At 40.7% G+C, this 288358-nt stretch overlaps 3 protein-coding genes, 1 long non-coding RNA gene and 1 pseudogene across 12 annotated transcripts; 4 read left to right on the top strand and 1 right to left on the bottom strand.

Moving 5' to 3' along the window:
- The first annotated feature begins 8541 nt into the window (after positions 1 to 8541).
- On the top strand, positions 8542 to 107127 carry PIK3CA (phosphatidylinositol-4,5-bisphosphate 3-kinase catalytic subunit alpha). Of its 2 annotated transcripts, none has more exons than XM_064275502.1 (21): positions 8542 to 8662; positions 72385 to 72812; positions 73328 to 73537; positions 75209 to 75459; positions 76919 to 77164; positions 79125 to 79210; positions 83337 to 83442; positions 83914 to 84066; positions 84166 to 84300; positions 88992 to 89116; positions 90055 to 90136; positions 90456 to 90620; positions 90845 to 90948; positions 92159 to 92330; positions 95353 to 95459; positions 95970 to 96091; positions 97099 to 97177; positions 103729 to 103899; positions 104487 to 104604; positions 104726 to 104877; positions 105634 to 107127. In XM_064275502.1, exons 2-21 carry the CDS (start codon positions 72461 to 72463, stop codon positions 105902 to 105904), a joined length of 3207 nt encoding a protein of 1068 aa, XP_064131572.1. In that variant the 5' UTR covers positions 8542 to 8662; positions 72385 to 72460; the 3' UTR covers positions 105905 to 107127. The 2 variants fall into 2 exon arrangements, with proteins under 2 accessions (XP_064131572.1, XP_064131573.1); XM_064275503.1 differs by lacking the exon at positions 8542 to 8662 and adding an exon at positions 42125 to 55185.
- Positions 106180 to 191301, bottom strand: KCNMB3 (potassium calcium-activated channel subfamily M regulatory beta subunit 3). 6 transcript variants are annotated; one of them, XM_023555487.2, is made up of 6 exons: positions 191191 to 191301; positions 172831 to 173004; positions 151066 to 151159; positions 122094 to 122280; positions 116144 to 116342; positions 106180 to 114774 (listed from the first exon to the last, which is right to left on the bottom strand). In XM_023555487.2, the coding sequence occupies exons 2-6, from the start codon at positions 172837 to 172839 to the stop codon at positions 114376 to 114378; spliced, it is 888 nt and encodes a 295-aa protein (XP_023411255.1). In that variant the 5' UTR covers positions 172840 to 173004; positions 191191 to 191301; the 3' UTR covers positions 106180 to 114375. The 6 variants fall into 6 exon arrangements, with proteins under 6 accessions (XP_023411255.1, XP_023411256.1, XP_023411253.1 ...); XM_023555488.2 differs by having other exon boundaries at positions 151066 to 151163; XM_023555485.2 differs by having other exon boundaries at positions 122094 to 122285; positions 151066 to 151163.
- Positions 125694 to 133968, top strand: LOC135228574 (uncharacterized). The gene is made up of 3 exons (XR_010319136.1): positions 125694 to 126841; positions 128156 to 128382; positions 128494 to 133968. It is a non-coding gene; the product is annotated as an uncharacterized LOC135228574 (long non-coding RNA).
- On the top strand, positions 134059 to 137230 carry LOC111752321 (large ribosomal subunit protein eL34-like; annotated as a pseudogene).
- On the top strand, positions 191119 to 209397 carry ZNF639 (zinc finger protein 639). 3 transcript variants are annotated; one of them, XR_010319135.1, is made up of 7 exons: positions 191119 to 191254; positions 194942 to 195006; positions 195611 to 195679; positions 196709 to 196819; positions 199494 to 199628; positions 199775 to 202447; positions 209142 to 209397. XR_010319135.1 is itself a non-coding variant. In XM_003416227.4 (6 exons), the coding sequence occupies exons 3-6, from the start codon at positions 195622 to 195624 to the stop codon at positions 200926 to 200928; spliced, it is 1458 nt and encodes a 485-aa protein (XP_003416275.1). In that variant the 5' UTR covers positions 191119 to 191254; positions 194942 to 195006; positions 195611 to 195621; the 3' UTR covers positions 200929 to 205137. The 3 variants fall into 3 exon arrangements, 2 of the variants coding, with proteins under 2 accessions (XP_003416275.1, XP_023411252.1); XM_003416227.4 differs by lacking the exon at positions 209142 to 209397 and having other exon boundaries at positions 199775 to 205137; XM_023555484.2 differs by lacking the exons at positions 191119 to 191254; positions 209142 to 209397 and having other exon boundaries at positions 193657 to 195006; positions 199775 to 205137.
- The last annotated feature ends 78961 nt before the right edge of the window (positions 209398 to 288358 follow it).

Here is a 288358-nt window from a genome sequence, read left to right on the forward strand (position 1 = left end):
ATTCACATAGCTGCAGGGACTGGTGAACCTAAGATAGACAGGTTGGAGAGCAGGGCTGTTGCTCACAGGCTGTGAAGATCAACGAGTCCCAAAACTGGCAGGCAAGACCACAGGTAAGCTGCTAACTCAAGTCCCAAGTACCAGAGGTCAACAAACAGGACCCAGCTGCAGGACCCAGAATGAGCAAAAGCCCCTGAGCCCTGCCTGAATGTCCACCCACACTCAATGCAGGCCGCATGCCCAAGGAAACTCCTCTTTGACTGATTGGCTACCCATGCAGCTCCCATCATGGGGGTGATCACATATCAAATCTCAACAGAGAAGTGACCACAACATCACATGATGGCCAAAACACTGAGAATCATGGCCCAGCCAAGTTGACACACAATCTTAACCATCACAATCTCCTACTATTATTGTGGAACTGTGAATTTCTCTTTTCAGTGTAGTTAGAGTTTGTTTCATGTATTTTGGAGCCCTGTTATTGGGTGCATAGATATTTATTATGGTTATGTCTTCATGATACATTGTCCCTTTAGTCATTATGTAATGCCCTTCTTTGTCTTTTATGGTGGATTTTGTTTTAAAGTCTATCTTATCTGACATTAGTATTGCCACTCCTGCTCTTTTTTGGTAACTGTTTACCTGATATATTTTTTCCATCCTTTGATTTTTAATAAATTTATGTCTTCGTTTTTAAGGTGTGTCTCTCACAGACAGCATATTGATGGATCCTGTTTTTTTTCTTAATCCATTTTGTCACTCTCTTTATAGGTGACATTTAGGCCATTTATGCTCAGTGCACTTATTGATACCTGTGAGTTTATTGCTGCTATTTTGTAGTGTATTTTTCTGTGGCTCCAACATTTTCTTTGTTCCCTGTCTGCCAATCTTGGTGGCTGAGGAGTCCAAGATGGTGAATCTGAATCATGTTAGCTGATAAGGGATGTCCACTCTGATTCTTTCCTCACTCTCTGTTCTCTGCCAGTTTCTTATTCCATTCAGTGCTTGGCTGAGTTCTTTATCTCTTCATTTGATGCTTAGGGTTCCAGGATTGATGTTTGTTTCTGTTCCACTTAGTTTTTTGGGTCTTTGTTTTGGAGGGACAGAATAGTGCTCCTGTCTATAGCATCATGTTGGCTCTACCCCTCCGCATCCTTTGATTTCTTGACTGTTGCATCCGTGGGCATTGATTGCGAATACAAGAAGAATGAAATCCTTGATGACTTCAATCTTTTCTCTATTTATCATGATGTTGCTTATTGGTCCAGTTGTGAAGATTTTTGTTTTCTTTATGTTGAGGTGTAATCCATACTGAAGGCTGTTGTCTTTGATTTTCATCAGTAAGTGCTTCAAGTCCTCTTCACTTTCAGCAAGCAAGGTTCTGTCATCTGCATATCACAGGTTGTTAGTGAGTCTTCCTCCAATCCTGATTCCCCATTCTTCTTCATGTAGTCCAGTTTTTCAGATTATTCGCTCAACAAGCAGATTGAATAAGTATGGTAAAAGGATACAAACTGGACACAAACTTTTCTTGACTTTAAACCACACGGTATCCCCTTGTTCTGTTCGAACAACAGCTTCTTGGTTTATGTACAGATTCTGCATGAACACAGTTAGGTGTTCTGGAATTCCCATTCTTTGCAATGTTATCCATAATTTGTTATGATCCACACAGTTGAATACCTTTGCATAGTCGGTAAAACATAGGTAAACATCTTTCTGGTATCCTCTGCTTTCAGCCAAGATCCATCTGACATCAGGAATGATATCCCTCATTCCACGTCCTGTTCTGAATCTGGTTTGAATTTCTGGCAGTTCCCTGTTGATGTACTGCTGTAACCATTTTTTGAATGATCTTCAGCAAGATTTTACTTGTGTGTGATATTGTTTGATAAGCTCCTCATTCTGTTGCATTCTTTGGAATGGGCACAAATATAAATCTCTTCAAGTCAGTTGACGAGGTAACTGTCTTCCAAATTTCATGGCATAGACAAGGAAGCACTTGCAGCACTGCATTCATTTGTTGAAACATCTCAACTGGTATTCCATCAATTCCTGGAGTCTTGTTTTTCACCAGTGCCTTCAGTGCAGCTTGGGTTTCTTCCTTCAATACCATCGGTTCTTGATCATATGGTACCTCATGAAATGGGTTCTTTTTGGTACACTGACTGTGTATTCCTTCCATCTTCTTTTGATGCTTCCTGTGGCGTTCAGTATTTTTCCCATAGACTCCTTCAATATTTAAACTCGAGGCTTGAATTTTTTCTTCAGTTCTTTCAGCTTGAGAAATGCCTAGCTTGCTCTTCGCTTTTGGTTTTCTATCTTCAAGTCTTTGTGCATTTCATTATAATACTTTGTCTTTTCAATCTGCCCTTTGAAATCTTCTGTTCAGCTCTTGTACGTCATCATTTCTTCCATCTGTTTTAGCTACTCGGTGTTCAAGAGCAAGTTTCAGAGTCTCTTCTGACATTCACTTTGGTCTTTTCTTTCTTTCCTGTCATTTTAACGACCTTCTGCTATCTTCATGTATGATGGCATCCCACACTAGTCTGGTCTTCAGTCATTAGCATTCAATGTGTCAAATCTATTCTTGTATTGGTCTCCAAATTAAGGTGGGATATACTCAAGGTCATGTTTTGGTTCTCATGGACTTGTTTTAATTTTCTTCAGCTTCAACTTAAACTTGCATTTTAGCAATTGATAGTCTGTTTTGCAGTCAGCCCCTGGTCTTGTTCTAACTGATGATATTAAGCTTCTCCACTGTCTCTTTCCACAGATGTAGTCGATTCGATTCCTGTGTATTTTGTCTGCTGAGGTCTACATGTATAAAAAAAAAAAAAAAAAAATTTTTTTTTTTTTTTATGTGTAGTCGCCATTTATGTTGTTGAAAACACGTTATTTGCAATGGAGAAGTCATTGGTCTTGCAAAATTCTATCATGCAATCTCCAGTGACATTTCCATCACCTAGGCCATATTTTCCACATACCAATCCTTCTTCATTTCCAACTTTTGCATTCCAATCACCAGTAATCGATGCATCTTGATTGTATGTTTGATCAATTTCAGACTGCAGAAGTTGGTGAAAATCTTCAGTTTCTTCATCTTCGGCATTAGTGTTTGGTGTGTACATTTAAATAAGAGTTGTATTAACTGGTCTTCCTTGTAGGCATATGGATATTATCCTATCACTGGCAGCGTTGTACTTTGGGATAGATCTTGATATGTTCTTTTGATGATGAATGTGATCCCATAGCTCTTCAATTTGTCGTTCCCAGCTTAGTAGACCATATGGTTGTCTGATTCAAAATGGCCAATACCAGTCCACTTCAGCTTACTAATAATGAGGATATCGATCTCTATGTGTTCCATTTTATTTTGACAACTTCCAATTTTCCTAGATTCATACTTCATAGATTCTACGTTCTGATTATTAATGGATGTATGTAGCTGTTTCTTCTCATTTTGAATTGTGACACATCAGTCAATGAAGTTCTCGGAAGTTTTACTCCATGAAAGTCATTAAGGTCAACTCTACTTTGAGGAGGCAGCTCCTCCCCAGTTATATTTTGAGTGCATTTCTATCAGAGGGGATCATCTTCCGGTACTGCATCAGACAGTGTTCCACTACTGTTCATAAGATTTATGCTGTCCAATTTTTTTCAGAAGTAGACTGCCAGGTCCTTCTTCCTAGTCTGTCTTAGTCTGGAAGCTCGTGTTTGTGAGTTTGTTGTACTTTGGTGGCTTGTGTGTTGCTTTGATGCTGTAAGCTGTACAACCGGTATTTCAACTACTAGCAGGGTCACCCATGGTGGACAGGTTTCAGCAGAGCTTCCATACTAGGACAGACAATGATGAAGGACCTGGCAGTCTACTTCTGAAAAAATTGGCCAGTAAAAAAAAAAAAAAAAATTTATTTATTTTTTAAAGACCTTATGAATAGTAATGGAATATTGTCTGATAGAGTGCTGGAAGACAAGCCCCTCAGTTTGAAGACACTCAGAGTAACTTCTATGAGATGGATTGACACACTGGCTGCAACAATGGCCTCAAACATAGCAATGATTGTGAGGATGGCACAGGACCAGTGTTTCATACTGTTGTACAAAGGGTTGCTATGAGTCAGAACCAACTCGATGGCACCTAACAACAATATTAGAAAAGAGTAAAGGTCTCAAGTCAGTGACCTAATCTTCCCACTTGATAAACCAGGGGGAAAAAGAGCAAATTAAACCCAAAACAAACAAAAGGAAAAAAAATAATAAAGAGGTAAAATTGAAACCAGAAAAAGAGCAGAGGAAATTAATGAATGCAAAAGCTGGTTCATTAAAAAATAATTTCAAATAATGGTGTGTGTTATGAAAATGTGTGTTGGGGGGGTACTATCTCTAATTGGATGGTCAGGAAAGGCCTCTTTGAGGTGGTAACCTCTTACTGAGACTTAAATGCCTTACTGCAAATTTTCACATTAAACTGGGACCTCTATGACAAATTTACAGCGGACACTTGCAAATAACGCACAGCCTTGATATAGTCATTGACCAGTTCTATTGTGTTATGGATTAAATTGTGCTTCCCAAAATATGTATTGTAAATCCTATCCCCTACACATGTGGAAGAGCCCTGGTAGCAAAGGGGTTAAGCACTCATCTGCTAACTAGAAGGTCAGTGGCTGGAACCTACCAGCTGCTCCTTAGGTAGAAAGAGCTGGTGATTTGCTTCTGTGAAGATTTACAGCCTTGGAAACCCTATAGGGCAGCTCTACTCTGTCCTATAGAGTCACTGTGTGTCAGAATCAACCCCAAGGCAACAGTTGTTGTTTGTTGTTGTTGTATACGTGTGGATAAGGAGCCCTGGTGACCCAATGTTTAAGCACTCAGGTACTAAAGGAAAGGTTGGAGGTTTGAACCCACCAGCTACTCTGAGGGAGAAAGGCCTGGCAATCTTCTCTGTAAAGATTACAGCCTAGGAAACTCTATGAAACATTTATACTCTGTCATATAGGGTAGCTATACATTAGAGTCAACTGGACAGCACACAACAACATACATGTGGATGAAATCCCATCTTTATTACATTAATGAGACTATTAACAGTGTAGGGTGCATCTTTTTATTTGTATTTTAACATTTTGTGAACTTTATTGAGGTATAATTTATATACACTGAAATTCTAAAATATCAATGACAAATGTATCCAGGCATTTAACTGCCACTACCACAATCATTTTACAGAACATTTCCATCACCCCAGAGAGTTCCTTCTAGTCCTTTGGTAGTCAATACCCCTGCCCCACCTAAGACCTGGGCAACCACTAACCTGCTTTCTATCACTATAGTTTTTTTTGGCGGGGGGAGGAGGGATTTTTCATTTTATTTTTTATTGTACTTTAGGTGAAGGTTTACAGATCAAGCTAGCTTCTCATTAAGCAATTAATACACATACTATTTTGTGACCTTGGTTGCCAGCGTAGGGTGTATCTTAGGACAATCACTTTTGAAATTTAAAAGGAGCAGTTTAGGCACAGAAGCAAGCACAAACGCAGGGAAAGATATACCTCACGTGAATACCACCAAGGAACAGAGGGACAGAAGCTGAAAAGAGCCAAGGACCCTCCCCCAGAGCAGACAGAGAAAGCCTTCCTCTAGAGCTGGCACTCTGAATTTGGACTTCTAGCCTCAGCATCTGGAAGAAAATTAATTTGTTAAAGCCATCCACTGATGCTATTTTGTTATAGCATCAAGCATGGGTAATACCTTCCTAAAAATACTTAACTCATAATTCTCCAACTTCAGTAGCATATCAAACATATGCTTACTTTATTAGCTTGTTGAGTTTTCACTGTTTGACGCAGCAATTTTATACATCTAGAGTATATTGCTACGTGATGCTGCTTCCAAATGACTTCAAGGCTTAGTAGTGACTTAAGCGCTATTTAGGTATGTTTTGGTGTACAATGCACATTTGCATATCAGTTATCTTTATTTCCAAGGAATATAAATCCAAAAGGCAAGTAACTGTCATCATAATTCAAATGTGTTAGAATGGGACAACAGTTTCTTCTTGGGCATTTCACCTCCTGACGTTAGAAAACTTCAGAGGCAAACACTGAATTCTGAAGTTTGCTATATTTTGTTTGATTAACAATCTGAAAATTACTATTTCTACTTTCCCTTTAAGATATTCTTCTTTCAGCCAGAGGTCCTTGGACAATGAGTTTTGTCATGTAGATATCTAACATACTATAAATGCTAATATTGCGAACACCTTTGAAAGTAAGGTAAGATACATAATAGACCAATGATCACAAAATATACCAAATATTTCAACTCTGAGTTGGGCAGTAAATGCTACTCCTGTACCAGTGAATAGTGTCACAAAAAATCATGTATGGTATTTTTTGCTATGGTGCATGATTTCTTAAAGGCAGATTATCACACTAAAAAAATCATGTAATTAGTATTTTCCTGTTAAAAAGTATTTTTTAAAAGAGAAATATTTCTAGCACATTTTTCCCCCCAAGGGCTACCTATTAATATCTCATGACCCTCCTCTGTGCCAGAATAGAGAGTTTGGGAAATGCTGTCTTAAGGTTGATGTTTGACTACCAATTCAATGCTTTCTTTGTTTTTTTAATTCACTACACTGGAATGGAGTCCTTGGGTGGCTCAAATGTTAAGTGCTGGACTACTAGCTGAAATGGGTTCAAACTCACCCAGAGGCACCTTGGAAGACAGGCCTGGCGAAGGTCACAGCCCTGAAAACCCTATGGACTAGTTCTACTGCGCACACATGGGGCCACCATAAGTCAGAATGACTCCACAGCAATTAACAAGTCTGGAGTAGTACAGTATTATGAAACTGCTGAAAACATTGGTTCATGAAAAATATTTAGAAACACAGACTCCTGAAATGTGAAATGACAACCAGAGTTTAAAAGAAGCAAGCACAGGAAACATAGAAACACAGTAAAATGAAACCATGACCCCACATAAATCCAAAACCAAACTCACTGCCATCAAGTCAATTCTGACTCAAAGTGACCCTACAGCCCCACAGGGTTCCCAAGAAGCAGCTGGTGGATTCGAACTGCCGTCCTTTTGGTTAACAGCCAAAGCTCTTAACCACTATCCACCAGGGTTTCCAGGATCACATAGAGGAATGGATTTCATTTACCATTTGGTATGGACATGTGGTGTTCGGGAAAGACTGGTTATTGGTGAGATTTTTTGCTCTGGATGACAAGTTGGACTGTAACATCTATAAGGGTGATCCACTTCCAAGTCCTCTATTCCTAAAAAATTCAAGGGGGAATGGCTGCTGGACGACTTGCATCTCAGACTTCTACTTACCACTGGTACTACGCCTTTCCAATACAATAAAAGACCACTAGGGGGGCTGGACGCAGAGTACCAGACCCTTATCAGTAGTAATCTCAAACGGCAAGAGATCCTATTACTACTCTCAAGCAAAAAGAGACTTCTGTGGTACATAGAGCCAAGGCACAACCTCGAATCTAATCTACAGTTAACATGGCTTTTGTAATGTCTCCATGAGCCCTTCGCGAAAAAAGCTCGTCTTTGAATAGTCAGGACTGAATCCTAGAAGCTGATCCACACCAGAAAAAAAAAAAAAAGGCATAGCAAAAGGTCTCGACTAAGTGAGTCAAAGGATTGCAAAGGGCTCTGACAGCGTATTCCGTTTTCGTCATATGGTACACCTTAAACTATACTGGCAGAAGGACGCACAGAAACGCTTTGTAAAAGCCTTTCTTTCTAGAATCCATAACCACTTCTGGTTAGCCACTGACAGCGGCGGTGAGCCACCGCGTCCGGGTCTCTCGCCCCTCAGCGAATCTCATTTCCTCTACCCACGTAAAGAAATGAACTCACTTGTTCCCAGTACGCCTTTCTAGATCTCTACCCTAGCCCGCCTTCTGTACGTAAAAACAAATATACGACACATACGTCGGCCTAAGATGACACAACATCCTCACTACTGCATTAAGACGGAGTATTAACCCGACGCGCCAGAAAGTGAGCTACACCACCCCACCAACTTCGGGCGGAAAAAAAAGCGCATGCCCACTGGCACACTGTTGCCGGCTCTGCCCATTGCCCACTCCCCGTCTCCGAAATTTCACTTCCGCTCCGCACATCTACTTCCGGGGCGTTTGTAAGCTCGTCCCCTCTTCAGCTCCTACTCTCTTCTGCCCGAGGAGGGGGGGAGCCGAGGGGGTGGGGAAGAGTTCGTTGTTTGTTTACACGATGTGAGCGGAAAAAGAGACCAATAAAGTTTATTCTGGAAACAAAAGGAAAAAAAAAACAGGGGCTACAGAGAAAGAGACGGGGGCGGGGGCGTGTGGCGGGGCCAGCGAGGAGAGGGAGCAAGAAGGGGAAAGCGGCAGTGCCGGTGCCGCCGCTGCGGCCGCTGAGGTGTTGGGCTGCTGCTGCCGCGGCCGCTGGGTCTGGGGCCGCCGGCAAGGCAGGGCTCGGGCCCGGCCGGGCAGCTCCGGAGCGGCGGGGGAGAGGGCCCGGGAGGCGGGGGCCGTGCCGCCAGCTCTGCTCTCCCTCAGCGCCGCCGCCGTCGCCGCCGCCGCCGCCGCCCGCGGGGCTGGGACCCAATGCGGTTAGAGCCGCGGAGCCTGGAGGAGCCCCGAGCGTGAGTAGAGAGCGGAAGGGCCGGGAGCGGGCGCGGTGGAGATGGGGACGGGGTGGGTGCCGGGACTCCCGGGAGCGCCAGCCGTTCGGGGCGGGGGCCGCCAGTCGGCCGGCCGGTCGGTGGTCTCTCCCAGCGTCAGCCCGCGCGGGAGTTCACCGCTATCTCTGCGCTGTCTCGGCCGCCTGCCGCTGACCTCTCCCAGATGCAGGGGCAAAGGCTCGCCTCTCCCTCTCGGGTCTCCCTCTGCCTGCCGCCTTGTTCCTCGCTTCCTTCCTCTCCTCCCATTTTTGGGGATGGGGCGGCCAGAGGCTGAGGAAGTGCTCCCGGGGCCTCCGCCCCTGGCCCGGCCGCCACGGCTGGGTCCCCTGCACCCCGCACGCCCACCCGGCTGGGCGCGGCGAGCACCGCGGCGTGAGGAGCCCGGGCGCGGAGCGGCGAGCTGTTTCTGCGGGGCTGTCACGCCCGAGGGCTTCGGCCCCGCCAGCCCGGCGGCCCCGCGTTTGCCTCGTCCTGGGTTTAAATCGCCCGGCTCCCCCACCCACAGCTCCCCTCCCACCCTTCCTCTCCAGCTTGTTTTTTCCTTTGAACCGAGACAGTCAAACCTATTGGATCTTTCATTCATAGACCTGAGACATTGTCTCATGTGACTGGTGTCTTTACTAAGTCTATTATGTGATGCCTGTTTAATAGCTCCTAAGTGGCTCGGAAAGGTAGGGTGAGCGCCCAGGACTGGGCTATGTAAACACCAGACGTTCAGCCAACGTGTTTTGACCGCGGCTTGAGGGATTTATTTTATCACTAAAGGAATAGTGATAATGGTGGCTAACCCTGTTACCAGACTAGGAAATCGAAAGCTGTTTTCTTAGATGACAGTAATTGGGGAGCTGTTTACAGACATAAAGGGCAAGGGAAGTGCGACAAGAGGGGGCTTGTAGAAAACAGCCTGCGTATTCTTCAGTGAATTAGAGTTGTGATTTCGTCTTAGTGAAGCTTCCTCATTCCAGCACTGCGCCTTTGTGCAGATGCAGAATATGGGTTTGCAGGACGATGTTTTGAACCGTAGTTTGTGAGGTCAGGGAGAACCCCTAGAAAACTTAGGTGTTCCGGGTACCTCAAGCCGGGTGATTTCTCCTGCCACTCTTGAACCATTGAGAACAAAATTGGTTGCATGTTTTCCGGCTTAGAAATTAGACTTTGGATATTTGCTTACATTGCACTGTACAAAATTTGTTTATGTACTGAATCACGTGTTATACGAAAAAACCTGGAAATTACTTGTTACTGTATTGCTTATTTAATTAGGATATATCAAAACACTTTGTTTTTTCTTAGTGAGCCCTTGAAACAACTACAGTCTAAGAATTTGTTGCCATGTCTGCGTATTCAAGGTTTGAGATTTTTTTAACTGAAAAATTGAATTCTGGTTGAAATCAAAATAGATCTCTATCTAAACATTGCAGGTTCTGGGAAATTTTGATTATCAGATTAACAGTTCTGCAGTGTCATCAGCCAAAATTATCTGAAGAAGCCCCAGTGGTTTGGTTTTTGTGTTTTAAGTTTTCTCATCTTTAGGTTTTGGGATAAAAGTAACTAAAATTCCGTCCCTAACTTAACTTTTCTTAGAAGTTTCTTGGGCTTTTCTTTTCATTGTAAAATAGAATGCTTTCCTAGTAAAATCACAAAATAAGTGATTGAAAGAAATGATAGTACTAGCATGGTAGGGGAAATAGCAATAAAGTAAATGAACATAAATTTAGTAATATTTTATTCTTAATTGTAAGTATAAAGTTTGCAAGGTGTTCCTATTGGTTTTAGTTGAAGAATTAAAAATAAATCACGTATAAATGCAGAAGTGTTTTTATATATCTGAAGTTTTTAAAAAATTTAAGTAAATTGCGTCTGGCATTAGAGATGTCACTAAATATAAATACTATACTTAAGCTGAAAAATTGCTGCGTACAAGTGAATATTCTCATAGGCTAGATCTAGGTAAAAAAAAGGGAGACCATAAAGAGCAGGGACTTTGCCTGGCTCTGTGCATGGTACGGTCCTGGAGGCAAAGCTTCCTTCCTGTCAGGATAAGATCCTCTCCATCCCTTATAAGTATTCCCTAAAAAAAAAAAAAAAAGAACTTATGAATAAAATATTTACAACTTCTTTTCTAAAACAGTTTATTTTGTGTGTAGCTTATTCCTTTTTAGTACCCTTTGCTGAATAAAGGTTTTTAAATGGCAGTTATCATTTAAAGGGCATTTGCTCTGTTGATCTGTTTATTTGAAAAGAGCTAATTTAATCCCATTTGAACTCTTTAACAACTAGAATAGCATTAAAAGAATCAGTTATTTTTATATTTTGGATTTCAAGGGCGAGGGATTCTTTAAATGAAATGTGTTTCTTAAGCATCATAAAAGATTTCATCTCTAGGGAGAATGTTTGTAATCTTAAAAATTGGACAATTTTAGAAGCATAAGGGTCTTGGGATGTCATAAACCAAAAAAACCAAACCCATTGCTGTCGAGTTGCTTCTGACTTATAGTGACCCTATAGGACAGAGTAGAACTGCCCTATAGAGTTTCCAAGGAGCAGCTGGTGGATTCAAACTGCCGACCATTTGGTTAGCAGCCATAACACTTAACCACTACGCCACTAGGGTTTCCTGGCATGTCATAGTTTATATCTTATTGGCACAGGTATCAGGTTGCTTTTTTAAAGTAGTATTTGCCTTGAGCTACATAACAATTCTGTAGATAGGACAGTATTACTATTCCTGAGAAAGGAAATACCACTTGGAAATTACTGTATAATGCTCCCAGAATTTTAAGGTTTGGTGAACAGAGTTTTCACAGTAATCCCTGGGTCTTCTTTTAACATGGTCAAGTTTGATTTTACTTATTTTTAAGAGTTGGTATAAGGTCATCAATTAGACTGTCCTTTCTCCCATATTCTGTAATGCATATGTATTAATAGCCTGTCACTTGCTATCCTGTCACGGTTCAAACTTCCAGGCATAATCATTTCCCAGGCAGGTTGAGGAACACCTGAGTGTTTGGCAGTGCCATAGGAAATACTGGAAACCCTGGTGGTGTAGTAGTTAAGAGCTACAGCTGCTAACCAAAATGTCAGCAGTTTGAATCCACCAGGCGCTCCTTGGAAACCCTATGGGGCAGTTCTGCTCTGTCCTGTAGGGTCGCCATGAGGCAGAATCAACTCGTGGGCAATGGGTTTGGTTTTTTTTATAGGAAATACCTGGTCAGGACCATTTCCAGAAGGTAGGCACTAAGAGCGTTTTCAATATCAGATTAGCAGACTGAAGTTGTTGATTTTTTTTTGTCTCTATTTGGGAGCCATGTTTCTTCATTTTATATAGTGATTTTAGCCTTTATATACTTGATAATATTAACAATAACCATACATATAATGTGATAATATTGCCCTGTTGAAGTATTTTGATGGCCAGTCTTATTTTTGTATAGATCAATTTGACTTACCTGGGTTTCCCCTGAGGTTTTTATGAAACGTGAATTTTATAGATGACTTTTTAGAAAGAATACTGTAATAAAAATTAAAAATCGTACATAGGAGAAACTGAAGTGTTAGGAGGCAAGAAAACATGAGGCAACACACAGTGAACTCTGAGCATGTAGCTTGAAGGCTTGAGATTTCTGTCATCCAGAAAGGTTGTTCAGTAACTATGTAATTTGAGTTTTATTTTCTCAAGCCATTAGGTTTATACTGGTAATGTTTGATAGCTATATACCTTGTTGTTGTTGTTTTTGTTAGGTACCGTCTAGTTAATTCCAACTTGTAGTGACCCTATGTGCAACAGAACAAAACACTGCCCAGTCCTTCACCATCCTCACAATTGTTGCTGTGCTTTTGCCAATTGTTGCAGCCATTGTGTCAATCCATCTCATTGAGGGTCTCTTTTTCGCTGACCCTCTACTTCACCAAGCATGATGTCCTTCTCCGGTGACTGATCCATCCTGATAACATGTCCAAAGTATGTGAGACGTAGTCTTGCCATTCTTGCTTTTAAAAGCATTCTGGTTGTACTTCTTCCAAGACAGATTTGTTCGTTCTTTTGGCCATCCGTGGTATATTCAGTATTCCTCACCAACACCACAATTCAAAGGTGTCGAGTCTTCTTTGGTCTTCTTATTCATTGTACAGCTTTCACATGCATATGAGGTGATTGAAAGCACCATGGCTTGATCAGGGACACCTTAGTCCTCAAGATGTCATCTTTGCTTTTCAACACTTTAAAGAGGTCTTTTGCAGCTGATTTGCCTAATGCAGTGCGTCTTCTGATTTCTTGCCTGCTGCTTCCATGGGTGTTGATTGTGGATCCAAGTAAAACGAATGTATCTTATTCACATTTAATCTTTTTTGTGAATTATATGAATCAGTTGATCCTCTTTAAGGAATTTTTAGGTATTTCTCTTCCTCCCCACCTATACAGTTTAGGGAGTTTAAAGCAAGTTCTTAGATAAAAAAAAAAAAAAAAACTGTAAGTTTGTAATTAAAGCGGTGGCTTAGAGCTATGTTTTGCTTCAAGTTTAATATTTCTTAAAGTGAACTGTTTTTAGTATGAATTTTTTGAGCTCTGGTCTAGATGCCTAAGGGACTAAATTTCAATCCAGAATTGCTGCTATGTATATGTAGGAGGGAGGAGACAGATTATATCACATCTTTGGTTCTTTTTATGCGTTGATATAACAGGAATTATAATATGTTGCTTACCAAGTGTTATAGATTGAATTGTGTCCCCCCAAAATGTCTGTCACCTTGGCTAGGCTATGATTCTCAGTGTTGTGTGAATTATTCACCATTTTGTCATCTTATGTGATTTTCCTGTGTGTTGTAACCCCTATCTCTATGATGTGGTGGGATGGGATTAGCAGTAGTTACGTTAATAAGAGAGAACTCAATGTATAGGATTAGGCTGTGTTTTGAGCCAATCTCTTTTGAGATATAAAAGAGACAAGTGAGCAGAGAGACATGGGGACCTCATACCACCAAGAAACCAGCACCAGGAGCAGACGTGTCCTTTGGACCCAGGGTTCCTGTGCGGAGAAGCTCCTAGACCAAGGGAAGATTGATGACAAAAATTTTCCTCCAGAGCCACAGAGAGACCAAGCCTTGCCCTGGAGCTGGCACTCTGAATTCGGACTTGTAGCTTCCTAGACTGTGAAGGAATAAATTTCTCTTTGTTAAAGCCATCTGCTTTTCTGTCATAGCAGCACTAGACAACCAAGACAGAATTTGCTACAGAGAGTAGGGTGTTGCTCTAACAGATGCCTAAAAAGTGGAAGCAATTGCTTTGAAGAGACTGTTGGTGGAATTATGGATATCAAAGGCAATTCTGGTGAGGACTCAGAAGGATATGAGGAGAGTTGTTACACCGGAGGCAGCACAGATGGTGAGAGGCAGCAGAGAACCGGCAGCAGCAGAACCAGGAGACCAGTGCAAGACAGCGCTGGAGTTGACCCACAGAGCAAGAGAGCTAAGTGCCTCCTGGACGAAATTTACTGGCGGAGTGGGGTGCCTCCAAGCACTTAATGGTGGAGCTACAGAGCTTTGGAACACTTGCCCCAGCAGGGCAGACACCGGCCAATGGGCCGAGAAGTAAGGAACCAGGAGCAGAAGCTGAAGAGACAAGGAACAAAGGAAACAGAACTGCCTCAGTCTCAAAGGGTGTGGCCACAACCTCTGATGTCTCAGAGGGTGCAGTTGCCACTCCTCCAAAATCCAAGGGAGCAGAGTTGCTGTTCCAGTGGGCTTGAAAGATGGAGCTGAAGCCCAGGGCCGAGGGACTTCCCCCTAGAATCTGGAGAGTGTGGCCAACACCCAGAGTCCGGAGGGCAGGGCCATTGTGTAAATGGTCTCAGAGAACAGAGAATTATTTTCAAGCCTTGCGGGCTAATGTAATGTGTTCTGCTAAATTGTTTGGTGTCTGCTATACCTTCTTTACCTCAAATTTCTCCCTTTTTTAATGGAAATGTCTAGCTTGTGCCTGTTCTACCATTGTACTTTGGAAGCAGATAACTTTTATTCTAAATTTCACAAATGAAGAGAAATTTTTGGATTTTGGACTCGGAGTTGATTTAAGACGTTTGCTATGATATAATGGGGTGAATGTGTTTTACATATGGCAAGGACATGAATTTTGGGGGACCAAAGGGTGAACTGTGTCCCCAAAAAGTGTCTGTCAGCTTGACTGGGCTGTGATTCCCAGTGTTGTATGAATTATCCACCATTTTGTCATCTGACGTGATTTTCCTGTATGTTGTAAATCTTATCGCTATGATGTGATGGGATGGGATTAGCAGCAGTTATGTTAATGAGACAGGATTCAATCTACAGGATTAGATTGTGTCGAGCCAGTTTCTTTTGAGATATAAAAGAGAGAAGCAAGCAGAGAAACACAGGGACCTCATACTGCCAAGAAAGTGGCGCCAAGAGCAGCATGTGTCCTTTGGATCCAGGGTTCCTGTGTGGAGAAGCTCCTAGACCAAGGGAAGATTGATGACAAGGATTTTCCTCTAGAGCCAACAGAGAGAGCAAGCCTTCCCCTGGAGATGACACCCTGAATTCAGACTTCTAGCCTCTTAGGCTGTGAGGGAATAAATTTAAAGCCATCTGCTTGTGGTATTTCTGTCATATAAGCACTAGATAACCAAGACACTAAGTAACTCGTGTAATTGATGAGATAGTTCAGGTGACCCCAGATTGCATAAAACAGCTTTGCAAAAAATGTATACCCAACCCAGTGCCGTCCAGTCGATTCTAAAAAATGTATACAGTAATTATTATTTTACATTTATATTTAATACAAGGATAATATGTTTCATATTTGGCCTGACAATTAAATACTCATTTCTTTTGTATTATTAGTTTGAAAACTTACCTAAATGGTACTCATAAGAGTTTAAGTTTTAGTAACTTCTAGCATATAATTGCAATTGTTGCATAGCAGAGTCTTTGTATCAGGGCCAACATTGCCATTTGAAATAACATGGGATAAAAAACTAAATAAAATCAGCAAGAATCCTTACAGACCATACTTGTCAGGTGCACCTCAGATTTTAAGTGTTTGTGTAGTGGAAGCCAAGGAAGTCAGCGTTGTGATGTGACGGAGCTGCGCTAGGATGGAATCGTTCTGTTTTGATCATAGCCCTCTTGCCTAGTAAACCTCAGTGGAGAGATGCAACTTCTAAATATAAAGTACTGCATAAATATAAGGCAATATTATGAATTTGAAGCATAGTTTTTTGAACAGGAAGAGACCACATTTATGTTCCTTCTTGTATCCTCAGCTAGGTAAATTGCTGTGTGCCAGTCTAATTAGTTGATCATTTATTGAGTATAGGTCTAAGGTATATAATAACATTTTTCTGTAAGTTTGTTAACTAGTTGCATATTTCTATTAATATTTAAAGACATTTTCAACAAAGAGTGATAGATTAAGTAGACCTGTGTGCTATGATGAAAAGAACATTTGCTCAAAAATATAAAATCTGGATTTACATTCAACTATTAACTAGCTGTTTGACCTTACATCAATTACTTTACCTTTAAGAGTTTGTTCATCTGGAAAATTTCTAAGGTTTCTTAAAAATTCCAAAATTCTATGAGATCCCTAGCATTTTAAAGTCTGTTTCTGATTTTAGGGAAGTAAGTAAGACATTCCCTAGAGGGAGGACAGTTTGTTGTATTTCAGTCCTTCCGATGTATCTACTGCCAAAGGTTTCAGAAGCTAAAATCATTTCATCTGCCTATCTGTAAATTTACACTATTTGAAGGCCCTTGTGTGAAATTCTGTGGCAGAGAAAAGCTGACATTGGAAAAGAAGGGAGTGAAAAGATTTTTTTTTTCTTTCTGAAATTATCAGTGAACGGTACTGAGAGTCAACTGCATTACAGGCGCGGCCATTTTGGTTTCAGGCACTGGGAGCAGTGAAGAGACTGGCAGGCATTGAGAGTAGATCGTCCATTATAAGCCAGTTGCCAGAGTTGTGAAGGCCAGCAGATCTGTCACCACACCCTTAATAGCCACTAGCTACACGTTAAAAACTTCTAGGAAAGTATGTTCCATAATTTCCCTTGCTAACCCATTCCACTAGATGGTTTTCAGAAAATGTGTGCTAACCTTAGAAACATAATAAGCCTCTTTTCCAGTTCTGTCCTTAGTTGTGCAAACAGATATATGGAAAGATGACAAAAATCATTGTTCCTAAGCAGGAAATAGTGATATTTATGCTATTGATTTGTTGTTTCTATTAATGTTGAAATTTTTCACCATCAACCTTTGAATAGTTTTTAACCAGCAAGCTGCTTCAGTAATGAGATACTATTCAGAGTTATTCTGAGTATGTACTCATTTTTCAACAAGCTAAGCAGATTTCTGTGGCTTATTTTTCTTTGAGAGAGCACTTTTTTTCCAAGTATTTTTCGTGATGGACTTACTGCAGGTTTAGACCTGAGAGTACTATTGCGTTTTAAAACAACCGATTGCTTTTAGCCTAAAATTGAATGAATTGTATCTTTTTCCTTAGGTGGTTACCTTCTTCGCACATTAAAAAAAAAAAAAAAAAAAGTTTTTTTGCTAAATCAGCTACTGTTCTGTGACTGTAGTTTTATGGAGCACGTCTTCAATTGTGAAGCAGCGTTAATGGGAACAGTTGTGGGGAAAAAGGTGGACATTAGGCGCTACTATAAACTCCAACGTGAAATCAAACCGTGCTTGGACAGCTGGGACAGGAAAGAAGTGTGTTTTTAAATTATAATTTTTATACTTATAAACATTAGTAGTAACAGCATTTTAAAAATTATTGTCCATGTGAAAATATTCCCTTAAAATCTGGCTACTGTTGTTATTTGAAGTTGTGACCCTGGTAGACAGCCTCTTGAAGTATATATGAAAGTGATAGTTGTGTTCCTTTTCACTGACTATACCAATTATAACAGTTGAACATAACTTTTTTAAAGCAGTTGCTATATGTGTTTTGATAATTACAATGGTGGTAAAACTAAAAGCAATTTCAAGTATTAGTAATTTCATAGTGAAACTGGTTGGTTTTTTTCTTCACTAGAAATAATCACTTGGCTTAAAGCTTTCAACTCTCTTAGTGATATTGTGAGACTCCAGATTTCCTCAAAATCACTTTGAGTAACTTTGACTATATCTGTGCAATTAGAGCCAGCCCTTTCTTTTTACAGCTATGGGATGTTCACAGACACTACCAATGTACAGTGAAATGTATCTGCTCACGTACAGCTACTAAATCACAGTTAAAAGTATTTGCTATGTGTGTGTATATAAATATCAGACATTAATTAATACGTTTCTTCTGATTTTTTTTTCCCCAAACAACATTGGGGCAAGTAATCTGACAAGCGGATAAAATATTTGAAGGCAGGATAGTCGTAAAACATCCACAAAATATGGTCAGTGTACTTAAACCCAGGACCCAGTGCCATTAGCCATCTTTAATTTTCCTGTCCTCTTAAATACATGCAATGCTTAAGAACGTGTGCTCTGGAGACAAACTTTCAGGATTACTAGTTTTGTAACCTTGGGCAAATTATTTAACCTGTCTGGGTTAAATATTCTCTGGGTAATGCAGATTTCCTCATTTGTAAAGGGGGGGATAATATTACCTATGTCATAGTGTGGTTATGAGGAGTAAGTAATACATTAAAACACTTAGAACAGTGCTTAGGACATAGTAAGCCCTCAAGAAATATCTGTGAGCTCCTTGAGAACAAGAACCATGTCATGTTCTATCTATTCTGAGAATTTACTAATGGATCTAATTAATCTCTGGCCAGTGAGCAGTAAGATTGCATTCTAACAAGCTTATAGTAGTTTTCAGTTCTTTACGTTGCTGCTTGCCTTTTGTTCTGTTCAGCTTTTTAAGCTTCCTTCTAGCTCTAGGAGTCTGTATTTGATTTGGTGTCTAGTCCTTAGAGAAGTTAGTATATGGAGATTTAGTTTAATAGGAATGAGGGATTAATGGACAGACAGAAGGTATATTTTCAGGTATAGCCTGAGCTTCCTGGAAACTCTGATGGCGTAGTGGTTAAGAGTTATGGCTGCTAACTAAAAAAGGTCAGCAGTTCAAACCCACTGGTCACTACTTTGGAAACCATATGGGGCAGCTCTACCCTGTCTTGTAGGGTTGCTATGAGTTGGAATCAATGTGATGACAGCGGGTTCCTGTGGATTGATTTTCCCTGTCCATCCTGGAATCTTAGAATCCCTAGCAGGTGTTTTCAGAGCACTCTGCCAGCGAAGCAGTATTTGTTTTGTGCCACAAGGTAGTTCCTTTCCTTGTCTTTCTTCATACAGTAAAGACAGTAGTTGTGTCATACAAAGCTTTTATAGAATTCTCATGTCATGTTTGTATCTCACTTGCCTATTCTTGTATCTCACTTCATGATTCTACCTGCTATGTAGTCCTTATTGAAATGGTATTTAATTCCTGTCTGTCATTCTGTTTGTAACACAGGTTATACTGACTGAACATTGTATAAACCTTACAAGTCATTTATGTGAAAATTAGGAAAATAACCATGTGTGTTGGTTATTTTCATCAGTTCAATCCTTAAGTCTTTGCTTTTAATCGCTAAGATGAGCCACCAGGCCCCATTGATATGAGTTTCTGTGGTGACGTTATCTGCCTGTTTTCAGTACTGTTGTTAGTACCTCGTATAAAGTAAATGTATATAAGTTTATTTTCTTATCTCTTTTTAGCAGTTTTGGCTAGAATGCTCTTGATAGACACACAAGGTAGCTTGTTCTTCTCAAATTAATGATCTATATCTCATAAACCACGTTAATAATACCTACACACTTTTTTAATATTGTTATTAATTTTAGGGAGATTGTTCCAAAAGGTATCTGTACTTTTTGGCATAATTGTTGAAATTATTTTTATTTTTACTTGCTTTTAAAAAATGATTTCTATTAAGCATACTTCCAGACTTTTTTTATGCGTGCAGAACTGCATAGAATTAAGCCAATTTATTTATTGGAGTAGTATGCACAATGAAAAAATAACACGACATTAGAGTGTCCTAGTACTGACCAAGAGTTTGTTGCTATACTAAGTAGTTATGACTTACCCCAGCATTTAAGTTAAGAATTAACTATTTCAAAAGAGCTTCACAAAGAATTATAGCTGACAAACTATGGGAGAAAGTTTCCTTGGTTTTCTGAATGTACACAGTAGTATGCATATTTTGAGCTGCGTCAAACCAAACTTTAATATTATAACTCTGAGGAAGGGAAGAAGGGACTGTTACGTATTGTGTGCCTACTATGTACTGAGCCCTGGTGGTGCAGTTGTTAAGAACTTGGCTGCTAACCAAAAGGTTGGCAGTTTGAATTTACCAGCTACTCCTCAGAAACCCTAGGGGGCAGTTCTGTTCTGTCCTGTAGGGTCGCTATGAGTCAGAATCGACTAGATGGCAATGGTTTTTTTTTTTTTTTTTTTTGGTTTACTGTATGCTAGTGGAGCCCTGGTGGCACAGTGGTTAAGAGCTTGGCTACTAACTGAAAAGCCAGCAGTTCAAATCCACCCGCCACTCCTTGGAAACGGTATGTGGCAGTTCTATGCTGTCCTATAGGGTCACTGTGAGTTGGAATCAACTGGATAGCAATGGGTTTTTTTGTTTGTTTGTTTGTTTGTTTATATACTAGTATTTTGACTAACATGTGAATATGATGGATTTTTTATGTTATTTCTCTTAACCACCGCAGCACCATAGTATATACGTAGTCTCTCCATTTCACAGATTGGGAAGCTGAAATCCCACATCCAATCTGTTCTGTAAATCTCATCACTTTTAAATTACATAAATTCATCTATATGTACTCAGCCAAAAGTCAAAATATAACAAAGATAATAATTTAAATATTGCAGTCATAGCCCACTTACTGAGTTTTGCTTCAAAGTAGACATGAGCTGAAAGATAAGAATTAGCTCTCTCCTGTACTGGTCACGGCCAGCTAAGAGTATCTCACTGTGTTTGGTATGATTTTAGTGTTCAAACTTGTAATGTTCATACAACATGGCCTCTAATAGCAAGCCTCTGGTGCTCAACCAAAGAAATAGCTATTTGTTCCAGAAGAAATCAGACTCACTGAGCAAATGTATTTGTCTCTAAAAAAAAAAATTTTTTTTTAAGGTGGCCTGAAAATCTTGTTATCTCCAATCTTGTTATCTCCAATACACATACACACACATATAAACCCACACACTTTTAAATACTATATGCATTTTGTATATTGCATATGTAATTTTACTATATACATTGTATCTTTATACAAAACATTTCTATACAAGGTAATATAGAGAAACCATATACGTTGTACTTTATGGGGGATTTAAGAGATATGTCAAGGAAAATGTTGACTCTGTACTTCACAGATTGTGTTGGTATCATTCACCATACTATACCCGGGATCTAGCACATTGCTAAAGCACAATGTTTATTGAATTAAACAAACAAACAGAAAAGTATAATCACTTGGTTACTTACTTTTTAAAGGTATAAATATACATATGGTGACCATATTTTCCCAACCCAGGTTTTTTAAAATAATATTTGATTGTGTTTTTGGTAAACGTTTCCAGCAAATTAGGTTGCCCTTTGAAAATTTTCACATGAATTGGTCGATGACATTAGTTACGTTTTTCACATTGTGTCCACATTCACGTTAATTGTGTCCTGGTTGTTCCATTTCCAGTACTCTAGTTTCCTTGCCCCCATACTTTCTCATCTTTGCTTTGGATTAAATGTTGACCTTTTGGGCTCCTACAGGTGTTTTTTTAGTACAGTACCAACCTAACAAGCAATATCCTTTATTTTGTGTGTCAGTTTGCTTTTTTTTTTTTTTTTTAAAAGGAGATTACTTTTGGTTAAAGGTTTAAAGGCTATCTCAGGGCTATAATCTCAAGGAGCCCCCTGCCAGCCCAAAACCTTTGAATAATCTGTTTCATTCCCCAAACGGATTATATTTGAGTCATGTTAGAACAATATGGAAATAGAGAACTAGAAAATACAGCTGCCTCTCAACATCTGGCCCTGTGGTCACTGAACTTACCATTGTTTATTCTCCTTTCTCCTATCTCTTCATTTGTATGTATCTGTGGATTTGCTAAAGGGTACTCAACCATACTGGGCAGAATTTCTTTTATGAAAACACTGGGTAGGTTTCTGCTGACCCTTACAGAAATGGAAAGGCTAGAAGATAGAAAATGTAAATAAGGTGACAGATCTACGTGTTACTCTCACTTCCTTATGTAATATTTATTCCCTACTTAGAAATACCGAATTTATGAATGTCTTACCTGTATGGGGAAGAAGTACTTCCTCTAGAGCTTTGTAAAGAGAACAGTGTTCTCTGGGCTGCCATGTGCCATTCTTGCCATGATGGCCAGCATACATCGTGACTCCCAGGTTAAAAAGCATAATCTTTCTTACATTAGGGGAAAGAGATGGCTTGGTGCAGTGGAAAGATGACATTAGTTTGTAATTCTAGGTCAGGACCAGAATAGCCAGAAATGAGCTCGTGCAAACAAACTTTAAGAATGTAGACTCAAATAAAATAGCAACAACTCTAAATAAAATAGTAACAAAAATAATTCAACAGTAAATCAACTCTCTTTTATGATTAAAGGAAAAAGTTTCTGTCAAGTCGACTGACTTCTTAGCATACCCCTGTGTGTTAGAGTAGAAATGTGCTCCAAAGGGATTTCAGTGGCCGATTTTTCAGAAATAGATTCAGACCTTCCAGGGTGCCTTTGGGTGGAATCAAACCTCCAACCTTCCCATTTGTAGCCAGGCACATTAACCATTTGTACCACCCAAAACCCAAAAAACCCATTGCCGTCGAGTATTCCAACTCATAGTGACCCTATAGGACAAAGTCGAACTACCCCATAGGGTTTCCAAGGCTGTAATCTTTATGGAAGCAGACTGCCACGTCTTTCTCCCGAGAGTGCCTGGTAGGTTTGAACCACCAACCTTTTAGTTAGCAGCCAAGGGCTTAACCACCCCACCACCAGGGCTCTCTTCATTTATAACAGTAACAGAAAATATAAAATATGCTAATGAAAAATGTGTAGGTCCATGTGAAGAATCCTGTAAGAAGAGAAAAACTATTGGAATATTTTGGGGTGGGGGGAGGAAATGAGGGTGATGCAAAGTCCACCTATTACAAAGACCAGTTTTTCTCAAGTGAATTTGTAGGTTTAGGATAATTCTAATTTTAAAAATGCATTTGAGAAACTAACAAGGTAACTCTTCATTTTGTCTGAGAGAATAAACAGGTAAAAGTGAGATAACTTGTGAGTGAAAAACCAAGAGCAGTGAGGCAGAGCTAGCTAGCCCTGTAGTGAGCTCTACCAGCTATCAAAACATACTACAAGATCGCAGTGAAAGAGATGCTGGCGTAAGCATTGATAATGAAGTCGGTGAAAGGGAGTAGAGAGCCCAGAGATAAATACTGTGGTGTGTACAAATAGGAGTCTTAAATATGATAAAGGAGTCACCAAAAATCAGAAGAAAAAGGAAGGCTCATTCAGTAAAAGCTGTTGGAAGTGTTAAATATTTGGGGGAAAAAGTAAGTTACTTCGAATCTTTATCTCATATTATCTATCAAAAATAAATTGCAAGTAAATTGTAGAGTTAAGCAAAAAAGGATAAATTATGCTAATTTGATTTTTTAAAGGTATTTACCTGGACAGGAAGATACTTTCCAAACTTTAAAGAATTGGAAGTACTTACAAGGGGAAAGGTCATTATATTTGACTCTTAAAATAGAACTTTGACATTTATTCTGTCTTTTTCTCCTACCTCCCTTCCCCCCAGTACAAATGAACAAATTAAAAGATCTGCACACTGGGACTCAAATTTTATAAAAATGCAGCAGACAGACGGTTATCTTTAATTTTTAAGGTATTCTTTCAAATACTTTCAAAAACACCAAGGCTTATGTAGATAAATGAGCAAAGGACTGAGAAGACAGGCCCAAGAAAGACGAAATATAAGCATATGGGAAAGTATTTTTTCCCTGACAGGTAGTAAAAGATGTACAGTTTTAAGATGCAGTGATATAATATTTTTACTTTTCAAGTTAGCAAGATTATTTTTTTTTTTTAAATGCTGCTGTTGCTGGTGAAGGTGCCGTGAATAGAATATCCTTACATATTTCTACTGGTAGTCTAAATTGTTTCAACCCTTTTGGAAAGCAAATTGGCAGTTTTTGTGTCTTTAAATTAACATACCTTTTGACCCAGTAATTCTGTTTGCAGCATTATATATAATAAGGAAAATTTAAAACAGCTAGTCACGGTCTAGTAGGCTGCAAGCCCAAATTCAGGGCATCAGCTCCAGTGAAGGCTTTTTTTTCTCTCTGGGCTCAGGAGGAAGGTCCTAGTCATCAGTCTTACCCTGGTCACGGAGTTTCTCAGGCGTAGGGACCCCTGGTCCAAAGGATGTGCTCTGCTCCCAATATTGCTTTCTTGGTGGTATGAGGTCCCCAACTCTATGCTCGCTTCCCTTTCCTTTTATCTCTTATAAGATAAAAGGTGGCGAAGGCCACACCCCAGGGAAACTCCCCTTAAGTTGGATCAGGGATGAGACCTGGAGCAAGGGTATTACATCCTACCCTAATTCTCCTTAACATAATCTAATCTTGCCTCCTTAACCACAGGCAGAGATTAGGGTTTACAACACACAGGAAAATTACATCAATCACAAGATGAAGGACAACCACACAATACTGAGAATCATGGCCTAACCAAGTTGACAGGTATTTTGGAGGGACACAGTTCAATTCATGACAGTGGCATTTCAGAATATTTTTCATCTCTTTCATGTGATCCTTTTCCGTTCTAATTTAATAGCATCATTACTTGCCTAAATTAGAATTTTTTGTTAACTTTCTCTCTTTCCTCTCTTAACTTGTCAAATCCAGCTGATCACCAAGTTTTGGGTATGCATTCATAGAAATGTCTCTTGATTTCATTCCCATCTTTTCTCTGTCACTAGTCACCATGTTAGTTTAGTCCTTTCTTCTATCACTGAAGTATTGTAACTAGTCCCTCTACTTCTCTGCCCTCCTCTCTTGCTTTCCACACTGCTGTCAAAATGATCAGACGTGTAAATGACTAGCGCAACTTCACGTATGTGCTATAATAAACAGATTCCATGGGAGAGAGCAGGGAGATTAGCACTGCTTCTATGACACTGCTGAAATTGTCACCCTGAAATACAAAGTTGATCTGTGTCACCCCTGCTTAAAGCTTAGTAATTCCTTGTGACCTATTTAGCAGCTTTCAAACTGAGTGTATTAAAATCACCTGGGGAACTTGCTCAAATGCAAATCACCCATACCCCAGAAATTCTAATTCAGTGAACCTGTAAGCCTAGGAACCTGCATTTTAACAGGCACTGATTTTCTTCATGCCTTTGATCCAAGGACAAGATTTTGAGGAACGCTGATCTCAGGATAAAGTGCAATCTTATTAACTTGCTATATCTTCACAGTTTGGCACCAGCCCACTTTTCTGTGCCCATTTTCTATGCTTTTCCTCACTGAACACCTTAAAATCTAGCCATTCTGAACTACCCCAAACTCATCTAGGTCTTTCTGGCCTCCTGGACCTGTGCTTTTCCTGTTCTTGCCACTTGGAGTCCCTTTTCCAGTGGCTGCTCCTACCCAATAACTGGTTGACATGGCACACTATCTACGGTTTATTATATATAATCTGCCTAAGGTATTCCTGGGCTCATTTCTTAGGCAGAGTCAGTGTCTCCTTCCTCTGTATTTTCATAACATCTGTTTATTACAACATTCACACACTAAGTTATGCTTACTTATTTACAGATCTCTCTTCCTCACTAGACTATGAGTCTCTTGAGTTTAGGGATGTCATTTTATTTGTCTTATACCACTGACATAAGCCTGGGACATAATAATTGCTTAGTTATTGCTGTCAAATTATTAACAATCCAATGAAGAAGGCAAGAAAGGGGTGATTGGTCCCTTTGAGAAATGAGGTCTTAAGAAATTAAGTATTTGTCTGTAATTACCAAGCTTGTAGGTGACTCTCACTCAAGGTATCTGGTGTCTTTTCTGGTTTTGGCCTTTACAGGAAAGGTAGACTGTAACCCTAAAATTACCCACCTTCCCCCTTTTAAGTGTTTTTCTTTCTGCTCACATATTAGTTGTTTTATCATGTTTGGAGGGAATGGTGCTTTAATAAACTTTTGCATTGTATTTACACTTTATATAATAATGCCAGTGCATCCAGGGCAAGAGCTGCTTGCTGATTATTAAGCTGTTTTTCTCTCAGTCAGACCCAACCATCTATACTCTACTTTGGGGTGCTTATTTGTATTCCTGGCAGAACCCATATTATAGCACCTAATAGGATGTCCACAAATACTTGTTTAATTACATTGCACTTAAATTTATGTAGGAAACATTTTATTCTGCAAGAATTAAGACAAAAAGCTATATAAGTATTCCAGTGAGTTTCCAGCATATTTTTTTAAAGTTCAGTTTCCAAAATTTAGATGTGTTTAGCTTTGCTATAGACTTAGTCTTAAAGTGTTGATGGAAATCAGAGACCAGCTGCAAAGTTCAGATGTAGTATGCCATAGAATACATGTAACTATGGTTTGAACCAAATGTTAGCAATGAAATATTTAGTAGCAACTGTTCTTTTAAAAGAAACATTTTAGATAATTACAGTCATCTTGTAATATCCATATTCCCAGCTGTCAGCTTTTTACTGTTTCTGCCAATACTTTTTCTGGAACTGAAACCAAGAAAATGGAAATTAGGGTACCGAACTTTGAAATATACTATAAACATTTGAAAAACTGTTATATCTTATAAAGATTTCTAAATAGAGTCCTTCAGTCAATGTGTCAAAAGATTTTTATAAAAGACAGATATCTACAATAACCTCCCAGTATTAAGCTAAAATATATACCTTATAAATAATTGAAGTGTTTGAGAAATTGAAGAATTGTGTCTGTTGTTAGCTACTGGTTTTAAAGATTGTTAATGTGAATTTGATCATTCTAATTCTATTTTTGAAACTTCTTGCTACTGTTTCTTAATTTTGTTACCATATTTAATCAGCACTTTGCCATCCTTCCATCATGCCTCTCTTTAGTTTTTCTTGTGGTTATCTTTCTACTTTTAATATATTCAAATCTATCTGCATTTCTTATCACATCAACTTTCAGTAATATTCCTGATTCTCCATTATCTTAGATAGTGATAACAATACCCCATTCTTTCTTTCACCTCTTCTCCCAGCCTTCCACAACATATGGCATGTACAGTTGTCCCTATACAGATGGCCATGGGGGATTGGTTCTAGGACCTCCTCGGATACTAAAATTCAAGGATGGTCAAGTCCCTTATGTAAAATGGCTTATTTGCATATAATCTACAAACATCCTCCCATATACTTAAAGTCATCTCTAGATTACTCATAATACCTAATATGATATAAATGCAATGTAAATAGTAGTTTCATCACAATCGAAGACTGCTCCTGGAAGGTAGCCTTTCTCTTCTGTGAGTTTCCTGAGCTCTTTTGGCAACACAAATGCTGTTTGGACATAAGCTAATGCTGGTCACCCGTGATCTTGAAGTTCTGGAAGCTGTAGCACCTTAGAGAGCTAGCCAGCCATCCCTTACTAGCCTTAAGCTCCTTCCTCTCATTCTCAGTCCCCTCACATTTAGCCTTTGAGGGATTGCTCTGACCACTTCATTGCTTTGTAGGAGCCGCTTTTTCACAGAACAAAGGGTGCACGCAACACAAGTAGCGAACAAATGAGACTTGAGTCACAAACAGTGCTCAAACAAGGAGTGCTGAAGAGAGACTGAGGATCTGCGAAGTGGCGGGAGGCTACAGCAGGGTATGCCTACACACCACTTCATTCATGTGCGTTCAGTGTAGTGCTTGACGTGTAGCAAATTCAGGTTTTGCTTATTGGAACTTTATTTTTTAATATTTTCCTCCTGTAGTTGTTTGAATCCGCAGATGCAGAACCCACGGATACGAGGGCCAACTATATACAATGACTTTTTTACATTGTTGATAATGATAACATTTAAATTCTATTCTATAACCTTAGTTAAGTTGTCTTATATTTTGGCTATAAGTAGATTTTAATAGTTGAAACTAACATGTTTACATTAATATGATTATGTAAAAATGCTACATTCCACGACCAAGTAGAGTGCTTGTGCTACAAACTGCACTATAAAAGGTGTATTTTACTTAGCCTGCCTTTATCACCAACCAGTTAGCCAGGATCAGCATGAATCCAGTTCCCAGCTGGAAGTGGATCCAGGCCTGACCTTCCCACATTTTCAATCCTCCTCACCAGCCACTTTCATGGCAATTTCCTCTCTGATCCTAACCACCCAGAGCTAGGTCAGACTTTACCACCTGCCTTCGGAGCCAAGTCAAAACATCCCTGGCCACCAGGGGTGGGTCATCAGGTACCAGCCATAGGCCCAGGACCCTGCACAGCTCCCTGCTCTTCAGACCAGCCTCCCTCCTCCTTCTCCCCACTCCTCCTTTTCTCCCCCCCAATTCTTTTTCTCCTTCTCTTCCTACCCCCCTCCCCATATATATCATCCCCTGGGACTTGGTCACAAGCTATAAGGGCTGTACCTTCTTCAAATGCCCATGTAACCTATCCTTGACCACCAGCCACCCAGGCTCACAAAATTCACGGTAATTTTACCTATTTTTTTTTTTTTTACAGTTACCCATTTATTATAACCAGAAAGGACACAGGTGAACAGACACATCAGGCAGGGTCTGGGAGTGGTTCCTGCCTGAGGCTTTCATTGTCCCAGGGACGTGCCACACCCTCTCCTCTGCATGGGTTTTTTCACCAATCCCAGAAGCTCCAAAGAGAGCTCTATGGTCTAGAGTCCCTGTGATAGTTAAGGTTGTGTGTCAGCTTGGCTGGGCCATGATTCTCAGTGGCTTAGCAGTTACGTAATGATGTAGTTTGGCAGTTATGTAATGATATAGTTATCATACATTTTGTGATATAATATAAGCACCTCCATGATATGATCTGATGTGATAAGCCAGTCAGTTATATGGGGAGTTTCCTCAGTGGTATGGCCTGCATCCAATGTGCATGGATGTTCTGGCAAAGTTTGTTAGCTTTTTTGCTCACTCTCCATCCTGCATCCAGCTCAGCATTATCTGACCTGTGGTTCTTGAGACTTGAGCCGGTGGCCTGCTGTATTGTCTGCCAGTGTTGGAATTTGTTGGCCTTTGCAGTCTGTGAGCCAGCAGCCTGCCATCTTACCTGCCGACCTTGGACACGTCAGCCTCTGCAGCCTGTGAGCCAACAGCCTGCCATCTGTCCTGTCGATCTTCGGTTTGTCAGGCCCTGTAGCTATGTAGGAGCCCTGGTGGTGCAGTGTGGTTAAGAGCTCAGGCTGTTAAACAAAAGGTCAGCAGTTCGAATCCACCATCCACTCCTTGGAAACCCTATGGGGCAGTTCTGCTCTTATTGGGTCTCTGTGAATTGGAATCGACTCGATGGCACTGGATTTGGTTTTATTTTTTTTGGTAGCTTTGTGAGTCAGGAGAAGCCTCCAGCCTGACACCTTACCCACAGACTTGGGACTTCCCAGCCTCTACAACCTGAGGCATTTCCTTAAGATAAATCTTTCTCTGTCTATATATATAAATATATTTATATTTATGTATACACTTACCTGGTTTTGCTTCTTTAGAGAACCCAGCCAAAGGCAGTCACCTAGTAATTGGAACCTCAGTGAATATGCATGAATAGAACCTTAATGCGTAGTTATAATCAATCCAGTCAATGCGTAGGCATGACTCAATGCATTATGTCCTCTCCCATCTTGAAGTTAGTTGCTAGGTTTGGGTCCTGTGTAGCCCCTATTTTCCTGTCTATTTTTCACTGGGTTTTAAGAGCACTTTAATTGCTGAGGCTATTTTCAGAAACCAGATACAAAAGGCCAAATCTAGTTCTTCATCCCAAAGTGCTAGAATTAGATTTCTTTCTCTGAATGTTCAGCATCATGAACCACACAAAGGATACTCTTAGCGTCCAGGTTACATAGTTTCTCTTTTTGTACACTCTACAAATAACTCAAAATTGTGCTATGTTTTACTTCGTATTTTGAGTAAGATTTTATTACACATTTTTGTTTTTTTCCTAAAGTTTCCAATTGTCTTTTTTTCCTATTGTCATGTTACTAATGCTGCCTAACTCCTAAAACTTATTCTACTCTTTTTTTTCTTGAACACTTTTTATTTGGGCCATGTAGACATCGTCTTCTAGTTTGGCCTAATTAATTTCTATGATCGATGTAAAACTTTATATCAGGATTGCTTTCTCTTATTTAGTTATTTAATTTTATTTCACCAGTAGGTCAGTTCCACCATTGCTGGTGTGTTATGTCTCCCTTTTTCTTGACCTCTACCTTTTGTTGACTGAAGTAATTATTTGGTTAACTGCCTCATAATTGACTTATAGGAAGTAACACTTTGAGAACCTAAAAAACTAAAAATACCTTTATTTTTTCTTTACACATGATAGTTTGGCTGGGTGTAAAATTGCTGGTCATATTATTTTACAGCAGACTTTAGTTACTGCATAGTTTTTCACAATCTAGTGTTGTTGATGAGGAGAGGGTTGCCAGTCAGATAATTGTTACTGTTCAGATTGTCTGTTGTTGCTTCTCCCTTGCTCTGAAAGCTTTTAAGCTTTTTCTCTTTATCTTTTATTGCTGGTATAGATTCACGCTCATTCTGCTCAGTGGCTTCTTTTAATTTGAACATGTCTCCAGCTCAGAAATATTCTTCTTTTATTTTATAACTTTTCTTCCATTTTTCTCTAGGAATAATGTGTGTTTGGTTGTGGGCCTCTTGAATTCATCTTCTATCCCCCCCCCCCCCCCCCCCGTTTTCAACCTTTGGGTCTTTTTGCTCCAGGTTTTAGCAGTTTTTTTCCTGGTATCTTTGCAAATCTGATAGGTGAAATGTTACATCATTTAATTGGTATTTTTACAGCATTAGTTATTTTATAGTAAACCTTGTAATAGAGAATTTGGTGGTAGTGTTGTTAGTAGCCATCAAGTCAATTCTGACTCGTGGCGATCCCATGTGTTACACGCTAGAATTGCTCTGTAGGGTTTTCAAGGCTGTGACCTTTCAGAAGCAGACTACCAGGCCTTACTTCCAAGGAGACACTGGGTGGGTTCAAACCTCTGACCTTTTGGCTAGTAGTAGAGTGCTTAACCATTTGCACCACCCAGGGACTCCTAATTGGCATTTTTATTACAAGTAAAGATGAACAGGTTTCATATGTTTATTATACATTTGCATTTCTTCTACTGTGAAGTCTCAAATCATATTCTTTTGCCTGTTTTTCTGTTGGGTTCCCAGCTATACACTAGGGACTTGATCTCCTTATGTCAGTCACGTGAGTAGCAAATAATTTTTCCAAGTTTATCTTTTTGTCTTTGCTCCTGGTATTTTTTTCTCTCCATATGGGAATTTTTGTTTCTCATGTAGTTGCATTTATCAGTCTTTCCTTTTCATCACCTATTTCACTTAATATAAACTTTCTCATACAGATTATATATTAAGAATAATGTGTTTTCTTATTTATATGCTGTTATCTTTTATATTATGTTTGCTATTCTAAGTGGAATTTATTTTAACGTAGGGTATAAATTGAGAACCTATCCTTTTTCCCCCAAGTATCTAACCAATTAAGTTGAAATGATACCTTTATCATGTAATACATTCTATGTCTATTTTGAATTTTCTGTTCTGTTCTATTCATCTGACTTATCATCAGCCAATATTTTACCATTTTGATTACTGTACTTTTATAATATGTTTTAATATCTGGTAGAGCTAGACCCTTCTCTCTCCTGCTTTCTCTCCATCCCTAATTTTTCCTGGTTTTCCTGCAGTGCTTACTTTTTATTTGAACATTAGAGGCAGCATGCTTAATTCTGGTTGTACACACACACACAATCCTATTGGTATTTTATTGGAATTTTGTTAAGCATATAGATTATCTAAGGGAGAATTGACATCTTTATGAATTTGAGCCTTTCTACCAAGCATAGGTTAAGAACTGAGTCTTTCTACCAAGCATAGGTTAAGAACTCGGCTGCTAACCAAAAGGTTGGCAGTTTGAATCCAATAGCCGCTCCTTGGAAACCCTATGGGGCAGTTGTACTCTATCCTGTAGGGTCGCTATGAGTTGAAACTGACTTGACGGCAGTGGGTTTGGTTTACAGTTTTTATCCAAGCATGTGGTATGTGTTTTTTTGTTATTTGGTTCCTCCCCCCATCCCCATTTCTACTAGGCTTTTGTGTTACTCAGTGTCATGAATTGAATTATGTCCCCCCCAAAAATGTGTGTATCAGTTTGGCTGGGCCATGATTCCGGGTATTGTGTGATTGTGTGATTTTCCTATATGTTGTAAATCCTGCCTCTGTGATGTTAATGAGGGAGGATAGGTGGCAGAGTGTTAGTGAGGCAGGACTCAATCTACAAGATTGGATTGTGTATTGAGGCAACCTCTTGAGATATGACAGAGAGAAGCAAGCAGAAAAACAGGGGGACCGCATACCACCAAGAAAACAGTGCCGGGAGCAGTGTGCATCCTTTGGGCCCAGGGCTCCTATGCAAAGAAGCTCCTAGTCCAGGGGAAGATTGATAGGAAGGCAAACAGAGAGACAAGGCCTTCCCCTGGAGCTGACCCTGACACTCATCTACTTGTATTTCTGTTATAGCAGCACTAGATAACTAAGACACTCGGGAACATTTTTAAATTTCTTCATATATTTTAATTGATTTTTAAGGGTTTTTTTTGTACATTAAGGACATTTCTCCTTTGTCATATTACATCAGTTCCCCCCCCCCGTTGGTCATTAGTCTTTTGGTGTTATTTATGGATTATGTTTTTGTTTTTCCATACAGAGGTTTTCAATTTTATATAATGAAATTTGGCGTTGCCTAGAAAGTTGTTGCCTTCCGAGATTGTTTGCAATTTATTTATGCTTTTATTGTTTTATTTTTTACACACAGGGTTGTAGCCCTCTGAAATTCATTTTGACGGAAAGAGTGTAGTAGAAATTCAACCTTATTTCCCTCCAATTGGCTAGACAATCTACCAGGACTGTCTATTAAATAATCCATCTTATTACCCAAATTAGAGATTCAGGGTTTTTTCTACATAAAATTCATGTACCTATTTGATTTGTTTCTGAACTCAGTTCTCTTGCCTGGATCTACTTACTATGGGGCCCATACTGTAGTATTTTTTAACTGAAACTTTAGTGTTTGTTAAGGCTAGCCTCCTCTTTCAAGCATTCAATGTATTAAACCAATATAAAAACCAAACCTGTTGCTGTCGAGTCTATTCCAACTCATTTTGACCCTATAGGACAGAGTAGAACTGCCCCATAGGGGTTTCCAGGGAGTGGCTGATGGATTTGAACTGCCGAACTTTTGGTTAGTAGCTGAGCTTTTAACCACTGTGCCACCAGGGCTCCTCAATATATTAAAAACCACTATAGAACTTGTTTTGAGGCTGATACAGGCATCACACATACACACAAAGAAAACCACAGGTTGATCTCAAAGTATTAGTTAATGTAAATGAGATATTAACTAATGGATTCATCAAGTTGTTAAAACACACGCACGTTTTCTCTCTGTCTCTTTCTACCTGTCTCTCTCTCTCTCTCTCACACACACACACACACACATAAAACCTTAGTAAAGTCGGAACAGAAAGCTACTTCCTTGACATAATAAATAATAGATATCTAAAACAGAAGCTCCGGTCAGGCTAATAATGAAAGACTAGAAGCACTCCCATTAATGTTATGAATAATGCAAGGAACAGTAGCTATTACTTCACCTTCTTTTTTTTAATGTTTGTGGGGCAGTGCTAGTACACTTAGGGAAATAAAAAGTGTAAGAAAGGAGGAGACAGATTTTTATTTCCATATCCATTTCTGTCTCTCCTGACCTCCCACTCATATCCCTCTCCCCAAGGTATAAACTATTGCTGTCCAGTCGATTCTGCCTCATAGTGACCTCATGTGTTACAGAGTAGAACTGTTCCATAGGATTTTCTTGGATGTAATCTTTACAAGGAAACCCTGGTGGCGTAGTGGTTAAGTGCTACAGCTGCTAACCAAAGGGTCAGCAGTTCATATCCGCCAGCTGCTAACCAAAGGGTCGGCAGTTCATATCCACCAGGCGCTCCTTGGAAACTCTATGGGGCAGTTCTACTCTGTCTTATAGGGCAGCTGGGAGTCAGAATCGACTTGATGGCACTGGGTTTGGTTTTGTTTTTTTTAATCTTTACAAAAACAGATCTCTAGGTCTTTCTTCCACAGCACCACTGGGTAGGTTCAAACTGCCAACCCTTAGGTTAGTAGCTGAAAGCAAACAGTTTGCACCACCAAGGGACGCCAGTGTTAATAGCATGTGATTAATTCTAGAGGGAAAAATGGGAGGGGATGTAGGAACATATTTACTTATATGTACTTTAAAACCCAGATATTAGTATAGAGATGTATATAATATTTTTTGTTTTGAATATCTTCTTTGTCCATAATCATATTCCCCTTTTAAATTTTTATTTTAATTTTCACCATCAAAATAAATACTACTTCCAATAATGACAGCGTGAGGTGATTAAGTGACTCCCTTCAACAGAAAACAAGCAAGAGAATGCTGGCGTAGCTGTGTTAATACCAACCAAAATAGATTTTAAGACAGGGAGCATTACTGGTGACAGAGAGTGACATTTCCTAATGATAAAGGAATGAACACAGCAAGAAGATATAAAAATCTGCAATGTCTATACTCTTAACAGAGATACGAAGCGAAAACCGACAGAATTGAAAGGAGAAATAGGCAGATCAGCATTTAAGAGTTGGAGATTTCAGTACTCTTCTCTCAACAGTTGATAGAATAAGTAGACAGAAAAACAGCAAGGCTACAGAAGACTTGAATAAGGTTATCAACCACTTTACCCTTATGACACCTGTAAAACACTACCCAGCAACAGTAGAATACATGTTCTTCTAAGGGGCATTCGGAACATTCACCAGGATGAAGTATATACTGGCCCACGAATATAAAATGTTTTAGTAAATATGAAAATATTGAAATTATGCAGTGTGTTCTCTAACCACAAGGGAATTAAAAATAACAGAAAGAAATCAGGAAAATTCCCAAATATTTGAAAATTAAGCAATACATTTCTAAGTAAACCATTGATGAAAGACGATATCACAAGGGAAATTAGATAAATATTATGAATCGCATGAAAATGAAAATATATCAGAATATTTGCTATGTAGCTAAATCATTGCTAAGAAAGAAATACACAGCTTTAAATGCTATACTAGAAAAGACGAAAAGGTCTAAAAGCTGCTACCTTCAGAAGCTAGAAAGAGCAAATAAAAAAGAAAGAAGATACAAATTACCAATATTAGGAATGAAGGGAATATTACTACAGATACTACGGATGTTAAAAGCATAATAAGTGGCAAAACGGTCACAAAAGGAGAGACTGGAAGGAGGGAGCGGGATGACTCATTAGGGGGAGAGTAAGTGGGAGTGTGGAGTAAGGTGTATTTAAGTTTACATGTGAGAGACTGACTTGATTTGTAAACTTTCACTTAAAGCACAATAAAAACTATTTAAACAAAAAGCACAATAAGGAATTTTAGAACAACTTTATACAAACACATTTGACAGCAGATGAAACGGGCAAATTCCTTGAAAGATACAAATTGCCAAAGCTGAATTAAGAAGAAACCGTGTTGTTAGCTGCCATGGAGTCAGTCCCTGACACAAGGGAACTAAACGCTTCCCGGTCCTGCTCTGTTCCCATGATTGGTTATGAATCAGACCATTGCGATCCATAGGGCTTCCCCTGACTGATTTTTGGAAGTGTATCACCAAGCCTCTCTTCCTAATCCATCACAGTCTGGAAGCTCCACAGAAACCTGTTTAACGTAATACCCAAGCCTCCACTGACAGAGGGGTGGTGGTTGCACATGAGGTGAGTTGCCTTGGAATCTAACCCAGGTCTCCTACATGGAAGGTAAGAATTCTACCACGAACCACCGCTGCCCCTCAAGAATATACAGAAAATCTAAATAGACCTATAGTGTTGTTGTCGTAGGTACCATCAAGCTGATTTTGACTGATAACCACCCCACGTGATAGTGTAGAGCTGGTCCACAGGGTTTTCTTGGTTGTAATCCTTACAGGAGCAATATACTAGGTCTTTCTCCCAGGTAGCCACTGAGTGGGTTTGAACCGCCAACCTTTCAGTTAGCAGCCAAATTCTTAACTGTTGAGCTATCAGAAAAAAAAAAAATTTTTTTTTTTTAGAAAAAAAGGGCTCCTTTAAATAGACCTATATAGAGTAAGGAGCCCTGGTTGCCTAGTGGTTAAGAGCTTGGCTGCTAACCAAAAGGTCAGCAGTTTGAATCACCAGGCACTCCTTGCCAACCTTATGGGGGCAGTTCTACTCTGTCGTATAGGGTCACTATAAGCGAGAATCAACTCAATGGCAATGGGTTTGGGTTTTTTTGGTTTTATATAAAGAAATGGAATTAGTAATTAAAAAAAAAAAAAACCTTACAACAAAAAAAAAGTCCAGGCTCTGATGACTTAGTTGATTATTCTCAAACACTGATGGAAGAAAGAATACCAGTCTTACCAAACTTTCAGAAAAAATACAGGAGAAAGTAGAATGTTACAACTCATTTTATAAGGCCAATATTACCGTGATACCAAAGCCAAACAAAGACATCTCAAGAAAAGAAAACTAGTGGCCAACATCTCTTAGGAACATAGATACAAAAATCCTTAAAATATTGGCATATCGAATCTAGCAATAAATATCTAAAAGGAATAATGCATTGTGGCCAAGTGGGAATTACCCCAGCAATGCAAGGTTGGTTTAACTGCTAAAAATCAATTCATCATAATACACCATACTAATAGATAAAGTTGAAAAACTATATGATCATCTCAGTAGATGACAAAAAAAAAAAAAAACTTGACAAAATTCAACACAAATTCATGACCAAAAGTCTCAGCAGACTAGGAATTCAAGGCAGCTTCCTCAGTCTGATAAAGTGTGTCTCTGAAAAACCTGCTATCATCATACTTCATGGTAGATAATTTTGTATTTTTCCGCTTAAGGTAAAGACCCTTTTTTTTATTCATCATCGTACTGGAGGTGCTAGCCAGTGCAGCAAGGCAAAAAAAAAAAAAAATTCAGTGGCATACAGAATGAAAAGGAAGAAGTAAAACTGATTTATTCACAGATGACATGATATGTATGTAGAAAATCCTAACAAATCTACGACAGAAAACTCATAAGCAAATTTAGCAAGATTGTGGGATACAAGGTAGTAAGAACTCATTGTACTTACCAGAAAATACAAAAATGAAATAAAAAAAAATTTGCTATAGAAATACTTAGAAATAGATTTAACAAAAGTTAATGCAAGATGTCAGTACTGAAAATACAGAATATTGCTGACAGAAATTAGAGACCTAAATAAATTGAGAGATGCACTATGTTTGTGAATTGGAAGACTAAAATTGTTAAAATAGCAACTCCGTCAAAATTGATCTATAGAGCCAGTGTAATCCCAACCAAAATCTTATCAGTCTTTTTCCTGGAAATTGATCAACAATTTCTACACTTTAGATGGAAATGCAAAGATATAGTAAAAAAAAAAAATTTTTTTTAAGAACAACATCTGAAGACTTACTATACCTTTTTTTTTTTTTTTAATACCTGGCTTTTAAGACTTGTTTTAAAAATCAGAATAGCACAGTGTTGGTATAAGGGTAGACATAGATGAATGGAAGAGGCTTGAAAGTCTAGAAATAGAACCATACTTAATATGGTAATTGATTTTTGACAAAGATAACAAATTAATTCAATGAAGAAAGAACAGCATTTTCCTAAAACAGTGCTGAAAAACTGGATATCCGTGTGGAGGGGAAAGAAAAGATCCTTAACCCTGTCCATCACACCAAACCCAAAAATTTATTTAAAACGGGTCCTAGACCTGAACGTAGGTGCTAAAAACATTATGCTAAGTAAGATAAGCCAGACACAAAAGATTACATACTGCAAGATTCTATTGATATGAAATTCTAGAAAAAGCAAAATTTATAGTGACAGAAATTAGATTAGTAGTTACCTAGAACCTGGAGTGGGAGTGGGAGTTGAACGCAAAGGGAATTTAGGGAATTGCTTTAACAGTTGATTGTGGTGGTCATTTTCATTACTGTATACATTTACCAAAACTCATCAAATTGATTTTTTTTTTAATTTTTATTGAGCTTCAAGTGAACGTTTACAAATCAAGTCAGTCTGTCACATATAAGTTTATATACACCTTACTCCATACTCCCACTTTCTCTCCCCCTAATGAGTCAGCCCTTCCAGTCTCTCCTTTTGTGACAATTTTGCCAGCTTCCAACCCTCTCTACCCTCCCATCCCCCTCTCCAGACAGGAGGTGCCAACACAGTCTCAAGTGTCCACCTGATACAAATAGCTCACTCTTTATCAGCATCTCTCTCCTACCCACTGTCCAGTCCCTTCCATGTCTGATGAGTTGTCTTCGGGAATGGTTCCTGTCCTGGGCCAACAGAAGGTTTGGGGACCATGACCGCCGGGATTCCTCTAGTCTCAGTCAGACCATTAAGTATGGTCTTTTTGTGAGAATTTGGGGTCTGCATCCCACTGATCTCCTGCTCCCTCAGGGGTTCTCTGTTGTGCTTCCTGTCGGGGCAGTCATTGGTTGTGGCTGGACACCAACTAGGTCTTCTGGTCTCAGGATGATGTAAGTCTCTTGTTCCTGTGGCCCTTTCTGTCTGTTGGGCTCATAGTTATCGTGTGACCTTGGTGTTCTTCATTCTCCTTTGATCCAGGTGGGTTGAGACCAATTGATGCATCTTAGATGGCCGCTTGTTAGCATTTAAGACCCCAGACGCCACATCATCAAATTGATTTTTATCGTATATAAATTATACCTTAAGTAAAGCTGAAGTAAAAACAATAAATTCTTTTAATTTTAAATTATTTCTGAAAGGTTAATAGAAACAGCAACTTACTACCTCTCTTCTCTTCCTCCGCATCCCCACATCTTCTCTTGTCCCGTGTCATTCTTCATAAAAACCACTTCCCACTATTTTAGCTGTTTCTTCTGGTATTTACCTCCTCATAATAATAGGGTATAGTGGACTGTGCTGCAGGAAATCACTTGTTTTCGTTAGTTGCTGTCGAGTAGGCTCTGATTCATGGTGACCTCATGTATAACAGAACATAACATTGCCTGGTCCTTTGCCATCTTCAAGATCATCGGAATGTTTGAGTTCATTGTTGTGGCTCTGTGTCAGCCCATCTTGTTGAAGGTTTCCTCATTTTCACTGATCCTCTACTTTATGCTAAATATTGTTATAATAATGGGAGTTCACCAATATTGACATTGTCCTTAATTTCCTCATATCATTTTAACCCTTATGCCTTCCTTTTTTTTTTTTATTCTGAACTGTTTACTAAATTAAGTCTTTCTGGACATTTTTAGCCTCCATTTTTTTTTTTTTTTTTAATACCAGCAATAAAGTAGGGGCATAAGTAGTAATAAAGCTGACAGGCAGGTTACTGATTTTTTACTTAGTAAAATGATAATACAGGCAGTCCCCAGATTACGAACAAGTTTTCTGTTCCTAAGTCTGTCTTTAAGTTGAATTTGTATAGAAGTTGAAAGTTAGGTACGGTTCATATCTGATGTCAGTCAAATATTTGTCGTAGTATATAGTATGTAGGGTACCTTTCTATGCATAAAACATTAAAGAAGCACTTCCAGATACACTAAGACATCTTTAACGTAATAATAAAGTAATAATAATATTTTAATGTGTGGCAAAGTAGCACCTGTTTGTTACTACAAACCACTGTATGTACCTCAAGTTTTTGTGTGTGTGTGTGTTTTAGGTAGAAGTTTACACTCAAAGTAGTCTAATATAAAAATTTATACACACATTGTTACGTGACCCTAGTTGCTATCCTTATAATGTGACCCCACGTTCCTTCGTTCCACCCCGGATTTCCTGTGCCCATTCAGCCAGCTCCTATCCATTTCTGCCTTCTCATCTTGCCTCTGGACAGGAGCTGCCCATTCAGTCTTGTGCATCCACTTGAGCTAAGAAGCACTTTCTCCACGAGTATCACTTTATGTCTTATAGTCCAGTCTATTCTTTGTGTGAAGAGTTGATCTTATGCCTTTTCTCCTTATCCTGACGTATTAGTTAATACTGGTTATATTTGCATGTAGGGTTTTCATTGCATCATGCTTGGTAGAGTAGAGGGTCATCGAAAAAGAGGAAGACCCTCAACAAGATGGATTGACACAGTGGCTACACAACAATGGGCTCAAGCATAACAACGATTGTGAGGATGGTGCAGGACTGGGCAGGGCAGCACCTAACAACAGGTTTTTTCATTATTATGACTATATTAGTATCATTCAGTAATGCCACAAAGGGTGTTATAATCTCTCCTATTAAACCTTTTTTTTTTTCTTAGTTCAGTAATTGCTTCATTTTAAAAATTTGCTTAATTATCTTTGCATCTGAGTTCGTCTTCTGGCAGGCCTCAATCTATCTGAATAACTCTCACCTTTTTTCTGGGTTAGATAATTAGTTCATTTGTTTTCAGGGCTTTGCGTTTCTACCCCAGATATACTGACTTAGATCCCTAGTTTAACAGTTTAACAAGATCCCTAGGTGATTCTTATGTATAATACATTTTGAGAACCACTGCTCAACTAGTGGAGCGCTGGTGGCATAGTGGTTAAAAAAAAAAAAGCTCTGCAGTTTGAATCTACCAGCTGCTCCTTGGAAACCACAGGGGGCAATTCTACTCTGTCTTGCAGTGTCGCTATGAGTCGGAATCAACTTGCCTACAATGGGTTTGGTTTGGTTTGGCTCTACCAGAGGTTCTCAGAATTGGTTTCTAACCATCATCATTAGCATCGCCTGGTAACTTGTTGGAGCCCTGGTGGCAAGGTGGTTAAGACCTCGGCTGTTAACCAAAAGGTCAGTGGTTCAAATCTACCAGCCGCTCCTTGGAAACCGTGTGGGGCAATTCTACTCTGTCCTATAGAGTCACTATGAGTTAGAATCTACTGGAAGGCAATGGGTTTGGTTTGCGAATTTGTTAGAATTTTGGTTTGGGAATTTGTTGCAAATTTTCAGCAGGGTTTGAACCGAAATGGACCCATTTGAAGCCCTGGTTATTAAGATACCCTTCCTAGAGCCTTCAGTCTTTCCCATTTAGTCTCGACTGCTCGTTAGGTTTGTTTCACAGCTGTTGTGTTGACACCTCTTTGCTCTCGTCCTGGGAATTCCATACACCTGCTTCCTGGGTTGAAGCCTTGCTTTCCTATACCCCATGCCTTCATGGTTTTACTCCCTCATTTTATAGGAGCATATCCTCTAGTGGCTCCTGAAAAGGGGTAACTGGGAGGTAATTTTTTTTTTTTCAGATTTTACTTATCTATAATTATAGAATATGTCGTATTCTACTCCTTAAAAAAAAAGTTGCTTTCGACTCCAACTCAAGGTGATTCCGTGTGTCTTAGAGTAGAACTGTGCTCCAGAGGGTTTTTAGTGGCTGATTTTTTCAAAAGTAGATCACCAAGCCTTTCTTTCGAGGCACTGTTGGGTGTACTTGAACCTCCAACCTTTTAGTTCACAGCCTAGGGCATTAACTGTTTGTGCCACCCAGAAACTCCTACACTTATGTAGTATTTTAAATGAGTATAGAATTCTAGGTTGAAAATAATTTTTTCTCAGAATTTTTAAAGCATTGCTCTAAATCTTCTTGTTTTCAGTTTTGCTATTTAAGGGCTCATTGCCATTCTAATACTTGATCTTTGTTTTTTTTTTCTTTTTATTCTTTTTGCTTTCTGGAGGTGATTATTCTCTTCATGCCTGCCTTTCTGAAGATTTGTGGTGAGGTACCTTAGTGTGGGTCTTTTTTCATTTATTGTGCTGAGCACTCAGTGGGTCCTTGCTTTCTGCAGACTTACATCTTTCAATTTTTAGAAAATTTCATATTTATTTGATAGTTTTTCCTGTTTATTTTCAGTGTTATCTCTTTCTGGAACTCGCATTAGTCAGATATTAGATCATCTGGATTGTTTTTCTCATTTTTCACCTTTCCTTCCTATTATCTCTTTCTTCTGCTGCTTTCTGGAAAATCACCTTGACTGTAACATCAAATTTTATTGACCTTTTTTTTTTTTTTAGCTCTTTATTTTCTGTTATTTTCTTATTAGTTCCTCCTCTTGTTAAGGGTACAGTATTTTTCAGATTACTTTAATTATGGCTTCTTTGACTTTTCCTTCTGTCCCATCATTCTTGTTTATTTGGCTGTCCTGTTTCATTTTGGTCTCTATCTTTAATATTGCAGACTTTTCTCAAATACATGATGATCCTTGGCTGCCATTCATACTTAAAAGGCATTCCTTAAAAACTGAAAGTTCTTAGTTCTAGGTTTAAGGGCAGAGCTCTTGGTGGTGGTGGAGTATGCAGTAGGAAATCCTTAAATGCCATCTTTTTCTAGGGTAATCAGTTGGATCCTTTTCTGGAGAAAGTCTACAATCTCCTGTTTGAGACTTCCTATGTTCTAGAGCTGTACTGAATAAAGAGGCTCTGGCTCTCATTAGACTTTCACGTAATCCTGTGCTTTTAGTTACAACTTTACCCTTGTCTGCTTCTGTGCCTATTATTTAAGTCCAAAGGCCTCTTGGGGTTCAGTTTTTCCAGAAAATATGCCTTCTGGTTTCTGTAGGATTGCAGAGTCATTGACTAAGTGGAATTGGAGACTTGGAATTCTAACAGTATTTTAAATAGACTTTCAGATAGTCTCACTGTTTTGTCCACACCTCAACTTACCTCCATCTTCCAGTGTTCCAGCTGCCTCCTAGTCCTGAGCCATTTTGAAGTTGTGTGGGAATTGGTTTGCTTCTTATCAGTTATATTTAATATTTCGCACTTCTGCTGAGTCATTTATCATTCTTCCTTTTATTTTTTCTCTCTTTATATATTATCCAAAAACCCAAAACCACTGCCATCAAGCCAGTTATGACTCATAGCTACCCCACAGGATTTCCTGTAAAATCTTTACAGAAGCAGACTGCCACATCTTTCTCCCATGGAGTGTTGAACCACCAGCCTTTCAGTTAGCCGTTGATCACTTTAACTACTGCGCCACCAGGGCGCCTTTTATATATTATAGTTCAGGGTTATAGAAGTGTTCTAACTTCATCAGAGAAGGTATTTGTTTTCTTTCACATTCTCCTTATTTAGGAATGATTTTAGGGCACAAATTTCTTTATTCTGGCATTTTAAAATCAGAAGTTTGTCTTCTCCCGTTTCAAAACCACCCTAACTATATCTTGATGATCTTTTCATAGCAGTACATACAAATGTACATCATACATTTTAACAGCTGCATAATTTTCTATAGAATGCTTTACTGTAATTATCCCCCTATTGATAAAGATTTTGGTTTTTCTAATTTTTGCTTTCATGGACAATGCTGCAGTGAATATCCTTTAGCCTTTTTAGTGACTGTTTACAAATACATCCATATGATAAATTCCTAGTAATGGGATTGCCTAATCTAAGAATATGTGCATTATAAATTTTGAACCATATTGTCAGGTTATCTCCCAGAAAAGTTCACATTTCTACCAACAACCTGAAAGTACTATCCTGCCAACAACTGAGTTTCACCAAGCTTTTTTTTTTTCAGTCTGATAGGTGAAAATTGGCAATGTGTCATTGCTTTGATATACATTTCTGAAGTTATGATTTTCTTAAGTTTATTGGCCATTTGTGTTTCTTATTCTGAAAACTGTGTATTTATAATCCTTTTTTTTTTCATCTTTTTCCTATTGAGTTAATTGTAAATTACAAAACAACTTACCCCTTTGCTATATGCGTTGCAAGTATTTCTTTGCAGTTTTCCAGTGGGCCTTCAAATTGGTTTTTGGTACTTTTGCCAGAACGAAATCTTTGACTTTTCTGTAGTCAAATTTATCAATCTTTTTCTGTGTGGCTTCTTAGTAGTTATATCATTAATATGTAAATAAACTATAGTTTTCCTTTATATGAACAATAACCAATTATTAAAAAATGGAAGAGAAAAACCCATTCACAAAATTAACAGAAAGGTCAAATTATGTAAACTTAGTAAGCCATAACAGAACTTACATTAAGAAATCTTTTAAGACTCTATTAAGGAGTCAAAGATTTCTTGGACAAGACAAAAGAAAGCGCTATTCATAAAAAGAAAATTTGATAAATGGGACTTTATCAAAGTTAAAAATTTCTGTTCATCAAAAAGATACCATTAACAAAGTGAATAGACATGCCACAGAATGGAAAAATATATATTTTCAGTATATATAAATGATAAAATATATATATTGCATTCAGAATATATAAGGAACCTTTCAAATCAACATTTCTTTAAAAAATGAACTATCTAAAATAAAAATGGGCAAAAGACTCAAATAGACGTTTCATAGAAGAAGAAATATAAGTGATCAATAAGCACATGGAAGGATTTTCAACATCATTAGTTATCAGTAAATGTGAATTGAAACCATTGTTAGATTCCACTACATATTCCCTAGAATAGCTAAAATAAAAAAAATACTGATATTATAGACAGTTGGGAGGAATAAACAACTCTGTCCGGGACCCTCTGTTGTGATCCCTGTCAACTAGATGGTACCCACCACTCAGTGGTGGTAGCTGGGTACCATCTAGTTGTGCTGGACTCGGTCTGGTGGAGGCTGTTGTAGTTGTGGTCCATTAGTCCTTTGGACTAATCTTTTCCTTGTGTCTTTGGTTTTCTTCATTCTCTCTTGCTCCAGATGAGGTGAGTCCAGTGGAGTATCTTCGATGGCAGCTCACAAGCTTTTAAGACCCCAGATGCTACTCACCAAAGTAGAATGTAGAACATTTTCTTTATAAACTGTTATGCCAGTTGAGCCAGATATTCCCCCAGACTGTGGTCCCCACAGCCCTAAGCCCAGTAATTTGGTCCCTCAGGGAGTTTGGATGTGTCTGTGGAGTGTTCATGACCTTGCCTTGGTCAAGTTGTGCTGGCTGCCCCAGTATTGTGTACTGTCTTACCCTTCACCAAAGTTAGCACTTATGTATTGTCTACTTAGTGTTTTTCCATCCCCACCCCTCCCCTCCCTCATAACCATCAAAGATTGTTTCTTTTTGTGTGTAAATCTATTCATGTGTTTTTATAGTAGTGGTTTCATATAATATTTGACCTTTTGTGATTGACTTATTTCACCCAGCATAATGCCCTCCATATTCATCCATGTTGTGAGATGCTTCGCAGATTCATCATTGTTCCGTATGGTTGTGTAGTATTCTATTGTGTGTATGTACCATAGTTTGTTTATCCATTCATCTGCTGATAGGCATCTAGGTTGTTTCTTTTTGCTCTGTTTGGCAGTTTCTTATAAAATTAAACCCAACTCCAGGTTTAATGATTCTCTAGAAGGACTCAGAGGACTCAGCATAAAGTAGTACACACACAGCTATAACTTATGGCGTGCAGTACAGGCGAGACTAAGTGCAAGTTTTAAAAAAGTCCTTTCCCAGTGGAGTCCCCAAGCAAGGAATTGTGAGCAGAATTTAAAGTACGAGTGTGATTGAAGGGGCAGTGAATGGGAATAGAGGTAGAAGAAAGATCATGGACTTTACAAAGGCAAAGAGAACTATAAAGGGAACAGATTGATCCAGTAAGATTAGAGTTTAGAGTGTGGGAAAGAGACGGTAAGAACAGAATACAGTTGTAATGGCTGGTGAGGGTTTGAGTCTGAGCTATCCTCTGTAGAGATTCTATTATTTTAGTTGAGAAGCAATGTGATTAGATACGTGTTTTAGATAGCTAGTTCTAGTGACACTGGATAATGAGTTGGGGTGGAGAGAAATTGAATACTGTGTGCTTTCAGGGCGTTTTGCATTTGTTCATACTGCTCACTTAACCTGCTGTGCCCTTATTCTGTAAACCAGTTGCCACTGAGTCAATTCCGACTCATGGTAACCCCATTTGTGTCGGAGTAGGACTGTGAGAACTGCGCTCCATAGGATTTTCCATAGCTGAATTTTTGGAGGTAGATTGCCAGGCCTTTCTTCTTAGGCACCTCTGGGTGAACTCAGACCTCCAACCTTTTGCTTAGCAGCCGAGCACGTTAACCATTTGCACCACCTAGGGGCTTCTCATTCTGTACCTCTCAAGAATCCCATTCATGCATTAAGTGCTGCTCATTTAAACACACACAAACGCACACACACACAGCCCTCTTAAAATTACATTATACCCTATAGATTATAAGCTAATAAAGGTTGCAGCCCTGTCCTTTTCACCCCCATTTTATATACACATGATTTTTCCCTTTTCTCTCTTTCATCCCTCATCCCTTCAGTACAACTGCCAGTGTCTATACCTAGCTAGCGCTTGCTCAATGAATGCTTGCTGAATTAGAGACAAGTCAGTGCTCCATATGAGGACTCTTTAGGGTTAATCTGTATAGTGAGAGAGAAGATGGCAAAAAAAAAAAAATGAATTTGAGGGAGAATTAATGGGTAGAAGTGACATCATACAGGAGACGAGCTACAAACTGCAAAGGTCCTAACCTCGGAGGTAGAGTGATGATCTAAAGAATGCACATATTTGAGTAATAAGCAGAATAAGTGGTACCAACAAAGAAGGAATTAAAGGAGGTTATAAAAAGATCATCATATGAAGATTATTTTGACTTTTTCTTGAGAAAATTTTTGAAAAAAAGCTTTAATTATTGATAACATCAATAGTTTCTCACCTGTGTAACTTTTGTCTTTAAATATATGAAGATATTTTAAGGTGAGATATAAATATGAAACTGATAACTTTATAACATTTATTATCACAGCAATAAATATCCATTTTTAGACGGTTATCTATGTATATTGCAATGACTTTGTAATAGATGCTCAAGTCATGGTGGAGAGGCGTGTGTGTACGCACGTGCGTGCCCGTGCACACCTGTGTGCGCCTGTGTGTGCATGTGCACGCGCACTTGTGTGTGTATCTGTCCTGGGAAAAATGACATCCTGACAGGGCAGAAGAACAAAAGAGCAGCACTGAAAATAGCTAAAAGTTGTTTTCCTGTCACCACACACCAGATACGGAGAGCAGTAAAAGCAGACAGATGGATGGTTTTGGAATGTTCGAATAGAGAGAAGAAACATTCTGTTCCTTTTATTCAGAAAAGGAATTTCTAGGCTAAATTACTGGTTTCGGTAATAAGTTTCATGTGCTGACCAAAGAAAAGTGATTTATTTATGTTTTACCCTGGAGATGATGACTCATGCTCTTCTCAGAATTTTGCTTTTGTGGAAACTGCAGGGCTGTCACACATACAGCGCTATTATTTGGAGCATAGTGTTGATGATACTGTTGTGAGTTGACTAGTGATGGATAAGAATGCTAGTGTTTTAAACCCAGCTGTAACAAAGGAACAAAGTATGAGCTTTAATTAGCTGAGTCCAGGAGAAGTGAAAGTATATTTTTTAAAATACTAATGAGCTGATTATTGTCATTTTATGAATTATAAACTACACAATAGATTTTAGATATTTCATCATTTTGAGGAATTCATGTTAGAAGGTAAATATCTAACTTCCAGTGTGGACGTTGGAGATACTTTCATGTAAGAAATTTTTTCTGTACTTTTTTTTCTTACATTCCTCAGAATTGGTATGAGACCGTCAAATTATAATCATACAGACCATTAAACAACTGTCAAATAATTGAGATTGTTAACATGAGCTAGATGAAGCTGAAAGTTTATGTTGCAGGCAGATTGAGCATCAGTGGATAAAAATGGAAATATTCTACTTGTACGGTGGCTGCCATTATGGGTTCAAGCATAGTAACGATTGTGAGAATAGCACAGGACCAGGCAGTATTTCATTCTCTTGTACGTAGGGTCACTATGAGTGAGAATCGACTCAACAGAACCTAACAACATAGCAGCAACACCCACTTCAATTTATCATTCTCATTGTTTTCCGTTTTATGGTATAACCAAGAAAAAAAAACAAAAAAACCCAGTGCCGTCAACTCGATTCCGACTCATAGCGACCCTATAGGACAGAGTAGAACTGCCCCATAGAGTTTCCAAGGAGCGCCTGGTGGATTCAAACTGCCAACCCTTTGGTTAGCAGCCGTAGCACTTAACCACTATACCACCAGGGTTTCCATTAGTAATGATAACTTCCAAGATACTCATATAGTTCATTTTACTATACCAGGTATAAGGTGAACAGTATTTGAAAGGACAAAACAAAAACCATTTACTAATATTTCTTTCTCATCATTGAATGGATTCTGAAGTACCTTGCTCATATTGTATTGGCTAAAAAGATGGATTTTTAAAATATATCTATGCTTACATGACTCCACATTGATTTTGCTATCATATGTAGGACTGCTTCTGTTCACAACATTTGGCTATATGGCCCTTAGGCTGAAAATAACCTACCCTCTCTCTGATTGCACTTCTGGGAGATTCATGTTGCTTTGTTTGTTAAACAGTCAGCTATCCTGTATTACTTAAAATTTTGCTTTAGTGAAATAGCTGTTTCACCAGAGATCAAATATGGAAGGATGACAAATCACTAAGTTGGCCAATAATTATTTGCAGTGGAGTTTTCACCATTACTAAATGTAATACTAGAGTATTATTGCCAGAAAATGAGGAACATGGCAAACCATTACATCAGAATATAATGTTATCGTCTGGTCTTTATAATTGAAAAAAGCAGAATGTTTTTAAAATCAGGTTTCTACTGTATTTTACATCTTTCATCCAATGTCATAACATTTCTCATGAAATGAATTGGTACCTGAATATACTTAGGTAGTACTCACCGAACAAATAATAAGCATCTGACATTCATCAGAGTATAGTTTGAAAAAAAAATGGAGCAGTTTTGCATGTAGCTCTTGATGATTTTATCCGATTAAGTAAAACTGGGGGAAGACTTCTTTGGGTCATTAAATTTGGCATGTGAAATAAGCAGGTTAAGAATATTAAGTGATGAGCTTATGCAAAATAAAATTTCAGTGTACTATAATTCTTTGCTTTGTATCTTTTTGTAATAACGTCAGTAATATATCAATATAGATATGATATAAGAGAAAAGAATGCTTTAAGAGATTACAATAATGGCCTCTAAGAGAGGAAATCAGTTCAAGGACATAGGCTAAGATTGTGATGTTAGGGCAAAAGAATAATAACAAGGGTAATAAAAAAACTAGACAAAAATGTCAGGGACCTAAGTATTGATATGGTAAGCTAGGATACTCATTACTTCTTGAGCCAGGTTTTTCCAGTTCCTAACCTCATCCTTGTTGTATATTAAATACATTTGTAAACTAGCGTATTTTTCATGCCGCAGTATTACACTGATGCTTAATTGTGGAAGTTCCTTGGGTAGTGCCCGTTTCTGCACCAAATACTACTAAAACTTGGAATGGCAACAGAAGGCTAATGTGGCTTCTGGGCAGGGCTGACACACACATTCAAGAAGTGCTCCATATTTTTAAGCTAATATTTTTATGTGATTCACTTACCAGCAGGCTGTCTTCCTGCTGTAAAAACAAATTGGTGGAGACTATTCACACCTCCTCCTTAGCCTGTCAGTATTGGCAGAATCGCCACAGTGGTCACTGTAGCACAGTTCAGACCTTGTAATTCAGTTTTGAAAATATCGTCCTTGCAGCAGCCAATTAGGGCAATGATCTGTGGGTATCACCTTTGCTCATTCTTTGTGCCTGGTAGTAGATAATTGTAGGCATAGACACCATAGCTACAGCCTTAGGACACTAGGCCTTAGGAAACAGGGAAATCTGTTGGAAACAGTAAACTTTGACGGAGCTTTGTGATTGGTCCCTGATTCTCTCCCCCCACCCCCAGATCAGTTTATCCTTTTGACAGATACTGTACTTGTTGCCTTCAAGTTGATTCAACTCATAGCGACCCTATAGGACAGAGTATAACTGCCCGTAGGATTTCCAAGGAGCGCCTGGTAGATTTGAACTGCTGACCTTTTGCTTAGCAGCCAAATTCTTAACCACTATGCTGCCAGGGTTTACAGATAAATCTGTCAAGTTTGAAATGTTTAGTTGGTCAAAAATGAAAATAATACTCAAAAGCAAACTGTGAAGTATATCTGGATGCAGGTAGATGAATGTATTTTGCACCTGTTGGTACCCTCAATCAAAGTTGCTAGTTTCATCTTTACTGGGATGGACCAGACTGTGAAAATCTGTTTTGGTATTTTGATTTTTTTCTCCTTGGACACAAACTGCCTGTTCTGTGGGAGGAAGGTAGAGCAACTGGTTCTACTGAGAAACCTGTGGCTGACTCCGGTTTGTCATTGTTTATGATGGCAGTATAAGGTTGGTATGCAAGGCTCAGCTTTCCTACATTGTCTGGAACGGCCATAAGGTTGGTCAGTAGGCTGCAGATAAGTTTTGCTACATCTAAACACTAAAGGGGTAGCACCAGGAGGCATAATATTTGATTATAAATCCAAATAGTAACTGAATTTTGTCCTTATTCCATAAGTGAAGGTAGTGCACATTCTTGATGAAGAGAGGAACAGACTGAGGGAAACAGTGTGAAGAGAGTGTTTTCTGTGCGGTCACCAACCTTCACCCATAGTAGCAGAAAGACTTGGAAAGAAGACTTTTGAGGTGTTCAGAGTCACTGAAAGGATGATGAAGACATTAAGCTACGTCAGAAAGAAATAAAAAAAAGGAAAAGCCATTTGATAAACTTCAGGGAGAGAAGCTTACATTCTTGGTAGCTTATGGAAACATCACCTTATTTATGACAGATCTTTAAAAGACTCAAGTCAAGCAAGCTGGCAGATGCATTGCTAAGGTTACTTTTTTATAAATATTCTTAATTAAGGTGTTTAATCCGGTTGTTCTTAAACTCTTTAATGAATTCATTTAGCTGGGCCCAGGATGATGTCCTCTACTCTTTTGTCTCTTCTTTCTCCTTAGACCATTAAAAAAAAAAAACTAGCAGCCAGGAAACAACTATTTTGTAAGTCAGCCAAGTTGAGAATGGTGTTAGCTTCATTATGGCAGGAAAGAGTGAAGTTGTTTTTGGTGAAGCCCCCAGGCATTTAAAAGAAAAAGAGGGGAGAGTTGGCTTTACTACTAACATTAAGCTAAAAAGTAGAACACTTCTGTGCTTTTTTTTCCTTAAATGGATCCATTAATCAAGAGAGGAACAAGGCATGGTTGACATCATCTTTGAAATTCCAAATAAGAGAGAGCTCCTCTTCCTAATGTACCTGGGATATGAGTCTTATTTGTAAAGGGGAATTAGAGAGGACAGTGAGCCCCCCCCCCCCATTTTCTGGTTATCATCAGTAATAACCAAAACCAAACCCATTGCCGTCGAGTCAATTCTGACTCAGCGACTCCATTGGACGGAGTAGAACTTCCTCATGGTGTTTCCAAGGAGCGCCTGGTGAATTTGAACTGCCGCCTTTTGGTTAGCAGCCGTAGCACTTAATCACTATGCCACCAGGGTTTCCATCAGTAATAGGTTTGGTTATAAACTTCTACTTTTTTGTAAAAGGTTAAACTTTCAGGACCTTTCCTCTTTGTGTTCCATGGAAGCTGGAATTTTTGCTTAGTGGAAATTGGCGTAACATTTCAAGGGCCCCTCCATATTTTGCATTTCCTTTACAGTAGGCCATGCCTCCTTGCTGGGACTGTCTCTTCATTGACCTCATAGTGATTAAATTTTTGGCGAGGCAATCAAGTGCGTAACAGGCTTCTATTTTCACTGTTTCATTGAATTATAAGGAGTCCTGGTGGTACAGTGGTTAAGCACTCAGTTGCCAACTGAAAGGTTGATGGTTTGAACCCATCAGCCACTCTGCAGAAGAACTGTGTGGCAGTCTACTTCCGTGAAGGTGACAGGCTTGGAAACCCTATGGGGCAGTTGCTACTCTGTCCTGTACGGTCACCATGAGTCGGAATTCGACTCCAAGGCAATGGGTTGTTTGAATTACACCCTTAGTCTTTAAATATGTATGTGGCTCCCCAAACTTAAATACCTTAGGGTTGTTTCTCTCTTTTTATAAAAGATACTACTCTGTAATATTTCTATAAAGAAAGTATTTTTTTTTCTAATTAAAAAATTACCCCACACATGGTATCAAGTTTCCATTTTAGGAAATTAGTATCACAGAGTTCTACTTAGCAAAGTCTAGTATCTTTTTTAAGTATTGCTTCAGTGAACCAAATATTGTCTTATTGAATGTAGAGATCTTATGCAGTAATATCTACCGTGTCTTACAGCAAGCCAGAAGCAATAAAATTCTGACCCTTTCCTAGACACGTGGGTCTATATCGCATTGATCCAGGAGAAAACAGAAAGGAAACCTTTGTTGAATTTGTTCTGTGTTCCAAGCATGATGCTAAAGACTGTGCTTATTTAATTCTTATAACATCACCATGAGGTAGTAACGATTTTTATTTATCTTTTGCAGAGAAGGAAACGGCTTTAATATGAGCCTAATTCTCCTAAGGAGCCCTGGTGGTGCAGTGTGTAAGAGCTCAGGCTGCCAACCAAAAAGTCAGCGGTTTGAATCCACCAGCTGCTCCTTGGAAACCCTATAGGGCAGTTCTACTCTGGCCTGTAGGGTCGCTGTGAGTCAGAATTGACCCGATAGAAGTGCGTTTGGGTTTAGTTTTAACCCTCCTAAGGAAGTCTTAAGAATTGCAGACTTCTCTCCAGGATCAGTGAAATTGAGGATGATGGAGCACTGAGCTGAGCCAAAGCAAAAACACTCCGGTTACGCTATTTCTGCTCTACTCTTGGTACCAGACTGCATTCATATGCATTGTTCTCTTTGGTACTAATTACTAAATATATCATAGTTGGAAAAATCTAGAGTTTTCCAGAACATTCCAGGTACTTTTGTTATTCATTTGCTACGGGTATTGGGTATTGTTAAAAATGTTAAAGCTGGAGACGCTCATTCGATTCTCTTTGTGAATGGCTACCTTTGTCCCTTTCTTTGGGTGGAAGGCAGCACTCCTAATCCTGTCTACTTGTCTTACCAGTGTATGCCGTTGGTCACAACATGGGCTGGTTAATAAAGGGAAATCAAAGAATTAGAGCAAAAGTATTCTTCCACTAGAAAAGTAAGGTAACATATTATGCACATTTTTCATTTGAAGTATTAGTCATTCTCCTAGTTGTGTTTCGAAATCATCATTTACTAAATACTGTTACCTTGTTCTGAAAAAAATTAATGGGTTTTCTAGCGTTGCCTAATTTACAGTTTACTTCTAACAGCCTTCTGCTTGTTTTGTGTGAAGCTATGATAATCTGCCTTCACTCCCTCTCAAAGATTCTGAGAAAAGAAATATTTACTGGAAAACTCTATCACTGTGGAATAATTTGTATCCTATTAAATTATATGATATTATGGAATATCTCTTGTATTTTTCCTACTATTTAAATACATTTCCCTTTACTCATAATTCTTATCCCTCTGACCACCTTTACCTATTAAAGGTCAGTCTTCTTTTGAACTTAAATCTTAAGAAATTTTATCTTATTACACATTAAAATTTAAATTTCTAAAGTGCAAATTGAGAAGATTAGTGACTGCACATTTCGAGAATTGGTATGGTGTCTTTGTGTATAAAATACAGAATTTAAAATTCATTATTTATCTAATAATCTAAGATCTACTTTTTAATGTGGTAAATATATGTATGTAACAAAACATTTGCCACTTCAGCATTCTTCACATGTATAATTCAGGGATGTTAACTGTGCTTATCATGTTGTTCAACTATCATCATTATCTGCTTCCACATTTTCTTGTCACCCTTGACAGAAGCTCAGTATCCCCTAAGCAATGAGCTCCCTGTCCCCTTCCCCCCAGCCCTACTCCCACGTGGTAACCACTAATAAACTTTGGTCTCGATAAACTTGCTTATTCTAGATATTTTATATAACAGGAATCATACAATAATTGTCCTTTCGTGACTGATTTATTTCATTCAGTGTAATGTTTTCAAGTTTTATCCATGTTGTGGCACGCATCAGGACTTCACTTCTCTTAATGAGTTGAGTAATAGTCCACTGTATGCATGTACCACGTTTTGTTTATCCATTCATCTGTTGATGGACATTTAGGTTGTTTCCACTTTGTGGCTATTGTAGATAGCGCTGCAGTGAACACTGGTATACAATTATCTCTTTGCATTCCTGCTTCTAATTTTTTTGAGTGTATACACAATGGATCCTTTTAACCCAACTAATTAAGGTCCTTGTTCACATTTATTTATAATCAAAAGTCTACATTGCTGTAGACATCAATGACATAGATCTTCTTTGGAATAACTGTGTCATTATTTTTTAAATCCATTATCACACCAAGAAAACTCTGTGGATCAGTTCTGCTCCGTAGCACATGGAGCCACCATGAGCCGAGGGCCAACTTGACAGCATCTCACAACAACAGCACAGACCCTTCCTGAGACCATCCATGGACCTCATGTTAGGGAATCTGTATCTTACATAATGCTGTAAATATCCGAAATGTATATTCATAACGCCTTTCATAGAACTATGAATTTAATAATGAAAATGCATTGTAGCCCTATAAGAGAATTTAGATTTTCTACATTCTTGTCATGAGAACTTGATTTTCTACCCTCAAGTTGTAAAAGGTTTCGCTTGTCTCACTAAAATCGTGAGTTCAGTCTGTTTTCCCATGGTCAGTTTGTAAAGGTCAGTGAAGGACAGCACTTTGAAAGAAATGGATAATATGCGTCCTTCCAGAGCTCGTATATGTTACAGCTGTCCCTTTGGACTCACTCCAACAACAGCTCAGTGACTCTTAGAGGAAGAGTGTTTTAGAGGCCCTAGCTGGGGCTCAGAAAATTGTACTGAAAAGCATTTGCTTCCCGCGCGTCTCCACCGCAGTGGAATTTAAGATTATGCTCATCATTCCTCAAATCCAATTGGTCTCTGAGTGCTTAGGATGTTTCCTTGACAAGATATCTTCATCCATCTCTTTCTTGCTATTCCTGTTGCTGCTTCTCTCTGTTTAGACCCTTGTTACATTTTCCCTGGAATAATTTCAATAATGTAGTTTTCCTACTTATTCCTTTATGCTCTAGGACTGTAAGGACAAAAGAAACAAATGGACCCTTTCTTGGAAAAGTTCACAGTCTACTAGGGAGGCAAATGTGAATATAGGTAATGTTAATAAGAGTGTGTTAAGTATAATCATAGAAATACGTATAAGAGACCGGTAACATTAAGAAAGGGAGTAATTAACTCTGGAAGTATTTAAAGTAACTCTCAAGGAGAGTAATCAGACCATAGAACTATCAGCCCAAATTGTAATCGCATTATTTCTGTAGAAAATATAGAGAGAAGTTTTTGTTCTCCTGTTCTAAATCAGACTAAAGATTCATTTCATAATTAAAAAAAATAGAAAGCTTATTTTTATTTTCTAGTTGATGAGGAAATAAAAAGACATAAATGAGTTAGCCACGAAACTAAATGTTAGTGTTTTCCTGTTGACCTGTCTGAGAATGAGGGTAGAAGATATTTCATCAGTATAGATCTAAATAAATGCATTTGTAAGTGTATCAGAAATCAGAAACAAGTATTTGTAAACCTTTGGTAATTCAGCAAACACTCACACATCTTATATATTTGTGATATGGCGGCATTGGTGGTTCCGTGGTAGAATTCCCAACTTCCATGTGGGAGACCTGGGTTCAATTCCCAGCCAGCGTACCTCACATACAGTTACCACTCATCTGTCAGTGGAGACTCGCATGTTATTATGATGCTGAACAAGTTTCAGCAGAGACTCCAGACTAACACAGACTAGGAAGAAAGATCTATCTGCTTCTGAAAATCAGCCAGTGAAAACTGTGTGTATCACAATGGTCCCATCCACAGCCTACCATATGAATGGTGCAGGGTGGCGCAGTGTTTCTGTCCATTGTGGGTGGGGTTACCATGTGTCAGGGGCCAACTGGACAGCAGTTAACAACAAAAATAGCATTTGTGGAATACAGATGTCTAGATAATACAAGCTGCTTATTTTAGCAAATTATAGCTGTTTGGGGTGAGTCAGCTGCCAGTCAAGTCAGTACAATACCAAACCCAAACCAAACCCAGTGCCGTCGAGTTGATTCCGACTCATAGCGACCCTATAGGACAGAGTAGAACTGCCCCATAGTTTCCAGGGAGCGCCTGGTGGGTTCAAACTGCCGACACTTTGGTTAGCAGCTGTAGCACTTAACCACTACTCCACCAGGGTTTCCAGTCAGTATAATATATCCCCTAAACTTGCAAATGTGTACTTCAAAATAGCTTTCTTATGTTTAATGACTTCTGATACAGGAGTAATATTGATGCTTTAAAAACAACCGTTTTAAACATAACATACTTCTGAAATTTAAACTTGAACGTGTTGTATAAAATATATTTTATGTACGTCTTAGAGTAGTCAAGTCAGAAAAAGTCTCTGCAGTCCTAGGCTGTGTTTATAGAGACTCATAATCCACAGTCAAGTAGTAGTTTTCTATACTCTGCCTTGGTAATATTGAATTCAGAGTATTGTACTAAATTTTGGTTGCCATATTTTAAGGTGAGTTTTTTTTATTAGCAAACATACACATCCAGAAATGGCAGAGATGACAGTAAACTATCTTACTTGCATTATGGTTGAAGGAATTGAGGATAAAAAGACTTGGGGAATTTCTCATAGCTTTCAAGTATGTGAAGAGATAGAAAAGGCCGAACTGATGGAAGTGAAACAACAAGGAAGCTTTTAAGAGCAGCGATGTTTAGAGATAGCATTACAAGTGCTCCACAATGTTTCATCAGGTATTGAGCTCCCGTCACTGAAAGTGTCCAATTATATGACTGCTGAGATACTTCCTGTTTGTTGAAAGTATAGGATTGTGGTTGCAGGGGCAGGGTTGGGGATGACTCACTAGCCAATACGTATTTAGAAAATCCTTCAGTTATTATCAAGTAATTCTGATACCTGTTCAGGGGTCAGCGAACTTTTCCTATAAAAGGTCAGATAGTAAGTATTTTAGATTTTGCAGGCCACGTGGTCTCTGTAGCATCTGTGTAACTTTGCCATTGTAGCGCAAAAGCAGTCATAGACAATATGTGAATAGTTTTATTGGTCATTTTCCAGTAAAATTTTATTTCAGAACAAGTAGCAAACTAGATTTGGCCAGTGGGCCGTAGTTTGCAGTCTTTACCTTAAGTGATGGAATCTGGAGTAACAGTTCTCATATCAGTAGAGAAGAGCTTTCAGTTTAGAGATGTAAAAAAACAAGTTGTCAAGATGTTATTGTCTTCTTGAACCGAAAGGGTGCATATCAAGTGTTTATAATATTGAATTGCGCAATAAATTAAGATGCCTACTATAAAAGTCAAGTGATAACAGAGAGCCTGAGACTATTGTTTTCTGCCGTTCATTTCTGCTATTTATTTGTCCTGAATGGAGTCTTTTCTCCTGCTAAGCAGTACCATCTACCCCACACGGACTGCTAATGCAGACTCAATCCTTACCAAGAAATAAATGCAGTTTAGGTCTTCTAAGAACCAAAAGACTTTAAGTATCCCAAATGCAGTAATTTTAACACGAGAACAAAGAAATAAAGAAAAACCCTGATAGCAAGGTATCTGTCACGTATTTCGTGCTCCAAAACTCATACTGCAGAGCCTCTCATGTCATTATTTGGTCTGTTTGTCTTTAGTTTATAGACTAGTATAAAATGGTGGTCGGGCATTGATGCTGACGACAGATAAGAGAAGAGGAAGCTACTGTAAGCAGTGTCTTAATTATCTAGTGCTGCTATAATAGAAACACCCCAAGCGATGGCTTTAACAGAGATTTCTTCTCTCATAGTCTAGTAGGCTAAATGTCCGAATTCAAGGCGCAAGCTCCAGGGGATGGGTTTCTCTCTCTCTGTTGGCTCTGGAAGAAGGCCCTTGTCATCATTCTTCCTCTGGCCTAGGAGCTTGTCAGCACAGGAACCTCGGGTCTAAAAGACACGCTCTGCACAGTGTTGCTTTCTTGGTGGTGTGAGGTCCCCCTGTTTCTCTGCGTACTTCTCTTTTATGTCTCAAAAGAGATTGATTTAAGACACAACCCACTCATAGATTGAGTACTGCCTCATTAACATCATAGAGGCAGGATTTACAACACATACGAAAATCACATCAGATCACAAAATGGTGGACAATCATACAAGACTAGGATCCGTGGCCTAGCCAAGTTGACACACATTTTGAGGGGACACAGCTCAATCCTTAACAAGTAGGCACACTGACAGTAGCTGAGAAGTGACCACTGAATGCCAGACTACAAGGCAATAAAGAGAAGTTTTAAAAGGCACCACCTCCTACCTGGTGTCATTGGTTTTAGGTTGAAAATAACCCCAAACTCCTCAATAATTCTTAAGAACTTTGCTAGGTTGTGTTTTAGGGTAGCACAGTAATTGGTGTTTATAAAGAGGAATGTAATTCATCAAGAAAAGGGTCGATTGTGAATATACTCTTTTAAGAAAACAGGGCTGCCCTAATTGAAATAGTTATCATTTAGATATATAGAAAATTAGAATAAGCAAAACCAATCAATTTCTTAAGAGCTCTGAATAGTCATGATTTGTCAGTATATGAATATTTATTCCTGGCATTCTGAACTCAGACCCCCCCCCCATAGAGTGGTTCCTTGACTCTTAAATTGTCTTATTTTTAGTAAATACATTTTTCATTCTGTGACCTCATACCTCCAAATTGCAGAGATGAGTATTTTTTATACTAATGTTATAATGATTAATCCCCCGCTGTTGCATTTCAAAGAGCCCTGGTGGTGCAGTGGTTAAGAGCTTGGCTGCTAACCAAAAGGTCGGCAGTTCGAATCCACCAGTCACTTGCTCCTTGGAAACCCTATGGGGCCATTCTCTGTCCTGTAGCGTCACTATGAGTCGGTATTGACTCCATGGCAAAGGGTTTTTGTATTCCATTCTAAATGAGTTCTTTTTCTTTGTAAATAGAATATGCACTTAAACTTGAATAATTCTGTTTTCTTTATCTGCATTTCATTTTTTTTCTATAGTCTAAAGACCCTTATATTTATATACTCCGATTTCTTAGAGATTTTTGTTTAAATGGGAATTAGGAAGGATATAGTTATCACACCTTAGTTTAATGATTATTTGGTTAAATCATGTATTTTATTTGATCGGATTATATCTTAAATTTGAAGAGCATATTTTTAAAGCAATTTTTAAAGAAATTTGAGAGAATCTACTTAAGAGACTTCCTTTTACTTATAGTGTACAGCATAAAACTCAAATTCCTTAACATAGTTTTATTGTCTGGCCCCTACCTTTCTTCCACCCCTCTTTCCTAGTCACATACCCCACCTATTCTCGTGCACTTTGGACTCAAGTAATAAAAAAACCACTTGCACTGCTGGTAACACGCTGCATTCTTTCATGGGCTATAACTGCACACATATGCTTGTGTGCTAGAACGGCCCCTCATCGAGCTCTCCCCCCCTACCCCACCCCTCTCTTCGAATTACTGCTAATCTGTAGGATTCTACTTACACTTCATCTCTTGGAAGCCTTCCTTAAGCGCCACAAGCAGCTGGGGAGCTCTCGCGATTTTTCCATAGCTCATGTTCTGCCTTGTAGCAGTGATCACATTGTTAAAGTTGTTCCTGTGTCTGTCTTTCCCCAGTGAACTGTGAGTCCCACAGCAACGGAAGGGAACGCATCTTTTTTATCTTTATTGCATAGCATACCTAGCAGAGAACCTGGCACAAGCAGACGCTTCTCAGAAAAAAGGTGGGGGAGGGAGGGTTCCATAGCACAGCAAGGGATTCCTCACACCCAAGCTGTGGATAGCTATACCATTTCCATGGGAGTCTTGGAAGTCCAGGAAACTGAAAGCAGCCATAAAGCAGCAGCACCTGAGCCGCTCCATGCTGTTCCAGTCTTGTCCACAAGCCTTGCACTGTTCTACCTTCAAGTGTCAGCAGCTGAAACTGGCCCTACTTTATGAAGCCCCATATTAACTTTATGAAACCTCTCTTTGTAAAGTAACCTTTTTTTTTCCATCCCCATCTAGTGCCAGCCCTGGATAATTCCTAATAGCTTGGAAAGATAATGTTGGTATACTTTACAGGTTTATTAATATTATTTAACCTTTGTTTACTAATATTTAACATTTGTTGAGTGTTTACTGTGTGCTGATAACTTTGCTCACGTGTTTTGCATACTATGTCATCTAATTCTCACAACAGGTTAAACGATGGGCTGAAAGGGTGGTGGTTCAAACTCACCAGCTGCTCCGTGGGAGAAAGATGTGGCAGTCTACTTCCGTAAAGGTTACAGCCTTGGAAACGCTGTGGTCTACTTCCGTAAAGGTTACAGCCTTGGAAACGCTGTGGTCTACTTCCGTAAAGGTTACAGCCTTGGAAACGCTGTGGTCTACTTCCGTAAAGGTTACAGCCTTGGAAACGCTGTGGTCTACTTCCGTAAAGATTACAGCCTTGGAAACCCTGCAGGGTTGCTATGAGTTGAAATCGACTCAGCAGCGATGGGTGGGGTTTTAATCCTCACAACAATCCAATAAATGCTATTATCCCAGTTTAACAAATGAAAAAAAAAAAAAAAAATGAGGTTTAGTGAGATGAGCAAACTACCTGAGGCCACACAACTGGTTAAGCATGGGAGCCAGAATTTGAATCCAGGGTAACTTTAGAACGCGCTCTCTTATTTACCACCAATGAATATTGCCTGGCCCTAACTGTATGGCCGTATAGCAGTATGGCTATACTATGGGCTTCGGAGCCATCTAGACCTGGATTCAAAATCGATATTTAACATTTATTAATGGCAAATAATTGCACCTTCCTCATCTTTGGTTTCCTCATATATAAAATGATAATAAAATGAAACCTGTTGCCAAAGAATCGAGTTCAACTCATGGTGACCTCATGTATTGCGAAGTAGAAATGCACTCCATCGAGTTTTCAAGACTGTGACTTTTCAGAAGCAGACTGCCAGGCTTTTCTTCCAAGGTGCCTCTGGGTGAGTTTGAACCACTAACCTTTCGGCTAGGAGTTGAGTACTTAACCATTTATATCACCCAGGGACTCCAAAATAATAATACCTACCCCAAAAAGGTTATTGCTTGCCTAAGTGCATGGCATATACTAGATAGTAGAAGTTAGCTCCATTCACCTCTTCTACACTTCTGTTTATGTGAGCTCTGGGATGATGGTTTATACAGGAAGAGGCCTGGCATGCAAAGGCAAATACAGCTATTAGACAAAAAAGAAAGTTAGCGTTCTCTCTGTACTGCATAGTACTACCATACAGTTAACCAGGGCCAACCTTCCAGGACCTCCAAGTATTGTATTTCTGATTGCGTTTATTCTCCTAATGAGAAGGGTATGTCTTGAGTATTTAATAGTTAAGTTAATTGCCCATAAATATCCTGTAGTGGAACAAGAAATAGAATCAATGATCTGTCTATAGAACTAGACTCCTCTCTTGCTAACTCTTAGGGAATATATGACACTCTGTGAATTGATATTTATTATATAAAATAGTTGCCCCCATTGTTCCATAACAGACCTGTTGGGCCTGTGGAACAAAGAACTAAGTTTGGCTTTTTGTCTCTAGTGTCTGAAAATAGCCCAAACGATTAAGGTGCTCTTTATCTTTCTAAAATAGCAAGACAAATAGGGACTACACAGACCCACACCTGGTGGAATAACTTCAGGAAGAGGGGGAGGGGAGCATGATGCAGTCACGAGTCATAACTATGCATTAAGGTTCTGTAACACGTATTCATTGAGGTCCCAGTGACTAAGTGACCCTGGACGTGGGAGCTCTCTCTTTGGGGCTTCCTAGATTGGTGAGAACATCCATAGAGGGGAGATGGTGTGGCACATCCCTTAGGACAGTGGAAGCCTCATGCAGAGATCGATCCCAAACCCTGCCTGATGTGTCTGTTCAACTGTATCCTTTCTGGTTATAATAATTCAGTAACTGTAAATACAGGTAACAGTTTCTGTGAGTTCTGTGAGTCACTCTAGCAGAATTATCAAGAACCCACCAGGGACAGTGAGAGCTAGCAGAGAGGCTGACGTTGGCCTATTTGGCAGGAGCTGGAAGGGCAGCAGTCTAACTTGTAGAGACCCAACTCTGGTTTGGTAAGGTCAGAGAGAAAAAGTGCCACATGGGTGGCTGGTGTCAGAATGACCAAGTAGGAAAGTAGGGATATGAGTTATCTTCATGTTTTAGAAATTAGGATTATGTTGGCTATTATTCACGCAGCACCATTCAACAAAGAAAACCATAAACACAGCTGCTGTTTTGGTGTGGCTTGTGGTTTTGGTTTTATTTGAACTTTTTAAATAGGCAAGTCATCATTTTAAAAGTAGTCATTCAGCATTTTACCATGCATCCTTCAGATTTATTTGTATGTTTTAAAAGCTTAAGTCACTTCTGTAATTATGCACACAGATTGGTCCATCTAGTCTTTTTACTAGCCAATAAATTTTCTTGTAAAAGTGTAGAAAATAAGATAATTACGTTTTAAATTCTATAACTTCATGGGATCTCTTTTGTAAGATTGAACAAAAATGTTAAGACTTAAAAAACAATTTTCTTATCTTCTTCATTGTCTTACACTTAATTTCTATATTTCCAGAAATAGAGGGAGGGCTGGAAATTCCTGCTATTTGTTTTCCTCACCTCTTTCACGTTATATCCCTGAAGCATACTGTAGGCACTTGTCGTGCAGTTGAGAATTGATACAGCAGAAATGCCTGATCACATCAGGCCTTAGTCACTGTCTTTAGGTTCCCTTGGCTGTGAGGTAGAGAATGGATTGTAGGAGGCAAACCTAGGTGCGGGGAAGCCATTTAGATTTTTGCAGTAGTCCAGACAGAAGATGGTGGTAGTCTGCCCCAGTGTGCTGAGAGTGGTAGTGAAGGAGTATCAACAGATTCCAGAGGTAAAATTAAGAAAATTTGTTGATAGGTTAGATGTACATTGTGAGGTAAGAGGAGTCAGGGCTGGTAGGTTTCTGGATGACAGATTTCTGGTTTAGATCCATGGCGCTCCTCACCTTTCATTTGTTCAAGTCCTGCTCATCCTTAAAAGACTGGTTTTATATGTCACTTCCTGTGGGAAGTCTTCTCACCCTAATCTCCACTGAATTAGGTGACTATACTATGTGGTTTTATATTGTTGTTAGTTGCCCTTAAATTGAAATTTGGCTCCCTGGGTGGCACATACGGTAAAGTGCTGGACTACTAACTGAAGGGTTGGTAGTTTAAACTCACCCAGGGGCTCCTCCACAACTATGCATAAGGCTTTCACTGGCCAGTTTTTTTAGAAGTAGATTGCTAGGTCCTTTTTCCTAGTCTTGGTCTGGATTAAGGAATAGAATCAGTGATCTGTCTGTTGAATGCAAAGGCATTTGACTGTGTGAATAACAACACATTATGGAAAACATTGAGAAAAGTGGAAATTCAAGAACACTTAATTGTGCCCATGCAGAACCTGTGCATAGACCAAGAGACATGGTTTAAAATCAGGAAAGGTGTACATCAGGGTTATCCTTTCACTGTACTTAATTTGATCTGTGTGCTGAGCACATAATCCAAGAAGCTAGACTGTATGAAGAACAGGGCATCAGGATTAGATGAAAACTCATTAACAACCTGCGTTATGCAGGTGACACAACCTTGCTTGCTGAAAGTGAGGAGGACTTGAAGCACTTACTGATGAAGATCGAAGACTGCAACCTTCAGTATGGATTACACCTTATCATAAAGAAAACAAAATCTTCACAACTGAACCAGTAAGCAACATCATGATAAACAGAGACAAGATTGAAGTTGTCAAGGATTTCACTTTACTTGGATCCGCAATCAACACCCATGGACCAGCAATCAAGAAATCAGACTACGTATTGCATTGGGCAAATCTGCTACAAAAGACCTCTTGAAAGTGTGAAAAAGCAAAGATGTCCCACTTTGATGACTAAGGTGCACCTAACCCAAGCCATGATCTTTTCAATCACCTCATATGTATGCAGAAGCTGGACAATGACTAAAGAAGACTGAAGAAAAATTGATGCTTTTGAATTATGGTGTTGGCAAAGAATATTGAATAAACCATGGACTGCCAGAAGAACAAACAATGAGCTCTTAACCACTGTGCCACCAGGGCTCCAATAATAAAAGCCTAGATTGTCTTGAAGAGACTGTTGGTGGCATTATGGACATCAAAGACAGTTCTGGTAAGGACTAAGAAGGAAGTGTAATACCGCGGAGGCTGTGCAGGCTCCGAGAAGCAGCAACATAGAAATGGCGGCAGCAGAGCCAGGAGACCAGCGCTGGAGCTGACCCACAGAGCAAAAGACCTGAGTGCCTTCCAGCCAAGGTTTACCGGCAGAGCGGGGTGCCCCTGGACACTTACTGGTAGAGCTGAAGAGCTTTGAAACACTTTCTCGAGCAGGGCTGACGTGGTGCCGGCTGAAGGTCCCGAGGGGCGGAGACACCAAGGAACAAGGAAGCAGAAGCTGAAGTGACAACGAGCAGAAACAGCTGCCTCCGTCTTAAACGGTAGGCTATGACCTCTGGAGTTTCTAGAAGTAGAGCCACAGCCTCCTAGATTTCAAAGAGTCAGATCTTCACCAACTTGGTTTGGAGTGTGGGACTGCTGTTTACGAGTTTCAGGGTATGGAGCCAGATCTACTGCCTAGAGCTGAGAAGGTGGGGCTGCTATGCCGAAGGGGCAGAAGAACCGGGCCAGCTGGGGCTGAGGGGAGAGGGTGGCCACTCAGATGGGCTAGGAGAATGTAGCTGCCCAAATTCAAGGGAGCAGAGTTTTCACCCCAGTGGGCCTAGAAGGCAGAGCTGAATGAAGCCCAAGGCCTAAGGACCAACACCCAGAGTCTAGAGGGCAGGGCCATTGCCTAAATGGTGTTAGAGAACAAAGGATTATTTTCAGACCTTGAGAGCTAATGTGTAATGTGTTCTGTTGACTTGCTTCCTGCCTCTTTATCCCTTCTTTCTCTCCAGTTTCTCCCATTTGTAATGGAAATGTCTACCTTGTGCTCCTTCTGCCATTGTATTTTAGAAGCAGATAATTTGTATTCCCTATTTTTTTTTTATTTTACAGATGAAGAGGAATTTTGTCCCAGGAGATTTTGGACTTGGAGTTAATTTAAGACGTTTGAGATAGTATGATGGGGTGAATGTGTTTTACATGTGACAAGGACATGAAATTTTGGAGGCCGAAGGGTGGAATGTCATGGATTGAATTGTGCCCACCCAAAATATGTGTCAATTTGGCACATGATTCCCAGTATTGTGTGGTGGTTCTCCATTTTGTGATTTGATATAATTTCCCTATGTGTTGTAAATCGTAAGCTCTGCCTGTGGTAAATGAAGCAAGTTTAGGTTATGTTAAAGAGGATTAGGGTATGGTGCAACACCCTTACTCAGGTCACAGCCTTGATGGATATAAAAGGAGTTTCTTTGGGGTTTGGCCTGTATCACTTTTTATCTTAGAGGAGATAAAACGAACAATAAGCAAGCAGAGAGATGATGTTGTTAGGTGCCCTTGAGTTGGCTCCAACTCACAGCGACCCTGTGTACCACAGAAGAAAACATTGCCCAGTCCTGTGCCATCCCCACAGTCATTGTTATGCTTGAGCCCAGTGTTGCAGTCACTGTATCAGTCCATCTCTTTGAGGGTCTTCCTCTTTTCTGCTGACCCTGTACTTTACCAAGCATGATGTCCTTCTCCAGGAACTGATCCCTGCTGACAATGCATCCAAAGTATGTAGGATGCAGTCTCGCCATCTTTGCTTCTAAGGAGCGTTCTGGTTTTACTTCTTCCAAGACAGATTTGTTCGTTCTTTTGGCAGCCCATGGGATATTCAATATTCTTTGCCAACACCACAATTCAGAGGCGTTAGTTCTTATTCGGTCTTCCTTAGTCATCCTTCAGCTTTTGCATGCATATGATGTGAATGAAAATACCATGGCTTGGGTCGGGCGTACCTTGGTCTTCAAGGTGACATCTTTGTTTTTCAAAACTTTAAAGAGGTCTTCCCCGCAGCAGTTTTTTTTTTAATGTGTCTTTTGATTTCTTGACTGCTGCTTCCATGGACATTGACTGTGGATCCAAGTAAAATAAAATCCTTCAGAACTTCAGTCTTTTCTCTATGTATCATGATGTTGCTTATTGGTCCAGTTGTGAGGATTTTTGTTTTCTTTATGTTGAGGTATAATCCATACTGAAGGCTGTAGTCTTTGATCTTCATCAGTAAGTGCTTCAAGTCCCCCTCACGTTCAGCAAGCAAGGTTGTGTCATCTGCATAATGCAGGTTGTTAATGAGTCTTCCTCCAATCTGATGCCCTGTTCTTCATAAAGCCCAGTTTCTCTGATTATTCGCTCAGCATACAGATTGAATAAGTGTGGTGAAAGGACACTACCCTGACACACACCTTTCCTGACTTTAAACCTTGAAGTACCCCCTTGTTCTGTCCGAACAACTGCCTCTTGATATATGTACAAGTTCCTCATGAGCACAATTAAGTGTTCCAGAATCCCCATTCTTCACAATGTTATCCATAATTTGTTATGATCCACACAGTTGAATGCCTTTGCATAGTCAGTAAAGCACAGGTAAATATCTTTCTGGTATTCTCTGCTTTCAGCCAGGATCTGTCCTACATCAGGAGTGATATCCCTGGTTCCACATAATCTTCTGAATCCGGCCTGAATTTCTGGCAGTTCCCTGTTGGTACACTGCTGCAGCTGCTTTTGAATGATCTTCAGCAAAATTTTGCTTGCATCTGATATTAACGATATTGTTCATTAATTTCCACATTCAGTTAGATCACTTTTCTTGGGAATAGGCATAAATATGGATCTCTTCCAGTTGGTTGGCCAGGCAGCTGTCTTCCAAATTTCTTGGCATAGATGAGTGAGCATTTTCAGTGCTGCATCCATTTGTTGAAACATCTCAATTGGTATTCCGTCAATTCCTGGAGCCTTGTTTTTTGCCAGTGCCTGCAGTGCAGCTTGGACTTCTTCCTTCAGCACCATCGGTTCCTGATCATATGCTACCTCTTGAAATCGTTGAATGTCAAACCAATTCTTTTTAGTATAATGACTCTGTATCACTTCCATCTTCTTTTGATGCTTCCTGTCTCATTTAATACTTTCCCCATAGACTCCTTCAGTATTGCAACTCGAGGCTTAATTTTTTTCTTCAGTTCTTTCATCTTGATAAATGCTGAGCATGTTCTTCTCTTTTGGTTTTCTATCTCCAGCTCTTTGCTCATGTCATTATAGTACTTTGTTTTCTGGAACTACCCTTTGAAATCTTCTGTTCAGTTCTTTCATTTCATCATTTCTTCCTTTAGCTGCTCAACGTTCAAGAGCAAGTTTCAGAGTCTCTTCTGGCATACATTTTGGTCTTTTCTTTCTCTCCTGTCCTTTTAATGACGTCTTGCTTTATTCACGTATGATGCCCTTGAAGTCATTCCACAACTTGTCTGGACACGTTGAACACTAAAGACCAAAGACCAGACGAGTTGTGAAGTGACACCAAAGCAGAGAGATAGGGATCTCATTACCACTCAGCAAGAAGAACTGGGAGCAGAACATGTCTTTTGGGCCTGGGTTTCCTGCCCCAGGAAGCCCCCAGATGAGGAGAAGGTTGATGACAAGGACCTTCCCCCAGAACTGACAGAGAGAGAAAGCCTCCCCCTGGAGCTGGCACCCCGAATTTAAACTTCTAGCCTCCTAGACTATGAGAGAATAAAATTCTGTTTGTTAAAGCCATCCACTTGTGATATTTCTATGATTGCAGCACTAGATAACTAAGACAGTGGGTTTGAACCGCCAAACGTTTTATTAGTAATTTAGCCCTTAACCATTTGCGTCACCCAAAAACCAAACCCCTTGTCATTGAGTTGATTCCGACTCACAGCAACCCCACTGGACAGAGTAGAACTGCCCCATAGGGTTTCTAAGGAGTGGCTGGTGGATTTGAACTGCCAGCCATTTGGTTAGCAGCCAATCTCTTAACCGCTGTGCCACCAGGGTTGCTTTTGTCACTTGGGTTGCCTAAAAATATATTTTGGAGGGGACACAATTCAATTCTTAGTGATAGTGTCTTTTCAAAGAAGCCCCAAGATTGTTGAAGTATAAAAATGTAAGGGGCCTTTAAGTCATAATAGTACTCACTTGTTCTAAAATATGTGTTACAAGTGGTTGACATGGTTAGGGCATTGTACTGACAAAGAGAGTCATGGTTCCTGTTTGTGTGTGTTGTTGTTATTGTTAGGTGCCGTTCGTTGAGTCCAGAACATAACAACACTATTCACAACAGAATGAAACACTGCCTGGTCCTGAGCCATCCTCACAATTGTTGCTATGCTTGAAACCATTGTTGCAGCCACTGTGTCAGTCCATCTCATTGAAGGTCTTCCTCTTTTTCACTGACGCTCTGCTTTACAAAGCATGGTGTCCTTCTACAGGGACTGATTCCTGCTGATAATAGATCCAAAGTATGTGAGATGTAGTCTCCCCATCCTTGCTTCTAAGGAGCATCCTGGCTGCACTTTTTCCAAGACAGACTTGTTCGTTCTTTTGGCAGTCCATGGTATATTCAGTATTCTTCACCAACACCACAATTCAAAGGCGTCGAGTCTTCTTTGGTCTTCCTTATTCACTGTCCAGCTTTTGCATGCATATGATGTGATTGAAAACACCGTGGTTTGGATCAGGGACATCTTAGTCCTCAAGGTGATGCCTTTGCTTTTCAATACTTTAAAGAGGTCTTTTACAGCTGATTTCCCCAGTGTAATGCATCTTTTGATTTCTCGACTGCTGCTTCCATGGGTATTGATTGTGGATCCTAGTAAAATGAAATCCTTGACAATGTCAGTCTTTTCCCCGTTTATGATGATGTTGCTTACTGGTCCAGTGGTGAGGATTTTTGTTTTCTTTATGTTGAGGTGTAATCCATACTGAAGGCTGTGGTCTTTGATCTTCATCAGTAAGTGCTTCAAGTCCCTTTCACTTTAGCAAGCAAGGTTGTGTCATCTGCATAATGCAGGTTGTTATTGAGTCTTCCTCCAATCCTGATGCCCCATTCTTCTTCATATAGTCCAGCTTCTGGGATTATTTGCTCAGCGTACAGATTGAATAAGTATGGTAAAAGGATACAACCCTGGTGCACACCTTTCCTGACTTTAAACCATGCAATATCTCCTTGTTCTGTTCAAACGGCTGCCTCTTGATCCACATACAGATTTCCTCATGAGCACGATTAAGTGTTCTGGAATTCCCGTTCTCTGCCATATTATCCATAGTTTGTTATGATCCACACAGTCAAATGCCTTTGCATAGTCAATAAAACACATGCAAATACCTTTCTGGTATTCTCTGCTTTTAGCCGGGATCCATCTTACATCAGCAATGATATCCCTGACTGCACATACTGTTCTATATCTGGCTTGAATTTCTGGCAGTTCCCTGTGGATATACTGCTGCAGCCACTTTTGAATGATCTTCAGCAAAATTTTGGTTGCGTGGGATATTAACAATATTGTTCATCAATTTCCGCATTCAGTTGGATTACCTGTCTTGGGAGTAGGCTTAAATATGGATCTCTTCCAGTCGGTTGGCCAGGCAGCTGTCTTCCAGATTTCTTGGCATAGACAGTTGAGCACTTTCAGCGCTGCATCCATTTGTTGAAACATCTTAATTGGTATTCCATGAGTTCCTGGAGCCTTGTTTTTTGCCAGTGCCTTCAGTGCAGCTTGAACTTCTTCCTTCAGTACCATCAGTTCCTGATCAGTGTTACCTCTTGAAATGGTTAAATGTCAACCTGTTCTTTTTGGTATGGTGACTCTGTGTATTCCTTCCATCTTCTTTTGATGCTTCCTGCATCATTTAACATTTTCCACGTAGAATCCTTCAGTATTGCAACTCAAGGCTTGAATTTTTTCATCAGTTCTTCATCTTGATAAATGCTGGGCGTGTTATTCCCTTTTGGTTGTCTATCTCCAGGTCTTTGCACATGTCATTATAATACTTTACTTTGTCTCCTGGAATTGCCCTTTGAAATCTTCTGTTCAGCTGCCGTACGTCATCATTTTTTACTTTTGCGTTAGCTACTCAATGTTCAAGAACAAGTTTCGGAGTCCCTTCTGACATACATTTAGGTCTTTCTTTCTCTCCTGTCTTTTTAATGACCTCTTGTGTTCTCCATGTATGATGTCCTTGATGTCATTCCACAACTAGTCTAATCTTTGGTCGTTAGTGTTCAGTACATCACATCCATTCTTGAGATGGTCTCTAAATTCAGGTGAGATATATTGAAAGTTGTTGTTTGGCTCTAGTGGACTTGTTCTAATTTTATTCCGTTTCAACTTGAACCTGCATATGAGTAATTGATGGTCTCATCTGCAGTCAGCCCCTGGCCTTGTTTTAACTGATGATATTGAGCTTTTTCATCGTCTCTTTCCACATATGTAGTCGATTTGATTCCTGTGTATTCCACCTGGCGAGGTCCATGTGTGTAGTCACCGTTTATGTGGGTGAAAAAGGATATTTGCAATGAAGAAGCCATTGGTCTTGCAAAATTCAGTCATTTGACCTCCAGCATTGTTTCTGTAACCAAGGCAGTATTTTCTAACTACCGATTCTTCTTCATTTCCAACTTTCTCATTCCAGTCTACAGTAGTTATCAGCGCATTCTGACTGCATGTTTGATCAATTTCAGACTGCAGAAGTTGGTAAAAATCTTTAGTGTCTTCACCTTTGGCCTTAGTGGTTGGTGTATAAATTTGAAAAATAGTTGTATTAACTGGTCTTCCTTGTAGGCGTGTAGATATTATCCTATCACCGATAGTGTTGTACTTCAGGATAGATCTTGGAATATTCTTTTTGACGATGAATACAGTGCCATTCCTCTTCAAGTTGTTGTTCCTGGCATAGTAGACATATGATTGTCCGATTTAGAATGACCAATACCAGCCCACTTCAGCTCACTAATGCCTAGGATAGCAGTCTTTATGCATTCCATTTCATTTTTAAAGACTTCCAGTTTTCATAGATTCATACTTCCATACATTCCAGGTTCTGATTATTAATGGATGTTTGCAGCTATGTCTTCTCATTTGAGTCGTGCCACATCAGCAAATGAAGGTCCTGAAAGCTTGACTCCATTCCCATCATTAAGGTCAACTCTACTTTGAGGAGGTAGCTCTTCCCCAGTTGTGTTTTGAATGCCTTCCAACCTGAGGGACTCATCTTCCAGCACTATATTGGACAGTGTTCTGCTGCTGTTTGTAAAGTTTTCACTGGCTAATTCTTTTCAGAAGAAGACAACCGGGGTCCTTCTTCCTAATCTATCTTAGTCCAGAAGCTCAGTTGAAACCTGTTCGCCATGGGTGACCCTGCTGGTATTTGAATACCAGTGGCATAGCTTCCAGTATCACAGCCACACAAGCCCCCCACAGAACGACAAACTAACAGATGCGTGGGGGATTTTTGTATAGATCCATTAATTTGTGTGTAGAGCCATTAATTTCAATCAGAAGTATTAGTACTGGATTATTGGAGAAAGTGGATGTGATCATTGCAAGAGCATCATCATACTTCAAGGAAAATGTATTGATGGTGCTATATATTATTGTGAATATATACCTAAATCATACTTTAAGACATAACGGTCTGAGATATCACCTAGATAAAAATCAGTATGAAGAAATTAAAAAAGAAAATTACAACGATGGATTTAAAAAAGAACACTAAGCCATGTAATTTCTCACTACCACAGGGGAGAGGGCTGGGAGGCAAGGGGGAAAGGAAGAGGATTTGACTTCTCTAGGGTTTGCTTTATTCATGTTTAAAATGAGAGCAATGGACTTCATGATCTCAGAGATCCTTTAGAGCCTGAATTCTGTTGCTCCACAAAATGGAAGAGAATGATAAAGGTGATGTATGATGGGAAGGTTAGTTTGAATCTTAACTTACTTTTCGTTCTTCACATAGCCTCAGATCTGTCTTGAGGAGACCTGACTATTCAAATATAATGGTTTTATTATTATTATTACCATCAGTAAATGACTGTTACATTTAATTAAAACAAGTGATTTTTCTAATTTCTGCTTCAAAATCAATTCTTTACAGCCTAATTTGGGACAGCAGTCTCAGTTAAGATACTTAAGATGAATTATGACTGCTTATCCTAATAGTTCAAAGTACAGAAAATGTATTTTTTTGACAATGCTATAAATGTATTCTAAGTTGTTTCTCATTTAACAAATATTTTCCTTCTTTGATTTAGGTTTCTGCTTTGGGACAGCCACACATCTAATTCCTTAAAGTAGTTTTATATGTAAAACTTGTAAAGGATCAGAACAATGCCTCCAAGACCATCATCAGGAGAACTGTGGGGCATCCACTTGATGCCCCCAAGAATCTTAGTAGAATGTTTACTACCAAATGGCATGATAGTGACTTTAGAATGCCTCCGTGAGGCTACATTAATAACTATAAAGCATGAACTATTTAAAGAAGCAAGAAAATACCCTCTGTATCAACTTCTTCAGGATGAATCTTCTTACATTTTCGTAAGTGTTACCCAAGAAGCAGAAAGGGAAGAATTTTTTGATGAAACAAGACGACTTTGTGACCTTCGGCTTTTTCAACCCTTTTTAAAAGTAATCGAACCAGTAGGCAACCGTGAAGAAAAGATCCTCAATCGAGAAATTGGTATGATATAATTTTCACCTAAATAATGTTGTCATCCTATTCTAAAATGCAAATAAGTGTGGAACTTAACTATTAGTCTCTACCAGTACTATTGTAAACTTAAAAAAAAAAAAATAGCTTTCTTAATAAAAATCGTTAAAATCTAAAATATTTTTCACTTCTGGGCTGAGAAACTGTTTTTTAACACCTTCGTATTATTCTATAAGGTTTTCTTTAAGTAGTATCATTTGTGGGGATGACTTAGATTTGTTATATTACAGTTTTATTGTCCTTTAAAAAACAATTGATGCAGATAGTATTTGCTGCCTTTGAGAGTTTCAGAATATATTTTATATGTTAAACATATTTGGGTCCTTGTCAATAATTACTATGTATTCATCAAAAAATTTTTTAACCCGGAGAAACTTCTTTATTCTCTTATGGTCTCCCAAATCTAGCAAGTTCACTATTTGTAAGAAACATGCTCATGTTGTTTGTTTTTTAGAATGTTATGTTGTTTCTATAATTTTTTTAAGGTTTTGCTATCGGCATGCCAGTGTGTGAATTTGACATGGTTAAAGATCCAGAAGTACAGGACTTCCGAAGAAATATTCTGAATGTTTGTAAAGAAGCTGTGGATCTGAGGGATCTGAATTCACCTCATAGTAGAGCAATGTATGTCTATCCTCCAAATGTAGAATCTTCGCCAGAACTGCCAAAGCACATATATAACAAATTAGATAAAGGTAAGAAAATGGTCTGTCTACGGTATTCGGTTACTGCAATGAAATAATTTTACCTATGTGTAAATTCCTGTACGCATACCTTTTTTTTTTTTTGTCTGTCAGAAATGATCAGCTTCTTGAAGGCAGGGACCATTTATGCTGACAAGATGTAGTTGAGCGCAAGCTACACAGCTTGCATGCAATACCTATTGACTGAATGAGTTGTGTGCATATGGTCCTGATCACTGAGCTTTATAAATAAAAACAAGTATAAATAGAAACATTTCATGAAATTTTGGGATAACTTTACACATTCTTGTTTATTATACATTTTATATATAACTTTCTTAATGTTAAAAACACATACAATAATTAAATCTTAGCATGATAATATAATATTTAGGTTGACTTTTGAGGGTTAATATAGCAAACAATTTCTAGAATTAAGTGAACTTGAAAATATATAAATTGTTTTGGAAATGAAAGTATCTTTGTGTCAGGTAAGTATCTGTATTTTCCAAGATAACAATGTAGGAGTTTCAATTTGAAGTTATAAAATAGGTTAAGACTCACACACTGTTAAATATAAAATTCTGTTAATAGAGTAAGTTATTGTATTACTTTTTCACCTATATTATTCAAAGTAGTTTAACGCAATATAAGATCTTCATTTAAAATATTTTTCTACTCTAGCGTACTTGAAGTGTAATGCTTTTTTTTTTCCTTTTTTCCCCAACATTTTTTAATGAAAATTTTCCAACATACAGAAAAGTTGAAAGAATTGTATTGTGTATGTGAGACCACTCAAGCATGGTTTGAATCTTTCCGTTTCTACCGTCTTTTCATTTGCCCTCTGGCATAATCTTAAAGAGAAAAAATTAGAAAATTGGTTTCCTCTCCTTCTTCTTCCTCCTTTCGATTATTCTAATTCAGCATCTTTCTTTAAGTCTCTGTTGATTCTTTATTTTCCGTAGTTACCAAAAACTCTTCCACTTTAGGCACTGTTGGGTCCTTGATACCCTAATGAGCCACTCCTCACAGGGGCTGCACCCTTGAAGCGTGCCATGCAGTTTAGAATGGAAATCAGCTTGCTTCTAGGTCCCTGTGACCCACAGCTTTGGGTGTATCTTAGTCATCTAGTGCCGCTGCGCTACAGCAGGAGTACCGCAAGTGGATGGCTTTAACGAAGAGAAGTTCCTTTGGTCTGGAAGCGTCTCAGTGCCGGAACCTCAGGTCCAAAGGATGCGCGCTGCTCCCAGCACTACTTTCTTGGTGGTGTGAGGTTCCCATGCCTCTACGCTCACTTCTGTCTTTTATACCTCAAAAGACAATTGGCTTAAGACACTAATCTTGTAGACTTCATCAATATAACTGCCACTAATCCATCTTATTATATCATAGTCATAGGATTTACAATACATAGGGAAATCATATTGGAAGATAAGGTGGTAGACAGTCATAACAGTCATCAAAGAAATCATGATCTAGCCAAGTTGACAGATATTTTGGGGGGACACAATTCAATCCATGACAGAGTGTTTGTATAAAATGAGAAATTTGAGGATTTCCTGATAATTACCTGTACTTAATTATGTTAATTATAAATCATTTCTGACTATGGCTAGAATAATGTCCCTTGAAAAATGAAATATATATGATGATTGCATTTAATAATGTTTTTTTCTGTTTTAGGGCAAATAATAGTGGTGATTTGGGTAATAGTTTCTCCAAATAATGATAAGCAGAAATATACTCTGAAAATCAGCCATGACTGTGTGCCAGAACAGGTGATTGCCGAAGCAATCAGGAAGAAAACTCGAAGTATGTTGCTGTCCTCCGAGCAACTAAAACTATGTGTTTTAGAATATCAGGGCAAGTATATTTTAAAAGTGTGCGGATGTGACGAATATTTCCTCGAAAAGTATCCTCTGAGTCAATATAAGGTGAGTTACAAGTTTCAGAATATTAATTTTAAATTTAAAAAGTAATCACACTGGGGAGTAGTATCTGTATTTTTAGAACATACATTATGAAATTTAAATAATTAATATTCGTAAGTGGCATTTTTAAAGTTGCTTTTATGTTAATTATTTAATTTGAGAGACCGAAAATGTTGGCAGTTAACAAACCAAATCCATACCCGTTGCAGCTGAGTAGATGTTACCTCATAACAACCGTATAGGACTGAGTAGAACTGCCCTGAAGGGGTTCCAAGGCTGTAATCTTTATGAGACCAGGCTACCACACTTTCGCCCATGGAGCAGCTAGTGGGTTTGAACTGCTGACCTTTCAGTTAGCAGCTAAGCACTTAACCACTACGTCACTGGAACTCTTTGGCAGTTACCAAAAAAAAAAAAAAAAAACACACACACACATTGCCATCGAGTCAATTCCGACTCACAGGGATCCTGTAGGACAGAGTAGAACTGTCCCATATGGTTTCCAACGAGCAACTGATGGATTCAAACTGCCGACCTTTTGGTTAGCAGCATTACTCTTAACCACTGTGCCTCCAGGGCTCCTTGGCAGTTACACTATCCCCAAAATATGGGTTATTTCATGATTTTTCTCCCCTTCTGAGCAGTGGCACTGGAATGGAATTAAAATAGACACTTCAAAAACCTATAATCTATTATTAATGAAGATATACTATTAACATTTTCCTACTATCTGTATTATTAAATAAATACTTGTAAGAACCAGTAACGTATGTATTGAGCATTGTGTCAGGTACTGATTTAGAATAGTCCTGGCCTTCAGTTAACTAATGCTGTAGTGGGGCTTTATGGGTAAGAAAATAGGCAATTAGGATACGTATACAGTAGCATTTATATCAGAACTTTCTATCTTAACTACCATTTCAAAACTCAGGTATGGATTTTAATATTTTTAAAAATATTTCCATGGTTTTATCTGTCTCCTCTTTATGGTTTTTGTTGTGTTTTGTTTTTTAACAAATAAGGAAATACTTGGACAGAAAAGCCACAGCCCTTGGACTGGACATCAGTGTGACTAAATACAGAGAATGACAGACACTTACTCAATAATGTTTCTTTTCCTTTAATGAATACAGTGTTTTTATAATATGTATTCTCTGCTCCTTGTTTTTAATTCTATTTTTTGTTAGTTTGTTTCCAGTTAAAGGTAGAACTGTGGTGCATTAACTGACCTTATATTTTTTTCTTTCTATAATTTAGATTCATAAATACTTGCTTGATGCTGTATTACAACCTAATTCCCAAATGTTAGTACTTTAAATATTATAAACACAGCAACTTATAAAATGTGGTCTATAATGTTTTGTCTCCGTAGTGTGTAAGTTCTCTTGTAATACTCTTACATGTCGCTTTTAAATGAAAAACCTTATAGGAAATGGTCCCCCTACCCCTTAATCTCTTGTAGTATATAAGAAGCTGTATAATGCTGGGAAGGATGCCCAATTTGATGCTGATGGCTAAAGAAAGCCTCTACTCTCAGCTGCCAATGGACTGTTTTACAATGCCATCTTACTCCAGGCGCATTTCCACAGCTACACCCTATATGAATGGAGAAACATCTACAAAATCCCTTTGGGTTATCAATAGTGCACTCAGAATAAAAATTCTCTGTGCAACCTATGTGAATGTAAATATTCGAGATATTGACAAGGTAAGTCAAAAGCTGATGCTTATACTGCATCAAAAATTATTTTATATAAGCCTTTTTTGTCGATCTGTATAATAATCTGCTGAACTGTAGTATAATGTTTTCAGATAGCTAGAAAACACCCAAATCTCAGAAAATAAAAATGTAATAATAGAATTAATTCTAGTTGAGTTTCCGTATAGCTCAGATTTTACACAGCTCACAGTTCTTTATCCATAATTCTAACATTGTAATAATTCAAATATCTGTAATTCTAAGCTCTAAAAATCAGAAATTTTACAGAATTCATTTGGCAGCAAAATCTGACCTGGCCTGATGTGCAGCTGTTTATAGTCTTTATTTATCCTACCTACTGTGCATATTCATGTGTTCTGTAACAGGAATATTGATGTCTTTGTGGGATACTGCTCCAGCTGCTAAGGGGATTAAGTAATACACTCACCCCTCACTTAGAGTTAGGTTCCAAAGACCAGGTTGTTACACGAAAATTGATGTTATACAAAAAATGGAGAATTTTTTTTTGAGACCATCCATTTGTCTGTTTTTTTTTTTTAAGTTAGAAAATACGATCATAGAAATTTTAACAGCTAAGATTTACTGATGTGCTCATCACTGTGTTATGGATTATTCCCCCGTGGAGAAGGAGAATTGGAGGAGACAAAGCTGGGTAAAGTTGGGCTGTGTGACTGGAGGGCCCACAGCCTAACCATCTCACCTTCCTCCTGTGCTGGGGCAGAGCTGCCCTCACGGAGTCACCTCCAGGGCTTCACCCTAACCCCTGCAAGCCCTGCATTAGTGATCCCAAAGCCTGTTCTGCCCTCTGGGCCTGAGGAGTCACCAGCACTCAGGGCTGGCTGCGAGGGTGCTGGGAGCCTGGCCATGTACCCAGCCCCACTGAGGCCAAGGCTTCAGGCCCAATTGGGCTCACTTTGAGGTGTCATTAAACTCTCAGGCATCTCTGGTGCCTCTTACTTTCCTGCCTGCACACCCCACAGCACCTTTGAGCTGGAGGGCCTCAGGCCTGCATAGGAGCTGAGAATCCAGAACAGGTGCCCTCTGGCTAGGTGCTGCCTGCTGTTCCCCCCGGAGGCCATGGCCACAGAGGAGACCACCCTTCGGGCAGCTGGACCAGCGCCTCTCTTGGCAGGAGCGAGTGGAGGGGTGGGGTAGCAGGGCCCAGCTTCCCAGAGGCTGTCCAGAGACCTTCCTGGAGACCCTCCACTCCAAGGGAGGGCATGCTCTGTAGCCATTGCCGTCATGCCTGCCGCCTCATTAATGTGCAGAACAGTCAGATGGTGAATTTATTGCCATAAATGCAAAATGTTAGATGAAAAGATAGTGGATAAGTAAGGAGTAGGTATATTTAGTGTGTGTGACAATTTGTCTTTCTAAAATATGCAGAATTCTGAATTAACAAGCATATCTGGCCTAAAGGGTTTTTAGGTGAGGGACTGTGGGCCTGTATTAACTTTCAGCAGTCTAATATCCCCATTGTTATCAATGAATGAAGGTAGCAACAAGTTTTGGTGAAGAATCTAAGTCATTATTATTATGTGCGTGAAGAAAAGGAGAACCAGAAAGTTATATCTGAACAAAGATTTTTAATTGGTTCCTTCATTCATCTCAGTTACATTATTTTGATATTGCTTGATATTTGGTCTTATATAGTGTGTGTGCATGCTTATGTGTGAACGTGTATATGTGTGCATGTTTACGTGTGTATCTATATGTGTGTATTTACATAACCTGTTGCTGTAAGTGGCAATCCTATATGACAGTAGAACTGCCTCATAGGTTTCCAAGGTTGTAATCTTTACAGAAGCAGACTGCCACATCTTTCTCCCACAGAGCAGCTTGTGGGTTTAAACTGCGAACCTTTCGGTTGGAGCTAAATGCTTAACCGCTGCGCCACCACCAGGGCTCCTTTGTATTTATATACATATACTTCTTTTTTTTTTTTTAGATCTATGTTCGAACAGGTATCTACCATGGAGGAGAACCCTTATGTGACAATGTAAACACTCAAAGAGTACCTTGTTCCAATCCCAGGTAAGGAAATACATGGATTCGTATTTCTAAACGTCGTATTAGTATTTAAAAAAAAAAATTTTTTTTTTTTTATATAATAATAAATATATGTTAAATCATTAGTTTTGTCTAAGTCATATAAATTACCAGACACATACAAAGTGTAAAGACTTTCTGTCAAGTGAATATCAATCACAGGATCACTTTATTCTCTCTCAAATTGTATTGGAAAGACTTCTCTGATTCTTCCCATTGTATCGAGATAAAACAGTATAGTTTCACTTTCATGCTGATTGTTCAGTGCATTAGATCCATAAACCTAGCATTTTATTCTTTTCTTCATTCCATTTACATGGAGAAATGAGAGGTGGCAAACAACTCCAAAACCAAGCTCATTTGAGGCAGTTTCCTTTAAATCCCTCCGGAGAGTAGATATTTATGGCATTCAAATAAAGGGCCTTTGGAAACAAATCAATTTCTTTGTAAGGGAAAAAGTTATTGGGAATGTTTTAAATTATTGCTGACTAGATACAATGATGAAATAAAAGGTAGTAGGATCCAGCAACTTGCCATCCTGCCATTTCTTTGTCTTTCTTTATAGAGTCATTTAGGAATAAGACCTAACCTTGCAAATATAATAAAACCAAACCCGTTGCTGTTGAGTCAGTTCCAACTCATAGTGACCCTATAGGACAGATAGAACCGCCCTGTAGCAGTAATCTTTTAAGGAAACTCAAATTGGTATTGAAAATTAAAGTTTAACTTCACAGGATAACAGTAGAGCTGAGAATGACTTCTCCAGAAATAAATCTCAAAATGAATTTAGACTGAGTGCTAGGAAAATCATTGTAAAAGTTCAGGTGTTAGAATGAAGTTGCTAGAGATGCATCCTTCTAGAGCCTACATAAACTTCAAAGAGATAGTAGCCTTCTTTACCAGGAGGAAGGGAAATAGTTTCTTATCCTACATGAACCAAAAAGTACTTCATTCAGGTTACAAGTTATGCTGGGACAACAAACAACCCCAGAATCTTTTTTAATTTTTGTTAAAACAACAAAAGTTTATTTCCTGCTCATTTTGCATGTCTGTCACAAGTCAGTGCGGAGGAAGGTGATTGTGGGGATAATAGAAAAATAATTCTTGAGGAAACCGGTAGCGGAAATTTTTACAAATTTTGGGACTACTATAAACTCAACTGCCAGGGTTTACACAAACTCAGTCATCCAAGGAGCTTAGCAAGCCCTGAGCAAAGACCCCACAATAAGAGTAAATTAGCTTTACAGTAAAAGTAAACTTATTTAATAATATAAGATTTAAATGTTGGGATTTTAGTTACTTAAAACGTGTTTAAAGAAAGGGCTTACCTTTTTTTCAAGAATTCTCTGCTTCATCTAAAAGATGAAATGCCTAAGGCAGTAGTAGCAAGAGAATTTAAGTAAATTTTTTAAGTTTTCTGTGTTTACAGAAAATAAAAATTAAAGTTTAACTTCACAATGAGAGAGAAATAAATATGAAGCTTATATATAGAAACAAACTGAAAGAATTATTACTGAGTTTAAGTGTTTGTTCCAAATGTATGTTTTCCCATGTGCTAGATAAATCAGACACATTATGATTTCTTCATAAATGTTACCAGTTATCTTCCCATATCAGAATCAATTTGGATTATATATAACCATTATCTAAAAATAAAGACCTTAATGTTTTTCTTGTGTGTGTGAGATGGACTTTTAGAAGAAGAGAAAAGCGTGCTTTGTTAACATAATGCTACTGAACAACTACATTGCTAAGCCATAGCACGCTTCGAAAGTTTAGAATATTTTCCATGAATTATAAGCAGTTCTAAAGATTTAGAAGTAATAAAAAGTCCTAGGTACATTTAAATAGATAACATCTTTAATTTTTCTTAAATTCCAGGGGACTTTAAAATCCCGCAGCATTTTTTCTCCCTACATTCCTTTAATAGCATTTATTGTTTCTTTTTACCTTCAGGGTTCTTGTTAACTCCCCCTATTTAAAATATCAGCCTTCTTTTTTTTTGGTGGGTTATATAAATGGACCATTTTTTTTTTTTTTATCTTTGTTCATAATAGAGCAAAGATACTAGAATAAATAAAACTTATTTTACCAATAAAGTTTTATACCTTAATTTGGCTAGTTAAAAATAGGATTTTCATACCATTTTATTGTTAATTTAGTCTTGTTCTGTTTATAATCAAAGAATAGAATTATGAAGAAGGCATTTGAAAAATTTTCATAGTTAATAATAGCTAACATTTGAGCTTTTACCATGGGCCAGTTACTGTTCTCATTGCTTTACTGATGTTATCTCATTTCATCCTCACAATAACCTTATGAAGGAAGGTAGGTACTGTTATCCCATTTCACAAATGAGGAAACGGACAATGAGGGGTCATACATTCAGGGACATAGTAGAAGCAGGGTTCTACTCCAGGTAGTCTGACTTCTGAGTTTATAATCTTAACCATTGTTATGATGTCTTCTAAAAAAAAACTATTTATTGCATTTTTCTCTTTACAAATATGTCCACCAAATACAGACATAATTTCACATGTTGTTTTCAGTAAATTGAAAGGAATGTATTGTAAAATTTAAATAATTTTAATCATGTCAATTCTCTGCTACCTTTTTTTTTTTCCTTATTATGACTGTCAAGATTTATTACCCCTTGTGAAGTAGTTATTTTTTCATTTTATTTACCTGCCTGCTTAATGGGCTCTTCTGAATACAACTACCTCGTATATAAAAGTAATTAAATATAGTTGTAATCATAATAGGAAATCTCATTTTATCTTGTTTAGTTTTCCTTTACTATTCATCTTTCTTATTAGCTTTTTTTTTTTTAATTTTGTTGAAGTATAGCACTGATGTACAAAAGTATACAAATTGTACATTCAGTGAACTATGACAAAGTAAGGACCTATGTAACCACGATGCTGGTCAAGAAATAGAACACTTACCAATACTCCAGAAGCCCCTCCTCGTGCCCACTCCCAATCCATTAACTTTCTCTTCTACCCAGGAGTAACCAGTATTCTGACTTCTAACACTGTTGGTTAGTTAGCCTAGCTTTGAATTTTATATAAATAGACTCAAGCAATGGGTATCGTTTTGTGTCTGGCTTCTTTCATTCAATATTACGTTGATAAGATTTCATCCATGTTGTGAGTAACTGTAATTTATTTTCATTACTGTATTCTATTATTTATTCTACTGTTAGACATGTGGGTTATTTTGAGTTTGCAGATATTATAAGTAACTCTGCTGTGAACATTTGTGCACCAGTACACACATTTCTGCGGTTTTATGCCTATGGCTAGAGCTGGTAAAAAAAGTTTTAGTAAATTAGGCTCTCCAAATTGTTGCTATTGTTGTTGTTAGGTGCAGTCGAGTCGGTTCCAACTCATAGTGACCCTGTGCCCAACAGAACGAAACACTGCCCGGTCCTGCACCCTCCTCGTAATCGTTGTTGTGCTCGAGCTCATTGTTGCAGCCACTGTGTCAGTCCACCTCATTCAGGGTCTTCCTCTTTACCGCTGACTCTGTACTTTGCCAAGCATGATGTCCCTCTCCAGGGACTAATCCCTCCTGACCAGATGTCCAAAGTATGTCAGACGCAGTCTCGCCATCCCTGCTTCTAAGGAGCATTCTGGTTGTACTTCTTCCAAGACAGATTGTTCTTTTGGCAGTCCACAGTATATGCAGTATTCTTTGCCAGCACCACAAACTCAAAGGCGTCAATTCTTCTGTCTTTCTTGTTCATTGTCCACCTTTCACAAATTAGTTGTAACCAATTACACCCCCACTAGCCATGTATGAGATTTCCTGTTGCTTTATATCCTTTCCACCCTTTGGTATCATCAGTCTTTACAGTTTAATCCGTTCTCATCTCTAGTGGTATCCCTTGAGATTTCAGTTTGCATTTCTGGATGACAAATGATATTGACTAGTTTTTCATATTCATTGTCCATTTGAATATGAGCTTGTGAAGTACCTATTCTAATCAGTCTCTTGCGTGTTTTTTTCTTGGTTTATCTTTTTCTTGACAATTTGTAGGAGTTGTTCATATACTCTAGATAAAGCCTTTTGGGGGGATAAATTTTTTTTCCTTTGCAATTTTACACAGGTGGAGTGAATGGCTGAATTATGACATATACATTCCTGATCTTCCTCGTGCTGCTCGACTTTGCCTTTCCATTTGCTCTGTTAAAGGCCGAAAGGGTGCTAAAGAGGTAAGGTATTTCTGAAACTCCGAATCATACTGCTGATTGAATTTTTCTCAAGAAATAGAAATTATTTTTAAAAAATTTATAAATCAAATATACTTTTTAGTTTTTAATATACCTGGGAGAACTTCAGGAGTTATTTTTATGATGAGAGAGTATGAGTTCACATCGATACAATTTTTTAAACATATAAAGTGACTGTACACAAATATTTGTTAAGTGACCGTGCAAATATTTGTCATGCTTGCTTTGGCTCATATTTCCTATTTATAGTTAAAGAAAGTACATGTAATTTCAAATGGGAAAAAGGAAAGAACATGTTTATACTTTGAGAAACGAGTGTGGCTTTTCGTAGATATCATATTCCAGTTATTAAAGAGAGGGTTGGTTGTCGAATTCTTTCTAGGGAAGTAGCATGTTTTGAAATACTTCTTATAATTTAACCCCAAGTAGTGAATGTTTTTCTTTGTTTTTTAGGAACATTGTCCATTGGCCTGGGGAAATATAAACTTGTTTGATTACACAGATACTCTAGTATCTGGAAAAATGGCTTTGAATCTTTGGCCAGTACCTCATGGATTGGAAGATTTACTGAACCCTATTGGTGTTACTGGATCAAATCCAAATAAAGTAAGTTTTTATTTCAAAACTTTTTTTTTTTTTTTTTGACTATTTTTCTTTATGATGATCAAGCACAGTGTATATGATAACTCTTCTTCCATCTCTTAGGAAACTCCATGCCTGGAGTTGGAGTTTGACTGGTTTAGCAGTGTTGTGAAGTTTCCAGATATGTCAGTGATTGAAGAGCATGCCAACTGGTCTGTGTCCCGAGAAGCAGGATTCAACTATTCCCACGCAGGACTGGTACGGCCAACCACTGACTTTCTTAAATATTGTCATAATCGCTGGATTCGGGTACATATTCTTTGTATGGGAAAGGTTTCATGTACTTTAGGCACAATGGTATTGATGCTGTGGAGTCTAGAACAGCATTGCAATATAATACAGTTCTCTATTTGTTAATATTATTTACTGCAGGCCTATTTCTTTTAGCTTACTCAGAGCCCCAGCCTGCATTCATTCCTTTAACAAATATTTATTGAATGCCAATTATGTGTAAAGCGCTATGATAGGTGCTGAGTAATAAAGTTGTGAATAAAATAGACTTGACGGCAACGGGTTTTTTTGCGGGGGGGGTTATATTGTATTTACAGTATAGTGGTGAAAAACGGCATTAAACAGGTTAAAGCACATAGTAAGAATATAAATCCCAGTAAATGCCAGGAAGGAAAAAATAATAGTGTACCAAGAGAGACCAAATGAGAGCCGGAGGGGAAAGGCTAATATATAATGGGGCTCAGAAAACACCTCTCTGAGACACTAACCTTGAAGTTGAGACCAGAGTATAAATATGTTGTTAGTCAAGTATATATTGAAGAGTTGAGGTTGGAGGGAGAGGAAATAACAGTTCTTTCCCACAATAGTCAGATCTCTCAGAAGAGAGTACATATGGAGTTTAAATGATTGGTCTAGTTGACTGATCTTGGCCATAACTTTGGAACCCCAATATGTCTGGATCCAGGGACCATTTAAAGAAAACTAAACCCATGGCTGTCTAGTCGATTCCGACTCATAGCGACCCTACAAGACAGAGTAGAACTGCCCTCCTGTAGGGTTTCCAGGGAGCAACTGGTGGATTTAAACTGCTGACCTTTTGATTAGCAGCCGAGCTCTTAACCACTGTGCCACCAGGGCTCTGTTAACTCCCTGTTTTCCAAGGGCAAAGGTGTCAGTGCTAAGACAACAGGCTATTTTTGTTTTTTGGTATGTCTTTCTCCCAGTTTCCAAATTTGATGACTTTTTCTTTGCTCTGGTTGGAAATCATAGCTAGATCAGCAGTGAGCTTATGGGCCAAGAGGCCCTAAAATATGCCAACCCCAGCATTAGTAACAGCAGCAGTGAAGGAGCACCCAGAGGCAGCTAGAATACTGCACTTAGAAACTTTATTAGTTCATAGCTGTTGTTCCCAGTAGGGAGTTTACCAATCCTTTTAGTAAACTGAGTAATAACAGTATCTTTCCTATATATGTACTTTCAAAGGTATGTAGAAGGTATTTTGATAAGTACAAATAAATTTAAAATCATTACTAAATTCAGTCAGATACTAAAACTACAGTTAACTTTTTTGACATTAAAAAAAGATTTTCTTTATTAAAAGTCGTAACCACTATGCTGTAAGTTTACTTCCTTGATGATAATAATACTAGCATTTATTTAGTGCTGCCATGTACCAAATGCTATACTAATCACTTTGTATGTATTATCTCATTTAATCTTAATGGCACTGTCTGTGAGGGTGGATACTATTATAATCCCTGTTTTACCAGTAAGAAGTTCAAGGCTTAGAGAGTTTAAATAACTTATTAAGTGTCACTCTTCAGTAGTGAACATCTTGGACTTGTAACTATTACGATACAACTGCACAGAAATTCTTAAATGTTGACATAGGGATTGAAATACTAATGAGCATTCCCATGAAGTATCTATAGCCCTGTCTGATCAGTTACACCTGTAAATTAACTGAGTTCCTAGAGGCAAGTCATTTGAAAACTCATTGATGACCTATTTTATTCATACATTTAGTTATTGAACAGTTTACTGCCAGTCTGTTGGATCAGATTTTTAGCCTTTCAGTTTCTTTTTTAGTAGTTCTAACTTCTTTGTAAGTATTGATATTTTATGTCATCTCTCTTAGAGTTTTTCTTTCTTTCAAAGAAAAAAGAATATTGATTTTTTTTATAATAGACTAGAACTTATTCTTTCAGTTGGAACCATGGTGGCACAATGGTTAAGAGCTGGGCTGCTCACCAAAAGGTCGGCAGTTAGAATCTACCAGCTGCTCCTTGGAAACCCTGTGGGTCAGTTCTACTCTGTCTTACAGGGTCACTATGAGTCAGAATCAACTCAACGGCAACGGGTTTGGCTCTTTCAGTTACCATTTGGAAAAAAGTCTGTTGGAAACTTTTATAAATCTAATATACATTATGGGATCTTAGTTTTTCTATATTTTAAAATATTTTTCATCATTCTAGGAATTATTTCATCATTACTGTTACAGCTCTGCTTTAAAATATAAATAAATAATAAAATATGGAAGGCTGGGATAGCCTAGAAGGGTTATACACCTTCACTATCTCATCCTTCAGTCTTCTTATTGCACTGTTCCACACATTTTACCATCTTTCCAGAGATATAAAAGAAGTCTGAAAACACCATCCTGGTAGTCTTTTTGTTTTTTAGGTTTTCATTGGAAACAGTTGAGAATTCAGAATTTCTCATTTTTTAAGGAAAAATTGACAGAAGATGTTTCATAATTATTATACAAATCAAAATATGAATGCAAAGAGATAGATAACGGTACTCTACAGCAGATTTTCTCAGCCTTGGCACTACTGACATTTTTGCCAAATAATTCTCTTTATAGGGGCTATCTGTTGCGTCTTTGGATGTTTAGCAGCATCCCTAGCCTTTACTTAATAGATATCAGTAGCACCACCACCCCAAGTTGTGACAACCAAAATGTCTCCAGACATTATTCCCAAAGGTCCTGAAGGAGAGGGTGCTAAAGCAAAATCACTCCCAAGAGCTCCCTAGCCTACTTCTCTAGACTCTAATGAGATAGTGAAATTGATTATAAGTGAAATATCAGATGACAGTATCCTAGATGAATTTTCTAAGAATCTACTTGCTTCTGAGGACATAAAGGAAATACAGTATTCACATTCAGGTAGTCCTTCAACAGGCAGGAGGACTTTATTGTGCAATGTATTGTGACAGAAACCCAGAGCACCTCATCTTCTTCAGTGTTCTTTACATCTTCTATGATGTTGGTGTCCAAAATTTAATTGATACACCTTCTATGATGGGGAAATGCTGAAAGCAGGTGTATATTCAAAGGTAACTGAAAGGAAAAAGGTGATGTAGAAATTTTAAAAAATTCCTTAAGTTGATCATTCTGTTTGGTGTTCAATAAGTATAAAAATGGAAATGCTGTGTAATTATGGAGCCAAGAAGATGGCCGTCCTCTCCAACAGAATCATGAGCTGTCAGATTTTTCAAAAGTATTACATGTTGACAATGTACATGCAAGAAGAAGAACCAGAAGCAATGATATATATTCGAAATCTGGAGTCAGTATTTACAGGATGGATGTGTTCCAAATCCATGCATGACAGTTGATGAGCAAGCAGTTAGTTGCATTCTAAGATGTTGCCTGTTTTTGATATGTATCTTCAAAGCCAGGAATATATGGATCAAGTTTTGATTTGACTATTTGAATTCTTATTAAAATGTCTAAAAAGTTGGTTTTCACTATTGATTTATTCTTCTGTAAATTGTTTTATATTTAAAATATAATTTAATAAAGACTAAGAGTCCATTGGACCCAGATGATAAATAGCATTAACTACTTTTCCTGGTAAACTGAGGGTTAAGTATTTATTTTCTCTTTCCTGAGCTAGTGTAATTGCCTTTTAACAGACCTCCATCCTTCCCCAGAGCAGCCAGAATAATGTTTGTAAAGTGTAAATCAAATCATGGCATTTATCTTTTAAATAGCTTTCATTAAAAATACAAAATTTTAACTCTGACCTGCACATTTTACGTGGTCTGAACACAGCTTCTGTCACTTCTCTCCCTTGCCTGCTGGGCTTCAGTCTCACTCTCCTCCTTCCTATTCCTCTTTCACACCAAACCCATTCTCTCCTTGGAGCCCTTGTGCTGTTTCCTCCATCTGCAATAGTCTTTTCCCCTGATCTTAGTGTGTGAATGATCCCTTCCTGTTATTTAGATGGCAAGTTAAATATTACCTTCTCAGAGGCCATTTCCAAATACCCAATCTGAAGTGCCCCTGTACTCTTTCTTTGTCAACATCGTCTAGAGTACTCACATCAACCATCTGATATTTTCATATTTATTTATTTATTTGCTTTTCCACTAGATCAGAGGTTCTTTTAGCACCAGATCTATTACTGTTTTGTGATGCAACAGCAAGAACAGGATATGCACACAGTGCCTGTTCAATAAATACTTGGTGAATGAATATGTCCCAGTAATATTTTTTAATACTGTTGGATAAATTGACAGTGTATAAAACCAAGTAGCACATATGGCAGTTTGATTTCATTTTTGTTGTCATTGTTGTTGGGTGCTGTCAAGTTGATTCCAGCTCATAGAGACCCTATGTAACAGGGTAGAACTGCCACCTCTAGTGTCTCCGTCTAGTCTTTTCCCTGACTAACCTTGGAAGTTACAGTTCTAACGTTGGTGATGAGGTTAACCAAGACCAAAGTTAATGGATTTGTTCCACAAATACTGTCTTAAATTGATTCTTTCCTATTTCTGAAGATAGAGTTTTGCAATGAGAATAAGCCGTTTTACAATTAATAAGCAGTGTAAATTTTATTAAAATTAACTTTTTTTTTTTTTGTAGCTCACTCATGAATGGGGGGATATGGAAAAAGAAATAGCGTATAAGATATGACTTTATTTTACAGAGTAACAGACTAGCTAGAGACAATGAATTAAGAGAAAATGACAAAGAACAGCTCCGAGCAATTTGTACACGAGATCCTCTGTCTGAAATCACTGAGCAAGAAAAAGATTTTCTGTGGAGCCACAGGTAAGTGTAAGATGGTGAGCCTCTGTTCCTGTCTTCTGTTACACAAGAAAGAACTGACTGTGGCTAATCCTTCCAGGTTTCTACCATACTTATTTGAGTAAATAAAGCATAGTTTACATGTTTGGGTTTTGTTTTTATTATAAACATCCTTTTTTAAAACTATGGATATAGATTGATATTTCTAGAAAATCATGCTGCCTTGGTACTTACCTTGTATATTGAAGGCACTTCTTTTTTTTTTTAATTCCAAATCCCTGATAGAACTTTTTTTATTTTTAATAAAATTCAAAAGCCAAAAAAAAGAAAAATGCCTATAGTTTTGGGTCAATTTACTTGTGGTTTAGTTGTTCTGTATATTACAATATTATAATTTTTAGGAGTTCCTTTTCATTTTTCTTACACTTCCTCGAAGTATTAGTGTAATGATTTACTTTTATTTGTGAGGAAATTAACCTGCTACTTGGTAAGTATCCACTGGTTTACCTAAAAAAAAAAAAGCAGGGGTAGTACCTTTCTGCAGAAAGTACATTAAAAACATAAATTTTTGTCCAGTAAATTTTTGTCACCAGTATAACTGGTGACACTTCTTAGGGTTCATGTTGCTTAAGTAGTTAAATAGCATGAGCCATATAAAGAGTGCTGTGGGATATATTCCTAATTTTTCTGAACTGTCAACTAAATTTTTCCTAAGTGCTTGTCCTCTATTTGGATTTTCCCTTTGTCTTCCTTGCTGTTATAACCGTGTCTAAGTGTATATGTACATATGTATACAACTATAGTGTTAAACACTGATTTGATAGTTTAAGAAGGCTAGTAACAGTAGGAATGGTTTTAAAAGTGTTCAAAACTTCTTAAAGATTGCGTAATTGAAGAGTTAGACACCTAAGCCTGTTGAATAACATGCAAGAATGTTTTTTTGTTTTGTCTTTCCCATACAGGCACTATTGTGTAACTATCCCTGAAATTCTGCCCAAATTGCTCCTGTCTGTTAAATGGAATTCTAGAGATGAAGTAGCCCAGGTAAATGTATGCTTGATATTACTGAGTACATCACTGTTGCACAAAATTGATATGCCACTCAAAGTATTTTCTCTCAGAAAGTCTTCATAAGCATAAGAGATAAAATAGACTATGTTTTAAGTTAATTAATAATGGCAATACAGTGGAGAGAAATACCATTCACACTGCTTCCGTAGATAAAATTGTTTAGAACTGAAAATGTTAAGCGCTACAAGTTTATCCAAACTCTTATTAAAATAAGTTCTGACGGTGTGCTATAGGATTCATTTGCAACTATCTTTGCTTTTGAAATACGGTTTGTTATCTTTCTCACGTGCAGATGTATTGCCTGGTCAAAGACTGGCCTCCAATCAAACCTGAACAAGCCATGGAGCTTCTGGACTGTAATTACCCAGATCCTATGGTTCGAGGCTTTGCTGTTCGATGCCTGGAAAAATATTTAACAGATGACAAGCTTTCTCAGTACCTAATTCAGCTAGTACAGGTAAAATAATTTAAAATAATAAACAATGTTTTATTCTAAACCCCTGCTACTTCCAAAACCCACTGCATTAATTGGTTTTATGCTTTTAAAAAAAAAAAAATCTGCTTTATTTCAAGTAGTATCTACTTTCTTTCTGAAACATGTTCTTTAACTCCGGCTATGCAGACACTGCTCCTAATTCATGTGGAGTTTTTTGTTTTGTTTTCTTTTTTTTAATCACCTAGGTCCTAAAATATGAACAATATTTGGATAACCTGCTTGTGAGGTTTTTACTTAAGAAAGCTTTGACTAATCAAAGGATTGGGCACTTTTTCTTTTGGCATTTAAAGTAAGTCCAATTATTTTCCCATTAAATTCTGTAATTGTATATTACTTGCTTTCTTAGTGTGTATATATAAATATACTTGACTCAGCATAATTGATGATACTGTACAGTGTATATATGGACATACATTACCTGTGCACTTCTGGTTTTTGTTTGGAGTTTTGTTGAAAACTCCTCCAGATATATTGCATACTATAAGCTTCCCCTCAACCTTTTTTTTTTTTGGAGTTAAGTATGCTAGGAAAATTCAAAATTGAGTTTTATACGTGAACGAGAGTGAAAATAATTTTAGAGATTATGATGCTGTTTTAAGCAAATTAAAATTTGCTATGTGGAGATTAATGTTGCAGTAGCTTTCACTATGTGGATTAAAATATCCCAAAATAAAGGAAAAAAAAATCTTGTCTTGGAATTCAGAATGATAAATTCTAAGGCTCTTACTAGAAAAAAAGCTACTTAAGAATAAAAAATACTTTTCAGACTGTGATATATCTAGGACTCAAAGTTAGAGGTCATAAACTACATTTTTTTCTCAATTTAGAAGTAGATTTATAACTTTAAAAGTGTTAAGTCAAAAAGAGAACCTAGAAGCTGGGTTTAAAATAACTTAAATTTAGAGACAGTACACAAAACAGACGTGTGTGTGTCAGAAGAGTCAAATAGCACTCAACTCTTGGCCCCCCTCCCTCTATCCATTTTATTATAATTTTTGTGCCTAGTTTTCTTTTATAATGTTTATTTATCTCGAGCTGAGATTAGTGAATGAAAAGGAGTTGAAATAAACCTAAAAACTAGTTTGTTAAGTTTGTATTCCCAGGAACTATCTGAAATTCTTATTCTGCTTCTAAATGTTAAGTTTAAAATTTTTTGTTGTTAGTGTGATTGTAATATTAATTGGATTCAGAAGCTAGCTTTTCTATTTGCTTTTAAAAAAGACTATTTGTATATTGATTTAAGACCATTCGTAGAGAGAGGGAGAGAGCCCTGGGGCGTAACAGTTAAGTGCTCAGCTGCTAACCAAAAGGTTGGTGGTTCAAACCCACCAGCTACTCTCCGGCAGAAGGACTTAGTGATCTGCTCCCATGAAGCCAAGGAAATTCTACGGGGCAGTTCCACTCTGTCCTATGGGGTCACTGTGAGTCGGAATTAACTCGATGATACACAACAACATATATATATATATATATATTTTAATCTTGTACTGTTGTTTTAGATCTGAGATGCACAATAAAACAGTAAGTCAGAGGTTTGGCCTGCTTTTGGAGTCATATTGTCGTGCTTGTGGGATGTATTTGAAGCACCTGAATAGACAAGTTGAGGCTATGGAAAAGCTGATTAATTTAACTGACATCCTCAAACAGGAGAAGAAGGATGAAACACAAAAGGTGTGTGACTTGTTGGTCTGCTTTTGAGACTCTTTTCATTGCCATGGGGCAGGGTTGTTTGGGAGCCCAGTGTATATATTGATTATGGTTCTTGGAATCAGGCAGATTAGGATTTGGATCCAAGTTTCAGTGAGTCTTAGCTGTGTAATGTTAGTCATATTATTTAGGCTTTTGAGATTCATTTTCTTCATCTGTAAAATAGGTATAATACTTTATAGAATTGTTCCGAGAATTAAATTACTTGAGACTTGTGAAGCACCCACCTCAGTCACTGGACCATGGGAGGTGCCCCCAAGAATATTAATTCCCTCTTCTTTCCCTTTCTTACCCTTTTATATGGCCATTCCTTTTTAAAGGATTCTTTCCTAGATCTCTGTCATTTATTACCTCTTAGTAATCACCCTGCAAATTAGTGAAAAGACATTAGTTTTTACATTTCTAAGTTTAAAATGGACTCGTAGTCACTCACAGTGAATATATTACACTCTCTAGCCATCTGCAGTTTAGCTAAGACCTGCAAGCTTAGTACAACTGAGGAGTACAAAATAAAATGTAAATGGTTTTTCATAACCTTTTCCTACTCCCTATCCTTCATTTATCATAGTTGAAATCGACTCGATGGCACTGGGTTTGGTTTGGTTTTGGATCCTTCATTTAGGGGCCCTGGTGGTGCAGTGGTCAAGAGCGTGTCTGCTAATCAAAAAGGTTGGCAGTTTGAATCCACTAGCTGCTCCTTGGAAACCCTGTAGGGCAGTTCTACTCTGCCCTGTAGGGTTGCTGTGAGTCAGAATCTACTTGATGGCAATGGGTTTGGTTTTGGTTTTAGATCCTTCATTCAGGGAGCCCTGGTGGTGCAGTGGGTAAGGCACTCGGCTGCTATCCAGAAGGTCGGCGATTTGAACCCACCAGCTACTCCATGGGAGAAAGATGTGGCAGTCTGCTTCCATAAGGATTTCAGCCCTGGAAACCCTGTGGGGCAGTTCTGCTCTATCCTGTAGGGCTGCTATGAGTCAAAATCGACTTGATGGCGATGGATTTGGTTTTATCCTTCATTCAGTCCATCTACCATGTCCTACAGTAAAAAACAGTTTCAATTCCATAGAGTATATGAAGTAAGCATTATCAATCTGAGCAATGTAATTTGTCCACTCTCCCTAATTGATGTTTTTCTTCATCTCTAGTGAGCCCCCAAAGGCGAGAAAACGTAAATTAGCAGTAATGAATGAGTTTTTCTACCATTTTCATTAATACTGTTTGAAAAGAAAAAAATCATTTAAAAGAAAGTTATTGTATTAATCTAAATGTCATACAGTATTTATGGGTTCATTGCAGTTGTGGTATTTAAGTTCAAATATGGATTGTTAGAAAATCTCCCACCCGTCTGTCAGTTGGTCCTACTGTGGTGGCTTCCATGTTGCTATGATGCTGGAAGTTATACCACTAGTATTTTCAAATATCACCAAGATCTCCCGTGGTGGACCGATTCCAGCAGAGCTTCCAGACGCTACGACAGACTAGGAATAGGGCTTGGCGCTCTACCTCCAAGAATCAGCCAGTGAAAACCTTACAGCTCTCAACAGAGGATACTGCAGCCACAACAGTTAGCTCAAACGTACCCAAAATCACGAAGATGGCACAGGACCAGGCAACATTTCATTCTGTTGTACATCAGGTCACATGAACCGGAGCCGACTCAACAGCAGCTAACAACAATTAGAAAACAATCATACTGTATCTAGTTCTGGAATTAATGGGCAGGAAAAAAAAAAAAAAAAATTTTTTTTTTTCCCTAGGGCACTAGAAGGCCTTGAAAGAATAAATTTTACTGTATTGTAACTAAGCTAAGAAAAAAGAAACTGTAGATATTAGAAAGTTAAATTTGTAAATATAAGCATGTCCTATAGCTGGAGTTTTCAAGTCAAATTGGCCTTGACAAAATAGATGAGTTAGGAACATGAAATTTATTACTCAGATCACCACTGGTTTAAATGAGATCGTGATAGCAAACTAAAATTGCAGGCATAGGAACAAAAGCAGTTACTTTGAGTGGTTTTGTGTTTATCGTAACAATGAGTGATAAAGCCTAAGAAGCACTGTGCTAACACTAAGGTTGACAGTTATAGAAAAAGAAATGCCTGTACGTGAGCAAGAGCTGTCTAGTCAGGGACGGCTAGATTTTTTTAGCTATTATATATAGTAAGAAAAAAAAATTGTTACTAAAATTCCAACATAAAACTAAAATATTATGAATCTGTAGCTCTTAACCTCTCCCCACCCCCACTCATATTTTCAATGGATGGAGATTTCTTAGAATGCCAGTTATTACATGATAGCTGAATAGTTTGTACTCTGGTTTGAATTGATAAAAACGGATGTTTCTTTGCAGCTACATCCTAGAACCCAAGTATAGTGTGAGATTCAGTGTAACAAAGGTTTTTTTTACAAGCCCTTTTCCCACCAATTTTTTTTTTAGCCTCACTAAACCATTTCTATACCCAACAGAGAGAGATGTGATGTTTTCTGAAAAACCTGAAAGCAAAGTTACTAAGGTGATGCCTCCGTAGTCTTTCCTCTAAAGCAAGAAGGGTCAGCAAACTTTTTAAGGGCCAGCTAGTAAATATTTTAGACTTCGCGGGCTATATGGTCTCTGTCAGCTACTCAGCCCTGCTATTAGAGTGCAGAAATCAGCCATAGACAATACGTAAATGAATGAGCACGGCTGTGTTCCAGTACCACTTAATTTACAAAAACTGATGGCTGACCTGCAGGCTGTAGTTGACCTAGCCCTGCTCTAGAGCCAAAACGTGACTCCTGCCATCTTCTCCCTGGAAGGTTACAGTGCTGCCACTCTTGCCTCTTCCTGAGTTATGCTGCTTGGTTATAGCACCTAGTTAGTACAACCAATCCAGGATATGGACTCAAAGACTTCACAATACTGAGGCTCTGGTATACAGATGAGATTAGCAATTAATTTGACCTTTTATGAGATCAGTTTCTAACCTTGATTCTGTTTCTCTGTCAGGTACAGATGAAGTTTTTAGTTGAGCAAATGAGGCGACCAGATTTCATGGATGCTCTACAGGGCTTTCTGTCTCCTCTAAACCCTGCTCACCAACTAGGAAATCTCAGGTAAGGTACTTTACTGGAAGTTTTATTGAAGTATTTAAATAAGTACTCTTTCTGTATAAAATCTGGAGAAAAAGTCAAAATGCCCAATTAGAATGTTCAGTTCTATATGCTTCCCTCTCCCATTCTCCTGCTCTACAAAATAAGAGTAGGAAAATTGTCGTATGTTCAGGACTGCTTTTATTCCAACAGAGTTTTTACTGTTGTAATAATGAAGTTTAAAACTTTCTATAGCCAGAATTTCTGGTATCATAGGTAAGAAATGGAATGTAGTAGCTATAAAACTAAGATGTCCCCATATTTGTTGGAAATTCATATGCCATTATATGAAAAATTTAAAAGCTTACCATTTATGTTTTCTCTATACTCACTTAGAAATGAATTCATAAATATAAATTGAGAAAGTTTTAAATTTTATATCACTTCAAAAATCTATACTGTTGATTAAAGTAAATTCAATGGAAAAAAAACAACAAAGCTAAGATCCTAGTAAAGTTTTTAACTATTTTAAAGGCTTGAAGAGTGTCGAATTATGTCCTCTGCAAAAAGGCCACTGTGGTTGAATTGGGAGAACCCAGACATCATGTCAGAGTTACTGTTTCAGAACAATGAGATCATCTTTAAAAATGGGGATGGTAAGGAAGAGTATTAATGAACTTATGATGCACGAATTTAGCTGTCTTTTTATACAGAGGCTATTTATGAACCATGAAGACTATTGAAAGCCATTTAAGGAATACACATGTGACAAAATATATAATATGAAGCAGATGTCTTAACCTTTACAATATGTGTATGTGTAATTATTGAAAAGAAGTATTAGGCTTAGAATTTAGAAGTCCTGAAATCAGTGTCTGACTGTTATTTGTTTAGCTGTGTGACCACTCATTCATTCCATAAATATTCTATGTGTTAGGGCCTGGGGTCGTAGCTATAAACCAGACAGAATCCCTGCCCTCTTGGAGTTTACAGTCTAACAAGGGAAAGAGGTACATTAAACAAAACGTGACAAAATTAAAATTATACCACAGTACAAGGAAAATACATAGTCTGCTAAAAAAAAAAAACCAAGAACCAAACCCATTGCCGTCAAGTTGATTTCAACTCATAATGACCCTATAGGACAGAGTAGAACCGCCCCATAGGGTTTCCAAGGAGCAGGTGGTGGATTTGAACTGCCGACCTTTTGGTTAGCAGCTGATCTCTTAACCACTTTGGACCAGGGCTCCGTAGCCTGCTAAGGACCCATATAAAAGAACATCTTAACTTACTTGGAGAAAAAGACTGGAAGGGAAGGATCATGGATGGTGACCCTAGAAAAATGACATTTCAGCAGTTACCTGTGTTGTTTCCAGTATTTTAATACAAATGTATAGTCAAATTTAAGGATTTAGAAAAACAAGTACTTGAAATGTTTAATTAAACATTTTTTGTGAAATACGTGCTAGCTTTATCTGACGTTATACAGGTGTTCTTGTCCAGATGCTTCAGAAATGGGTTAAGGAATTAGAATATTGCTTTCTTATAGATTATTTTGAAGAGTAAATATAGCTCTGTTTTCAGTTTGAGAACATTGTGATCACATCATACCCAAATCTGCATTTGTGACATTGAGTGGTGATACATATTCTTTGAATTCCAGATTTGCGGCAAGATATGTTAACACTTCAAATTATTCGCATTATGGAAAATATCTGGCAAAATCAAGGTCTTGATCTTCGGTAGGTAACCAACAAAGAAACATGAATGTGGAACATTAACTTATTCTGAAAAAGTAAACTGTTAGTAAGTTTCTATTGTTTATAGAAGCATACAGAAACACATATCTATAAAGAAATGAATTCAGTGGTAATTAACAGCAGTTGATTTCGTTAAGGTACTTTCATTTGTCCTCCTCTTACTTGGTTTAGAACAGCTGATGCGATTCCTCTAGGTAAGAAGAACCTTCTCTGATAAGCTTGCAAAGACTACAGCTGCCTCTGGAGTGTCACCACTGGGAACAGGACATAAGAAACAGAAAAGGCATCTGTTTCCGTTCAGAGTTTTAAAAGTTTCTTCCATAATATGAAGTTTTCTAATTCTGAAACTTCACAAATACTCTAATCTTGAATCGGTTTTGCAGCAAAATTTATGACACCTACTAATTTTCAAGTTTTTGTCAGTCTCTTGGTTTCTGCCCAGCGTTTCACAATGATCAGTATTATCTCCAAGTTTTCTGTCAAACTTCATCTTTTCTTAGTCATTGTTATCCATTGATTGGTCCTGGGATGGCAGCATCTGGCAGGAAAAAAGCAGTTTTAGGTGATGTGGGGGCAGAATTGTATAATAGCACCATCATCCTCCCCCACCCCCTCTTCCCAAGATCCCCCAGAGAAGCATAGGAATCTGTCCAGTAGTGATCCTCCCTTTACCCCACTCATGTGAATGCGAGCACACACACATGAAGGTGTGTGAGCCAGCCCTTCCTGTCTTTATCTCCCCGTTTTAGATAACAAACCATTTAATTGCCCATTGCAATTCTCTATCAAACCGTTACTCTGAGGGTGGTGTACAACATGGTATGTCTCTTTAATATGATGTTTCTTGGCCCATTGCTCCACCTGTGGATTGTGAAGTGTGTTCCTTGGTCTGATGAAATATAACTTGGTGGCCAAAATTGGTACAGTATCTTTTGTCCCAATTCCTTAATAGTGTTTTTTGGCATTTGCATCTGTCATGGGATATGTAAAGTCCAGTCTAGAGTAAGCATCTATTCCTGTGGGGACCCGTTTGTAGCCAGCTGGTGCCACCAGCATCAGTGGTTCAATATAATCAACTTGCCAGCTATGTGCAGGGCCTTCTTCCCTGGGGAATCTGTCCCATAGCCCTCTACAACCTCTCTCTTGCTGGCAGACAGAGCAGTCCTTATTGGCATTTTGTGGCTCAGAGGGTGCAAGAAGGATGTGTCTAGATTAAGCCCATCTCTGCATTGCTGAAGCACCCCCATGTCCGTTCATTTCATGGACCCAGTTGCCAACACAAGTGAGCATGCCAGCAGGTCCACTTGCTGATTCTAATCGCTTTCTGGTCCACGAAGGGGGTTCTTCTGATGGACATCGACATGTCCTACTCTAATGCACCCTGTAAATTCCCAGAGTGTTTTCCATAGATCCATGCCCCACACAGGTGTCACCTTAATAGTCCAATTTTCTACCGCCCATTTGCCTGACCATATAGCCAGACCATTGGCTGTTGCACATGAGTCAGTAAAAATCCAAACATACGAGCTTTCACCTTTGCCCAGTTCTTCCATCATGGCTAGGAAGATAGCATGCAGTTCAGCCCATTGAGCTGACCTGTTCTTACCTTCTTCAATCAGGATCTTTCCATCTGCTGCTCTTATTTTTGCAGCTTTCGACATCAGATGTTGTCCATGTACCTTGGAACTGCCATCCGTGAACCAAACAGCCTTCTGGTGGTCAGCAGAAAGTTGTTCATAGGGCACTATGCGTGTAGCAATGGTCTCTGGCAGCTGCTCAGGTGGTTCCAGGGTAGGACCTATGGAAAAAGAAGCTACTAACTCATGTATACATTGGGTGCCTCCCTGTATTCCCCCAGTAGCTTGTTCTTGTATAAACCATTTCCATTTTATTATGAAATTATTTTGGGCACCACCTTCCTTATTAGAGTGTTTCTCTGACATCACCCAAGACATTATTGGTATTTCAGGTCTCATGATGATTTTATGTCTGTTTGTCATTGAGGCAGTCTCAATCTACGCCCAATAGCAGGCGAGTAATTACCTCTCAAATGGCATGTATTTTGCTGCAGCATCTGGAAACTTTCTAGTTCAGAATCCCAACAGTCGCCATAGGGCAGCATTCTCAAGTTTTTGCCATAAGCTCCAATCTGCATAAGCACGTGTGACAGACACGTCCAAAATCATGTCTGAATATGGATCATAAGGGCCTAAAGGCAGGAAGAGTGAGACCACTTTCTATAATTCAGACATAGCCTGCTCTGGCCCCCATTCCAACGCAGTTTTCTTCCTTGGGTTGTGGTTTTATGGATGACGGCCAGCAATATTCCCAGATATGGAATATGTGTTTTCCAAAGTCCAAATAGACCAACCAAATGTTGGCCTCCTGCTTAGTCTTGGGGTTAGATAGCAACAGCAACTTACTCTTGGTTGCCTACAGAATGTCATGGGTGGCTCCTACCCAAGTTATTACCAAGAATTTCAGTTTGGGCAAGGTCCTGCATTTTTGTTGGATTTATTAACCAGCCACCACTGTAGTCACATCCCTGGCCTTTTCTTTGGTGTTTGATATTAACATAATATCATCAGTGTAATGTATCATTCATTATACTTGGATCTGCACTAAGTCCACATTTCTTCTGATCAAACTATGACAGTAAGCTGGTGAATTCAAGTAACCCTGTAGCACTACAGTGAAAGCAAATTAGGATCCTTCCCGGGTGAAAGGAAACTGTGGCAAGATTGGGATCGAGAAAAAGGCATTCATAAGATCAGTCACTGAGTACCAATCTCCTTTAGCCTGCTGTATTTTCTGAACTGTTGATACCGTGTCTGGAAGAGCTGAAGCCATAGATGGCACTAGTGTATTTAGGCCTCGATAGTCCTACTGTCATCCTCCATGAGCCGTCTACCTTTTTCATGGGCCATATAGGGCTGTTGTGCAGAAAATTTGTTGACACCAACTTTAGCATGTCTGTAATCAAAGCAGTCATCTCCTTTTGTCCACCAGGTATCCTATACTGTTTTAAGTTAACAACCTGAGTGGGTTCAGACAATACTAGTGGCTCCCGTTTAGCATGTCCAGTCAATACTGGTCTAAGGACAGACTTACACACCTTCGGTTTTGCAGTATCAGATAGAGGGAATGTTTCCCAATTAGACATAATATCCATACCAATAATACATTCAGGTAAGGAAAATGAAATTACTTCATACAACATCTGTTTAAATCTTCCAAGTCTCATCCAAACTTTTGCCTTAGTCCCATCAACCATTGCATTCCCATATTCCCTCAGTCTAACCTTAGGCCCCTTCAAGATTCTATTGACAGGTTTTTGGATTAAGTACATTGGGCTCCCGTGCACAGTGGTTAAGAGCTTGGCTGCTAACCAAAAGGTCGGCAGTTTGAATGTACCAGCTGCTCCTTGGAAACCTTTTGGGGCAGTTCTGCTCAGTCCTGTAGAGTTGCTATAAGTCAGAATTGACTCGACAGCAACAGGTTTGATTTTTAGGTTTGGGCTCCTGTGTCCAGGAGCCCCAAGGTCTCTTCCCTACCCCTGGGCCATTTCGTGCACACATGTGCATATGGCCTTGGTCCCCTGCTGGAGCTGGAGCAGAGGACCCTGGCCCCCTTGTCAGTCCTTATGTTTATTACCAGCTGAGCCTCTACTTCAGATGGTCTCAGGTGGAACTTCCCATCATTAAATTCCTCCCCACTGGGGAGAATAGAATGGACTTGTTTACCCAGTGCCGTCGAGTCGACTCGTAGCGATCCTATAGGCCAGAGTAGAGCTGCCCCATAAAGTTTCCAAGGAGCACCTGGTGGATTCCAACTGCCGACCCTTTGGTTAGCAGCCGTAGCACTTAACCACTATGCCACCAGGGTTGCCTGGACTTGTTTAAAAAAAAAAAAAATTTTTTTTTAGGCCTCTTTAAAATTGGGGGACCAGCAGGAATCTCCATTGATCCACCCAGTTTCCTGTAGTGCTGCATTAGAACCTTTGTCTCAACTCCATCAATGTCTGCTGTATCCATCCCATTTCTTAGTAACCATTTAAAAATCTCTGCCCTGCTGAAATAGTTTTTTCCCCATTGCTTCTTCCCATTCTCCTATGAATCACGCTTATTTTTCTTGTATCCGTAAGACTCACGCGGAGAAGCTGTGCCAACAAATCTGACAAGCATTCTCAGATTGTTGCTTTGTTTCACAGTAGTTACATGAGGTGCCTGTGTACAAGGGACTCCCTTGATTACCATATCTACCATGACCTTTGTAACGGGCATATTCATTGGATGAATATCCTGGTCACCATAAAGCCATTCCAGCATGGCCTGTATAAGCAGCACATCAGCTGCTTCTTATGGTGTGTTCTGTCGAGTATTTAGAGGGGGAGGGGGCACTCTCTCTTCTCAGGGTAAACACATCTCACTGCAAATTTTATCCAGTCCGCCAGACTGTCCCTCCCCTCTGGGTTAACCTGTTGTGTAATTGTATCTTGTATCATCATTCGTGACTATTCCATAGTGAGTTGTGGGTCTTCCATCAACTCAAACATACTCTTGCATTCTGTAGCATTCAAAACTAAAGACACTGCCCCTGAATTAGTCATTCTCACAACCCACTTTGGTAACGGTTCCTCGGGAAGCTGATGGTACTGATCTACAAATTGAAGCAACTCCTTTACAGTAGACCTCCTGGTTTCAGTAGTTTTCTTGGGTTTGCCCATTCCCCTTCTGGACTACCTTCTTGGTGACCAGCAGTCGTAGGAGTACTTTCTGTTGTTCTGACACTATTTTTCCTTTCCGGGTCAGCCGTGAGACTAGTGGTCATACATCTGATTGGACTGGATCTGGGCTTGGTTCAGTACTATAATCTGCCTCTGTGTTCTTTTCTTCTTGCCTTTGCAGCTATTACTGATAACAGCAACCAAGGAATTGTATGTTTCCCTATGCATCCAACTAGCCAATTCTTCAGGAGTTGGATCTACCACTCCTATTTCCCATGAACAGCTTTTGCCTTGGGTAACTGATTACAGCATAACATCTGCTTCAACCCATGGGTGTTTTTCTTTAATCCCATCCAGAAACCAAAGGCTTCTCATTCTGTTTATCCCTTTTTCCAAAACCACACATTCCAGTGAGTCTGGGCCATTTCAGTAAATCCCACTCCTGACACCGACTAAATGAATGATTTCTTTTATAAGGATCAGCACAAAGCTGGTTCCTATGAGGTGGCAGTTAAATGATGTCCCAAATGCCCAACTTTTCCAAAGTGCTTTACCACTTCATCATCTCTTAACATCACCTACTCCCTCTTTCCACTTTGAGTTCGGTAATTTGCTGCAGTGTCTCACAGAACCCACAAACTCTACTTACAGTTAAGTGGTTTATTAGGGAAGTAACAGGGTACAACTTGGGATCAGGATCAACTTGGAAGTTACAGGAACAATTCAGGACATAGTTCCTTGATCAGGACAGCTTCTTCTTGCCCTCTGCTGTCAGGCCTTGCTATAGGCCTTCTGCCACCAGGTCCTGCTGGGGCCTTGCTGCTGCCAGACCTTGCTGAGGGCCCTCTGCCACCAGGCCCTGGGTATGCTTTCTTGGGCAAACGTTACAACACTTAGCTCCGTGAGTCAGCAAGCCCCACTGTGGCCATCTCATGCCGGTCTCCTGGTTCCTGCCATATCACGCTGCAGCCACTCTTGGCTACTCCTGTGCCACTGTCTCTTGCTGTCTTCTGTGTTACAGCTCCCCACTCTCTCCCTATGTCTCCCTTTAAGCCTAGTAGGATGGCAAAATTGACCAGTCCCCTCATTAGGATTCTATATACCTTATTTGCATAGTCCCACCCCCACAAGAGTACCATGTACCTTATTTACATTATTAGCAAGTTATCCAGTCCCCTTGGTGGGCCACAAGCACCTCAGTTGCATAGTCCCACCCAGTCGTTTGGTGAAGTTACAAAGACTATGGTTAGAAGAACCATATTAAGTAAGGTACTGTACCACAATGTTTTTTTCTTTTTCATAAAAGATTATTTACACTAATATGTAATGGTTATGTTTTTAGATGAATCAATAAATATTTAAAATTTTTGTATTCTGTTTTAATTTCTAATATCAGTAGATGTAACCACATAAACAAAAGCTCCTCGAGGCCCTCAATAATAATTTTAAGACTGTAAAGGAGTCCTGAGATCCAAAATTTGAGAACTGATGCCTTCAAGTATTATTTAAATGTCAATGTAACATCTTTAAATGCACCAATATTTTTAAAGTCATGAATGTTTATAAAACTTCAGTTACCACAGTGATTTTCTTAAAAATGATACACAATTAAATGTTTTCCCAGTTGAAGGCTATAATTCATGACGGCAGATAATTTTGAGGATTTTTCTAGGAATATATTTGCCATACTATAAAAAAATTAAAATTAGATTAAGGCAGTAAAGATCATGCATAACAAATTTGCAAATAGAATATTCATATTTTAAAATTTCTTCCTTTAATTGTAAATAACTTGCTCCTTTTTCAGGATGTTACCTTATGGTTGTCTGTCAATTGGTGACTGTGTGGGACTTATTGAGGTGGTGAGAAATTCTCACACTATTATGCAAATTCAGTGCAAAGGCGGCCTGAAAGGCGCTCTGCAGTTCAACAGCCACACACTACACCAGTGGCTCAAAGACAAAAACAAAGGAGAAATGTGAGTTTTTTATTCTTTTCTTCCTGTGTTAATCTAGGTTTTTCTTAGACAAGGCTTCTAGTGCTTATATATGTCTCTCATAGTTACGTCAAAGAAAACAGTTGTACCTGCATTGGGAAAAGGTATGCTCAGCCTTTGAAATATTTGCAATTATTATGTTTAAATGATCAAAATTGCTTATAATTTGATAAAATCCTGCCCATTCGACTTTGTATCTAAGATGTGTCTGTTCTTACTGCTTTTCTTTTTTAAAAAGAAAAAAACAAACATGGCAAATTCAGAAATGACTTGTAATTTATTTTTAAGTGATTTGAAAAAAATTCATTTTAATGAAGTGGAAAGTATTTTTTACTATATTGAGAATTATGCTTTGGTCAAGGAATATCTAGAAATTTCCTTAGAAATCCTTAAAAACTTCAGAATTTGCGAGTTCCTCACATCTTTGGACGTAATTACTTCCTTCCCCTAGTGCCAGTCAGTGATGGTTTTCATTATTTGAATAGAAATTTTGACCATCTATTCCCAGTTTGGCCTGAATCATCCTGTACATCTGCACTGCTCATAAGGTATTTATTTGTTCTTTGTAGATACGATGCAGCCATTGACTTGTTCACACGTTCCTGTGCTGGGTATTGTGTCGCTACCTTCATTTTGGGAATTGGAGATCGTCACAATAGTAACATCATGGTTAAAGATGATGGACAAGTAATAATAGCTTTCTCTTTTTAAAATATTTGGGTGTTCTTAAACTAGATTTATCAATTCAGGGTATTGTATTTCTGCGTGTGTCAAACTATAACAGTTTTTTTTTTTTTTTTTACTAAAGCTGTTTCATATAGATTTTGGACACTTTTTGGATCACAAGAAGAAGAAATTTGGTTATAAACGAGAACGTGTACCATTTGTTTTGACACAAGATTTCTTAATAGTCATTAGTAAAGGAGCCCAAGAATGCACAAAAACAAGAGAATTTGAAAGGTAATCTCAAATCAAAAAGCACAAAATAAAGAATTCTTGCCACTGTTTTGGCAACAGTTGGTATTTTTCATGCATTTTAAAATAATAGACGTTATATTACTGTTTTAGCACAAACTGAATATTTTATCCATTTAATGCTGTGAAGGAAAATGGAAAGGGAAACCAACTTAATGTATTAGTTAAGGGATAAAGAGAAAGATCCTTAAACTTCGTAATACATCATAAGTTATTATTTACTGCTGTGTAATCAGTCTCCACCTTCTCTGTGTTAATAAATAGTGTTTAATATGACATTGTTTAGTCATATAATTTCAGAAAATTATATTACTATAATTTCCATGGTTATTCATAATTATTCTTGCCACCTTATGGTTTATCAGGTCTATCTTAGGCCTTAAAGTACTAAGAAAAAAATTTTTTTATAAAATTCCATTTTATCTATAATTCATTCCTAACCCTAACCTAAGCCCTAAAGGCTTTAGTGTGGACCAGTTCATACATTTAACAAATAATTATGAAACCTCTAATACACTAGGCATTGGTCTAGCAGTGAACACAGACCTTACCTTACCCTCATGGATTTCATACTCCAGTGAGGTAAAGGGAATAGAATGTTGTTGGCAAGAAAAGAAGAGAAATGCTATTTTATAGTTTTGTCAAAGAGGGCCTCTCTAATGATGTGACAGTTGAGCAGACACCTGAAGATAATAAGATCCCTTTGCTCCGTACTGACTAAACTGTTTTTATTACTTACAGATTTCAGGAGATGTGTTACAAGGCTTATCTAGCTATTCGGCAGCATGCCAATCTCTTCATAAATCTTTTCTCAATGATGCTTGGCTCTGGAATGCCGGAACTACAATCTTTTGATGATATTGCATACATTCGAAAGACCCTAGCCTTAGATAAAACTGAGCAAGAGGCTTTGGAGTATTTCATGAAACAAATGAATGATGCACACCATGGTGGCTGGACAACAAAAATGGATTGGATCTTCCACACAATTAAGCAGCACGCTTTGAACTGAAGTGAGAACTGAGAAACTGAAAGCCTGATTGCTGGATTCTACACTGCACTGTTAATAACTGTCAGCAGGCAGAGACTGGTTGCATAGGAATTGCACAATCCATGAACGCATTAAAATTTACAGCAAGAACAAAAATAAAATATTAAGTAATTTAAGTAATGTAAACGCAAACAGGGTTTGATAGCACTAAACTAGTTCATTTCAAAATTAAGCTTTAGAATAATGCGCAATTTCATGTAATGCCTTAAGTCCAAAAAGGTAAACTTTGAAGAATGTTTGTATCCTTTTTTAAAAAACAAAACAAAACAAAAAATCCCCAAAATATATAGAAATGATGGAGAAGGAAAAAGAATGATGTTCTTTTTTGTCTTGCAAATGTTCTGTTTTGAAACGTGGACACAACAAAGTCTGCTATTACATTAGGTCCAAGTAAACTGGAGGTTGGTGTTAAACTACATACAATTGGAAAAGAATGAAAAATTCTTATTTTTCCATTGCTGTTCGATTTATAGTTTGAAGTGAGCTTTTTGACTCCTTGTATAATGAAGAAAAATGCTTGGGGTGGAAGGGATTCTTGAGATTTCACCAGGGAGTTTTTCTTTTTAATAAATCAAACCTTTTGATGATTTGGGGTCTTACCTGCAAAGTTTTGGAAGCAGTCACAAATGAGACCAGTTCTAAGGTGTTTTGGGGGAGTTTTTTCTGGTCAGTATTTACAAGCATCTGATCTTATTTCCCAGGGAAATTCTGGGCTCCCACAAAACGAGTAAATCAAGAAATCATCACAGAAACAGAATGAGCAGGAACAGCTCTTGCTCCAGAACTGTACAGTATTCACCTTCGGTTGATTTTGTTTTTCCTCCTCCTTTTGCAATTGAACTGAATTCACTTTTCATGCATGTTTTCCAGAAAATAGAAGCGAGTATTAATGTTATTAAAAAGATTATTTTTTTTATAAAAGGCTATTTATATTATAGAAACTATCATTAATATATATTCTTTATTTACATGATCTGTCCCATAGTCATGCATTGTTTTGCACCCCAAATTTTTGATTGTTCGTAACACCATGATCAACTGTTAGTCTGTGAGTGAGGTGTAGGCTCTGTTCCATTCACGTCAATGACCAGTGTATAACTGTAAGAAAAACAGATTAAACTTCCTCCTCTTCCCTTTTATTTCTGTTTCCACTTTAATTCCCCATCCTCCATCGTCTTCTATAGTTGAGAGTGGCTCAATCGTATGAAATTAATTACCAAAAGTAACACTATTTAGACTGTCTTCCTGATGGCTTAAACCCCTCTACTGAGGTATGCTCATGAATAATACTTATAATACGGGGGGATGGAAACCAAGCACTTTTTACCTTTTTAAGTTATTTATCCATACCTCAATAATCAAAGTAGGCTCTTAGAGCATTTTAAGATCATATCCCATTTCCAAGTGGTCAGGGCTCACTCTCCAACTTTATTAAATTGCATTTGAGCACAGGATACGTTTTTAAACAGTTTGAAAAATGTTAACCCAAGATGTATGGGCTAATGGTAGTCATCCCTCTAGAAGCTGGTATTTTACTCAGTATTTGAAATGAATGATTAATGCCCTAGGAAGTAGCCTTAGCAAATGTCCAGGTGTCACACCAAAAAAAGTGCAATAATTTATTTACAGTTTTCTAGATTACGCATATTAGTGGAGTACAACTTTATAAAGAGTACACATTGTATTCTCTAGTAATGCAGCATCCCTTTTAAAATCTCCGTCTGTGAAATCAGTTACCTAGAGTAGAAGTCTTGAACAGTGAACAGGGACTCTAATAGAAATACTCTTAATATTTGGCTCTTTTAGAACCCTTAAAGGGCATAATTACTGGAGATTTAGGTACTTCACTAAAGCATGTAGATAATATTGTCAACAAGAAAAATAAATTTGAAGTTTAGGGGAATTTATTTCTATAAACTGTCTTGGAATAGCTCAGAAGAATTTAAGCTCTGCTTTATAGGGCCGCTATGAGTCGGAATTGACTCGATGGCAGGCAGTTTGGTTTTTGGTTTCTCAGTTAAGCAGGAAACCAGAAAGATTCTTTTGCAAATACAGACGATTTAATAACTTATTAAAAGTTTCATAATTAACATTTTTTTGGTCTTTTAGATATATATAGTTAGTATATACTAACATCCCAGCCTTTTTTATATCAGGGATTGATTATAGGAAAACTCAGTGAAATGGCTCAAATCTAAAGCGTTGATGGTGGAAACAGAAGATTTAACAGAGACCTGTGTTTTTTTACCCGAGTGCCAAAAAAGCCTTGAGTCTCCTTCCGTAAATTTTATACAATTTTGCATTTTTCACATCAGTCCAGATAGCTTTTGTTTCCCCTGGGACCTCTCCATTAAAATACAAGCCACATAATGTTTCATAATTTACATTTATTTTTGAGAGTTATAACAACCAAGTCAATTCTGTTTGAAGTATAGAGAAATTCTACAAAGTATACAGATTAAGTGATTTAAAAGCTAAGTAAATTTTAAACAAATCCAAGCAGAGTTTAAGCAAACAACATTAAAGCTAAGAAAAGAGGCACGGAAAGCAAGGAACCCAAAATTGCTACAAGGGGTGACTAGGATCTGTTCTAAGTCGGTGATAACATCGCTGCTTCGGGTACTTCCGTATCAGAGATGAGTCCCGTGGACTGGTCTGTTCATGGCTCATCCTCCTCTTTTGTGGTATAACTGACTGTTGGCTCTAAAATTACACTAAATCGCTTAGGAAAGATTTCCTTCAATGATGATTTTGGAGAAGAAAAGGAAAGCAGATTTAAAGAAAATAATTTGAAACACATCCTAGCAAGGAATATCACCTGTTTGCAATTCATGCTTTAACTTTTCACCATATTCTCAGCTATAGAAAAACATTTATTTTGAAGATTTTTAGACTGCTGTTAATTTGAAATCTGTTAATCATATTGTGGAATTTGGTTTTTTTAAAAAAGATGTTTTTAATTGGATTTTTTTAAGAATGAAATTTGGTTGCCATTTTACAATAGCACCTAAGCTTCTTGGGGGTTCTTAGTGTCCTGTGTAAAACTTAGTGTCAAAGTAGTCAACTTTGAGGTTTTTCCCTTCTAATCTGCTTTATATTATAAGCCTAGTAGGAAATGGGAACCTGGTGGATATATAATGAATTGTAAAATATTTTACTGTGTAACTTTTTCAACTGTGAAACTGACTATTGGTTTTTTGATGAAAACAGCTGCTGATAAAGTATTTTGTGTAAAGTGTAGTTTTTATTCATCAGGAAAATGATGACTTGATTGGAATGTATACACCCTCTTGGATTTTATTTTAATGGGGACTCTTCACATAGGTAAAACACAGTACCTCTGTATTCTTTTTTCCATCAAAAATGGAATGATTTGGCATTATAAAAAAAAAAATGATGAGTAGCCTATTTTAAAGGCACCATAGAGATTTCACAGCACATAAACTTGGGTTTGTTTCTTAATGATTTTTTAAATCCACTTAGTTCCTATTCTGATCAATAGCCCATGCTTACCAACTCTTTGAAGAAATTTAATTTCCAGCATTATTTTAAAGCCAGCATGTTAACTTTTCTGAGTATAATAAATTCCTTTGGTTTCTGTATCTGTACAAACTGCAAAGCTGGGCTGGACCCACATACTGAGAATCCACCTTAAAAAGTTTATTTTGATGTCCAAGACATCACTAAAATATTTCAGTTTAAAGACAGTATCGTGGTGTTGATCGATTATAGTGCTTCTGCTACTTAAAAACAACTTTCATACTTCAGACGTTTTTGAGAAGGGGGATATGGAGGGAGGGGGGCAGAACAAGGAGGAGCTGTTTGAATGAGTTCCATTCTTCACGTCCATCTTGCTCAGATGGGGCACTGTCTAGGAGGAAGCTGAAAACTGAGAGTATATTGTGCATAAAGACATTGTGCATACCATGAGAAAATGAACCCTTCATCAAGGACAGGGTTTCAAAGGCTGATCTATAAAGTTCAGCATTGACAGGATCCTCAGATAATTCTTGGTGGCAAAACAATACAGCTGGGCTGTTTTTTAACTACAAACACAAAGCCATTTTTATTTTTTAATTAATACATTAAAAATTATAAATGTATCTTATTGCCATAGCCTGGGAAGCCTTTCTTCTTTTCTCCTAAAAAATATTTTCACTTCCTGAGAGGATTAGATTAGCTCAGTGCAACGATGTTTCTGATAAAATTGGGTTGGTAACTCTACCTCAGAAGATTCTAGGTGATAAGAAATCAGGTAATGGGGAAAAAAGTCGATGAATCACAATTCAGTACATTGTGCTCTGACATTACAAAGATTTTGCAGAGCACTGTATTTTAGATTTATAAGGTCAGAATTGTCTATGAGTTGGAATTGAGTCAACTGCAATGGGGGCATTTTAATGGCATTGGAGACATGAAAAAAAATAGTTTGGCTAACATTTAATCATTGCTGCAGGCATTTGGAAAAGACCATGGTGCCAGGTCTTGAATTTAATGTTTAAAATTAATTTTGTTCTCTTTTCTTCATCATTAGTGCAGTTTGTATATGTCTATGTGCACATGTGTCTATTTGTGTCCACACTGCTTGCTATTCCCCTAGTTCAAAGGCTTCTTTCATAAAAGGTGTAAGCATTGAGTTTCTAAAATTCAGATGAGTTTAGAATTTACTAGGAGTTTCCCAAGCTGGGATGTTAGTCTTTAAAGAAGCTTATTTCATCCAAGTATTCCACTTGATTAAGATTTTGCACTTTCTTTTTATTAGTGCAAGGCCATTCTGCGTGGTTTTAGGTATGTTAATATTCCAGCCGTGCTAGTTAGCTTAGGGGACAAGTGTGAGCCACAGGACATCTGACAATTTTCACACAACGACATAGAAGAATTTTAGTGGGGAGGAAGGGGGAATTAAAATCAGGCCATTGTACATTTGGTGAACTTAGGTAACTGATTTTCACTACCAACAGTAGACTCCGTTCTTCATGTTGGTAAGTACAGAAAAGGTTTCTACTACAGTTGGTAAACCAACTAACATCTCTGAATTTATCCTCAACCTTATTTAATCTGCCACTAAAATAAGTGTGTGGTTATGCTAAAGGCTATGTATATTTTTAGGTAATTCTTAACTTTGTTAATCCTGGGTTAGCATGGAGGCAGAAAGCCTTCACTGTTTTATATTTTCTTAAAATCTTTAATAAGACTATACTCTGTATAGTAGTATGAATTTCCAAATGTCACCATCTATTGATTTCATAAGAAAAAGCCCCTTACCAGATTTAAGTTCCTAAAAGTGGGTGGAGGGATTGCCCTTCATCTAATTTCTAGAAATGCTTTGGGCTGTGGAACCTAAGTTTCAGTTGCAATTAATGAATTCGGTGTGAATCAGTCCTTGAACTTGGAAGGTTTGGGTTGAATAAAATCTAAAATGATACATCCTTCTGGAGTATGCCATAAGCACTGTTAATATCCTGGGGAAGGTGATACTACCAACGCATCAGATGTTTACGGTGGAAGCTTCCAAAAGGAGCTCCCACCACCCTTTAATGGTAGCAAATCTATTTCTATTTTGTCATTCAGTTATTTGAAGTCCTGTGGTATATTGCACTAGTTAGAAGAAAAATGTTTTTTAATGTTCTTTCAATGATGGCCCCAGAAAGTATTTGACACAGCAAGATGCATGTGTTATTGTATTGAGAATACAGAATAATATCCGTGTCACTAAATTTAACCTCGTCCCAGTCTTGCTGTTCCTAGCAAGAAGTCTGGCCTGTGACTGCACTTATTGTCTGTGCTCATCACAAACTGTCAATGTCTGCTTTTCTTTAACTTTGCAGTCTGTAACATTACGCTATTTATTAAAAAAAAAAATTACCTTGACTTGTGTCCAGACAATCCTTAGTGTACTATATATTTTTAAACAATAACAAAAAAGTGATAATTTTATTGTGCAATTTCTTCTGAATAAGGCAAACCAGTGTTGCTAATAAAAAAAATTTAGCTGGATTTGAGTTCTTATCAATAATGACTAAGAACACTTGACTGAAAGCCTGAAGCTACTATAAAAGCCAGTTTTACTACCCCCCATACAGTGATGAATATTAGAGAAATGCATGTCTGTTTAAATATTTAACTTCCTTTCAACATAAAAGTAACAAGGTTATTTGCTTGTAATTTTAGGTAGAAATATATATACACTTTATCAAGTCAGTTGAAGGCCAAAACCCAAAAGTGAAGTTGGGCTAAAAGCAAACTGGTATTGTTCTCAGTTACAGTAAACCTTGAGAAAGGTAAGTCTGAGCTTTTCTTTGATCAGTAGTGCTCATGGGCATCTTTGAAACAATTAAGCAAATCCTTGCTTAAATTGCATTTATTTGTCAAATGGCTTGAGTGACTCTGAATTACTATTTTAAACTGACTTTGTTGTCCAAGCATAATGTGTATCTTTCCCGGGTCGAACCCAGCAGACACTATCCGAATGGAAAACAGTAATAATTGAAACATACACTTGAGGTTTCAACTTACTCGTTTTGAATTTGTTAGGAGGAAAAAATCCCAAGAATTGCACATTGCTAGAGGGACATCAAACTTCCAGGAATTGGCATAGATGTGCCCTTAATTTAAGAAAACTACAGAATCTCAATTTGCAGCGTGATTTAAAATGTGTATACGTGCATATATTTTTTTATACAAAGGAGTCTTTGGCTTACAGAATCACTGATTGCAACCTTTTAAACAGCCTGTTCTGGGCCTTGAATGCATATCACATTTAGCCAGGAGAACAGAGAAAAATTCTCTCCTAATCCACCCCCTATACCAGCGAAAGGTAGGAAAGCTGACTGAATATTGAAACTTAGCACAAGAGTTTTTATCTACTAATATTTTGGGCACCTAACAATGATGATGACAACAATATCTTGGGGCACCTCTACTTGGTGCCAGAAACTAAGCTAGGTGTTTCACATACCCTACCTCATTTATTCCTTAAAATAATCTCATCAAAGAAGAGAGGCTCAGACAGTTTAGCTGACTTGCCCAAGGAAAAACCAAAAAAAAAAAAGGCCCATTCCTGTCAAGTCAATTCTGACTCATACTGACCCTACAGGATAGAGCAGAACTGCCCCATAGGGCTTCCAAGGAGCAGCTGGCGGATTCAAACTGCAGATGTTTTGGTTAGCAGCCAAACACTTAACCACTGAGCCACCAGGGCTCCTGCCCAAGGATGCTTATCTAAAAAGTTGCAATGTGAGCTACAAATCCAAGTAAGTCCTACTCTGAGACATATGTTCTCTCCATTCCACACTAGAAAGAAGAGAAACACCAAGATTGTTCGTTAGTCGATATTGCTGTATTTAATTATTCAGTTTATTTAGCAATTTATTACTTGAAATTAACTGTTAAAAAGCATTAAACTGGCCTAGAACCAAAGTCTGTAGTTTGATTATATCTTACATGTAAAAGTTGCTTCAGAAATCTCATTCTGTTGTCCACAATTTAAGATTGTTTAGTAAAGTTTTAAAGATACTTTAAGGCACAGTGGAAAGCAGAACAGACTCTGTTTTCAACTCGTATGTTCAGCTTAATTTACCCAGAAAGCACTTGTTCAGAGGGACTTGTGACATTTGGTATTTAATAACCATGTTTGATTCATGAATTAAAGTACAGTTGTTGGCTGTCCATGTGGGACTTTTCTACAGTGTGGATTATCTGGGATGAGTGTTGATTTCCAGTATTGCTTTTCCCACTTAACAATATATTTCTAGCCATTTCTCCACGCCCACCAGAATGCACACAGAGAAAAAAATGAGTTTATGAAAAGCATAATTAACTCAAAAAACGCTGCCGAAGAAAAATTACATGATGCGTGGCAAGGTTAAATATAAATAATTCTAAACTTAGTGAATTTTCCAGGCAACAGCTTTCCTCTATCATGAACAGTAAAGAAAGAACAATTATAATAGATACGGCAGGGCTACATTTTTCTTAAATTAAAAGATTTTTATCGCCCTACAGTGAATGAACTGTTCTTCACTAAGATTTTTTTTTTTTTTTATGAGAAATGTTTTAATGTGAACTACGTTGCATAGAGTTAGGCTGGTGTGTAGTCAGCACTCAATAGCAGTAGATGCCCTCACCGTTGATGTCTACATTACAGATTCTAGCTTGAACTTAAATTAGATGAAACTCAACTACCCTGAGCTGACTTTGCCATGCAAGAACAAAAAAAAAATGCTTCTTTGGTTCCTATGGAAAGAGATTTGGAGTAGAAAGATAGAAAGTTTGCATGGATTCATAAAAATGATGTAATATGTAATGAAGTTTTAAAAACTTTTCTCTCCTACATAAAAATAAGGATAATTTAATTACCCTCGACATGATCAGTTTGCTAGCAGGCATAATTCAGTCCTTAACTGCAGCAGTGGTACCCGAAGGCCAGGCCTTTAATCTGGCCACCCTCTTATAGTTTCTCTGCTCCTTCCTTTGTTCCCCCTCATACTGCACAGCTGGAATTGATGCTGTTCTATGTAGGCTATTTTGCCACCTACCTCATCTCTGACTGCACTGCTATATTTTTCACACAGTAAGGACAGGTGCTGTGTCAATCTCACCATGCCAACAATCAGGGCACCCCCTAGAAGAGTCAGTGAAGGCCAAAATAAACAGTGGAAGACAACCACTTGGTCATACTTTCTTATGAGAATGACATCTTCCGATTGGCTGTCTGGACTGTAGAAGCATGAAAAAGGGGTCCCATTTTTGTGATCGAAGAATTCCTTTATATCCAGAGCACTGTTGAGCAAATCATTCCTATCTCGGTGACACTTAGGTGTGTAAAAGCACTGGGAATACGAGGAGGAAGAAAGATAAAGGCACTGTCACCAATACTAAGAAATTAAACAACAGTTTGAATTCTGAGATAACTTCAGCCTAAAGCTATTAGTGGGGAATTCCAATCTCAGAGGAGTCCCTGGGTGGTGCAAATAGTTAATGTGCTTGGTCACTAACCAAAAGGTTGAAAGGTCAAGTCACCCTGAACCTTCCAGAAGCCTGGAAGGCCTGACAATCTACTTCCGAAAAATCAGACATTGAAAATGCTACGGAACACATTTCTACTCTGACACACATAGGGTCGCTGTGAGCTGGAATCAACTCCATGACTACTGTTTCCCCCAGCTCAATCTCAGGAGGTGAATAAAACCTATTACACAGCTCATGGAGAAGGCTTGGCAGGAGGGTACAGAGTGAAATGGTCATTCCCAGGTACTAAACAGGGATGTGGCAAGAAATTCTTAGAATATATGCCATTGCAGAAGAGGTGGCAACAGACTTCCCAAGGACCATAACTCATCCTCAAGATTTCTCCCTGGACAGTAACACAATGAATCCATCTGTCCATTCAATGAATATTTATTGAGGCTTACTCTGTGTTTCCAACACCCATTAATGCCACTACTGTCCGCCTTGATCTCCTGTAGTAAACTCTTCCCTAAAGGAGAGCACGTTGAAGCTTTCCGCCCTAGGCCACAGAAGGCAGCCCTACCTGGGCTATGGTTCCTGGGAGGCAAAACCAGTGGACAAAGCTCTATCCACTGGTGTTTTTTTCAAGAGAGGTTGAGGTTTATTACCATATCTATTAGGCACTGTGCTAAGGGCTTACAAAAATGTTTGAGACCTTAAAAATTATTACATCTAAAATAGAAAACAGAAATCATCAGATTGAAGTTAATGTTTAAAGAAAGACAATAAAATGTAACATGTCAACTAATCTGACTCGACTTTCAGTTGGGTATAAATATGAACTTTAAATCATATGAGTCAATGAGTTATTAAAAACCAAAATATAAATAATCCCTTAGATTTCTTTGATAAGAAAAATTACTTGATTTAAGGTAGGCTGTGAGTACACTTTAACATTTTGATATGATGTGGAATGGGACCTCCAAAAGTAAGGCTGCCTACAAATGATGCTGTTCATTGGCTCAGCCTGTCAACGCCAGACACAGATTTGTGAAATTGGACTAATTCCTCTCCTTTCTAGGTACCCCGCTTTTCCTTCAATCATGCTTTTAGCTTCATTTATCTTGATTTGACCACTGCAAGGAAACTTCTCTATCTCTAGAAATGGCCTTAAGGTGCTGACCCTGGGACAGCCTAGCATGGGAGGGTTGCTGTAATTCTAACCCTTTAATCACATGAACTTTATATTACCTTGGAATTGATCTGTACAGCCTCTTCATTATAACGTAGGAGAGCTTTCTGACCCGAGTGGGCGAGGTTCACGAACACCTGGAGACACGGGTATTTCCCCTGACTTCGGGAGTCCACACCACGGGTGAAAGCACGGCCCAGCCAGTCGTCCATGACACGTGTGTGGGTGATGGTGCAGTTTGATTCTTCTCTCTGAGTACTTCAATTTGGGGGAAAAAAAATGTTTTTCGCCTTCTAGAAAATTTAGTTCTCTATTTCTAAAGCGGTAGCCTGAGGCATTTGTCTGTTTTAAGGCAGGACCATAACAGATCAGGGAGAACAGAGGACATTAGACAGGGGATAAACCACAGCAAACTGGCAAATTCCAGCTCAGTTCTGATCCTAGTGGCATATTTCTCACTTCACCAGCCGTTAGACCAATCTCCAAACCTCAGAATCACCTGAGGAGTTTGCTGAAATGTAGAGTCCAGGGCTTCACTCCCAGAGATTCTGGTTCAGTAGGTCTGAGTTGAGTCCAGGAAACTGTATATTTAACAAACAATGCCAAATATATCACATGCAGGTATTCTGGAGAACCATACTCTAGGCAAAATTACCCTAAATAATTGGAACCACCAAGAGTCAGTTTCACTGAGAAATCTCGTCATCTGTCATGCCAAAGATATGCCCATTGGCTTGATCTGATTAAAATGTGCCTTTAGAAGCAGTCCAGCTGCAGGGCCCTCAGTCAACACAGCCTCCAGAAGTGCTGGTGACTTGGTACAGTTCCGTATACTCACTCTTCTTCCAAAGAGGCAAACGTAATTCATGCCTGGAATCTCTCATCAAAATACTTATGTTTTTTCATACCTTGCTCACGGATAGGAAGACTTAACATAGTAAAAATGTCTATTCTACCAAAAGCCATCTATACATACAATGCACCTCCGATCCAAATTCCAATGACATTTTTTAATGTGATGGAGAAACAAATCACCAACTTCATATGCAAGAGAAAGAAGCCTCGGATAAGTAAAGCATTACTGAAAAAGAAGAAGAAAGTGGGAGGCCTCACTCTACCTGATTTCAGAACCTATTATACAGCCACAGTAGTCAAAACAGCCTGGTACTGGTACAACAACAGGCACACAGACCAATGGAACAGAATTGAGAACCCAGATATAAATCCATCCATATATGAGCAGCTGATATTTGACAAAGGCCCAGTGTCAGTTAATTGGGGAAAAGGTAGTCTTTTTAACAAATGGTGCTGGCATAACTGGATATCCATTTGCAAAAAAATGAAACAGGACCCATACCTCACACCATGCACAAAAACTAACTCCAAGTGGATCAAAGACCTAAACATAAAGACTAAAACGATAAAGATCATGGAAGAAAAACTAGGGACGTTAGGAGCCCTAATGCAAGGCATAAACAGAATACAAAACATTACCAAAAATGACGAAGAGAAACCAGATAACTGGGAGCTCCTAAAAATCAAACACCTATGCTCATCTAAAGACTTCACCAAAAGAGTAAAAAGACCACCTACAGACTGGGAAACAATTTTCAGCTATGACATCTCCGACCAGTGCCTGATCTCTAAAATCTATATGATTCTGTTAAAACTCAACCACAAAAAAGACCAACAGCCCAATCAAGAAGTGGGCAAAGGATATGAACACACATTTCACTAAAGAAGATATTCAGGCAGCTAACAGATATATGAGGAAATGCTCAAGATCATTAGCCATTAGAGAAATGCAAATCGAAACTACGATGAGATTCCATCTCACTCCTACAAGGCTGGCATTAATCCAAAAAACACAAAATAATAAATGTTGGAGAGGCTGCGGAGAGACTGGAACTCTTAATACACTGCTGGTGGGAATGTAAAATGGTACAACCACTTTGGAAATCTATCTGGCGTTTTCTTAAACAGTTAGAAATTGAACTACCATACAACCCAGCAATCCCACTCCTCGGAATATACCCTAGAGAAATAAGAGCCCTCACACGAACAGATATATGCACACCCATGTTTATTGCAGCTCTGTTTAGAATAGCAAAAAGCTGGAAGCAACCAAGGTGTCCATCAACGGATGAATGGGTAAATAAATTGTGGTATATTCACACAATAGAATACTACGCATCGATAAAGAACAGTGACGAATCTGTGAAACATTTCATAACATGGAGGAACCTGGAAGGCATTATGCTGAGCGAAATCAGAGGCAAAAGGACAGATATTGTATAAGACCACTATTATAAGATCTTGAGAAACAGTATAAACTGAGAAGATCACATACTTTTGTGGTTATGAGGGGGGGAGGGAGGGAGGGGGGGAGAGGGTTATTTACTGATTAGTTAGTAGATAAGAACTACTTTAGGTGAAGGGAAGGACAATACTCAATACACGGAAGGTCAGCTCAACTGGACTGGTCTGGGATAAACTGAATGCTTCAAAGGTCAGCGGAGCAAGGGCGGGGGTTTGGGGACTATGGCTTAAGGGGACTTCTAAGTCAATTGGCAAAATAATTCTATTATGAAAACATTCTGCATCCCACTTTGAAATGTGGCGTCTGGGGTCTTAAATGCTAACAAGCGGTCATCTAAGATGCATCAATTGGTCTCAACCCACCTGGATCAAAGGAGAATGAAGAACACCAAGGTCACACGATACCTATGAGCCCAAGAGACAGAAAGGGCCACATGAACTAGAGACTTACATCATCCTGAGACCAGAAGAACTAGCTGGTGCCCGGCCACAACCGATAACTGCCCTGATAGGAAGCACAACAGAGAACCCCTGAGGGAACAGGAGATCAGGGGGATGCAGACCCCAAATTCTCATAAAAAGACCAGACTTAAAGGTCTGACTGAGACTAGAGGAATCCCGGCGGTCATGGTCCCCAAACCTTCTGTTGGCCCAGGACAGGAACCATTCCCGAAGACAACTCATCAGACATGGAAGGGACTGGACAGTGGGTAGGAGAGAGATGCTGATGAAGAGTGAGCTACTTGTATCAGGTGGACACTTGAGACTGTGTTGGCATCTCCTGTCTGGAGGGGAGATGGGAGGGTAGAGAGGGTTAGAAACTGGCAAAATTGTCACGAAAGGAGAGACTGGAAGGGCTGACTCATTAGGGGGAGAGTAAGTGGGAGTATGGAGTAAGGTGTGTATAAGCTTATATGTGACAGACTGACTTGATTTGTAAATGTTCACTTAAAGCTAAATAAAAATTATTTAAAAAAAAAAATTTATGTTTTTGCCATTAGTAAAACTCAGTCATTGAAAAAAACCCTGGGGAGCACAGTTCTACTCTGACACACGGGTTGCTATCAGTTGGAATCCACTCCACAGCAACTGGTTTGGAACCCCTCTTGAGGTCTGAAACTACATACTATACATCTTTATGTCCTCAAAGCATAAAGCAGAACGCCTCTCACATAGCAGATGCTCCGTAAGTGCTATGCTGAATTAAACTGTAATTGGAAAGCATCCCTTGAGAACTTGCATGAGTACTATATACACAGATATATATACACAGAAGGTCCCGTGTACCTTGAGAATTGACAGGCAAAACTCCTGCCCATGAACACCTGTGGTAGGAAAAAGGACATATGTTTATGAAAAAAAAAAAAAAAAATTAGAGAACAAGTCCAAGATAAAGTAAAAACAAGAGTGAGAAGAAATGCTTTGGATTGAATACACTGGACCAACTCCATATATAGTCTTATTCACCCATCCAGATGGGTGAATAAGACTGGGTCCTTAAAGACAAGAAATTCTGTGAGCAAGTTCTAAAGTCTGAGTGTTTGGAAAGCGTTCCTTAGGTTCATATTGCACTCTCATTAAGAACTTTGACCATAAGTAACCAGCCTCCTTTATCAATATAACAAACGTGACATCCACTGTGAGTTTAGTATGACCCAGGGCATCAAAATCACTTGATGAGACCTAAGGAGGATAAAATGTTGGGCAAGTGAAAATGCAAACATTGAAAATAAGCTTCCCTTATGGGTAAAACACTTACTTGCCTGAGCAGGGAAGAGACTTTTCCCTACCGGCCTGCTTTTCTGCCAAATTAATTCATTTACTTCTCTAGACTAGTCATCTTTAAAGAGTATTTTATACAGTTGCCTGTTTACCTGTGTTAGAACTTAAGCTCCTGACCAAGCACGGAACTATGATTTGAAGATTTCAGGAAGCTCTAGGTAGAGTGAGACGTTCTTTTCAGGCTCAGTGTTTCAGGTGGAAACATAGATGTGTTTAGGGCTTAAAAAATAAAAAAGAATGTGTCCTTTCAATAGCACCTAGCTGTGACAAAATCCACCATTTGATTGAAGGATGAGGGACTGGGATAGGATGAGTTACCCAAGCCATCTAGCTACCATCTTTAATGGAGCAGAACTCTTCTTGTAAGTTGCAGGAGATCACATGACAAGAGAGAGGTGAGAACTCATGACTCTCCAGCACTCACTGAATTAACCAGTTTCCTGAAATGCTTAGAAGAGGAACACTTGAATATGAGCAACAGTTTGGTGCTAGCTTGCAAAAGGTGTTCTCAAATCATCTCCCAAACATCACATTTTTTAAAATAATCTGACCTGTCCTTGTCCCCTCGCCCCCTACCACACACACATATACATAAATTAAATCAATTATATAGACATTTGTAATGAAGGCTTAAAAAAAAATAGATGAGGAAAATGGAGTAAAAGGAAAAGGAGGGCAGAAAGCTAGAATGAAACAGGAGTGAGGCACAAACATGTAACATCCAGACAATTAGAACTGGGCCACAAATTTTGGCTCTGAGCTTCCTGACAGCCAAAGCAATGAAGGAGACATAACCATATACAAGATTCCTGGTGTCTACTAAATAAAAGTAAACTGGTTGATTGGAGCAGCGCAGATATTCCTGGTGTTGATACCAAAAAGAACATTTCCCTGAGATCTTTCTAACGGTGGTACTGTGTGCTGTAGTGAATGGTGACCTCCACATCATTGCCCTAATGTTGGTAACCCAGAATGCCAGGAAATAAATCTGATAAATAACAAAAGCAAGCTATTCACTTCCTTTTCCCACGACCACTTTCCCTCACTGGACTCAGCCTCCCTCTTCCCCTTCCTCCTAGTCTTCCTGTTACTCTCTGGCTGTCCAAAGCCTAAAAGTCCCCTGCTTTTACCCAGTACTGCCCTTCCCCAAAGTACCCCATCTTGTAGGTACCATCGTCTGAAATTCAATAGTTCCTCCCCTGCATCAGTCAAAAATCCCACCCCCTCACTGCGGCAGACTTCGGTTAGGCATTAGGAGGCAAGGAGTGTTATGTTAGAATGACAGGCAGATTGTTTAGTGGCTGTGTGACCTTGGGCAAGTTACTTGACCTTTCTGAGCAGCAGCTTTCTCATTTATAAAATGAACATAATAAAATAATGACATCCTCGGTTGCTGTAGGTTTAAATAGGGTAAAATAGAGAATACATTTGGTATATAGTATATTTTTTTATATAGTTAATAAATGATATTTCATGAGGAAACTAATTGAAAGGAAGGAAATTAATATTTATTGAGCAACTACTATATGCCCAGTAGTCACTGTCAAATTTAAAAAGCTCAGACTCAAAAAACTTTTATTGTGGTCACGTGGAACTCTTAACCCTTCCCTGGGTTACCTACACGTTGAAGGGAGAACTTATCCCCTGAGTGGATATATGTCGGAAGTATTTTTGAGAATATGTGGGGGAGGGGGAATATCTCTTACTTTCTTACCACCTTTGCCTCCACATCAACCTGGCCACCTACACCCACCACTGAGAGAGGCACAGGTGATTATATCTTCCCTGTCCTGACCACAGTCAGGAGGGCCGAGGTTGGAGAGACCAAAGCCAGCCTCCCCTCCTATACTATTGAGCCTGGGTCTGGCTTGAATTGGAAACTCTGGGTCTTTTTTCTCTGTCTCTTACCTGAGCATGAAGGGCTTTAGGATGGTTATGCCAAGCAAGAAGAACATTAGGACGGAGAAGCCCATCATTGCAAATCCCAGGAGCATGGCTCGATCCTCTCCAGCACTGGATGGCAGCTTCTTGTGCACATCTGGAGGGTCTCCATCATTGTAGTCTATATTTCTCTTTTTCCCAGAGGTAGAAAGGCCTGTTCTTTGGCAGAAGTGAGGAAGAGATATTGCAATAAGCTCATAAGGAACTGGAAACATTTACCAACCCATGGGGTGGGAGGGTGATCCCATTTGCTGCCCACCTGAGGGTGGTGAGCAGGTTCATGGCAACCTAATGACATCGCATGATCAGAGACTGGTGAAAAGTTCATCTAAATAAGCTAACGTGATGTGTTATAAAATATTTTTAAAGAAAATGTAACAAACAAGACTAAGGAATGTTGCCTGGTAGAAGTCTAAATAATCTGTTTAATCAATGGCTTAAAAAGAATCGCCCATAAGTAGTTTTCATTTGAGGGGCAACAGTGGTTCAGGGGTAGAATTCTCACCGTCCATGTGGTAGCCCAGGGTTCAGCTCCCAGCCAGTGCACCTCCTGGGCAGCCACCAGCTGTCCGTCAGTGGAGGCCTGCATGTTGCCACGCTGCTGAACAGGTGTCAGCGGGGCCTCCGGACTAGGACAGACTAGGAGGAAAGGTCTGGTGATCTGCTTCAAAAATCAGCCAGTGATAGTCCTATGGATCACAATGATCTGATCCACAACCGATCACGGGGATGGCAGGACTGGAAAGTGTACGGGGCGCTCATGAGTTGGGGGCTGACTCGACAGCAGCTAACAATAACAATAACAGCTTTCATTTGTTTCATGTAAATCAAGTGTTTCTGAAATGCCTACAGATCAGGGGGTGAACATATGTATATGTATTTCAGGGATATTGCACATTCCTCCTGAAAATATTTTTTACATTCTTTTATGAATTCCACATGGAAAGAATGACTCAAAAGGTACATATTTGGAATTAACAGCACCCTAAAATAATAGGGCATTCCTCATTCTTTCATATCCACCTGTTGGAAAGGCAGCATATCTACCAAAAGGCTTTCTGGCCCATGGTCCACTCAGCTCAGAATAATGAAGTCTTCGCCCCCGCCCCCCACCCCCATTTCTCTCTGTCCACTCACAGCTCTACATAAGGAACCCTTCATTTCTTCTCCCTCTGCTGTCGGAAAACCTGCTCAGGCAAAGGATGTAATAAATTCTTTCTTGTTGGGGTAAAGTCCAACACAAAGGTTGCAAGCTGGCAAACCATGGACTGCATTCACAGCACCAATGTGTTTTGCTTGGACTTCTCTGTGGTTTTTCTGAAATGTGGAATTAGTTGCTAACACTTTAAAAGTAATAAAATTTCCATTAAAATGCTGACTTCTGACTTAAAAAAAAAAAATCACAAAACCCACATTCCTGCATGTGAACAGCTGGCTGAGGGGATCAGCAGCCACCATGGACAGAGGTGTGTGTTCTCCAGTTTGCCACAGGCCCACTCTCCTCATCACCATTGTCATTGGTTTGCTGCTTCCTGCTGAGTAGGCACTTGAGACTCAGAGGTATTTCCATTTTAAGAGACTAAATGAAATCCTAAGCAAAACAAATACAGCTATAATGGTAAAAACTCAGGCTCCATCAAGCTGCCTAAAAAGCTTACTAAATTTTGGAAAAAAAAAAAAATGCTATCAAGAAAGGCATATTTCAGACCTGATGGCACATCCTTCCTCCTTCCTCTCCCTAGTTCCCTTTCTCACCTCCAACGTCTTTAGGCTGAAGAGAGAGTGAGGGCAATGCCAGGCCACCCAGGATGTCCAAGGAGCCCACACTGGGAAGCACTAACGTCAGAAGATGATGGCACTCTTCAGTTAACGCTACTTTGGGAATCAAGGATCTGCTTTGGGAGTTTTCAGTCCCTTTTGATATTGTACTCATCCTCTATCATCCCACCATCAAAGAAAGCAGGTGCAATGCAGGAATTGCTTTTATATGGTCCTTCTAGCCATGGTTTTGTAACTCATATGAGATCACTGGGTGGAGCTATGCAAATAAGATACATGGAACCCTTGCAGGGGAGTGGGGCTATGCAAATAAGGTACCTGTGGCCCACCAAGGCAATGGGTCAGTTTTGCCATCTTGCTAGGCTTAAAAAGAGCCAATCCCAGAGGTTGAGGGAGGACCCCACCGCCATCAAGAAGGAGAGCTAGGAGTGGAGCACAGCTTTGGACCCAGGGTCCCTGCATTGAGAACCTCCTAGACCCAAGATACAGTGCTGCAACACTGAAGATGGCAGCGGTGTGAGATGGCAGTGGTATGGGACCAGCAAATGGCGCAGTGGGTTTGCTGGCTTACAGAGCGAGAGAGCTGAGCACCTTCAGGCAGGAGACTTCCTGGCAGAGTGGGGTGCCTCTGGGCACTTACTGGCAAGCTGAAGAGCTGTTTAACATTTGCCCAAGCAGGGCAAAGGCCAGGCCTGGGCAGGGCCCAGCAGCAGAGGCATGCCTGCAGGCACAACTGAGAAGCCGTCCTGATTGAAGAACTGTATCCTGAGTTGTTCCTGTTACTTCCAAGTTGATCCAGATCCTGAATTGTAACCTGTTACTTCCCTAACAAATCCCATAATCTTGAGTATGGTCTGTGAGTTCTATGCGACCGTTGCAATGAATTATCAAACACAGCAAAGAAGAAGAGAGGAGCCGTAGGAGGGATGGCCGGTGTCAGAATTGGTAAAAAGTTTGGAGGGTGGAGGCATGTCTGGCCCTGACCTCACAGGAATCAGCTTTGGGCTGATGCTGATCTTGACTCTCTCTCCTCCCCCTGAATTTAGACAGGATCTGATGCCACCATTTTATAGCAGGGAAATTTTTCAAATAAAATTTGGGCCAGTATATTTTATAATTTACCAGTAGATATGATAGCATGCTTAAGGAGAGAGTTTTAACCTTAAAGAACAGTTTGGATGTTTTCTATAGGTTTCCAATACTCAATACCCTGCATTTCCCTTGCGAAACTGCACTTCAGTTGCTTTTATCATAACATATCCAGGAGGTGTACTGTAAGATATCTCTGGGATCCATGAGTGAAGGCGCTTACAATGAGGTCTGCCTGACATTTCTAGTGCCATATACAAAACAGGCATGACCTGATTCTGGTCTAGTTTAGGAATAAAGACAGACCTGGTAGTGTACAAGACTATGTTTTCTCTTTCTGATATTCTGTCCACTTTGTTCCAAGGCTTTATGAAAAGTTGACAACCTCATACATCCCCTGTGAAGAACTTATTTCATGTTTAGGGGAAGGGATTGTATATTATTAAAAATGAATGTTGTAGGTATTGTTTGTTTCCATCCAGTTGATTCTGACTCATGGCAACTCCCAATGTGCAGAGTAGCACGGCTCCAAAGGGCTTTCAAGGCCGTGACCTTTCAGAAGCAGATCACCAGGCCTGTCTCCTGTACATGGATATATTTTTATTATTGTAAAAGTAACAGACTTCTGTTTCAGCAGTATGGTGGGCTAATACCCTACCCAGCACTCTAACTGAAAACAAATAAAAACTCTGGCCAAAGCTTAAAAAAAAAATGAAAAAAAAAAAAAAGGATTTGGAAATACTCAAAGGACAAAAGCTATGTGAAAGTGGGAATCCAGAGAAGGAAGTGAACTACTGAAGTCAAGTTTTACCTTGAGGACATTTGTACAACATGGTAAACTTAACCCTCAGTTTTCACAGTTGGGGTGATGTGGGGACGGGAAGCAATACCCAGGGCCTATCCAAGGTGTGGAATATAAGATACCGCTCAAGTAACTGAAGCCAGAACCCCAAAGGGCCTGAGACTCAGTGAAGGGGTGAACTAGAAATAATCACCCTATACACACACATATACCATAGGAGATGGCAGAGAAAATGCTCTTCTCAAATCATAATGGTGAGAAAGGGAGGGAAATTAAAATCTTCTCTGAGATTTTATAACCTATCTCAGGAAAAGAAAACACACACACACACACACACACGCAGAAACCAGTGCAGTCAGCGAGACAGAAGCATAGTATGCTGACGGTGCTAATTCTAATCTGAATTCTAGTCTAACAGCTATGGTTTTGAGAAAAACATGTTTTTCCTCGGTGGTCAAAACCAGGATGTGAAACCATATGCCTGGAGCGGTCTTGACAAAGTGACCATCTGCACCCCACAAAATACACAAGCTCAGAAGGGGTGCTGTCTGGGTGCTATTGTCAGCAAGGTATTTTTGCAAGATAGACAAACTACATGTAAGCATCTTGTGACCACTGTACGAACACGCTGTGAAAACTATCTGTAGTCTCTAATTATAGCTATTAATAATTGGTAACCAATCAGTGTTTTGCAGCTTTACCCTCTGAACCAATAAGTTGCCTTCCTCCCACCTCCAGAGATCACACCTCCCACTTCCCCAACTGGAGATGCACCAGCCAAAACTAATCTGTGGCTGATGCCTGCGGAGGGCTGCGGTAGCAATGTCACTAGCCCTGATTCAGAGCCCCTCTCCCAAGACCACTGTCAGGTCTCAGTGAGCTGTGCTGTTCCCAGCTGGAACTGAAATCTTTGCTTTCAGTAAAGCCCTGTGATTTTATCCCAAACAGGCCTGGTGTTCCATACCGCAACGATAAACCTTACGGTGATCCTTGGGAGAGTTTGTAGCCTGAATTCGCGCTGTCTGGCTAACACAGAAACCTCAAGGTAAGCGTTCAGTTTAATGTCTCAAGTAGGCTGTGCTCTCTGGCACCTGGCACAAGCGAATACGTATCTTCTCTGGAGGAAACCACCTTCAAACTAGGCCCCAAAGGATCCCTAGAGATTAAATTCCAAGAAGTGTGTGCTCTCATTCAAAAACCATAAAACAAAGAAATAAATGGGCTCTGAGTGAGAAAAAATAGACAACAGGATCAGATCCACAAAAAAGGCCAGATATTTGGACAGAATAAAAGTATCTATAATATGTTTAAAGAACTAAAAGGACCGGAAATATCAGAAAGAGCAACTCTAAAATATGACCAAGCCAATATTAAAAAGAATCAAATAGAATTCCTAGAAATATCATTTAACATAATGTCATTGTCTTTGTCATCCAGTGCTACCGTAACAGAAATACCACAAGTGGATGGCTTTAACAAAGAGAAATTTATTCTCTCATAGTCTAGTAGGCTAGAAGTCCGCATTCAGGGTGCCAGCTCCAGGGGAAGGCTTTCTCTGTCGGCTCTGGAGGAAGGTCCTTGTCATTAATCCTTCTCTGGGCTAGGAGCTTCTCCACACAGGAACCCTGGGTCCAAAGGATGCACTGTGCTCCTGGCACTGTTTTCTTGGTGGTATGAAGTCCCCCCTCTCTGCTCACTTCCCTTTTTATCTTTTGTAAGATAAAAGGTGGTGTAGGCCACACCCCAGGGAAACTCCATTTACACTGGATCAGGGATGTGGCCTGAGCAAGGGTATTACATCTCACCCTAATCCTCTTTAACATAATTTTTTAACCTTGCCTCATTAACCACAGGCAGAGATTAGGATTTACAACTCATAGGAAAATTACGATCACAAAACGGAGGACAGCGATACTGGAAATCACAGCCTAACCAAGCTGACACATATTTTGGGGGGGACACAATTCAATCCATGACACTCGTTAACAATACCTTGTAACCATTGTGTTGGCTGCATAACAATCCATCATTTGGCTATGCCACGATTGCGTTAACCACCTCCTTATTGGTGAATATTAGGTTGTTTCTAGTTTTCTGAGACTATAAACAGCTGTGTAATTAACATTTCAATTTTTTAAATTAACTGTAATTAAATTTACAGTATTTATAAGCACCTTTTTCATCCAAGAACCTCAAAGCACTTAAGAATGATCTAATTTGCTCTCTAGCCAGTGAGATGGATGAAAAGCATTTTTATTCATTTTCCAACAATACATCTCTACCTCTAATCGTTGCGTTACCTTGAGATGTTTTATTCATAGTCCAGGTGGTACTCATCCCTCCTGTTGCCTTCCTGCAGGTCGGACTGACTCGCCCACCAGACCTGAGTCTCGGCTTGTACCACACGTTGCTACAGGTACCTTCTGGCTTAACCTGAGGTAAACTCTATTTCAAAGAGCTTGAACTTGCTCATCTGGGTATGAGCTCTGCAGAAGCCAGCAGCCTCTCCCTCTAACACCGTGACTTGTGCAAGAACTATTTTTCAGAAAGATGCTTGATAATTCATCTGACACTGACTTTGCACAGGTATGTAACTTGTAAGCGTTTGGTGTGTTAAATTAATATTTCCCTGTAATTTGTCTGTGTTGCAAAGGAGAATCTGGGAATAATTTTTACCCTTTTATTTTTTAATTACAGTTACTTAACTTCCTTTGAAACAGCAAATGAGATGGAGTAAAGTCCACACGGTTCATCAAGTTCGGCAAGCGGAAAGAGTAAGAGTCAAATCATGCATTTCAGAGATGAAAAGGAATACTGTATTGCTTTGGGGACAATATGACTACCCTTATGTCTAGTTAGTTCTGTTACAAATGGGACATTCAAACTTGTTCCCTTGCCTCTTTGTCATTTGATATTTTGCCATACGTTGTCTTTTCACAAAAGCCATTTCAAGGAGAGAAGAGTTTTTGCCCCTCTCTCTGTTTCTCCTTCCTCTTTAGTCTGTCTGGTTCTTCCTCCCCCACCTGCCACCACCTAGTAAAAAAACCAAAACCGTTGCCATCAAGCCAATTCAGACTAATGGAGACCCCATGTGGTACTAAGTAGAGTTCCACAAGGTTTTCTTGGCTGTAATCTTTATGGAAGTAGGTCGCTAGGCCTTTCTTCCATGAGCGCCACTGGGTGGGTTCAAATCTCCAACCTTTTATTTAGTAGCCCAGTACAGACCATTTGGGCCACTCAGGGACATCCCCACCCTCCACCCCCATATAAACCCCTCTATCTCTCTCTCCTCCTGCATTCTCTTTCTCAAATATCCACGGATATAATTAAAAGATAATGGAAGCGGGTGACGTGGTAGCCCTTATGATCTTTAATGTTTCTACTTTCTCAGTTCCCAGGTCCACTTGAGCCACTAACAAATCTTTCAGGTTTCCAGATGGAGAGAGCGAACTCCACTGTGAAATATACACCTCCCAGGAGTAAGCTTGCCAGCTGTTAATATCACATTCGTCAAACCCCCTCAGCCACTGGTCTTCTCTCAGTGTTAGTACTCATTTCTGAATGCGCCACTGCCCCAAACCCAGGCCCAGGGCAAGGAGGGCTAACTCTAGAGCAGCTTCACTTGAGGCTCTCAGCACCTCTGCTTTGCATTCCCCTGGGGAGAGAAGAAGTCCTGAAGACAGCCTAACTAGCTCACTTCCCCTCTCACGGACTAGAGTTGGGGTGTAATAACAATCGCTAAATGAGTAGAAATCGACTCCATGGCAGCGGGGTTAAATCATGTAGAGAGTGTAATGGGCTAGCTACTCTGATACAGCCTGCAGTATGGATTACACCTCGACATAAAGAAAACAAAAATCCTCACAGCTGGACCAATAAGCCACATCGTGACAAACGGAGAAAAGATTGAAGTTGTCAAGGATTTCACTAATCAATGCCCATGCAAGCAGCAGTCAAGAAATCAAACAATGTATTGCATTGGACAAATCTGCTGCAAAAGACCTCTTCAAGTGTTGAAAAGCAAAGAAGTCATTTTGAGAAGTAAAGTGTGCCTGGCCCAAGCCATGATATTTTCAATCGCCTCATCTGCACGGGAAAGAGAGGGAATGAATAAGGAAGACTGAAGAAGAACTGATGCGTTTGAATTGTGGCATTGGTGAAGAATACTGAGTGTACCCTGAACTGTCCGAAGAACGAACAAATCTGTCTTGGAAGAAGTACTGCCAGAATGCTCATTAGAAGCGAAGATGGTGAGACTTCATCTCATGTACTTCGGACATGTTATCAGGAGGGAACAGTCCCTGGAGAAGGACATAATGCCTGGTCAGTGAAAAAGAAGAAGACCCTGGATGAGATGGACTGACACAGTGGTGCTACCAACAGGCTCAAGCATAACAATTGTGAGGATGGCGCAGGACCAGGCAGTGGTTCTTTCTGTTGTACAGAGGGTCGCTATGAGTCAGAACTGACTTGACAGCGCTTAACAACAACCACAGCGATGTTTTATATCTGATCCTTACCTCATTTCATCTTACCCTAAGGCTATGTAGGGACTATTACTATACTTATTTCACATATAAGCGGAAAGGTTAAGTGACTTGTCCAGAGTCACACAGCTTGTAGAGCTAGGATTTGAGTCCAGACCTGATGATTCCGAGACCAAAGCATGCTTCGCCCATGGGACCTGATGCTGGTGGTAACTTCCTCATTCCTTCATTCAACCAAGAAATACTTACTGATTATCCGCTATGTGCTAGACCATATTCTACATGCTGGGGGTTCAAACCAAAAACCCGTTGCCGTGGTGTCAATTCCCATTCATAGCAACCCTAGAGGATCCAGTAGAACTGGCCCATAAGATTTCCAAGGCTGTAAATCTTTACTGAAGCAGACTACCACATTTTTCTGCTGTTGGAGGAACTGACCGGTTCAAACCACTGACCCCAGCACATAACCACTGCGCCCCCAGGACTCCAATGGTGATTAAAAAAACGGTCCCTAAACTCCAAGAGTTTGCAATCCAGAGAACGAAGTCAACAAGGAGAGATGCTGCCCCGTGGTGTGTGCGCTGCTAGGGACGCCTGGCAAGTAGGCACCCTCAGAGGAGAGAACTCAAAGTCAGCCCCCAAACTCGTGTGGCTGCACTTCTTCCACCCACTTGTTGAAGGAGATGCCCATCACAGGCTGAGAGGCTAGTGGTGACTTACCTCCCCTGGCGTCTCTTGCCGCCCTGGAGTGTAATTTGAACGGGGATGCTGAACGGCTGCATGAGACCAGGGGGCTGGGCAAAATGGACCCCTTTTGCCTGAGTCACGGCCTCTGAGGGCGCGGGGAGGGTGCATTGTAAGCACCGACGGAAGCGGGGTCCCAGAGCCTCGGCGCGGCGGCAGCCATCAGAGTTGCTAGCCTGGAGGTGGTGCACCGCCCGCTTTCCCAGACAGGCCGCCTGGGGGCGCTACAGACTCCGGGCCAGACGGCAGCAGGCAGCCCCAGACCCTCCAGATGGACCTGCGTCGTTGTCTGCAGCCAAAGGCGGCTTCTCCTCTGTGGGTGCCTACTGCCTGCAGCCGCCTTGTCACCTGTGTTTCCACTTCAGCAGCCAAGTGCATCGCCATAGTAACCTACACGCTTGTGGAAAGTTCTTAGGCCCAAGGGACCCTATATAATTGGTAAGGGATAAGCTCAGTTCAAGGTTTGTAAGAGGAAATGTTTTTGCCCTGGCCACATTTCCTTTATCTTGAAATGTTTGTTACAGCGCAAGCTTAGAGAATGGGTTTTTCTGGTTAACTGAATGTTCTGGAGTGAGATAGTTCACTTTTATACCATATGTGCTTCCCCTATTTTTTCAAAAAGGCCATTAAAAAAAGAAAGAAAATCACTGTTAAAGCTATATCAAAGTTTAAAAAAAAAAACTATTATTATTTTCTCTCTGATGGCCTTTCAATACGCCCAAATTACGAATATCAATTGCCATTATATTGTAGCTTTGCTGAAATGTGGATGATAGAATGCCAGGAAAAAAACCAAAAAACACTTTTTCTGTGTATTTTTTAGTAAAGGCAATATTACCTTAACATTTTCCAAAACTGGTGTGAGCAAGAATTTAAGTATAACGTCATCTATAAACATCCACATAAACCGTTACTTGCAGTTGTTTTAATATTGTTTAATGAAAAAAATATTTGTTTATATGGAAACCCTGGAACACCTGGTGGATTCAAACTGCCGACCTTTTGGTTAGCAGCTGTAGCTGTTAACCACTACGCCACCAGGGCTCCTGAGGCTTTGGGTACTGGGTTCAAATCCTAGCTTTGTAACTGAGTAACCTTTCAAACGTTTCCCACCATAGTTCTCCTCAGTTAAAAAAAAAAAAAAGAAGTAAAGAAAACTCAGTATGAGCTCTAGAGTATGGTGTGACATAACTGGTTGGGAGATACAGCTGAAGGGGGCTGCTACTGCATAATGTTGTCATTGGGGGTTCCTGGCTCCAGGGTCCACAGTCATTTTCTTTTGCATTTGACAGATGCTTTATTCAAGAATAAAAAGAACTCTCCCTTCACCATGCTGGAGAAACTACTTCTCCATTCTTTTTCATATCCTCTCAGATGACACTGCTTATTACAGCTAAGAATTCCTTCATAACTGAAATTCTCCATGTTCATGAGAATTATACCAGAGTGTTTTCAATTTTATAGATACACAAATCATTTACAGCAACCTGAAAAGTACACAACAGCCTGTGTTCTTTGTATGTCTGTGTATATCTGCGTGTAGGAGAATAAATACACTACTAACTAAACCATCATCATCATCAGGTAAATTTTTGCTGATGCAAGCAGCAATTTAAGCTGTCAAAAGTCAAGTCATACCTAGTCTTAGATTCACTTTGCAGGAAAAAACAAACAACAAAGGAGAACTCTGTACCACGCACTTACTGAGTCTTACATGGGATCTTCCTTTTTCTTTATCTTAATGAGTATCTCCAATCACCTTTGCTAATGAAATGGACATCTGAGCCTATGAAGTTCTTAATTGGCTCCCATCAGAAAAACCAGCATCGCCTTTCTGAAGATGTTTTTCTTCCCCTGATGAGTAATAATACTGATAACCAGCTGCAGCTGAGTTGATGCCAACTCATGAAAATCCCACATATGTCAGAGTAGAACTACTTCGTTGTATGGTTTTCAATGGCCGTGATCTTCAGAAGTAGATGGTCAGGCCTTTCCTCTGAGGTGCCTCAGAGTGGATTCAAACTGCCACCTTTAGTTTAGTAGCTAAGTGCTCAACCATTTGGTTCATCCAGGGACTCCAATAACACTGATGGCTGGCGTTTATTAAGTACTTACTACAAGTCAGGCATGGTTCCAAGTCTTTACATGTATTAATTTATTTCTTGGACCTTTTCAAAAGCAGAGAGCTACAGTGAGTTATACAACCTCACAAGAGCCACAGAACAGGGCCTATCCAGGCATACAGATGACTCAATGGATAATTGAGGCAGAAACCAATAGAAATGACAGCTGAAATTGTTTAGATAGGTCAACAGTCCTGGATTTATGATCTTGTTTGAAATACACTGTGACCCAGTCTTCAACAGGTAGCCCTGGGTATGGAGTACAGACATGCTTTATAATATCCCAAGTCAAGGTGATTGTTCACCCACTGCATGAGTGGTGCTTGAATTCAAGTGTGCATAAAGATGACGCGAAGATCTTGTATTAAATACAGATTCTCAGGCCTCTCTCAAGAGATTCTGATAAAACTGTCTGGGTAAAGGGCCCAGGATCTGCATTTTAAAAGCCCCTCATGTGATTCTAATACAGGTGGCCCTACATTCCTACTTTGAGAAACACCAGGTCACGCTATGGGTTAAGTAACCTTGGAGGCCTGACTTTTAGGATCTAAACACAGCTTTTAGTCCTAGCTCATGTCACCTCACCTTCTTCATATAGTCCAACTGGACTATATGAAGAAGAACAGGGCATCAAGATTGGAGGAAGACTCATTAACAACCTGCGTTATGCAGATGACACAACCTTGCTTGCTGAAAGTGAAGAGGACTTGAAGCACTTACTAATGAAGATCAAAGACCACAGCCTTCAGCATGGATTGCACCTCAACATAAAGAAAACAAAAATCCTCACAACTGGACCAATGAGCAACATCATGATAAACGGAGAAAAGATTGAAGTTGTCAAGGATTTCATTTTACTTGGATCCACAATCAACAGCCATGGAAGTGGCAGTCAAGAAATCAAAAGACACATTGCATTGGGCAAATCTGCTGCAAAGGACCTCTTCAAAGTGTTGAAGAGCAAAGATGTCACCCTGAAGACTAAGGTGCGCCTGACCCAAGCCATGGTATTTTCAACCGCATCATATGCATGTGAAAGATGGACAATGAATAAGGAAGACTAAAGAAGACTCGACGCCGTTGAATTGTGGTGTTGGTGAAGAATATTGAATATACCATGGACTGCCAAAAGAACGAACAAATCTGACTTAGAAGAAGTACAACCAGAGTGCTCCTTAGAAGCAAGGATGGCGAGACTGCGTCTTACACACTTTGGACATGTTGTCAGGAGGGATGAATCCCTGGAGAAGGACATCATGCTTGGCAGAGTATAGGGTCAGCAGAAAAGAGGAAGACCCTCAACGAGGTGGATTGACACAGTGGCTGCAACAATGAGCTCAAGCATAACAATGATTGCAAGGATAGCTCAGGACTGGGCAGTGTTTCGTTCTGTTGTGCATAGGGTCGCTGTGAGTTGGAACGGACTCAACAGCACCTAACAACAACAACATGTCACCTCCCTGGAACTCAGCTTGTTCTTTTAGATAACATGGGGGTTGGAGCAGATGGTCTTTAATGTACTCCCCACATTTACGATCCTATAAAGTACGTAAAACCAGAAGCTTGTTTACAAGGAACAGGCATCTGCTCTTCTGGAATTGCAATAATGCTGTTGAGTGGCTGTGTTCACTTAGAAAGAAAAGAATCCCGCCACCTCCCCACCCCACCCCACCGCCAACATACCCTTTTCCTAGACAAGAAAAGATGACAGTAATGATACCTTAGGTGCCCTGAGCAACCAGGCACCAGCCATTGTGTTCCGTGCTTTGGGAATGTTGTTTCCTTCAGTCCCATAACTCGAGGAGGCAGGTCCTTTGCTCGTTCTGCAGGTGAGGACTCAGAGGCCTCAGAAGGCCGAGTAACTTGCCCAAAATCACACAAGCGGCAAGGGGCAGCTCCAGGACTCCAAAGCAGATCGGATTCAAAAGCCCATGCTTTTTTCTTTCCTTTTTTTTCATTTTTAAGGCACAAATATTTCTTTTTTGTTTTGGGTTTGGTTTTGTTTTATTGTGGTAAATATATATGTAACAAAACACCTGCCATTTCAATGTTCATTGCATGTACAATTCAAAGACGTCAATTATATTCATCATGTTGTTCAACCACCACCATTACCCATTTCCAAGTTCTTCTGTCACCTTTAACAGAAGCTCAATGTCCCTAGAGCAGTGACTCTCTTTCCCTCTCATCCAGCCCTGGAAACCACTAATAAACTCTGGTCTCTACACACTGGCCTGTTCTAGACCATGCTTTAAGGACAATAATATCCTGCCTCCTCACTCAGGCCTGGGATATATGTCTTATTCTCGTGCCTTGAAGGAGCTCACCTCTTTGCCCCAAGAATGTCACTGGCTAGTTGTTCGTTAAGACAGGATGTTCAGAAGTTTTGATAAATCAAGGTATCTTGATTACTTTGAAATAAATTCTTGTTCACTTGACAAGTCCCCGTTTCTTGGCAAGTGGTATCTGGTCATTAATTCCAATGCATCCTTTAAAATTATAGAATAATCTCTGTTGACAAGAACCCAACTCTTCCAGGGACAGTGTCGAGAGGCATTCAAAATGGCCCAGCATCTGACCTACTGTTATAGGCTGTCCTACAACACAGCTTCTAACAAAACTAGGCTGTCCCAAACCTCTGGTAATAGTATTGTTTACCTTTATACCAAGAAGGTTGGTAAAGCACCAGAATCCACATGTGATGTGTGCCCAGGCCAGCTTCGAGGGGCGTGCTGTGAGACCTAAAGTTCTCATGAGGTTGTCCAAAACAAAAAAGCCATGTTGGCAGGGCCTATGGTGGTTCCGTGTGTGATAAATGTGTCCATGACAGTGTCAAGCTTGCTTTCCTTATTGAGGAACAGAAAACCATGGTGAAAGTGTTGAAGGCCCAGGCACAAAGTCGGAAAGCTAAATAAAAAATCAAGCTTTTTTTTTTAATAATTTAAAAAGTCAAACGGCTTGTAAAAAAAAAAGTCAGAATTCTCAGTTGACAGAAGCTTTTTTCTCCTTCTGAGGAGAAAAAGGATAAATGGTAGAAAAATGAAGCTACATCAAATTCTTACCTTTTAAAAATAAAATTCCAGGACAGTTCCTGGGATCAGCAGTGATTCAAAGAGCCCTCCTATTTCCGGAAAACAAGTGGCTAGTGTGCTACCACTTCCTCTTCTGTCCCCGTGGCAGACACCTTGATTGTCAGCTCTGAATGAACTTGAAAGTTTAGCTCGATAAGGGTTCAAACCTCTGTCTGTTTTATTCACTACTGGATCGCCAACACCGAGAACAATGTCTAGCATGTAACAGACAATAAATAGGTCCTGAATGACTGAATAAACTAGACACTACCTCAAATATGATTCTGTATATGACATTAGGGCAGCCACTTCCAACCAAAAGGGGTAGGCTTGAAAGATTAAAACATTTTGCAATCCCTGTCTACATCTTCCCCTTTTATGTCTACAGCCTCTCACAGTGTGAACTGAAGTTCAAAACGATGACTGTGAGAATCTGCAAGATTCTTAGTCCCATTCAACAAGCACATAGAGAGCTTCTCTAGTGTAAAGTTCAGTTCTGTTCACATATTCTACTTCAGTTGTTCTTAAAGGGGACGGTGCCACCTCCTGGTGGGCATTTTGGAAATCTGTGGGAGTTCTTGGCTGTTGGCAAGATTGAAGGAACACTGCTGGCATTTAGGGAGTGGGGGGCCAGATATGGTAGATGTCCTGCAGTTTTGCAGGAAAGTCCCACCCGGTGAAGAATTGCTGAGTGTCACGGAACTTTCTATGTCCTGCTGGACATTATATAGATTTAAAAAAAAAAAGTCTGTTTATAATAATCTGAACAAAAACCTAACTCCACTTTGCATATGAACACAAAGGATCTTTTGCACTTTGGCAGTATCCACTGAGTATTCCAAAAAAGTGCATCTCCTGTGTAAATTGAGGGAAAATCGCACTGCGTTTTGTTCAGAACTTTACCAAAAGTTCTTCACCATTTTAGAAAATCATGTCACCATCAGCAAGACTGTTCGTAGTATTTGAGCTGCCAATACAACACACCCCAATCAGCCTGTTTTCAGGTGTCACAGCCACAGTGATTGTACACAGAGATGCCACCGCCTGACTACTTTGTATTTAGTACCACTAATGTGGTGTGCTCAAGTATTCATATGGAAAATTTTACACATTTAGTGGTCAATTACTTAACTTTAATTTCTCCTATATCCCGTGGCCGCCAACTCAATTCTGACTCACAGAGACCTTATAGGACAGTGTAGAACTGCCCCCATAGGGTTTCTAAGGCTGTAAATCTTTACGGAAGCAGACTGCCACATCTTTCTTCTATAGAGAGGCTGGTGGGTTTGAACCGCCAACCTTGGGGTTAGCAGCTGAGTGCTTTAGCTACTGCACCACCAGGGATCCTAGTATATACTATAGCAAGGACATATGTGGAGGTATGTGGAGGTAGGCTCTATTATCTGTAAAGCTCATTTCGGAGTAATAAATCCCTTGTTCTGAGAAGGGAGCACTGCGTCTGAAAAGGATGAACACTACTCTTCTCCTTGCTTCAGGAATTTTTTTTTTTTAAGCTTAACTCAAAATATCCTTTTCTAGGCTTTTTTGATACATCCTTTTCTGGCATCTTTCTTGAGCCAGATGGGACATGTCTGCTCAAGTGGATTCGTTGTCTCATCTCAGTCAGCTCATCTGGAGGAAGAGGTAGATTTCAACCTGCCAGGGCAAAGAGAAACCCACACCATACCCGTGCTGAACTCGTCCCGTCTTCTCTGCATTTCTAAATTCACACACTGACACAAGAAGAGGTACGCTGGCCTTTTCTTCCTCCCCCTCCTCCCCCCCCCCACCCTACAGCGTCATCAGCGTGCGGATCTGCCTGGTCTCTGGCACCTGCCAAATAGTAGGCTCAGAATAAAAGGAGTGAATGAATAAATGACTTTTGAAGGTATTTGTGCCAGAGGTGATGCAAGAAAAATGTAGAGAAGCAGGTAAGGGACATAAAAAAGGGTCTGAGGGGAGGCTGCCTGCATGTTTAACCAGATATGAGGACATTAGTTTATTTTAACCCAAAAATATTATACATATTTAAAAATTTTGTACAATTTCCACCCTGCCTCTTTCTTTACAGAAAAGAATAGGTTTTCTTACCCAAGCTCCTTCAGTTTCCCCCTGCCTCCTCCCAAGCTCCTTCAGTTTCCCCCTGCCTCCTCCCAAAATGTCTCTGTTGCCCTATTACCTCTGCACCTACCCAACCCTCCTCACCCCCCCCCCCCCAGGAAAGGGGTTCTTCTGCTTTCCAAGTAACTCTTTGGCTCCTGCTCTTGCTCCCCTTCCCTCCCCTCCCTGCAGCAGCTTGCTCTGACTCCCCTTTTGTAATGTCAGCCCTGCCCTCCTACAAAAATGTCCAGATCTCCCCTAGCCTATACCTTTATTTCTCCTTTTCTGTTGTCTCTTTTCATGAGCAGTAATGGCTACATTGTGTGCTTACTTTACACCGTCACTATGTTAAGTAAAATGTGTGTGTGTGTGTGTGTGTTCTATACAGGTAATTCCCGACTTATGACGTATTTCAGTTACAATGAACGACACGTTACAACCGTTCTTTTTTTTGTACATTAGTAATATGTACTACATACAATGTTATATTGCTTAATTTGCTGTTCAATTTTATGATTTACTGTTCAAAACACTGCCATATAGATTTAGTTTTCTAAACTAAATCAGGGGTGTCAGTTGCTTGAAAACATGGACCCAAATGCTGATCGCTTTGCTAAAGTTAGTAGGCAGATTTGGGAAGCAGTGAGATGTTATCATGAAATATATGAAGAAAAAAAGAAAAGGATCATAGAGACAACTCGCACTAATTTTCTAACTAGAAACACCATCCGCATTCCCAGGGATAACCCAGATGGTCCAGAACCTTTCACAAATAGAGCTGTTACTGCAACTGACAAAATGCCTCTTAGTCGTCGGAGTGAATTTTTGTGATTTGTGTATTTTTTTATGTATGTATGTATTAAAATACATCTTTAAGTTTATATGTAACGTTTCCAACCCCCAAAAACAAATTTATATGTATAAGGATACCTATAATAAAAGGCAATAATAATGAAAACTAAAAAAAAAAAAAAAAAAAGGCATTTGACTTACATCAGAACAGACTTATGATGTAGTCATTGGAACGGATTTCCACCATAAGTCAGGGACTACCTGTACATATATGGCATCCCTGCTTGGTGCAAATGGTTAACACATTCAGCTGCTAACTGAAACCTGGCGGTTCAAGTCCATTTGGAGGTGCTGCAGAAGAAAGGTCTGGCAATCTACTTTGAAAAATCAACCATCGAGAACCCTACGGAGCACAGTTCTACACTGACACACACGGGGTTGTCTTGAGTTGGAACTGACTCGATGGCAATTGAAAAAATATATATATATATATGTACATATAGTTGTTGTTAGCTGTCATCCAGTCAAGAGTAGAACTACTCCTTGGGGTTTTCAAGGCTATCGTGTTTCAGAAGATCACCAGGCCTGCCTTCCGTGGCCCGTCTGTGTGGGTGTGAACTGCCAATCTTTTGACTAGTAGTCCAGTGCTTAACTATTTGTGCCACTCAGGCAGATAGATATATAGATATAATATTCATTTATTGTTTATTTCTTCATTTTCTTTTTACAACCACCCTCTCAGACAATTATTATTCCCATGTGACAGTGAGGAATCTGGGAGGCTGAGAACTTAAGAACTGTTCTTTCTTAAGTCCCACAGCTAATGAATGGAGCGTCAGGGCTCAGATACTCACTCCACCTTGCTGCCTCCTGGGAGAACAAGTTATGGTCTTGGCCTCTGCTTCCCCCCTTTTCTCTCTCCTTAACCCCTGTAATCTGACTTCTCCGCATCATCACTGAGAAAGTGCTTTCTTTAAGGTTAATAACCTCCTAATAATTAAATCTATTCTAGCATGTCTTATTTTTAATAGCAAATTTTTATTCCTTGTTTTAATATAATTTTGTTTTTAAACCAGTACCTCTATTTGTGGTTCTTAATCCTGGCTGCATCTGGATCAGGCATGAAGATTTTAAAAATTTACATATGTGTTTTTTAAATAGGTAAATCTAAAAACCACAACCACAGTTCACTATTTTGCAGGAACCAGCTCTGCGTGGGCTCTCTTTCTTAATCAATGGCAGCAGCAGCATCCCATCGGTCACCCAAACTGGAAGGCTGAGTCATCTGTGTCTCCTTCATCACCATCTCCCCTCCCCTCCGAAGTCACTACTGTCTGCTGATGACTTTTTTGAACTCTTTCTCGAATCCATGTCCTCCTTCTGTTCGCAGTGGAATTGCCTTAGTTGAGCCTTCTTTTAGTCTCACAGGGCAGAATAGGAAATGCAAGGACTTTAGAGTCAAACAGCCTGAGTTTCAATGCTGGCTGCTCTAGTCATTAATGGTGGAGTTTGGGGTTAGCTACTTAACCTCTCTGTACCTTAGTTTCCTTACTTGTAAAATGAAAATAGTTACCAACTTCATGGGGCTATTGTAAAGATTTCTGGAGGAACTTTGTAAAATCAAAACCACTCTACAGTGGACATTCAAATGGCCACTAAACACATGAAAAGATGCTCAACATCATTGGCCATCAGAGAGATGCAAATCAAAACCAGAATGAAATACCATTTAACTCCCACAAGGATGGTGTCTCCGTTATCCAGTGCAGCTATAACAGAAATACCACAAGTGAGTGGTATTAAACAAAAAGAAATTTATTTTCTCACAGCTAGAAAGCTAAACATCTGAATTCAGGCTGCGGGCTCTAGCAGAAGGCTTTCTCTGTCGATTCTGGAGGAAGGTCCTTGTCTCTTTGAGCTTCTGCTCCTCAGTGATCTCCACGTGGCTTGGTATCTCTCTTCCCCCAACGCCACTTACTTGCTTCATTGCTTGTTCAATCTATTCTTTTTATATCTCAAGAGACTGACTTAAAACGCACCCTACACTAATACTGCCTCATTAGCAGAACAATGACAACCCATCCTGAAATGAGATTATAACCAAGGTATAGGGGTTAGGGTTTACAACACATCTTTTTGTGGGACACAATTAAATCCTTAACAGATGACAAAAAAAAAAAGGAAATAACAAATGTTGGCGAGGATGTGGAGAAACTGGAATCCTTGTTCATTGCTGGTGGGAATGAAAAATGGTCCCACCATTGTAGAAAACAGTATAGTGATTCCTCAAAAAACTAAAAATAGAACTACTATATGACCCAGCAATTCCACTGATAGGAATATACCCAAGGGACTTGAAGGGAGTGATGTGAAGAGACATATGTACACCAATGTTCACTGCAGCATTGTTCACAGTAGCCAAAAGGTGAAAACAACCTAAATGCCCACCAACAGATGAACGGATAAACAAATGTGGTACATACGTACAATGGAATACGACTCAGAAAGAAAATGAAGTCTTGATACATGCTACAACATGGATGGAGCCTGAAGACATCGTGCTGAGTGAAATAAGTCAATCGCAAAAGGGCGAATATTATATGACCTCACTTATATAAAAAGATAAGAGCAGGTAAATATATAGAGACGAAAGTTTAATAGTGATTACCAGGGTGGGAGGCAGGATGGAAGAAGGGATTACTGAGTACTGAGTTTCAGTTTACCGTGAAGGGAAAATTACACTGATTAAGGGTAGGGTTGCAGAGTTCATTAATGTAATTGATGTCAATAAGTTGTACACCTATAAAAAGTTGACCTGGCAAAAGTTGTGTGATAGACATAACAAGACCAAAAAAAAAAAAAGTTGCTGAGACTGCTTATGTACAACCAAAAACTTCATGAGATTTGGTTTCTTGGTTTGGAGGTTTAGGGTCACGGTTTCATGGGACATCCCAGTTAATTGGCCTAATGTTGTATTTAGTGTTTCTGCTCTATCTCCTATTTTGTTGCGTAGTGCCCGGAGTCTTAAAACTTGCAATGTGCCATCCAAGTCACGACAGTTGGTCTCTATTCACCTGTCACAACAGAGGAAGAAGGAGAGTCAGATATTGAAGGAAGAAATGGAATGTGTGGCTAATTACCGCCATGATCAAATGTATCCTTTGCCATGAAACCAGAAGAATTGGATGGTGCCTGGCTATTATTACTGTACATTTTGATCAAAGATTCCATAGAAGAGTCCTGATTAAAATGGGGAAAATTCAGAACAGAATTTCAAATTATCATGGACTCCAGACTTTCTGGAGCCATGGAGGTTGGATGAACCCCTGAAACTATTGCCCTAAGATAATCTTTAAATCTTAAACCAAAAATATCCCCTGAAGTCTTAAAACCAAACAACATTTTAGCTTAAAGAATGTCTGCCTTGAGCATTGTGCTCTTTTAAGAACTATCTATATGGGATCAAAATGACAACAGCAACTCAAAAGATTAGACAGGAACCTTTGGGGGCTGTGAGTTTATGTTAATGGGGGAGGAACAATTCAGGAAAGGAGGGTGAGAATGGGTGAACAGCTTGAAGAATGTAATTAATGTCACTGAATTGTACATGCGGAAATCGTTGAAGTGATGTATGTTCGACTGTGTATATTCTCAACAACAACAAAACTCTATAAATATTTGTAACCAGGATTCATTTCTTCCCTTAGGTCTCAATATAGTGTCACATAAAAATGAAAACAAATCCAACCTCAAAAGTTTTAAACAATAAATGCAAGCTTTTACTAAAGTCTCGATGTTATTGCTTTAGCAGACCTGCTTCCACTGCCCCTTCTTCTAGTGTCTCAGTTGTGTACTGTGGCACCACCCCCTCTGTCACTCTCAGTTCCGGTTCTCTGTCTCTGCCTGCAGGGGTGAAGCACATGACTCAAGCCCGGCTAATCAGAGCATCACATTCCCTAGTCATGTGGCGGGGCATGTGGCCGAATCAGAGCCAAGGAGACTTAAAGGGACTTTTTCTGGGATTGTTGGAAGAGAGACATGCTTTCTTTTTCCGCTGGACTTGAAACTGAGATTTAAACTCTGAACATCTGGGACCTTGTCGTGGTAGAGAAGGAAACCAACACAGCAACAGGCAGTCAGAGACACTGAACTCTGACCACTTGCTTGAGATCCTGTATCAAGCTGTGCTTGAATCAAGATAATCATGCTGTCTGATAGTGTTTTAGTTACAGGGGCCACAAATTCCCTTTTTTTCTTTAGACACTTTACTTAGGTTTTCTGTTTCTTGTAACCAAAAGAGTTCTCTACCTGATTCACATGAACTACCAGCAAAGCTGGGGGAGGCGAAAAAACCAAACCCACTGCCGTTGAGTCAATTCAGACTCATAGTGACTCTATAGGACAGAGTAGAACAAACCACAGCACACAGTTTAAAAATTCTTATCACATTTCTTTTTCACCACAATCTTATATAGTACCATTGCTACTTTCAATCTCTCCTCTCTTTTGTCTACTGACCCCAACAAAATATTCTAGTCCTCTCTCTGTGACTACCCTCCCCATCCACGAATGCTCTTTCTTATACAATTCAGTTTAAATCTCACACATCTTCCAAATCTCCCATGTATCTGTTAACACCAATTAGCACAAAAAGGGGTCCTGGGTTTAGCGCTGCAAATACTGAGTTTTCCTGAGACAGCAGTGGCAGGAGAAAGGCTGAGGACATGGGGATTTTGCTATTTTTGTTCCTGTTGTCTTAGTAAATTCTAACTGAAACTAAGTTACATGAGGACCACAGCGGTATAGGGGGAGGTGGGAAAGATGAATAGATGGAACATGGGCCATTTTTAGGGCAGTGAAACTACTCTTAAGATACTGTAATGGTGGACACGTAGCATTATGGATACAAGCCATACGGCTGTACAAAACAAATGGTGAACCTTAGTGTGAACTATGAACTTTCATTAATAATGTATCAATTTTGGTCCATCACTTATAACAAACGTACCACAAGAATCTTGTTAGGTGCCTTCAAGTCAATTTTGACTCAGAGCAACCCCACATGACAAAGCACAACTACCCCATAGGGTTTTCTAGGCTATAATCTTCGCAGAGATCAAAGACTACAGCCTTCAGTATGGATTACGCCTCAATATAAAGAGAACAAAAATCCTCACAACTGGACCAATAAGCAACATCAGGAGAAACAGAAAACATTGAAATTGTAAATGATTTCTTTTTACTTGGATCCATCATCAACACCCATGGAAGCAGCAGTCAAGAAATCAAACAACTTATTGCATTGTGCAAATCCACTGCAAAAGACCTCTTTAAAGTGTAAAAAAGCAGAGATGTGATTTTGAGGGCTAAGATGCACCTGACCCAAGCCATGGTATTTTCCATCACCTTACATGCATGGGAAAGCTGGAATAAGGAAGACTGAAGAAGAATTGATGCTTTTGAATTGTAGTGTTGGTGACGAATATTGAATATACCACAGACTGCCAAAAGACTGAACAAATCTGTCTTGCAAGCAAAGATGGCAAGATTTCATCTCACATACTTATCAGGAGGGACAAGATCCTGGAGAAGGACATCATGCTTGGTAAAGTAGAGGGTCAGCGAAAAAGAGCAAGACCCTCAGTAAGATGGATTGACACAGTGGCAATGATTGTGAGGATGGCGCTGCGCAGGGCAGTGTTTCTTTCTGTTGTACATAGGGTCCCTGTAAGTCAGAACCAATTCGATGGCACCTGTCATGGATTGAATTGTGTCCCCCAAAAATATATGTATCAATTTGGCTAGGCTATGATTCCTAGTATTATGTGACTGTCCACCACTTTGTTATCTGATATGATTTTCCTATGTGTTATAAATCCTACCTCTATGATGTTAATGAGGTGGGATAGGTGGCAGTTATGTTAATCAGGCAGGACTCAATCTACAAGATTAGATTGTGTCTTTAGCCAATCTCTTTTGAGATATAAAAGACAGAAGCAAGCAGATGACAGGGGACCTCATATCACCAAGGAAGCAGCGCCGGGAGCAGAGTGTATCCTTTGGTCCTGGGGTTCCTAGGCGGAGAAGCTCCCAGTCCAGGGAAGACTGATGACAAGGACCTTCCACCAGAGCTGACAGAGACAGAAAGCCTCCCCTGGAGCTGATGCCCTGAATTTGGACTTCTCGTCTACTAGGATGTGAGAGAATAAACTTCTGTTTGTTAAAGACATCCACTCGTGGTATTTCTGTTAGAGCAGCAGTAGATAACTAAGATAGCACCTAACGACAATAACAGCAATCTTTATGGGGGCAGATCGCCAGGTCTTTCTCATGTGGATCCGCTGGGTAGGTTCGAACCACCAATCTTTCAGTTAACAGCCAAGTGCTTAACCACTGTGAAACCAGGCCTTCTTACCACAGGATTACAAAATGTTAGTAACAGAAGAAACAGTGTAAAGGGGAAGGGGAGCAGGGAAACTCTCTAGTCTGCACAGTTTTTCTGTAAACCCAAAACTGCTCTGAAAAATAGTCTATTAAAAAAATCAAATCCCAGAAAGAAAGTTTGAATTTTAAAAATGCAGATTTCTACTCCAAAAAAAAAAGTTTCTGCCAGGGCAGATAAGTACCCAAGCAGCAGGCCTCCTCCTTATCCCACAAGCACCCGGCAGACACACACCACTGGTCCGGCTGCTCTGGGTCCCCTAGCGTATCTCAGGTATGTCTTCCACCATCCTGCCACCTTTTGTAGAAGATAAAACATAAACCAAAGCAATAAATATGATTAAGCAACTACTCTATATCAAGGAGTCCTGGTGGCACAGTGGTTAAAGCGCTTGGCTGCTAACTGAAAGGTCGTTGGTTCTAACCCACCGGATGCTCACGGGAGAAAGATGAGGCAGTCTGCTTCCTTGGAAACTCCGTGGGGCAGTTCTAGTCTGTCCTATAGGGTCGCTATGAGTTGGAATTTACTCAATGACAATGAGTTGGATTATTTTTTTTTTTACTCTACAAAGGATGCTGAGTGAAGACTCCTTTTTAATATGATTTTATTTCTGTTTTTACTTAGTTGTCATTTTGTGGTCAGCAACATCATCAAGTTATTTATAAAATTTAGAATGCTTGTGTTAATTCAAAAGAAGACAATACAGCATGGGATTAGTCTCAGAACTGAACAGCTCATGGGTTACAGCCCATGAAATGGAAGAGAGTCCTTCTATTTTCACTAAGGTTGCAAAGCTGGAGAACATGCATCTGAGGTTGCTGTCAGCCATTTGTCTACCACCTGAAAGGGACATGCCTGCAAATTAAAACTGAGCAGAGACAAACCAAACCTGCTGCTGCAAAGTTGATTCCAACTCATAGCAACCCTACAGGACAGAGTAGAACTGCCCCATAGGGTTTCCAAGGAGTGGCTGGTGGAGTCAAACTGCCGACCTTTTGGTTAGCAGCCAAGCTTTTAACCACTGCACTACCATGACTTTGAGCAGAGACAAGGAGAAGCAAAAAAGGTGGAGAGAGAAAAGTTGCCTGAATGATGATGTTTGAACCCCTAGATCCTGCTGTGCCTGAAGCTAACATACTCTCAGATGCCCTTCCTTGTTACATGACTGAATAAATTCACTGTTTTATTTAAACTAGATGAAGCTGAGTTTCTGTCATTTGACTCTGAAAGAGTCCATTTCCAAGCCATTTAGGTAAAAGGAAGAAGTTTCACCAAATTATTAAAGTAAGCATTCCTACCTCCGGCTCTCCTTTACAGAAAATCTGACCCAGTTACATACTCATAAAAACGTAATGATCTAGGAAGGAGCAAATAGGCTAGAAATCAAATTTGCTGTACATGCCAATTATTCATGATAAATTGAAATCCATAATGACCTACCAAGATTTACGAAGTTAAATTACAAGACATCCATTAGCATCCCCGCAGCAAGGAAACAGGTCTCCCTCTGATGTTACACCATGATTATTTCCAGAGCGCACAATTTACTTACCTGGCTTTGCAGCCACGTGGACAAAAGCAATCAGCAGCTTCATTGATTACCCCATCTGGCTCATGCAAGCTGAAATGTCTAGGCCCTATTCCCTGCCAAGTTAAAGAAGGAAAGTTGCAAAGGAATGCCCGGAAGTCACAAGTACCAGATGCAAAGAGACCTATTTATCCTCTCCAAATTCTGTCTTGTGGTATGGCCTGTCAGTTCTTAATAATCCCTTATTTATAAGCTCAGCTTATTTCCATTTGCTCCTCAGGAAGAGAACTCGAGAAGCATGGTTTCCCAGGATCTAATGTGTTTCCTGCTGTGCCTAGACCAATCCCTCCATGCACAGGTGAGGTAACTGAGATTGGAGGCCAAACTGCCTGAGGGTGAACCAGGTCTTCACATCCTGACCTGACTCTTGGGACTAGATCTCTGACTTAATTTCCTAGTGCTGCTGTAACAAAAATACCAAAAGTGGGTGGCTTTAAAGAACAGAAACTTACTGTTTACAATTTTGGAGGCTAGAAATTCAAACCGTGATATTGGCCATGTCAATTCCTTCTGGGGGTTCTGAGAACTTTTCCATGCCTCTCTCCTGGCTTCTGTAGTTGCCATCAATCCTTTGGTGTTTCTGCGATTGTAGAGTCATCTGTCTCCATTGTCACAGGACCATCATCCTGTGTATGTGACCCTCTCTCCATGTCTGTTCTCCCCTTTTAGGAAACACCACTGAGAAGGGATTAGGACTAGGACCCACCCTACTCCAGGATGACTTAACTGATAATATTTTTTAAGAAAGACCCCCTGGACACCAATGCTCGCTGCAGCACTTTTCACAATAGCTGAAAGGTGGAAACAACCAAAAGGTCCACCAACAAATGAATGGATAAACAAAATGTGGTATAAACACACAATGGAATATTACTCAGCCACAGGGAGAAAAGCAGTCCTGATGCATGCTACAACATGGATGAACCCTGAAAATATGCTGAGGGAAATTAAGTCAGCCACAAAAGAACAAATATTGTATGGTTTCATTTATATGAAGTAAGCAAATATATAGAAACCAAAGATTATTAGTGGTTACCAGGGGTGGGAAGGAGGGTGGAGGGGGCGTTTTTGCTTCGGGGTCATTGAACTTATGTTAATGGTGGTGGAACAATTTGGAAAAGGATCGTCAGAATGTTGGCACAACTTAAAGAACATGATCAATGTCACTGAATTATAGGTGTAGAAATTGTAGAGATGGTGTACGCTTTGTTATGTATACTTTCACCACAATCAAATCTTGAACAAGAAGGACAGAAAGAGCCTATTTCCCCAAACAAGATCACATTCCCAGGTACAGGGTTAGAACTTCAACATATCTATTTGGAGGCCACAACTCAGCCCATACCAGTCTGTTTACATTTTCTCCATGAAACGTTTTCTGTCCTCTGGAAAACCGAGGGTTTACTGAACCTCTTGCTTCAGCATGAATTCTGGTAGAACGAGGGTAACATTTGGGAAATATATTAATGGGCTTTCCTCTTTTGCATCTGCACGTGCCTGATCTTCTCCCTAGTCAGCCAGAGCCATACATCTGTCAGGGGCTCCCAAGTGGGGAGAACGAAGACAGGATTTTCCAGCAGGTGTGGAAAGAGAAAAAAAGACTCAGTATTCAGTCTCCGATGTGCAAAAGTATGAATTTGTGGGTCTGCAGCAACCCGCAATAGAACCCGAAAGCCAGACCTTGTCAAGAGAAAAGGATTTTCTAAACAGCTTTATGTTCCTCTTTAACAATCAAGAAACAGATCAGGTGAACTCAGGACTGGCAAGCTCAGTTTCTTCCAAACCGTAAAGAGAATATGGTTCTGACTTTTCTCCTAGGACACAAGGCTTCCTGCCTAAGGGGAAAGGACCCAGAGGAAGTGAAAACCCCAAAGGCCGCCCCGAGCCTGCCACACAGTGAGTGCTCAATAGCTGTTTGTCCGCATGCGCTGAAAACACTCAGAGGTGAGGGCACAATGAGGAGGCTTTCTCATTCCGGTACCTTAGCATTCTGGGTTAGATTTCCCCTAACTTGAGTGTGACGTCAATAAATCAGAAGAACCCAAGAGAGATAATCCACCCACAGTCTCACTCCTCAGCTCCATGCTCAGAAATAGGAAAATGGGTCAAATTCACGCCCACTTTGTATGCATACTGTGTATCTGTTTCTGGTCATTTTTGCTGCAGCTCTGACCCAAACTCAATGATAATATTCTAAAGAAATATACCTGATTTCTTTTCCAGAGCCACATTTGTGATACGGAAAATGAGGTCAGAAGGTCATTATGTTGTTCCCCTATATTGAAAGTGTGCCGAGCATGGACCAAACTAGCCCTCTGGGCCTGGTTACCTCAACCAGCAAGACCCCAGTAGCTTCAAGCAGGCTGAGTGCCCTCAGCTGCCTTTACATGAGGGACTAGTGTGAACTTGGGCCTTCAGAAATTTTGCTGGATGCACAAGGAACATCAATAACATAAATCCATTATAATGGAAGCACCTTTCTGGATGGGAAGGAAGAAACTTCAGAATAATAATTGACTAGATGAAAAAATCAGGTTAGGAAAATGGGTCAAATGAACTCAAAATGGTGAAGCCTGTGTCATTCACTCAAAAAATATTTGTGGAGCACCTACTATGTACTATATGCCAGGATAAAAGACATACTCAGCCAATCTCCTAATTCCCCCACCCACCCGTCCCCAGGCAGGGCCACTGCATACATACACAGCAGCATATGGGCGGCTCAGGCTGTGCCATGCACAGCTCTAGGGGGCGCCACTCACACTGGCTACCCTGTGAAATCAAAGATAATCAAGAAATAAACGATGTATTGCATGGGACAAATCTGCTGCAAAAGACCTCTTTAATGTACTAAAAAAGCAAAGATGTCAATGTCACTTTGATGACTAAGGTGCGCCTGACCCAAGCCATGGTATTTTCAATCACCTCATATGCATGCGAAAGCATATAAAAAGGAAGACCAAAAAAGAACTGACACATTTGAATTGTGGTGTTGGCGAAGAATACTGAATATATCATGGACTGCCAGAAGAATGAAGGAAGAATGGAGGAAGTACAGCCAGAATGCCCCTTAGAAGTGAGGATGGCTACACTTCGTCTTGCTTAACTTGGACATGTTATCAGCAGGAACCAATCCCTGGAGAAGGCCATCATGCTTGATAAAGTAGAGGGTTAGAGAAGAAGAGGGCAACCCTCAATGAGATGGACTGACACAGTGGCTGCAACAATTGGTTCAAACATAGCAAGCACTGTGAGGATGGCGCAGGACTGGACACTTTTTTCTCTCATACACAGGGTCACTCTGAATAGGAGCCAACTTAAAGGCACCTAACAACAAAACCATGTGAATGGCGCCCCCTGGAGTGTGCAACACTGTGGCCCTGCCCCCCCAAAAGCCCCCCAAACCTCCATAGAGTAAATTCCAACTCATAGCAACCCCATGCGTCACAGAGTAGAACTGCTCCACAGGGTTATATTGGCTGTAATCATTTCAGAAGCAGATCGCCAGGCCCTTCTTCTGAGGTTCTACTGGGTGGGTTTGAACTGCCAACCTTTAGGTTAGTAGTCTAGCACAAACCATTTGTGCCACCCAGAGGCATCCATGTTCTGCTGGTTGCAGATCTGCAAAGGAATGATTTTATGTGACAGGTGCAGGATTAAAGGTAGGTGCAAGGGGTCATGGGAATCTAATCAAATAACGAAATGGCTCTATCCATCCTGCTTGACACCACCATGTCCCGCAAGTTGAGGGAGCAGCAGGCCCAGGGTTCAGATGCTTCTGGCATTCTGCATGTTGCATTCTCGTGCAGGAGGAAGTGCTTTTGGAAAGCAATTAACACCAGGTCAAAGAGAGGTTTCTTGGCTCCCAGGCCCACTAAGCCCAGATCCTGGGCAGCAGTGAGGCGCCAGGTGCGGTGCTGACCTTGGATGCTCCACAGCCTGCGTAGCAAGTGACTCATGAATCCACAAGGGCTGATTCTCCTTTTGGCTTTTTCTTCCCAGGAAGCTGCAGCTGACTGGCTAGAGTTAAAGAGTAAAACCAAAACGTGGTGAAAAAAAATTTTTTTAATCCCTTTCACAATTTCTCCTGGTATTCGAGAGAGGAAACCTCAGTGTCAGGTTAACCAGAGCATCTCTATTCTTGCCACAGGGACTGAGAATGGCAAATGGCTTCAATTGCCTTGGTTGACTCTCATGTAACACATGGAAGAGTCCCAGTTCAGTGACCCTACCACCTGGAGCAACAGATCTGAAACTAGTACCTTCTGAAATCAGGTCATATTCGTTATCTGTGGCAAAGACCTATTTAAAATTCTACAGAGCAAAGATGTCACTTTGAGGACTAAGGTGTACCTGACCCAAGCCATGATATTTTTCAATTGCCACATATGCATGCAAGAGCTGGACAAGCAAAAAGGAAGATCCAAGAATTGACACATTTGAATTGTGGCGCTGGCGAAGAATACTGAATATACCACAGACTGTCAGAACAGCAAACAAACAAGTCACAGTGCAGATACTTTCTTTCCTGATTTACATTATAATTAGTTGCTTTAAGCATCAAAGTGAACACATACCAGATAGCAAAGAAATAAAGTAACAGAAGTCAAGCAAGAAGTAAAAAGCTGTGACCAAAAAAGACTATTTTTTGTGAGTTTATTCAATAAAAATGAATAATAACTTTAGGTAAATAAATATAACACCAACAACAATAATAACTACCATCTCTTGAGTCATTTCTATGCCCCAGGCACTATGCATTGCTTCACTTAATCCTCACAACAGTCCTGTGAGGTAGGCAGTGTTACATCCAACTAGCAGATGGGAAGTTGAGGCTCAGAGAGGTCAGGCAGCTTACCACACAGGAGTGGTAAGTGCCATGATGGAAATTCAAACCCAAGTTTTTCTGACTCCAGAGCTTATTCTTTCATCATTATGAATAATCAGTACAGATTGAATAAAACTAAAGCTTGTCATGGATAAATATTGATTAAATACAATTATAAAAACAAGACAAAGAACTCGTTGCCGCCCTGTCAATTCTGACTCACAGAGACCCTACAGGTCAGAGTAGACCCGCCCCACAGGGTTTTCATGGCTGTAATCCTTATAGGAGCAGACTGCCATTGCCACATCTTTCTCCCTCAGAATGGCTGGTGGGTTTGAAGAGCTGAACTTTCCGTTAGTGCCAAGTGCTTAACCACTGTGCCACCAGGGCGGCTCCGGCACCTGCTACAAAGTGTTTTCTCTCAACTCCAGCCTGGGACCCTCCATGTTCCACGGCAAAACCCAGTAAGTGAGTAGTGCTGTGTCTTCTTTTCGAAACCAGTCTGAATTGTGTCTTTCAGCATTCCTACATCTGGAGAACAGCAAGCTTCAAAAGCCTGGAGTGTGACCAAGCAGAAGACTGTCGGGGGTGGAGGGAGAAGGGAAAGGGAACAGTAAAGGGAGGAGGAGGCATGCGCGATCAGGGGAGAAGGTGGGATTTAGATCAAGACAAGGCTCTGACCTGACCGTCTGCTCACCTAGGCTCTGGGTTCCTCATTTGGTCCTCACGGGTGTTAAAAACTATCAGAGCGATGGGGAGACTGGGGAGAACTTATTTCTGTGTGTTTCAGAGGCAACTTCCTTAGCACCTTACGTATATTATCTCATTTAACCTTTACAACAGCCCTATGTGGTTGATATGCTCATCCCTCTTCCTCAGATGAGGAAACTGAGGCCCAGTGAGGCTAAGTAACTTGCCCAAACTCACACAGCTAGCAAGTGGGAGTTCTAACTCACGGCTCTCTACTTCAAAAGTTCATGCCCAAAGCCACTCAGAGCTGAACCTTCGTAGCAGACACCTAGAACATATTATCAGGCTTTGTCATCGGGAGATGCACTTGAGCTGATCTAGCCCAGCCCTGTTCAACGGAAATACAAGGTGAGCTGTATCAGCAATTTTAAATTTTTTAGTAGCCACGTTTTTAAAAGTTTAAAAAAAAAAAAAAAGATAAAATTATTTATTTAACCCAATACATTCAAAATATTATCACTTCAACATGTAATCAAGATGAAAAATTATTAATGAGATATTTTACAGTCTGTTTTTCATACTAAGTCTTCGAATATATCGTGTATTTTACACTTACGGCACATCCCAGTTTGGATGCTAAATTTTCAACAAAGTAGAATATCCTATGTTGTTGATAGGTGCTGTCAATTTCGACTCATAGTGACCCCATGCGACAGAACAGAACTGTCCCACAGAGTTTCCTAGACTGTAATCTTTGTAGGAGCAGATTGCCAGGTCTTTCTCCGGCAAAGCCACTGGGTAGGTTCGAACCGCCAACCTTTCAGTCAGCAGCCAAGCACTTAACCATTGCACCATCAAGGCTCTTTAAGTGAAATGGAGTCCTACCAAAACAATAAAGTTGTGTTTAACAGGAAAATACTCGTCATGGATTGAATCATGGCCCCCAAAATTGTGTGTATCAACTTGGTTAGACCATGATTCCCAGTATTGTATGGTCGTCCTCCATTTTGTGATTGTAGTTTTAAGTTGAGGGGATTAGGGTGGGACTGTAACACCACCCTCACTCAGGTCACCTCCCTGATCTGAGGTAAAGTTAGTTTCCCTGGGGTGGGGCCTGCGCCACTTTTGATCGCTCAAGAGATAAAGGGAAAGAAGCAGAGAGTTGGGGACCTCATACCACCCAGGAAGCAGTACCAGGAGTAGGGCATGTCCTTTGGACACGGGGTCCCTGAGCCTGAGAAACTCCTTTACTAGGGTAAGGTTGAGGACAACAACCTTCCTCCAGAGGCAACAGAGAAAGAAAGCCTTCCCCTGGAGCCGGTACCCTCAATTTGGACTTGTAACCTACTAAACTGTGAGAAAATAAATTTCTCTTTGTTAAAACTGTCCACTTGTAGTATTTCTGTTATGGCAGCACTAGATGACTAAGACAATACATTGCTTTAGTTTTTTTTTTTTTTTTTTAATTTTTATTCTGCTTTAAGTGAAAGTTTACAAATCAAGTCAGTCTCTCATACAAAAACTTTTATATACCTTGCTACATACTCCCCATTGCTCTCCCTCTAATGAGACAGTCTGCTTCCTCCCTCCACTCTCTCTTTTCGTGTCCATTTCATCAGCTTCTAACCCCCTCTGCCCTCTCATCTCCCCTCCAGGCAGGAGATGCCAACATAGTCTCAAGTGTCCACCTGATCCAAGAAGCTCACTCCTCACCAGCATCCCTCTCCAACCCATTGTTCAGTCCAATCCATGTCTGAAGAGTTGGCTTCGGGAATGGTTCCTGTCCTGGGGCAACAGAGGGTTTGGGGGCCATGACCACCGGGGTCCTTCCAGTCTCAGTCGGACCATTAAGTCTGGTCTTATGAGAATTTGGGGTCTGCATCCCACTGCTCTCCTGCTCACTCAGGGGTTCTCTGTTGTGTTCCCTGTCAGGGCAGTCATCGGTTGTAGCCGGGCACCATCTAGCTCTTCTGGTCTCAGGCTGATGTAGTCTCTGGTTTATGCACCCCTTTCTATCTCTTGGGCTCATAATTACCTGTGCCCTTGGTGTTCTTCATTCTCCTTTGATCCAGGTGGGTTGAGACCAATTGATGCATCTTAGATGGCTGCTTGCTAGCGTTTAAGACCCCAGACGCCACTCTTCAAAGTGGGATGCAGAATGTTTTCTTAATAGATTTTATTATGCCAGTTGACTTAGATGTCCCCTGAAACCATGGTCCCCAGACCCCTGCCCCTGCTACGCTGGCCTTCGAAGCATTCAGTTTATTCCGGAAACTTCTTTGCTTTTGGTTCAGTCCAGTTGTGCTGACCTCTCCTGTATTGGGTGTTGTCTTTCCTGCCACCTAAAGTAGTTTTTATCTACTATCTAATTATACACTGCTTTAGTTTTTATTTTAATTAAAATTAAAAATTCAGTTCCTCAATCACACTAGCCATATTTCAAAGGCTCAGTAACCACATGTGGTTGGTGGTTATTGGACAGTGCAGATCCAGACCAAATTCCCTAGACTAACAGACCAAGAGACCCCCAAGAAAACCCAGCCCAGAGAGATTAAGTGACTTGCTCAGGGTTGCCTCTAATTGGTAAGTGAGCCGGGGCAATCGCCAAGCCTCCTAACACTAACCTTTTCACCGTACCCTGTGTAGTGAGGCACTGTTGAACTGATGGGTTGCTCTGATTGATTTGCTGGCCCTTTTTGGGTCATCCCTCAAACTGACCACATTCCCATCCCAGCCCGCTCCCTGCTTGGACCAACCCTCCAAGGTTATACCTTCACCCTCTCCATGATTCCGTCTGTAAACCTCAGCCACTGAGTGCCCCAAAGCCAGGTCCCATGTAGCCCTATTCACAGAAATAGCTAGAGGTACGAACAAAACGTTTTTTAAAATATATGACTAACTGACTCAAAGTTAGTCAATTTACATTATTTATTTCCAGGGACATTTTAATGTAATATACCCAAAAAAAAAAATTATTTTAATATGTCACTATTCTCAAATGAAAAGAAGGGGGTGAGTTTCTGTTGTTAGAATTATTTTATGGGTGGAAAAACAAAATGCTAAGAAGTTGGACAGTTTACCTAAAGATTATATAATGATTCAGAAGTAGAGCACTTTCTCTTCTGCTTTGCGTTTATTTTTCTAAGTCACACTACTTCTCTGAAATTATCTGCATTTTCCAAACAGGGAATGAGGTCTGAATTTAAAGTACAAAAAGATTCATGTGTAATAGCCCAAAAGGTGATATTTTATCATCCAAACAAAAGTCAACGTAAAACTAATATTTTTAATCCAAGCTACCATGTGTGTTAATGCAAGGCACTGCAGAAATAACACAAAGGACAACAGACATAGCGACATCTATAGAGACTAATTTTTCATATTGATTTGTAGGGAGTCCTTAGCAATATGACACTCAATAGGAGCAATACCGTGGAGGTTTAGGGAGCCCTGAAATTGATTTATATCTTAGCACATGTCTTAGAACTCATTTTTATAGGCAATATAGAATTTATATTACTCTTTAGTGATTATAACCATGAACTCCTAAGCCTTGAAATATGTATGTAGAGAGAACCACCATTTCTCAGGAAGCAGACATGCTGATGGAGAGCTGGAGTTTTCCTGCTGAATCAGGGAACTTGTATCATGAACCTTGGGAGAATCCAAGTGAATGAGTAAGGCAGGGGGAAAATGAGGTGCCCCCAAAAAATGCCATGAAAAAAGGAAACCAGAAAAGGAATGCAACTTTTATCCTCTTCTAGCTTTTGGTTTTACAGTCAAATCGTTGCTCTGTTGGTATTAGTGTATCGATGAGGTGTGCTATCCTCTACCATCCCAATTTCCAGAATTTATGGATCTGTCCTGCAGTTGCTCAGAACAGGAACACTTCAAGATGTGGTCAAAGAATGGGACTTGTAACTGTCTGCAGTTCAGCTTCTATCCAAAATTTAAGTGGAGAATTGATAGCAAATGAAAATAACTTCCATCCATATTTGGAGAATAACTGCCAGCCATCCATGAGTTGGTTGTCAGAACACTGGAAGGCCTCATACTTTGACCATGTTAATTTAGCCCCTACTCAAACTGCTCTAAGGAGCCCCAATGGCACGGTGGTTAAGTGCTCGGCTGCTAAATGAATGGTCAGCGGTTCAAACCCACCAACCGCTCTGAGGGAGAAAGATGTGCCAATCTGCTTCTGTAAAGATTACAGCCTAGGAAACCTTAGGGGGCAGTTCTGTCCTGTCCTATAAGGTCACTATGAGTCAAATCTACTCAACGGCAAACAACAACAAATTGCTGTCACTGAATCACAAAGTAATATCAGACCCTCGATTTTTACTATCGGTTTCTTACAGAATCCTGTCCACTTTTTCTGTCTTTGTGCGAGAGTACCGTCGAGGACCTTGTCCACTACATCCCTGATTGATTCCTAAAGCTCCACATGAGACAAGGAAGGTTCTTGGTTCTTTTTGAGGAGTTGGGATGTGTCCCACATTGTGGCATAGTGGAAAGTGTATGGGCTTTAGAGTCCATCAGACCTGGTTTAGAATCTTGGCTGTGGCACTTATAGAATGAATGACAATGGGCAAGTTACTTCTCCGAGTGTCACAACCCTCATCTATAACACAGTGAGGATAATAATGCCTTACCTGGCTATTTTAAGGACCGTTGCTAAACAAATTGTTGAGCATATTAAAGAAAATATCAATAAACGTTAGCTTCAATTCCTCCCTTCTCCCCTTCAGAGGATGAAATCTATGCAACTTGTAATATTTCTCTTTTTACCCTTGTTGCCAGGAAACTCCTGGCTGCAGGAGTGGGACAGGGGGAGAATCCTCTCACATCACCGAGATGGCCAGTCTCCAAGTGAGAACTGTTCCTTAGGGACCTGGAGAATAAAGGGGTAGTGGAGCCTCCTTGGAGCCCTGGTGGCACAGTAGTTAAGAGCTACGACTGCTAACCAAAAGATCAGCAGTTCAAATCCACCAGCCACTCCTGGGAAACCCTATGGGGCAGTTCTCCTCTTTCCTATAGGGTAACTATGAGTCAGAATTGACTCGACAGCAATGGGTTTTTTGTTTTGGGGGGCCTCTTTAACTGATGGTACCCAGATAACTGGAAGGCCGAGTGACTGCCAACAGTAGGTCACCAGGAACCTTCAGTTTTTTCACAGAATCATCTCAGAGCTGGAATTTACCTGAGAGGTGGTCTAGTTAAAAGGTCTTAGTACCTTGCTCTAAAGGGGAGGCTTTCGGTTTGTAAGAAACAGAAATTTTCTTAAACTTGCCCAGGAAAGGGGGGGTGCGGGGGAGGGTATCATAAAGACCCAGTGAGCTCCATGGGAATCTAAGAACAAGAAAGCTGTCAGTAATGCTTCTCTCTCTCTCTCTCTCCTTCTCTCTCTTTCCTACCCTCTCTCTCCCAGCTCTTCCATCTCACTTATCTCCTCTTCTCTCTGCACAGCTGCTTCATTCACTTCTCTCTAACAACCACTTCCTCCACTTCACCTTGTTGATGGCTATTATGGCCACCACAGCCCCTGAGTTTACAAGACCTCTTGACTTAGTTCCCATGGCTGACTCAGCCTCTCAGTATCCCAATTTCTCATTCCTAGTAGAGGCATCCAGTTGGTCTCATTCATCTTTTTGCACATAGGTTGTAAATGAAGTAACTGCCCAGCTTCATCCAATCATTTGTGGCAGCATATGGGGGGCAAGATATGTGGGTAGGGGCACAGGTATTACTTAGCACCCTGTTATGGATTGAATTGTGTCCCCCCCCCAAAATATGTGTTGTAAATCCTTCCCTCCATGCTTGTGGTTATAATCCCATTTGGGAATGAGCTGTCTTTGTTATGTTAATGAGGCAGGATTAGTATAGGGTGTATTTTAAGTCAATCTCTTTTGAGATATAAAAGAGATGAAATAAGCAAGCAGGAAAGCAGGGAAGAAGGAAGAGAGATGCTAAGCCATATGAAGATCGCCCAGGAGTAGAAGTTCAGAGAAAGTTCAAACTGCTGACCTTTTGGTTAGCAGCTGATCTCTTAAACTACTGTGCTACCAGGGCTCCCAAGTAAAAGAAACTAGACTCATATTGGCTTGATAAAAAGGGGGTAGGATTATTGGTTTATCTGATTGATATGCTCAGCAGTCTATCTAGTTTTAGGTCCAAGGATATCATCACATCATGCCCCAACAGGTTTCTCTCATCTCTCCATTCAGGTTTCCTCCAGGTTAATTTCAAACTCAGGCCGATTCTCTTCATGTGGTAGGTCAAGGCGGCTCTAGTTGTATATTTTACCAGTAGAAAAATCTCAGCTAAAACCAGCCTCCTTGTCTTAGTTATCTAGTGCTGGTATAACATAAATACCGCAAATGGGTGCCTTTAACAAACAGAAATTTATTTTCTCACAGTTTAGGAGGCTAGGAGGCCAAATTCAGGGCACCAATTCTAGGGAAAGGCTTTCTCCCTCTCTGTCCACTCTGAGGGAGGATCCTTGTCTCTTTTCGGCTTCTATTCCCAGGTTCCTTGATGATCACGTGGCTTGTATCTTCCCCTCCATTTGTGCTTGCTTAACCTGCTGTTTATATCTCAAAAAAGATTGATTTAAGACACATCCTAGACTAATACCATCTCGTTAACATAACAAAGAAACCCATGCCCAAATGGGATTAAAAATCACAGGTATAAGGGTTAGGATTTACAACACAAATTTTTGAGGGACACAGTTCAATCCAAAACACTCCTCTGCAATAAATGGAACTGACTGTCCCTGGGTTGGCTTGGATCAGCTGCCCAATCACTATAGCCAGGGGGATGAAGTACTGTGCAATCAAAGCCTTTGAACTTCGGAATATGGTTACCCTATTCAAACAATATGGAACTAGAGAAAGCGGGATTATCTCCAAAGGAACCTTCAGGTGCTGTTACCACATGAAATGGAATAAACATCAGATGCCCCCTAGCGGGGCTACCAGAGACAAAGCTGTGGGTTTACTGGCTCAAAAAAAGGGTCTCAATGCAAGGCAGCTGTTGGGTGAATGTTGATACCATTTCTTCCTCCACCACCACATCACTTCTCCTAAATGATAGTCCAGACTCTGCTTCAGTAATTCACCACTTCCTGAAGCATCCCATTCCCCAGTTCAACTATAAGACAAAATACTTCCTCACAATGAATCAAAATCTGCCTATTGAAAGTGTCCAATAGCATCCTCATTCTGCTGTCCTTCTGCCACATGTTGTTAGGCCTTCAAATATTCAATCAGCAATCTGGTCTCCCCTTAAAAGATTTCTCTTCTCCAGGATAGTCATCCTCAGTTCCTTCCACTCTTCTTTATGCAATTGACTCATGCATTCAACCAAGATGAGTGAATCCAATAATATATCTAACCACATACTGGGAGGAGCCCCGCGGTGTAGTGGTTAAGAGCTCAGCTGCTAACCAAAAGGTCAGCAATTCCAATCCACCAGCTGCTTCTTGGAAACCCTATAGAGCAGTTCTACTCTGTCCTATAAGGTCGCTATGAGCCAGAACTGACTCAGTAGCACCTAAAAACAACAACAACATGTACTGGGAGCATGGAAATGAACATGACACTGCCCTGCTCAACCCACCCACCCATACACTTCACACTTCAAGACATTTCCAAAAGACAAGAATGTTGCAAAGAATGTGTTGATTTGCAACAAACTCCAGGTACACTATGTGGAAACAACATTCAGCCTCTGGATACTTTTTGAGGACCTTCTTTGGACAGTCTATAAAAGGCATCTCTGAGCCAGAGGATCCTTAAGAAATAGATATGGAAGAAAGAAGTTTTTGCTTTCAAGAACTAATAACTTACTGCTAAGTTTATAGTGTGTCTTATGACAATAAAACTATCTCCGAGCTCATTAGTTATTTATTCACACTATCTTCTAAAGGACAGAAATTTGCATCTTTTTCCCTGGAAAATCATAAACATGGCAAATTAAAGTAGTGTGAGTGTGTGTGCTTGCATGGATTCACATAGTAACAAGCATTGTTTTCATTTCTGTCTGTTTCCAGACTGTCAGCTCTCAACTCAATACCCAAGAGTGCCAAAAAAAAAAAAAATCATTTGTTTATTCAAAAGTATTTGAGTGCTGCCTATGTACCAGGCACTGCTCTAGGCTCTGGAAAAACAATGGAGAATAAAAGAGACCAAAATGCCTGGCCTTACGGAGCTTATCAAAAAAGCTGTAACTACAGTCATGTTTGAGATATAATGCTATGCAAAATTAAGCAAAACTCAAGCAGTATTAAAAAAAAAGAACTCTATGAATAAAATTAATCCTCTGTGTATTAAAAGCATCCAGAGTTTTAATGATCGCTCATTATATTGCAGAGTCAGTCCGACAACTCTTCTAAAATGATGCTGAAGGCATGCAGAAATGCTCTAGTAGCTTATTTATTAGAAACTGCAGTTTACTTTCTCCTGGTTTCCCCTCCATCCTTCACCTTATCTCAGTGTAAAGGGGAGGGGTGCATTACTCCAGGGCATTGTTTCAGAGAATCCTCTTCTCATTTGTCTCATTTCCAGGTAAGTAGCAGTTTCCACATGAGCTAATGGGTCTGATGGGAATTTGAATTTGTTCAAAGCACAGATTAAAGGGGACCCACCAGTTTAGGGGATTGACCAAACCATGCCCTGCTCTCTGCTTCTAGGTAATAATTAACCAAAGGCCTTCCCAAGCCACCAAAACACCAAACCCATTACCATCAAGTTGATTTCCGACTTATAGTGACCCTATAGGATACAGTAGAGCTGTCCCATAGGGTTTCCAAGGCTGTAACCTCCATGGAAGCAGACTGCCACACCTTCCTCCCACAGATCGGCTGTGGGTTTGAACTGCCGATCTTTTGGTTAGCAGCCAAACCCTTAGCCACTGCGCCGCCAGCATCCTTTCCCAATCAACAGGGGACTATAAAAACAGCATCCTTAGATAATCACCACTAAGTGATCTCTGACATCAGGCTTTTTGCCTCCTGTGCTGTCCCTTGATGGCACTTACTCAAAATTACTAAGAGTCACTTGCTCAGGCTCCAGGACAGACAAGTCATGAACTGCTGGGAAGAAATATCTGAAATGGAAAACCAACTGAATACAACCTGCCAAGAGTTTACACAGCATTTGGCAGTTTTCTAAAAGGTTGCATATGCCCATGGAACCCCACTCTCTATCAAAGTGCACATTCATAACTCTTGAAAGACCAGCCAAATTTAATGAGAGAAAGGTATACAATTCAATAGAAAAATGAGTAAGACTTGAACAGACACTTCATAAAATAGGAAATCCAAACGCCCAATGAAAAGGTGCTAAACCTCATTAGTCAGCACAGAAATGTAAATCCGAACTACAATGATATACACTATACTGGCACCAGAATGGCTACAAAAAAAGACAGAAAATACCAAGTGCTGGTAAGCATGTGGAACAACAAAAACTTTCATATGTTGCTGTTGGCATTATAGATTGGTGTGACCACTTTAGAAAACAGTCTGGCGTTAGCTAGCAAAGTTGAAGACACCCAGTGATCTAGCCCTTCTGATCCTGAGAGAAACGTGTGTACATATGTACAAGAATGTACATGGCAGCATTATGTGTTATTGCAAAAACTAAAAGCAACCCATTTTCAATAAAGTGGGTAAATAAATTATGGCATATTCATGCACAGAATATCATTCAGCAATAAAATTAACGAACCTCAGCTATATTCAACAATATAGGTAATGACTCTTCCAAAAATAACGTTGAACAACAACAACAAAAAGACAAAGAATATGTACAGTATGATTTACATAAAGTTCTAAAACAGGCAAAAGTACATAACATTGTTTAAGGGTGCATCCATATGTGGTAAAACAATAAAGACAGGCAAGAAAATGATTAACATAAAAGAATAATAAGGATTAGCTGTGGAGAGAGCTAATGGGGATTGTGATAAAAAAAATTGATATATGGATTGGGGTGGAGTACTTGTGATATTTATTAACCTGGGTGGCAGTTACGTGAACATTTGGTTTATAACTATTTGTTAAACTGTTCTAATAAATCGATGCCCCACTCTGGGGGGCGGGGGAGGTACAATATTTTACAATAAGTGTTTTAAAAGGTGGGAAGGGCAGGCCAAATGACACACGGTCCACCATCTCCCTCATACTTCCACCGTGATCATTTATTTTGATGTTTCTTATTTTGAATAACATTTTTTTGGCTGGGAAATATTTTCTTTGAGCAGAAATAAGAACTTCAGAGGCAGTTTTTCTCTAATGGAGTCCTGTGCATGAGTAGGAAAACAAAGAACGCTTTGTTGCTCTTGTTAGGTGCTATCGAGTAGATTTATATTCATAGCAACTCATGTCTACTCATGTGATAGAGAAGAACTGCCCATAGGATTTTCTAGGCTGTAATTTTATGGATTTTTTTTTTTTTTTTTTTAATCTTTATGGAAGCAGATCACCAGGTCTTTCTCCCAACGAGTTGCTGGATGGGTTCATACCACCAACCTTTTGGTTAGCAGCTGAGTGCTTAACCATTGCACCACCAGGGCTCCTAAAGAAAGCTTAAAAACCCATTGCTGTTGAGTCAGTTCCAACTCATAGTGACCCTGTAAGACAGAGTAGTACCTCTCCATAGGGCTTCTTAGGCTGAAATCTTTATGGGAGCAGATCACCAGGTCTTTTCTCCCGTGGAGTGGCTAGTGGGTTTGAACCGCTGACCTTTCAGTTTGCAGCCTACTGCTTAACTGCTGCGCCACCAGGGCTCCTAAAGAGGGCTTAGTGGGATAAAATAAAAAATTAATTCTTTTACTGTGAAGCCTAAAGATCTAATACTAGTTGTACTACAAAGTCTGTGGCATATAAATCCCCACGTTCTCTGAGTCTCTAGTAAGGTAAAATAGTAATCACCTTACTTTTTTTTACCTATAGGGTTGCTGTGAGTCGGAATCAACTCAAGGCAACAGGTACCTCACCAAGGTGGGGCAGATATGCTTTCAAGCAAAACACTCAGAGCATATAAAGCTCTGTTAAAATCTTGCCATGTGAAAACAAACATGCAGGGTGAATTTAGGAAAGAGAAAACCATGTCCAAAAAAAAGAAGACACAAAACAAAATCTAAATGTTGAAAAATTTATGCATCCCTCATTGATATCAGGGACATCAGTGAGCCATCACTCATCCATTCACTCACTCATTCAGCAAACATTTATTGTGCCTCTCCCACAGCTAGAAAGGGCCCTGGTGGTGCAACAGTTAAGCGCTTGGCTGTTTGAACTCAGCTAGCAACTTTGAGGGTGAAAGACCTGGTATCTGCTCCCACAAAGATTACAGCCTAGAAAACCCTATCGGGCAGTTTTACTCTGTCACATGGGGTCGCTAGTAGTCAAAACTGATTCAACGGCACCTAACAACAACAACCTACTGTTAGGCGTTGTGGGACTGAGTAAGACATGGTCCCTTTAAGTAAGGAAGAGAACATCTATTCTCGCTGTCCTAGTGAGCTCTCGTTCGCTAAGACTTAAGTAAGTGTCAGGCAATATGCTAAATCCTTTATCATTATTATTCTACTTAATCCTCATAAACAGTCCTTTGAAGGAGGATTACAGATGTGGAAACAGACTCAGAGAGATTAAGCAATTCACCTGAAGTAAAACAACTTCTAGGCTAGGAAGTCTCAATCATTTCTGATCCCAAAGCCCAGGCCCTTTACACACGGTGTACTGCTCCTTGGAAAACAGAACACAGAGGAGGACAAGCTAAGTGTCCTGGCACACAAAGCAACTGCTGAAGGATACACATTGCCTTAGTGCTCGACGTTCTTATAACCGCATTAAGTAATTTTAATGAAAAAAATAACTGCAATGCTTTGGGATGTGGGCCAAACCGCAGTTTAGATTGCCTTAAACTGAGACTTATTTCATTGTCCAAAATCTTAATTTAGGAATATCTCTAGAGCATCCTGTAGGGTCGCTATGAGTCAGAATTGACTCGATGGCAGTGGGTGGGTTTTAGAATAGGCAGGTAACAAATTCAACCGGAACTATTCTTGAATTCTCTAGTTTTCCTAAAAGATAAAACTTGGGACCTTAAAATTACACATTTGACGTGCTTCAAATTTTTTTTTCTAACTCCGCCGTAGGAAGTTTTTGTGACTGTTTCCCCTGAGACCTTTCTGATTTCAAAACTAAGAGGCAGGATTAGGGACAAGTAGTTTTTATCTCACACTTTATTACTCCACCACCTGGAAAACACCCTTCACGGCTTTACTGAAGGGAATGGAGGGCGTTAGAGGCAACGCAATTCGAGGAGGCACGTCCTCTGGTCCTTGTGTCTGGGAGCCTGACCACAGCTTCCTCTGACCAGGGACACAGCAGCCCACCACAGGTGCTGAGGGAGGACTTCCAGCCCAGGAATCTTCTCTGGGCACCTGCCATGCCCCTCACTCAAAAAAAAAGGCTGTTTTACAAACTGACAGCTGGAGTCTTGTCTCCCTCACCCCAGGTATGTTCTGGGCAGGGCAACTTGACCTTGATGGTCAGATTCTGGATGCAAACTACCCGACACGGGACTGTTCTCACAAACAGCGTCTGCAAAATGGAAAAGTGCAAGTGTACTTTCAATGTTCTTCCCCCTCCAAAAAAGTAATTTTGACTTATTTCTTATATTTTGCAAGAATTGAGAAGAGAGAGTAAAAGCAATTAAATGAAGGCAACCTGGGGAATAAGAAGGTAGGAAAAGGCAAGGCTTTCTCCCATATTCTATCATCACTGAGAACTTAGAAGACTGAGCAAAAATGTTAAGGGAAATGAGATAAGACGAATGGAGAAGGAGGTATTTCACTTGGGCTTTTCAAGAGTAGGTAAGAGTATGACAGGCAGAAGGGGGGTGGGAGCGCATTACAAGAACAAAGACAATAGAGTGGAAGCCAGTTGGGGAAACCTGAGAAGCTCAGTTTGAAGGAGGAAGCGAGAATAAAAGGGATAAAACTAAAGTTTGAACAGAAGAAAGGCCCTAACTTTGTACCCTTGTGAAACCAGGCTGTTATCAGAACAACTCAGAAGGTCATTTTTGAAGCACACCCATTTGTTTCTAAAGTGACCTTTCATCACCATGGTTGCTGTCAGGTGCCATCAATTCAATTCTGACTCCTGGTGACCCCAAGTGACAGAGTAGAACTGCCCCATAGGTTTTCTTGGCTATAATTTTTATGGAAGCAGATTGCCAGGTCTCTCTCCCGAGGAGTCACTGAGTGGGTTCAAACTGCCACACTTTCTGTTGGGAGCTGAGTGCTTAACCATTGTGCCACTGGGGCTCCTTTCAGAAAGTCATTTTTAACCTTTAAATCTTTTAAACTCATGAAGATGGATTTTAGGAAGATTTACGTAGCAGGAATATGTGAGGTGGACTGGCCCGGGGAAGAGTGTAAACGCGGGGAGATTACTGCAGTAGTCTAAACACTGGTAATGAAAGACAGGCATGAAGAAACAAATCTCTGGGGCAGGGACCTGGGCATCAGCATTTTGTTAAAGCAAACGGGTGATTCAAATGTGTAGCCAGGTCTTAAACGAACAACAGGTGATGGGAAAAGACACTGCATAATAATAAAAAATAATCAAATGCAAAAGGGTCCCTCTAAGGAGCTATGTCTAGACAGGGTCAGTCCTGGGGATGCTTGTATATGGACCGTCCACACTCCCAGAGAAAGGGAGGTACAGCAGCACCAAACCAACTCCTAGAGAAGGGCTGGAAATGCCCATCACATCAGTGGCCTGGAGTGAGTGAGCATAGGTTGCCAAACTTTTAGAAAAATTACCCTAGAATTTAATAAGTTTGAGTCCTGGCTTTAAATGATCTATAAAGCACAATTTTCTCTTGTCTGGTAGATAAAATCACTCCTGTTTTGGACACCAACCTTACTGCATAAACTTACACACTCCCACCAACTGCATCTCTGATTACAGTAAGTGATTCTTAGCTTGGGGGAACCTGGTCATGGAAATTCACCTGATGAAATAACTAAGTTTAATCTAGAAGTTCAATCACAAAGGAAAGAACTGTCTTTTGGGAAATGTTTTCTCCATTCAGAAGCAGGAGAGACTAATCATAAGAGAATATCCTGCAGATTGGACTGAGGCGTTAACATATCGGGTTAATTAGCATTTCCACCCAGCGGAAGCTCCAAGAAGTTTCAGCTGACCTTTACGAACTAGGTTAACCTACCCGTCCATAGACATTAATCCTGGGGAAGTCTAATCTAAAGGTTGCTCGGAACACTTTATAGACTAATTCAGTGATCCTCAACCCTAACCTCTCATTAGAACTACTTGTTGAGTTGTATTTCTTTTTAATGCTTATATCCTGGCCCTTTATCCCAAAGATGCTTGATAAGATCTGGAGCAAGTGCTAGACATTTGTAGTTTTAGAAAGCTCCAAAAACGAATCCTCTGCCAACCAGGACTCAGAATCAAAGAATTGGGCTGGAATTAAGAAATCTGGTCTAAACCACGTCTGCCATAACTAGCTACTTTAATCTTGAACAATTCCCTATAATCTATCTGAGCCTAGGTTTCTTGCTACTAAAAGGATAATAATGACAATGACTACCTCCTACTATTGCATGTCCAAGAAAAAAACCTGAGATTTCAGATTTCAAAGTGTCCCGAAAAAGTATTTATAAACACTGAGTTGTCATTATTATCAAATCTGACTGTCACCTCATTTTACACAACAGCTTATCAGCATCAGATTCATTTGAGTTTCCCTTCTTGAAACGTGGGCTTCTCACAGCTTCCACGGTATGAATTCTCCTCGTTCTTTCTTACCTCAGGGGCCACCCCTCTTCCTTCCGATTTCCTCTGCTCTGCCTGAGCTCTAAATGATGGAATGCCCAGGGATCAGTTGTGACTCCCTGCATTTTCTATATATATATACTCCCTCCCTGGGTGATCCTACCCGTTATGGACTGAATTGTGTCCCCCCAAAATGTAAGTCAACTTGTCTAGGCCATGATTCCAGTATGGTGTGGTTGTCCTCCATTTTGTGATCTGATGTAATTATCCAAACCCAGATGTAATTATTTACGTGTTGTAAATCCTAATCTCTATGACGCTAATGAGGCAGGATTAGAGGCAGTTATGGTAATGAGGCAGGACACAATCTACAGGATTAGATCGTATTTTGAGTCAATCTCTTTTGAGATATAAAAAAGAGCAACGAGCAGAGAGGAGAGGGACCTCATCACCATCAAGCAAGAAGACCCAGGAGTAGAGTGTGTCCTTTAGACCTGGGGTCCCTGCGCCAAGAATCTCCTAGACCAGGGGAAGATTGATGACAAGACCTTTTCCCAGAGCTAGCAGGGACAGAAAGCCTTCCCCTGGAGCTGGCACCCTGAATTTGGACTTCTAGCCTCCTAACACTTGTGGTATTTCTGTTATAGCAGCACTAGATAACTAAGACACCACCTAATTTCATGAGATACATGGTTTACTTTTACTGGGTTTTTTTTATGGTTTAAAAGAAGCATCTCTGTGTTACTCCCAAATGTGTCCCCAGCATGTTTATTAGATATCTCAGTGTCTACCTGGCCTCTCCATGTGGAGGTCTAACCCATTTCAAGCTGAATATGTCCAAAAGAGAATTCCCGGCTCCCACCTACAAAATTATTCCTCCCCTATCATTTCCATTTCGTTACGAGTGTGTGTGTGTGTGTGTGTGCGCGTGTGCGCACATATACATATACACACATGTGGAGGCCTGGTGGCACAATGGTTAAGAGCATGGCTGCTAACCAAAAGGTCAGCAGTTCAAATCTACCAGCTGCTCCTTGGAAACCCTGTGGGGATAGTTCTACTCTGTCCTACAAGGTCACTATGAGTCAGAATCAACTTGACGGCAACGGGGTTGGTGTTTTTGGTGATAGATATACATATATACGGAGCTCTGGTGGCATAGCGGTTAAGAACTCAGCTGCTAACCAAAAGGTCAGCAGTTCGAATCTTCCAGCTGCTCCTTGGAAACCCTGTGGGGATAGTTCTACTCTGTCCTACAAGGTCACTATGAGTCAGAATCAACTTGACAGCAATGGGGTTGGGTTTTTTTTGGTGATATATATATATATATATATGGAGCTCTGGTGGCATAGTGGTTAAGAACTCGGCTGCTAACCAAAAGGTCAGCAGTTTGAAGCTACCAGCAGCTCCTTGGAAACTCTATGAGACAGTTCTATTCTTTCCTATAGGGTCGCTATGAGTCGAAATCGACTCGATGGCAACAGGTTTGTGATTTTTTAATACACATATATGTGTATATATATGTGATTTAGTATACACATACATACATATGTCTTTATATAATTTAGTGTAAGTGATTGACTTACATAATTTTGGGGGCTGATTAAGCAAGTCTAAAACCTGTAGAGCAGGGGCAGGCAGTTAGGAAGGGTAGAGCGTGACGGGTCAACTCAAACTTGACAGGCACAGGTGGAAGCCATCATCCACTGGAAGAATTTCTTTTTTCTCTCTCTGGCCTTCCAACTGATTTAGTCAGGCCCATTCAGATTATCTAATTTACTTAAAATTAACTTATTAGGGGTTTTAATTACATCTGCAAAATCCCTTCACATCAAAAGAACCGTCACACCTACCCAGGGGATCAAGTGAAAAACAGTGGAGTCATCTTTGATTTCTCAAATCTCCTCACTCCCACTTCCAGGATACGAGAAAGTCACTCTTGAAATTCTACCCAGAATAGAGCCACTCACTTTTCTTCACCTCACCTTCCTCTGCCCAGTCCAAATGATCATCAGCTCTTCCCCTATCCCGTCTTCCTAACCAAGGCCACATTTTTACATGGCTCAGGTCTCAGCTCAAATGTTTCCCTCGCTCTTGTTACTTTTCCACTATGTTGACTTTTTTTTCTTCATAGCTAGCATCCTTAACTGAAATTATTTTATTTTTAAAATTCATGTTCCTTAAAAGCAGAGACTTGTCTCCCTTTGGCTGGAATATCCCCTGGCATTAGATGGTAGGCCATACAGCCCATGTGTCTCAGTGCTGGCCCCCACCCTGGCATGACTGATTTAGGGCAGTGTTTATCAAAGTGTGGTCCCAGACCAGCAGCATTACCATCACCTGAGAATTCGTTAGAAATGCAGATTCTAGAGACTCACCCCAAACCTACTAAATCAGAAACTCTGGGAGCTGAGCCCAACAATCCATGGTTTAACAAGTCCTCTTCGAGGGTAATTCCATTGCCTTTACCATTTATTGATTCAGAAATGAATATACTGTGGGCCAAGCTGGAAGATACAAAGGGCGGGTTTCTGTAATTTTATAAAAATGGCTTTTTTCCTCTCCAGACAAAAGGTTTGGGTGTGAAAAGGAAATCCTTAGAAAAAAAGATGAAATAATCGCTATTGGAATGGGACAAACCAATTTTGTGGCCATAAAGGAAGAGCAACAACCTCAGCAGGGAAGGGAATACCTTAGACCCTGGGAGGTAAGGGAAGCAGAAGAGCAATTAACGCTTTCTTCGCTATGTCCAACTCCATAGTCTTTAGGCAAAACGATCACATAGTCGGACTATATCAAGGAGCAGTTGCAGGTGGCATTCTGACCTGCTGCTGGTTTTGTCATCCTTGTCTACATGTTATGAAGGCAGAAACACCCCCGTGGATATGTCTGACGCTAAGCTGTTCCCCTACTCCTGATGCCATCAATGGCAGGACCTGAATGTAGACCCCTCCCCCCGTTTGTAAACAAACACAAGTTCCAACACACCTTGTTTCAGTCTCACCAATACAAACTCATATGCTCCTTCTGATGCCTGAGGAGTCTTGGGTTATGCAATGTATTGCGATCCAGGCTGCAACTGCCCATGAGGTGACACTGCCCAAATGTGGCTTAACCAAATCAATATCAAGGAGATCCAAATCAGGCTTAACAACAACCCCCAAACTGGAGTGACCTGAGCCCCTCTGGGTTATATGTTTGTATATGAGGGAGAAGAGGCCACGGAATATCTCTCCATGGGGGATGAGGTTGCTTTTTGACCCATCTATTGCCTGATATGGAAACCCTGGTGGCATAGTAGTTAAGTGCTATGGCTGCTAACCAAAAGGTCAGCAGTTCGAATCCACCAGGTGCTCCTTGGAAACTGTATGGGGCAAAACTACCCTGTCCTATAGGATCACTGTGAGTTGGAATCGACTTGACGGCATTCGGTTTTTTTTATTGCCTGCTATAATTATTGACAGTGGTATCAAGGATCAGCAGCTCAATCTAAAGTCTCTCACATAATGGGTAACAGCCTGACATTCAGACATCCCGATGGTCTGAAATAAGATCTGTTTGTCCCCTCTGAGACTTCATCACATTTGGTTATGTTTGGGACCCCGGGACTGAGAGTTGCGTATGACTGAGATCAACACAGCAGGATGGCCACATCTTGCTACTTGGAGTCCTATTAATAGTAGGCTTAAGTAAAAATTTACATGAGATTAATTGAATCGATTTGGCCCCATTTACCGTTTGTCATGTTTGTCATGTTAATAAGAGTAGCCACTGGAGTGGTACACTCTTGTGAAAATTCGAGTTCAGCCGAGAAGGTGTAGGGCCAAGGGTTGGATTGTTGGGAGAGGCATTTCTCCATGGGCCCTGAGCTTTCCTGAATGCTCTTGCTGAGAACGCCAAGAACGCAAGGCCCTTGCCGCTCTCTACCCAGGCCATTTCTCACGGTTACATTTGCAGCGAGTAATCTTGCAAGATGAAGTAATGTCTCCCTCCAAAAAAAAAAACAGGGTGCTTACAGGTTGCTATAAAGTGGCAAGCCTCTCTCTTGTAAAGCAACCCACTTATGAGTAGGCATCCATCCGGGCCATTCATGTCACCCCCATGGACTTGAGGGGCAAGTGGGACTGACCCAGACATGCTGGTGCTCATGCAACTGGCGGTGCCAGGCTATGCCTGGGTCCCTTTTCTCTGACCCAGGAGTCTCATGTCTCCCACCAGCATACATGGAACAGTAACAGGCTAACTTATTAGCCTGTATGAAGGGTAAAATCAAACCTCAGATCTAACATGCATGAGGCCAAATCCCTGCAGAAAATCCATATGCGTGTGTGTATGTTTATGTATTTAAATATATATACTCCCTAGTGGTTCTGCTTCCTGAATGAAACCTCACTGATAACATCGGTTAAAGGACTTCCATCCAGAACATATAAAGAACTCTTACAACTCTTATGACTCAATTATAAGAAGACAAACCATTTAATTTTTAAAAGTTGGCAAAAGATTTGAAGACACTTCACCAAAGAAGACATACAAATGGCAAATAAGCACATAGAAGTTGCTCAATATTATTAGTCATTAGGAAAATTCAAATTAAAACCACAGTGAGATATCATTGTGTACCCACTAAAATGGCTAAAATCAGAAATATGGAAAATACCAAGTGTTGGGGAGAATCCGGACAAGCAAATTCTCATGCGTTGTTGGTGGGAATGTAAAATGATACAGCAGATTTGGAAACAGTTTGGCAGTTTCTTAAAATGTTAAACACACATATCATGTGACCCAGCATTTCTACTCTTAGGTTACCTATCCCTGAGAAATGACAACATAAATCTACACAAAGACTTGTACACTAATGTTACAGCTTAACAATGCTATTCATAATTGCCAAAAAGTAGAAACAACACAAATGTCCATTAACTGAATAACTCAAACCAAACCCACTGCCATCGAGTCAATTCTGACTCATAGCAACCCTACAGGACCGAGTAGAACTGCCCCACAGAGTTTGCAAGGAACCCCTGGTGGATCTGAACCTGCTGACCTTTTGGTTAGCTGCCGTAGCACTTAAGCACTATGCTACCAGGATTTCTATTAACTGACTAGAAAAACAAAATGTGGTATATCCATACAATGGAGTATTACTCAGCAATAAAAAGGAATGAATTACTGATATATGCAATAATAGGAATGAATCCCAAAAACATTGTTCCATGAAAGAAATCAGACACAAAAAACCCACAGATTGTATGATTTCATTTATATGAAATTTCTAGAATACCATATTATTTATCTATTCCTACATCAGAAACGTCATGGCTTAAAACAACATGCATTTTTTAACTCACAGCTTCCATGGGTCAGGTGTCAGGCACAGTTTAGCTGGGTTCTCTCTCTCCAAGTCTCACCAGGTGTTGGATCATCCAGGTGTTGGCCAAGGTTGTGGTTTCATCAGAGGCTCAACTGGAGAAAAATCCACTTCCAAGTTCCCTCAGGCTGTTGGCAGAAGTCACCTCTTGCAGCTGCAGAAATAAGAGACTGCTGTCAGTTGCCCAAAGTTCCCTTCATATGGTCTTCTCTATAGGCAGTTTTGGAACCCTGGTAGTGCAATGGTTAAGAGCCACGGTTGCTAACCAAAAGGTCGGCAGTTCCACTAGCCACTCCTCAGAAACCCTATGGGGCAGTTCTACTCCGTCCTATAGGGTTGCTGTGAGTCGGAATCGACGCAACCGAAATGAGCATGTGTGTGTGTGCTCTGTTCACAACAGAGCATTTGTTTCTTCATGGTTGGCAGCAGAGTGAGAAATAATAAATCTGCTAGCAAGATGGAGCCTTACATAATGTCACATAAGCCCTGGAGATTCATCTCATCACCTTTGTCATATTCCACTGGTTAAAAGCAAGGCACAGGTCCTGCTCATACTAGGGTAGGGAATCACACAAAAGCATGAACATCAGAAGGTAGGAATTATGAAGGTCACCTTAGGGTATGTCCACCACAAAAGGGCAAAACTGTGAAGACAGAAAACAGATTGGTGGCTGGCTAGGGATGGGAGCAGGGATTGACCACAAACAGGCAGAAGGGAAATTTTTGAGGTGATGGAAGGGTTCCTCAATTAGATTGTGGTGCTGCTTACACAACAGTATAATTTTCTAGAACTAATTAAACTGTACACTTAAAATGGGTGATTTTTATGGTCTGTAAATTATACCTCAATCAAGCTATTAAATATGTGTATGCAGATAAATATAAACATAGAGAGAGAGAACGACAGTGAGCGAGAGAGAGAGAGAACGACAGTGAGCGAGAGAGAGAGAATGAGATGTGGAAAAGCAGCTTCAAAATAGAGTGAAACAATGTGGACAGAAAGAAAAACTAGGAAAACTAGGAGGTTTTGGCTTAGAACGATACAAGTCAGTGAGAAGTGAAAGAAGTTACAGAAGCTAAGAGTGATGGCTCAGGGCTGGTGAGAGATGGAACCAAAAAACCAGACCCGTTGCCATTGAGTCGATTTCAACTCATAACGACCCTACGGGACAGAGTAGAACTGCCCACAGCGTTTCCAAGGAGCACCCTGTGGATTTGAACTGCTGACCTTTTGGTTAGCAGCTGTAGTTCTTAGCCACTACGCCACTAGGATTTCCTAGAGATGGAAAGCCCCTGTAAATTCATATAAATTTGGAGTGCAGTAACTTCATCGAAAGGATTCCTTCTTTCTTAATTTGATTATCATATTTGAATATTAATGCATAGGATGACCTCAAAAAGCTAGAAGGCCTTCTGTCACCTGAGTTACATGGAGTCGCAGAGTACCTTAGAGCCTAGCTCAAACCTATTGCCGTCGAGTCGATTCCAACTCATAGCGACCCTACAGGACAGAGTACAACTGCCCCATAACGTTTTCAAGGAGCAGCCATTGGATTCGAATTGCTTACTTTTTGGTTAGCAGCCATAGCTCTCAGCCACTGTGCCAAAATGAGCTCAAGCTCCCATTATTCCCCATGCAAATTTTAGCAAGTTCTCCCAAAGTTTCTCCTCATCACCTCTAGCTCTGTTTTCTGGCTTTTGCTGAATTCTATTCTCTGCTCTGAATCTTGAGTCTGTCCTTGAGCTTCACACAGCATTGCCCAAACAGGGGACCCAGCTCAAAATTTCTCCTTGATCCCTGCTTTGAAAATAGCACTTTCACTGGAGAGCCACGAGTGGTAGACTTTACTGGCAAGTTGGAAGAATCCATGAAGGATGTTACATTGCAGCTGTGTATATATACATATTTTTTTATAGAAGGTAATTTAAAATTTGATAGTACTAGAAGACTATCCCAGACTCAGTCATTTCCCCCAACACAAGTTCTTGCTGTGTTATGCGGTTATTCTTTTTTTTTTTTTTCTTCCACTCTCCTCAGTTATTTCCCACTCCTAAATTCCCATTTTGCTTGTAAAATAGAGTTGGCCCCCGCCAACCCATGACTGGGCTTTATCTTCCACCTCAGAACAGCTTAGCAAGGTTTTTTCCTAACACTGCCAGTTCTTTTCCTAGTAGGACCGCTAGCAGCAGCTGTTAAAATAATACTATTTCTCAACCTGATGCATACTGAAAAAAAAGGTTGGCAGAAAATATACCAAAATATTAATAGTCGTATGGATAATCTCTGTATTTTCCAAAATAAGCATGAGCTACTTTTATAATAAAACTGAAAGATATTTTTATTTTCTTAATTTCTAGTTTTGAAAATCTCGCCTGATAGAGCTATGCTTCGGTTCCATAATGTCATGAAATTCAAGAATATTTCCTATTATCTCAGTGCTTATAGCGAAAGAAAAAGTAACACAGATAGGTCAAGTATACTGTAAAGTGAAAAACTACCAACACGTTAAAGAGTTTTGAGTGTCCTCCCTGAAAAGCCTATTTCCATTTCTCTCAAGTGTCATAAACAACTTTTTGAAACTTCTCAGTCATTTGTAGGACTCCTGAAGAGTTCATTGAGCTCCTTTTTTTTTTTTTTTTTTGTACTCTAGATGAAGGTTTACAGAACAAACTAGCTTCTCATTGAACAACTAGTACACATATTGTTTTATAACATTGGTTACCAACGCCAAGACATGTCAACACTCTCCCCTTCTCCAACTTGGGTTCCCATTACCAGCTTTCCTGTGCCCTGCTGCCTTCTAATCCTTGCCCCTGGCCTGGTGTGCCCCTTGAGACTCGTTTTGTCTTATGGGCCTCTCTAATCTTTGGCTGAAGGGTGAACCTCAGGAGTGACTTCATTACTAAGCTAAGACGGTGTCCGGGCCATACTCTCAGGGTCTCCAGTTTCTGTCAAGCCAGTAAATCTGGTCTTCTTTGTGAGTTAGAATTTTGTTCTACAGTTTTCTGCAGCTCTGTCTGGGACCCTCAATTGTGATCCCTGTCAGAGCAGTCAGTGGTGGTAACTGGGTACCATCTAGTTGTGCTGGACTCAGTCTGGTGGAGGCTGTGGTAGCTGTGGTCCATTAGTCCTTTGGACTAATCTTTCTTGTGTGTCTTTCATTTTCTTCATTCTTCCTTAATCACTGAGCTCCATTCTTAATTCACTCCCTACTTAAATAAATAAGAAAGGGCCTGACTGAGCTCATTCACACTGATTTATAGCAAAGTAACACGTTTACATATTTTTAAAAGTCAAATCATTTAATAAAGCTTCTAATGTACAACAGCAGTCCCTTTCTCCATCCTTCCCCACCCACAATTTCTGCCCCTCAAAGGCAATCACTTCTAACTCATTTGGCTGTATCATCTGATACTTCCCTTCACACTTCTCAACAACCTGATTACATGGAAACTTCACGAATTTTCAAGTTTAGAGATCTCTTGTCATCCTACTCTAGACTAAGAGGGCTTAGCCCTCTTATACTTTCGTCTCTTTCTGGGGAACTAACAACCTCCCACACCACGTGTGTGCACACTGTGTACACACACACACTCAGCCTTCCTCCCTATGCAGTTTTATTTGGCTAAATAAATATTTAATATTTATAATTTTAATAATTTTGTAAATATTACCCTCATTTCAGCCATTTCCTTTTTTCTATACTTTTAATTTTCCTGGAGTTAATAAGTGCCTCCTTTGGCTTAATTTTCTAATTTACTCCAAGGTCTATGCCAGAAACGTAAATCGCCTCTTGATGCTTTCCAAAAATATCAGGTACACTACTCGTTTATTTTTTTCTTGGAAACATGTTTGGATCCCTCCTTCCTCTTGCTATAACCAGGGCTGTTTATATTCTAGGTCGGCTATGTTATTGTGTTCTAGGAGTTTTCTTTACCATCATCCTGGGAATTCTCAACTTTCTCTTGTGTTGTGATTCCTATTTACTGGGGCCCCAATATTCTTTTCTTGATTCATAGCCTTGGTTTAATGGAGTTCATTCTCCAGAACTTCCTCAAAAGGACCACACTGGGGTAAGGGTTTTGAAACTTTGCATTTTATTCTACCCTTGCATTTGATCACTGATAGTATGATTAGCATGCTATGGTTAGAATTCTAGATTGGATATCATTTTCCTTGGAATTTTGAAGGGGTTGCTTCATTGTGGTCCAGGTTTCCTATCCTTTGTGGGTGATTTGTTCCCTGCTCCACCCTCAGAGCTTTTAGAACCTTCTCTTTAACCCTAGGAAACCCTGGTGGTATAGTGGTTAAGAGCTACAGCTGCCAACCAAAAAAGGTCGGCAGTTCAAATCCAGCAGGTGCTCCTTGGAAACCCTGTGGGGCAGTTCTACTCTGTCTTATAGGGTCGCTATGAGTCGGAATCGATTCCACAGCAGCGGGTTTGGTTTTTTGGGTTCTTTAACCCTAATGTTCTGAAACCTCACAATGATTTGCCTTGGTGTGGGTTTTTTTTTCTCGTTTAGTCTTCAATCTGTAGACTCATGCACTTCTAAGAAATTTTCTTGTATTTTTTCCCTTGATTATTTCCTCTCGATGCTCTGTTTGGAATTCCTTTATTCAAATATTGGACGTGCTCAAATGATGTTACTTCCTTATCTCTTCTCTCCTATTCAGCTTTTTTTTTCCCGTACCTTAAGAGAAATATCTTCAACTTTATCTCCCAAAGCTCCTATTTTTATTTTAGCTAACACACTTAATTTACAAAAACTCTCTTAATCTCTAAATATACCTTTTTAGAATATCCTTTTCTCATTCTATGGAATCAATACCTTCTGTACTGTCTCTATTCTCCCAAGTTCCTTTTTTAAAATATATCTTTTATTTTTGGTGGCAATATATATATCCAAACATACATCCATCCACAATTTCCACCTGATTAGTTCAGTAACATTGGCTACATGCTTCACACTGTGTCACCATTCTCTCTCTACCCATATTGTTTCCTCATCATTAACTGTTGTCAGTTTAGACTCATATAGATAATTCTTTATCCTATGCTCAAAGCAAACACGCTTTATTAATCGAGATAAACTTTTGTTTAGCTTAATGATGGCTTCATGGGATAGTTTTGGTTTAAGATTGAAAGATTATTTCTGGGCATTAGTTTCAGAGGTTCCCCCAGTCTCAACGGATCCAGTAAGTCTGGTTTTCATATAAATTTGAAGTTCTGTTCCATGCTTTTCCTCCTTTTGATCAGGAACCATCTGTTGGTTACATGATGAAAACTTTCAGTAATGGTAGCTGGGCACTATCCATCTCTTCTGGTCTCATGGTAATGGAGGTAGTAGTTTTATAGAAGCAATTATCCCTGCAGTCCACTTCCTTCTCTGATTCCTGGGTCTCCTTCTTTCTCAGCTGTTACGGGTGAATGGAGACCAACTGTTGTACCTTGGGTGGCCACTTGCAAGCTTTTAAGTCCCTGGGCACTACTCACTAAAATAAGTGTTTGAACAGAAACTCTAAAAACAATGTTAGGCCTATTGACTGGACAGACCCACAAAACCATGACCCTAAACCTTCAAACTAAGATAACTAATCCCATGAAGTGTTTAGTCATTTATTCATACCTAAGTAGTTAAAAAAAAAATTTTTTTTTTTTTTTTTTTAAGTAGTATCAACAGATGCAGCCTTCTTTTTTTTTTTTTGGCTGCTGCTGTAGTTGTAAAATTACATAAAACACTTCATTTGCCATTTCACCCCTCCTTTATTTTCCTGGTGTACAGCTTAATGATTTAAGTTTTTTTAATTTTTTTTTTAAATATTTGTTTTCTCTTTCATGTTAAATCCTTCCCCCAAAACTTTCATGGTCCTTATTTAAGGAGTCCATATTTAAGAGTAAGGCACTAAAAAGCTAGCTGGAAGCTAAGTGGTGGGCTTCACTATAGGGTGATCAGGCCTGGACACAAATGTTCCCCTTATATTAATTTGGGCTCTCTGCCCCTTAAAGTTCTCATTTGCTTTTGATTAACAGTTGTCAGTTTAAACTCATACAGGTAATGCTTTATAAAAGCACCATGCTCAAGGCAAACATTCTCTAATAATTGCCTCAGCCTACATATTACTGACCAGACCTGTCTGTGTCTTCATGCCACCCCTATCCGCAAAGAGGCCTGGGAAACACGGCTTGTAAATTAGACACATTTCCATCCCCAGTCAAATCAGGATTTAGTTCATAAGGTAAAAGGGGAGGTGCATATTGGCTAGGCAACTGGGAGCCTCGGCCTCAACAATCTTATCTTGATCCTGGTTTAACCTTCAATCTCCAGGAGTCTTTATGAGATAAAAATGAAACGGCCAAAACAAGAAGTGTTAATAGTGATAAGCCAGGAAAATATGACTGAATTACCTATGTTGTACTCGGTAATATTTTGCTTCTCCTTGGAAAATGAGACCTCTGACTCATTATGGAGTCAAATTCCTATGGTTGTTATGTTTTGAAGCTCCACCTGCTTCTTGTAAACAGGCAAAGACTAAGAGATGCAAATCCGTGGAGTCCGGTCTGCAACAAAATGTAAAACATCTGCAAGTAACACCTGGAAACTCCCCTTCCACAAGTCAACGGCATGAAAAAAGTAGGAGCGAGTTGCTCCAGCTTAAAAAAAAAATGAGACTAAAAAGACATGACAACTAGGTTTGATGCATGGACCTAGCTTGGGTCTTAATTTTTTCACAAATCAACTGAAAAAAGACATTTGTGAGATAATCAGAGAAATTTCAGTATTAGATAATAACGAATTAATGTTATTTTTGTTAGGTGTGAAAATGACTGTGTTAATTTAAGAGAATGTCCATATTTCAGAGAAAACTGTAGGAGTGAAATGATCTGGGATATTTTTAAAAAGTTTGAGAAAAGAAAGAGAAAGAAAAAAAGGAGGAAGAAGAGGATGGGAGGGGGGAGAAAAAAGGAAGACATAAATCCAGTGAGGTGTGGCAAAATCACAACTACTGAAAACTGAGTGATGAGTAAATAAGCGTTCATTTATTATTTTCTCCACTCCTGTATGTGTTTGGAAATTTTTATGAAAGCCATTAAACGTAGTCAAAAAGCATGTTGATTAAAAATTGAAAAAATAAATTTAATGAGATTCTTGTCCAAACTACCCTTTGAATATATAAAATCTATCAATTTTATGAACAAATCAATTATACATAACCCATTTAAAAATTCTTAAATAAAATGATTTTACATGTTTGAATGGCAGAAGATTCAAAACCTGCATTCATTGTGACGTTCCTCCTTAAATCCTTTTTCCCCCCTTAATGGCTTCAAAAATACCTGAAAATCTTGTAGCTTATAAGCTACCCTTCCTCTTAAGATTCCATGTCAATTTTCCAATTTCTAAATAAAAAATTTCAAAATGGTTTTGAGAAAAATTTAAAAATAAGGAGTACCCAGTGTTACGCAAGCTTTTTGCTACTGAACGTACTTGTTACCCACCATCGACTCGACTCGACTCCAACTCATGGCGACCTTGTGTGCAACAGAACAAAACACTGCCCGGTCCTGCATCATCCTTAAAATCACCAGCATGTTTGAGTCCATGGTTATGACTGTCATGCCAATACATCTCCCCAAGGGTCTCCCACAGCTTCGTTGGCTCATTGCTTCACCAAACATGATGTCTTTCTCTAGCAACTGATCCCTCCTGATGATGCGTCCAAGGCAAGCAAGCCGGACAATATTCTGTTGTGATCCATAAAGTTTGTATTGGCTAGCCTTCTAAAGTAAATCACTAGGCCTTTCTTCCTAGTCTTAGTCTAGAAACTCCACTGAAAACTGTGTCCACCGTGAATGATCCTGCTGATATTTGATATATCAGTGGCATAGCTTCCAGCATTACACAAGCCACCACAATATGACAAATGTGTGGTGGCTGAACATACTTAAGACTGCATAAAATGAACTAAACATCGTACAGGTATTTACACGGGGCTAAGAACTTCATACATTCCTTTGTCCTTCATTCACACAATAAGTATGTATTAGGCGATTACTCTGGGTCAGCACTGTGCTAGGCTTTGGGGGCTAGGAGTAAACAAGGCAGACTCATTTGTACCTTCACAGAGTGCAGTCAGCCTGCCCTGTCTCTAGTAGAGTAGCAATCATTATAAATAATTATGTCTTTGAGTTATTTTACTCCCATTGGCAACAACTGGAAAAAAACATTGCTTAGTTTGGGCTACTCAAGGTTTGGAGTAGGTCATCTCTGGATACTTTTCTGACCATCAGCAGCTCCCATGGTTACCGTTTAGTATGTAGCGCCACCTGGTGGAACATTTGAGAACTGCAACAGGAAAACACTCCCAAGAAAATTACAGTTGTAATAGATTTATAAGCAAATAATCTGAGAAGCCGGCTGCTAACCAAGAGGTCAGCAGTTCGAATCTGCCAGGTGCTCCTTGGAAACTCTATGGGGCAGTTCTACTCTGTCCTACAGGGTCGCTATGAGTCAAAATCGACTTGACAACAGTGGGTTGGTGGTTTTAAACTGAGAAGCTGGACTATATGAAGAACAGGGCATCAGGATTGGAGGAAGATTCATTAACAACCTGCATTATGCAGATGACACAACCTTGCTTGCTGAAAGTGAAAAGGACTTGAAACACTTACTGATGAAGATCAAAGACCACAGCCTTCAGTATGGATTACACCCGAACATAAAGAAAACAAAAATCCTCACAACTGGACCAGTAAGCAACATCATGATAAACGGAGAAAAGACTGAAGTTGTCAAGGATTTCATTTTACTTGGATCCACAATTAACAGCCATGGAAGCAGCACCCAAGAAATCAAAAGACGCATTGCATTGGGTAAATCTGCTGCAAAGGACCTCTTCGAAGTGTTGAAAAGCAGGGATGTCACCTTAAAGACTAAGGTGCGCCTGACCCAAGCCATGGTATTTTCAATTGCATCATATGCATGTGAAAGCTGGACAATGAATAAGGAAGACCAGAGAAGAACTGACGCTGTTGAATTGTGGTGTTGGTGAAGAATATTGAATATACCACGGACTGCCAAAAGAACGAACAAATCTGTCTTGGAAGAAGTACAACCAGAATGCTCCTTAGAAGCAAGGATGGCGAGACTGTGTCTTACATACTTTGGACATATTGTCAGAACAGATCAGTCTCTGGAGAAGGACATCATGCTCGGTAAAGTACAGGGTCAGCAAAAAAGAGGAAGACCCTCAATGAGGTGGATTGACACAGTGGCTGCAACAATGGGCTCAAGCATAACAATGATTGTGAGGATGGCGCAGGACCGGGCAGTGTTTTGTTCTGTTGTGCATAGGGTCGCTATGAGTCGGAACCGACTCCACGGCACCTAACAGCAACAACAGATTGATGGTGATTTTCAGTGCGCCCTTATAAGACCGCCATAAAAGTAACTAAAACATATTTTTGCATTGCCCTCGCCCCAGCAGCTACCACAGTTATCATGTAAGTAGTACGCTTTAATAAATGCTTGTTCAATGAATAAATAATTGAATTTAAAACCCAAAGACATGTTAATGTAAATTTCAGCAGAATCTGTTCTTTAGTCTTAAAGCCCAGCTGTGATGGTTAAGGTTGTGTGTCACCTTGGTTGAAATGTCATTCTCAGTGGTTTGGCAGCTGTGTAAGGACACAGTCATCCTCCAGATGTGATCTGATGTCATCAGCCAATCAATTGCAAAGGGAGTTTCCTCAAGGCTCTGACCTGCATCCAATATGTATATGGACGTTCTGGCAAAGCTCGCTCACTTGCTCTAGATCCTGCATCCGACTCGTCATCATCTGACCTTTGATTCTTGGGACTTGAGCCAGCAGCCTGACATATTGCCTGCTGACCTTGGGACTCATCAGCCTCCATAGCCTGTGAGCCAGCAGCCGGCCATCCAACTGCTGATCGTGGGTTCATCAGCTCCTGCAGCTACATGAGTCAGGAGAAGCCTCCAGCTTGACTTGGGAGCATTCTCTGTCTCTCTCTACATATACATACACACATATATATACTTCACTCGTTTTGCTTCTCTAGATAACCCAGACTGAGATATTGGCTGAAGGAATGTATAGTTGGGCCTCGTATCAGTCATCAGTCAGTATAGGTTAGTGATTCTGCAATAACAAATAATCCCAACAGCTTAGAAATGAAAACAAGAGTTTGTTTCTTGTTCATTCAGTGTCTGCAATGGGTCCTGACGACTCTCTAGGGAGAGAAAGAAAGGGCTGGAAAATTGAGCACTGGAAATTAAACGCTTCCACTGAGAAGGGACACCCAACATCTCTGCTGACATTTCAATGGTCAAAGCAAGTCATACGGCCACATGTAACCTCAAAGGGGACAAGGAGTATAATCTAACTCTTGCCTGAAAGTAGAGAGAACCATAAAATTGGATATTGCTGAGCAGTACCAATGCCTACCCTAGATTCAAATAATCCCTGAGTTTTCTTCCTAGGGATAACAAATATATCTATTTACCAGGGAAATGCTTTCTTTTCATCATCTATTAATCTCAGTCTCCTCTGACATGGCTCAGCCTTTGGATCTTTGCAGGTGTGAGTGTTTGCATTCAAATCTATCAAACAGATACAACACCTGGCCTTCATTCCCATAGAGAGGTGCTGTAAATACAGTTAAGTGCTTTCGAAAATGAAAAGTGCCATGCAATCACTGTATCAATCACTCTATAAACCAAACCAAACTCATTGCCACTGAGTTGATTCCAACCCACAGTGACCCCAGAGGAAAGAGTAGAACTGCCCCATAGGGTTTCCAAGGCTATAAATCTTTACAGAAGCAGACTGCCCCATCTTTTTCCCATGCAGCAACTGGTGGTTTTGAACTACTGACCTATCAGTTGGCAGCCAAGCGCTTTAACCACTGTGCCACCAGGGCTCCTTAAACACTGTAAAAGGTATCATTATTAATATTCTAAAAATTGAGGTCAGATTTGATTCATTCATTCACGTATTCATTCATTCTGTTAAAGAATGAATAAACACTAATGGGGACTGGAGACTGAACTCTATGGGGCAGTTCTACTCTGTCCTATAGGGTCACAACGAATCGGAATCAACAGCAACAGGTTTGGGTTTGTTTGTTTCAGTGGAAATTGAGAATTGAGCGCTAAGTGCAAAAGTATTATAGTCAAGCAGAGACCCTGATCCAGGACTCAGGATGAGATTTAGGGAAGGAGAAAGTCTTTTTTAAAAAAGCCAAAAGACTGTCTCTGTCCCATCCTCAAAAAGCTAAGTGTCTGAGTGGGTTGACTGGCTGTCTAGATCTGGGCTTGCTGGTTTTGAAGACAGCTTATGGAGGAACTCTGCTGTGTAGGTGGTTTGGAACGATGGAATCCAGGTGCCTCTGTTGAGTACCTGAGGTCCCTGATTTGGGATACCACTGCCTCACGTATGAGTTATGAGTATGTGACCCAGTCAGATCTGTGCTGGTGTCAACAAGCTAGATGGCCAGGACAGAATATCAATTCATTCAATAAGTTGAATGCCTAGGCTCCTTACTTTTCACCCTCCTTAGACAAAGCTGTCATTAATTGCCAACAGGTTGATTCTGACTCATGGAAGCAGATGGCCAGGCCTGTCTTCCAACATACCTCTAGGTGGGTTTGAACCACCAGCCTTTCAGCTAGTAGTCAAGTGCTCAACCCTTTGCACCACCCAAGGACTCCTAGACCAAGCTAGGCTCCATGCTACATGCTTCCATAACGTTCTTTACTTGGCTCATGTAAGTTTAGTCATCACATTTTGTGCTGTTTAAGTGCATATCTTCCCTACAAGGCTGTAAGGGTCACGGCCATGTCTACCTCACTTACACTGTATCCCCAGTATGTAGTACGAGCTGGACACAAGGTTAATATGCAATGAATACTCGATTGAAAAAGTGAATGAGGTGCTATGCAAGACACTGTGCTAAATGGTGAGATGGAACAGACTGAAAGAGAAGAACTCACAGGTATAATGTGACAAGAAGGGATGGAGCCAAATTTTGTGAGGACAGAAGCTTATCCCAACTTGAAGACTGATTTAAGAAATAATATACAACTATAAACACAAAAGTGTCTTGAATCGGAAAATGTTCACACGATTGAGAGGACATGAAGTTTAAGCTTCATTACTTTCAGAGCACATGCATCTCTGGTGAAAAGTGGATTCAGGTACCAAGTACTGTGGAATCCTTTAGCAGGCATCTCTGCTACAGGGAGAATTAGAAATTTCATAGAAGAACGAATTTGAGCATGATCTTACAGAAACAGAGGAAACAGACTGCAGGTAAGAGAAACGTGCTGAAGCACACAGGTGAGAAGGAGCGAGAGCTTATCTGTGGAGTGGTGAGAAGCAGTATTTGGCTAGTATGGGGTGGGTGGGGAGTCCCTGGGTGGTGCAAACGATTAATGTGCTTGGCTGCTGACTGAAAGGTTGGTAGTTTGAGTCCACCCAGAGGTGCCTTGGGAGAAAGGCCTGGCAATCTACTTCTGAAAACTCAGCCACTGAACACTATATGGAGTGTGGTTCTACTCTGCCACACGTGGGGTCACCAAGAGTCAGAGTCAACTTAACTGGCAACTGGTGGTGGGGGCGGGTGGGGAAAATCTTAGAACAGTGGTTCTCAAAGTGTGGTTCCTAGGCCAGCAGCATCCGCACTCATCCGGGAACTTGTCAGAAATGCAAACTCTCAGGTCCCCCCTCAGATCCACCCAATTAGAAGCTCTGGAAATAGAGCCCAGAAACCCGCATTTTAACAAGACCTGCGGGTGATTCCGATGGGTTACTGGAGCATCAGCTGAAGCTCTTTTATGCTTGCAAATTTAATTTCAGGCTGTTTTACAAGATGCGGAGAAATAAGAACAAAGAACAATGACAGAAAGAGAGAAATAGCTCTCTCCATCTCATCCCCCCAAAATAAATTACAGATAAGGTAGAAAATGTAACTAGATCTTGGCTAGAAGACTATCCTCCGCATATGGCCAGCAACAGAACCTATAAAGGAAAAGAGTGATAGGCTTGGTTTCACCACAATTCGAAATGTTTGTGCATTAACAGAATTAAAAGCAAACAAACTGGAAAGAAATATCTGCAATATATATCACAGACAAAAGGCTAAAAATTTTAATTAAAAAAAAAATTAATAGCCTATAGAAAAATAGAAGACAAACTCAAAATTTAAAAATACAAATTGCCAATAAACACAGGAGAAAAATTCAATTTCATCAAAAAAAATTAAAATGGTATATTATATTTTACTTACCAAATTGGCAAAGCATTTTTAAAAATTGAAACAACTCGAATGTCCACTAATTAAGGTGCCCTTTAACATTCTGATAGCATAAGGAATATTCGGAAACCCTGGTGGTATAGTGGTTAAGAGCTTCGGCTGTTAGCCAAGAGGGCTGCAGTTCAAATCCACCTTGGAAACCCTATGGGGCAGTTCTACTCTGTCCTGTAGGGTCGCTATGAGTCGGACCCGATGGTAGTGGGCTTTAAGGAATATTCAAGTAACATAAAGTAGAAAAAAAACCCGTCACAAAACAACATAAACGATAATACCCTGATTTTGAAAAAAAAAGTCTATGTGTGTACATAGGTATAAAAATAATGGAAAGCTATAGAGTAAAATGTTACCATTGGTTTGCTCAGGGTTATGGGATTATGGTAAATTTCTTTTGCTTCTTACATTTTGCTATTGTCTGCATTTTGTAAGAAGCATGTATCCCTACCCTAATCAGGAAAAAATTAAGCTAAGCTATCAGTGTGGCAAGAAGTTGGAAGAATGATGATTAAATACCCCCTCAGTCAAAGTTAAGGAACCCGGTGACACGGTGGTTAAAGCACTCAGCTGCTAACCAAAAGGTTGGCAGTTCAAAACCGCCAGCTGCTCTGTGGGAGAAAGATGTGGCAGTCTCTTTCCATAAAGATTTGCGGCTTCAGAAACCCTACAAGGCAGTTCTACTCTGTCCTACAGGATCACTGTGAATTGGAATCAATGCCATGGGTTTGGCTTTTTGGGCTCAGTCAGAGTTATAATAGGAACTGGTAAACTGTACAATTTGGTAGTCTTTTGAGATTTCATAGTTTTATCCCCATGGCCACCCTCCCTGGAAAGGAGAATTAGAAAAAGGAGATGTAAGGATTAATTTTATGTGTCAAGTTGGCCAAGCTATGATTCCCAGTGGTTCAGCCAAATACTAGACAAGCTGCCCACCACTCATCTGTGAATCTGTCATACTGTGAGGATGTCTTAGGCTGCGTTTGCTAAGAGAAGCAAAACCAGTAAAGTGTATAAATACATAAATACGTGATTCATAGTGACCTTATAGGCCAGGGTAGAATTGCCCCATAGGGTTTCCAAGGAGCAGCTGGTGGATTTGAACTGCCAATCTTTTAGTTAGCAGCCGAGCTCTTAACCACTGCACCACCAGGGCTCCAAATATATAGAAAGAGACATTTATATTAAGGAAATGACTCACGTGGTTGTAGAGGCTGGAACGTGGGTCAGGCTAGAGGCTTCTCCTGACTCAGGTAGCCACAGGGGCTGGCTAAGCCAAGATCGGCAAGTCAGACAGCAGGGCTCTGGCTTCCCGGCTGCAAAGACTGATGAATCCCAAGATCGGCAGGCAAGACAGCAGGGAAGCTGTAAGCTCATGTCCCAAGAACGGGAGGCCAAAAGAACAGGAGCCAGCTGCAGGAGGTGATCACATTACATCAAATCTCATCATGGAAGTGATCACATTATCATCCAACTGCCAAACCACTGAGAATCGTGGCCCAGCCAGGATGACACACAACCTTAACCATCACGGATGGCTTGCATGTTGCTGGGATGATGGAAGCTATGCCACTGGTATTGCAACGATCAGCAGGGCACTGGCATCATGAGGGTGATGTGAGGGCTGCAGACCACCTGGGGTGACACCAAAATGACTGTCTATAAAATTTTGTGCAGTGTTTCAGTAGAAATTTATTTTTTATAAAAATATCCCTGTAATTAGTCATAACAATAACACACTTTTCGTAAGCCCAGCTTACATGGAGTAGCTTCTATGCTAATTTATTTTTTGAACCTTCTAATGCGCTCTGGTCAGAGCTGTCCTTATTACCCAGTCACAATGGCGCTTCGAATCACGTGGTTTCGTCTGCAGGTGCCACAAGCACACGCTGTTGCTGCCGGTGTTCTATAGTCGCTGGCTTTGTCAAGTTTTCTGGTGTTTTAGCTACAATATTGTGGTAATTAGTATTTTTGAACCTGGTACGGAGGAGGCCCATGGGGCGGGGGGTAACACCATGAGTTACTGCACTGGGTGGCATCAAACCTAGTGACACCACTGCAGCAAGGTCACCCATGGTGGACAGGTTTCAGTGGAGCCTCCAGACTAAGACTAGGAAGAGGAACCTGGCAATCTACTTCTAAAAAGATTGTCACTTTCAGGTCTAAGGTGCACCTGACCCAAGCCATGGTATTTTCACTGGGCTCACATGCATACAAAAGCGGGACAATGAATAAGGAAGACCGGAGAACTGCCGCATTTGAATTACGGTATTGGTGAAGAATATTGAATGTACCATGGACTGCCAGAAGAACATACAAATCTGCCTTGGAAGAAGGACTGTGTTTCACTACTTTGGACGTGTTATCAGGAGGGACCTGTTCCTGGAGAAGCACACCACGCTTAGTAAAGCAGAGGGTCAGCGAAGAAGAGGAAGACCCTCAACAGATGGATTGACATAGTGGTGACAACAATTGTGAGGAAGGCACAAGACCAGGCAGTGTTTCTTTCTGTTGTACATAGGTCACTATGAGTCGGAACCAACTCGAGGCCACCTAACAACAGACTAGCTGTCTAATCTAAAGTAATTAAATCACCTTCCATAATGCAATCAATCATTAGTTGGATGGAGAGTTTCCCTAGGGTGTGGTTTGTCACCAGACTACAGACAGACATTTTGGCAGATCCCTTTCTCTCTTCGCCTGACCCTTCAGATCATGGGATGAAAGCCTGAAGAAATCTCCAGGCTGAAGCCTGACATTTGGATTTTGGACTTGTCAGCTCCACAATCACATGAGCCAATCCCTTGAAGTAAATCTCTTACTGGTTCTTTTTCTCTAGAGAACCCTAAGACAGGAGAGCAAAAATTAAACTAGAAATTGTACTCCAGTTAACCAAAGAATTTTAAATTGCCTTCAATTTGTGATCATGTTAAATGACCTCTGAACACTGTAATGCTCCTTATTTACTTCATCGAGTAAATGGAAAAGAATGAGAGACTTCTTTTTTTTTTTTTTTTTTAGGAAAAAACATGTTTGTGCTCAATACAAAATGTTTTGCAATGGTACTTCACCTCCGAATGTAAAGCTTTTGTTTGGCACAAGCTATGTGTGAATAAGACAGTGACTGATGGTTCAGTGACACCCCTCGTGGCTTCCATTGCAGAACACAGGGAACAGTAAAGCCAGGAAGGAGGGAATGATACATAAGGTTCTTTACAAATTCCGGAACAAGTATTGATTTCTATTTCGTGCCAGGTACTAACTATAAAAAAAAGTTGTTGTGAAGTCGATTCCGATTCATGGAGACCCATGTGTTCAGAGTAGAACTGAGCTGAGTTTCTTGCCTGTAATATTTTACAGAAGCAGATCACCAGGCCTTTCTTCCTTGAGGCTATAGGGTGGGTCCAAGCTGCCAATCTTTCCCTAGTAGCTGAGCTCTAGGAATCAAACATTTTTGTACTTTATTCAGGCCATGCCAGTAGCATTCATGAACATTTGTTTACTTGGGCTGAGCACACATAAAAGTTACGAGGTCACAAAAACTGGCCTCACAAACAAGTCATGTTCTTCCAAATGTGACTTTTTTTTTTAAGCGAGATCTGTTATGGATTGAGTTTTGGCCTCCAAAAATATGTGTTGTAAATACTAGTTTGTATGCCTATGATTATAATCCCATTTGGGAATGGGCTGTCTTTGTTGAGACAAGATTAGTGTAGGGTGTGTCTTGAGTCAATCTTTTTTGAGACATTAAGGAGATTAAACAAGCAAGCAAAAGGAGAGATGGGATAAAACAGATGCCAAGCCACTTGGAGATCTCCGAAGAACCAGGAAGCAGAAGCTGAAGAGACTAGGACCTTCCTTCAGAGTCGGGGAAGAGAGAAAGCCTACCCCTTGAGCTGGCGCTCTGAATTCGGACTTCTAGCCTCCAAAACCGTGAGAAAATACGTTTCTGTTTGTTAAAGCCAAGCATTTGTGGTCCTTCTATTATAGCAGCACTAGCTAATGTGACAGGATCTGAGTAGGGTCTGTGATTATTATGACCTAGTTTTTGGTTGGATAAGCATGTGGTAATCAGAATAAGCACAGTGCACCTGGATAAGAAGACCCGGGTTCCAGCACGACTATCCGAGTGACTGTGGGCACGTGATAATCCTTAGAGGCCTCATTCATTCCTTCACTTCAAATTTATTTGAACTCTGGATGCTGAGGCTACAAAAATGAGCAAGATCTAGTCTCTAGCTCCTCACAGACTTATTTTCTAATTTGTGAATTGGGAACAACAACAGAAACAAGTTGTGAGGATTCAGTTAAACATATGTCCACGCTCGTTTTTATCGAAACCGTGTTCCCAAGCTTATTTATGCCCAGTTACCTCTTTAGGCTCTAGATCTGCTCACAGAACCTAAAGGCTGGAAAGGGGGCTCGGTCGGCTAATCTAATCCCCTCTGAGTCCACACTGATTCTACGAGATTTCTCGAGCCCAGGAATACAGCTGAAGCCTAAACGACTTTAATTTCATTGACCTTAAAGATTTTCACCTTCCGGCCCCGACGACAGCATCCCAGCCCTGCGTGGTTCTTTGGGGCTTCAACAAAACCACGACGCTGACGTTGCCCTTTGGCGTCCCCAACCGGCTGCGGGTACTCTTTGGGGTTTGCCAGGCCTTCTGCCTGCCCCAACCTGGGCAAGACCATTTACGTACTTCCCCTGCAGGAGCAGTCTGGGAAAAGGGGTGCTCGCGCGGCGCTTCGCCCACGTCCGCGGGGCCGGGAGGGAGCGCCCAGGGCGGCCAGGGGAAGCGCCCTCTGCGGCTTGGCCGGGAGCCGTCCCAGAGGGAGGGAGCACCCGCGCCGCTCGGGAGGGGCGGCACCCCGCCCGGAAGAGGCCTCCGGCGGCGCAGAGGTGCCGGCAGGGCCCGCGGGCCGCCGGGCCACCCCTGGGGCTGGAGGCCGGTGGTCCCTCCCAGGCTGGAGTGCGGCGAGGCCGCGCACCCACTCCCCGCCCTCGGCCTTACCTCTTCGCCTCCCCGCCCTCTCGGCGGTCCCCTGAGGTGCGCGGCGCAGGCGCGGAGCCAGGCGGTGAGTGCGGCCCGGAGCCCGGGCCTGGGGCCTGGCGGGCAGGGCGTGGGCGCGCGGAGGGAGCAGGCCGGCCCGGAGGGGCGCGGGGAGCGCGAGGGCCGGAGCGGCGCCGCCCTCTGTCGGCGGACAGGGCCGCGGGGCCGGGGCGCCTGGGCCGGCCGGCCGGGCCCCGAGGCGCCGGTGAGTGTGATGGAGGCGCGGGCGGGCCGGGCGCGGGCGGCTGCAGGGGATGTGGGCGTGCGGGCGCCGCAGCGGCCGGGAGACGGCGGGAAGGGCCGGATGGCTCCGTTCGCGTGAAAACCTGCTTCGTTTTATGGCGGGATGGCGCCTCCCTCCTCCATCCCGAAGGCCGTTCCACCCCTTCCGGGGGACGCCTCGGCGCTCTGCTGACTTTCTTCTTTGTGGCGCCTCTGGGGTCGGGTCCTGGTAGCCCCTCAGCGCCGGCCCCTGTCGCCGGTCCCCGGCCCGCACAGGCCGGTGCGTGGCGTGGGGCCGGAGACGGCTGGGTCCTGGCAGTTGTTGGCCGGCCCATGCGACGGGCTTGTCGTGCGGCGTCCGGGCTCCGGGCGTCCCTCGGTGCCACGCAGGCCCTTGGGCCCCGGCGGGCGGATCGCGACCCTCGTTCAGCTGGAGCGCACCCGGTGCTCGCGCCGCCCGCGAGCCGCAGCCGCAGAAAGCAGGCGTGGGCGCTCAGGTCTCCAGCATGTGGTCTAACGCTGTGTTACCAAACAAAAATCAAACCTGGCCAGTGGCTTCCGACTCATAGAGAGCCTATAGGACAGAGTAGAACTGTCCCATACGGTTTCCAAGGAACGCCTGGTGGAATCGAACTGCCGGCCTTTTGGTTAGCAGCCATAACTGTTAACCACTATGCCACCGGGGTGCTGATAAACCCTGCTCGGTTCTGTTTCTAGGTACAGCCTGGGGAACACGAGTCCTACGAAGCAGTTAACTCTTTGCAGAGAGATAAAGATGGGTACCGCACTGAAAGTAGCTAAGCAATCAAATACTTATGATCACCTACTTCAGCAAAGACTGATACGAAGTTGGACAAGTAGTGGGTTCTACCTAGTTCAGGCTCTCCTACAGCGTTTTTGTGTTTCAATTAGTTTTCAACCTGGAAAACGTGATTATTTTAAACGAGAGCGAAAAAGAGGGTTTTTTAAGCTCCTTGGTATGAAAGTGTAGGTTTCCATTGTAAAGACTTTTGCACGAATTAAGAGAATATTTACGTTGCATGAAGTATCAAAGGTGGATCATCTATTTGATAACTGCCAACTGCCTTTATGTGTATTGTGTTTTGTTGTCGGTTGAAAATTTTTTGTTGTTGTTTGAAAAAGAATGACAGGTGGAAAGATGCTGTAAATTGCTTTAAAAAAAAATAATGCTTTGGGTACCATATTCCCATTTTTGTAAATGTAAGATATATGTACACCGTACCAGTAAAAAGTCTAGAAATACGTACACCAGAATGTTAACAGTGGTTTTTTGGATGAAGGGATTCTAAGTGATTTAAGAAAATTTTTCTGATATTCGGTAGGGCACATGCATTACACGTGTGGTTTATTTTTAAGAGGTGAAGGAGGAGTGAATGATAAGTTGCACGTGATTCAGAATCTACCCCTGAGAGGAGCACGAGTGAGCAAGTGTTTCTGTAACGTCCCTGAGTAAAAAGAATCCACCCCACGAGAAGAGGACTAGTGAACAAACGTTTCCATAACGTTCCTGAATAAAAAGCCAATCTTCTTCACTGGGGTAGTTATGCGTATAAAAGGCAGATAAGAAATGTTTGCTGAAATGAACAGTGGTTAGCATTTTTTGGTCTTAGCGTGTGTCTTATCATCACGCTAAAAGGAGGCCTCGTGAGTATTTGGACGTTGCTCAGCCCTGAGTAGAAGCTAGACCTTTCCTGATCAAGGTGATCCGCTTCCTCTCACTTGATGGTCTGAATTCAGGCCAGCTGGCAACATTAACTTTAATGCCCTGCTTGGTTTCCTTTTCGTGCTTTTTTATTCTTCGAGTTCTAAAGAACTTGAAATGTATTCAGAAATAACAAGCGGCTACCTTCACGTGTTTATTAACTGCCAGTTTTCAATGTTCTCTTGGAGCTTTGAGAACGTTCAGAGCATGATGTATGAGACTATTGGCTGTATAATTTCTGGAAGTGTAGTAAAGAGGTATTAGGAGTAAGTCTTGAAATTTTAATTTATTACATAAACATGAAAACCATTTTCCTTTTTGAACGCATTTGATTGGGATACTCTTTGTGTTTTTAGGTGAAGCATCGTATCTGTTACCATCATTTCTATAAATCTCAAGGTTGTCAGTTTCTCTGAGTGATTCTCTCACCCCCACCCCACCCCCCCACATTGACATCTGAGTAAGAACTGGAAAAAAGGTGTAACTTGCTGGTGGCAGTGATTAGCAGTGAAGATTTACTCACATACAGTTGTTCAAAGCCCAGGAGTCAGAAATTATGCATTTTCACCTCTGGTTTTGCCACTTCTGAGTTGACTTTCACTGACTCTCCTTTCTCATCAGTAAAAACAGGATGGGTTTGATAATAGCCTCTCTATCTACCTCATCTGCAGTTCGAATCCACCAGTTGCTCCTTGGAAGCCCTATGGAGCAGCTCTACTCTGTCATACAGGGTCACTATAAGTCGGAATCGCCTCGGCGGCAGCAGGTTTTTATCTACCTCATAGGATAGTTGTGCAGATCAAATAGAATAAGGGTTAGGAAGATGTTCAGTAAATTAAAAAACACTCTTACCACAATATGATCACATCACCTGTAGTGCTGGTGTACCCACAACTTGATGAAGTAGCAAAAATAGTACGTGCACCTCAAGTTCTTTACCCCTAGAAATGCAGTGGTCTTAGTAATGATGCCGAGTCCTGCCTGCCATGTAGATCCCACTGGTGAGAAGAAAAGCAGTGTATAAGACAGGTGGAGAAAGCCACAGTGCATTTTTTTCTGATATTCCTTATGTGCCAACTGCCAGAGTGGAAAAATGAAGAGGTTGTCGTTAGTCGTTAACTTACTTGAATTGGGGTGATCACTTCATGTCCCTGTTTGTTTCCAAAACTAAAATAATTGAAAGCATTGGCTTTAAAATCGGCTAGACCTGTGTTCAAATCCCAACCCTACTATCTATTGACTGTCCAACCTTGAGCTAAATATTTAACTTTATTATGTCCCTCTTTCCTTATCAATGGCCAGTGGTAAACGGTAACTATTTCGAATGAGTGTTATGGATTGTGCATACCATAGGGTTAAATGAGATAAAGTATGTGGACAGCCTAGTGCATAACTGGTGCTCAATAAATGGTCTTTATTCTACTTAAAAACCTTAACAGTTTAAAGTCTGACTCTGTGATTCAGTGACTAAAAATATTTGCTTTTATTATGGTTGAATAAATTAATATAAACTTGTATTTGTTTTGGTGTCAAGATGTAGCTATAGCTTTGGAAGGTAAATTTATTTCAAAGCAATGTGAAACATATACATACATTTATAATACGTATGATTTTTACCGCTTAGTACAGTTTATTCAAAAGAACATCGTAACTAATTAATTCTGTATAACATTTTAGTTGATTAAAGATCTGGCAGCATTGTTTTCTTAAATCTCAGAAAAGAGCTACATTTTTGCTTATGTGAGTTCTGTCATGTTTTACCTACAGGCATTTTTTACCATCTGTGAGAATTGCCCTATAATTCGTTTTTCTTCACTCCAGTGTTATACCAAGTAAGTGAAATGTAGTGAAACTAATTAGTTAATTTTATGAACAGTTCATGTGAATTTAATCATTACACTAGTTGCCACACCTGTTCTGTTCTCAGTAAACTGTTGAATGTGACCTTATAAGTAAGAAAATAATTTTTATTTTCTCTTGAAAATTACTTATATTCTGAGCTTCTATGTGATAATCTGCCTTTAGGGGACTGTATCAGCCTTGAGCTTGAAGCCTATAGTGAAATAGCACCTATTTTTAGGAAATGTGCTTGTAAAACTCTTAAAATGGTGCCATAGGCACAATAGTTTTGTAAAATAAAATAAAATAACTTAAGCATAAGGCTTGTTGTAATTACCCAGTCCTCACAGTTGCATCATTATTTGAAACAGAGGTTATTTCTCAGCCTTACCAATAAAGAAAACTAAAATCAGCTCCTGCCTTTAGGCTTATCTGGAAAAATAAATCCAGAATGTAAAGAGAGATACCATTTAACACTTGTGAAGTAGACTTTCACGTGGCACACACACTGCTTGTTACTAATAAATCCTTGAGTTAGAATTTTTATAACAATGTTAAGAATTATTACTTGTGATACACTTCTTAAATATTTTTTAGATTGAAAAGATATGAATGAATATCCCAAAAAAAGGAAAAGGAAGACTTTACACCCTTCTCGTTATTCAGGTCAGTGTATAATTGAATTATTTTAAAATTGGATTATAGATAACTCTATTTTCTATGAAATTTGTATTCCCATCCATTTTCTCATAAATGAATGGATAAGAATTAAATATCTGCATTTTAAATAAATCCTCTGTGTATGTATTCCTCATTGTCCACCATGTACCAGGGCACATCAGAACTTTATAGACATATTTTATTTAATCTTCACAAATCCATGGATTATAAATATTTAAAATTAGATATCTGAGACTACATACTTGGGTGGTATCATGGGGATTTGCTTGTCTGGCTCCCAAGCCTGTGCTTAAGGCACAGTGACCTCAGTGGAAGATATTTTATGTCATTAGAGGGAAAAAATCTTGATCCTATGCTTTATTTTTGGAAATGTGAAGTTTCATTTTGACTGTATAATTTTAGACCCTTTGATTGAGGTTGGCTTTGCTATCTGGGCAGTATAAGAAAAGTACGTCTCACATATTTGGGACAGTCTCGGGCATACCCATTAGCTCACCCGGCCTGCGTGCTCTTCATATCTGAGGAAGTTAAGTCTGGTTTACTGCTTACTGCCCCCTCCCAGGCAAGACTTGAAAAAACTGTATTCAGAAGCCCTAACTGATCCTCAGGCCATTTCGCCTACGTGGTATGCCTTCTCTGCATTACGTAGCAAGTCTTCTTGGCAGTTACTTCAGTGTTTTTAAGTGAACATTTATCAGTTAATGGTGCAGTTATCACAACGTGTATCACAGATTTTGTGGGATTTTGCCTGGAAGGCAAGTATGTCTTTGTATGCTTCAAACTTACTATATTTTGGAACTGTGTAATTTGTGGTGCTTTCAAAGCTCAGTGTCAATATCAGATCTGAAATAAAAGTTAGTTTTTTTTTATAATTGAGGAAAATATTAATGCTTTTATTGCAGGTACTACAGTTAAAATTATGAAAATTTATATGTGTTGGCTAAAGGGATGGCTGTCGTTAAACGTATATATGTTACTGTGCTTAAATTTTTTTCTATTTTGTTTTGTGCTCAGATTCCTCTGGAGTAAGCAGAATTGCAGATGGGTTCAGTGGAATTTTTTCTGATCATTGTTATAGCGTCTGTTCTATGAGACAGCCAGATTTGAAATATTTTGACAACAAAGGTATATCTACGTTATATTCCAAAATATTTTTCTTAATGTCACTTTTATATATTTTTATTTCTTCCTTATTTAAAAATATGGGTGAAAGTGATAAAAAACAGGCAAGTGTTTGAATTCATTTTCAATATAAGAGAACAAAGGTTTGTTGTTTTTAAGAAAGCAGTTAAACAAATTTTAATTTCTTTAAATCATTTCAGACATATAAATGAAAAGCTCACTCACCAAAATCCATTCGGTTGGCTAGGAATTGGTGGCCAAGCAGGAGTGACCGAGAGCTGGGGAGCACTTGTGGTAAAAGGTTAAGAATAAGATTACGCACAGCCTTCACACTGAGCCACGCCACTCCGTCTGGAGAGCTAATGGAAGGGAGGAACAGAGGGTGACAGATTTAGTCTTTTCCTATCATGTATTCTTTATCGACTCCCCTTTTCTAGAGCATTGGGTGAGTGAAAAGAACAACTTATCTTGTCCTCTTCTTCCTCTGGAGCCACCAAAGCTCCCAATTCACTTGAGCTCCTATTACAGACACAGAAACATAAAATTGTAACAATGTGTAGAGAGAGTCATCAGTATGAGCTCCTGTTTAGCTCGAGTTACATACGGAAATATTTATAGATATGCATTTTTTTATATATATGCACAGGTTAGGATACACACAAGATTTGTTGCTGTATCAGCTGAGAGGGCCTAAAAGAAATGACAACCCATAACAGCAAGCACACCTTACGCCCAGATTTTGGTTTCTAATGCCATTCTGCAATAAAAGGATCCTTTTTTTTCATTGCTTCTCACAGAAGTGGCTGATTCTAGAACTGGGGCAGGAAATATATAACATGAGCCAGGAGCATTGTGTAGTGGCAGAAAGTAAGGAAGTGCTCAGAACAAAATCTACTGATGAGGAGTATGTCAGAAGAGCACAGGAACCAACAAAGAGAGCTCACGGTAGCCAAAGCTGCAGCAATTTGAGCAATAGCAGGAACAACAGAGAAAGCCTTGGATTATAACCCAAAGTATAAAATAAATCCATGAGGCCATACTGATACAAATAAATGATTGAATAAATAGGAGAAAAGAGACAAATCTCTTGTGCAGAAGAATTCCAGATTATTTATGTAGACACTCCTATCTCATGGAGGTGGAACATAACTCCCACTGTTGAAGTAAGGGCCATGCATAGTGATTTCCATCCAAAGCCTACCAATGTATGATGAAACATGGTACCTCACCTCTGTGGTCTACCTCCCAGTGACCTGAAACTCCAGTCTTACCATGAGAAAAACATCAGACGCATTCCATTAGTGAGGCATCTACAGAATACCTGACCAGTATTCCACAAAACTGCCAGTCATCAAAAACAAGGAAAGTCTAAGAAACTATCACAGTCAAGAGGAGCCTAAGGAGACAAGACAAGCAAATGTCATGTGGTATCCTAGATGAGGTCCTGTAATAGAAAAAGGACATAAGGTAAAAACCAAGGAAATCTGGTTAAAGTATGGACCTTCCATTGCTCTCCAGTGTTTTTGGGCTCATAGCGACCCTATAAGACAGAGTAGAGCTGCCCCATAGGGTTTCCAAGACTGTAATCTTTACAGAAGCAGATTGCCACATCTTTTTTCCTGTGGATTGGCTGTTAGGCTGGAACTGCCAGCCTTTTGGTTAGCAGCCAAGCACTTAACCACTGCGCCACCAGGACTCCTTGGTATGGACTTTAGTTAACAATAACGTATCAAGTATCAGTGATATCAATGTATCATTAATTGTAACAAATGTACCTTACTAATTTAAGGAGTTAATAGTAGGAGAAACTGGGTATAAGGAATATGATAGTTTTCTGTATTATCAATTTTTCTGTAAATCTAAAACTGTTCTTAAAAATGGAGTCTGTGAAGAAAAATTACTGAAGCCCAGTATTCTCAAAAAAAAAACACCTACTTGCCATCAAGTTGTGTCTGCTCAAGAGTGACCCTACAGGACAAAGTAGAACTGTCCAACAGGATTTCCAAGGCTGTAATTTTATAGAAGCAGACTGCCACGTCTTTCTCCTGCAGAGCAGCTGGTAGGTTTGAACCACCAACCTTTTGGTCAACAGCTGAGTGCTTAACCAGTGCACCACCAGGGTTCCTTCAGTTCTCTCTAAACTCAAAACCAAACCCATTGCAGTTGAGTCAATTCCGACTCATAGCAACCCTAGAGGACAAGGTAGAACTGCTGCGTTGGGCTTCCAAGGAGCAGCTGGTAGATTTGAACTGCAGACCTTTTGGTTAGCACCAAAGCTCTTACCCACTGTGCCACCAGGGCTCCCAGTATTCTCTCTACTAACCTGTATTTCAGTGAATTTTATGACCCTGGCTTTAAAATCCTGGGGTAATACTGAGAGAATAAAGACTCACTGAAACGCAGTAATAAAACAAACGTAAAATTCTAAGTAACATTAAAAAAACATATTCTAGTCCAGATGGGACATAAAAGCAAAAGCGACTGCTTGTTTGGGCCAATTTTCTGTGTGTCTGGGGTATATAGATGTAAAATCTTTTCATGGCTAAATCCAAGCCCTTAGTTCCTGTTGGAATTCAAACCTATATTAGAAATACTTGGTGTTTTAATTAGTTGATAGTAATTAATGCTAAATGCTGTGATATAAATAATGAGTATTTTTCAAAATCCCTTTTTGCAGATGATGATTCAGATACAGAGACATCAAATGACTTGCCAAAGTTTACAGATGGAATCAAGGCCAGAAACAGAAATCAGAACTACCTGGTTCCCAGTCCGGTACTCAGAATTCTAGACCACACTGCCTTTTCTACAGGTCAGGGAGACTAATAGTATTTACATACTATATAACTCAATGAAAAAACAGTCTATTAAAATTTTTTATTTTTTTCTGATTGTATTCATTTTCATAGGTTTTATTAGAGTAATGAAATATAATCAGAGGCTTATTTTATTTTTTAGAGAAATCTGCTGATATTGAAATTTATGATGAAGACTGTGACTCCCCTGAATCGGTCAACCAGCAGACGCAGGAGGAGGGCCCCGTAGAGGTCCACGCTGCTGAAGATGTCCCGATTGCTGCGGAGGTGCACGCCATCTCGGAGGATTACGACATAGAGACAGAAAACAACTCCTCGGAGAGTCTCCAAGACCAGGCGGAGGACGAGCCACCAGCTAAAGTCTGTAAAGTCCTTGACAAGAGCCAAGCTTTGAATGTGACTGCCCAGCAGAAGTGGCCTTTACTGAGAGCGAATAGCAGTGGCCTCTACAAATGTGAACTTTGCGACTTCAACAGCAAATACTTCTCCGACCTAAAGCAGCATATGATCCTGAAGCATAAGCGTACCGATTCCAATGTGTGTCGGGTGTGCAAAGAAAGCTTCTCTACCAACATGCTCCTGATCGAGCACGCCAAGCTCCACGAGGAGGACCCCTACATTTGTAAATACTGTGATTACAAGACCGTGATTTTTGAGAACCTCAGCCAGCACATTGCCGACACTCACTTCAGTGATCACCTCTACTGGTGTGAGCAGTGTGACGTGCAGTTCTCCTCAAGCAGTGAACTCTACCTGCATTTCCAGGAGCACAGCTGTGATGAACAGTACTTGTGTCAGTTCTGCGAACACGAAACGAATGATCCGGAAGATTTGCATAGCCACGTGGTAAACGAGCATGCGTGTAAACTGATAGAGTTAAGTGACAAGTGCAACAATGGCGAACATGGGCAGTACAGCCTGTTAAGCAAGATTACCTTTGACAAATGTAAAAACTTCTTCGTGTGTCAGGTGTGTGGCTTCCGGAGTAGGCTGCATACCAACGTCAACAGGCACGTTGCTATTGAACACACTAAAATTTTTCCTCACGTTTGCGATGACTGCGGGAAAGGCTTTTCAAGTATGCTGGAGTATTGCAAGCATTTAAATTCACATTTGTCGGAGAGAATTTATTTATGTCAGTATTGTGAATATTCAACAGGGCAAATTGAAGATCTTAAAATTCATCTAGACTTCAAGCATTCAGCTGACTTACCTCATAAATGTAGTGACTGCTTGATGAGGTTTGGAGATGAAAGGGAATTAATAAGTCACCTTCCAGTTCATGAGACCACTTGATTGTGCTTTTTATTTTAACTTACGTAATTTTTAATGTCAATGTAAAATAAAAAATCTCAACTTTTTTTGGAGATGTTAAAATGGATAATTGTAAAGATAAAGATACCTGTAACAAGTAAGAATTTTTTTAGTTGGCCCAATTTTCTTGGAATTGCAACATTTTCAGTATGGAATTGTATCTTAAACGTGCTATTTTCAATTACATGGTCATCGGTGGTTTTCACCACCCTTGGTGACTGTCTTCCTATTGCGTGTGCTCTGATTCCATGAATTGAGAAGAAACAGATGTCTTGAAGAAACTAGACTACAGTTTTCCTTCCGGAACCATAGGTGCTGTTTGCGGGGGGCGGCGGCGGGGGGTTTGTTTTTAAACACAATACAAGCTCAGTTTCAGTGATACATCTCTTCAAGCATGAAGTCATTCAAGTACTGCCCTACCAGAACCGAAAATGCAACGTAATACGCAGTGAAGTCCAGTGAAACATCCATCAATAAGAACCCAGTTCCTCCGTTTGCACTCTCCACCAGGGCTTATCACCAAGGCAATTAGTGGACTCTGTGTGATCCTTTTAATAACACTAGGAGGCCAGTGATATTATAGGAAGAAAGATTGTTTTCTTGGTAGTCCTTTTTTTTTTTAAAGCCCTTACCTATGGGTTGAGTAATTTAAAGTGGGTGGGGGCAATGAGGGAAAGGGGAGAGAGGGAACTGATAAGGGATCAGGCAATAAAATAAAAAGTAACCATTTCATAACTCATTCATTACCTGTTAACATTTAATTTTCACTGTTACACAACTGCAAAGTTAGGTAGGCCCTAACTTCCGATGTCAAGTCAAATAATCTACTGACTGTGAAAACCCACTGAAGTATTACTACAGAGCTTAAAAGTTCTTGGAAATAAAGGCTTGCTGGCATGATAATGTATAAATTGCTATTGATGATAGTAAATTGGTTTTGCTTCTGAAATAGCAGTATCAAGAAGACAGTATAACGCTGGCTCCAGGTGTAACAGACATTGCTGCTAAAAGTACAGTGGGCCCAGGTAGGTGGATGGAGCTGAGCAGAGCAGTTGTATGGCCTATAGTTATTTCACCTCAAGAACCGTGGAATTTTAGTCTGAGAATGGTGGCCACGATAATCGTTCGCAAAGCCCATCATGTTTGTCTTTGCTAGTAATTTTGTCATATATGCATACCTGTGTTCCTAGAGTTCCTGGGTAGTACAAATGATGAGCGAGCTCTGCTGCTAACCGGAAGGTTGGAAGTTATAGTCCACCCCGAGGTCACTCAGAAGAAAGGCCAGGTGATCTACTTCCAAAAAACCAGCTGTTGGAAACCCTGTGGAGCGCAGCTGTACTCCAACACACAGGCGGTCGCCGTGAATTGGAATCTCCTCTGTGGAACGCAGCTGTACCCCGACACACAGGCGGTCGCCGTGAATTGGAATCTCTTCCAGGGCAATTGGATTTTTAACTGGTGTTCCTACAAACTGCCATTCTATCTGATCGTGACGTTCCAGGTAGGGCTATCGGGCATAAACATCTGGTAAATTTTCTCAATTTAAATTGGAAGAGAACCTTAAAAACTATGTGGCCCAGCCAAACCCTGCAGTCTTGTAAGTTTCTTGTAGAAATAGAAACTGAGATTGTCATTAGCCCGAGGTCATCTAACCAGTTATAGCAGAAAGGAGTGGAGTCCAGGTTACTTGTCTTGCAATCTAGTGATGTTTCAAAGACACCGTGTCACATAAAGCTGCCCTTCAGGTGGTTTTCCTGAGTATTTCACTTATCTATTCCCCTAGCTTCTTAGGGATTGTGTTTTTTATCCTTTTACACATATCCAGCTTGAGGAATTTTATTTTTAGAAAACTAACCTGAATTAAACAATACCTTGTTTTTGGAAACCCTGGTGGCTTAGTGGTTAAGAGCTATGGCTGCTAACCAAAAGCTCGGCATTTTGAATCCACCAGGTGCTCCTTGGAAACCATATGGGGCAGTTGTACTCTGTCCTGTTGGGTCGCTATGAGTTGGAATCGACTCGACAGCAACGGGTTTGTTATTTTTAAATTCTTTATTTTACCTGTTTACATTTGATCAGGTATTCGTGGTCAAATTAAAAAGATTAAGCAATGCAACTACTCAAGAGGCATAAATTACATTTTACAACCGTATGATCGTGTGGTTTTTGACGACTCTGCAGCTGGAGACCACATCCCAGTGACAGTTGTTCAATACAAACTTTCTTGCCTTAACTCAGTTGTCAGATAAATTTATAATTGACCATAAATTGCTGAGGTAACTGGTTTGTATTTTTAGCTTAACAAACCTACCAAAAAAGATACTTTTCTAACTACTAATGGATTTTTTTCCCCTTTAAAGTTAGAAGACGTTTCTACTGTGGTTCTTGTGTGACTTGAGTCACGATTTAAGTCTGAGAATAGGTAATTGATGGTGATGTTTATTAGCACAACAAGAGAATTCTTGGCAGCAGTGAGCAGTAGTGATGGGTCATAATTGTTTTCCTTGCTTTTTTATCTTAACCTTGCAATGACTTAATTGCTTTTGAAATTCCAAAGCACTTCCCCTCTACTCCAGAATTTGAAAACATTTATGGACTACTCAAAAGCCTCTCCTCTTCCTGCTTGTAAATTTGCCAGCTCTACCATTTAAAATCACCCTTCTCTACTCCGAGATTTCTCTAACTGTGCGTTATCACATATGAACCATTTTTTCAGTCTCACAGAGTCGATAGGCTGTTAGAAGATGGCTGAATGGTACCAGGTGTCTATGTGGGTTTTTTTCAACAGACTTTAACACTATTCACAGTTTTTGAACCTGATTTACAAAGCATTGAGTGACTTAATCCCTGCCACCATTAATCCTAACTTTGCTTCGTTTGTTTATCTTGCTACCTTTTGCAAGAAGTTTATTTCCCAAACTACCGTGAATAATTTTCTAATGGAATTTTCATACCTAAAAAGCACTATAAGCTATGTCAATTTGAAAAGGCTAATAAATGGCCACAATCTTTTTGAAAAGTAGATTGGCTTATTAAAAAAAAAATATATATATATATATAAAGAATTTCCATAAAAATAAATCGTTAAGACTAATTGTTAAGCTCAATGGAGAAGCAAATTTAGTTAGGTTTATCCTACAGTTGACATAGTTTCTCCCTATAAATGAAGAATAAAATTTTAAGATACAAATTCCTTTGCCCATAACACCTAACCTCAATTCAGAGCATCACAAGAGAAAATATTGTTTGTATTTCTAGTGCTGGGTTTATGGATTTTCACCTTACATTGATTAAGCTTTCCTATAAATTAATCTGAAGACAGCATTTAAATCTAATGGGAAGACATGTATATTTATGATGTAAATTAGAAATTCACAAAGCTAGAAGTTGTCACATGTAATTTACTTGTTCATATGTTTAATTTGTAAGTTTAAAAACTAAGATTTTAAGAGCCTGGCAGAATCGTTTGGCATCCACTTCACACCAGTGAAGTGAAACATAACTTTCTGGATAAAAGCTTTCTGTATTAAGATCACCATAACTTCCTTACGTAAGTTCATTCTTCTTAGTAACTGTGTAAACTGCTTATTACCTGGACCCAAAATAAATCACATTAGCGAAAAGTAATTTCTTCACTATAAAAAGAAACAATTTTCTCACATTGCTAAGTAAGCATATTGTATTATATAATAATCTTATTTCCATACTTTGACAAGGGTGATTATTTAGACTTAGTTTTCTTAAAAATATTGGACAGAATAAATTATATCCTGAAAATGTAAAGAAAAGCGCTTGGTTTGAGAACCCAAAGTTTTCTAGTCTGTAATATCTTAGCCAGACAGCCTCCTCTACTAAAAACTTAAGGCTGAAATAATTGATACTCTTGTCCTTATTTTCAGAATAAGCTAAGCTAAGCAATTGGAGTCATACCCATGAGGTATAATTTCTTCTGGGTGATTTTTTTTCTTTAATCCCCTGCCCGAAGGCTCTTCACCTTGCTCTGAATTACTTGGCCGAAATTTGAGAAGACTGAATCCCCACTTTTTTCTTGCCCACCCTGGTCATTTTATTTGGGGTTACTTCTAAATGACATTATTCATCTGTTTCTAGAACATATTCCTCAAACTGTATAGCTGATTACTCTCATCTGTAAAAAAAAAAAAAAACAGCTCTTCAATTCCTCACCCCAACTATATAGCTGATTAATCTGTGCAGCTCTTTGATTCCTCACCCCATTTAAGGTTTTCGGAAAGTCTCTTAAGACTAAAGAGCTTTCCTAACTAACAAGGTGAGTGGATTTTTTTTTTTCTTTGAATCTTCCTCACCTCTATTTGTGTTAAAATGGTTTGCTCACTGTATGCCATGTACCGCATCACTTGCTTGTATACCCTGTAAATATTTCGTATTTTCCTGTCTAACAGCAGTTTGGTTGTGCCAAATTTGTAAATTGCAAATGTGTGTATTTTAGATTTTAAGCAGCAGAACACTATGGCAGAGATCTTAATAAATAATTTCTTTTATAATTACAAGATTATGGTTAAATTTCTTATGGCCCTGATCCATATTCTTTAGTGAATCCTGAATAATGGTGCTGTAAACATCAGTGTAGAAATGTCTGCCTGAGTCCCTGCTTTCAGTTTTTTGGGGATATATATATATATATATACACACACACACACACACTCTCACACCCACATACATATGCACATATTTATGAACACACATCTAGGAGTGGAATTACTGGGTCATGGGGTAATTCTATGTTTAACTTTTTGAGGAGCTGCCAAACAGCAGCTGCACCATATTACACTCCCACCAGCAGTGGATGAGAGTTCCACTTTCTCCACTTCCTCCTCAACACTTGTTATTTTCCACTTTGTTTTTTTGTTTTGTAATAGCTATCTTAAAAAAAAAAAAAAAAAAACTTTTTTTTTTTTTTTTTTTTTTTTTATCTTAGTAGGTGTAAAATGGTATCTCACTATGGTTTTGATTTGCATTTCCCTAATGGCTAGTGACATTGAGCCTCTTTTCATGTGCTTACTGGCCATTTGTATATTATCTGTGGAGAAATGTTTAAGTCCTTTGCCCATTTTAAAATTGAATTGCTTGTCTTTTTTGTTGTCCAATTGTAAGAGTTCTTTTAAAATTCTGCATATTTAACCCTTATATGTGGTTCCCAAATATTTTCTCCTATTCTGTGGTTTGTCTTTTCGCTTCTCTGAAGCACTGGGGTAACTTTAACAACAGCTCAGGGCCTGTGGGAAAATAGCTCCCAAGCATCCCTTTTTCACAGAGCCAAAGCAAAAGGCCACAGAAACTTGGTTCACCACACTGACCTATTTGTCCATGAAGTTACCTTTTCCAGAGATCTTTATTTCTTCATTCAGCTTGAGTTACTATGTAGAGTCTTCTTATTTCAACCTAAAGGACTTACTTTAGCATGTATTGTAGGGCAGATCTCGTGATAACAAACTCCCTCAGCTTTTGTTTATCTGTGAATGTCTTAATTTTTCTTTCATTTTTGCAGGACAGTTTTGCCAGGCACAGAATTCTTGGTTCATGGGCTTTTTGGTTTTGTTTTTTATTTTAGTGTTTTAAATATGTTATTCCAGTGCTTCTGGCCTCCATGGTTTCTGAGGAAAAATTAGCACTTAATTTCACTGAGGATCCCAAATTCTGTCTTAGTTATCTAGTGCTGCCATAACAGAAATACCACAAGTGGATGGCTTTAACAAAGTGAAATTCATTTTCTCACAGTCTAAGAGGCTAGAAGTCCAAATTCAGGGTGCCAGTTCCAGGGGAAGGCTTTCTGTGTTGGCTCTGGGGAAAGGTTCTTGTCATCAATTTTCCTCCAGTCTATGAGCTTCTCAACACAGGGACCCCAGGTCCAAAGGACACATACTCCTGACTCTTTGCTTGATGGTAATAAAAGTTCCTTGAGCTTCAGCTCCATCTTCCAGGCCCACTTTGAAAATGAGGTAGCTCTACTTCCTGTGTTCCTTGTCTCTTCAGCTTCTGCTTCCTGGCTCATTGGCCTCTTGGCCCCTTGGGCCTCACTGCTCATGTCTCCCCTGCTAGGGCAAGTCTTCCAAAGTCTTTAGCTCCACAGATAAGTGCCTGGAGGCACCCCACTCCTGCAGGAAGCCTTCTGCACAAAGGCACTCAACTCTCTCACTGCATAGGTCAGGTCAGCTCCAGCGCTGTCTTGCGCTGATCTCCTGGTTCTCCTGCTGCCATTACCCTGTTGTGCTTCTCACTGTCTGTGCCATCTCCAGTGTAACAGCTCTCCTTACTTCCTTCTGAGTCCTCGCCAGAATTGTCTTTCACGTCTCTTCAAGGCAATCTAGGCTTTACTATTAGGCACTTGAAAACTTTTCCAGGCTCTGTCCATTCACAGTTTCAAAACAGCCTCCACATTTTAGGTATGTGTCAGAGAAGCACCTCACTCAGTACCCTAAATCTAAACCCTAACTATCCCTAGCCCTAATTATACACTTAAACATTAAATGCCTAAATCTAATCCGTACACTAACCTTAACCTAAACCCTTACTGTAAACATAACCTTAACTGTATCCCTAGCCTTAAAACTATCTCCAACAATAAACATACTCCTAGCCCTAGCACAAACCCTAACGCTAACTGAAACAGTAACTCTAAACCTAGCTCTAACCATAATCTAGCCTTTAACCCTAACACCTAACCAAAACCTTAACCTTAACCATAAACCTAACTCTGGATCTGATCTGAACACTAACCCTAGATCTAACCCTAACACTAGATCTAACACTAACCGTAAGTGTAACTCTACATATAATGGTAAACCAAACCCTAATCCTAACCCTAGATATAACTGTAGACTATCCCTAAATTCCTAGCCTGAGACTAACTCTAGACCTAACCATAACCCTAACTCTAGATCTAACTGAAACCCTAACCTAACTAGATTAAGAGGTAATGCCAAATTCTAACCCTAACACTAAACCTATCTTTACATCTAACCCTAACTCTAGATCTACCCAAACACCAGATCAAATCCTTCACTAACCCTAACCATAACACCTTCTCTAGCCCTAATTATACCCCTGTCCTAATCTATACCTTAATGTTAACCCTTACTGTAAACATAATCTCAACTTTGTCCTAGTCTTAGCCTCTGTCCTAGCCCTAATCCTAAACCAAGCATCAACTCTAACCTTAACCCTATCTCTAGCCATAACCTAGCCCTTATTATATTTCTAAACCTTACACTCTAACGCTAACCCTAACCATAATAAAACCCAAACCAAATCTGTAGATCTCACCTACCCCTAACTTCAGATCTAACTGTAACAGTGACACCCTAGACCTAACCCAACCTCTAACTCTAATCTTAGACTAACCGTAACACTAAGCCTAACATCAACCCCAATTCTAGATCTAACCCCAACCAAAACTGTAAACCTAGATCTCACCCTAACCCTAATTCTAGATCAAACCTAACAAGAACATTAAACCTAACCAACTCTACATCAAACCTAACACTGATACTAGCCCTAACCCCTAACCTAACTGTAACCCAAGATATAAACCTAGCCCTAATCCTAGATCTAACTTTAACCTGAACCCTAACCACTAACGCTAGTCCTAACCTCAACCCTAAATCTAACAGTAACATTACCCTAAACCTAGATCTAATCCTAACTCTAACCACTAACCTGTAATCCTAATGTAATGTGTTCTGCTGACTTGCTTGGTGTCTGTTATCCTTCTTTCCCTCCAATTTCTCCCATTTGTAATGAAAATGTCTACCTTGTGCTTGTACCACCGTTGTACTTTGGAGGGAGATAACTTGTATTCTAGATTTCATAGATCAGGAGGAATTTTCAGATTTTAGACTTAGAGTCGATTTAAGACTTTTGCTATGATATGATGGGGTGGATGTGCTTTACATGTGGCAACGACACGAATCTTTGGGGAGTAAAGGGTAAAAAGTTATGCATTGAACTGTGCCCCCCAAAAATGTGTGTTGACTTGGCTAGGCCATAATTTGCAATATTGTGTGATTGTCCACCATTTTCTCATTTGATATGATTTTCCTATGTGTTGTCAATCCTACCTCTATGTTGTTAATGAGGTGGGATTAGAGGCAGTTATATTAATGAGGCAGCACTCAGCCTACAAGATTAGGTTGTATCTTGTGTCAATTTCTTTTCAGCTATAAAAGAGAGAAGAAAGCAGAGAGACAGGAGAACCTCTTACCACCAAGAGATAAGAGCTGGGAGCAGCGTGCATCCTTTGGACCCGGGGTCCCCATACTGAGAGTGTCTAGACCAGGGGAGGATTGATGACATGGGCCAGAACTGACAGAGGGAGAAAACTTTACCCTGGACCTGGGACCCTGAATTGGGATTTTAGCCTGCTAGACTGTGAGAGAATAAATTTTTCTTTGTCAAAGCCAACCACTTGTGATATTTCTGTTATACCAGCAATAGATAACAAAGACACCTACGTAGCCCTAATTAAACTGCTAAAGCTAACCCTAACTCTAACCTAAGCCCTAGATCTAACCTGAATCCTAATCCTAACACTAATCCTAGATGAAACCTATCACTAACTCTAATACAAACCCAAATTTAAGCCCTAATTATAGCCCTAAAATGAAATCTAACCCTAACTTGACCATAACATAAAATGTAAACCTAACCGTATCATTAGCCATAACCCTAATCCTAGCCTTAACCCAAACAGTAAACACTAACACTAACCCTAACCCTACCCTTGCACTAATTATACTCCTAAACCTAACCCTAAACTTTAACCCTGATCATAGGCCCACCTACAACTTTAAACCTAACCCTAGCACTATCCCTAAAAATAATTGTAATCCTAACCTTAGCTGTAACGATAAACCTAATCCTAACTCTGACCCTAAACCTAACCTTGATCGTAAGCTTAACCCTAGATATAACTGTAACTGTAATACCAAACCTAACTAGCCCTAACCCTCGCCCTCAGACTCACCTTAGATGTAACCTAAACCATAACCCTAACCCTAGCTCTAGATCAGACTCTAATCAATACCCAAGCCCTATTTCTAACCTTAAACCTAGATCTAAGCCTAACCATAATCCTAAAGTAACACTAACTCCCACCTTAGATCTAACTCCAAACCTAACTTTAATCCTAACACACTCCCTATCCTTAACCCTAGATCTAAATAAAATGCTAAAAAAATAAAAATAAAAAATTTTATTTTTATGAAAAATAAAATCCTGACTGACGGGGGCCAAGATGGCGGACTAGGTAGACGCTACCCCGGATCCCTTTTGCAACAAAGACTTGGAAAAACAAGTGAATCGATCACATACAAAACAATCTACAAACCCTGAACAACAAACACAGATTTAGAGACGGAAAACGAACAAATACGGGGAAGCAGCGACTGTTTTCGGAGCCTGGAGCCAGCGTCCCAGTCAGGTAACCTTGGCGCTGGGCATCTGGGCCCAGGGGAGCTGAACTCATAAATCTTGTGACGGCGCAAACAAGGGGTGCAGCCCCACCCCCCTGAACTGAACCTGGGAGGGGTCCCAGCCGGTCCGCGCGGGCGGCGTAGAGACAACGGCTGGTGGGAGAAGTCCCCGGGAGGCAGTGACTGGTTTTGGAGCCGGGAGTGCTGCGTCCCAGCTGGGGAAAACTGGCGCCGGGTATTTGACTGGGCACTGTCAACGGCGCAAGCACGGGGTGCAGCCCTACTCCCCTGAACTAACCCCGGGAGGGGACCCAGCCGGTTCATGGGGATGGCACGGCGACGCGGCTGGCAGGACGAGAAATCCCTGGGAGGCACGACTGATTTTGGAGCCGGGAGTACAGCGTTCCTGCAGGGGAACCTTGAGGCTAGGATTTGGACTGGCAGGGGAGGATCTGACCGCGGCTACAGCAGGCCAGACCCCCAGGGGCAATCTCCACACAGCCAACACACATAGGCGACACACCCCTCGGGAATCTCAGATATAATAGTCATTCCAAGCAAGACAAGCAACTCTGGCTATATTCCTAGGTGCTACTCCCCTATCTCTCTGATCCCTCCCCCACCCTCCCCAGTCGGCTTCATTAACATTGGAATTTCCTGAGCCAGAGGGAGAACAGCTCAGGCTCCGCAGCGGCTTCCCCCCCCCCTTTTTTTTTTCTTTTGGTCTTTTCCTAACCCACTCTTCCGGCCTGAGAGAAGGAACCACAAAAAACCCAGGGACCAAAAATCCATCCCTAATTGGACTAAAAACACAGAACCAGCTACAGCCAAGCATATATGATCCAAATCTCGGACTTTCATCCTTACAGGGAACAAGGTGGCGGTTATAATCCAAAGGCACTTCTGATAGGGATCTGACTGCATTTTTTTTTTAGTGGAATTTCTGGAAAAACAAGTTTCCCAGTGATGGCTCGGAGACAGCAGTCGATATCAAACCACATAAAGAAGCAGACCACGACAGCTTCTACAAACCCCAAATGAAATGAAAATCTTTCCCAAATGAAGATACAATCCTGGAATCATCAGATACAGAATATAAAAAACTAATTTACAGAATGCTTCAAGACATCAGCAACGAAATAAGGCAAACTGCAGAAAAAAACAAGGAACACACTGATAAAACAGTTGAAGAACTCAAAAAGATTATTCAAGAACATAGTGGAAAAATTAATAAGTTGCAAGAATCCATACAGAGACAGCATGTAGAAATCCAAAAGATTAACAATAAAGTTACAGAATTAGACAACACAATAGGAAGTCAGAGGAGCAGACTCGAGCAATTAGAATGCAGACTGGGACATCTGGAGGACCAGGGAATTAACACCAACATAGCTGAAAAAAAAAAAATCAGATAAAAGAATTAAAAAAAATGAAGAAACCCTAAGAATCATGTGGGACTCTATCAAGAAGGATAACTTGCGTGTGATTGGAGTCCCAGAACAGGGAGGGAGGACAGAAAACACAGAGAGAATAGTTGAAGATCTGCTGACAGAAAACTTTCCTGACATCATGAAAGACGAAAGGATATCTAGCCAAGATGCTCATCGAACCCCATTTAAGATTGATCCAAAAAGAAAAACACCAAGACATATTATTATCAAACTTGCCAAAATCAAAGATAAAGAGAAAATTTTAAAAGCAGCCAGGGAGAAAAGAAAGGTCACCTTCAAGGGAGAATCAATAAGAATAAGTTCAGACTACTCAGCAGAAACCATGCAGGCAAGAAGGCAATGGGATGACATATACAGAGCACTGAAGGAGAAAAACTGCCAGCCAAGGATCATATATCCAGCAAAACTCTCTCTCAAATATGAAGGCAAAATTAAGATATTTACAGATAAACACGAGTTTAGAGAATTTGCAAAAACCAAACCAAAGCTACAAGAAATACTAAAGGATATTGTTTGGTCAGAAAACCAGTAATATCAGGTACCAGCACAACACGAGGTCACAAAACAGAACATCCTGATATCAACTCAAATAGGGAAATCACAAAAACAAATTAAGATTAATTAAAAAAAAATGCTCATAACAGGGAATCACTGAAGTCAAAATGTAAAAGATCACAATAATCAAAAAGAGGGACTAAATACAAGTGGCATAGAACTGCCATATGGAGAGTGATACAAGGCGATATAGAACATTACAAGTTAGGTTTTTACTTAGAAAAATAGGTGTAAATATTAAGGTAACCACAAAGAGGTATAACAACTCCATAACTCAAGATAAAAGCCAAGAAAAATGTAACTCAACAAACATAAAGTCAAACACTACGAAAATGAGGATCTCACAATTTACTAAGAAAAACGTCTCAGCACAAAAAAGTATGTGGAAAAATGAAATTGTCAACAACACATAAAAAGGCATCAAAATGACAACACTAAACACTTATTTATCTATAATTACGCTGAATGTAAATGGACTAAATGCACCAATAAAGAGACAGAGAGTCTCGGACTGGATAAAGAAACACCATCTGTCTATATGCTGCCTACAAGAGACACACCTTAGACTTAGAGGCACAAACAAACTAAAACTCAAAGGATGGAAAAAAAAATATATCAAGCAAACAACACGCAAAAAAGAAGAGGAGTAGCAATATTAATTTCTGACAAAATAGACTTTAAACTTAAATCCACCACAAAGGATAAAGAAGGACAGTACATAATGATAAAAGGGACAATTGATCAGGAAGACATAACCATATTAAATATTTATGCACCCAATGACAGGGCTGCAAGATACATAAATCAAATTTTAACACAACTGAAAAGTGAGATAGACACCTCCACAATTATAGTAGGAGACTTCAACACACCACTTTCGGAGAAGGACAGGACATCCAGTAAGAAGCTCAATAGAGACACGGAAGACCTAATTACAACAATCAACCAACTTGACCTCATTGACTTATACAGAACTCTCCACCCAACTGCTGCAAAGTATACTTTTTTTTCTAGCGCACATAGAACATTCTCTAGAATAGACCACATATTTGGTCATAAAACAAACCATTCCAGAATCCAAAACATCGAAATATTATAAAGCATCTTCTCAGACCACAAGGCAATAAAACTAGAAATCAATAACAGAAAAACTAGGGAAAAGAAATCAAATACTTGGAAACTGAACAATAGCCTCCTGAAAAAAGACTGGGTTATAGAAGACATCAAGGAGGGAATAAGGAAATTCATAGAATGCAACGAGAATGAAAATACTTCCTATCAAAACCTCTGGGACACAGCAAAAGCAGTGCTCAGAGGCCAATTTATATCGATAAATGCACACATACAAAAAGAAGAAAGAGCCAAAATCAGAGAACTGTCCCTACAACTTGAACAAATAGAAAGTGAGCAACAAAAGAATCCATCAGGCACCAGAAGAAAACAAATAATAAAAATTAGAGCTGAACTAGAGGAATTAGAGAAGAGAAAAACAATTGAAAGAATTAACAAAGCCAAAAGCTGGTTCTTTGAAAAAATTAACAAAATTGATAAACCATTGGCCAGACTGACTAAAGAAATACAGGAAAGGAAACAAATAACCCGAATAAGAAACAAGAAGGGCCACATCACAACAGACCCCACTGAAATTAAAAGAATCATATCAGATTATTACGAAAAATTGTACTCTAACAAATTTGCAAACCTAGAAGAAATGGATGAATTCCTTGAAAAACACTACCTACCTAAACTAACACATTCAGAAGTAGAACAACTAAATAGACCCATAACAAAAAAAGAGATTGAAACGGTAATCAAAAAACTCTCAAAAAAAAAAAAAAAAAAAAAGCCCTGGCCCGGACGGCTTCACTGCAGAGTTCTATCAAACTTTCAGAGAAGAGTTAACACCACTACTACTAAAGGTATTTCAAAGCATAGAAAATGACGGAATACTACTCAACCCATTCTATGAAGCCACCATCTCCCTGATACCAAAACCAGGTAAAGACATTACAAAAAAAGAAAATCACAGACCTATATCCCTCATGAACATAGATGCAAAAATCCTCAACAAAATTCTAGCCAATAGAATTCAACAACATATCAAAAAAATAATTCACCACAATCAAGTGGGATTTATACCAGGTATGCAAGGCTGGTTTAATATCAGAAAAACCATTAGTGTAATCCACCACATAAATAAAACAAAAGACAAAAACCACATGATCTTATCAATTGATGCAGAAAAGGCATTTGACAAAGTCCAACACCCATTTATGATAAAAACTCTCACCAAAATAGGAATTGAAGGAAAATTCCTCAACATAATACAGGGCATCTATGCAAAGCCAACAGCCAACATCATTCTAAATGGAGAGAACCTGAAAGCATTTCCCTTGAGAACGGGAACCAGACAAGGATGCCCTTTATCACCACTCTTATTCAACATCGTGCTAGAGGTCCAAGCCAGGGCAATTAGGCTAGACAAAGAAATAAAGGGCATCCAGATTGGCAAGGAGGAAGTAAAATTATCTCTCTTTGCAGATGACATGATCTTATACACAGAAAACCCTAAGGAATCCTCCAGAAAACTACTGAAACTAATAGAAGAGTTTGGCAGAGTTTCAGGTTATAAGATAAACATACAAAAATCACTTGGATTCCTCTACATCAACAAAAAGAACATCGAAGAGGAAATAACCAAATCAATACCATTCACAGTAGCCCCCAAGAAGATACGATACTTAGGAATAAATCTTACCAAGGATGTAAAAGACCTATACAAAGAAGACTACAAAGCTCTACTACAAGAAATTCAAAAGGACCTACTTAAGTGGAAAAACATACCTTGCTCATGGATAGGAAGACTTAACATAGTAAAAATGTCTATTCTACCAAAAGACATCTATACATACAATGCACTTCCGATCCAAATTCCAATGTAATTTTTTAAGGTGATAGAGAAACAAATCACCAACTTCATATGGAAGGGAAAGAAGCCTCGGATAAGCAAAGCATTACTGAAAAAGAAGAAGAAAGTGGGAGGCCTCACTCTACCTGATTTCAGAAGCTATTATACAGCCACAGTAGTCAAAACAGCCTGGTACTGGTACAACAACAGGCACATAGACCAGTGGGACAGAATTGAGAACCCAGATATAAATCCAACCACATATGAGCACCTGATATTTGACAAAGGCCCAGTGTCAGTTAATTGGGGAAAGGATAGTCTTTTTAACAAATGTTGCTGGCATAATTGGATATCCATTTGCAAAAAAATGAAACAGGACCCATACCACACCAAGCACAAAAACTAAGTCCAAGTGGATCAAAGACCTAAACATAAAGACTAAAATGATAAAGATCATGGAAGAAAAACTAGGGACAACCCTAGGAGCCCTAATACAAGGCATAAACAGAATACAAAACATTACCAAAAATGACGAAGAGAAACCAGATAACTGGGAGCTCCTAAAAATCAAACACCTATGCTCATCTAAAGACTTCACCAAAAGAGTAAAAAGACCACCTACAGACTGGGAAAGAATTTGCAGCTATGACATCTCCGACCAGCGCCTGATCTCTAAAATCTACATGATTCTGTCAAAACTCAACCACAAAAAGACAAACAACCCAATCAAGAAGTGGGCAAAGGAAATGAACACGCACTTCACTAAAGAAGATATTCAGGCAGCTAACAGACACATGAGAAAATGTTCTCGATCATTAGCCATTAGAGAAATGCAAATTAAAACTACGATGAGATTCCATCTCACTCCAACAAGGCTGGCATTAATCCAAAAAACACAAAATAATAAATGTTGGAGAGGCTGCGGAGAGATTGGAACTCTTATACACTGCTGGTGGGAATGTAAAATGGTACAAACACTGTGGAAATCTATCTGGCGTTTTCTTAAACAGTTAGAAATAGAACTACCATACAACCCAGAAATCCCACTCCTCGGAATATACCCTAGAGAAACAAGAGCCTTCACACAAACAGATATATGCACACCCATGTTTATTGCAGCACTGTTTACAATAGCAAAAAGCTGAAAGCAACCAAGGTGTCCATCAACGGATGAATGGGTAAATAAACTGTGGTATATTCACACAACGGAATACTACGCATCGATAAAGAACAGTGAGGAATCTGTGAAACATTTCATAACATGGAGGAACCTGGAAGGTATTATGCTGAGCTAAATCAGTCAGAGGCAAAAGGACAAATATTGTATAAGACCGCTATTATAAGATCTTGAGAAATAGTATAAACTGAGAAGAACACATACTTTTGTGGTTACGAGGCGGGGAGGGAGGGAGGGAGGGAGAGAGTTTTTTACTGATTAATTAGTAGATAAGAACTGCTTTAGGTGAAGGGAAGGACAACACTCAATACATGGAAGGTCAGCTCAACTGGACTGGACCAAAAGCAAAAAAGTTTCTGGGATAAAATGAATGCTTCAAAGGTCAGCGGAGCAAGGGCGGGGATTTGGGGACTATGGCTTAAGGGGACTTCTAAGTCAATTGGCAAAGTAGTTCTGTTATGAAAACATTCTGCATCCCACTTTGAAATGTGGCGTCTGGGGTCTTAAATGCTAACAAGCAGCCATCTAAGATGCATCAATTGGTCTCAATCCACCTGGATCAAAGGAGAATGAAGAACACCAAGGTCACACGACAACTAAGAGCCCAAGAGACAGAGAGGGCCACATGAACCAGAGACCTACATTATCCTGAGACCAGAGGAACTAGTTGGTGACCGGCCACAATCGATGACTGCCCTGACAGGGAGCACAACAGAGAACCCCTGAGGGAGCAGGAGAACAGTGGGATACAGACCCCAAATTCTCATAAAAATACCATACTTAATGGTCTGACTGTGACTAGAGGAATCCCGGCGGGCATGGTCCCCAAACCTTCTGTTGGCCCAGGACAGGAACCATTCCCGGAGACAACTCATCAGACATGAAAGGGACTGGACAGTGGATAGGAGAGAGATGCTGAAGAAGAGTGAGCTAATTATATCAGGTGGACACTTGAGACTGTGTTGGCATCTCCTGTCTGGAGGGGGGATGGGAGGATAGAGAGAGTTGAAGGTGGCAAAATTGTCACGAAAGAAGAGACTGGAATGGCTGACTCATTAGGGGGAGAGCAAGTGGGAGTAAGGAGTAAGATGTATATAAACTTATATGTGACAGACTGACTTGATTTGTAAACGTTCACTTGAAGCTCAATAAAAGTTAATAAAAAGAAAATAAATAAAATCCTAACCTACCATAAACCTAGATATAAACTTCACTATAATGTTAACCCTAACCCTAATCCTAGATCTAACCCTAACTGTAACGTGAACCCTATATCTAACCCTAAAACTAACTCTAGATATAACCCTCACAGAAATTTAACTCAAACCTTTAACCCTAGATCTAACCCTAAACCTAACAAAAACCCTTAATCTAACACTAACCAGAGATCAAACCTAACCCTAACACCATCCGTAACCATAACCCCAGATCTAACTGTAACTTGACCCCTAACTCTAATCCTGATCCTAATCCTAACACTAATCTTGGATATAACAATAAGCCTAACCTTAACTCTAACCATAATCCCTAACCCTAGCATTAAATCCAAACCTAACCTTATCCCTAGATCTAACCCTATGTCTAACCCTAACAGAATCCTAGATGTAGCCCCTACCATAAACCTAGTTGTAACCCTGACGTTAACCCTAGACGTAACCCTAAACTTAACTCTAACGAAAACCTAAACTTAGATCTAACCCTATGCCTATCCTTAATCCTAGATCTAACCCTAATTCATCCCTGAATGTATCCCTAGATCTAACTATAATCCTGATCCTAACCTTAACCCTAAATGTAACACTAAGACTAGCCCTAACTGAACGCTAATCCTAATCACTAACTTAACCTTATAACTAACCTTAAAACTAACGCCATCACTAACTATAACCTTAACCTTAACCCAAAACGTAGATCTAATCCTAGATCTAAACCTAAGCCTAAACCTAACCTTAAACATATCCCTACCCCAACACTGGATCTAACACCCTAGCCTTAATCCTGACTTTAACTATAAACCTAGATGGAACACTAAGCCTACACCTAATGCTAAGCTTAAACGTAACCTTATCCCTAACTCTAAACCTTGATCTAACCCTAAACCTAAACATAGATCTGACTCTCTTATTCTAGATCTAACCCTAACACAAATTCTTATGCTAAAGCTAACCCTAGACCTAAACCTAACCCCTACCCTAAAACTCTAAAACCAGCCCTAACACTAACCCTAAACCTTGAACTACCCTTAACCCTAAACCTCGAACTACCCTCAACCCAAAACCTAAACATAACTCTAAACTAACCCCAAACCACAACCCTAAACCCAGATCTAACCCTAACTGTAATCCTAACTCTAACCTTAACCCTAATCCTAACCCTAACTCTAGGCCTAATTCTACCTGTAAATCTAACTCTAAGCCTAACCCTAGATGTGACCATTACCACAACATTAACCTTAACCCTACCCTAACCTAACCCTAACCTTAACCCCAATCCTAACCCTAGATGTAATCCTTACCATAACATTAACCTTAGCCCTACCCTAACACTAACCCTAACCCTAGGTGTAACCTTTACCATAACATTAACCTTAGCCCTAACCTAACCCTAACTCTAATACCAACCCTAGATATAACCCTTACCAAAACATTAACCTTAGCCCTACCTGAAGCCTAACTCTAACCCTAACCCTAACCCTACCCTAAGCCTAACCCTAGCCCTTGCTTTATTTCTACTTCTAAACTTAGCCAGTAACCTAAACCTAGACCTAAATTTAACACTAGGCCTAACCATGGCCTAAACTCTTACCCTAGCCCTAGTCATAATTCTACCTATAAACAGTCTAACCTTAACCCTAAACCTAGCCCAATTAAAAGGAAAAACAAAAACAACCCATTGATGTCGAGTCAATTCCAACTCATAGCAACCCTGAAGAACAGAGGAGAACTGCCCCATAGGGTTTCCAAAAGCACCTGGAGGATTCGAACTGCCAACCTTTTGGTTAACAGGTGAGCTCTTATCTGCTACACCACTAGGGTTTCCCTCTAGTCCTTGCCTGGTCCTAATCCTAACCCTAAACCTCACATTCACTAGAAACTTAACCCTAAATCTAACCCTACCCTAAATCTAACCCTAACTTTAGCACTAGCCCTAACTCCAACCCTAACTCTAACACAACCCTTAGCCCTATTCCTTGGTCTAGCCCTAACCCTAGGTTTAACTTAAACTCTGACGCTAAACCTAACTACAGCCCTAGTCTTAACCATAGCAATAATTCTACCTTTAAAAATAAAGATTATCCTAACCCCAGACCCAACTCTAACCATAAACCTACCATAACTCTTCCCTAACCTTACCCCTAGCCCTAATTCTACCCCTAAACCTACCCTTAGACCTAGACCTAATCCTAATAGTAACCATAACCTAACCCTAAAACAAACCTTAGCTGTAAACATAACTCTAACCCAAACCCTAGCCTTAACATTAAACCTATCCATAATCATGATAATAACCCTAGTCCAAATACTACCCTAATCCTAAAATTAGCCCTAGCCCTAATTTTACTCCTAAACGTGGCCTAAACCCAACCCTAATCCTAACTTTAACACTAAACCTAGCCATTGCCCTAATTGTACCCCAATGCTAAGCCTAACCCTAACCTTAACCCAAGACTGAACACAAACCCTAACCCCAACTCTACCATAGCCTTAATCTTAACGCTAGCCCAAGTCCTAATTCTATACCTAAACCTTTCCCTGAGCCTAGCCCTAGCCCTAGATCTATACCTGCTCTAACCCTAACCATAATAGATTACAACATCCTCACCCTAAATGTGATCCTAACCCTAAAATTAACCGAACTGTATGTAGCACAAGCCCTAGTACTAGCTCTAACACTAAGGTTCACCTTAGCCAAAAAACTAGACCTAGCCTTAACCCTAGCCTAATTCTACCCCTAAACCTAACCTTAATCCTAATCTTAAACCTAATCCTGGACTTAGCCCTAGCCCTAGGCCACACATATACTAGCTCTACATCTAACCCTAAAAATCTAACCCCACCTTAACCCTAACACAATAATTTTAATTGTAGCCCTAACTCTAATACTATCAATGAACCTAACTCTACCCCTAGCTGTAGCCCTAAGTCTGGCTCTAACCATAGCCCTAACCCCAACCCTCACCTTTAATCGAACTGTAAACCTAAACATAACCATAGCCCTCACTTTAACCCTAGCCCTACCCTAATCTTAACCCTAACCCTAACACTATCCTTAGCCCTAGTCCTAGGCTAGCCATAGTCGTAGCTTTAACCCTAACCCTGACTATAAAACTAGCCCTAGTCCTAGCCTTAGCCCTAGTCCTAGCCTTAGCCCTAGTCCTAGCCTTAGCCCTAGCCCTAATTCTACCCCTAAACCTAATCTGAACCCTAGCCCAAGCCCTAGACCTATACCTCTGCTTTGCCCCAGCCATAGCCCTAACATCCCTAAACTAGCCCTCATCCTAGCTATAGCACTTCCCCTAGCCCTAATTCTACCCCTAAACTCTTACATTAACCTTAGACCTAATCCGAACTCTAACCCTAAACTTAAACCAAAGCCAAAAAAAAAAATCGTTGTCAAGTCAATTCCAACTCATAGCAACCCTACAGGACAGAGCAGAACTGCCCCATAGGGGTTCCATGGTTATAATCTTTACCGAAGCTGACTGCCTCATCTTTCTCCTGTGAAGCAGCTGGTGGGTTTGAACCATAGACCATTCAATTAGCAGCTGAGCACTTAACCACTGCACCAGCAGGGCTCCTATGCTCTAAAGCTAGCCCTAGTCATAACTTAGCCCTAACACTAACCTTAACCCTAACCGTAAACATAACACTAACCATATCCATAATCATAAACCTAACCCTAGCCCTAACTCTACCTCTAAATCTAAACTTAATTTTAGATCTAATTCTAACCATTACCATAGGGTTAGGGTTAAAGTCAGGGTTACGGTTAAGTTTGAGTTTAGGGCTAGAGTGAGGGTTACGGTTAGAGTTAAGATTACAGTTAGTGTTAGGGTTAGTGCTAGGGCTATGTTTAGGGCTATATAGCTAGTGTTTGGATTAGTAATAGGGTTAGGTTTAGGGGTAGAAATAGGGTTAGGGCTATGGTTAGGGTTATAGCCAGGGTACAGATTAGGGTTAGGGATAGGTTAAGGGTTATGGTTAAGATTATGGTAAGGTTTAGAATTAGGTCGAGGGGCTAGGTTTAGGTCTAGGATTAGGTTTAGAGGTAGAATTACAGCTAGGGCTAGGTGTGGGGTTAGGGCTAGATATAGGGCACAGGGTAGAGGTAGAGTTAGGCTTAGGTCTAGGGTTAGGGTTAGGGTTAGGATTAGAACTAGAATTAGAGTTGAGCTTAGGGTTTCAGTTAGGGCTAGTGTTGGGGTAAGGTTTCAAAGTTTAATTAGAGCTATGGCTAGAGCTAGACATAGGATTAGTGTCAGGGTTTTTGCAAGGGATAGGGTTCAGTTAGGTTTAGGGTTTGAATTAAGTGTAGGGATGAAGTACAGGTTAAGTTTAGGAGAAGAAATAGGGCTAAAGTTAGGGCTTTAGTTAAGGTTAGGGTTATGGTTACAGTTAGGGTATGAGTTAGGGTTAGTATTAGGGTTAAAAAAATTAGGTTACAGTTAATGTTAGGGTTAGGATTTGAGCTAGGGTTATGGTTGGAGTTAGGTGCAGAGTTAGGGATAGTGTTAGGTTTAGGTGTAGAATTAGGTCTATTATTAGGATTAGGGTTAGGTATAGGGCTAAGGTTATGTTAAGGGTAGGGTTATGGTTCAGGTTAGGGTTGAGGTTAGGTTTTAGGGTTAAGGTTATAGTTAGGGTTAAGGATTTGGGTTGTTTTTAGGATTAGTTTTAGGGTTAGGACAATGGCTAGATCTTCAGCTAGTGTTAGTGTTGGGTTATGAGCAGGGTTAAAGTAGGGATAGGATTAGGCCTCTGGCTAGTGCTAGGGTTAGGGTTACTGTTAGCGTTAGGGTTTGGGTAAAAAAAAAAAAATTTTTTTTTTTTTTTTATGGTTAGAGATAGGGTAGGGCTTTGGTTATTGTTTAGTTATGGTAGGGCTACAGCTAGGTCTAGGGTTAGGGTTAAAGTTAGGGTAACGTTAAGGTTAGGTTTAGTATTAGGGTTAGGGCTAACGGTCATTTAGGGTTAGGGCTAGGTATAGTGTTAGACTTGGGGTCAGTGTTAGCTTTGGTTTTAGGTTGAGAATTAAGGTAGGCCTAGGTTTAAGGTTAGAGTCAAGGTTAGGACTAGGGCTAGGGCTGGGTTCAGGATTAAGTTTAGTGTTAGGTCTATGGCTAAGGATTAGATTAGTGTTACATTTAGGGTTAGGAGTAGAATTAGGGTTAGTATTAGGTTTAGGGTTAAAGCTACAGCTAGGCCAAAACCTGCAGTTAGGTTTAGGGTTATGTTTAGAATTATGGATATGGTTAGTGCTAGGGCTAAGTTTTCGGTTATGGTTGATGATAAGGTTAGGGTTAAGGTTTGGGTTAGGGCTGGGGCTTGTGTTAGGATTGGGGCTAAATCTAGGATTAGAGTTAGTGTTAGGTTTAGGACTAGGGTAGGTATGATGGTTAAGGTTGTTTGTCTACTTGGCTGGACCATGATTCTCCATGGTTTGGTAGTCCTGTGATGTTGTGATCACTTCCATGATGAGATTTGATATAATGTGATCACCTCCATGATGGGATCTGCTCTAAGTAGACAATCAGTTGAAAGGGATTTTCCTTGAATGTGTGTCCTGCATGGAATGGAAGTGTACATTCTGGCAAAGATCAAGGGCTTTTGCACACTCTGGATCCTGCAGCTAGCTCCTGTCATCTCACCTCCAGTTCTTGGGACTTGAGCTAGCAGTTTACCTGGGGTCTTGCCTGCTTATCATGGGATTCATTGTCTTTGCAGACTGTGAGCAAGAGCCTTGCTCTCAGACCTGCTGTTCTTGGGTTTGCCAGCCCCTGCGGCTACGTGAATCAGGAGAAGTCTCCAGCCTGACCCTTGGACTTGGGACGTTCCAGCCTCTACAACCATGTGAGCCATTTCCTTGGTATAAATCTCTCTCTATATATATATTTATACACTTTATTGGTTTTTCTTTTCTAGAGAACCCAGCCTAAGACAGTAGGGTTGGGTTTAGCTTTAGAATCAGGGCTAATTTTAGGGTTAAGGCTTAGGAGTGAGGGTTATGTTTAGGGTTAGGGTTTACCGTTAGGACTAGGGTTAGGGCTAAAGCTAGGGGTAGGGCTAGGGTTAAAGCTAGGTGTAGGGTAATGTTAGGGTTAGGATTAGGTTTAATCCTAGGGTTAGGTTTATGGTTATGATTAGGCTTAGGGTTATGATAATGGTTTATTTAGGTCTAGGGTTAGGTTAGTGTTTCTGTTATGGTTTGGGTAAAAGTTACGGGTTAGTATTAACGTTAGGGTTAAAGGTAGGGCTAGGGTTAGAATTCAGTTTAGGTTTAGGGTTAGGTTAGATTTAGAGTATAATTTGGCTTAGAATTATGGCTATGGTTAGTGTTACAGTTAGGTTTAGGGTTACAGTTAGAATTAATGTTAGAGTTAGCATTATGATTAGGGTTAGGTCTAGGGTAGGGTTAGGATTAGCTCTAGAATCAGGACTAGAGTTTGGGTTGGGATTAACATTATGGTTAGAGTTGAGGGTTTTGGATTTACAGTTAGGACTAAAGCTAGGATTAGGTATAGGATTAGGGTTAGGACTATGGCTCGGGTTACAAAAGTTTTAGGGTTAGTGGTCAGTTAGAGTTAGTTTTAGCTTAGGGTTCAGTTTAGCATTAGTGTTATGTAGTGTTAGGATTAGGTTTTGGAGTAGAATTTGTGCAAGGGTTAATGCTAGGTTTAGTGTTAGGGTTAGTTCTCCGTTTAGCATTAGGTTTCAATCTAAGGTTAAGGTAGGGTTAGGTCTGGGGTCAGCATTAATTTTAGGTCTAGGTTTAGGGTTATGGTTAGGTCTATGGTTAGCATTAGGTATATGTTTGGAGGTAAAATTGGGGCTATGGTTAGGGTTATAGCTAGAATTTTGTTCTAGTTTGAGTTAGGGTTACAGCTAGGGCTAGACTTTTACCTATAGCTAGGCTTAAGGTTAGTCTTTGATGTAGGATTAAGTTTATGATTATGTCTTGGGCTAGTGGTCAGTTTAGGTCTATATGTAGAGTTAGAGTTATGGTTAGGGGTAGTGTTAGGGCTATGGTCAAGGCTTTGGCTAGTTTTAGGGTTATTTTTAGAATTATGACTATAGCTATGGTAGGTGTATGGCTAGGGTTTTAGTTAGGTATGGGGTGAATTAATGCTATGGTTAAGGTTAGGGCTAATTTTAGTGTTATGGTTATGGCTAGGGCTATAGCTTAGGCTAGGCATATGGTTAGGGTTAGGCTCTAGGTTTGATTTAGGATTAGAGCTTGTGTTTGGGTTGGTCAGGTCCCATATAATGCACACACTTAGCAGTAAGCAGAACAAGGAAAGTTTACGGTATACCCAGAACAGTGAGGGAATTTCCCCCAATAAGGAAAAAGAAGAAACTGGACAGAGGAAGGCTCAGCTCCCAGCATCCCAGGTAATGTTCTAGGTTAAGGCTTATGACTAGGTGGTCCAGGTGGGTGTGGGAAAGCCATGTGAGAGGCTGCTTTACCACTTCCCCAACAGTCAGTGTTATGCATTGAATTGTACCCTCCAAAAATATGTATTGAAGTCCTGGACCCTGCATCTGGGTATACTATCCTGTTTGGAAATAGAGTTTTTGTTTGTTATGTTGATGAGGTCATACCAGTGTAGGGTGGGTCCTAAGCCTAATCACTTCTGAGTTATAAAAAGAACAGAACAGAACAGAAAGACACAGAAGGGAAAGACAGATGGCATGTGAGGACCGCCTATAAGCAAAGAAATGCCAAGGGTTGCCGGTGGTCACCAAAAGCTAGTAGAGAGGCCTATATAAGAAATCAAAGTGGCCAAGACCCTGATTTGGAATTTTAGCCTCCAGAATTGTGAGAAAATAAATTTCAGTTCTTTAATGCCATCCATTTATGGTATAACTGTTACGGTAGCACTAGGTGTCTAAGACAAAATTTTATAACAGAGAGTGGGGTTGCTGCTCTAACAAATATCTAAAATTGAGCTTCCAGACTCGGATGGACTAGAAAAAAAGGCCTGGTGATCTACTTGTGAAAATTAGCCCATGAAAATCCTATGGATCACAACAGAGTATTGTCTGATATAGTGATGGAAGGTCTGGATCTGAGCAATCAACCAATTAATCAATGAAATCAATCAGTGAGTTAATCAACCAAACAACTGATCAATCAAGCCAATCAGCCACTCAAACCATCATTCAACTAATCAATTAAACAAACACAAATAAAAAAATAAAAATAGGAATAATGAATAATAGATAAAAAACAGCTTAACAAATAAATATAAAACACAATAAAATGAACATATATTACCAATAAAAAAGAAATAGCAATTAAATTTCAAAATAAATTTAAAATACATAATTTCATTTATTTTAATTAATGTAGTCAATCTAAAATTAGTTAATATATTTAGTTTAATTTTATATTTTTACATACTGATTTTTAGTTAATATTTATTTAATGATATATTTTATTTAAAATTTAATTTAATTAGTTTTATTTAATATTTAATATAAAAAACCAAACTTATTGCCAGAGAGTCAATTGCCACAGGCTTCCAAAGAGTGGCTGGTGGATTCAAACTGCCGACCTTTTGGTCGGCAGTGGAGCTCTTAACCACTGTGCCAACAGGGCCATGGATGGATTAGCGTCCTTTAAAGCCAAGGAAGTAAAACGATAATAAATTTCTGATTTGGGAGTAAAAAAGTTAAATGTACAACAGTGTGACTTTGAATACGCCTCCTTTCAAAGCGGACATGGGAACAGTCTAGAAAACGGACGGTTCTGTGCTCGCAAAGGACGCAAAGCGTCTCTTGGAAGCCTGGCCAAGCTCCATCTTCTGCAGCCTGGACCGTGAAGAGGGAGCGTTGTCCTCACTGCTGGTTTCGTCCCGAAGCGGCCGCGGCTCCCTCCCTGGGCCGATGGGTCCTCGGAAGGAAAGCTCCTGCTCTGGCCGTGGGAGCGGCGCCCAAGTCCGTCCAGGCCGGGCACCAGGCGGTTTCCACGCTCGGGGCTGGGTGCACAGAACCCGCGGTTCGCGCGCCCTCTCGCGGCCGTCCGCCGCATCGCTGAAATTAAGCCTCCGATGATTCTAGGCCATTGATTTGGAAGTTGAAAGTGAAGTGGGGTCACCATCCAGTGCCTTGATAGGGACCATGGTGATAACAAGAAATAAAGCAAGAGCTCAAAATTCAAAAGTTCATTTACCGTTAGAACGATCTGGAGGGAGGAAGCAGGAGGAGAGTGGAGGGGCCCAGATACAGAGAAGGCTGGTCCTTCTCTGGCCTGGACTCTGATCTTCTGGCTCCGTACACCTGCCTCCCCACCAGGGCCATTACTCATCCGTAGGCCCTAGGGGCACAGTGATTAAGAGCTATGGCTGCTAACCAGAAGGGCAGCAGTTCGAATCCACCAGCTGCTCCTCAGAAACCCTCTAGGTCAGTTCTACTCTGTCCTCTGGGGTCACAATAATGCTAACACAATTTTTTTTAAGCCTCCAGAAAATTTTCTAACTCTCCTTTGGACTGCCCAGACCAGCCACAGCCTGCAGAGGGTGCCCTAGGGGGTAGGTCATTGTCATCATTGTTATTAGTTGTGGTGGTGGTGGTGGTAGTGGTGATCAGGACATTGAGTGGAGTTTCTTGATACACAGAGATTTACTATAGGTGTTGACAGGGTCCCCTGCACACATACACACACCTGGGGCCTGCTCCTTGGATGAGGCTCTGGAAATTTTCCAAGTCCTCATCTGGAGGCAGGGACAGGTCTGTGCCGACTTCAGGGTCTCAAGGAGGGTGACCACAGTCTGCCTGAGCCACAGAACAGTTTTCTAAGTCTATTTCAGGGCTGACAACCACCTGAGCCTCTTGGAAACTTTCCTTCGTGCACTAAGGTGCCTGAAGACCACTTGTGTCGGTAGGGCAGTTGGTCAGGGAATGAGATAGAAATGATGGTCTCATAACACGTTTACCAAATTGGCCCAGCCTCAGTCAGGGCAGGTGTTCACAGAGGAAGCCTTGTTCAAGTACAATTCACGAAGGGAAGAAAATGCATGTCTCAACCAAGTAAATGGCTACAACAATGTGCATAGACATGTGGTGAACCCAGGGTACAGAGATGAGTAAGAGATCAGAAGCTCTGATTCTGGCTTTTCTCACTTAAAAGTATATCTTGTAAATCATTGTATTAGTAAATAAACTGTTTTCTGATTCTTCTTATACAGCTGGAAAACTTTCTATAGTGAATATAACATTCTCTTCCTAGGAGTTCTTGTTGAGTTTATTATACCCACTGCTGCCCAGTTGATTCCAACTCATAGTGACTATATAGGACAGAGTAGAACTGCCCCATGGGGTTTTCAAGGAGCAGCTGGTGGATTCGAACTGCCAGCGTTTTGGTTAGCAGCTGGACTCTTAACCACCATTGCACCAGGGCTCCAAGTTTATTATAAAACCCCAAAACAAAATCCATTGCCACTGAGTCAATTCCAACTCATAGTGACTCTATAGGAAAGAATAGAACCGCCACCTCATTGGGTTTCCAAGGATGCCTGCTGGATTTAAACCACCGATATTTTGGTTAGCAGCCCATAGCTCTTAACCACTACACCACAAGGGTTTCCAAGTATATTATAACCAAACCAAACCCAGTGCCATCGAGTCGATTCTGACTCATAGCGGCCCTATAGGACAGAGTAGAACTGCCCCAGAGAGTTTCCAAGGAGAGCCTGGGGGAGTTGAACTGCCGACACTTTGGTTAGCAGCTGTAGCACTTAACCACTACGCCACCATATTATATGGCTTTCAAATCCACTATAGGCTGATGATCTCCAAATTGTTAGCTGTTGTTAGGTGCCGTCCAGTTGGTTCCAACTCCTAGTGACCCTGCGTACAACTGTTGTTATGTATGAGCCCATTGTTGCAGCCACGGTATCAATCCATCTTGTTGAAGGTCTTCCTCTTTTTCGCTAACCCTCTACACAAAACGACTCTACCTCAAAGTTGTATCCACAGCTGGGCACTGTTCTCCACACCTGGATGAGCCCAAACACCCAGATCTAACATGTCTGGAAGAAATCTCCTTGGCATTTTCCCAAGCTTGTTCCTCTGTGGTTTTCCATATTGTAAAGAATGGCTCTGGTGGCCATGCTGTCACTGTAGCCTGAATTCTAGAAGTCATCTTTGAGTTTCCAGTCCCCTCATCCCACATGTCTGATGCACCAGCAATTCTTGGCAGCTCAGGCTCCAAAGGATACTTCAAGCTTGCCCACTGTTCCCACCTGCACCACCACCACCCTTCCTTGCCCTGAGCACTGCAGAAGCGTCCTGACCAGTCCTCTGTATTTGCTGTGCTCGAGTTGTCCTGGCCTGCAACCAATTCCCAGGACACATTTTTTGTTTCTCAAAACCACAGAAACATTAGAAGGAGAAGGGCATTTACTTGTCTAAGTGCCTCCTCCGTTGGGCCGCATGCCCCTCAGAAATCACTGCTTATTTTCACTCAGTCTCTCAAGTGGAAACCCTGGTGGCGAAGTGGTTAAGTGCTACAGCTGCAAGCCAAAGGGTTGGCAGTTCAAATCCACCAGGCGCTCCTTGGAAACTCCATGGGGCAGTTCTACTCTGTCCTATGGGGTTGCTATGAGTCGGAATCGACTCGACGGCACTGAGTTTGGTTTTGGCCTCTCAAGTCTCATTTTCTGTCTTTGGCTGCATCGCTTTGATAGCGTGCATACACGTGCGCTTCAGGAGTCATTCAGGCAGATGCTCGGAGGAATTTTTTCTTAGTACAATCGTAGTCGTGAGCTGGCAAGTCGATTCTGACTCATAGCGACCCTATATGACGACTTAAAACAGCCCCGTAAGTTTCTTAGGCTATAATCTTTATGGGAGCAGATTGCCAGGTCTCCCCGCTCCCCAGAGGCTAGTAGGTTCGAACAGCCACCTTTCGGTTATCAGTCGAGCGCCTAACCATTGCACCAAGCCACTATGAATCGAACCATTGCACCAGCAATCCTTAACTCCGCACTCCGGAGTGCCTTCTCCTGACCCCTCCTATCTCCTCACTCCGCACACCTGGGCAGTCTCATTGTTTCTAGACCCCTCCCTTCCCTCTGGCCACCCAACCCCACCCCGCCCGCCCCCACACCTGTGCCGCTGGGCGGGGCCGGTAGCCAGGGCCAGTTAGCCAGCGAAGCGCACGGACGGAGGTTGGGGGCAGGAACCGGGGAGCGCAGCCTGGAGAGACATTGGAGTTCGTGCTGCTCCACGTGCAGAGCTTTCTGAAAGGAATAAGACTCGGGGACCCGGGTGGGGAAAGCCGCTCCCAGGCAGCACATGCCTGACCCCGCGACGGTGCGTAGGGCCGGCGCCGGTAGGGCCGCTCCTCGGTCCCTGCGAACCCCTAGAGTGGGAGCACCGAGAGAACTCTCCGCGCCCCACCCGCCCCTGCGACCCCGCCTGCTGGCGCCCGGTCTCTGAGTACGCCCTGCTGGTCATCAGTGTCCCCACGTTCCAGGTGTCCTAGGGGTCGGAGCGCCTAGGCGCCGGGTTAGCACCTCGCGCCACCTTCCCCCTGCGGGCCCCCAAGTGATATCCGCGGTGGCAGCCGCGCGCGGGGGGCGTGGGTGTGCGGGGAGAGGGGGATTTGGCCGCCCCAGTGGGCTCCGAGAGGAAGCCTCTGGCCCGGGATACACAGAGGGTAGGTAGGCCTTGCACCCCTGCTGATGGGGGAGGCGGGAGCGGGTGGTGGTGGTGGTTGATGGTCCAGCTGCCGTCTCCCCTCGTTCCTGGGGGCTTGAAGGGCTGCCAGGAAAGGCCCGGTGCCGGGCAGCGCGGCACCGGGGTCTCCAGGAGCCACAGCCCTTACTTGCCTGGTGGGTTTGTGGATCAGGCTGAGGGAAGCGCGCCCGGACACCACCCTCCCGCCTCTGCAGGGCTGGAACAAAGGCGGAGAGTTGCCCTGGATGGTGGGATTCCACAACATGGGGGAGGGCCCTCTCCCCCATGCGCCCTCCCACCGCCACCGACTCCCTAGTGAGACAGAGCCCCCCACCCCCACCCCGGGCTGAATTCTTTACCTGGCTTCCTCCCCTACAGTGTTGTATTGTAAAATCGTTTCCTTTGCAACCCCCAGACCCCACCCCAGCTTTGCATCTGAATGCTTCTTTTGCTTGGAGGTTGTGTGTGTATCTCATTGCCCCCGGGTAGTATGATTAAGAATGTTGCTGACCTAACTTGAATGAACTCCCTACTTGTAAATCCCCTTAAAAGTAACCTGCCTGCTGGCCCTTGGCGAGCCGTCTTGCAGCAACAGCTGGGATTGACTCCATTTCCTTGTACAACAAAATAAAGGCGCCTTTTCTGTCCTCCCACCTCAGTCTCTCATTTATTAGCCACTAAGAGTCATTTTTTTTTTTTTTTTCAAGAGTCATGCCAGTAAGAACCTGGGGTTTCCACCCAGTAACTGTAGGGTCCGTGGGACAGCGGAGGGACCCTCACCCTTGTGGTTTGAGGCGCTCTCTCTGGGAAGCCAAGGTGCCCCACACTGGTGCCTGGCCAGTGTGCTCTCGGCGCTGGTGGTCAGCGTGGCCTGGCCCCATGGAGGGGGGGTGAGGAGCTCGGGGAGCCTGCGCAGCAACACGGGGACCCCACTCGTGGAAGCAGCGCTTCAGTGTCCCTTAACAGTGTGGATATCCGGCTCTCAGCAGGGAGGGGTCCTGAGCACCCATGTTGTTTGTTTAAACATTTGGAGGGCAATTTTTTTTTTTTAATTGCCAGTCACTGTGGACCGGGGTCTCTTGTGAAGTCCCTCAACTTGCTGAGATTTGGAGCCTTCTCCGTTGGAGGAGATCTGGGGTCTCCCAGGCTGACATTTGAAGGTCTTGAACTGACGGTTTAAGAGGGCTGTTAAGGGTTTTGAGTGCTCGGGCAGTGGGCGCGGACCTGAGCTTCCCGCCCCGCTGACGGTCCGCCCCAGCCCACGGGGATTGGCTGCTCTGGGTCCCCGCGCCCAGGGGTCGGCGAGGAGCTGACAAACCCGAGGGCTCCAGTCTCCGAGGCAGCCCTCCTGCCAGTGATCGCAATAGGAGCCGTCAGCTGTCAACAGCTCTTCAGAGTCTTGCATGCGGGTTGGTTTTCAAATGATTCCTGGTGTCCCCCTATGCGGAGCTGCCCTGGCCGGGGCGAGGACCTGCGGCGCCTCGGGGCGTAGAGGGGGCATCCCTGCAGGTGCCTGTTGGTGCCCAAAGCACCACTGGGGGAGGTGGGTCATGAAGGCTAGCCTGGGCGGGGCTCACTTGCTTCCGCAGAAGGAGTGAGTGGGTTAGAATAATGGTAGCCTTAATGGGAGTACTGAGAGCTCCCTAGGCTGGTGGATCCCAGGGGAAGGAAACCCCCTGCTCTCCTCTTCGGAGCGGCGCTCATGTCGGTCCTGGCATAGCACCAGGAGGCTCCCACGCTCAAGAGGGCTGGGTGGACAGAACCCGCGGTTCGTGCGCCCTCTCGCGGCCATCCGCGGAATCGCTGAAATTAAGCGTCAGACGTCAGATGATTCTGAATTATAGCTTTGGAAGTTGAAACTGAAGTAGGCTCACCATCTTGTGCCTTGACGGAAACCATAGGGATAACAAGAAGTAAAGCACAGCTGGGTATCTAAAAGTCTATTGAGTGTTGGGACGATATGGAGGGAGGAAACAGGCGGCAAGTAAAAAAAAAAAGTCAAGGGGCCCAGAGATGGAAAAGACTGGGGGCCTCCTCTGGTCTGGACTCTGGTTTTCCGGCCTCATGTATGGCGTCCCCACTAGGAGCAGGCTAGGGTGAATGAGGAAATATTTAAGGGGTGTCAAGAAACTCAGTGTCAGAATTAATGAAACTGTAATGTTTTTTTTTTTCTTTTTATTTCATATTGAACAAAAAAGTTATTTAAGATTATCACTTGGTCAGGACAAACTTTAGAACTTGGCAGTTCTCTCAACTGGAAACACATAAAGACGTAAAAATACATTAAAACATGTATATAAAGGTGCACATTCTTCTTTGTGAATATCCTAATTGTGTTTCATTTTAACTCAGCTGTCACTGGGAGGACAGGGAGTGATCTCCCACAGCCCAAGGTGTGTATTGTCCCAGATGGAAAGTCATGTTTCTACCACAAGACACAAAAATGGAAATAACTTTATTACTCACAGGTCCTGGGGGTACATGGTGCACCTGCAGGCCATGGCTCAGGCAAGGGAGGACATGGGTGGGGAGAGAAAAAGCACTGACCTGGGGCACAGCCTTTATTAGGATTTGAGGATGGGGTGAGGGGATGTTTGCTGGATAAGTGACCACTGGTCCCTTTGAAATTAAAAAGCAGGCAGTAAGGTAGAGTGGCTACGGGAACTAAGTGGAGCAGCTTAAGGGGGCTGAGTTGTGGAAAACCTGGATGTTTTGGGTAGCATGGTTATCTGGAGCAATTGGAATGGGCTGCTTAGCCATACCTGCACCATTTTTCCTTTCCCTAGCCTGTCTCTATGTCCAAGTATGATTTTGCTGTTTAGTTCCTCTAAAAGTTAAAAGTTAACCAAAGTTTCCCCTAGGACAACGGAAAAACAAGTGCTACCAATCTAAGTCTGTCAGACAGGACAATGCACCTGTCTTGTGACCAGGAACCAGGGTGGTGCCAGTCACCCCTGGGCTGATGAGATAATGACAGGAAAATGCCGACATGTCTGAGATGTGACCACTGAACCACACAGTAGAATGGACATCCACAAGTTCCTAAAACCCATGTCCCCTTCCCAAAAAACCTCCAGCTGGCCTCCAGTTCAAAGAGGCAGATTTAAGAGGAGATCATTCCCCTCTATCTCCTATATATCGATATACAATAATGACCTTCCTACCCACTTCACCCCTGTCTAAAGAATTGGCTGTTTGCAGCAGGCAGCTCTAACTCACAAATTTGCAGCAACAAATTTGGTGGCCCGTATGGGGAACTCTAGCCATTTGAGACACTGTGGATCCGGGGCAGGGCCTGGGCCTGATTGACAGTTCTATCAAGTGGCCACTGGGGACTGTGTCCTCAGAGGCTGTTGGCCAGACCTGGGCTTGCTGCGGCGCCATCGTTCCCCAACTGCACCAAAGAGGTAGGTAAAGGCAAGACCTAACCAGGATCCTGAGGTGAGTCTGCGACCCTCTCCCTGTTGTGCCCAGTGCTGGGGCAGATAGGGCGGACCAGCGTGGTTTCTGGAACTGGACCCAGGCCCTTGGTTTCTGAGGCCAGTAGTACCTTAGGTGACCATCCCTATGAGTAGGATCACAAGGAGGGACTCTTGGTAACTCTAGCAGTTGGGTAGCTGGGTGAGTGTGTGGCGGCAGTTGTTTTTGTGTGTCTATTGTTATTTATGTGTGCTGGTACTGGGGATGGGAAGTATCTGGAGAATTGAAGTAGAGATTCAGACATGCCTAGTAATGTGTTAGACCTCACTAAGATCATCGTTGTTTCCCTATCCCTTTCTGACTTGTCTGGTCCAAGTGCTCTCTGTTTGTCTTATGTGTGACTGAGGCTGTCTGGGTGGTTGAGACTGCCAAGATTATCTCTGTTGCCTTTGTCAGTTTGTCTTATGTATAATTTATGCGGACTTGTCCTCGCAAGGTCTTTCGTGTCATCATCTCATTAATCCCTACCTCTACTAAACCCCTCACCAGATTCAAGAGCAGTTCTGGTATAAGTTTCTTGAAACTGGCAATTGGTTTCATCAGCCTGAGGAAGCCCACCAAGCGCAGATTATTTTAGAGGAGCACCTCTGAGGAAGTTGGGGCCCTAGGATAGGGATCTGGGGAATCCTGAAGGAATTAAGCCTAATCAGAGAAGAGGTGAATTTCCAGATAAATTGGGTAATCAATGAGCATTGTACTCAAGAGGCTCAAACTCATCCATTTGTCCATCAAGGACAATCCTACCTAGGGCAGAGAAAGGAGAATTCGAACAAGAGAGATATCATTATGGGGGGAGGCCCTTCTATCCCAGCCAGAGGCCTGCTGGGCTGTGTTTTGGCCAACTGGAAAAGGTATAGTTATGAGCCTATGACAAAAAGTGAATGATTCACCGGTGTAACAGCATAGGGCCTCAATATCAGTTGGGGGACCAGGAACAGTGGTCCCTGGAGGGTTCTTTAAATTATAGCATGATAACACAATTGGATTTGTTCTGCAGAAGAACCAAAAAGTGGGATGAATTCCCTTACCTACAAGCCTTCATGTCTTTCTACCAGACCCTGCACCCACCTGATCAGGTTTTCTTCTAGGGAAAATCAAAGGCTAAAGTACTCCCTGAATCCTTACCAGAGGACCACCTCTTAGAAGGATGGGCTCCAGCCACTGCTTCTGCTCCCCGCCCACTCCATGTAGGGGAGGTGCAGTAGAAGCCGAGGGGTTGGGCCATGAAACAGCAGCAAGGTCTCCAAACAGAATGGCTGAGCCTGATTCTAGTTTGGCCAGCCCACCAAAGGCTGACGGAGAAGGGAAATTGGTCAGCAAGAGTCCGACTTCATCAGGTATGGTCTTCCCCTCTCATACCTGTCAGGGTACTGTTTCCAGTGAGCATGCCTCAGTAGTCCAGGCAGGGCAATACCCCCTAAGGGAAGTCCCAGCCGGAGTGGATGATGAGGGTCAACCACGGAAGACAGAGCTGGTACATACTCTGTTTTCCACCTCTGATTTATATAACTGGAAGAGGCATAACCTTCCCTACCGGAGTGACCCCAACAGAATGGATAAACTGTTTTTTTCTTTCTTTACTCACTGCCCTACCTGGGCAGATATACAGGCACTCCTCACCGCTCTGTTAACTTCAGAAGAATGCCATATGGCGTTGGAACAGGCTCAGAAAGAGACCGATAGGCTTCATAACTTAGACCCTAACAATGAAGCCTGACCCCTGCAGACGGAAGTCATCCCCACTCAAGATCTGGGTTGGAATCACACATGAAGAGTGGCAAGTAGGGTTTAGTTATATTGGGATTGCCTAATCGTCAGGTTGAGAAACGGGGACCCAAAACCCAAGAGCTTACAAAAGGTTAGAGAAATTATCCAGGGAGAAAAGGAAGATCCATCCAATTTCTTTGAAAGGGTGACAGATGCATTTTATCGATACACTGATATCAATCCCGAGGACCCCAACAACGTTAGGATCATAAACATGACTTTCATTTTGCTGAGTACCCTGACTTTTGGAAGAAATTACAAAAATTAGAGGGAGTATTTGGGATGCCAGAAGGGCAACAGCATGGAGTAGCTTTCAAGGTGTTCAATAATCGGGACCAAGTAGCAGAACAGAAGGAAAACCAAAAGATGAAGCAAAGGCTGCCTTACTAGCAGTGGCCCTAGCCCCCTTGAATCAGGAATGGGGAAGGGAGGTAGGAGCCAGCAGAAGGACCACCCCAGGGCGAGGAGGGAGAACTCTAGAACCCGACCAGTGTGCCCTCTGTAAGAAACAGGGCCACTGGAAGTGGCAATGACTGGAGGCAAGGGAAAGACCAAAAACCTGCCACTCTCCAAGCCTATCAAGAAGGGCCCCCACAGTTGGATGATTCTGAATGACGGGACCCAGGGCTCAAACCCTGTTGGCTATCTCTCACTGTGAGCCCTGGGTAACCCTTCCTCTAACCAGTGAACTGTGAAATGGGAAAAGACTTGTTATATTATGACTTCCTTTACATGCTGAAGTTCCCTGCCTTGCCCCCCTCCTGGGGAGGGACCTGTCCTGAAAACTTAGTGCACATGTCACTTTTCGATCATCTCAGATTTTGGTGCAAATTTCGCCCCAACAGGCATGCGCTTTACAGGCAGCTTTGTTACTAGAGGAACCAGCACCCCTATTCACATACAAGAGGTGAATCCAGAAGTCTGGGCATCAGGGAGACCAGGATGGGCCAGGTCAGCTAAGCCAGTTAAAATTGCCCTAAAACCCAGAGCACCTGTTGTAAATCAGAAACAGTATCCCCTCTGTAGGGAAGCCCTGGAAGGTATTGCCTCACTGGTCCACTGATAATATAGAGATTGGATTTTTAAGAGCATGCCAATCCCTATATGACACCCACATCCTGCCGATGTTGAAGCCTGGGACAGGAGAATACCGATTTGTACAAGATTTGAGAAAGATTAATCAAATATTGGAAGATATTCACCCAGTGGTGCCCAACCCATATACTCTTCTAGTCACTACCCCTAGCCGGTGTGCTTGGTTTTCGATATTAGATCTGAAGGAAGCCTTCTTTTGCATTCCCTTGCATCCTGAGTCTCAACTTTGCTTGTGTTTGAGTGGACTGATTTAGAAATGGACAAAAAGACACCTCACATGGAAGGTGCTGGTCCAAGGCTTCAAGAACTCCTCCCCAACAATTTTTGGGGTGATATTGGCTAATGATGTGAGGACCTTGCAATATGTAGAGCCTTGCAGTATGTAGATGACATTCTGTTAGCGAGTGAAACTCAGGAGGATTCAGATCAGAATACCATTATAGTCTTAAACCATTTGGCTAGGTGCAGGTACTGGATTTCCAAAATCACAACAATTAGTAAGATAGTTAGGGTTCCAAATATCACAGCAGAGCCTTCTCTAGGACCGATAAGAAACCATCATGCGGGTAGCACCCCTACCTCCAAACGGCAACTTAGAGATTTTCTCGGGATGGCAGGTTTCTGCTGAATCTGAATACCGGGGTTCAGACTCATGGCAAAACCCCGTACGAAGCCCTGAAAGGAGAGGAAAGAGAACCCCTGCTTTGGACTGCTGAATGTCAACAAGCTTTTGAAAAGATTAAATATAAACTAATGATGGCCCCAGTGTTAGTATTGCCTGATCTCCAAAAAACATTTGAACCGTTTGTACATGAAAGACAGGAACTTTCTTTGGGAGTGTTGACCCAGATTCTGGGACCAGCCAGGCGGCTGGTAGCTTATTTTTCCAAATAGCTGGACAATGTGGCCCGAGGATGGTCCCCTTGCCTCTGGGCTGTGGCTGCAACATGTGACTTACTGCAAGAAGCTGGGAAATTTACCCTTGGATAGAAGGTGATGGTTCACACACCTCACACCGTCCTTCCCCTCTTAGAACAAAAAGGGAGGTTTTGGCTTACAGTGCGACTCATGGGAAAATATCAAGCAATCCTAATAACCAAAATGTAACCCTGAAGGCCAATGCATGACTATTTAGAGATTATAGAAAAGGTTTATTCCAGCAGGTCTGATCTCTTGGATATTCTTCTAACTGACCCTGAGCTGGAAATGTACACTGACGGCAGCAGCTTCAGGTACAAAGGACATTGAAGAGCATGCTATGCACTCGTGACTCCGGCTGAGATTGTGGAGGCAGCTACGCTTCCTGCTGGCACCTCAGCACAAAAAGCCAAGTTGCTAGCCCTTGGGCAAGCCTTGCGGCTAGGAGCAGGAAAGCGTATGATGGTGTATACCGACAGTAAATATGCCCACCTTGTGGTCCGCTCACATGGGGCATGGTGGAAGGAGAGGGGTCTTGTCGCATCTGCCAGCAAAGAAATAAAACATGTACCAGAAAATCTCGAGATCCTAGAAGCGGACCTCCTCCAGGTGGCAGTGGTGTATTGCCCTGGACACCAAAAGAGAAAATCTCCTGAAGGTGTAGGGAACTGAAAAGCAGACAAAGGCAAAGAAGGCTGCAATGTGAGGAGACGGGATAGAGAAAGAAATGGCACTGATCCCTCACCTGGACCCTGCTGGCCTTCCCGCACCTACCTACACCACTCAGGACTTGGAAAGGGCTGAGGAATGTGGTTTTCATCCAGTCTCCCATTCCAACTGGTTAATAAGCCCCGAAGAGAAAGTGCTCTTACCAGAAGCCCAGGTATATGGTGTAGTATGGGCTCTACATGAAGAAACTCACTGTGGGGAGGGATGCCAGTCTTGAGTGGATCCAGCAGACGGTCACAGGACTGAGTCTTCTCAAGACCATTTGGAAAGTCCCAGGAAAATACCACTTTTGTGCAAAGAACAACCCAAAGACTGTGACCCATCCAACGGAATCAGGAATCCAACATTGAGGAACTAACATGGGAGAAGATTGGCAAGTGGACTTTACAACGATGCCCCAGGCACCTGGAAACTTAAGGTATCTGTTGGTTTTTGTAGATACTTACTCAGAATGGGTGGAGGCTTTTTCTTGTCAAACTGAAGAAGCTCAAGAAGTAACCAAAGTATTACTTAAAGAGATTATCCCCCAGTTCGGCTTGCCAATTTCAATCCAAAGTGACAATGCAGGGGCTTTCATGGCACAAATAACCCAGGAAGTCAGCAAAGCTCTGGGTATGCATTGGAGGCTACATTCTGTCTGAAGGCTGCAGTCAACAGGGAAGACTAAGGAGATGAATCACACTCTGAAAAATGCCCTGCCAAAGATCTGACAAGAGACCAACTCAACATAGTTACAGGCCCTGCCTAGAATCTGAGTGACCCCTTGAAGTGGGCTTAAGTTAAGCCCTTATGAATTGGTATATGGGAGACTATTCCTGAAAAAGTCCACCTTCCCCACCTCAGTAATGACAAAATTGGAAAGGAGAGACTGCGTTCATTCTCTGGGAGCTATTGTAAACATCAGTAACCAATATGCATCCCTTCATCTGTTTTTCCCTCTGATACTCCCCTTCACAGGTTCCGATCAGGAGATCGGGTATTACTGAAGACTTGGAGACACCAACACCCTGAAGACCAACTGGCTCCTAAATGAAGTTGGCAGGAGCAGCTGCATGGGTGCATCATTCCAGAGTAAAAGCAGCTCCACCTGAAGAAGGAACTGAGGAGTCTCCTTATTCCTGTACACCAGTTCAAGATTTAAAGTACAGGTTTAGGGAAATTACAGGATGATAGTTTTAATCTTTGTTTTTCTTTTCCTCCAAGGAGTACGCCACACCATGACATCAAGTCAGGCCCCTACAGTTCTGCAAGCCAGAGGAACCCTGACCGTACAAGTAGGAGATGCCCTGACTCTCCCTTGTGTGTTATCATCTTTGACTCCAGTTGGCCCCATTAAGTGAGTAGTGGCAACCCCGAAGAAAGAACAGACGGTTGTCTGGGGTTTTAAAACCTTTGGTTCCTCCCGAGTGACCCATATGGCTGACACCACTCAGTCGTACAATTGGGATCTTTCGATTATTATTTCAGAAATAACCTTGTCTGACGCAGGGGTTTACTACTGTGTAAAGTTCAAAAAGGGGTGGCCAGAGGATACTGAAATCAGTAGGGGGGAAGGAATCCAAGTGGTTGTTGTAGGATATCAGGAGCCTACCCACCTCCCAGATGGGTGGGACTGGTCATCCAATGGCCTAGTTACCATGTCTCAAGCAGTGGCCACAGGTAGTAATCTCAGAAACTGCTGGATATGCCATCATCTTTCGCAGTCAGGAGCACCTTTGAGCCCCATGGTGGCCCCGGTTTTTGACTATAACAAGGATATCCCTAACTGTACCTTAACTCATGGTGCCCCTGAGGCCCCAATCCGAGCTCGGCTCATACAGTACCCATTTACCATACCTTGTTTCCTTCTTACTAATCTTTATAACCATACCTCAGGAACCAGGTGGGAAATGAAATCACAAAGCCCCTGAGCTAAAGTAACCCAGCAGGTTTTTCAAGACTTTAAGCTTCTTTCATCCTGCGATGAATCTTTGACTGTGTCCCACCTGACTCAAATCAATTCTAGTATTCCTGATGGTCCCAATGAGAATCTATCCCTATGTGCTCCACCAGGGTACACTTGTTTTATGTGGAGGGAGACCCTATCCCACCAGTGAAGCCCCGGTTCCTAAGCTGTCACCTTATGCTTGGGCCATTCAGTGCTTAACAGGAGTTCACTTTGTGGGACAGTGTCCTCTAGGATTCTTGACTTTCCCAACACAAGTTCACCCATCATTTGCCCAACACACCATGAAGATCCCCCGAAAGAAAAGGGACATATTTTCAGTAGATCCTATATGCCTAGACATGACAGGAATGGAAAATAACCCCCTCTGGAGGAAAATGAGTTTGGGTGGTGGTTCTTGAGAGCAATTATTCCGGACTTAGGAAAGTACCATATGGAGGCAGCCATTAGAAACTTGTCAGACACTATCCGCCTACTAGCCCTAGGAACTGAAAAGGCACTTAGAGCCTGACATACCTCTTTAAACTCTTTGGTGGAGGTGGTCCTGGATAATAAAATTGCTTTGGATTTCCTACTAGCCAAATCGGGAGGAGTGTGTGCTATGATTAACAAGACCTGTTGTGTCTGGATAAACATCACCGGAGAGGTAGAGGTAGGACTGGACACCATCCACAAGGTAACCAAATGGACTGACACAAAACTTAGGCAAGGGAACACGTGGGATTGGTTCACTAACCGTTTCCTCATTTTTGGGTCCTGGTTAACCCCTTTATTAACTTTGGGAGTAATAATCATTTTGGTATGCATTTGTGTTCATTGTCTAATAAAAGTGGCTGCCAGGGGCACTACCAGCACTCTCAAGGCTCGGGGGGGGGGGGGGAGGTTTGCCCTAGCAGACTGAACTACTTCTTCCCCAGATTCTGGAGATGTGTGTCATTTAATCCAATGAGACATTGCTGAATTTCCTCTTTCCAAACTGCCACCTGTGTGTGGCCCCTAGTAGATATCAGCTTTCTCTCCCCAGCCGACTCCCCCATCCAGCAGGAAGCAGCTAGAGAGACACGACACCCTATTTCCCAAGACTGAGAAACCTATAAGAGGCTGCTCAGCCTATCTTGAACAGAACCTGAGCCATTTTTCCTTTCCCTTGTGTGTCTCTATCTACAAGTATGATTTTGCTGTTTAGTTCCTCTAAAAGTTAACCAATGTTCCCCTAGGACCGTGGAAAAACAATATCAATCAAGTCTGTCACAGAAGACAAATGCACCTGTCTGGTGACAGGAACCAGGATGACGCCAGTCACCCCCTGGGCTGATGAGATAATGACAGGAAAATGTCAACATGTCTGAGATGTAACCACCAAAACCACCCAGGAGAATGGACATTCCACAAGTTCCTAAAGCCCATATCCTCTTCCCTATAAAACCTCCAGCAGCCTCCAGTTCAAAGAGGCAGGTTTAGGAGGAGATCATTCCCTCTGTCTCCTTATATCAATATATAATAAAACTCTTTCTACCAACTTCACTCCTATCTCAAGAATTGGCTGTTTGTGGCAGGCGGCTCTAACTCTCGAATTTGAGGTTAACACAATTAGCTGCAGAGTCCTGATGACAGTGCACTAGCTGGCAGGGTGAAGAAAGGGCTCAGCATGGATGTTTAGGCATTTAAGATGGAGGCTGGCTAATATCATTACAGAGCTGGACTCTGATCTGCAGTCAAGCTCCAATATGGCTCAGAAATACACCGTTAGAATACAGTCTTGGATTTTTTATGTTGTATTCATCACTGATTTTTTTGCATTACTTTTCATTTTTAGAGGTAGCGCATTGGAATGTTATTTTTCTTGATTGCCAAATTTTTGGCCCCTCAAAGTTTGCACTGTAGCCCCTTCCCTACTCCCAGATATTTCTGGGGTTTCACATTGCCTTAGAAGGCCTATACTCTTCTGGGTTTTACCATGGGAAGAGCTATCCTCTGTTTCGTCTACCTCACCCCCTCAGGCCAGGTTTGGAACCTCACCAAAAAACTCCCATTTCATTGGAAAATGGAAGCCAGCTCTTGGTGTGGACCCACCCACCCTTCCCAGCTCTTGGTGTGGACCCACCCACCCTTCCCAGAAGATAGCTGCAACCACAAGGTTGCAGATTGGTATGGAAGGAGGAAAAGGGCCAGGATAAGGATCAGGAGGATCCAGTTTATGAGGATTGAACCCCTTGTTCTTTTAGGGGATGAAATTGTGCCCAGAGAGGGGAGTGACTGGTCTAAGGACACATTGCAAAAACTTTTCAGAACACAAGCTTCCCATAGCCCATGTCTGAGTAACTGTTCCCTCCACGGCATCCGGCACAGTCATGTTGGTCCTGTCCTTCTGTTCGTCGTAACCACAGCCTTCTACATTCCCCACTTCAATCAACCTTTTCTCCAAAGTGGCCTGATTCCTTTTAGTGGGAAATAGAATCAAGAAATCACAGCTAGGTGAGCTTATTTCTACTGACTTGTCATTGCTTCTTGGCTATCTTAGTGGGCAGACCTAGAAAATAGACACACACAGCCACAGGTATATAAGGTATTGTTGTTATCATTGAGTCATCTCCAACTCTAGCAACCTTATGTATAAAAGGATGAAATGTTGCCCAGTCTTGCACCATCCTCACAACTTTGGGTATATTTGAGCCCATTCTCTGTGTTAATCCATCTCATTGAGGGTGTCCCTTTATTTCACTGACCCTCTTCTTTACCAAGCATATGCTATCCTCCAGCAATTGGCCTCTTCTGATGATGTGTCCAAAGTAAGCTAGATGAATTTTCCCCATCCTCACTTCTAAAGAGCATTTGAGCTGTACTTCCTCCAAGCCTGATTTGTTCATTCTTTTGGTATATTCAATATTCTTCAACACAATTCGAATGTGTCAATTCTTCTGTCTTTTTCATTGTCCAGGTTTTTCATGCATATGAGGTGACTGAAAATACCATGATTTGGTTCAAGAACACCTTAGTCATTAAAGAGACATCTTGGCTTTTCAAAGATTCTAAAGAGGTCTTTTGCAGCAGATTTGCCTCAACACAATACATTGTTTGATTTCTTGACAGCTGCTTCCATGGTTGTTGATTGAAGTAGGATGAAATCCTTGATAACCTCAATTTCTTCGTCATTTATCATGATGCTGTTTATTGCCCCAGTTGTGAGGATTTTTATTTTCTTCACATAAGTATATATGTACGTTATGAACTGATGCTAATCACTAATTTTAATCTAACGCCCTGGTAAGTGTCCTCTCCTCTCCCTTCAGTATCCATATCTCCTTTCTCCAGTAGAAACCCTACATTTCAATAACATAAATAGATTTAATCATATGTTCAGTTATATAATACACACAAAAATAATTTCAGGGAGGGGGGCCAAGAAGGCTGACGAGGTAGACGCTATCTCGGATCCCTCTTGCAACAAAGACTCGGAAAAACAAGTGAATCGATAACATACATGACAATCTACGAGCCCTGACCAACAAACACAGATTTAAAGAGTTGACCTGAGTGACAGAGATGGAGAACGAACAACTACGGGGAAGCAGAGACTGTTTTCGGAGCCTGGAGCCAGCATCCCAGTCAGGTAACCTTGGTGCCGGGCTTTGGACTGGGTGAAGGGGAGCTGAACACAACATCCTGTGAGGGTGCAAACATGGGGCGCAGCGCAACCCCCCTGAAATGACCTCGGGAGGGGGCCCAGCTGGTCAGTGCGGGCAGCACGGCGACGCGGCTGGCAGGAGGAGAAGTTGCTGGGAGGCAACGACTGGTTTTGGAGCCGGGAGTGCAGGGTCCCAGGTGGGGAACCTTGGTGCCAGGCTTTGGACTGAGCTCAGGGGAGCTGAGCACCACATCCTGTGACGGTGCAAACACGGGGCGCAGCCCTACCCTCCTGAACTGACCCTGGGAGGGGGCCCAGCCGGTCTGCGCAGGCAGCGCGGCGACGCGGCTGGCGGGAGGAGAAGTCCCTGGGAGGCAGCGATTGTTTTTGGAGCCGGGAGTGCAGCGTCCCAGCTGGGGAAACTTGACGTTGGGCTTTGGACTGGCAGCGGAGGAACTGACCACGGCTTCTGCGGGCCTGACTCTCAGGGGTAATCTCTACCCAGCCAGCACACATAGGCGACACGCCCCTCGGGAATCTCAGATAAAATAGTCCTCCCAAGCAAGATAAGTAACTTTGTCTATATTCCGGGGTGCTACTCTCTCCTGTTTTTCTGAACCCTTCCCTCCCCTTCCCAGGAGGCTTCATTAACATTGGAATTTCCTGAGCCAGAGGGAGAACTGCTCCGTGGTTTTTCTTTTCCTTTTTTTTTTTTTGGTCTTTTCCTAACCCATTCTTCTGGCCTGAGAGAAGCAACCACAAAAAACCCAGGGACCAAAAATCCTTCCCTAATTGAACTAAAAACACAGAACCAGCTCCAGCCAAGCATATGTGATCCCCCGTCTCTGGCTTTCAACCCTACAGGGAACAAGGTGGCTATTATAATGCAAAGGCATTTCTGGTAGGGATCTGACTGCATTTTTTTTTAGCGGATTTACTCGAAAGACAAGTTTCCCAGGTCTGATATCTCTGCATGTTCAACAGAGCCCTCACTGACCCACAATAGGGAACTGAGGGCTGAAGCTCCCCCCAGACCACCTAGCCTCCTGCCTTAGGGGTCTAAGGAGGGTGACACCTACCAATCTGTAGAGGTACTTGCATTGGGGGCCTAAGGTACAGCTGCAGAGCCCACCCACCAAAGTGCTTTAGGAATAGAGACACACCTACCTCACTGACACTTGGGGGAAGCCTGTCAGCAACCTGCCCCCCCTGGAGTGTGAACCCCAGCTGCTACTAGAATCTGGTGCACACAACTATCACCACTACTTCTCATGGTGGATAGGTGATAGGGTGTATCACACACTTGATGACCCAAAATCAGATTCTACTCAAGAACAGTGAATGGACTCAGGCATATATGTCTGGTAACAGCCCAAACCAGCTGGTAGTAGGTCATAAGTAAGTCAAGGGCTACAACAATCAAGACAGTACAATCTAGTAGCCCATCCACGTATATTGAAAGAAAACAAAACAAGATAAGACTCAGTGAGCAAATATAGAATAAATCACTACAATATCTTAGTGGTGGCTTGGAGAAAGCAGTCGATATCAAACCACATAAAGAAGCAGAACATGACTGCTTCTACAAACCCCAAACGAATGAAAATCTTTCCCAAATGAAGGTACAATCCTGGAATCATCAGATACAGAATATAAAAAACTAATTTACAGAATGCTTCAAGACATCAGGGATGACCTCAGAAGTGAAATAAGGCAATCTACAGAAAAAGCCAAGGAACACACTGATAAAACAGTTGAAGAACTCAAAAAGATTATTCAAGAACATAGCGGAAAAATTAATAAGTTGCAAGAATCCATACAGAGACAGCATGTAGAAATCCAAAAGATTAACAATAAAATTACAGAATTAGATAACACAATAGGAAGTCAGAGGAGCAGACTCAAGCAATTAGAATGCAGAGTGGCAAATCTGGAGGACCAGGGAATTAACACCAACATAGCTGAAAAAAAATCAGATAAAAGAATTAAAAAAATGAAGAAACCCTAAGAATCATGTGGGACTCTATCAAGAAGGATAACTTGCGTGTGATTGGAGTCCCAGAACAGGGAGGGAGGACAGAAAACACAGAGAGAATAGTTGAAGATCTGCTGACAGAAAACTTTCCTGACATCATGAAAGACGAAAGGATATCTAGCCAAGATGCTCATCGAACCCCATTTAAGATTGATCCAAAAAGAAAAACACCAAGACATATTATTATCAAACTTGCCAAAATCAAAGATAAAGAGAAAATTTTAAAAGCAGCCAGGGAGAAAAGAAAGGTCACCTTCAAGGGAGAATCAATAAGAATAAGTTCAGACTACTCAGCAGAAACCATGCAGGCAAGAAGGCAATGGGATGACATATACAGAGCACTGAAGGAGAAAAACTGCCAGCCAAGGATCATATATCCAGCAAAACTCTCTCTGAAATATGAAGGTGAAATTAAGATATTTACAAGATAAACACAAGCTTAGAGAATTTGCAAAAACCAAACCAAAGCTACAAGAAATACTAAAGGAAATTGTTTGGTCAGAAAACCAATAATATCAGATACCAGCACAACACAAGGTCACAGAACAGAACATCCTGATATCAACTCAAACAGGGAAATCACAAAAACAAATTAAGATTAATTAAAAAAAAAAATGCTCAAAACAGGGAATCATTGAAGTCAATATGTAAAAGATCACAATAATCAAAAAGAGGGACTAAATACAGGTGGCGTAGAACTGCCATATGGAGAGGGATACAAGGCGATATAGGACCATACAAGCTAGGTTTTTACTTAGAAAAATTGGGGTAAATATTAAGGCAACCACAAAGAGGTATAACAACTCCATAACTCAAAATAAAAACCAAGAAAAACATAACCACTCAGCAAACATAAAGTCAACTACTATGAAAATGAGGAACACACAATTTACAAAGAAAAACGTCTCAGCACAAAAAAGCAAGTGGAAAATTGAAATTGTCAACAACACACATAAAAAGGCATCAAAATGACAACACTAAACACATACTTATCTATAATTGCTCTGAATGTAAATGGACTAAACGCACCAATAAAGAGACAGAGAGTCTCGGACTGGATAAAGAAACACGATCCGTCTATATGATGCCTACAAGAGACACACCTTAGACTTAGAGACACAAACAAACTAAAACTCAAAGGATGGAAAAAAATATATCAAGCAAACAACAAGCAAAAAAGAAGAGGAGTAGCAATATTAATTTCTGACAAAATAGACTTTAAACTTAAATCCACCACAAAGGATAAAGAAGGACACTATATAATGATAAAAGGGACAGTTGATCAGGAAGACATAACCATATTAAACATTTATGCACCCAATGACAGGGCTGCAAGATACATAAATCAAATTTTAACAGAACTGAAAAGTGAGATAGACACCTCCACAATTATAGTAGGAGACTTCAACACACCACTTTCGGAGAAGGACAGGACATCCAGTAAGAAGCTCAATAGAGACACAGAAGACCTAATTACAACAATCAACCAACTTGACCTCATTGACTTATACAGAACTCTCCACCCAACTGCTGCAAAGTGTACTTTTTTTTCTAGCGCACAAGCAACATTCTCTAGAATAGACCACATATTAGGTCATAAAACAAACCTTTCCAGAATCCAAAACATCGAAATATTACAAAGCATCTTCTCAGACCACAAAGCCATAAAAGTGGAAATCAATAACAGAAAAACTAGGGAAAAGAAATCAAATACTTGGAAACTGAACAATAAAACCCTCCTGAAAAAAGACTGGGTTATAGAAGACATCAAGGAGGGAATAAGGAAATTCATAGAATGCAACGAGAATAAAAATACTTCCTATCAAAACCTCTGGGACACAGCAAAAGCAGTGCTCAGAGGCCAATTTATATCGATAAATGCACACTTACAAAAAGAAGAAAGAGCCAAAATCAGAGAACTGTCCCTACAACTTGAACAAATAGAAAGTGAGCAACAAAAGAATCCATCAGGCACCAGAAGAAAACAAATAATAAAAATTAGAGCTGAACTAAAGGAATTAGAGAAGAGAAAAACAATTGAAAGAATTAACAAAGCCAAAAGCTGGTTCTTTGAAAAAATTAACAAAATTGATAAACCATTGGCCAGACTGACTAAAGAAATACAGGAAAGGAAACAAACAACCTGAATAAGAAATGAGATGGGCCACATCACAACAGACCCCACTGAAATTAAAAGAATCATATCAGATTATTACGAAAAATTGTACTCTAACAAATTTGCAAACCTAGAAGAAATGGATGAATTCCTGGAAAAACACTACCTACCTAAACTAACACAATCGGAAGTAGAACAACTAAATAGACCCATAACAAAAAAAGAGATTGAAACGGTGCTCAAAAACCTCCCAACAAAAAAAAAAGCGCTGGCCCGGATGGCTTTACTGCAGAGTTCTACCAAACTTTCAGAGAAGAATTAACACCACTACTACTAAAGGTATTTCAAAGCATAGAAAATGACAGAATACTAGCTAACTCATTCTATGAAGCCACCATTTCCCTGATACCAAAACCAGGTAAAGACGTCACAAAAAAAGAAAATTACAGACCTATATCCCTCATGAACATAGATGCAAAAATCCTCAACAAAATTCTAGCCAATAGAATTCAACAACATATCAAAAAATTAATCCACCATGACCAAGTGGGATTTATACCACGTATGCAAGGCTGGTTTAATATTAGAAAAACCATTACTGTAATCCACCATATAAATAAAACAAAAGACAAAAACCACATGATCTTATCAATTGATGCAGAAAAGGCATTTGACAAAGTCCAACACCCATTTATGATAAAAACTCTCACCAAAATAGGAATTGAAGGAAAATTCCTCAACATAATAAAAGGCATCTATACAAAGCCAACAGCCAACATCACTCTAAATGGAGAGAACCTGAAAGCATTTCCCTTGAGAACGGGAACCAGACAAGGATGCCCTTTACCACTACTCTTATTCAACATTGTGCTAGAGGTCCTAGCCAGAGCAATTAAGCTAGACAAAGAAATAAAGGGCATCTGGAATGGCAAGGAGGAAGTAAAATTATCTCTATTTGCAGATGACATGATCTTATACACAGAAAACCCTAAGGAATCCTCCAGAAAACTACTGAAACTAGTAGAAGAGTTTGGCAGAGTCTCAGGTTATAAGATAAACATACTAAAATCACTTGGATCCCTCTACATCAACAAAAAGAACATCGAAGAGGAAATAACCAAGTCAATACCATGCACAGTAGCCACCAAGAAGATAAAATACTTAGGAATAAATCTTACCAAGGATGTAAAAGACCTACACAAAGAAAGCTACAAAGTACTACTACAAGAAACTAAAACGGACCTACTTAAATGGAAAAACATACCATGCTCATGGATAGGAAGACTTAGCATAGTAAAAATGTCTATTCTACCAAAAGACATCTATACATACAATGTACTTCTGATCCAAATTCCAATGTCATTTTTTAATGTGATGGAGAAACAAATCACCAACTTCATATGGAAGGGAAAGAAGCCTCGGATAAGCAAAGCATTACTGAAAAAGAAGAAGAAAGTGGGAGGCCTCACTCTACCTGATTTCAGAAGCTATTATACAGCCACAGTAGTCAAAACAGCCTGGTACTGGTACAACAACAGGCACATAGACCAATGGAACAGAATTGAGAACCCAGATATAAATCCATCCACATATGAGCACCTGATATTTGACAAAGGCCCAGTGTCAGTTAATTGGGGAAAAGACAGTCTTTTTAACAAATGGTGCTGGCATAACTGGATATCCATTTGCAAAAAAATGAAACAGGACCCATACCTCACACCATGCACAAAAACTAACTCCAAGTGGATCAAAGACCTAAACATAAAGACTTAAGCGATAAAGATCATGGAAGAAAAAATAGGGACAACCTTAGGAGCCCTAATACAAGGCATAAACAGAATACAAAACATTACCAAAAATGACAAAGAGAAACCAGATAACTGGGAGCTCCTAAAAATCAAACACCTATGCTCATCTAAAGACTTCACCAAAAGAGTAAAAAGACCACCTACAGACTGGGGAAGAATTTTCAGCTATGACATCTCCGACCAGCGCCTGATCTCTAAAATCTATATGATTCTGTCAAAACTCAACCACAAAAAGACAAACAACCCAATCAAGAAGTGGGCAAAGGATATGAACACACACTTCACTAAAGAAGATATTCAGGCAGCTAACAGATACATGAGAAAATGCTGTCGATCATTAGCCATTAGAGAAATGCAAATTAAAACTACGATGAGATTCCATCTCACTCCAACAAGGCTGGCATTAATCCAAAAAACACAAAATAATAAATGTTGGAGAGGCTGCGGAGAGATTGGAACTCTTATACACTGCTGGTGGGAATGTAAAATGGTACAACCACTTCGGAAATCTATCTGGCGTTATCTTAAACAGTTAGAAATAGAACTACCATACAACCCAGAAATCCCACTCCTCGGAATATACCCTAGAGAAATAAGAGCCTTCACACAAACAGATATATGCACACCCATGTTTATTGCAGCTCTGTTTACAATAGCAAAAAGCTGGAAGCAACCAAGGTGTCCATCAACGGATGAATGGGTAAATAAATTGTGGTATATTCACATAATGGAATACTACGCATCGATAAAGAACAGTGACAAATCTGTGAAATATTTCATAACATGGAGGAAAATGGAAGGCATTATGCTGAGGGAAATTAGTCAGAGGCAAAAGGACAAATATTGTATAAGACCACTATTATAAGATCTTGAGAAATAGTTTAAACTGAGAAGAACACATACTTTTGTGGTTATGGGGGGGAGGAGAGAGGGAGGGTGGGAGAGGGTTTTTTATTGATTAGTTAGTAGATAAGAACTGCTTTAGGTGAAGGGAAGGGCAACACTCAATACATGGAAGGTCAGCTCAACTGGACTGGACCAAAAGCAAAGAAGTTTCCGGGATAAACTGAATGCTTCAAAGGTCAGTGGAGCAAGGGCGGCGTTTTGGGGACCATGGTTTAAGGGGACTTCTAAGTCAATTGGCAAAATAATTCCATTATGAAAACATTCTGCATCCCACTTTGAAATGTGGCGTCTGGGGTCTTAAATGCTAACAAGCGGCCATCTAAGATGCATCAATTGGTCTCAACCCACCTGCATCAAAGGAGAATGAAGAACACCAAGGTCACACGACAACTAAGAGCCCAAGAGACAGAAAGGGCCACATGAACCAGAGACCTACATCATCCTGAGACCAGAAGAACTGGTTGGTGCCCGGCCACAACTGATGACTGCCCTGACAGGGAGCACAACAGAGAACCCCCGAAGGAGCAGGAGATCAGTGGGATGCAGACCGCAAATTCTCACACAAAGACCAAACTTAAAGGTCTGACTGAGACTAGAGGAATCCCAGCGGTCATGGTCCCCAAACCTTCTGTTGGCCCAGGACAGGAACCATTCCCGAAGACAACTCATCAGGCATGAAAGGGACTGGACAGTGGGTAGGAGAGAGATGCTGATGAAGAGTGAGCTATTTGTATCAGGTGGACACCTGAGACTGTGTTGGCATCTCCTGTCTGGAGAGGGGATGGGAGGATAGAGAGAGTTGGAAGCTGGCAAAATTGTCACGAAAGGAGAGACTGGAAGGGCTGACTCATTAGGGGGAGAGCAAGTGGGAGTACAGAGTAAGGTGTATATAAACTTATATGTGACAGTTTGACTTCGTTTGTAAACGTTCACTTGAAGCTCAATAAAAGTTAATGAAAAAAATAATAATTTCAGAATTGCTCCACCCATACTACTGCAAAAAACTAACCTAAGTAACCTTAAGAAGTCTTTGCAACTATTTTAATCTGTAGCCTAAGAATATGTAATCAAGTTATCATACCTTAAATTACTTGGATTGGTTCTTTTTTGTTTGTTCATTCTCTTGTGTGATTATGGGGTTTATTGCAAATACAGTGAAGTCCATGTCTTTATTTTTGTACTCAATGTTAAAATTTTTTTTAATGAACCTTGTTTATTTTTATTATTAAATATTTTAAAAACTCCTAAATCAACATTCTCCAAAATGTTTACTCTGAAGTCACTCTCTTACCATTCTTCTGGATATATTCCATTTCTTTGTATTCTGATTGTTGTTTTTGTTGTTAGGTGCCATCATTCAATTTGTTTTGTGGAGACCCTGTCCTTAACTCTGTACAACTGGGCCTTTTCTTGACCCTCCTGCCTCCTCACTTCTCACACAGGATCCTCCCTAGCCCCTCTCATCTCCTCGCTCCCCACTCTGAATCCTTCTTTTGGCTCCTCAACCGCTTCCCCCCATCCCATTCTGCCACCCCACCAGCTCCCTCAACTGCGCAGATGGTCAGAGTTGCAGCCAGGTGACCCTGCCATGGGACCCAGGTGCTACGGGATATGCTGAGGGTCATTGGTGCTGGTTGTGGGCACCGGCCAGCCTGTGTTGCATGGATCTGAGGTGGACCTTCATGCTGCTCTACATCCTGTGCTTCTTGGAAGGTAGGAGACACAGGCACCCGTTGGACAACTTGTTCCCAGGATGTACTCAGCCCAGTGAATTTACATTGGGCTGTTGCAGGAAGGTGCAGTGCCACCACCGCTGAGTGTTCTTGGAGGAGGACCCTTCCGTACTCCCTCTGCTGCTCCAACCCCACCTCTTGGCACTCCGGTCCCTGAGTGGGGCTTCAGTGTCCCTGAGTGCATCCTAGGTACTCAAAAAAAAAAAAAAAAAAAAAAAAAAACTCAAGGGGGTAGTAAATGGCCAGGGGTGTCCAGTCAGCATCCCTCACCCATGACAGCAGCAAACCCTTCTCACCTCTCCCTATTCCACCCAGCTCTGCATCACGTGATTCCCGCAGAGTAGGGGATAGCTGCATCCTGGGCATGGGGGGAGGGTGTCTGTCCTCATCCCTCCCCCTAGAATCGTCATCCCCAACAGGCTCCAGGAGGGAGCCCCTGGCCCTGGACCCACAGCAGGTCAGTGAGATTCACAGCCCCCTTGGTGGGGGGCAGAGTCCAGCTACCAACTCTTCTCTGTCCTGGGGGCTTGAAGGGCTTGGGGAGAAAGTCCTGGCTCAGGCCTTCCAGCACAGGGGGTCTTGGGAAGCCAGAACCCCAAACCTGTTGGGCTGGTTTGAGGGCCAGACTGGGGGTACGGGCAGCCTGAGGCTCCTTCTCTGCATTGTGGACAATGGCCCCTATTATACCCCTTGGGTCGGGGTTCTCCTAATTCGCAGCTCCCATCCCTACCTGGATTCGGAGAGTCTGCTGGAATCGGGGGAGAGATAGCTGTTTGTGTTGTTTATTTAAATATCTATGTGTCACCGTGTACCTGAGACCATGGACGAGAAGTAAATATTTAATAATTTATCAAAGCAGGCTGTGTTTGTATGTTGCCTTGTCCCTTGCATGCCAAGCCTGTGGCCATCCAGGTACATTCTGGGAGGTGAGACAGTGCCACACACATATTTAGCACCAGGAGGTTCTAAGTTAGGGTTAGGGTTAAGTTTATGGGACACGTTCAGTGTTAGGGTTAAGGGACACGGTTAGGGTTAGGGCTAGGGTTATATCTGGAGGTAGGGTTAAGGTTAGAACTAGGGTTACAGTGAGGGTTAGGTTTAGGGGTTAGTAATTAAAGTTAATGTTAGGGATAGGTTTGATTTAGACTTATGGTTAGAGTTAGTGTTAGAATTGTTTTTAGGTCCAGGGTTAGGATTAGGTTTAGGGTTAGATAGATGATTAGGGTTAGGGTAATATCAAGTTTTAAGTGTATGTTTAAGGTTGGATTAGGGTTAGATCAAGGGTAAGGGTTATAGTTAATGTTAGGAGTTATGGTTTGAGTAAGGATTAGATCTAGCACAAATTTTGGGTTAGATCTAAGTTTAGGGTTAGATTATAGTTAGTGGTTAGGGTTAGAGTTTGTGTTAGGTTTAGATCTAGGGTTGTTTTTTGTTACATCTAGGGTTAGATTTAGTTTTTGGCTGAGGTTAGTTATATGGTTCAGGTTAGAAATAGGGTTTTGTTTAAGGTTAGGGTTATAGTTAGGGGTAGGGTTAAGTTTAGGTTTTGGTGTTAGGATTAGGGTTACTTCTAGAGTTAGGGTTAGATCTAGGGTTATCAATAAATATAAGACTAGATTAAGAGTAGGGTTTATGTTAGGATTAGACTTAGTGCTTGGGCTTGGACTTTGGTTAGCAATGGCAATAGGGCTAGTGTTAAGGTTATAGTTAGAGATGGGTTATTATTGTTAGAGTAAAGGTTAGGGTTATAATTAGAGGTAGGTTTAGGAGTGTAATTATGGGTAATATAGTATTAGGATTGGGATTAGGGCTAGTGTTAAAGTTAGGAATAGGCCTGGAGCCAAGGTGAGATTTAGAATTAGAGTTAGTGTAAGGCATAGGACTAAGGTTATGCATAGAGTTAGTGTAACTTTTAGTGTTAGTGGTAAGTATAATGTTAGGGTACTTAGGCTGAGTTCTCTAAAGAAGTAAAACCAGTGAAACGTGTATGTATATGGCACAGAACCGGGCAGTGTTTCGTTCTGTTGTATATAGGTTCACTATGAGGCAGAACTGACTCCATGGAACCTAACAACAACAACAAATATATAGAGAGAGAGAGATCAAGGAAAAGGCTAACATGGTTGTAGAGACTGAAAGTCCTAAGTCCGTGGGTTGCGCTGGAGGCTTCATCTGACTCACATAGCTGCAGGGGCTGTCGAACCTAAGATTGGCAGGTCAGACAACAGGCCTCTGGCTCACAGACTGCAGAGGCTGTCCAATCCCAAGATTGGCAGGCAAGCTGACTGACTGCTGGCTTATAGACTGTAGAGGCTGACAAATCCCAGGATCAACAGATGAGTTGCTAGCTCAAGCCCCAAGAACTAGAGGTCAGATGAACAGGAGCCAGTGCAGGATCCAGAGTGAGCAAAAGCCTTGAGCCTTACTAGAAAGTCCATCTATATTCAATGCAGCCCACACCCCCAAGGAAAACTCACTTTCAAGTGATTAGCTGCTCACAGCAGATCCCACCATGGAAGTGATCACATTATTTTATGACTGCCATCATAACTGCCAAACCACTGAGAATCGTGGCCTAGCCAAGTTGACACACAACCTTAACAATCACAGTACTGATTAGGTTAGATTTAGGGTTGGGGTTAAGTTTAGAATTAAATCTAGGGTTAAGGTTAGAGTGAGATCTAGGGTTGTATTAGGGTTATTGTTCGTCTTAGGCCAGGTTCTCTAGAGAAGTAAAACATATAAATATATACAGACAGATTCATATCAAGGAAATGTCTTGTGTGGTTGTAGAGGCTGAAACATCCCAAGTTCGTAGGTCAGGATAGAGGCTTCTGATGCACGTAGCCACAGGGCCTGGGGAACCCAAGGTCAGCAGGTTGGGTTGTTAACAAGCTGTGAAGATTGACAAATTCCAAAGATTGACTGGTAAGACCACAGGTAAGCTGCTAGCTCAAATCCCAAGAACCTGAGGTCAGATGAACACGAGCCACCTGCAGGATCGAAACAAGCAAATGCCCACAAGCCTCGCCAGAATATCCCCCTTGTATTCAATGCAGGCTACACACCCAAGGAAACTCCCTTTCAACTGATTGACTGCTCTCAGCAGATCCCATCATGGAGGTGGTCACATAATATCAAATCTCATCATGGAAGTGATCACGCCATCATATGACTATCAAACCACTGAGAATCATGGCCTAGCCAAGTTGACACACCACCTCAACCATCACAGGGTTAGGGTTAGATCTAGGGTTAAGGTTAGGGTTAGATCTAGGTTTAGAGTTAGGATTAGATCTATCCCTAGCCTTAGTTCTACATCTAGCCCTATACTTAAGACTAATCCTAAACCTAAACTTAACCCTGTAACTAATTCTAACCCTGACACTAACCCTAGATCTAAAAATAACCATAATCTCCTGCCATAGACCTGAACCTAACTCTATATCTACTCCTAACCCTAACTTTAACTATAGATCCAACCCTAAACTTAACAACTCTACACCTAACTCTAACCCTAGGACTGATCCTTCCATTAAGGCAAACCCAGTCCTTCACCCGAAACCTAAACTTAGATTAGTGCTAATTCTAACAGTAATCATCAACCTAATTCTAACCCTAACACTAGATATAGCCCTTTCACCTTAAAACTAACCACAGATTAAGCCCTAACCATAACTATAAAATTATCACTAAATTTAACCATAGATCACCTATAACTCTGACCTATCCCTAGTTCAAACATAACCCTAAACCTAATCCAAACCCTAACACAACCCTAGATAAAATTAAACCTAACCCAAACCTAGATGAAACCCTAAACACAATACTAACTCAAACCCTATTCTTAAAACTAACCTTGGATCAAACCCTAACCCTAATTGTAAACCTCGCCCTAAACGTAATGCTAGACGTAACCTAATTTCTAACCTTAAACCTAACCATAAACCTTATCCAAACTAACCTTAAATTTTACACAAACCCTTGATCTAACCCAAACCCTAGATCTGAACCTAAATCTAACATTACCCAATAGCCTAACACTAACCCTAGATCTAACCTGAATTCTAGCCCTGACTTTAGATCTAACCTGAACCATACCCCAAGATATAACACTGATACTAACCAGTGCCGTAATGTAAGATCAAACCTAACCCAAATCTTAACCCTAACCCTAACCTTAATCCTAAAGCCTAACACTAACCATATCTCTATCACTAACTCCAACACTAGATATAATGCTAAGCATAAACCTAGCTCTAACAGAAACTCTAAACCTAGGTCTAACCCTAACCCTTAAGACCAATTCTAACTCTAATCCTAGACTTAACCATAACCCTAATCCTAAACCGAACCATAACCCTATCTAACCCTAACTGGTAATGCTAATCCTAGTACACTTCTAACCCTAAACCTACCCTTAACCTAACCATCAGTCTAATCCTAACCCTAACTTTAGATTTAACACAAACCTTACCCTTACTCTAACCCTGGCTCTAACACTAAACCTAAACCTAGATCAAACCCATCCCTAACATTAACCATAACCCTAAACTTAACCTGAGATGTAACACTAAACCTCTTCCTAACACCCCAACCCTATTCCTACCCAAATCTAAACCACAGATCTAATCCTAACCTCAGGTCTAACCATAAACATAACCATAACCCTAACGATAGATCTAACACCCAAGCCCTAACCTTAGATGTAACTCGAAACCTAACACTAGATCAAACCCTCACCCCTAACACTAACTCTAATGTAACCTAAAAAAAATTAACCCCAGATCTAACCCTAAAACTAGCCAATAACACCTAACCCTACCTCTAATTCTAACACTAACCCTAATGCTCGATCTAAACTTAAACCTAATGCTAACCTAAACCTTAACTTGACATCAGCCCTAAAGCTAACCCTAACCCTAGATCAAAACTATCCCTAACCCTAACCATAATCCTAAACATAGTCCTAACTCGAAATATAACATTAAACTTGTTCCTAACTCTAACCGTAATACTAACCCTAACCCTATTCCTAAACATAAACATAACCCTAGATCTCACTTCACTCTAACCCTAGACATCACCTGAACAATTACCGTAACCTTAAGTCTTACCCTACATCTAACCCTAACTTTAGATCTAACCCAAATCATAACCTTAGATCTAAGCCTACCATAGATCTAACCCTAACTCTATCCCTAACTCTAACCCTAGATGTAATTTTAACACAAACCCTATCCCTAACTCTAACCCTAGATGTAATCTTAACACAAACCATAATCCTAACCATAACTCTAGATTGAACACTAAGCCTAACACTAACACCAACCCTAACCATAAAACTTAACCTTAGCACTAACTCCAAATCTATCCCTAGATCTAACCTTAAACCTATTCCTAACCTTAAATGTTACGATAACCCAACCGGTAGTCTAAAAAAAACCCTAAAACTTGCCCAACCATTACACTAGTTCTACCCTAAACCTACCCAAACCCTATCCCTAGATATAACCCTAGCCCTAGGATTAACCCAAAATTAAACCCTAGTTCTAAGCTAATAAAAACTCTAACCTTAAACAACCAAAAACCCCTAACCCTAGCCCACACAACTGATATAACTCTAAACCATAACTCTAGAATGAACCCTAAGCATAACAAAACTAGTATAGCTAACTTTAACCCTAACATTAGATCAAACCCATTTCTAACACTAACCACAGACCCCAACCCTAATCTTTGTTTAACCCTAACCCTAGATCTAACCCTAACCATGATCCTAACCTAACCATAACTTTAGATCTAACTGTAACACTCAACCTAACCTAATCCTAGATATAACCATAATCTTAATCATAACCGTAACACTAAACCTAGATGTAACCTGAAACCTAACTTTAAACTTAACCAAAATCCAGACCCTAGATGTACATTAAGCCTAAAACTGACTCTAGCCCTAGCCCCTACCACTAACCCTAAGCCCATTCATGCTAATCGAACACTAACACTAGGTCTAACTCTATTTAAAACCCTAACCCTCATTCTAACCCTAACTGTAAAACTAGATGTAACCTTAATCATCAACCTAGGTTTAAACCCGACCCTAAACTTAACATTAGACCTAATGCTAAACTTAAGCCTACCCCAACCTTAGATCTAACCCTAACCTCACTAACTCTAAATCTAACCCTAATCTTAACCCAACAACTAACCATAAACCTAGACATAAAAGCAACCCTATTCCTAGGTACATACTTAAACCTGACCCTAACCATAGATCTAATGCTAATCCTGACCCTAAATGTAACCCTACTATTATCCCTGACTTAGATGTAACACTAATCACGTTCTTAAACTATAACCCTTGATCTAACCCTAATCCTAGATCTCACCTTAACCCTAAACCTAATTCTGACTCTAACCCTATATCTAACCGTAACCATAACCCTAACCAAAACACTATTTCTAACACCAGCCTCAGGTCTAATCCTAAACCGACCCTAACAATAATGCTAATGCTAAACCTAACTCAAAAGCTGACATTCATTAATCCTAACCCTAGATAACCCTAACCATAACCCTAACACTAACCCTAGATCTTACCCTAACCCTAACATTATCCATAACCCTAACCCTCTCTCTAACTCTATATCTAACCCTAACCCTATCCCAAACCAAGATCTAACCAATCCTATTCCTAACACAAACATTAACTATGACCCTAGATCTAACCTAGCCCCAGCACTTGTCTTAAACCTAGCCCTAACCTCAACTCTAACCATAACCCTGATCCTAGACCTAGCGATAATCCTACTTCCAACCCTAACATTAAACCTAACTCTACACCTAACCAAAACCATAAATTAAGCCTAACCATAGCCCTAGCCCTACACTCAATTCAACCCCTAAACCTAATTTTACCCTTAGCTCTAACCCTAAGCCTAGTCCTAAACCTAACATAACCTTACATCTACCCTTAGTTCTAGTGCTAGCCCTACTTCTAACCCTAAGAGAAATCTTGACAATAACCCTAACCCTAACTTTAGCCCTAGCCCTGACCCTGACACTGACACTAACCCTAACCTTAACCCCAGTAATAACCATAACCCCAACCCTAATTCTAACCCTAATCCTAGATCTAACCCTAACACATACTCTAACAATAACCCTAAACCCTAACCTGAAACCTATACCTAGCTCTAAGCCTAGATCTAACACTAGCCCTAAACATAATATTAACCAAAACCATTACTTTAGATCTTGCCCTAACCCTAACCCCAGATCTAACCCTAGCTTGAATTCTCACACTAACTCTAACCCTTACTCTTAACATTAGCCATAACCATAACCCAGCTTTAGCTATAGGGCTAATTAATTTTACTTCTAACCGTTACCCTAAACCAAAACCTACACCTAACTCTAGCATTAAGCGGTTTTCAGGGATAGGTAATATTCAAGTGAATACATTATTTTCAGGCACAATACAGTGTAAATACACATCCTCGATGTACTGTGTGACCGATGGTACATATCAGTACCACCTAGATTTTTCACCTCTTGGGTTTCTGAACAGTGAGATAAGCCTTGTAAGTATATTTCCTGTGTGTTATTTGGAAGGCGTGGTTTTGGGGATTAGGTAATATTGAAGTGAATAACAAGAGGAAGACTCCTCTTTCTTTTCAGGAACAAACCAGGAGTCAGCAGGGTGTCAAAGGACTTCGGGCCCTGACAGGTTGGAAAGCATTTACCTGTCAAGGGAACCAGAAGGTGAAGCAGGGAATGCAGCACTAAGAAGCAGACTCAGACGACAATTATATGCAGCCGGTAAAGGGTGGGTTTATGTGTTACCCCATGATTTCGAAAGTTTCGCGGTTTTTTCGCTCCCTCATTCCACCTATCCTACCTCTGTATCCCACTGGTACATATGTGTACAGCATAATATTTATATAAATCTATCTTACGTAACAAAAAATTACCCACAATGAGTCAGCATGCATTCCATTAGTGAAAAAACATCACATTGCCAAAAAATTACAAACAGAAAATAATTTCAATAATATAAGGGTTAAGCCTTCTTTGTCTTTGTCCTTTACTACTACTTGCTTTTGGATTTTGTTGGTTTATTGTAGTGAGCCATTTTGTTTTCCTTCTCAATTGTACTTTACATTTGTACTTTCCATGAAGGTTTACAGAGTGTCTTAGTTATCTAATGCTGCTGTAACAAATACGACAAGCGGATGGCTTTAACAAAGAGAAATTTATTCTCTCGTGGTCTAGTAGGTTACAAGTCCAAATTCAGGGTTTCAGATCCAGGGGAAGGCTTTCTATCTTTTTTGGCTCTGGAGGAAGGTCCTTGTCCTCAATCTTCCCCTGGTCAAAGAGCTTCTTAGGTGCAGAGACCCCGGGTCCGAAGGACACACTCTGCTTCTGGTGCTTGCTTTCTTGGAGGTATGAGGTCCCCAACTTACTTCCCTTTCCTTTTATCTTTTGAGAGATAAAATGTGGTGCAGGCCCCACCCCAGGGAAGCTCCCTTTAAGCTGGATCAGGCAGGTGACCTGAGTAAGGGTGGTGTTACAATCCCACCCTAATCCTCTTTAGCATTACAATCACAAAATGGAATACAACCACACAATCCTGGGAATCATGGCCCAACCAAGTTGACACACAGTATTTGGGGTACACAATTCAATCCATGACACAGAGCAAACAAGTTTCTCATTAAACAATACACATATTCTTTTGCAACATTGGTTGCCATCCCCAGGACATGTCAACACTCTCTCCTCTACTTTGGGTTCCCCATTACCAGCTTTCTTGTTTCCTCCTGCGTTTTCATCCTTGCCCCTAGGCTGGTGAGCCCATTTAGTCTCATTTTGTTTTACGGGCCTGTCTAATCTTTGGCTGAAGAGTGACCCTCAGGAGTGACTTCATTACTGAGCTGTAAGGGTGTCTGGAGGCCATAGTCACAGGGTTTCGCCAGTCTGTCAGATCAGTAAGTCTGATCTTTTTGTGTGTGTGAGTTAGAATTTTGTTCTACATTTTCGTGTGTGTGAGTTAGAATTTTGTTCTACATTTTTCTCCAGCTCTGTCCGGGACCCTCTATTGTGATCCCTGTCAGAGCACTCAGTGGTGGTAGCCAGGCACCATCTAGCTGTGCTGGACTCAGTCTGGTGGAGACTGTGGTAGCTGTGGTCTATTAGTTCTTGGGACTAATCTTTCCCTTGTGTCTTTGATTTTCTTCTTTCTCCCTTGCTGCAGACAGGGTGAGACAAGTGGAGCACCTTAGATGGCTGCTCATAAGCTTTTAAGACCTCAGATGCTACTCGCCAAAGTACAATGTAGAACATTTTCTTTATAAACTATGTTATGCCAATTGAGCTAGATGTTCCCTAAGACCATGGTCCCCAGAGCCCTCAGCCCAGCAGTGTGGTCCCTCAGGGAGTTTGGATGTGTCTATGGAGTTTTCATGACCCTGCCTTGGTCAAGTTGTGCTGGTTTCCCCAGTATTGTGTACTGTCTTACCTTTCACCAAAGTTATCACTTATATCTGTTTTCTATTTAGTGTTTTTCCCTCTCACCCCTCCCCTACCTATAACCATCAAAGATTGCTTCTTTTTGTGTGTAAATCTTTTCATGAGTTTTTATAGTATTGGTCTCATACAATATTTGTCATTTTGTGACTGACTATTATCTTACTCAGCATAATGTCCTCCAGATTCATCCATGTCATGAGATGCTTCTCAGATTTCTCATTATTCTTTATCGCTGCATAGTATTCCATTGTGTATATGTACCATAGTTTGCTTATCCATTCACCTGTTGTTGGGCACCTAGGTTGTTTCCATCTTTTTGCTATTGTGAACAATGCTGCAGTGAACATGAGTGTGCTTATGCCTATTCATGTGAGGGCTCTTATTTCTCTAGGGTAGATTTCTTGGGAGTGGGATTGCTGGATCATATGGTATTTCTATTTCCAGCTTTTTAAGAAAGCACCATATCATTTTCCAAATGGTTGTACATGTATGTTGTTTATTTATTTTTTCTACTGTGCTTTAGGTGAAGGCTAACTGAGCAAGTTAGTTTCTCATTAAACAATTAACATACAAATTGTTTTGTGACATTGGTTGCCAACACCATGATGTGTCAGTACTCTCCCCTTCTCCATCTGGGTTAACTATTTCCATTCATCCAGTTTTCTTGTTTCTTCCTGCTTTCTCTTTTTTGCTTTTGCCTGGTGTGCCCATTTAGTCTCAGATACGTGATTGAAATATGACGCATGTTCTTCACATGTCTTATTGTTTGCCGTATAGACCTGTCTAATCTTCGGCTGCAGGGTGAACCTCCAGAGTGATTTCAGTACTGAGTTAAAAGGGTATCCAGGGGCCATACTCTTGTGGTTTCTCCAGCCTCTGTCAGACCTGCAAGACTGTTTGCTTTTTTTTTTAATTAGAATTTTGTTCTACTTTTTCCTTCTGCACTGTCTAAGACCCTCTATTGTGACTCCTGTCAGAGCAGTTGGTAGTGGTAGCCAGGCAGCATATAGTTGTTCTGGGCTCAGTCTGGTGGAGGTTGTGGTAGTTGTGGTCCATTAGTCCTTTGGACTAATCTTTCCCTTGTGTCTTTGGTTTTCTTCATTCTCTTTTGCTTCAGCCAGGATGTGACCAGTAGATGTATCTTAGACGACCACTTGTAGGCTTTTAAGGCCCCAGTCAGTACTCGCCACTGTCAGATGTAGAACATTTTCTTTATAAACTATGTTATGCCAGTTGAGCAAGATATCCCCCCAAGACCATGGTCCCTAGCTCTCATCCCAGTAACTCGGTCCCTCAGGGAGTTTGGGTTTGTCTGTGAATCTTCTGTGACTTTTCCTTGGTCAAGTTGTGCTGCCTTCCCCGGTATTGTGTACTGTATGTTTTTTAGATATTTCCTTAGTGGTTATCATGAATATTATATTTAACAGCTTATATTTAAACGTCCTCAGGTAAGTTGGTACCAACTTAAGTTCAATAACATACAAGAAATTCTATACCTGTACTATTCCTGTGAAGGATCCTGGTGGCATAATTGTTAAAGTGCTCAGCTACTATCCAAAAAGTCAGCAGTTTAAACCCATCAGCTGCTCTGTGGGAGAAATATATGGCAGTCTGCTTCCATAAAGATTTACAGCCTTGGAACCCCTATGGGGCAGTTCTACTCTGTCCTAAAGGGTCACCATGGGTCGGAATCAACAATGATGGCAGTGGTTTTGGTTTTTTGGTTTACCATTCCTCCTCCCCCTCTCACCCATTTTGTTGTTATTATCACTAATTACATCTTTATATATCATGTGCCCTGTAACATAATTTTATCCCTGCTTTTTATACATCTGTCCTTAAAAAGCATGAAGGACAAAACAATTAGAATTACCAGGAATGAATATCTCATTACTAGCCCTTATACTTGTCTGTACAATTACCTTTATTAGGGATCTTTCTTTTTATATATGTCTTTAAATTACTTTCTTTTCCCTTCCTTTTACAGAATTCCCATTAGTATTTCTTGTAGGGCCAGTCTGGTGCATATGAACTCTCTCAGCTCTGATTGTGTGGGAAAGTTTTAATTTCACCCTTATTCTTGAAAGACAGTTTCGCTGGGTATAGTACTCTTGGTTCACATTTATTTATTTACTTCAGCTATTTAAATAGTTTATTCCATTTTGTTCTGGCTTCCAACGTTTCTGAGTAGAAATTGGCAACTTAATCTTATTGGGGATCCTTTGTGTGTGACTGCTTCTTTCTCACTGTTTTCAGGATTCTCTATTTACTTTTACTTTTTGAGAGCCTAACTATGATGTGTCTTGGTAGATCTCTTTGGGTTTATCCTTCTTGGGGTTCTTTGTTGTTCTTGGATTTGTAGACTCATGTCCTTCATTAAAAAAAAAACTAGTGTTAGTTTTTTTTTTTTTTTTTAGATTAGGAAAATTTTCTGTCATTATTTCTTCAAATATTCTTTCTGTCCCTTTTTCACATCTCCTTCTGGAATTTCCATGATGTATATATTATGTCTCTTGTTGTCTCAAAATTCCATTAAACTGCTCAGCCTTCTTTCTTGTTGCTCTTCAGCCTTTGTAATTTTAACTATTTTGTCCTCTATTTTTTGATTCTCTCTTCTGTCTGATTAAATCTGTTGGTAAGTCCTTCTGTTGAGTTTCTAATTTCATTTATTGTCCCTTTCAGTTGCAATCTCTTTTTTCTAGATTCTCATTTTGTTCTTGCATTGTTTTCCTTATTTCCTTGAGATCTTTGCCTATGTTTTCCTTTAAGTCTTTAATTATGTTTAACATTGTTGTATTATACTCTTCCATTTTTTTCATTTTTAGTTTTTCCTAGATGGACTTTCACCCCTCTTGTCATATTCATTTGCATGGGCCATCATTCTCTGTTCTTTGCATGTTTTGTGATTTTTTTTTGGTTGGGGTATTGGAATTTTTGAGGGTGTTAACTTTCTCAGTTTCCTCCAACATTTGTTTTTTTTTGCCTGCCCTACTTTCTGCAAAAAACTGCAAAGTGGGCAGAGTCTTTGTCCTTTGCTTACCATTTCCTTTCTCCCTTTGTGATAGCTCCTTCTCCCTCCATGACTGAATTAGGATTCAAAAGTTCCAGATCTCTGTTTTCAATCTTCAATGTCTCCCAAACACACCAGAGAACACACTGTGGTCAATCTGTCCATCAGTGGGCACTGCCACTCAGGCAAGATATTGTGTACTAATCAGTCTGTCCACCAGGGGCCACACGCCTCTCTCTCTGGTTATTACTTCCTTTCCTTCTTTGTTTCTGCTACCACATGTTCAATTGGATAGTCCCTCAGTCTTAAAGTACAATCAACCAACATGAGTTTTCAATCTTCTCCTAGAGTGCCCAGAATCTTACAGAGGGGGCCAAAGACTAAGAAATAGGACTAATTTTATCCTTGAATAGTATTTTCTTGTGTGTGTATAGAATTCTAAGTTTGCACTAATTTTATATGAACACATTAAAGCTATATCAGCCTATACTCTTCTGGCTTCCATAGCTACTGTATCTTTTGAAGAATCTCTTATTTTTTCCTCTGGCTTCTTTAAGATTTTGTCTTGGTTTTATGCAGTTATGATGGGTCTAGGCATGGGTTTCTTTCCATTTGTTCTGCTGGGGATTCACTGAATTTCTTCAATCTGTGAATTGGTGTCTTTTGTCTGTTCTGAAAAATTCTCAATTTCTACCCTATTCTCTCTCTTATTTCTTCCTATCATACCAATGCCAGAATTTTGTGCCATATTCTCTATATCGCTTATACTCTTTTGTCTATTTTTTCCATTTTTTTGTACTATATTTAATGTCTTCTGCCCCACCTTTCAGTTCATTACTTCTCCCTTATTGTCAATATGTTGCAAATATCATCATGGATTTTTTAGTTTCAGTTGCTGTGTTTTTATTTTAAATTTCATTCTTTTTCAAAAATGGTATGTAAATTTTTATACTCTCCTATAATTATTTTCATGTTTGTCACTTATTTCTTTTAATATGACAAGCATAGTGGTTTTTAAACCTGAGTCTGGTAGCTGAAGTCTGTGTACGTCTATTTCTTCTCTCTGTTGTTTTGCTGGGTCTTGTGCCTTTGATGCTAGGTTATCTTTGATTGTTGGTTATTGTTCTTAAATTGTTTGTGGGGGTACAGTGAAAGCTAGTTTTGATGTCTCCTCCTCTGGAGCTGTTTTGTTTTGTTTTTGCCAGCCATCTGGGGCAATAACAGTATGATCTCCTCACACCAAATTCAGGACTTAAATGTTGCTGGCCTACCCAGGCTAATTGTACCACAGGTTTACAAGAGGGTGGTCCGTGGCCACAAATGACCACAGACTTTTTGTTCTTTGTTTTTTCTCCTGCTTTGTTCAGTGCCAAGGCAGGCTTTCCTGCAGTCCCCTGGGGGTGAAGGTAGCGGAAGCAAATTAAGACTTCATCCTTAATCGAAGTGTGTATTAATTTGGTAAGAGTGTCCTATAACTCTTCCCAGTTCCTGTGGGCCCCAAGCCTTGACTTCTATCTCTTTAGCCCCTAGTGACCACAGCCGTATTGTCAAATGCTTGGGTTTCTGATGATCTAACAGTCTTCTTACCATTTTGGTAGCAGGTTTTCTTCCAGATATTGACCCAAAAGATCTAGAAAGCATTTTCAGATTTTTTTTATTATTTTAAGGTAGTGATATTTATTTAAATATATTTTATCAGTATTTTTTGTTGTTATTTTCAACAAGAGTGTTGATTCAAATAACTTAGGGTACTATTACCAGAAATTAGAAGCCTCCACGGGAGATTATAATTGAGTCTTAATAAAGACATTTTAAGGATGAAAGACAATAATGATGATAAGTTATTCTGATTTAGAATGGAGAAAAGGGATCTAGGCTGAACTGGCAAGGAGCTGCATAGCAGAATAGTAGCACACATCAAAACTACATTTTTAAAGGAGGTGAGACAGGCCTTCCCAGTGCCCCCTGAAAATTGAACCCATCTATGGATGATGTCATAGGATGACATTTTGACATATTAGACAAGGATCCCCCCCACCCTTTATGCTTATTTCTCCCAGCATCTCTCAGCGACCTTGGCTTCCCAACAAACTTTGTTCAGTCATTCATCTGCAGCTTCTCCCTTCATTTTCTCCACCATATGGATCAAAATATAAGGAAAAGGTGGACAGCAGTCGCCAGTATTTCCAGGTTACAGCAGGATCTTCTCCCCAGGAAGAAAAAGTACACGCTTTGCTTTTTCATACAATTTCAAGGCTTCATGGACCCATGTTGAAAACCCAAGCACCAAGCCTATGATGTAGACAATGCAATTAAATTCAATAAACATTTTCCAATGATCTACTTTGTGGTAGGAATCACATAAGGTTATGGGGATAAAGAGATTAAAAAAAATACCATCCCTACTCTAAAGGAGCTTATTATAATATAGAAACATTCTATGAATATAACAATTTTTGTCCTCACAAGCATATACAAGATGATTACTCTTTGAAGAGACTTTATAAAATCACTCTTCCTGCTAAAAAACCAGGAAGATTGAGTGAGCTGCTAATTCCAATTGCAGCAAAAAGAGCGGGGCTGGCTACAGATTTTAGTGGAACCCTGGTGGCGCAGTGGTTAAGAGCTATGGCAAGCTATAGCTGCTAACCAAAAGGTCAGCAGTTTGAATCCACCAGCCGCTCCTTGGAAACCCTATGAGGCATTTCTACTCTGTCCTATAGGGTCACTATGACTCAGAATCCACTCAATGGCAGCAGGCTTGGTTTTTTTGGTTTATAACCAAACGATCAAACAAATACAGAATGAAAGACCAAGTGTAGTGGTCACCCTGCATGTGTCAGCAACACTTGCCCAAGAGGCCTCTCTCCGTGTACAGTGAGTAAAGGCCATGCTCCCATAGGGAGCTGGACTAATGGCAGTGGTAAAACAGCATCTATGGGATGCCAAGGAGAAATGTGAGCTGCATACTGCCACTTGAGGGCCCAAGATAAGGAAGAGCATTGATTCATCTTTAGGCATTAAAAGAGAAGGCAAAAGGACTAGCAATTTAGCTAAATCTTCCAACAGTCAAGACTACAGTGAAGAGGGCTCTTAATGCAGTTTTAGAAAATTTTTCACAAATCAGGTATGTTTCCATTGTCTTATCTCCTTCCACTCCCAATTGTAATTCGCTGAAAAGCTAGCGTGCGCAACAAAACCGTATGCAGAATTCACAGTGAGCTGACTGAGTTCCTTAACCTGTGGCCATATAGTGGAATTGCATCATACATTTAAATTTATACAAAATCAGTTATTTGAGCTTAGAAGAGAAAACAAACAAACAAACAAACAAACAAACAAACAGTATTAGCCGTTCTTCATCATGGGATAAACACTAGTTATAAGAAGTGAACTTGCTGTTCCCTCGAGATACCTCAGTTTATTTGTAGGTCCCATAAATGAACCTATTGCCTAACTGAATGATATTCTGGAGTTTAAATATAGGTCATTTTCCTATCACGTGCCCCTAAATACAACCCATCTGTGTTATCTAGTGCTTAACCCAGGAAACAATAATCAAGCGGAAAAATGGCTGTGTGAAATTAGTGAAAGACTATACGTTTTTTATACGTCAGTCTTCAGCCATGGCTCTTTCCTAACAATATTTTTAAGGGTTATTTTTGTCATGATTTTGCATAACACGTTAGATGTTGTCATGGATCGAATAATGTCCCCCCAAAAAATGTGTGTATCAGTTTGGCTGGGACATGATTCCTGGTATTACGTGATTTTCCTATATGTTGTAAAGCCTGCCTGTATGATGTTAATGAGGGAGGGTGGGCGGCAGTTGTGCTAGTGAGGCAGGACTCAATCTCTGACATTGGATTGTGTCTTGAGGCAGTCTCTTGAGATAGAAAGACGCGAGCAGAGAGACAGGGGGACCTCATACCACCAAGAAAGCAGTGCCAGGGGCAGAGCCCATCCTTTGGACCTGATGTCCCTGCACCTGAGAAGTAACTTGAGCAGGGGAAGATTGAGGACAGGGACCTTCCTTCAGAGCCAACAGGGACAGAAAGCCTTTCCCTGGAGCTGACACCCTGAAATTGGACTTTTAGCCTACTTTACTGTGAGAAAATAAATTTCTCTTTGTTAAAACCATCTGAAGCCTCTGCTGAGACTTCCCCCCGCTCTGCTGCAGTCCCCCCCTTCCCTGGCAGCCTGCCAAGCCATGGCTTCTAACTGCTGTTGGGCCCAACCACGCTGTGGCTCTAACTGCAGTTTGAATTTGGTGCCAGAATCCTGCACATGTGTGGACCAAGATTTTGGAACATGAGCAGGACCTGAGGAGCTGTGTTCTCAATCTGTCCTTGGACCTGAACATCATCAACATGATTCAACATCCAGAACTCCAAATGTGGACATGGGAGTGCTAAGGGCAGAGAGTTCTGGGCACCAAACCCAACCCCCAGACACCAATGGAGATAAAAATCTCCCCAATCCCGTCCCCATCCCGACAGCAAGCACATGGTCTTTCAGCTGCTAGGCCCCATGTTGCTCCTTGTTTGCACAAACAATAAATTTCCACTTTCTGTTTCCCTTGCAACTGGTGGTATGGTGTCGGTCTTATTTCAACTGGCGAATAGGACAGGACAAGAACCCTCGTTCGGTTACATATCCACTTGCGGTATTTCTCTTATAGCAGCACTAGATAACTAAGACAGATGTAATACTCAAATTTTGCTTGTGTAACTCTACTTTAAGTGCAAAATGTCTCTTTTTTGTTGAGGAAGGGCTATTTAGACAAATAGCAAATTTAGGGTGTATCTTAGTCATCTAGTGCTGCTGTAACAGAAATACCATGAGTGTATGGCTTCAACGAAGAGAAATTTATTCTCTCAAGCAGGTTGTTGTTGTTAGGTGCTGTTGAGTCAGTTCCGACTCAGTGGCCCTATGCACAATAGAATGAAACACTGCCTGGTCCCGAGCCATCCTTACAATTGTTGTTGTGCTTGAGCTCATTGTTGCAGCCACTGTGTCAATCCACCTTGTTGAGGGTCTTCCTCTTCTCCGCTGACCCTGTACTCTGCCAGGCATGATGTCCTTCTCCAGGGACTGATCCCTCCTGACAACATGTCCAAAGTATGTAAGACGCAGTCTCGCCATCCTTGCCTCTAAGGAGCATTCTGGCCATACTTCTTCCAAGACAGATTTGTTCGTTCTTTTGGCAGTCCGTGGTATATTCAATATTCTTCGCCAACACCACAATTGAAAGGCGTCAACTCTTCTTCGGTCTTCCTTATTCATTGTCCAGCTTTCACATGCGTATGATGTGATTGAAAATACCATGGCCTGGGTCTTCAAGGTGACATCTTTGCTCTTCAACACTTTGAAGAAGTCCTTTGCAGCAGATTTACCCAATGCAACGTGTCTTTTGATTTCTTGACTGCTGCTTCCATGGCTGTTGATTGTGGATCCAAGTAAAATGAAATCCTTGACAACTTCAATCTTTTCTCCGTTTATCATGAAGTTGCTCATTGGCCCAGTTGTGAGGATTTTTGTTTTCTTTATGTTGAGGTGCAATCCATACTGAAGGCTGTGGTCTTTGATCTTCATTAGTAAGTGCTTCAAGTTCTTTTTGCTTTCAGCAAGCAAGGTTGTGTCATCTGCATAACAAAGGTTGTTAATGAATCTTCCTCTAGTCCTGATGCCCCGTTCTTCATATAGTCCAGCTTCTCATATTATTTGCTTAGCATACAGATTGAATAGGTATGGTGAAAGAATACAACCCTGACACACAGCTTTCCTGACTTTAAGCCAATCAGCATCCCCTTGTTCTGTCAGAACAACTGCCTCTTGATCTATGTAAAGGTTCCTCATGAGCACAATTGAGTGTTCTGGAATTCCATTCTTCACAATGTTCTCCATAGTTTGTTATTGTCCACACAGTCAAATGCCTTTGCATAGTCAAGAAAACACAGGTAAACATCCTTCTGGTATTCTCTGCTTTCAGCCAGGATCCATCTGACATCAGCAATGATATCCCTGGTTCCACGTCCTCTTCTGAAACAGGCCTGAATTTCTGGCAGTTCCCTGTCGATACACTGTTGCAGCCATTTTTGAATGATCTTCAGCAAAATTTTGCTTGCGTGTGATATTAATGATATGGTTCTATAATTTCCACATTCAGTTGGATCACCTTTCTTGGGAATAAGCATAAATATGGATCTCTTTCAGTCAGTTGGCCAGGAAGCTGTCTTCTATATTTCTTCCATCGGTTCCTGATCATATGCTGCCTCTTGAAATGGTTGAATATCAACTAATTCTTTTTGGTATAATGACTCTGTGTATTCCTTCCATCTTCTTTTAATGCTTCCTACGTCGTTTAATATTTTCCCCATGGAATCCTTCACTATTGCAACTCAAGGCTTGAATTTTTTCTTCAGTTCTTTCAGCTTGAGAAATGCCAAACATGTTCTTTCCTTTTGGTTTTCCATCTCTAGCTCTTTGCACATGTCATTATAATACTTTACACGTCTCGAGCCGCCCTTTGAAATCTTCTGTTCAGTTCTTTAACTTCATCAATTCTTTCTTTTGCTTTAGCTACTCGATGTTCGAGAGCAAGTTTCAGAGTCTCCTCTGACATCCATCTTGGGCTTTTCTTTCTTTCCTGTCTTTTCAATGACCTCTTGCTTTCTTCATGTATGATGTCCTTGATGTCATTCCACAACTCTGGTCTTCAGTCACTAGTGTTCAATGCGTCAAATCTATTCTTGAGACGGTCTGTAAATTCAGGTGGGATATACTTAAGTTCACATTTTGGCTCTCATGGACTTGCTCTGATTTTCTTCAGTTTCAGCTTGACCTTGCAAATGAGCAATTGATGGTCTGTTCCACAGTGGGCCCCTGGCCTTGTTCTGACTGATGATATTGAGCTTTTCCATTGTCTCTTTCCACAAATGTAGTCAATTTGATTTCTGTGTGGTCCATCTGGTGAGGTCCATGTGTATAGTTGCCGTTTATGTTGGTGAAAGAAAGTATTTACAATGGAGAAGTTGTTGGTCTTGCAAAATTCTATCATTCGATCTCTGATATTGTTTCTATCACCAAGGCCATATTTTCCAACTATTGATCCTTCTTCTTTGTTTCCAGCTTTTGCATTCCAATCACCAGTAATTATCAATGCATCTTGAGTGCATGTTCGATCAATTTCAGACTACAGCAGCTGATAAAAATCTTCTATTTCTTCATCTTTGACCCTAGTGGTTGGTGCATAAATTTGAATAATAGTCATATTAACTGGTCTTCCTTGTAGGCATATGGATATCATCCTATCACTGACAGCGTTGTACTTCAGGATACATCTTGAAATGTTCTTTTTGATGATGAATCCAACACCATTCCTCTTCGAGTTATCATTCCCAGCATATGATTTTCAGATTCAAAATGGCCAATACCAGTCCATTTCAGCTCACTAATGCCTAGGATATCAATGTTTATGAGTTCCATTTCATTTTGGATGATTTCCAATTTTCCTAGATTCATACTCCATACGTTCCAGGTTCCAGTTATTAATGGATGTTTGCAGCTGTTTCTTCTCATTTTGAGTCATGCCACATCAGCAAATGAAGGTCCCAAAAGCTTTACTCCATCCACATCATTAAGGTCAACTCTACTTTGAGGAGGCAGCTCTTCCCCAGTCATCTTTTGACTGCCTTCCAACCTGGGGGGCTCATCTTCCAGCACTATATCAGACAATGTTCACTGGGTAACATTTTCCAGAAGTAGACTGCCGGGTCCTTCTTCCTAGTCTGTCTTAGTCTGGAAGCTCAGCTGAAACCTGTCCTCCATGGGTGACCCTGTTGGTATCTGAATACCGGTGGCATTGCTTCCAGCATCACAGCAACATGCAAGCCCCCACAGTATGACAAACTGACAGACACGTTGGGACAAGTAGGTTATAAGTCAGAATTCAGGCTGTCAGCTCCAGCAGAAGGCTTTCTCTCTTTGTCGCCTCTGGAGGAAGGTTTTGTCCTCAATCTTCCCCTGGTCAAGTAGTTTCTCAGGCTCATGGACCCCCAGGTGCAAAGGATGTGCTCTGCTCCCAGGGCTGCTTTCTTGGTGGTATAAGGTCCCCATGTCTCTCTGCTCAATTCTCCCTTTTATATCTCAAAAGAGATTGGCTTAAGACACTATCTAATCTTGTAAATTTCATCAACGTAACTGCTGCTAATCCATCTCATTACCTCATAGTGACAGGATTTACAACACATAGGAAAATCTCATCAAATGGCAAAATGGTAGACTTGCAATACTGGGAATCATGACCTAGCCAAGTTGACAGATGTTTTTGTGAGATACAGTTCAATCCATGACAGAGTGCTAAATGGATAGTTTACCATGAAGGGTTCAGTTTTGCAATTTCAGCTCAATGGTCTTTTATGGAAGACCTATTGTGTACAAGGCTTTGTTAGGTAAAGATTCTTGCTACCTAATAACCTTTACAGCCTGTGTTGAGCACTATAAAGAAGGTCCAAGACAAAGACAAGAATCACAGAGGAGAGTGGGAATACCATCTACTTCAGTAGATTGAGGAAAGCTTCATTAAGGAAGGAACACTTAAAACGGCCCAGATTTCAGCAGGTGGAGATAGTATCAACAGTTATCATTAAATGAGCGTTGTCCATGTATCACAGAGTTTGGTGGTTTTCATCCAACAGCCCAGAACTTATTTCCATTTTATAGGTGAGAAATCTGATAGTCACAAGGTTAAATAACTTTCCCAAAGTCATAATATATGGTAGAGCTGGGCCTCAAATCCAGGTGGGTATTGTAAGGTAAAAAGCCTTATGTGTTATAAAGCTAAGTAAGTTCCTAGAACATTAAAAAAATGAGCACTCACTCAGTAAATGTTTGTTCCTTTCCCTTCTTTCTATATTGTACCCCCTCTCTTTTTTTTTATAGCACCCATCAGGGCACCCTGGTGGTACAGTGGTTAACGTGCTCGGCTGCTAACCCGAAGGTCAGCGGTTCAAATTCACCAGCCACTCCAGGGGAGAAAACATGTGGCAGTCTGCTTCCCAGGAATGGATTACACAATAAGCAAGGTACGCAAGTGCTTACTTGTGCTTATTTACGAATCTGTAGCGCACAATTTCACCTGTGCATCAAAGATATGATGAAACCCATGTAATGAAACCCATGCGATGAACACATGTGATGAAACCCATGTAAAATTGTGCACTACAGATTAATAAGTAAACATAATTAAGCCCGTCTGTACCTCACTTACTGGCTAATCCTCCCCTGCTGCATCTGTGAAGACTTACAGCTTTGGAAACCCTATGGGGGCAGTTCTACTCCATCCTATAGTGTTGCTATGAGTCAGAATAGACTAGATGGCAGTGGGTTTGGTTTTTGGTATAGCACCCACCCAGTGGGTCTACGAAAGACAGGTCTGGTGATCTGCTTCTGAAAGATCACAGCCTTGAAAACCCTATGGGGCAATTCAACTCTGCACATGTGAGGTCACCATGAATTGGAATTGACTTGTTAGCAACTAACAAAAACAACATAGTGCCTTATTCAGAAGTCAGTGTTTAATAAAAGGGACAAAAATAAATGTAATGGAGGATGGGGTTGAGGTATGGAGGGCAAGAAAGTATTACAAATCACTGGGGCCTGTCAGTCTGGAAGAGAACTCAGTGCAAATCCTGTTGTAAAGATTCTTAGGTGGTCTGCTATTGCTGAGGAGTTGAAAATAGTGTCTCACCAGAACCCAAACCTACTCATGGCAACCTTGTCTATAAGTATTTGTTGATTGATTTCCAAGAAAACACATTTATATTAAAATGCCTTTATACATATACACATACTGTTATAGATTGAATTGTGTCTCCCAAAACATAAGTTATAATCCCAATTCCTAGGCTTGTGAATGTGACCCTGTCTTAGGCTGGGTTCTCTAAAGAAGCAAAACCAGTAAAGCATATAAACATATTTATAAAAACCAAAACCAAACCCATTGCTGTCAAGTCGATTCCAACTCATAGTGACCCTACAGGACAGAGGAGAACTGCCCCAAGAGTGTCTGGTGGATTCAAACTGCCCACCTTTTGGTTAGCAGCTGTAGCATTTAACCACTACACCACCAGGGTTTTCAAATATATATAGAGAAAGATTTATATCAAGGAATGGCTCATGCAATTGTAGAGACTAGAATGTCCCAAGTCCGTGGGTCAGGCTGCAGGGTTCTGATTCACATAGCCACAGGGGCTGGTGAACCCAAGATTGGCAGGTCATAGAGCAGGGCTGTTGCTCACAGGCTGTGAAGGTTGATGAATCCCAAGATCAGCAGCCAAGAGTGCAGGTAAGCTGCTAGCTCAAGTCCCAAGGATTGGAGATCAGATGAACAGGAGCCAGCTGCAGGATCCGGAGCGAGTAAAAGCCCATGCGCATTGCCAGGATGTCCACTTATATTCAATCCGGACCACATGCCCAAGGAAACTCCCTTTCAACTGATTGGCTACTCACAGCAGAGGGGGTGATCTCATTATCACATGACTGGCTATAAATTCTAACCCTGACACTTGGGGTTGTAATCTCATTTGGGAATAGGGTTTTCTTTGTTATGTTAATGAGACCATATCTGTGTAGGGTGTGTCTTAAGCCAATCACTTTGGAGTTACAGAAAGAGCAGATTAGGCACAGAAGCAAAGAAGCATGGATAGGGGAAGATAGATGTCATGCCACATGAAGATCACCAAAGGACCAAGGAAAAAAGGCTGAAAAGAAACTAGGACCTTCTCCCAGAGCCCACAGAGAAAGAAACATTTCCCCTAAAGCCAGTGCCCTGACTTTGGACTTCTAGCTTCCTAAACTGTGAGAAAATAAATTTCTGTTTGTTAAAGCCACCCACTTGTGATATTTCTGTTATAGCAGCACCAAGACAGGCCCACAGAAGAAGTCGAAATGGCTGAGACCCTTGTTTGGACTTTAAAACACCAGCACTTCAAGAAAATAAATTTCTGTTCTTTAAAGCCACCTACTTTGTGGTATTTTGTTCTGGCAGCCAAAGGAAACTAAGACCCTACCTACCTACATACCTACCTAACCTACCTACCTACCTAACCTACCTACCTACCTAACCTACCTACCTACCCAACCTACCTACCCACCCACCCACCGTACCTACCCACCCACCCTACCTACCTAACCTACCTACCTACCTAACCTATCTACCTACCTACCTAACTTACCTACCTACCTACCTACTTACCTACCTACCTACCTACCTACATCTATCATCTATCTACCTACTTACCTACCTATCTAGTGTATCATCTAAATTTGGATATCATATGGGAGAACTACAATTTTTTTTTAACTCATTCATGGTGGCTGTCACTCTTTGGCTACCCAGCCTGTACTTCCTGTATGGGAGAATCTTGGGATGCTGGCAGTTTAAGCCTTGAGCAAGGCCATGTAGCCTTAGTGCAACCTAAAAGTTCCTCCTGGCTGAGCTGAATCTTGAGGGGCTGATCAGCTGGCAATAATTTGTAGCACAGTCCTGCAGCACAGAGGGCATGTCTAGGGACAGTGAAGAACAGCAGCAGCAATGAGGAGGATACAGGCGAGTGACACCCGTGATGTCTGCAGTGCTCACAGCAGGGTGCTGAGCAGACAGATCCTGTGGTGAGACCATGGCTGTGCCTGGCTCCCCAGTCACTTTACTACTGATACATACCTTTTAAGTTCAGCTACCTAGTGTCAGTTTCTATTGCTTTCAATCAAGAGTCCTGCCTAGCACAGTATCCAATAACCTGCCCAGAAGCAAAGATGTTATGGTGCTCTCTACAGTGGTTTGGAAACCTGAAGGAAAGCCCCAAGTGTCATGTTCATTTTAATGATAGCCAAAGCCAGTGCGGAACAACAAGTAGCTGTTCCAAATTGGACTTGGGTTTGGTTATTGTTTAAGGAAATACTGCTCTTTTCTCCCTAGATACATGGGCAGCAAGAAAAGTCAGAATCAATCATCAAACCAAGACTGACCCTTGGCTCTGTGCGGCTCAGTTGGTTTCTTGGCTCATTTCTTATTTTATCTAAAGCCAGGTCAGACTATCTAGGTAGAACGTTCATAAAAACTAAAACCTTAGTGTGAACATTTTCTTTAAGGTCAGGGTAATTTACAGTCTGTCCGGAGAGGCTTTTAGAGACGTAGAATGTGACTGTAATCCACAATGCACTCTCATTACCCTTCTCTCCTATTAGAAATTGATTCTGGAACGGTTCCTTCAGGTGGAAAGTGACTTTGTCAGCAATTGCTGTTTCTTTTTCACACATTGGGGTTCTCTGCACCGCAGTATTAATGCCTCTTTAATGTTCCTTTAGGAAAGGTTAAATACAGTTATCACCGCCATTTGGAGTTTCATATCTGCCTGCTATTTCCGCTGTGCTTTGCTCCTTGGACAATTAGCAATCATGCAAAGGAAAATATCTTTTCCTGACATTACCTGATGTGGCCACTCTTAGTGGCAGGTGGCCATGGAGGAAAACACAGATGAACAAGGGAATTAGCCCTGGCAACAGCTAATAGCACTTGTCTCCCTTTCCTTCCACCCCTGTGGATCTCCCTTGCACTTTAAGAATAGGTAACACTGTCACCAAACTATTTCTGACACCTTGCAGTTGAATCTTAGCCCAGAGGACATTAGCCCTCTTTAAGAGCTGAAAAAGAGGGCGGTCTGTTCATCTTTGTTTGTGGCCATCTTTGGAATCCTCACGGTGTTCATGGTGCTAGGTGGTGTCTCTTAATTGCGCTCATTGTGCTTGATTCCTGATTCCAAGCTTTTTAACCCAATACAACTGATTTCTCCTCTTTCTGGAGGGGAGAAGGAAGTTGCACAACATTTTTCAAGCATTGAAAGAAAGAACTGTCAACCCAGAATCCTATATCCATTGAACATAAGCTTCAGGAATAAAGGGGAAATAAAGACATTTTCAGATGAAGAAAACTTAGAGAACATCACTATCAGACCTACTGTAAAATAATGGCTAAAGGAAGCTTTTTTAAACTAAATGGACAAGATAAAAGAAGGAAACCTGGAACATCATTTTCTTAGTTATCTAGTGCTGCTATAACAGAAAACCACAAATGAATGACTTTAACAAAGAGAAATTTATTTCTTGCAGGAAAGTAGGCTAAAAGTCAAAATTCAGGGCACCAGCTCCGGGGGAAGGCTTTCTCTGTTAGCTCTGGAGGAAGGGCCTTCTCATTAACCTTCCCCTGGACTAGGATTTTCTCTGCACAGGAGCTGTGGGTCCAAAGGATGTGCTCTGCTCCCAGCACTGCTTTCTTGGTGGTATGATGTCCCCCTCATTAACATCATAGAGGCAGGATTTACAACACATAGGAAAATCACATTGGGTGACAAAATGGTGGACAATCACACAATACTGGGAATTATGACCCAGCCAAATTGATACACACACTTTTTGGAGACACAATTCAATCCATGACAATCATGAAGGAAGAAGGAACATGGTAAGCAAAAATATGGGTAAATACAATAGACTTTCCTTCTAATTTTGGATTTTTAAAATTATATTTGATTGTCAAAGCAAAATTTATATTACTGCCTAGTATGGTTCTAAATGTATGTAGAGGAAATATTTAAGATAATTATACACAGGGGAGGATAAAGGGACATACAGGGAGATAAGTTTTCTACACATTACTCAAACTGATAAAATGATGACACCAGTAAACCGTGATAATTTGTGTATATATAGTGCAATACCTAGAGAAACCATTAAAAAAGTTATATGAAAAATACACTAAAAAATGCTATTGATAAATCAAAATGGAATTCTGATAAATGTTCAAGTGACCCACAGGAAGACAGGAAAAATGAAACAGAGAAATGAAAAACAGAGAGAAGAAACAAAAAATAAAATGACTAACTTAAACCTTAAAAAAAAATTTTTTTTAAACCTTAGCATTACTATAATCAGTATTACAGTAAATATAAATGATCTAAATACACTAATTAAAAGACAGAAATTGACAGAGTAGATTAAAAAGTGTCACCCAACTGTATGCTTTTTATAATAAACTACGAATATAACGATAAAGTCAAGTCGATAGTAAAAAGATGGAATAAGATATGTCATGCAAACATTAATCAAAGAAATCAAAATTGTCTATATTACCATTAGATAAAATAAAGTTCAGAACAGAGAAAATTGCCAGACAGAGGAACATTTTATAGTGATAAAATAGTCAAACCACCAAAAGACATAACAATCCTAAATATGTATGCACAAAAAGATAGACCTGCAAAATATGTGAGCCAGAATTGATAGAACTGAAGGAGAAATAGACAAATCCACAATTATAATTTGGGATTTCAACAGTCCTCTTTCAACAATAGATAGAAGAGCTAGACAGAAAATCATCAAGGAAGGAGAAGAACTCAAGAACATCATCAACCAACGGGATCTTGTCAACATTATAGAAGACTCCTCCTAGCAACAGCAGAATACACACTCTTTTCAAGTGCTATGAAATGTACACAAAGACCATGCCCTGGATCATTAAAAACAAAACAAAACAAAACCAAAAAAGAAAGAAAATAAAAATGAAGCACATTAAAATTTGTGGAACGCAGCTAATACAGTGGTGAGAGGGAAATTTAGAGCACTAAATACATACATTATTGGAAGAAAGGCCTGGCGATCTATTTCCAAAAAATCAGCTATTGAAAACCCCATGGAGTGCACTTCTACTCTGACACACATGGGGTCACCATGTGTCAGAATTGACTCAAAGGCAACTGGTTTATTTTTAAATATCTTACTTTCAGGATTTGGACCAAGGAATGGGATGAAAGGGAGTAATGGCTGAGCTTAATTCAACTGTCTCCAAAATGCTTAGGGAATTTTTTTTTTTTTTTTTTTTAAGTTCAAATACATGCTCTGATACTTAAAGAAAAAAAAAAAAGTCCTGTATCCAGTGTCTGGATTGATTGCAATGCATGCCACATAAGCACTGATTCTGTCACTAATGATCAGCTGTTATTAAGCATGATGAAAAGAAACTAAACAATAAATTACCAATTAAGAAAAAAAAACTCAATTCATATACACTAGAAAAGAAGAAAAATCTCAATTCAGTAATCTAACATTCCACCTCAAGAATCTAGAAAAAACTCAATGTTTTCCTTCTCAAAGAGAGAAGGAAAAAAAAAAAAAAGTAAAAGATAAGAGCAGAAATAAACAAAATTCAAAACAAAACAACAAAGAAACAATAATGAGAATTGATGAATGAAGAGTTGGTTCTTCAGGGAAAAAAACCAGTAAACTAGATAAACCTCTAGCAAGATGGACAGAAAAAGAAAGGAAACAAATTATCATTAGGAATGAATAGGAGCTATCACTAAAGGCCCTGAAGACATCAAAAGGTTAATAAAGGGATACTATGAACAACTCTAGGAGCCCTGATGGCATAGTGGTTAAGTGCTCGGCAGCTAACCAAAAGGTCAGCAACTGGAATCCACCAGCCGCTTCTTGGAAATCCTATAAGGCAGTTCTACTCTGTCCTATAGGGTCACTATGAGTTGGAATCAACTCGAAGGCAATGAATGTGATTGGTTTTTTTTTTTTTTTTTTTGGGATGAACAACTCTAAACATATAAGTATGACCACTTAGATGAAATGGACCAATTCTTTGAAAAACACAAAACTACCCTAACTTGCTCAATTTGAAATAATTTAAATCGCCCTATAACTATTAAGGAAATTGAATTTGTGATTTAAAGACTTCCAAAAAAGAAATCTCTAGGCCAAGATAATTTCACTGAAGAATTCTACTAAATGTTTATAGAATTAAACCAATTCTACACAATCTCTTCCAGAAAATAGAAGAGAAGGGAAGACTGCAACAATGGGCTCAAACATGGCAACGATTGTAAGGATGGCGCAGGACTGCGCAGTGTTTCATTCTATTGTACACAGGGTTGCTACGAGTGGGAACTGACTCAATAACACCTAGCAACAACAACGACAGTAGTACCCTGATATCAAAACCAAGTAAAGACAATGCAGAACTAAAAACAACCTATAGACCAATATTCCTCATGAGTATAGATCCAAAGTCCCTTAACAAAATCTTAACAAATGTAAAATTATAAAACTTAGAAAAATGAAACAGAAAATCTTTGGACTTTGCAGCAAGGCAAAGAGTTCTTTGACTTGACATCCAAAGCACAGTCCATAAAAGTTAAAATTGATAAATTGGACTTAATCAAAATTAAAAACTTTGCTCTGTAAAAGACTCTATTAATAAAATGAAAAGACAAGCTACAATTGGGAGAAAATATTTACACTCGACATAGCTAACAAAAGACAAATGTCTAGAATATATAAAGAACTCTCAAAACTGAACAATAAATAAGCAATCCAATCAGAAAATGCGCAAAAGCCATGAAAAGACATTTGATCATACACCAAGACACGTGATCGTTAGACTCTCAAAAAGTAAAGAGAGAATCCTGAGAGCAGTGAGAGAGAAGCAAACAGTCACATATAAAGGATCCTCAGTAAGATTAAGTACCAATTTCTCCTCAGAAACATTGGAGGCCGGAACACAAAGGAATGAAATATTTAAAGTGCTGAAAGAAAAACAAAAAGGCTGTCAAGGAAGAATATTATACCCAGTGAAACTGTCCTTCAAGAAAGAGGGTGAAATTAAAACTTGCCCAGACAAACAGAAGCTGAAAGAATTCATATCCACCAGATCAGCCCCACAAAGAATACTGATGGGAATTCTGTAGATGGAAAGAAAAGACACTAGAAACTAAATCACAGACATGCATAAAAAGAAAGTTCCCTAGTAAAGAGAAGTGTATGGACAAGTATGAGGACTAGTCGTAAGGTATTCATGTTGGTAATTCTAATTGTCCTTCACGCTTTTTAGTGACAAATGTATAAAAGGGATAAAATTATGTTACTGGGCATATGAAATATAAAGACATAATTAGTGATAACTACAACACAGTGGGGGAGAGGGGCAGGAGGAATGGTGTAGGTATAGCATTTCTTGTATGTTATTGAAGTTAAGTTGATACCAACTTACCCTAGGATGTTACAAATACAAGCAGTTAAATGTAATATTCATGGTAACCACTAAGAAAATATCCAAAACACATGCAAAAAAGGAAAGGAGAAGGAAACCAAAATGACTCACTACAATAAACCAACAAAACGCAAAAGCAAGCAGTAGTAAAGGACAAAGAAGGCTTAAGACACACAAAACCCAACAAAATGGCAGAAGTAAGCCACTTCTTATTGGTAACTGCAGTGAATGTAAATGAACTATATGCAAGGAAAAACTTTTTTTTATAATGTGCCACGTCCACCAACTTGGTAACGGTGCTGCAAATTTTTGGTTCTCTAGCCCACGCGAGAGGGTGGGCTGGCATTAACTCTGAGCGTGGGTGGAAAGACTTGCCTCTTCCTTCTCTGGGTGATGAGAAGGTTGAAATGACAGCTCAGCCATTCTACCACCAATAAAACTCCCTACAGGCGCAGTGGTTAAGAGCTTGGCTGCTAACAAAAAGTGTGGGCAGTTTGAATCCACCAGCCATCAGCCAGTCCTTGGAAACCCTGTGGGGCAGTTCCACCCCCGTCCTACAGGGTCAATTATGAGTCAGAATAGACTCAACAGCAACAGGTTTGGTTTTTAACACTCTGTAGCCCCTTATGAAATATGACTTGGTTTGTATTGCCAGATATAAGGAATGATAGAATTTTCAATCAAAAAGGTTCTTAAAGGGGCCAACCCCCTCATTTTACAGATGGGGAAACTGAGGCACAAAGAGGGGAGAATGCCTTGTCTAAATGTCCTCAGCAAGTCAGTGACTGAATTTCCTGGTCTCCAGGCCCTCACCGTCCATGTTTCTTGGCTACTTTGCCATGTTTCATGGCTACTTTGCCATGTTTCATGGCTACTTTGCCATGTTTCATGGCTTTCTCAGGCAGCTCCCCGCTACTCCTGCCCGGGAAGGCCCTACTTTCCCCCCTAACTCAAGTAATTCTACTCGGCTTTGAAAACCCAGCCCAGATCCCCCGGAATTGGCTTCCCTTATGGCAATTCTTGTCTGTATTATTTGACAATTAAACAGGCACTTTCTATTGCCCCACCTTCTAAGGTTGTTCTGTCAGCTTAAATAGTTTATTGCTACTTAACTGTTTAGGTCTTTATGTGTTATCTAATAAACCATTAAAGTCTTAAGGATTAGTACCACTTTTTTAAAATATATGTTCTCCTAATAGTACCAAGCATAGTACCACGCATGCAGTAGGTACATAATAAATACTGAGTTGATGCTGTTACCACAGCCCACTAAACCCATGGCTGTCGTGTCGAGTCCAACTCATAGTGACCCTATAGGACAGAGTAGAACTGCCCATAGAGTTCCTACGAGTGCAAGGCAAATGACACAAAGGCAGTGTAATATGATGGTTAAGAAATGGGTTCAGGAGCCAGTGTGGACCCCTGTTGGCACAGTGGTTAAGGGCTCAGGCTGCTAACCCAAAGGTCAGCAGTTTGAATCCACCAACAGCTCCTTTGAAACCCTATGGAGTCAGCAGGTCAGGTCTTGACCAATTGCATGAACTTAGGCAAGCTGCTTATTTTTCTGAGCCTCACTTTTCTCATCTGCAATATAGGATAATGACATTAATCTCTCACAGGACTGACAGAATTAGGAGGGAATGTGCGTGTGTGCGTGTGTGTATGCGGCTGGAGCCATAAGCCTTCAGTTGCTGACAGCTATTACTACTAATGTTCTGGGTTGGAAATCATTGAAATCGGTTAACTAACTCCATAGAGTTCTGTGGCCCTTAACTAAGCCTTCAACAGTCATAGTCATCTCTGGGCCCACGCAAATTCTCACCCATCCTCATCCCTACCCTGTCCCTACCCTCATAAAACAGCAATACCATAACAGATGCTATGTACCATGGTGATGTGCATTTGATACGTAAAACTTGTGTGAAGCATACATACACACACGTGTGTGTGCATGTGTGTGTACACACACCCACACACGAATTTGTAGGCCACCTCCCAAAATGCAGGCATCTTGCGTTGTAGATTGTTAGCCCTATTTTCTCCTTGCATAAATACTTTTAACCACTAGGTGGTGCCGTAATTCTTCCCAACAGCAGCCTTTTTGCAAGTCACAACGGGGAGTCAGCTCTTAAAGTCTTGAAGTGAATCTTTCCTCCTCAGCCGACCGCAGAGTGTGCAAATCATGATTCCGATGTATTATGATGTGCTGGGAAACCTGCACATTCTCTCACCCTGTGGAGATTAATTACCTTGAAATATTCATTGGATTAAATGTATTTAAACATGCACTGTTTAAAGCTCAGAGCTGCAAAATGCCATCCTGAAGATATATATTACGGGCATTAAATAATTAACTTCCGTGTGTGAAAGGAAGGGAGAGAGAGAGCCCTTATTTTGTGCTAGGCCAGGGATGAGACTGATAGCAGCTGCTATGGATTGAATTGTGGCCCCCCCCCAAAAAAAATTTTGTATCAACTTGACTAGGCCATGATTCCCAGTATTGTGTGGTTGTCTTTCTTTTTGTGATGTTGTAAATACTAAGCTGTATGCCTGTGGTTTAGGAGCCCTGGTGGTGCAGTGGTTAAAGCGCTCAGCTGCTTCAAACCCACCCAGTGCTCCACAGTAGAAAGATGTGACAGTCTGCTTCCGCAAAGACTTACAGCCTTGGAAACCTAGGGGGCGGTTCTACTCTGTCCTATAGGGTCATTATGAGTCGGAATCCACTCGATGGTGGAGTGGGGTGCCTCTGGGCACTTATAGGTGGAGCTAAAGAGCTTTGTAACATTCACCCCAGCAGGGCAGAGGCTGAACTGAGGGGCTAAGGGCCGGAGTAAGGCCTGTCTGTGGACACAGCTGAGAAGAGACTGTCCTGATCAACACGGACCTTCCGCCAGAGCCAACAGAGGGAGAAAGCCTTCCCCATGAGCTGGTGCTCTGAATTCGGACTTCTAGCTTCCTAAACTGTGAGAAAATAAATTTCTGTTTGTTAAAGCCACCCACTTGTGGTATTTCTGTATAACGGTACTCGATAACTAAGACGGCAGCCAAGTCCAAAGCTTTCCACAAATCAGCCAAATGGTGTCCATGGCAAGCTTGGGTCTTCACTGATAAAAGATAGCTTTAGCAAGAGAGGCAGAATAATTAGTGCCTGGGCTCTTGGGCTCTGGGTTTGAACCCTGCCTCTGCCTATTTCTAGCTGTGTTAACTTGGGTGAAATATTTAATCTTTCTAAGCTTCAACTTCCTCATCTGTAAAATGGGAATAATAGAAACTTAGAAGTATGAATTTTAGATGACTCATACATGGAACATACTGGATATGATGCCCAACACATAGTAGGCACTCATACAAAACAAAATTCCGTTTCTCTCTGCTTCTTCACATCCAGAGATGGGGCCTTGGTCCTGGCTCTGTGGTGTCCTCCTTCTTTCCATATGCTAAGGTGTTCTCAGTCAGCTCAGGGAGAGGAGCAGAGCATGGATTTTAGGTGCCCAGAATTTTGAGACAAACTGCCCTGATCCATAGCCCAGCTCCATCATATACCGGCAAGTTTCTTAAACTCTCTGTGCCTCGGTTTCCTCATCTGTAAAAGGAGATAATAATAGTACCTTACCTCACAGGGTTGTTTTGAGGGTTAAATGAGTTATCACACAAATTTATGAGAACACTGCCCATTATATAGTTAGTGCTACCCAGGTGTTGGTTCTTGTTATTATTTCAGGTTTAATTAAGACCTTAAAAAAGGTGCATTCAACTCTTAGCTGGCCTTCACACCCAAGGTAGGAGCTGTATTGTCTCCTAGTGCCCCATTCTGTTTGTCTCAGAGCTGCGTTCAGTTCCTGGGCCTTCCAGAAGTCCTTATGCAAACTTGCCTTCTCCAAATGATGTCTGCTCCGTGATTCAAGCCTAGACTCCTCTCTTTTCACTCATTAAAACTGACCTCTCCTTAGAACCGTGATATGTGGCTACTGTAAGAAATGAAGTGAACCAACTAATACATACCAAGATGCTAATGGCTGAATATAAGCTCCAAGGGGACGGAAGTCTTGTTCACTGCGTATCCCTAATACCTAGCAGGTGCCCGAACATAAAAGTTGCTCAATAAATATCTGTTGCAAGACTATTTGGACCTTTGTGACCTTGGGAAAATCAACCTCCTTCTCTGGGCATCTTCTTCAAAGTGAAGGTCTTGAGTCAGATGACTGCTATGGGCTCCAATTTCAGCTCCATCACTCCAGGAATGAAAAATGGCAGAAGTCAAGAAGTGGTTGTACATGAAAGCTGAGGGGACGAGTCAGACTCTCTGAGGCCCTGGACTTGTGGTCCAGCCATAAGTGGAAAGGGCAGCTTAGGGAGGAGACTGTCAGGAGGAGAAGATGGTGAATTCGGTGTGGTTCCCATTGCTTCTCCCACATAACACCCCACCCGTGAAATGTTGTGTGATGGTGGAGGGGGGCACTGTTTTTTTTTTTTTTTTTTTGAAGGGACACCATTTCTCAGGACGAGGTGCCCGGGTGTTCTGAATCAGACAAACCGACTTCCTCTCCCCCACGGGCACATCAGCCCCGTCAATAGCTTCCAATGAACAATGGCACTTGGCACCATTCCATCTTCCTAAGTTTCTGGCTTTTAAAGACTAATGCCCTGTCATTTCCATCAGCTCAGCTGCCAAAGAAGTGAAAAAACAGAACAAACTAACTCCCTAGATGACTCTTTGGGAAGCTGTACATTTCAGACTTTTTTTGCCGAATGGGGAATCCAGCGTAGACTTGGCTCCTTCCTTATCTGTATTCTTGTGAAGATTAAGACATTTCGTGTGGGGATAAACTGCCCATTTAGGGAGTGTTTCAGATTCTGGAACCCACCAGACACACAGACAGGATCTGCCTTCCACATTTCCTCTCCTCCTCTCTGCCAGGCTTCAGGGCAGGGAAGGCCTTGGTCTCTGCAGTGAAGATGGAGGCTCCAGCCCCTACTTGTGTGGCAGCGAAGGGCAGAGCAAGCCCAAGATACTTGGAGTATGGTTGGCTCACAGGCTTTCACGTCATCCTGCAGCTGGGCACTGACCAGCACCACCCATTATGTGGCTGGGGAACCAGGCAGCGTACAATGTTAGCCTTGAGACATCTGTCTCTGCAACTGGTTCTTCAATTAGTGAGGCTGAGCAGCCTGGAAGAAAAGAGCCAAGGAAGCCTTTTTATTAACCGTCATCATGCTGAGGGCTGAGGAATGACTGATTTCAGTCAGAGAAGCCCATGTAAGCAGTGAACCTCAGAATTCTGCCCCAAGGACGGATTATCCCCCTCAAAGACAGCATGGAAGACTGGTTAACTCATCTTAATGATTTTTTAAAATCCAAATTGCTTCTCTGAATAAACTGGAAGTAACTGAATGTGCCTAGAGGCTGGGTTCTCCAGAGGAGCAAAACCAGTGAAACATATACATATATAAATATATAATAATTTAATTTGAGGAAACGGCTCACACAGTTGTGGAGACTGACAATTCCCAAATCCGTGGGTCAGATGTCAGACTGGAGGCTTCTCCTGACTCACATGGTTGCAGGGACTGATGAACCCAAAAGTGGGAGGTGGGACAGCAGGCTTCTGGCTCATGGGGCTGCAGCAGCTGGTGAATCCCAAAACCCGCGGGTCAGGCAGCAGGTTGCTGGCTCACATCCCAAGAACCAGAAGATGGATGATGACAAGTTGGATGCAGGATCCAGAGGTGGGTTGAGCCTTGCTGGAACATCCATTTATATACTGGAGGCAGGCCACACCTCCATAGAAACTTCCCTTTCAACTGATTGGCTGCTTATAGCAGATCTCATCATGGAAGTGATTACATTATACCAGATCTCATCATGGAAGTCATTATATTACATTGTCCTTGTTAGGTACTGTCAAGTCAGTTCCAACTCACAGTGACCCTATGTATGACAGAACGAAACACTGCCCAGTCTTGCATCAGCATCACAATTGTTGTGCTTGAGACCATTGTTGCAGCCACTGTGTAAGTCCCTCTTATCGAGGGTCTTCCTCTTTTTTGATGACCTCCTACCAAGCATTTTGTCCTATACCAGGGATTGTTCATTCCTGATAACATGTCCAAAGTATGTGAGATGAAGTCTTACCATCTTTGCTTCTAATGAGCATTT

This window comes from Loxodonta africana, chromosome 23 (genome assembly GCF_030014295.1).
Source record: "Loxodonta africana isolate mLoxAfr1 chromosome 23, mLoxAfr1.hap2, whole genome shotgun sequence".
In the NCBI taxonomy this organism is placed as follows: Eukaryota; Metazoa; Chordata; class Mammalia; order Proboscidea; family Elephantidae; genus Loxodonta; species Loxodonta africana.

Excerpts from the sequence above, each read along its gene's own strand:
- PIK3CA (XM_064275502.1), top strand. The coding sequence starts at position 72,461 with ATGCCTCCAAGACCATCATCAGGAGAACTGTGGGGCATCCACTTGATG. Across the intron at positions 73,538-75,208 it reads ATATAACAAATTAGATAAAG|GGCAAATAATAGTGGTGATT; the intron begins GTAAGAAAATGG and ends TTTCTGTTTTAG. Across the intron at positions 92,331-95,352 it reads AGAAGGATGAAACACAAAAG|GTACAGATGAAGTTTTTAGT; the intron begins GTGTGTGACTTG and ends TTTCTCTGTCAG.
- KCNMB3 (XM_023555485.2), bottom strand. Across the intron at positions 122,286-151,065 it reads CAGGCTGTGGAGCATCCAAG|AACAGGCCTTTCTACCTCTG; the intron begins GTCAGCACCGCA and ends CTTCTGCCAAAG. Across the intron at positions 114,775-116,143 it reads CTGTACAGATCAATTCCAAG|TGCTTTTACACACCTAAGTG; the intron begins GTAATATAAAGT and ends TCGTATTCCCAG.
- ZNF639 (XM_003416227.4), top strand. The coding sequence starts at position 195,622 with ATGAATGAATATCCCAAAAAAAGGAAAAGGAAGACTTTACACCCTTCT. Across the intron at positions 195,680-196,708 it reads ACACCCTTCTCGTTATTCAG|ATTCCTCTGGAGTAAGCAGA; the intron begins GTCAGTGTATAA and ends TTTTGTGCTCAG. Across the intron at positions 199,629-199,774 it reads CCACACTGCCTTTTCTACAG|AGAAATCTGCTGATATTGAA; the intron begins GTCAGGGAGACT and ends TTTATTTTTTAG.